We start from the raw sequence: 215,842 nt of genomic DNA on the forward strand, positions 1-215,842 counted from the left end.
ACTATTTATTAGAAGGTCTTCCATCTCTGGATGGGTTCGGCTAGTTACTGCTAGACGGTGCTAGGTTAAGAAATGATCTAGGAGGCGTCTTCAAAATCAATATTTACATAGGTAATACAGACGACTCCTCCCACTCTTTGTTTCTCTACGTGTTTTTACCATTCTTAATCCGTACGTTTTTCTCGTACCCGAGACGATTGATCGTGAAGGTACGTTAGAGACGAGAACAGTGAAAGCAGCTGAGAGCCGCATGAGACATATCAAGACATCGTTGGTACAACGTGCGTAGGACGCCAGGGACTGGGTACAAATCATGTGCAACGCTGGGGGACATCGGATAAAGCCGGCAAGAGGAAGATGGTACAGGACAACATCAGTAAAATGGAGAAGGAAATCAGGAAGGCCAAAGTGATGGAGATGGGATGGGAGACGAGGCAGGGGAGGGAAGACACAATCTACAGTTGTTCACCAGGGTGGGGGGATCCTTGACGGCACACAGAACTGGGAGATCTAGACAGGAGACTGGTATTCCCTGACATCATCCAGACCAATCTGCGTCCAGATATCCTCATATGGTCAACGCATGGAAAGAAGCTGGTCATGGTGGAATTGACAGTTCCATGGGAAGAAAGATGTGAGTGGGCATTTGAGCGAAAGAAGGGGAAGTATGAAGAATTAGCATGAGACCTCTGGGCCCTAGGGTGGAGTGTTTGGCAGTGGAGATTGGATGCATGGGATTTCCTGCACATTCAACATGGAGAATGTTTGCAGCACTTGGTGTAAAGGACAGAAACAGGAGAGCAGCAGTGGACCGACTGTCAAGAACAGCAGAGAAGTCATCCAGCTGGCTGTGGTGGAGACGACATGACATGAGCTGGAAGCTATCCACAGACGGGCAGTGATTTGGCCAATCACTGTCGACTCGCCATCTTGAGAACGTCCAAGTTTAGGAGTCGAAACGTTCAGGGAGAGGTGGACCTGGCTGATGACGTCTGTGGAGCTGCAATCCAGGGACTGTATTTAGGTAATATCGATATTTCTAGTGCACTGTAGTAGGCCTACCTCAATACGACACCAGATTGACTGTATATTGAGAGCATCACAAACAAAAGAGACACAAACATCCATCCAACATTTAAAGCGCAATCCCCTTTAATCATCATCTCTGCATTCTCACCAGATGGATAGATGGGCCTAATATAATGAGTTGACCAAATGAGCTGTTCTTTGGCAGAAATACGTAGAAAAGTAATTTCCTGATATGATGGTGAAGCCTGATATGTAATAAGCATCAAAAAGCCGAAAATTATTTACATTTAGTGTTGCGCTTCGAACTAACGCCAACTTCAAAGCAGTGGTGATGATAATTAAACGCAATCTGGCTATAGTAAGGAAAAACTGCTACAGTATACGTGTATGTACCTAAAAGAATACATGTAAGTCAAGGATATATCTTGATGTAAGTACATGCATGTATATATTATGCCAAAAGACGAAAGCTTAAATAAGGCAGACACATATATAACTGAAAAATTCGTAAGTGTGATACTATTAGACTGATGGTACATATCACACCTGTCTTTGAATAAAATCCGCGGATTGTAATTCAAACCTTGCAAATTAATGACGTACAAATGTATTCAATGATCTTTATAAAAGTATTCATGTTATACCTTTGAGCATTTACTATTAAGATATTATAAGTATACAATACATTTTATTTGCATTTTTAAATCCACATAAAGATAACGTTACAAGTATCAACTAATAATAAAACATAAACAGCTAATGCATTCACCAAGCCCGCTTTCCTCAGTTCAATGTGTCATATTAAAAATACTGCTGTGTTCAATCGGTGATATAAATAAACTGTACATAGTATGTACATCTAATCTCTGATACAATATGGGTGTTCAAGTTGGAGGACTCGGTTCATGTCTTTGTCAGAATAAAAAATAAACGCTCGTCAGTACAGATACTTTTTAAAACATGCGCCCTCCACTACTTTTGGACGCGTAACTTATTGATTTTTGTTTTGTTTTTCAAAGCCTAATGCATTCAAAATAGTTATTTTCGGTATAGCAAAAGACACAAAAATTACACCTACCTAATACAAGTGGCAAAAATAATTAAATGACACGTTAGCCAATATATGTTTTCGTATTGGGGACTATTTTTCTACAAAATAATTCACAGATATTAATTCTTTATAAATCATAAGTTTTTTTTATTATTTTAAATAAATTATATTCAGTAACAGAAATATATATAATATGTATATATGTTTCTGTCAGTAATAATTAATGAATAAAAGGTAGCAGGAATCCCCTTAGCTAAAAATAGTCGTAAGCGCATTTCTATAAATAGATTTGCTTATTAAGCGTTTCCGTGATCACGAGGCGGGGAATCCCTCGACACCGTCGCCATTTTTGTTCGATTGGAAACCACATAGCATGGTGTGTTTTCGAAGGAATATTAACTTCTAGATCAGTCGTTCATCATGAGTTCAGGTTTGTCATGGAAAACTGGACGAGACGGTCGCAGAAACTTTGGAGGTATGCTAGATACAATTTGTTTGACGATAATCATTAGTTTTAAGTGTGACATATTGTTATGCGAGTGACCAGTCATGATCAACTGGCCGATGTCAGTCGGCAGATGTGTTGGCGTTGTGCTCATTTATTAAGCAATAGAAATTTGGACACAGTGTGCTGTGAAATCACATAATACGATGTCCACTTTTTAATACAGCAGGAAGTTATGGCCGTGCGACTAATACTATGTGCTTATAGCCATTTGGCAATAATTGGGAAGTGGGGACATAAGAACATAACATAACAGACTGTTTGGCAACATTACAAATTATAACATAGATCTATGGCATTTTATCCACTGAATACTGGTACAATCTAAAAGCATGGTAATACAGTTAAAATAAAAAAAATTCTGGGCCTTACGACTAAGATAGATTTTCTTTTGAAATAAAAATTAAATGAATCAGTTACAAAAGTTTGCTTACATTTTTCAATTTACTGAACATCCTTACATTAAATGTTTCAGATCATGATGACAGGTGGGTAGACAAAGACAACAACAATGATAATGGTGGTGGAAGAGGAAGGGGAGGAGGCAAATTCAGTAGTAACAGAGGCAGGAGTCGAAGTCGGGGATTTGGAGGTTTTTACACACGAGGCAGTCGTGGTGGTAGCAGCTATAACAAGTACAGCTCAAACAACCGGTCCTACAACAACAGAGGCAACAGTAAGTGGAGTATAGCAGCTTTACACAACACATATTCAGCGACTATCTATGTCTAAAATTCCATTCAAAATATAATATGTGATACCATCATCAATTTTGGAGACACATATGGATTTTTTCTTGTTTTGATGGAAAGAAAATTTACAAATATTACTTTAAAGTTGAATGGTCTATAACGTTTGCTCTTTATGTCATAGTGAAAACTGTTTAAGTGTTATACATATTTTTCTCCGTCTGTCTGAGTTTTAAACTTTCTAATTTTACCACTTTTTATAAAGTTGCAGCACTGGAACTATTTTTAATTATAAAAGTGAAAAATCTTTTTAACGTATACACATGAAAAATAGGCTTGAAAGATGCCGAATCATTCTGAACTCTTCCATACATCGTCGCGACAGTCACGAAGTAAAACAAGAGTTGTGAAACCAAGAGAAAATGTCAACAATTTTTTATAAACAAAACAGGTGGTCGACCTCAGCAGACTGGATATACAAATGAAATAATACTCACACATTACAATATTTTACGGCAATGTGTAAATTGGATGTTGCAAATAAATACTCAATCTGTGGACACATACCAGCATGATTTGGTGATATTAGCCAGAAGGGAAACCTAAACAAACACATGTGCGCTTACGCTAGTTATAATTACCTGGCTCACCATGTGCCTGTCGTGTTGAACGTCAGTCACGTGATACGATTCGGAATCCGACAAAACCTGAAGTCACTGAATATGGCGGTGATTGAAGGCGCTTCATTCAAAACCAGGAATATATGATCCCTAGATTTCGGCTCTCTTATAGGCCGACATATGCTTTTAGGGAGCTAAATCATCAAGTTACATGTCAAAATTTAAATATCAAATGTTTTAAGTTACGTATCGTTACAGTAAAATTAGCAGCAATGTAACTTTAATAAATTAAGAAACATAAGATGTTAGAGCTTTTGTAACTTTTGTAATAACTTTTCTCCTGCATTTTATGCTTGATTAGTTAAATAGCTTATAGTTTATTTATATATTATCTGAAACCAGAAATATTGAACAATTTTAATTTTCAGATCGTGGAGGTTCAAGGGGGAACTACCGAGGGGGAGGTGGAAGTGGGGCAGGCCCCCGAGACCGTCTAGACAGTGAAGGAGACTGTGATATGGACAACGATGGAACAGGATCTTCAACTAGATAGTAAGTATCTACACCTATATATATATATATATATATATACATATATATATATATATATATATATATAGCTAGTTCCCCTCCAGGTTGTAAGAAACCCTGCTGGGATGGCTAAAATCTGAAGTTTGACAGCCCCATACTAAAATCTGGGGGACAGTCCCTGACACATGTAAACATCTATCATTATCAACATATATATTGATATATATTGTTTCTTGGGCTCATATAATTTCTTAAGTAGTCATCAGTAATTGTTTTGTATCAGGTACACAGTTGCCCAAGCGTAAATTGAAGTGTAGAAATCTTTAGTAAAATTTGCATTTTTTCCCAGCTCTCCATATGGTCGACCTGACCGACGTGGCTCCAGAAATTCTAGGGGAGATTATTCCATTAAAGGTAATTAAACCAGGATTTTTTCAGCTATGTGTTGTAGAAAGAGAGTCAGTATATAATTAAAGGTGATAAAAACAGATTTTATAATGCTATTTTTATTTTGATATTTGTTTATTGTGGTGCACTTTATGATTTCCAACAAAAAATACAAGTTGTATTTGACGTAATTTCAATAAAATGTGCTTGAAACAAAGTCCACAACGACCCTTGTTGAGAACGATTGCATCGCTTATCGCCTTTGATATCACCAGGTGGCGGTAGATTTGTGACAGTCATCTGAGACAAACAGCTGTAACAAGAGCCGGGAAATTCAATGGGGCAGTGTTGCGGTATTGCCGATTATAGATATATAAAACAGTCGCACTACGTGTAATTGCTATATTGATAAGTGGAAATGTATCCGTACATATACAATCTATCACATATCCCGATATAATAAAAACAATCGTTTACTCATTCTAATCGTTATATTCTGGACTATAAAATTGTTATGTTCTTTAGGTCAAAAGTCATTTGACATTGTTTACGTGTGTATCAACTCAGGTTCGAGGAGGTTTCGGTTGACTTTTGTCTGTAAATTAAAACTCTATACACTTTAAAGTTCATATCAACAAGAAGAAATATAAGTTTACAAGAAAATGGACCAAAACAGTAATGACTCTACATATGCTATATGTAATAGACCCCGCCATCCTTCATACCTTTTCTAAAACCCTATCATACTGCGACAAACGTGCCACTATCTCGCCTTAGGTATGTACTACGCACCTCTATTTCCTATTTGGAACTTAATCCTTCAGAAACGGCACAGAAAGGATTAGGCTTATTTATTTTTCACAGTCTCCTACAACACGCACCTCGCACAACATACACGCAACACATCACATGCATGGGAGGCCGTCCTTACATGACCATAGCTGTTAATAGGACGTTAATTAATCAAACAAACAAACAAACAAACAAAAAGAAATTTTTCAAAGTTCTGTAATGAGTTTTACAAATTTATTCGACAAAATTTCGGGGCTTTCCCTGTACGAAAATAGAATGATATGTACAGTAGTAATAATGCACGCATGACCGATAAAAAAGAAGGGACAAAACACAGATACTAAATACAATGACCAAATATGTATGACATGTACTCATGAACAAGATACGCATGTAATAGTTCAACTAACACAGGGCCATGAAAAAACATATATTTCTTATAAAACGCAAATCATTTACAAGACCGCTTCATTATATTATCTAACCGTGAGCAGTTTTGGAAATAACAAACCTGTCCACATTAAGTAAATTTTAAAGTATACGAATAGTCCACAGGGCTTTGAGAATTAGTTAGTTTATATCAATATGGACACACTAGATAGCCTATTGAACATTATGAGAAGATTTAGGGGTCTAGATAACAAAAATCGGTCAAATTCGTATTCTTCATATACGCAAGTGTACTATGTAGAATATAACAGGAAATTAATGAGTACGCAAATTGGCGAGCATTGTGGTGTTTTGGGGGTTCAGAAGACCCGCGGGAAAAACATTACATTTTAGAATAGCTGAGATATGAGTTTCATGATGTATTTTGATGATTTTGTGAACGCTGAAGGCACAGTATTTTGGTTTTTGGGGGTCTGAAGGTCTAGCCAGAGAAAGAAAAAATATTACTACCGGTACTTACAATTGCTGTGATGAGTTTTACGATGTATTTTGATGATTAACATGGTTATTATTTGATTTTAAATTACCTGCATTTAAATAATGATAATTGTGAATGTCGTCATATCATTATGCAACCCTGCTCGATCTGAACATACTTGTCTTGCTAAGACATATCCAAATTTTTTGAAATACTTGTAGTAGAATCCCTAAAAGGAAGTATAAAAACTGTGCAGGAGGACCCTTTTTTCTTTTAAATGCGCATTTTTAGAACATTTCAGTCGACGAAAATGAGTGGTAAAAAGACACAATAGATAAATTATTGTTTTTTCTTTAAATCTGTGTGTATATTTCATGTCTCCTTATGTTTGTAACGGATGATTTCTTTCATCAAAACATAGGTCTAAAGAGGTGGGCTGCAATAATTGTCCTTATTCACTACGATCTTATTTTGCGCATAAAATTACCAGTATGTACAGTCAAACCTGCCTATGTGTCACCCTGTATATTAAGTCACCCTGTCTAATGTGTCACATCCAAAGTCCACCCGCAAGATTTCCTATATATTTCACCTTTTTAATGCGTCAACCTGTCTAACGTGTCTGCGTCAGCCATTTTTTGCACATATTTCGTACTGTATACTGTGTCACTAAATTGCTGATCCTAGTCTTGCCTACATACCAGGCAGTGGGGCACTGGCTTGATTATTAAACAAACAAAAGGGGTGTGAACACTCCTTGATCGGCACCCCACTGATCCTAATTAAGTAGCAGCCCAGAGCTGTATTTTCTAATTTGGCTTGGCAGTGTCAATTTCACGTGCGTAGACCTATAAATATGTGTATTACAGCCGATTAGGAAACAATATTCTGACCTTTAAATAAATTTTGTAATAACAGCTAGTGAACATACATCAAAGACAAATTCTGCTTATAACTGTAAATGATTTACTCACGTTTTTAATGTTTAATAGGCCTAACACACAGCTGTAAGTCACAAGCTTTGCAATCGTAATGGCCGACATTTTGGGTAATTGTAATACTAGATCTGGAATGGTTTAGAATTTCCGGATCTCATTAATAATCATGTTGAAAATAATGGAAGGGAATTAATTTTCCAAAATTTTGGTGTAAATTTAAAATGAAAAATCTAAATGAAAAATACTAGTTATAAATAATAAAATTTTAAGATTTTTAATAGTAATTTATAATAATTTATAATTATTTCAAAATTTACTTTTGTTTTCTCTCTCTCTAAAATACATTTTGACTACTACTGTAACAGGTTAAGAATATTTTAGTAATTAGTAAGTGCTTCTGTTGAGATGAAAATTAAGTACATTCATAATTGTGAAATTTAAAACCAATTGAATTAAGCCCTAATCAATGCAGTATTTTTAGCCCACCATCATCAGATGGTGGGCTATTCAAATCGCCTTTCGTCCGTCGTCCTTCCGTCCTTCCGTCTCCGTCCGTCCTTCCGTCCGTCCATCCGTTAACAATTCTTGTTACCGCTATTTCTCAGAAAGTACTGAAGGGATCTTTCTCAAATTTCATATGTAGGTTCCCCTAGGACCCTAGTTGTGCATATTGCATTTTGCGACCGATCGGTCAACAAGATGGCCGACAGGCGGCCATCTTGGATTTTGATATTTAAAGGTTGTTACCGCTATTTCTTAAAAAGTGCTGAAGGGATCTTTCTCAAATTTCATATATAGGTTCCCCTAGGACCCTAGTTGTGCATATTGCATTTTGGGACCAATCGGTCAACAAGATGGCCGACAGGCGGCCATCTTGGATTTTGATAGTTAAAGTTTGTTACCGCTATTTCTCAAAAAGTGCTGAAGGGATCTTTCTCAAATTTCATATACAGGTTCCCCTAGGACCCTAGTTGTGCATATTGCATTTTGGGACCGATCAGTCAACAAGATGGCCGACAGGCGGCCATCTTGGATTTTGATAGTTAAAGTTTGTTACCGCTATTTCTCAAAAAGAACTGAAGGGATCTTTCTCAAATTTCATATGTAGGTTCCCCTAGGACCCTAGTTGTGCATATTGCATTTTGGGACCGATCAGTCAACAAGATGGCCGACAGGCGGCCATCTTGGATTTTGATAGTTTAAGTTTGTTACCGCTATTTCTCAAAAAGTACTGAAGAGATCTTTCTCAAATTTCATATATAGGTTCCCTAGGGCCCTAGTTGTGTATGTTGCATTTTGGGACCGATCGGTGAACAAAATGGCCGACAGGCGGCCATCTTGGATTTTGATAGTTTAAGTTTGTTACCGCTATTTCTCAAAAAGTACTGAAGGGATCTTTCTCAAATTTCATATGTAGGTTCCCCTAGAACCCTAGTTGTGCATATTGCATTTTGGGACCGATCGGTGAACAAGATGACCGACCGACGGCCATCTTGGATTTTGATAGTTAAAGTTTGTTATCGCTATTTCTCAGAAAGTACTGAAGGGATCTTTCTCAAATTCCAAGCATAGTTTCCCCTTGTACCCTAGTTGTGCATAGTACCTTTAAGGACTGCTCCATAATGCTTTTTGGGACTGATCGGTAAAAAAGATGGCCAACCGGCCGCCATCTTAGATTTCATTGTTGAAGTTTGTTACCACTTTTTCTTAGAAAGTACTTTAGAGATCTGTCTCAAATTTTATATGTAGTGTGTTTGAAAAAGTTTGAAAAGCAGGGAAAAGATCCTCTTTCCATTGTCAGACATAAATCATTCTTTGGTGGGCGCCAAGATCCCTCAATGCAGTATTTTTTTAATATTTCATAGTATATGTATACATAATATGGTGTCGCGATCCTTTCAGTAACCTGTATATTAAGACAGCTGTCTAATAAGACACATTTTTGTCTATCCCTTAGGGTGTCTCATTACACAGGTTTGACTGTATATCAAAACTCCTCAGTTAATTTTATGTGTAAACTATAAATTACATACATGCACAGTCGTATTACTCCAGGGTGGACTGAATAGGAAAGTACTACTTATTCATTCGTGAAAAATGAGGTTATTTTTAACCCCTCACATGATACTGCACATGATATATGTACTCGACATTAATGATATCATCATTTGCATGCAGTGACGTCATTTTATAGGTTATGACGTCAATAATGTGTCATTATGTAGGGGATAAGTCACGCTATCCAATAAGTCTAAATATGACATATTTTTCTCCATGTGTAATTCCATAAGTACTAAGACTGTTGGCTTAAAACCCACATGCGTGTTGACAGTTCCACAATTGGCACACCGGCTTCCGGTAGTTGATTGTCTCAGATGACGTCACAACTCATCGGAACACAAAGGAGATAAGTCATAGAAAAAAATTTGTCGTCAAAAAGATATGAAGATTGATTTCATTAATTTTACTATTTAGAGTAAAAATATAAGCAAACTGATATATGTTTTAATAGGACATGCAAATGTTTTTAGCGTATTATCTCATTTTCCATGTCCCGACTGTTTTTATCACCTTTTAGCATGTAAGGTTAAGGTATTCTGTTATTGAATTAGATTTTCTGGAAATCTTAATAAAATATCCAATTTATGTTATTATTTACTGACCAGTATGTTTTCTTATATCAAATTGTTATTTCATTAGTAAACGCTGTCTTATTTTTAAGCAGACTCGAGACGAGGAGGCGGTAGTGGATATTCAAATAGTGGGGGAAGATATTATAACGATGGGCCTCAGTGGTACAAAGTTACGGTATGTAATAGTTTCAAATAATGAACACAAACATGGGTGCATATATTCAAACAGTGAGCCTCAGTTGTACAAAAATGGTGTTTAGCAACTTTTTGTCTAAAAATTGATTAGTTGATATTTAGCAATGTTATTCAACTAGTTGATATATTTGATAATGGTAATGTACCAGATGTTTAACAGAAAGAAAAAAAAACAGGAAATTTTAAGTTTTACATTTAAAACATTTTGAATGTCTCGTGTGACTAGGCCATGCATGTTCTTAAAATAGAAATGCTGAATTTTATGCTTGCAAGAATCTGAAATTGTCTAATGAATTATTTTTTTTTCTCTCACAGATACCAAAAGGAAAGAAATCGGACAAAGCTGTGCTTCTTCGGTTGATAAATGAAAATATACCAACACCATTTATACCACAATATGTAAGTGTTAAAGCAAATATTTCTTTCATTTGTGATGAACTTCAAAAAATTTGAAAGTGTAGCATTTCATTATTAGAATGAACTTGATGAAGTTATGATGATGGTTAAGAATGAACTTGATGAAGTTATGATGATGTGTTAAGAATGAACTTGATGAAATTATGATGATGTACTAATGGACATGTTGTGTGATTTCCAGTTCCACTTTGAACAAGACAGTGCTGTGTTTCACATACAAGATAAAGAAGCAGCGGATGCTATCCGCTCCCAGAGTCAGAGACATACACTGCCCAATGGATTCAAGGTATTCAATCAGATTCAGTTGTAACCAATCCATGTACAGTACAATGCTAATGCAGATCTATTACTCTTTAAGTATGATTCCTTTGGTATTTCATATGCTTAAATTTTAATTTGTTGTAGTATATTGACAAAACATGCAGTATATTGCATCAATAAAAAACTTAATTACTACAGTCAAACATTAAATCAACACAATTAGTACAAAATTTACGACAGTTCTTTGCCCAAGCAATAATTAAATAAACATAAGATTAGAATAGAATTGATATACCTGAACCATCCCAGGGTTTTTGCCAGGCCTCCATAGGGTCCGATAAACGGACCCATTCCCAATTGAAAGATAGCACTGTATTTTCCCAAATCAGTCACTATTTTCCCAATCATGGCATTAAGTTAAAACCGCAAATGATGTCTCAATATACCTCCGGTATCGGCTATTTATATATAATGTCCTGTACGAGTCCATTCCACACGAGAAACATCAGTTTTTAATAGTTTACGTTCAGGGAAGCGTCCCGATTTCAGTGGCGAAGTTCCACAATTTTGTGGACTTTGCAATCAAATGCACCCGAAAAATGGCAGCCATGACAGGTGAGTCGGCTGGCCGAGAGCACAGGAAAACTAATTTGTGTTTAATTGTGTATGTATATGTCTCATTATCACAAAAAATAATATAAAAAAATTTAGTTTGCTTTTGGTGCATGCACAATCAGTATGACTTAGTGCCACAGATATTTTTTGGGATGCATTTAATTATTTTCATATTTTTATCTTGAAGTAAAAGTATAAGCTCAAACTTTTTAATGGTGGTAAAGGTGTACAGAAAGCAACTTTTGTAACTGAACAAAAAATACTAATTCGTCAGATCTTTTCTTTTTGATAGAGAAAAAATACTGTTTGTCAGCGGTGGAGTATCTTTAACATGCAATATAAATTACATACAGCATCAAAAATAATTAAAATGATAAATTTATCTTTTTTTTTTTTTTTTTTTATTACTGAACGACTCAATAGTTAATGAATATTTTGAGTCAGACTTAAATTAAAATCATGATGATAATTTCCCAATTTTTCAAATACAACGATAATATTTTCCCAATTTTTGCTCAGGGTCCTTTTCCCAAAATACAGGCCTCAAAGTAGCACTTAGGAATGACTGGCCAAGTGGCGAGTGACCTCTAAATTTTACTCGCCAAATGTTGTCAAGAGAAATTTATAAGTTTCACATATTGATTTGATGTGTTAAGAGCTTTATTGAGACACCTTACACTATTGAGCAAGCAGATACACATGTACAAGTATTAAAAACATGAAAAACATAATTTTGTGTTGGTTTAAACTCTTTTTATTCAACAACTGCAATGTCCCACTAAACAGCCTTTGTACTTCAGATTCCTTTTTGTTTTAAACCATTTTTCAATCTGTTTACATTTCTATATACGGTAATATAAGTAATTTATATATAAATGTATAGTAGTTATCAATATATCTCGAATTTATTCAGTTACTAACTCATATCGCACCGATTAGGGTTTCTTATATTTGATTTTAAATTGAATAAATTGGGCCTAATACCTCAGGCAGTCATGTAAACGCTTCCAATAGTCCGTTTTTCGTTGCATATGTCTACCAGCGGCTTGGAATTTAGTTCTGGCTTGGCGATTCTATACATGTATGCATTGACGAACTTTATGTGCATATCTTGCAATGTTTTTGCATCACAATGTTTGCGTTGTTTGAAAGTTGTGTCCGACTGTACTTTCGTTTGAACTTGAAGCGATAACATTTTCATGAATGTCTTAATGTCTGTCTGTGTCGCACAAGGGTCTGTCTCTTTCGTAACAATCAGTAGTTTGACTCAAAGTCTGTTTTGCCGGCCATTGATCAATTAATAATCTGTTCACACATCTTTCAAAACATCGTACCTTTGTCATGTCTTAATCACAACATTTGTTCAGCCATGTCAAAGCGTTTGCTTCCTGTCGATGTATTGGCTTCAGTCCCTTTTTTTCACATGAATCCCGAGTCAAATCTTCCATTTTTCTCTGTTTATTTTGACTTTTTAAAGCCAAAACAAGTCGGGGGATTTGCCCCGGCCTATTTGCCGCCATATTGCTACTGATACACGAGGTAGGGTCATCAAGACGTTTTACAACAGGCAGTGATTATGCTTTTAAGCGCTTTTCTGACACAGATTAGATATGTGTTACTACTAAAAGAACGGAACACAAAATAAATCCGGAAATATTAAGGAATTTTTTACTCGCCGTTTGGCGATATATCGTTAATTTTAACTCGCCTTTGGCAAAATTTACTCGCATATGCGAGTAAATTTCTCTCAACTTTGAGGCCTGAAATAGCTGGCAAAAACCCTGCATCCTGTGATGACTTTTAGCTCATTGTAATGAAGTTATTTTGGTCTTACTGTAGGTTTAGGCCAGAGATCAAATGTCCATTTGACGATCCTGACCGATCTGTTTTTGTTTACAGATGATTATCCTTGTAAAACCTTCCTCGCCGCCAGCTAATTACATGGACAAAGAGACAGTAGAAAAACTAAAGGTAAAACATTACAAAAAATGTATATGTATTTCACAGAGAAAAGTTCAACAAGAAAAAGTTAACGCTATTAAATGTTGAAAACATTCGAAAGGACCTACTGTAATACTTGAAAAAATATTGTGGCAGTCCATTTAAATTTCGACTTTCATATAGAAAATATCTGTATAAATTAAAATTATTACTTGATTTAAAGGTGCTGTAAGTCAGAACTCAAATGTATTATTAGATATATGTATGTTTTAACATTTTTGTCACTACCAGGCGGCCATGAGTAGAAGATATGACTCCAGTGCCAAGATGTTAGATCTCAGTAACCTATATCAGGACTCAGGTAATGTATCATACATGTCACATTTGAATTGATTTTCACATCTCTAGTTGAATTTGTTCAGGTTTCCCAGAAAATGTTATGATCAGCTATTTTCCTATGTCAATCATTGCTACTTTCTGTGGAATGATATAGATGGATATTAAGGCCTGGTAGGGCTGGTGTGATATCAGTATGGTGTGGTATATTCACTAGTTCAGTGTTCTATAGCAAATAAAGCCATTATTATCACACAATGTCTTCATGCTATGGTTTACTATGTTTTTTATTTCATGAGTCAAAAGCTGCAGAAGATTGATTAATACAGAAGGATCATTCTGAAACCAATGCAACTTTTGTTGGAGTGGGGGGAGCGGTGGTATTCAATTACTTTTGTTGGAGTGGGGGGAGCGGTGGTATTCAATTACTTTCTGAAAAAAATACTGGTATTTGCATTGAAATTCAATATTAATAAGGCTGCCAATACAGCATTTTGTAAATTGTCATTATAATTGTAGTTTCACTTCTTTTACAGAAATGTCCCAAGAAAATTTACGCTTACCACTCGGCCGACCAAACGTCATGACACAAGTTGTCACGATAATCGAAGAAAATATCCCTGAGGTAAGACTTGTGTCATTGAAATTACACCATATGTAACCAGTATACATTACATTATATAACATGTGTACTGCTGTAAAACTTGTATTCAAATAGGTCAGGTCTGTTGTGTACAACTTATGAAAATATAAATTTATGTACAGAGGATTCCGCTTATTTGAATAAGTCACTTTCCAGAAGAAAATATGCAAATAACCGGAGTATTCGAATAGGCGGAGATGGCATTTTGCACCTCCGATTGACCCCACACATATGTACATTATATGTGAACAGGCAAATAGATATCGTTTCGTTTACTTGATAAATACGTAAATCATTTACTCTTAAAACGAACAACAAATAATTATTTTTGAATTTGTAAATTGATTTTAATTGTTTAATAACAGAAAATATTCCAATATTAGATTCTTGTTTACGTTAGATCGACATGTGAATCTTTGAGAAACAGCTAAACTATCGATATCGAATGCAATAACTAAACAGGATTGAATTTGTGTCTGCAATTCGAACCTAAATAATAAACAAGTTTACGTACATTTGCCTGGCAAAATGAACTTACGATCGTGATTAAACTTCAAAGTGCCGATCAACTAGGCCTAGCAGTGTTGTTTTGACACATGTGTATGATTTCGAAAATGGCGGCAGGTGATGAAGCCATGCGTTCACTGTGTTTTGAGAATTCTTCCTGTATTGTTGATCGATACGGCGAATAGCTTGATAACATGTCAGAAATTAATTCATATTCAAGTAGCAATGAAACAACGTAGCAGGTATCTTTTGTATCCAACATATGAAACTTTCGGTAGTCAATAAGACTCTGGTTGAGCGAGACTACTCATGAATGGCGATTTTTGTAAGGAAGCATGGTATCTCCAACCGATCGCAAACTAAGGTACGTTATGTTAATAAATAAACATATTTGAAAGTACAAATGCTTTAATTAGATGTTTGAGTAAGTGATTATACTAAAGTAATGATCTACCGCTGCTGATGTAAATCGTAACAGCATCAAATACCTTTGCAGATTCATGCATAAAATAACAAGCCATACGAAAACGTAATCTGTCACCATGATGATTTCTAGGCTAAAATCGAAGTATATTGAAACATATATCGACGAATTTCGCTAAAAATATATTTCAAAATTGAAAAATATTTGATTTATTTTTAGAATTTCACAAATATTTTATTCAAATAACCGGAGGTCACGTAAAAGTCTATTCAAATACACGGAGTTGAAAAACAAAGAAAAAGAAGGAAAAAATCGGGACCGCAGAATTTTATGCAAATAACCGAAATATTCAAATAACCGTTATTCGATGATGTGGAGTCCTCTGTATATGCTTCATAATCCATGTGTGTGGTAGCACTTTGATTTGTGGATACATCAGTTACAAAAAGCTTAAATGTAAATACTACTCATCAGTACTACAATGATTCATATATCGGGCTATCTATTCTAATTCTGAGGATAGTTCTTATATTACAGGGTTTGTGCTAGGTGTTCCAGAAGTGGGGTTAACTTTAGATGAAATATAATTTAAAATTGGAAAGAACTTTCAGAAAATAAGGTGGGGATCCTTTTCATGTTCTAAGCTTAAAAAGGATACAGGGACAGCATAAAAGCAAACCCTGTATGTTTGTTGACTATCACACAAGAAAAGTCTAAATTAACCAATGTCATTACTAACATACTAACAACCTGGACGTGTTTGTTGTTCACAGTTGGAGGGACTTGATATCAGCAATAACAGATTGATCTCATTGGAGCACCTATCTAAGTTGACAAAGATATGTCCAAATATTGTCCGTATCAACCTTGGCAAGAATAGTGTAAGTAAATTTTGCTTATTTCCCTATTTAGTCATAATAATTATAGTTTTGCTATGAGGGAAATTGTTGAAGCCATATTTTCCTGTTCAGTCTTAAATATGTAGATTGCACAGTCCAATCTTCTCCTCATGCTTCGGACTTTAGCAAATTATGCAACTGAAATAAAGACAAATAGTTAAAGAGAGGAAACCTAAAGAGAGAATTGTGGTCTCTGTGACTCATTTTACATTTACAATCTTTAAAGCTGACAATGCAAGTTAAAAAGTATACATTTGAGATTAAAAAATAAATAATCAAGTTTTTTAATATTTTTTTCCAATTCGTTTCTGAGACAACCCCTTGCGTTTCTAAGGACAGGCAGTCGCCATTTTGTTTTAACTCTGCTTGGATACACCACTGGGTACCAACCCCTATATAAAGCGCGTGAACTACACACGCGTGCAACCAGTCAAACGCTCGCTGTTCAGGGTGTAAAAACTAACACCTGACCGGCTCTAGATCTACTTTACTATATACCCAAGACGTATTTACGTGTAACTTGAGACCGTGCCATGAGAATAAAATGGTTAGTACGTTCAATGTTTTCTCAAAAAAAGTTTCTAAGAACTATATAATATCTCTACAGTAGAATAAAAAAGAATTGAATGAATCCATACATTCTTTCCACGTGCGAGATCCATTTTGATTATAATGTAAACAAACTCGGAAATTCTAAGCAGATAATATTGTCAAGCTAAAACTAAACACTGCACTCACCTGACAAGGTTTCATTGAAGTAATATTGTCGGCTAGATCCCAAAATATGTCAAATACGACCTAAAAACACTTCAATAAACATTAGATACACGCACATGCACACGTGTGTACCTTCGGTAGTTTATTTATGGAGCGTTACTTGTTCGGGACAAGTGGCTACGTGCACATGGCCAGTCGAGTACATCGGGTACAATAGTATACGTGGAGATATGTGGACGGATCATTATTGGGATTTCTATTCATTTGTGTGGAAAGTTCAATTTGTGAAACATCTAAATGACAGCTTAGAGGAGTTGACATGTTTGCTTTCTAAAACAAGCTCTGCATATATTACAGGTAAGGGGATTGTTTATGTATTAATAGGTGATACACTGTGGACAAGTGCTATGTGTGTCGAGTCACGCGCTTTATATAGGGGTCGGTAGGAGTGTTGTATCAAAGCAGAGTACAAAACAAAATGGTGTCTGTCCGTCCTTAGAAATGCAAGGGAATGTCTCAGAAACGAATTTTGAAAAAAAATATCATTATTTTTCTTTTTAATCTCAAATGTATATTTTTTAACTTGCATTGTCAGCTTTAATAAAGGATAACCAACTATTATCTTAGATGTTTATGTAAATAAATACAGAGTTACCTCCCTTTGAATTTACAGGTGCGACATCTGGATGAACTTGACAAAGTGAAGGACTGGAAACTGATGGAGCTGATGTTGGACGGAAATGAACTTTGTGATAAGTTTGAAGACCAAGCCGCCTACATTAGGTAATAGCTGACCCAGATGCTCTTGACCGGGGCCAGTGTGACCTTGGCTTGACCTCTGGACAATGTTGGTAAGGTAGAGAGGTCAGAAATGTCTGTCCTGGATAGCCACAGGCGGTCATCTAGAAATGACCTCTACTGTAATGGTGGATGTAAATGGAATTTTTATGGTCGAATATGGGGAACTTCTGTTTGTTTTTAAATGAATTTATCACAATTTCATAGGTACAGTAAATCTTGAACAGGAAGATGTCCTTCATTAGGTGGTAGGGATATGTTTAGTTGATATTAAGATAATAGAATATCTGTCTGTTTATATGTATAAAAAATTTAACAATCTTTATTTTGCATGTCCATTGTTTGCCATTAGAATGAATTAATAGATAGTCATGTCTTGTAGGGGAAAATAAAATTTCTTCTTATCAATAAAAATGAAAGTAAGATATTCACATCTCAAGAGTGTTTCTCAAAGTGTCCGCAAAAACATATGAAGACTTTATGGAATTAAATGTCTGTACATGGCTTCAGTAGGAAATTATACTTTATGGGTCATTGAAAATTTATCTACAAATTCTGTTTAAAAGCTTTATAGTAACATGATTTCTATTAGGCAATATGAACTTAATTAAAATATTACAAGCTAATAATTTATCAAATATGGCTTTGATAAATTGTGTGCATAAACATGTTTGAAATAAAATTAAGTATTAGTTACCTTGGTAACTTATAATACAAAAACCTATTTATTAAAATAGTTTACTTCAAATTATAAATTCCATATACAAATTTATTTTAATTTAATGATGATAGTAATTGTTACTTTCACAATTTTCAAAATGTTTAAAATAATAATGCTAATAGTTTCTTCAAACCAAACTGATGGATCCCACGTTAAATGATACTTTTTTGTCAAATATGAACTCTAAAACAGCATCTAGTGATAACAGATAACATATTCTTGCAAGAACATAAAAAGTTATGATTTTGGTAATAGTACCAGTAATTGACATTACACTATTGTGCAGATGTTACAGTCAGAAGTAAGATGAATGCTGAAAAGCAAAATGTTAGATACATACTTGAAAAATTACAGTGAATAATTTCCAGATATTTATTCTAAAATTATATACATGGTATTCACATCTGTTATATACAGATGATGACCTTTATTTTCCATTGTGTAAATCATCAAAACAAAGGAAAGCATACAATGAGATTTTAGCATCACTTTTGCTGAATTGTACATCTTTACATTGAAAAATTCCTTTTATTTATGATATGTTAAGTTATATTGAACATTATATCGATAATTTCATACGACATAGGTAGATCTAAACACATTTTTTTCACTATGAGTTTCAGATACCTTATCATTTTGTTTCAAAAATATCAGTCATTCCTTTGTATTCCTATTGTTTCCCTAGCCTTTGTTGTTGACTGTCTTTCTTGAAATGTTTTCTTTCTATTTCTGATATGAAACAGAATCAGGATGTTAATCTTTGCATACATATTCATGATGTTGGGCTATTAAAATTGCCTTTCGTCTTTGGTCGTTGTCCATCTGTTAAATATACTTGTTTTAACTATATCTCAGAAAGTACTGAAGGGATCTGTCTCCAATTCCATTTACAGGTTCCCCTAAAGCCTTAGTTGTGCATATTGCATTATTGGACTGATTGGTGAACACGATGGCCGACAGGCCGCCATCTTGGATTTTGATTCTTGGAAGTTTTTTACAGCTATTTCCCATAAAATGCTTAAAGGATCTGTCTCAAATTTCATATGTAGATTACCCAAGGACCTTAGTTGTGCTTATTGCATTTTGAGACCAATCACAGGCTGCCATCTTAGATTTTGATAATTGAAGTTTGTTATTGCTATATCTCAGAAAGTACTGAAGGAATCTTTTTCAAATTTCATTTGTAGTTGTAGGAAGTCAAAGTTTGAAATGCAGAGAAAAAAATCCCTCTTTCTATTGTTAGATGTAGATCATTCTTTGGTGGGCGCCAAAATCCCTCTGGGATCCTTTGTCTTTAAAAGAGTTTGTTATTCAATCTCACTGAATCATCTTAATTTTGAAATTACCATCAGTTTTGTTAAATCAAGAGGAAATGTTTTCATGCAAAATGTATTTATGCATATTTTGACGAATATTTAATTAAATATTAATTCAGAAGAAGAATATTCTCAATATTCTAATAAATTTCAAAATGTCTTTTGAGAAAAAAATAAGTGTAAGAATTTGTTGAAATGTTTTGTGAAAAAATGCTGTAACACTGGTGTTTTGAGTGATTGATAAGCTGGAGAATAGTGAAAAATATTTACACAAAAAAATCCTATCAAATTATCAAAAGAAAATGTGAAGTTAATCAATCCAGTTATTTTAAACAACACAAAATTCACATAACTAAAAACTTTATTGGAAGATTTGTGGTATCTATGAACTTCTAAAAAGGGGGGGGGGCACCAAACAAACAAGCAAGCAAACCAAAAAAAAATGATAATGATAAAAAGCACAAAAAGTTGCCACATTACCAGTATATCAAAATTCTCCAGCTTTGAGATACTCAATAAGGAATTGTTTTCCTTTGATGAGAAGCTCTCGTGTGAATGGAGGTGCTCTGTGACACAGGTCTGTCACCGATGACGGGTAAGATCTCCCCAAGGGAGGCAACCTAGGACAGGGACAGCTGGCACAAGGGCTCAACAGCAGTAGTCATGGCCATATGTATTGATTTATACCCAACATCAACTTTATTGGGAGTTCTAACCTGGAACATTCCTTATCAACATTGATCTAAACAACAACGCTCCCTTGGATCTTGTATCATATTCTTTGTCTTAGGTTGTCATGGAGACAGTTTATTATCGACCATAGATAGTTACGATAGTTACCCAGGATTCTCAGACTTATACTCAAGGTAGATAGTTAGTAGGATGATAGGGACCACAGTATGTACCAAAGAATTTTCAGTTTAGATACAGTATATACCGTAGTTACGTTATTCGTTAATAGTTAGGATTATGTAAGGATATTTAAAATCTATTACATCTAGAATGTCAATGGAAACTGCCTGAACATACTGCTGTTGATATTTAAACCTCCAGAGAGTACACTGCTCCAAAACAGTGATGAACACCACAAACTAAATTGTATTGATACACAGTGTACCTTTTATCAGCAAAAATAAAAAAGAGAAATATGATTCCACTTATAAATATAAACATTTCCTCTTGGTTTATCAAATTAATTGCAATCTATTTTCCGTATAAAAAATACATATCTTTCTCTTGTTGGTCCAAGTTTGAAGTTAAGATTTTTGCACAATTTTGTTTATGTGCCATAAAGTGTCCAGGTCATCTAAGGGTTGGGGAAGCTAGAGTTCCTAAAGAAAAACCACTGACCTACCTATGGTTGGTGCCTCTCTACTGCCAAGCAGAGGTAGAAAGTTAGTGGTAGGATAATGAGACACCTTAACCACTAGGCCACCAACACACCCAATAATTGTATGGCTGTAGTGACTGCTATCCTATATTTGTTGAGTAGAATGCTATAGATCTATTTTTATATAAACTTTAGTTTTCTGGCTTCCATTTTCTTGTTTTAACATTCGTTATTATGATAACCTTGTAAGGGAACTGATCTTGATTATAATTGTTTTGTGCAAAATTTTTTTTCATTAAATTATCTTTTAATTATAATTAGTTCTGTAAGAGAACTGAAATTAATGCTTAAAGTTAGCTTTATAATTAATTAAACAGATAAAGTTTATCTCTATTCCTGTTTCTGTAAGCTATAAATAGAAACAGGAATGTAGATAAAGGTGCTATTGTAATAAAATTACTTGTAATGCAAATCATACTAGTAAAGAAAAATGCATATTCATGACATAACGATAAAGTAGGTATCAGTACAGAATTGTTTTATGCAAATCCATAGCAATGAGAACTGTTGCTATTATTTCATTACAATAGAATGTAATTCCTTTGTTTTATGATACCACAAAACAGTACTAAACTACATGTATAAAAAACTGATTTTACCTTTGAAAGTGTCACTTTTGAATTATGCCTGATTGTAAATTGTACCATGCATGTCAATGTTGTGATAATGTAAAATTAACCCTTTCAAAGTATGACAGCCATTTTCAGCATTCAATATTTCCTCCACTGTGAACATTAAAATAGTATCCCTAATAAACATATGTAATTGATTGTGGAAATTTTGAGTTTTAATATGGAACTTAGTTTTCCTGATAATTTACAAAAACAAACAACTGATAAAGCTATACAAAGAAAAGAAAGATCTTCAATAAGTTCTGATAAAAAGTTCATATTTATCAAAGAGCACAGCTCAAGCGAAAAAGCATTATTACAATAATTAGAAACATGAATAACAACAATTGAAATGTGAATAGTGAAAGTTAGTACCTGGTGGATGACTATTGAAGTTTAATTTGTAATGGCCTATTGGCTTATCTTGACTGTTGCATTGTACAGACATGAATTCTATGGAAGGTTTCTCATGTACAAGTGTTCATTGCATTGGTTAAAAAGATATAGTAAGATTACATATATAATTACTCCTTCTAGAAAAAATAGAATTATAAAATGTAACATGGGGTTTACACTAGGCATCAACTACTATGGTATTGATAATCATGACAATTTTACTCCTAACAAAAATTTATTATGTCAAGTTAAAAGAACTCAATAAATCTTTAACAGATCACTTTTATTATGTTTTTGGGCATAAAGAATTATCATATTAAAAGATTGGTATTCTATTACACAATAGAAGTATTATCATATTAAAAGATTGGTATACTGTTACGTTTGAATTTACATTGGTACTGCAATTTTGTACCATAATTTCTCTATAAACTTTTCAATATACATGTAGAAACAATATAAATTAAAACAGAAGTAAAAAAAAAAATGCAAATTGAACTTTATTCTTAATTGATTTTGAAAATCTGAAATATAAACATGAGACAACTGTAACTAAACAATAGAACAAAAAAATTTTTTTCATTACACTGTTAGTCTTTATGTTGTAGCGCTGTACGGAAGAAATTCCCCAAGGTTATGAAGTTGGTAAGATTTCTAACAAGTAGTATGTCAAAAATGCTACCTTTAGTAAATTTCTTTTACTTAGTCTGGGATCAGAATCTTTCTTTTTTAAATTCAAATACTGTAATGCTAGACTCAACTTCAATTACATATTCTAAAGATAGGAACTTTTATGTAGCGGTTGAAATAAACTGTTAATAAGCTGCATGTTATTACATAATATGGAAAATTAAAAATCAAAAAGTAGTTAATGTGATATTACTTCTAACTAAGAGTAATATATCTTTCTCCAAAGGCATATCTTTTAGTATTTCATAGGTGATTAACATATAAAAGTCATAATAATATAGATTAAATGTAGATAGTCAGTCTTTTCTAGAAAGTATTGATAATTTTGTCATTTTAAAAGGATGGACATGACCTGCCACCCCCAATAACCTTTGACCTTGAGACAAATACAGAATTACCAGAAACCAAAGTAAGTGTGATGTTTAATCAGATGTTGTATACATATACTTCCAGGCTGAAGTTATTTATAGCTTTTAGATTTCTATTTTGACTGAACCTTGGTCAAAATGTTGAATTACTATTTTATCCATTCACAAACCCATGAACAAATTAAGAACATGTATAGAGATGATGAAAAACATAGAATATATTGGTCTCCATATAATAAGTATAGTTACACCTGCCTTATCAACCACCTCTGTATAAAGACGACCTGCCTAATGAGACCACTTTCTCAGGATCCCAATTGGTATATTTCAATACAACGACCTGTGTATGGTTGGTCTTTATAGACAAGTTTGTATATTGACATAAATTTCACATTTTTATGTAAGTTTTAAAAGCCATAATTTGACACCATGTGAAGGTGACAGACTTTGTTGCCGTATCTTATACAGCTATGACTATATCATTGTCTCATGATGTTCAATCTTCATTATCCAGGGTAGCTTTTTCTTCAATCCTGAAATCCAGGAAGTTTTGGTAAAGTTCCTGAAAGAGTTTTTCACCATATATGACTCTGACAATCGCCAGCCACTAACAGCAGCTTACCAGGAGGATGTAAGTCTTGAAGAGCTGTGATGTTTGATCCCCTGGCTCAGAAATAACCCTTTAGATGAGTTAGTGTAAGCAAGTAAAGATAACTGCATTACCCTATCTAGTCCAGGAGAGATTTGCTACAGACTTGGAATCCAATACCTTAGAGAGACATCATCTAGAGTATTTGTATCATTATTATTGAAGCTTTACTGAAAGGGTAAAAAAATCCATGGCTAAGTATTTAAAAAATGGTTAATGTACCCTATCTTTTCAAGAATCTTGTATATAACTGTGATTTTTTTTTCAGGCAATCTTTTCTTTGTCAGCTTCCAAGAACAATTCTTCAGACCACTGGTAAGTGAAATAGGGTTACGTCAAAATCATTGTAAGATGCACCGAGATTATCAATACCTGATATTAAGAAGTTTATTTTGCAGCTTAGTTTTGCCATTCATACCCAAATTTTCACAAAGATCTCTTTCATAAATCAAGGAAAATATTTTAAGATCACTTTTCAAAACACCTTTCATTTTCAGTTTATTAATTGTTCAAATGACTCTGTTGATGGTCAGAATGTCATAATGATTTTCTCTTACCATGTACTATAAATAAATATACATTATGTGCTATATTGCTTGATTCAGACAGCTTCATTGACTTGTACAATATTGATCTTTGATATACATTTTTTAGCTCTCTTGATTTATCTGTATGTTATATTACAGGCAGCCAGAACTCCAGATATACATTCCTGAGAGTAGGAATTTGATGCGGAAATCACGAGATCCAAGTAAGAACATGGTTATTTCTAAAAACAATGAGAAAAGTATGCTTACCTCTGCTGTCAGCGAACGTTGCTCTGTTTTATCAGATCGAGCATTCAAGATGGCCACTATAGCCTCTGATTGAAAGGAATATAGGATGGAGTATGGTCCATTTATGTCTTACAACATTAGATGCTACACATTGACAACAAAATATACAATTTATTTCCGGGATTTACAGACTTGTATCATCTCCTTTATACTTATACATGTACTTTTCTTCAGGTCAGAAGCAACGAGTCTTGATGCGAGGCAAACTGAACGTTGTGTCAAAACTCTGTCTGCTACCGAAAACTACACATGACTACAACTCTTTTGTAGTGGACGTCGACCATGTTTCTGTAAGTTTTTTATATAATATACAAAAAAAAAAATGGTATTTAAACCTCTTGGTTTTACCAAAATTTATTATTTTGTTGACATATGATTTTAAGGTTAGGAATGTTTTGTATTAAATTTAGCTTGAACAGTTGCGTTTCACCTATGATAAAAAAATGTTTTATAGTGTATTAACAATGCATTTGATTTTTTTTCAGTCAACTCTCCTCAGTTTCACAGTAAATGGTGTGTTTAAAGAAGGTAAGCTGATAAAGTCTGTGTTAATTTTGTTTACATAATATCTAATGTAGACCCTTGACTTATTCAAACGTTATAAAATCAAAGGCGTGCATATCCAGATCACTTTATACAGGAAACTTGTTCATTTGCCACAAACATTTGTAAAACCTTAGCTAGATGGACAATTAATTTCTTAACAGTAAAAATAGAGAAAACTATATTCTTGGGCATTGCTTAACAATGTTCTATACATTTTATGTAAATTTCCTTTACTTTATATAGCTGATGAACGTTCAGACCGACAACCTGTGAGGGCCTTCAGTCGACGATTCATAGCCCTCCCCAGGGGCCAGGGGTAAGTGTGATATTATCAATAACCAACAGTTCATTCAAAGTAGGACCTTGAGCAAGATCACATAGGTTAAATGTGCAGAAAAAATGTTATGAATATATTTTAAATGAATTAACCAGGAAAATTCTGTCCATCACATATCAATAATGTAATCAGCTCTCTAATTTCATTGGAAGTAAGTGAATGATGCATATCTATAGGGTTATTTGTATTATCAATCTTCTCTGTTCTCAGAAATATCTGGGAATATAGGAAATGTTGTTCTAATGTAACCTTGTTTTTGTTTGACAGTATGGTGATCGCCAACGATATGCTGACAGTTACAAATGCTTCGCCCAGTCAAGCACAGGTAAGTGATGAAAAATGCCTTCCTGTTAAGTACTTTACAATATTTCTACATAGTAATCACTCTCATTACATTGCGTTTTCTATTACTATTCCCACATTATAAAGAAGATATTCTACTAGGATTTTGATTTATGTTAGGCTTTATGGATAGGAAAAGTTAGCATGTGCATGTTTTTGCTCATTTAGCTAGAAACGTAACTTTTTGTTCTAAATGGTTCTCATGATTGTTAGTTGGTGAGATAGTTACCAGCTACTTGAAGAAGACATGACCTTAACCCTTCTAATTGCTGAGTACTAAACAAACAGAATAAAAGAAGCTGACAGACTAAATAGACACCATTTGGTATGTCCATGCAAAGCATCATCTTAGCTAACACTATATCAATGTCTTTATGCTGACCTCAAATCCTCCAATTATTCAAAGCATGGTCACACTGATTTTAAATGATCAAAGTTTTGATATGTTGTTAATCTTCTTCACTTATTTCATTATCAGAATGTATACCAGTTAGAATAATATAAGATATTGAATTTTTCAGGCTGCCTTTAAGAACCCTGCGCCAACCCCCTCGTCGAGTCCAGTACCTGATACCACCCCTGTGGCTCCATTCCACCAGGCAGCGGGGCCCAGTCTCACCCCAGAACAACAACAGATGGTCCAGAGCTTCTCTGCTCAGTCACAGATGAATTTGGAGTTTTCAGCCAAGTAAGTTGAACAATTATTGACTGTCATGATTCTGGCTGCATCAATGCTTCTGTTTATTATAAAAAAATGTTTTTCATCCTTAACTACGTCGATACTTTCCTATTGGAAAATTTAACTAAAGGGTTTTTGTTGGTTTAAAACAGATGAAACTTTGTGTGAAATCTGTATTTGTAAACATTTTCCAATATATAAATCTTAAATCTCAGCTCAACACAACTTTATTAAAATCACTTAATATAAATCAGAAACTTATATAATAAAATGATGATATACAAAGTGTAAAATTATTAAATACTCTTATATAATGAATGATGAACAGTAAAACATGTTTATAACAAACAACACTTACAACTGATTCATGGTTATAAGGTAGTCATTTTCATTCCCTGTCAAGGTTTCTATAAGATGTCTGTATAACGAACTATGCTTATAACAAAATTATTTTGTTGGTCCCCAGCGGTTCGTAATAAACCATGTTTTACTGTATTCAACATTTTGAATCATTTTTTGTGTAGAAAGTAAAGACATTTTGGCTTCAAGAAACAAAACTCTGTCAGTTTTTGATATTATTTGTATTGTTTTCATTTGGTATGTTTTGTAATAGAGTCTCCGAAAAGTAAGGTGGTCAATGTTTCCACCTGTCAACCGTTTTCAGGTATATATAATGGGTTTCTATATTTTAGGTGCCTAGAGGAGCATCAGTGGAATTATGATGTAGCAGGTCAAGCTTTCCTCACACTACAGGTATGTTATCTACGTATATTAATGTGGATTCTTCAAAGCAAATTGACTCAATCACCCCAGAAATTTCATAATTGACTGACTTAACTTGTCTTCAGTTTAGACTTAGCCAATAATTAATGACTTAACTTTTTGTAACGTCATCTTTGATTGTCTATGTCTATACTTAAGACAGCTTTGGACTTAAGATTGTTTCGTGATCCTTAGACCTAGTCTAATTTTTGATCTAGAAGAGTCTAAATGTGTCTTCTGGGGTGAATGAGATGATGACAAAACTAGTGGTTGATATAAAAAAAATCCACTACCTGCTTGTATCAAGATAAAGAGAAATTGGCAAACACGGTCAACCTCTGTATTATCAATAACAAATTTTATAGATTCATACATTGCAGTTTCTGTTAGACCTGGATGTAATTGAGTATTTAATATAGATACCCTGGATTTTATGGTGGGATTTTTTCGGACTGGGGGAGGGTTGTGTGAATCTTAAAATACTTATGTGATTTTATTTTTTTTAATTTAGATTTCTCATTGTAATCTGATTTTCTATTCATTTATCAGAAAGAAAACAAGATCCCCCCTGCGGCATTTGTGAAATGAACCAGGATGCAAGAGATAGACTGTGATAGACACCAGGCTCGGTGTGAAAGAAACAAACATAACAGAAAGTATAATGACTCAGTTTACTGATAGATAACAACTTTCTAGTGTTTCTCTGCAAGTGGAGTCACAGACTGTCAAAGTTTACCGATAGAAAATTGACATTCTACAGAGTTTCTCTAAAAGTGGAGTCACATTCTGTCATTATTTACTGATGGATAAACAACTTTCTACAGATCTAGAGTTTCTCTGAAAGTGGAATCACCGACTGTCGATTCAGCTCCCAGGACAAATAATAAGGTTGGTTCAGATGCAATTATAACTTGATTGGGATTCTTGTTTAAGCGAGAAAAAGGAGTGCATAACAGACCAGGCCAGTTAGCTTCACCTCAGGAAGTCCATTCGCTACAAAGAACATGGGTAATGACCGCAGGGAATCCCCAACAGAAATATTGTGATCTGGGCCTTACAGGAACCTGTTACAAAATTCTGATTCAAGCAAGACACACGTACTTCTGACACACTTGTGACTGATATTAATGTATGTTAACATCCAGTTTCTGATATGCAACAGATATGCATTAAAAGTGAAAGCATGTTGAACATGATCAAAATTCTTAAGGACAAGTCTTCGTGTTGATCAGTTAAGTAATGTTTTCACAAGTCTGATAATCTGACTAGGCTTTTAACCTCTGTGTATATTTTTTCATACAAAAAGTTTTTATATAGTGTGAATAGGGTTTATATTTGTATACAAATTTTTTAAACGTGTGAATGGTTTTAGGCAAGATTGAAAGTTTCTCCAACATTATGCCAAAATAAGACAACTATCTGCAGATTGAGCCTTCTTCGTCAATTTATAGTCTTGATATTCACATTGAGAAGCAACCAGCTTTCCATCCTCTATAGAACTGCAAATGTGTATTGGGTATAATCTGATGGTTGAGGTTTAAAATGACAGTTAGCTCGAAATTTAGAAAATAGATTTGTTCAAGATAATGATTTTAAATTCATGTTTTTATACATCTTATAAAATTGATATTTTTGAATTGTATATAAATAACATTGTATATACTTCATTACATGTCTATGGCAAATCACCATTTTAATCATGATATTCAAATAGTGCTTTATTGGACCAGGAAGGTATTCAGAAGAAATGTTGGGCATTGATGAAATAATGTTATGTCCGGAAACCACTATTTATTTTGCTGTACATGTATATATGTTTAGTAGATTTTGCAATGAGGAAACAATTTTGTATGGTTTGAAATTTTGAGTTTAAATTCTTTTTATGATCTTTATCACTTGAAAATACAAAAAGAAGAAAAACTTCCATAAAGTGCTAGTCATTGACATGATAGTGTTTGTATCTATTTTACATAATTTTAGAATGCTTAAGAAAGGTAAAATTTCAGACATTTCATGAACATGAAACAAACTTAATAAAAGATAATGAAATAGATATGTATACATATTATGTATTGTGGATTCTGGCACACAAGTATGATAGAATGTGTGGTCTTTTTTAATTGAAACATGTTGGGTTGATGACTACAAGTATGGATGAATGTATATATATGATATAGAATGATTGTTGGTGGAGTGTGTGGGCTGGAAGTGTAAGTGTTGTATGAAGAGGAGAATTCAACATTTTAAGATTCCAGATGTGTCTTAATTGTGTTAATGTTTATTGATTGGTGGATTCTATAAGTCATATCATTAGGCAAAATGTCTAGTCTTAGTGTTTTGTAATAAATGATTTCACAGAAAAATCAATTTATTTTCAACTTCTTACTACTCACGAGGCCTCGGATCATGAGGTATTTGAACAGCAGAGCATGCTGGGACACTAAGTTGATCAAGTAGATGGATGGCAAACATCTTCCAAAACGAGTGTACACTTTTTTGAAAGTTTGTTATTACAGATTGCTGAATACTTCACAGTTCACCTCCTTTGGTCATATTTAGCTGTAATAATAATTTTTTATAGACCAAGAATCATTTTCTGACATTTAGTGCCTCAAAGATAGAATTCAGTCAAGACAGTGTACGATTATTATTCTATCAGTGAAACCAAAAAGGACTAAGTGTTTGTTTCGTCTGTCTGTCAACTTGACTCTTAGTTTTCAGACATCAATTTGAGAGTAGATTGATGGATTTTGTTAAAACTTCATATATTGGTAGCTTAAAAGATCAACTACAAATGTCACTTAAGACATTGGGCTAAGTCACTGGTTGCTCTCCCAACAATGGTGTAGATAGGCAAGAAATTACAGCAATTAAAAAAAGCAAAACAAAAACAAAAAACCAGTCAGATTGTACATTCAAATAGAATACAGGTTTATTATGTAAAACAACTCTGAACTACAGCACATATCACTGTTACACAATATACATGTATCAATGTAACAAGATCCTCAAGATTGTAGAATCAGATATCATATATCCTGCTACAAGTACACAGGACCATCAAAATTTAACAAAGAATTTATTTAATGTGACTGCATAAATCAGCATTCCTGTACAAATTGTCTTGATGTTTACTAGTAACGGAGATTTCTAATAAGTTTTATAAGCATTTTACAGCAACGTTTAGATCTCATTCTTACAAATAGATCAAGGAGGAAAAAAACAAAAAGGAGGAACATCCACAATAGAATTATATACCCACTGAACACATACATACCAATTCTGAATGTAGACTAGCTTCAATGGAAGTGGTCCTTTATTATGCACTTATCAATATACATTTAATGTATAGTTATGCATGTATGTATATATATAGTATATGTACAATTAATGCCATGTATATGACATGAGTAACAAGAACAAAACGTAAACAATAACAATTTTACATTCATGGGTCACTAACACTATTAGGAGAGGGGAGAATGCCAGACCTGAACTCTTTTTTTTCTTTCTTGACCAAGCTTCAACAACCTGATCAATTTGCCTCCCAGAGTGTTCAGTCAAATCCAAGACTGAATTCCTCCCATAAGATCCATGTCTAATGTGGCCGGAGGAAAAAACAGAATCAACTTGACTGGGATTTGAGAGCAGTAAACACAACATCTGAGTTACACAGTCACTGACATTCAGTCCTGTCCATATCTACTACAACATTATAGTTGCTAATTATGATAGTCAGCATTTCTCATATGAGAGCCAACAGATGAAGACCTTTTCAAGGTGGGATCCAGAATCACAAGGTAGGGAAGTATTCAAGTAATATAAGTCTCACATCAGACATGTATGGACTTCGATGAGGTTACAATTTCCCAATCACCAAGTGTCACAACTTTGATATCAAAATATTCATCTTGGATGTACTTCCTTTAATTCTTTATAGACTTTTAGCATCATCACTATTATTGCACCACAACAGACCAACTAACCATTAAATGTTAGCATAATGTATAATGTTCATCAATATATTCATTCAATTGTATCCTATAATGATTATCTGACCCTATCCACAAAAACACTGTCTACTAATTATTGGCCACAATTTCCAGTAATGAGACCCTGTCATGCACTATACAAATAGGAATTTAACGATAGAAATACAAAAGAGATGAAACAAATGCCTGTAATTACATGTGAGCTGAACCATAATTTCATTGTATGTGAAAAGTATCCTCTATTATATACCACACTTTCAGACGTTTGTTGACTCCTGTGTTACACAAGATTTGTAGGTAGACTGAGCAGCAGAAATCTAATGACAAAATGAGTTTTCTTTAAGACACCTCCGAAGTTATAATGAGCAGCAGTATAACATGTTGTGATAACAACATCATTGTGGCATTTTGGAAACTACAGCAAATCTGAAAATAATGTGCATTACAACTAAATTCTGTCAACTTAAGCATATTATGAAGGACACAATTATTTCCAACTGCTTTTTCTGTTCTGGCCAATTTCATATTTGAATTCATTAATATAACTTGAATATTCCTCTAGTTCAACATTTTACCACAGTCTTGCTCAATATCTCCATTTGAAAATATTTTACATTTCTGTAGAATTTTCCATCTTCATAGAATTTCATTCCAGAATAAAAAACATATAAATACAGCAACAATTCCTAGTATCACAATATTCTACTTTAAATAACAAACAAAATGGTCATAAATGTGAATCAGTTCAAATACTTATTTCACATTTTACAATTTTTTTAATGTAAATTTGCATGTATATTAACGGTTATGCAACCAAATATATGTACCATGTAGTTTCAAAAAACATACCAGTATATCCATGCATATAAACATTATTATGTTGAGATAAGTTACTACAGTATTAAAGCTGGGCAATTTTTATTTTAACATAAAAATTTGATAGAATGCCACAAATACAAAAATGTTACAGTATTCAACCCAATAGGCACCTGGGGAGCTTAAATAATTAAAAAAAATAAAGGGGGCACTTGATAGCACCAAATGTGGATTACCCTTTCATAAAATCAGTGCACAAACGAAGCCATAACAGAAACTATTGGTTGTCATATTTTCAGCATGCGTTTACTCTGAGGTAAGTCAAATTGAGGCTTCATAAATGGATGGGGGCACATATAGGGGCAGGGGTGCTTACAGGGTCGAATATGGTAGATATTCAAAGTAACGATAATTTCAAGAAATATCAAAAGTTCTAGGATTTGTTTTAGTAATTTTGCCACAGCTCCAAAAATACAAGTGTTTAAAGTATGACTGCAGTACATTGAATATCCCAAATAAAATATCTTTGGAAATAATTTCACCAGTAGCTGGCTACTGGTATGTTTGTAAATTTCTTGCTACTGTTATATACACTTGGTTTATTTTTCTTAGACATTAGCACTAGCCTTTATAAAACAAAACTTGTTTCACTAGTTCACCAAACAAGGAAATATTAGTATTATTATATATTATATAAAAATGTATTGCATTTCTAAGTTTTTTCTAAATAAACTTTTAATATTACAACGTGAAAATAATTACATTGTACTTGGTTATCTATTATCTGTAGAACAATTATGAAATGAGTCTACCGTATTCACTTAAATTAAGTTTTTCTGTCTTCAGACAAATTTTGAAATAAGATTTTGAAAAAATTGACAAATACACATTTCTTCAAAAAGAAATAAAATTTACTTAAATAATGCAAAATTTTACTTTGGATGAAATAATCATGACCGGCCAAACCCTTACCTTTTTTAATTATTACGCAGAACTTTAAGTCACATTGTGTTTATAATGACATGACAACATTCATTTTAAGCAGTTTCAAACTCCTCCTATAAATAGTTAGTATAATGAGCTTAAGACATGTATGGCAATATCATCAACAACCACTGAAGATATTATCTCAACAAGGGAAAAGAGATTTAAAGCTTTTCTAATTTTGAGACAATTGCCAGGAATCCCCCTCATGTATAACATAACAAAATATTGACCCATTTTTTTTCTAATTTTGCGTAGTTTGAATTTTCTCTTTGTAAACAAAATATATTTGCATTGCCATGAGATGATCTATAGGCGTCGATTATGTATATGGTCTGATTGGTCCGAGTAATCGGGCTGCGTTTCTCTGTCTGGCCTTGGGGACATGGGCTCCTGAATCACTGCCTGTAATGCTACAGGTGTAAGCCACTCTTTTGGTAAGGCCCGCTCCAAGAACGGTATACAGGTACTGATGTATGCAAGTCTGTTCACCCAACTTGGCAGTTCTTTCCCGCACAGAATCTATAAAGAATTAATAAAAATAAAGAGTTTTACAAAACTGTATTAAAGTAATTTACTTAAGTCCGCAAATTATCACTATGGTTTAACTCATTCACCAGGTTTGATAATTAAGCTGTGAAAAGCATTCAAATGAACCTGTATATATCATGATGCCTTATAAACATTACTTACAACACAGAATATATGCACTGTAAAATTCTTGTTTGTTATGCCTTATGTATGTTTAAATGGAAACATACCGGTACCTGCATAAATCAATTAACAGTTACTAATCACACCGTAAAAACGTAAAATGAATTTGTTTATCACATGTTGGCTTTATGGTCTGATGAAAAATCTGCCAAAAATCATTTTCAGCTCTTATTTGTACTTGTAAAATAAAAACTTAAGCATTTCAAGTATTGTAAGTCTCAAAATGTTGGTAATTATTGATGATGAATTAAATATTTCAAAAGCTCTTCTTGGTCCGCTGTCTTTCTTATAAAGAAAGACAGAAATTTTATTTTAAGAGAAATAGTCATTGTTAATCATAGACATTTACCTGGGTCAATGATGATGAAAAATGATTACAATTATTATTCAGTAGGTGGTAGCGGTCGCCACGGAATCCCTTGCCAAGTTGTTCAACGATTCTCTTCACATCCTCTGGCATAAAATCAGTTGTACCAATGTGGATAGATTCTCTGGAAATATCAGTACATTTGAAATACACTAGAATTCATTTATATAACAGGGATAAAGTGTGTCTTGCCAACAGCAATACAAGAACAATCTATGGCCCTGAAAAGTTGCATGTCATCTAATAATTTAGTTTTAGATTCAATCCTGTGCAAGGCATACATATTGAATTTATAGATGGACTTACTTGAATTTGAACTGTTCGCCTAAGTCCTCTGCATCCCGAGGCGCAATCTCAAAAATACCAGACATTGGCAGTGGATGACCTCCATATCCATATTCTGTGATAAAAAAGATATATCACAATCTTGGAAGATAATGGACCAAATACAATATCCAACATAACTTGTTCATGTGGTATGTATTTCTTTGTGCTCTTTAACATCAAATAATATTGCTAGAAGAATCACACTGTTATGGTTGTTTGCAATAAGCTTACAGATAAACAGCAATATAACATATCTTTTTTATTATATTTGATTGATAAGATGTAATACTCCTTGTGACAAGTTTACTTGTCTTACCAATTCCAAAGACTTCTACTCCAGCATGGAACACTCCTATTCCAAGGTTGGTGGTGTACTCATTAATCCAGTACTGCAACAGATCAATCAAGCTGCATTTAAACCTTTATAATGTTGTTCATAGCAAAACAAATAAAACAATTGTATCAGATCTTGTGAATACAGTAATAATTTCTTACAATTAATGTTCAGTGTGAAAGTCTTTTGACAAAGAAATAAAGACTACCGTTCAATCCTTCATTTGATATAGTTGTAGAAGGAACAGGGAAAATACACATTCCTGTCGAGAGCCCCGACCAGGAATCGAACCGGGTAACACCTCCGGCGTGGAAATACACAAATCTACGGCTCTACCGACTGAGCCAAAGAAGCATGCTCCGTCAGCTGAGTGACAGAGACCGTATTTAACACTATGTACAAGTCACACTGACCCGCTCCTTTTACATAGTATTACACCTTTTTATATGTTAAATAAAATGAACAGCTCATTCATATTATGTAACTGAAAATAAAAAATATACCAGCTCATTATATTGTTTTATTAGTAAAATATAACAATAACTTTCATTTGATTAAAAAAACCTTTATATTTGGACATATCAATTATTTCTAACTATATTAGTCAATCTTTAGTAAAATTGATATTTGTAGATTCTATTTAAAATAAAAACAGGAAATCAAACTTATCATGAATTGTTTAATATGTGAAAACAAAGCTACTAAAACAGAGTTCATTTTAACAATAAACATGTATGAAGGTGTGTAACACCGTAAACTTACCATGTCATAGACATTAACAATGATTGGTTCTCTTGCCATTTTCTCCTTTAACGAAATAGATCCTGAGATTACCAGCTGATTACTATAAATTAAAATATGAGACTCAATCTGTGTATCAGCAGTTCGCCTGTTTAACAGAAATCTAGCAAGTTCCAATACATGGAATCAAACGAGATAATCTCGCACACTCGACATGATTGATCATGGATGTAACAACATCGTATTATAATCAAGGAAATTGACAGCTCGATGAGTCATTCACTTATCTATTTGTCCTCATGCATGTGTTGTCTAACCACAATACAACTGATCAATTCACCTGTTTATGACCAGACAAACTATCTCCATTACAAGTATAAAGTTTTAAAGCGCACTAACGTCACCGGAATTCTATAACCACTTAATCCCCATGAAAACAGAGCAATTTTATCCGGCAACAACAACCTGCGGCTCCATGTTGAAGCGGAAGCTGAGGATTGATGCTCCTGTGTACTACGTCACTTGCAGCAAAAATCAATGACGTATATTACATTTGTGATAATAGGGGAACCTTGTACGCCTACTTCCAACCCGGCGTCCACGGAACGTGAAATATTGCAAGAGTTACAGTAAAAAAAAAAAAAAAAAAAAAAAACACACACAATGATCCAATAAACTAAAAACTTGAATATAAATAAAAAAACATTTATGATGGGAAGTGTTGTTGCTTTTTTTTATTTTGACCGCTCTTCCTAAGAACAGAGAGAGATACTATCTAAATCTGATTTAAAGGCTCACTACCTTTCCGGAGCAAAACATAAAGGTTTCTTTAAAACATTAATAACATCGGAAAATATATACTGTGGCCTAAGATGAGGTTACAAACCAAATAATTATATGCAAAATTTCCTGCGTAATATATGATAACAGTGGAGATGATTTCGCTGTTTTGCCTTCTGGTTCAGTGAACTGATAGTCACAACTTAACTACCGCGCGGTTTCAAGAACGACGGCGGGAAACATAAGACGACCCGCGTTATGAAAATTAACATTTTATTTATTTTAATCAAATTGTTCAGAAGGTGATGATACATGTAGTATTAACAGTAAGTTGATAACTTTTGCGACTCTACAAATTTTTCGATCTCGTTTTACATTCCCATCTAAAAAAAAATAAAAGCCGTTTCGGAAAGGTAGTTGGCCTTTATGAGCATATTTAAAAAAAAATGAAATAGCGTAGTGAAAAATTGTAGCAAATTACTGTATAGTAATTAATGTTTAAACTTATTTTATAATGTAAAAATAATGTCAATTGTTAACTAAAATACTTAAAAGTAGTCGGAAAAGGAGCATGCCCGTAAATGCAACGATGTTTTCGTTATTATATAATGACATCATGAACTGAAAAGTCCTGTAACTTTCCCCTGTTTAAAATTATATGTGCTGTAAACGGGAAAAAATCTAATATGTTTATTTTTCCTCAGTAAACTATTGAAAACCATAAGGTTTCATGAATATTAAAAGCTATGAAAAGTATTCATAGGCACAGACCAAACTGTATGATGCAGTTAAAGTTCTTATTTTCATGCTTTATATATGTTTAGATGAAAACATACCTGCAGAAATTACTTTATAATTACTAATAACACTGTGCAAATGTGAAATTAAATTGTAGACCAGAACTACTGATTTCACTGCAATGTATGCGTAAATATAATATTTGTTGGCAATACTGCCAATATCCATTTTGAGCTCTTATTTGACTTTGTAAAATTAAAATCTATGCATTGTAAGTATTGTAATTATCAAACTGTTGGTTGCATTTAATGGTGAATAACATATCTAAAGCTTTTCTTGATTTGAAAGTATGAAAAATACGGAACATATACATTTTGTACGTCTTATAAATCACTTCTTTAATGCAGTTGAACAGAAACAATTTAATCAAAAATATGTAAGCATGCATCATGGTTTGCATTATTTATTATATCTTTGTTGACTTGTAACATTGTTTTGTTGTTTGTATTTTAGCGAAATATGTATGTGAACATAGAACACTTCAGGTAAAAAGTCTACATGGTTCGTAACATATTCGTGTCACCACTCACCAAATAACCATGCCATCAGCGTTTGTTTGACCGGATTTTATTTTACAAAATAATACACTAGCACATTAAGTCACTTTTTATCTTGTCATGCATAATGAATGTATGAGGCTTAACGAGATCGGGATTGGATCAAAACACATTCGAGATGGACTCCGCATGTAACAGTAATCATGATGTTTAAAGGTTTATGGAAGATTTGAAATAAAAAATCAGAAGATGGGCCTCAATTAGTCCGCTAAACCTGCCTAAATTATTAGGCTTTTTTAATTGCCTATATATTTATGTTTTATGCAAAAAAAGAAAAAAAAACCCTAATAATATAGGCAGGTTTAGCGGACTAGGCGTCAATAAGCTTAAGTTAGCCAGATATTTAGATAATACATGTACATGTTTGTATTGTAAATAAATCTCCGAGTAAACTTGAAGAGGTAGGCTCGAACTGGTACTCGCGAAAAATACTTGATCTGCAGTAACTTCAAAATGGCTGCATTATGTAAAATTTACGCTCACGTCATTCATTGATGTGGAGGTAAGTCTGCAGTGGAAATCAAATTTAATGTCTACAAAATACTATCAAAATGATAATGCAGCTTATGATTGACAGGTACGGTACGTTTCGTATATTATAAGTAGGCCTATACGATGTACGTTCTTGATCTGCGGTCACCCTTAATAGCGACAACAAACGACAACAGACGACAACACGTTAAATACGCAGAAAAGTTAGTGACAACACAAGATATGTTATTCAATACATTAAAATGAATATTTCTACCAAGTTTTATGAAGATTGGTGCAAAAATTAAGTAATTAGATTTCTAGAGCAATTTGAATATTCTGAAATCGGCCGCTCAACGATAGATCAAGTGACAGAAGTGTGTCGTGACGGTTATACCGACAACACATCGTAACATCGAAAATATTTTATTAACCTAACGACAATATAGGATATTTTAGGCCTACAGTATATGTACTGAGTAAAAAAAAATATTCTGACTCTGGGTTGGATACAGTGTACAAGTTTCTACTTACCTGAAATTCAGTCGCAATCATCTAAAACGCTTGTGTCAACGGGTGTTTATCATAGACGTTTTATTAAGCGTAAACATTATACAACCAAAGCACATGGAGAAGAACGTGTCTTGAGGAAACAGTTAGGTAAATCACACTCAGTAAGTAATTATATAACGGAAAAGACGATTGAAGGGTGCATACTTAATTGTTGTCTTTTTACGTTTAAAAATCCTGTGTCAGTGCAGCTTTAGGTGCGAACATCAGCTTATGCAATAAGATCACCTTCATAATCATACAACCGGCTGGGATACAACTGTCATTTGCAAGCCGAAACGTCCATATAACTAGTTACAAGTAAGTAGGTATTGCACATCTAACATCAGAAGCTTTTATTAATGGCCATGATTACTCTCGTTATTCTGGTTTTACTAGATATATTCAATCTCCATTTTTTATGCCATTGACTTGTAGAGGGCGTTTGCTGCAATGCATCTTTTAGTTTTACTTTGCAGAAACATACATAAGGCCAAGATATGTTGATAGACCTAGTTTACTTGCAGTTGGTGGCTGTGCTGCTGTGACCAGAAACATCTACATATAGTTTCTTATACAGTTAATTTCTACTGAAATTAAGCAGAATATGGATCATTTGTAATAATGGAGGATAAAATGGGACTAAAGAGCATGTGGTGTTGATGTCTGTTCAATCATTTAGCAGTTTTTGCCCCACCATCATCAGATGGAGGGCTATTTAAATTGCTTTTCGTCCGTGGTCTGTCCTTCCGTCTGTTAATATTTCTTTTTATCGCTATTTCTCTGAAAGTACTGAAGGGACCATTCTCAAATTTCACATGTAGGTTCCCCTAGGCTAGTGCATATTGAATTTTGTAACTGATCGGTCAACAAGATGGGCACCAAGCAGCCATCTTGGATTTTGAAAGTTAAAAAAAAAGTTTGTTTATACCGAAAAAATAAAATTTTGTTACCGCTATTTCTCAGAAAGTACTGAAGGGATCTTTCTTAAATTTCATATCTAGTATCCTCTAGGACCCTAGTTGCGCATATTGTGACTAATCAGTTAACAAGATGACCGACCGACCGCCATCTTAGATGTTGGTAGTTGATATTTGTTACCTCTATTTCTCAGAAATTACTTAAGTGATCTTTATCAAATTCCATACCTAGGTTCCCCTTGGGCCCTTATTGTGCATAATGCATTTTGGAACTGATTAGTCAACAAGATGGCTGACAGGCCGCTATATTGGATTTTGATAGTTCAAGTACATTATTACCACTATTTCTCAGAAAGTGCTGAAGGGATATTTCTCAAATTTTACATGTTGGTTCCCCTAGGGCTCTATAACCTAGTTGGGTAAATTACATTTTGAGACGAATCGTTCAAAAAGATGGCTGTCAGGCAGCCATCTTGGATTTTGATAGTTGAAGTTTGTTACCGCTATTTCTCAGAAAGTACTCAAGGGATCTCTCTCAAATTTCATTCGTAAGCTTCCCTTGGGCCTTAATTGTGCATATAGCAATATTGGACTGATTTTCAACAAGATGGCCGATAGGCCACCATCTTTGATTTGGAATGATAAGTTTGAAAAGCAGAGAAAAGAAGAGATCCCTCTTTAAATTGTCAGACGTAGATTTATTTTTGGTGGGCCCCAAAGGGATCTCCTAAGCTTTTTACTTGATATTTTTTCAATGAACATATACATGTAAGAGATATAATTTAATGTCATCGTCTTTTTGCTCTGCCACCAATTGTAACGTCACAACCATTCTTTCTGTACCAATGGGGACGACGAGACGTGTATGAGTTCTTTTTTGGGATGAAATGCGATGAATGACTTGACAAAAAAGATACAGTTCTGAAATTAATTAACCCACAGTGAATCCAATAACAGCACAGTATAAATCCACATCTTTCATCACACTAATCCTGGTCAGGCTCTTTCACACACAATGTTCACACAAGTCTATTTACAAGAACATCCTCACAAAGTAATGGCACTTCCACCAACATCTAAAACTACAGGGAAAACTGTCTCGTATATAAAGCGTGCACCTTTATTTATATGGCTTCAATAAGAATCAATATTCAGTTAATTAACACCCAAATTATTCTATTGACCAATCCTAAACTTTTACCTTATGCACATGCTCAACCTCATATGGACCAAGGCCATGTCCGCAATGCAACAGTAACCAAAATCGTGTACTGGGTATACATCTCTACCTAGATGACCACTACTTTGTACACAACTGAATTTCAGTGTCTCCATAAACTAAAACGTTTGAATGGCAAGGTGCTATCTACGAACCAAAGCAAGATGCGTAAACCTATACCAGATTACTATTACAGCCTTTACCGTACTCAAAGGCCTCCGTACTTGAGTAGAACAGATTGACTTTGACTACAACTATGTTCCCTATATACACTAAATAAAAATTTTGTCTTTCCTATAAACATATCAACATTTTGATAAAATGATCTATATTCTCAAAATTACTACATTTATTATAGTGTAATACGAGACCTGCTTTGTTAAATAATCTACAGCTGCTGATTCAATATGTATCTGCAGTGCCGCAATTAATCTTCATTTATTTTATTTATTTTTATTTATATTTGCAGTGTATTCGCAGTGTCTTTGCTGATTCATGCATAAAATAACAAGTCATACAATTAGGTTGATGTGTCACCATGCTGATTTCTAGTGAAATCAAAGTACATTTAAATGTATTTTTGCAAATACATAAATGTACAATGTAAAATTGAAAAATACTCAATTTAATACTAAATTAATGCAAAAATCAAATGGTCTATGTAATCTATGTAAGAATGAAGAAGAAACACAATATCACCTCTTTAGCAATTGTTTTTTCAATGAACCAATTTGGAACAAAATGGAAAAATTAATTAACGATTCCATTGCAACAAGCAATTCAATATTAATGAACAAAACTATATCAATCTATACGAAAAAGAAAGAATTTTCGGAATCTCTAATTATGCGGATCATATAAATAAATGGTGTAATTTTGTAATATTCAACAGTAAATGGCAAATTTGGAAACCAAGGAATCTAAAGAAATTTGAAAATGAGGAACAAAACGCAGATTCTGTAGTGAACGAGATAAAAAATCAACTGAAACTTAAAGCAGATAATTTACTAACATGTACAAATATTATTAAAAATCCTGTAATAATTGTTTTAATAAAGGCCTTAAAATTACATCTAAATAGCTAGTTAAATATGGTCAATTATTTTATTTTACTTTTTTTTTCTGTTAAATTTAAGAAGATTGTATGTAAAATAATGAAGTGTGTGGTGAAATTGACAGAAAAAAATCTAGGGAATGAAAGAATAATGGACTGTTGAATGACAGAACTCACTGCTAATAAGGAGTGAAAGGAGAGATTCTAAAATGTGTGATTTTCTGTGAAATTTAAGAAGGCTGTATGTAAAATATTGAAGTGTGTGGTGAAATTGACAAAAACAATCTATGGAATGAAAGAATAATGGATTGTTGAATGTCAGAATACAGTACTACTATATGAGGGAAAGAGTGGGATTCCAAAATGTAATATTTAAATACAAATATTAATTAATATTGATACAAAATAGTAATTCATAAATTATGAGAGAATGAAATAAGAATGTTGCATATATGTATCTGTATTTGCTGTATATGAGAATAGCTGGCCATTCTTTGTATATAGTGACAGTCTCTGTCACTCAGCTGACAGAACATGCTTCTAAGGCTCAATCTGCACGGCAGAGCCATTGGTTTATCATGTTGCAGACTCATGATTCAATTCCTGATCAGGCACTTGACAGGAATATGTATTGTACACATGTACTCCTAAAAATTTTCCCTGTTCTTCTACACATGTATGCAAACAGAAACATAGTACTGATGCAAACAGAAACATAGTACTGATGCAAACAGAAACATAGTACTGATGCAAACAGAAACATAGTACTGATGTAAACAGAAACATAGTACTGATGTAAACAGAAACATAGTACTGATGTAAACAGAAACATAGTACTGATGTAAACAGAAACATAGTACTGATGTAAACAGAAACATAGTACTGATGCAAACAGAAACATAGTACTGATGCAAACAGAAACATAGTACTGATGTAAACAGAAACATAGTACTGATGCAAACAGAAACATAGTACTGATGCAAACAGAAACATAGTACTGATGTAAACAGAAACATAGTACTGATGTAAACAGAAACATAGTACTGATGTAAACAGAAACATAGTACTGATGTAAACAGAAACATAGTACTGATGTAAACAGAAACATAGTACTGATGTAAACAGAAACATAGTACTGATGTAAACAGAAACATAGTACTGATGTAAACAGAAACATAGTACTGATGTAAACAGAAACATAGTACTGATGTAAACAGAAACATAGTACTGATGTAAACAGAAACATAGTACTGATGTAAACAGAAACATAGTACTGATGAAACAGAAACATAGTACTGATGTAAACAGAAACATAGTACTGATGTAAACAGAAACATAGTACTGATGTAAACAGAAACATAGTACTGATGTAAACAGAAACATAGTACTGATGTAAACAGAAACATAGTACTGATGTAAACAGAAACATAGTACTGACTGTATGTAAACAGAAACATAGTACTGATGAAACAGAAACATAGTACTGATGTAAACAGAAACATAGTACTGATGTAAACAGAAACATAGTACTGATGTAAACAGAAACATAGTACTGATGTAAACAGAAACATAGTACTGATGCAAACAGAAACATAGTACTGATGCAAACAGAAACATAGTACTGATGCAAACAGAAACATAGTACTGATGCAAACAGAAACATAGTACTGATGTAAACAGAAACATAGTACTGATGCAAACAGAAACATAGTACTGATGCAAACAGAAACATAGTACTGATGCAAACAGAAACATAGTACTGATGCAAACAGAAACATAGTACTGATGCAAACAGAAACATAGTACTGATGCAAACAGAAACATAGTACTGATGTAAACAGAAACATAGTACTGATGTAAACAGAAACATAGTACTGATGTAAACAGAAACATAGTACTGATGCAAACAGAAACATAGTACTGATGTAAACAGAAACATAGTACTGATGTAAACAGAAACATAGTACTGATGTAAACAGAAACATAGTACTGATGTAAACAGAAACATAGTACTGATGCAAACAGAAACATAGTACTGATGTAAACAGAAACATAGTACTGATGCAAACAGAAACATAGTAAAACAGAAACATAGTACTGATGCAAACAGAAACATAGTAAAACAGAAACATAGTACTGATGTAAACAGAAACATAGTACTGATGTGTAAACAGAAACATAGTACTGATGTGTAAACAGAAACATAGTACTGATGTGTAAACAGAAACATAGTACTGATGTGTAAACAGAAACATAGTACTGATGTGTAAACAGAAACATAGTACTGATGTGTAAACAGAAACATAGTACTGATGCAAACAGAAACATAGTACTGATGCAAATCATGATTTTTTAATTATTGTTTTAACAAAATGTTGCCTTGAACACCAGCTGTCCTTACTGTGAATGCAGTATTCTAAAATAATTATCCACAGGTGACAACCAGCCAAGATGTCGCGAGACTTAGTCGGGTTTCTGCGAGGGGTGGAAAAGATAGGTCATGCAGTGACTGCTACTCAGAGATCCAAATGGCAGCATGCATGGCGTCAGTCCTCTCTCAAATCTGCTGCTGGTCAAATGGTCAACAAGATGGAGGACCAAGTTAGTGAGGCCATCACAAGGCCAGATGAGTTCCAGGTGAGTGATGATGTTCTATCCTTGGATCCATCAATCTAAGTGAGTTATTACTGTATGTCCTTGTCCATTGATGTTTGTGGGACTAGCTTAAAGGTGACAACATGTCTAGTTATTTAATGGCTAGGTAAGTAATATAATAAAATTGGTACATAAAAAACATGGATCAGGTAAGTAATATAATAAAATTGGTACATAAAAAACATGGATCAGGTAAGTAATATAATAAAATTGGTACATAAAAAACATGGATCAGGTAAGTAATATAATAAAATTGGTACATAAAAAACATGGATCAGGTAAGTAATATAATAAAATTGGTACATAAAAAACATGGATCAGGTAAGTAATATAATAAAATTGGTACATAAAAAACATGGATCAGTTAAGTAATATAATAAAATTGGTACATAAAAAACATGGATCAGTTAAGTAATATAATAAAATTGGTACATAAAAAACATGGATCAGGTAAGTAATATAATAAAATTGGTACATAAAAACATGGATCAGTTAAGTAATATAATAAAATTGGTACATAAAAAACATGGATCAGGTAAGTAATATAATAAAATTGGTACATAAAAAACATGGATCAGTTAAGTAATATAATAAAATTGGTACATAAAAAACATGGATCAGGTAAGTAATATAATAAAATTGGTACATAAAAAACATGGATCAGTTAAGTAATATAATAAAATTGGTACATAAAAAACATGGATCAGGTAAGTAATATAATAAAATTGGTACATAAAAAACATGGATCAGGTAAGTAATATAATAAAATTGGTACATAAAAAACATGGATCAGGTAAGTAATATAATAAAATTGGTACATAAAAAACATGGATCAGGTAAGTAATATAATAAAATTGGTACATAAAAAACATGGATCAGGTAAGTAATATAATAAAATTGGTACTTAAAAAACATGGATCAGGTAAGTAATATAATAAAATTGGTACATAAAAAACATGGATCAGTTAAGTAATTTAATAAAAATTGGTACATAAAAAACATGGATCAGTTAAGTAATATAATAAAATTGGTACATAAAAACATGGATCAGGTAAATAATATAATAAAATTGGTACATAAAAAACATGGATCAGGTAAGTAATATAATAAAATTGGTACATAAAAAACATGGATCAGGTAAGTAATATAATAAAATTGGTTCATAAAAAACATGGATCAGTTAAGTAATATAATAAAATTGGTACATAAAAAACATGGATCAGTTAAGTAATATAATAAAATTGGTACATAAAAAACATGGATCAGGTAAGTAATATAATAAAATTGGTACATAAAAAACATGGATCAGGTAAGTAATATAATAAAATTGGTACATTAAAAACATGGATCAGGTAATTAATATAATAAAATTGGTACATAAAAAACATGGATCAGGTAAGTAATATAATAAAATTGGTACATAAAAAACATGGATCAGGTAAGTAATATAATAAAATTGGTACATAAAAAACATGGATCAGGTAAGTAATATAATAAAATTGGTACATTAAAAACATGGATCAGTTGATTTTGTATTTGAAGTTCAATGATAAAACAATCAAACTACAGTATAGTATTATCTGTGAAAAATATAGTCTTCAAATTATATTTGTAATTACAAAAATGTAAACATTCATGTTGTAATTATATGTTATAAATGTTTTTTGACATTTAAAATGTTCAGTGACTTATTATTTCACTGAAGATTCTAATGCAGCAATGCATGCAAACTTAAAGGTTTTGTATATCATACTAAAATCATTGTGGTCATAGGTTATTCCAAGGGAGACAATGTTTGCTTAAAGTGAAATGTTGTTTCAGAATTCAGTGCAGAATAAGGTTGGAATGATGGCAAGTCAGATATCAATTCTGATTGATACGGTCCGAAGCCAGAGCCAGATCCCTCAGTCAGAAAAACCCTATCCATTCGAAATAGATCCAGAAGTTCTTAATGAAAATGAGACGTTTGGATTTGACGAGAGTGCTACATCACAGCTGGAAGAGGAGATGGCAAGTCAGGGCTTAAAGCTCGGAGACACTACTGTAAAAGTGCAATCTGCTTTCAAGGAAACTGACATGAAATCGTCTGTTCATGATAGCGTTGACTCTACGTCACAACCGCTTAAAAAAATTATTGAAGACATTCATGCTACTGCTGACAGACCATCTCAATCTGTTCAGAAAACTGTTGAAGAAATCATTCATTCATCAGAAGGCAGTAAAAGTTCCACCATAGATGCGACTCATCATATGACAGGTAGCAGTAGTACTGCTGAACATATTGTATCTCCGCCACTGTCTCCACCAACACCAGAGCCTCAGGTTACCACGACGACACAGAAAACATCCACGAGGAAACCCCTGGCAAAAGCACCAGAACAAAAGGTACATCTGTTTTTGAAGGAAGAACTTTGATATTGTTTATACTTTGTCTTTGCAGTATTTTACTATTGCTTTGTAAATAACAGAGTCTGAATGCATGATGTAAAACCATGTAACACATTGATACTTTAGCCTGCAGTATACGATTACAGGTTTTTATGTTGTTTTAAGTGCAAGATTCCCTTGATGAAAATTATTTGTCACTGAATTTCAATCAAATTTTGTTAAGAATAATACTGAAATATGTACCTGATGTCTTGTTATTTGTGTTGTAGCTGCGATCATCCGCCAGAGAAAGAAAAGTTCCCGCTAACATGGTCAGCAGATTGTCCAGCTATGGAGGTCAGTGAATTAAACTTCATACACATTCACTTATGATAGGAAAAGTTTGAGAATGATGACATTTCTTATCATTGTGTAAATTCACTTTTCATAGTTATCTAGTACAGTGTAACTTAAAGTCTTAATTGGATATCACCTGGCCTCAAGATCACGAAACAGACTTAAGTCCAAAATTGTCTTGATTTTAAACTTAGCCAATCAAAAATGATGTTACAAAAACTTACGTCATTTATGATTGGCTAAGTCAAAACTGAAGTCTAAGATTTTTAGGTCACCTGAGACGAAGTCTCAAGTGACCTATTCTAATCGCCTTTTGTCCGTCGTCGTGCGTCGTCCGTCGTGCGTCGTCCGTCGTATGGCGATAAACAATTTACTTTTTCGACTTCTTCTCCAAAACTCCTGAACCAAATTTGTTGAAATTTTGCAGAAACCTTTCATAGCCAAAGGTCAACCAAAATTGTGAATTATATGGTCCCAGCCCCCCAGGGGCCTGAGGGGTGGGGCCAAAAGGGGTCAAATAGGCTAAAACTTCAAAAATCTTCTTCTGAAATTCCAGAAATGGTAGAATCAAATACTCTTCATAGATTGAAAGGTCTTGAGGTCCTTCACAAAAATTGTGAATTATATGACCCTGGGGTCTCACGTTCCCCCCCAGGGAGGGGGTCAAGTTTGCTATAGTTTATATAGGGAAAAGACATTTTTGAGCATTATTTGGTCATTTGTAATAGGAAATAAGTCAAATGTTGTCAGAATTATCAGTATGAGATGGCCATTAAATCCTAATAACAATTTTTCCACGACTGACCCCCAGGGGCCTGAGGGGTGGGGCCAAAAGGGGTCAAATAGGCTAAAACTTCAAAAATCTTCTTCTGAAATTGCAGAAATGGTAGAATCAAATACTCTTCATAGATTGAAAGGTCTTGAGGTCCTTTACAAAAATTGTGAATTATATGACCCTGGGGTCTCACGTTCCCCCCCCCCCCCCAGGGAGGGGGTCAAGTTTACTATAGTTTATATAAGGAAAAGACATTTTTGAGCATTATTTGGTCATTTGTAATAGGAAATAAGTCTAATGTTGTCAGAATTATCAGTATGAGAAGGCCATTGAATCCTATCAACAATTTTTCCACGACTGACCCCCAAGGAGCCTGAGGGGTGGGGCCAAAAGGGGCCAAATAGGCTAAAACTTCAAAAATTTTCTTCTGAAATTGCAGAAATGGTAGAATCAAATACTCTTCATAGATTGAAAGGTCTTGAGGTCCTTTACAAAAATTGTGAATTATATGACCCTGGGGTCTCACGTTCCCCCCCCCCCCCCCCCCCCAGGGAGGGGGTCAAGTTTACTATAGTTTATATAGGGAAAAGACATTTTTGAGCATTATTTGGTCATTTGTAATAGGAAATAAGTCTAATGTTGTCAGAATTATCAGTATGAGAAGGCCATTGAATCCTATCAACAATTTTTCCACGACTGACCCCCAAGGAGCCTGAGGGGTGGGGCCAAAAGGGGCCAAATAGGCTAAAACTTCAAAAATTTTCTTCTGAAATTCCAGAAATGGCAGAATCAAATACTCTTCATAGGTTGAAAGGTCTTGAGGTCCTTTACAAAAATTGTGAATTATATGACCCTGGGGTCTCGCGTTCCCCCCCCCCCCCTGGGGAGGGGGGTCAATTTTACTATATATAGTTTATATAGGGAAAACACATTTTTGAGCATTATTTGGTCATTTGTAATAGGAAATGAGTCAAACTTTGTAAGAATTATTAGCCTGAGATAGCATTTTAACATAATATCCATATTGGTCCTGGCCGACCCCCAGGGGCCAGAGGGTGGGCCAAAATTGGTCAAAATGGCTAAAATTTCAAAAGTCTCCTTCTGAATTTACAAATTTGTTGGAACTAAATACTCTTCATAGATTGGAAGGGCTTTTCAAGGCCCTTTACAAAAATTGTGAATTTCATGGCCCTGGCATCTCAGACTTTCCCCTGATTAGGGATCAAATCTATTTTAATTGATATTGGAAAAACACATTTATGAGCATTATTTGCTTAATTTTCAATAGGTCAAACTTGGTTATAATTATTACCCTGTGATAGCATTTTAGCATCATATCCATATTGGTCCTGGCCAACCTCCAGGGGTAGATGGGCAGGGCCAAAAGGGGTCAAAATGACTAAAATAAGAAAAAGGAAATCTTCTGAATTCACAGATTTGATGGAACCAGATACTCTTCATAGATTGAAAAGTCAGTTATAAAATCACTCACTGGTTTCAAGGGCCTGATGAGCCAATATATAGTTTTTTTGTGTCTTTGTTTCATTCTGTATCTGAACTCAGGTGACCGCTAAGGCCCATGGGCCTCTTGTTTCATGATCCTTGAGCCAGGATCAGCATATCTGGTCAGTATAGCCAGGTTTCTGGACTAAACAAGTTTTAAATACAATAAATTAAGAAGGACAATGCCAAATGCCGTAATACACAGGAATCCTGATTAGACAGGGGCCGATTTTGACATTTTAAATAATACCTGGTATTCTTTTCAATATCAACTTGTGTCAGGACTACGAAATAGGAGTTCTTTAATGGGTTTATTTCTTACTTAACTCATTCACCCCTGACATTTCATAATGGACTGGTCTAGTCTGGCCTAAATGTGTCTTCAGGGGTGGAAGGGTTAAAGAGGCAAAAATATAGATTTATAACATCAACTCATTCACCCCTGACATTTCATAATGGACTGGTCTAGTCTGGCCTAAATGTGTCTTCAGGGCTGAAAGGGTTAAAGAGGCAAAAATATAGATTTATAACATCATATGTGGTGAAGATTTGTTATCCATCATTTGACAGGACTTGCTGTTGGACTCCTAGCTGGGACTATAGGAGAAGTGAGCAAGAGGAAACTGGGCCTGTCTAAACCGGAAGGTCAGTACATCAAACATTATACTGTCAATTATAATCAAATTAAAACCATGAAACAGTATTAAAACTTATGCAATTTGATTTTAATTGACTTATCTTTTGACAATTTCAGAATCTTCCAGTACTGCTAGTTTATTCATCAACGAAGCTAATGCTGAGAGGGTTGTAAACACTTTGTGTAGGGCAAGAGGGGCCGCCCTCAAACTGGGACAGATGATCAGTGTACAAGGTAGGTCTGATAATACATATTGTAGGGGGAGAGGGGCCGCCCTCAAACTGGGACAGATGATTAGTGTACAAGGTAGGTCTGATAATACATATTGTAGGGGGAGAGGGGCCGCCCTCAAACTGGGACAGATGATTAGTGTACAAGGTAGGTCTGATTGTACATATTGTAGGGGGAGAGGGGCCGCCCTCAAACTGGAACAGATGATCAGTGTACAAGGTAGGTCTGATTATACATATTGTAGGGGGAGAGGGGCCGCCCTCAAACTGGGACAGATGATTAGTGTACAAGGTAGGTCTGATTATACATATTGTAGGGGGAGAGGGGCCGCCCTCAAACTGGAACAGATGATTAGTGTACAAGGTAGGTCTGATAATACATATTGTAGGGGGAGAGGGGCCGCCCTCAAACTGGGACAGATGATTAGTGTACAAGGTAGGTCTGATTATACATATTGTAGGGGGAGAGGGGCCGCCCTCAAACTGGAACAGATGATTAGTGTACAAGGTAGGTCTGATAATACATATTGTAGGGGAGAGGGGCTGCCCTCAAACTGGGACAGATGATTAGTGTACAAGGTAGGTCTGATTATACATATTGTAGGGGGAGAGGGGCCGCCCTCAAACTGGAACAGATGATTAGTGTACAAGGTAGGTCTGATTATACATATTGTAGGGGGAGAGGGGCCGCCCTCAAACTGGGACAGATGATTAGTGTACAAGGTAGGTCTGATTATACATATTGTAGAGGGAGAGGGGCCGCCCTCAAACTGGAACAGATGATTAGTGTACAAGGTAGGTCTGATTATACATATTGTAGGGGGAGAGGGGCCGCCCTCAAACTGGAACAGATGATTAGTGTACAAGGTAGGTCTGATTATACATATTGTAGGGGGAGAGGGGCCGCCCTCAAACTGGAACAGATGATTAGTGTACAAGGTAGGTCTGATTATACATATTGTAGGGGGAGAGGGGCCGCCCTCAAACTGGGACAGATGATTAGTGTACAAGGTAGGTCTGATTATACATATTGTAGGGGGAGAGGGGCCGCCCTCAAACTGGAACAGATGATTAGTGTACAAGGTAGGTCTGATTATACATATTGTAGAGGGAGAGGGGCCGCCCTCAAACTGGAACAGATGATTAGTGTACAAGGTAGGTCTGATAATACATATTGTAGGGGGAGAGGGGCCGCCCTCAAACTGGAACAGATGATTAGTGTACAAGGTAGGTCTGATAATACATATTGTAGGGGGAGAGGGGCTGCCCTCAAACTGGGACAGATGATTAGTGTACAAGGTAGGTCTGATTATACATATTGTAGGGGGAGAGGGGCCGCCCTCAAACTGGAACAGATGATTAGTGTACAAGGTAGGTCTGATTATACATATTGTAGGGGGAGAGGGGCCGCCCTCAAACTGGGACAGATGATTAGTGTACAAGGTAGGTCTGATATACATATTGTAGGGGGAGAGGGGCCGCCCTCAAACTGGGACAGATGATTAGTGTACAAGGTAGGTCTGATTATACATATTGTAGGGGGAGAGGGGCCGCCCTCAAACTGGGACAGATGATTAGTGTACAAGGTAGGTCTGATTATACATATTGTAGGGGGAGAGGGGCCGCCCTCAAACTGGGACAGATGATTAGTGTACAAGGTAGGTCTGATTATACATATTGTAGGGGGAGAGGGGCCGCCCTCAAACTGGGACAGATGATTAGTGTACAAGGTAGGTCTGATAATACATATTGTAGGGGGAGAGGGGCCGCCCTCAAACTGGGACAGATGATTAGTGTACAAGGTAGGTCTGATTATACATATTGTAGGGGGAGAGGGGCCGCCCTCAAACTGGAACAGATGATTAGTGTACAAGGTAGGTCTGATTATACATATTGTAGGGGGAGAGGGGCCGCCCTCAAACTGGGACAGATGATTAGTGTACAAGGTAGGTCTGATTATACATATTGTAGGGGGAGAGGGGCCGCCCTCAAACTGGAACAGATGATTAGTGTACAAGGTAGGTCTGATAATACATATTGTAGGGGGAGAGGGGCCGCCCTCAAACTGGAACAGATGATTAGTGTACAAGGTAGGTCTGATTATACATATTGTAGGGGGAGAGGGGCCGCCCTCAAACTGGGACAGATGATCAGTGTACAAGGTAGGTCTGATTATACATATTGTAGGGGGAGAGGGGCCGCCCTCAAACTGGAACAGATGATTAGTGTACAAGGTAGGTCTGATAATACATATTGTAGGGGGAGAGGGGCCGCCCTCAAACTGGAACAGATGATCAGTGTACAAGGTAGGTCTGATTATACATATTGTAGGGGGAGAGGGGCCGCCCTCAAACTGGAACAGATGATTAGTGTACAAGGTAGGTCTGATTATACATATTGTAGGGGGAGAGGGGCCGCCCTCAAACTGGGACAGATGATTAGTGTACAAGGTAGGTCTGATTATACATATTGTAGGGGGAGAGGGGCCGCCCTCAAACTGGACAGATGATTAGTGTACAAGGTAGGTCTGATTAATACATATTGTAGGGGGAGAGGGGCCGCCCTCAAACTGGGACAGATGATTAGTGTACAAGGTAGGTCTGATTATACATATTGTAGGGGAGAGGGGCTGCCCTCAAACTGGAACAGATGATTAGTGTACAAGGTAGGTCTGATTATACATATTGTAGGGGGAGAGGGGCCGCCCTCAAACTGGAACAGATGATTAGTGTACAAGGTAGGTCTGATTATACATATTGTAGGGGGAGAGGGGCCGCCCTCAAACTGGGACAGATGATTAGTGTACAAGGTAGGTCTGATTATACATATTGTAGGGGGAGAGGGGCCGCCCTCAAACTGGAACAGATGATTAGTGTACAAGGTAGGTCTGATTATACATATTGTAGGGGGAGAGGGGCTGCCCTCAAACTGGAACAGATGATTAGTGTACAAGGTAGGTCTGATTATACATATTGTAGGGGGAGAGGGGCTGCCCTCAAACTGGGACAGATGATTAGTGTACAAGGTAGGTCTGATTATACATATTGTAGGGGGAGAGGGGCCGCCCTCAAACTGGAACAGATGATTAGTGTACAAGGTAGGTCTGATTATACATATTGTAGGGGGAGAGGGGCTGCCCTCAAACTGGAACAGATGATTAGTGTACAAGGTAGGTCTGATAATACATATTGTAGGGGAGAGGGGCTGCCCTCAAACTGGGACAGATGATTAGTGTACAAGGTAGGTCTGATTATACATATTGTAGGGGAGAGGGGCTGCCCTCAAACTGGAACAGATGATTAGTGTACAAGGTAGGTCTGATTATACATATTGTAGGGGGAGAGGGGCTGCCCTCAAACTGGAACAGATGATTAGTGTACAAGGTAGGTCTGATTATACATATTGTAGGGGGAGAGGGGCCGCCCTCAAACTGGAACAGATGATTAGTGTACAAGGTAGGTCTGATTATACATATTGTAGGGGGAGAGGGGCTGCCCTCAAACTGGGACAGATGATTAGTGTACAAGGTAGGTCTGATTATACATATTGTAGGGGAGAGGGGCCGCCCTCAAACTGGAACAGATGATTAGTGTACAAGGTAGGTCTGATAATACATATTGTAGGGGGAGAGGGGCTGCCCTCAAACTGGGACAGATGATTAGTGTACAAGGTAGGTCTGATTATACATATTGTAGGGGGAGAGGGGCGCCCTCAAACTGGGACAGATGATTAGTGTACAAGGTAGGTCTGATAATACATATTGTAGGGGGAGAGGGGCCGCCCTCAAACTGGGACAGATGATTAGTGTACAAGGTAGGTCTGATTATACATATTGTAGGGGGAGAGGGGCTGCCCTCAAACTGGAACAGATGATTAGTGTACAAGGTAGGTCTGATTATACATATTGTAGGGGGAGAGGGGCCGCCCTCAAACTGGAACAGATGATTAGTGTACAAGGTAGGTCTGATTATACATATTGTAGGGGGAGAGGGGCCGCCCTCAAACTGGACAGATGATTAGTGTACAAGGTAGGTCTGATTATACATATTGTAGGGGGAGAGGGGCCGCCCTCAAACTGGAACAGATGATTAGTGTACAAGGTAGGTCTGATTATACATATTGTAGGGGAGAGGGGCCGCCCTCAAACTGGAACAGATGATTAGTGTACAAGGTAGGTCTGATTATACATATTGTAGGGGGAGAGGGGCCGCCCTCAAACTGGGACAGATGATTAGTGTACAAGGTAGGTCTGATTATACATATTGTAGGGGGAGAGGGGCCGCCCTCAAACTGGAACAGATGATTAGTGTACAAGGTAGGTCTGATTATACATATTGTAGGGGGAGAGGGGCCGCCCTCAAACTGGGACAGATGATTAGTGTACAAGGTAGGTCTGATTATACATATTGTAGGGGGAGAGGGGCCGCCCTCAAACTGGGACAGATGATTAGTGTACAAGGTAGGTCTGATTATACATATTGTAGGGGGAGAGGGGCCGCCCTCAAACTGGGACAGATGATTAGTGTACAAGGTAGGTCTGATTATACATATTGTAGGGGGAGAGGGGCCGCCCTCAAACTGGAACAGATGATTAGTGTACAAGGTAGGTCTGATTATACATATTGTAGGGGGAGAGGGGCCGCCCTCAAACTGGGACAGATGATTAGTGTACAAGGTAGGTCTGATTATACATATTGTAGGGGGAGAGGGGCCGCCCTCAAACTGGGACAGATGATTAGTGTACAAGGTAGGTCTGATTATACATATTGTAGGGGGAGAGGGGCTGCCCTCAAACTGGGACAGATGATTAGTGTACAAGGTAGGTCTGATAATACATATTGTAGGGGGAGAGGGGCTGCCCTCAAACTGGAACAGATGATTAGTGTACAAGGTAGGTCTGATAATACATATTGTAGGGGGAGAGGGGCCGCCCTCAAACTGGAACAGATGATTAGTGTACAAGGTAGGTCTGATAATACATATTGTAGGGGGAGAGGGGCCGCCCTCAAACTGGAACAGATGATTAGTGTACAAGGTAGGTCTGATTATACATATTGTAGGGGGAGAGGGGCCGCCCTCAAACTGGGACAGATGATTAGTGTACAAGGTAGGTCTGATTATACATATTGTAGGGGGAGAGGGGCCGCCCTCAAACTGGAACAGATGATTAGTGTACAAGGTAGGTCTGATAATACATATTGTAGGGGGAGAGGGGCCGCCCTCAAACTGGAACAGATGATTAGTGTACAAGGTAGGTCTGATTATACATATTGTAGGGGAGAGGGGCCGCCCTCAAACTGGGACAGATGATTAGTGTACAAGGTAGGTCTGATTATACATATTGTAGGGGGAGAGGGGCCGCCCTCAAACTGGGACAGATGATTAGTGTACAAGGTAGGTCTGATTATACATATTGTAGGGGAGAGGGGCTGCCCTCAAACTGGAACAGATGATTAGTGTACAAGGTAGGTCTGATAATACATATTGTAGGGGGAGAGGGGCTGCCCTCAAACTGGGACAGATGATTAGTGTACAAGGTAGGTCTGATTATACATATTGTAGGGGGAGAGGGGCCGCCCTCAAACTGGGACAGATGATTAGTGTACAAGGTAGGTCTGATTATACATATTGTAGGGGGAGAGGGGCCGCCCTCAAACTGGGACAGATGATTAGTGTACAAGGTAGGTCTGATTATACATATTGTAGGGGGAGAGGGGCCGCCCTCAAACTGGGAACAGATGATTAGTGTACAAGGTAGGTCTGATTATACATATTGTAGGGGGAGAGGGGCCGCCCTCAAACTGGAACAGATGATTAGTGTACAAGGTAGGTCTGATTATACATATTGTAGGGGGAGAGGGGCCGCCCTCAAACTGGAACAGATGATTAGTGTACAAGGTAGGTCTGATTATACATATTGTAGGGGGAGAGGGGCCGCCCTCAAACTGGGACAGATGATTAGTGTACAAGGTAGGTCTGATTATACATATTGTAGGGGGAGAGGGGCCGCCCTCAAACTGGGACAGATGATTAGTGTACAAGGTAGGTCTGATTATACATATTGTAGGGGGAGAGGGGCCGCCCTCAAACTGGAACAGATGATTAGTGTACAAGGTAGGTCTGATAATACATATTGTAGGGGGAGAGGGGCCGCCCTCAAACTGGGACAGATGATTAGTGTACAAGGTAGGTCTGATAATACATATTGTAGGGGGAGAGGGGCTGCCCTCAAACTGGGACAGATGATTAGTGTACAAGGTAGGTCTGATTATACATATTGTAGGGGGAGAGGGGCTGCCCTCAAACTGGAACAGATGATTAGTGTACAAGGTAGGTCTGATTATACATATTGTAGGGGGAGAGGGGCCGCCCTCAAACTGGGACAGATGATTAGTGTACAAGGTAGGTCTGATTATACATATTGTAGGGGGAGAGGGGCCGCCCTCAAACTGGAACAGATGATTAGTGTACAAGGTAGGTCTGATAATACATATTGTAGGGGAGAGGGGCCGCCCTCAAACTGGAACAGATGATTAGTGTACAAGGTAGGTCTGATATACATATTGTAGGGGAGAGGGGCGCCCTCAAACTGGACAGATGATTAGTGTACAAGGTAGGTCTGATTATACATATTGTAGGGGGAGAGGGGCCGCCCTCAAACTGGGACAGATGATTAGTGTACAAGGTAGGTCTGATTATACATATTGTAGGGGGAGAGGGGCCGCCCTCAAACTGGACAGATGATTAGTGTACAAGGTAGGTCTGATTATACATATTGTAGGGGGAGAGGGGCCGCCCTCAAACTGGGACAGATGATTAGTGTACAAGGTAGGTCTGATTATACATATTGTAGGGGAGAGGGGCCGCCCTCAAACTGGAACAGATGATTAGTGTACAAGGTAGGTCTGATTATACATATTGTAGGGGAGAGGGGCCGCCCTCAAACTGGAACAGATGATTAGTGTACAAGGTAGGTCTGATTATACATATTGTAGGGGGAGAGGGGCCGCCCTCAAACTGGAACAGATGATTAGTGTACAAGGTAGGTCTGATAATACATATTGTAGGGGGAGAGGGGCTGCCCTCAAACTGGGACAGATGATCAGTGTACAAGGTAGGTCTGATTATACATATTGTAGGGGGAGAGGGGCTGCCCTCAAACTGGGACAGATGATTAGTGTACAAGGTAGGTCTGATTATACATATTGTAGGGGGAGAGGGGCCGCCCTCAAACTGGGACAGATGATTAGTGTACAAGGTAGGTCTGATTATACATATTGTAGGGAGAGAGGGCCGCCCTCAAACTGGAACAGATGATTAGTGTACAAGGTAGGTCTGATAATACATATTGTAGGGGGAGAGGGGCCGCCCTCAAACTGGAACAGATGATTAGTGTACAAGGTAGGTCTGATTATACATATTGTAGGGGGAGAGGGGCCGCCCTCAAACTGGAACAGATGATTAGTGTACAAGGTAGGTCTGATTATACATATTGTAGGGGGAGAGGGGCCGCCCTCAAACTGGAACAGATGATTAGTGTACAAGGTAGGTCTGATTATACATATTGTAGGGGAGAGGGGCTGCCCTCAAACTGGAACAGATGATTAGTGTACAAGGTAGGTCTGATTATACATATTGTAGGGGAGAGGGGCCGCCCTCAAACTGGAACAGATGATTAGTGTACAAGGTAGGTCTGATTATACATATTGTAGGGGGAGAGGGGGCCGCCCTCAAACTGGGACAGATGATTAGTGTACAAGGTAGGTCTGATTATACATATTGTAGGGGGAGAGGGGCCGCCCTCAAACTGGAACAGATGATTAGTGTACAAGGTAGGTCTGATTATACATATTGTAGGGGGAGAGGGGCCGCCCTCAAACTGGAACAGATGATTAGTGTACAAGGTAGGTCTGATTATACATATTGTAGAGGGAGAGGGGCCGCCCTCAAACTGGGACAGATGATTAGTGTACAAGGTAGGTCTGATTATACATATTGTAGGGGGAGAGGGGCCGCCCTCAAACTGGACAGATGATTAGTGTACAAGGTAGGTCTGATTATACATATTGTAGGGGGAGAGGGGCCGCCCTCAAACTGGGACAGATGATTAGTGTACAAGGTAGGTCTGATTATACATATTGTAGGGGGAGAGGGGCCGCCCTCAAACTGGAACAGATGATTAGTGTACAAGGTAGGTCTGATTATACATATTGTAGGGGGAGAGGGGCCGCCCTCAAACTGGAACAGATGATTAGTGTACAAGGTAGGTCTGATTATACATATTGTAGGGGGAGAGGGGCTGCCCTCAAACTGGGACAGATGATCAGTGTACAAGGTAGGTCTGATTATACATATTGTAGGGGGAGAGGGGCCGCCCTCAAACTGGAACAGATGATTAGTGTACAAGGTAGGTCTGATTATACATATTGTAGGGGGAGAGGGGCTGCCCTCAAACTGGGACAGATGATTAGTGTACAAGGTAGGTCTGATTATACATATTGTAGGGGGAGAGGGGCTGCCCTCAAACTGGGACAGATGATTAGTGTACAAGGTAGGTCTGATTATACATATTGTAGGGGGAGAGGGGCCGCCCTCAAACTGGGACAGATGATTAGTGTACAAGGTAGGTCTGATTATACATATTGTAGGGGAGAGGGGCCGCCCTCAAACTGGAACAGATGATTAGTGTACAAGGTAGGTCTGATTATACATATTGTAGGGGGAGAGGGGCCGCCCTCAAACTGGAACAGATGATTAGTGTACAAGGTAGGTCTGATAATACATATTGTAGGGGGAGAGGGGCCGCCCTCAAACTGGAACAGATGATTAGTGTACAAGGTAGGTCTGATTATACATATTGTAGGGGAGAGGGGCCGCCCTCAAACTGGGACAGATGATTAGTGTACAAGGTAGGTCTGATTATACATATTGTAGGGGGAGAGGGGCTGCCCTCAAACTGGAACAGATGATTAGTGTACAAGGTAGGTCTGATTATACATATTGTAGGGGGAGAGGGGCCGCCCTCAAACTGGGACAGATGATTAGTGTACAAGGTAGGTCTGATTATACATATTGTAGGGGGAGAGGGGCCGCCCTCAAACTGGAACAGATGATTAGTGTACAAGGTAGGTCTGATTATACATATTGTAGGGGAGAGGGGCCGCCCTCAAACTGGGACAGATGATTAGTGTACAAGGTAGGTCTGATTATACATATTGTAGGGGGAGAGGGGCCGCCCTCAAACTGGACAGATGATTAGTGTACAAGGTAGGTCTGATTATACATATTGTAGGGGGAGAGGGGCCGCCCTCAAACTGGAACAGATGATTAGTGTACAAGGTAGGTCTGATAATACATATTGTAGGGGGAGAGGGGCTGCCCTCAAACTGGGACAGATGATTAGTGTACAAGGTAGGTCTGATTATACATATTGTAGGGGGAGAGGGGCTGCCCTCAAACTGGGACAGATGATTAGTGTACAAGGTAGGTCTGATTATACATATTGTAGGGGGAGAGGGGCTGCCCTCAAACTGGAACAGATGATTAGTGTACAAGGTAGGTCTGATAATACATATTGTAGGGGGAGAGGGGCTGCCCTCAAACTGGAACAGATGATTAGTGTACAAGGTAGGTCTGATTATACATATTGTAGGGGGAGAGGGGCCGCCCTCAAACTGGGACAGATGATTAGTGTACAAGGTAGGTCTGATAATACATATTGTAGGGGGAGAGGGGCTGCCCTCAAACTGGAACAGATGATTAGTGTACAAGGTAGGTCTGATAATACATATTGTAGGGGGAGAGGGGCTGCCCTCAAACTGGGACAGATGATTAGTGTACAAGGTAGGTCTGATAATACATATTGTAGGGGGAGAGGGGCCGCCCTCAAACTGGAACAGATGATTAGTGTACAAGGTAGGTCTGATTATACATATTGTAGGGGGAGAGGGGCCGCCCTCAAACTGGAACAGATGATTAGTGTACAAGGTAGGTCTGATTATACATATTGTAGGGGGAGAGGGGCCGCCCTCAAACTGGGACAGATGATTAGTGTACAAGGTAGGTCTGATAATACATATTGTAGGGGGAGAGGGGCCGCCCTCAAACTGGACAGATGATTAGTGTACAAGGTAGGTCTGATTATACATATTGTAGGGGGAGAGGGGCCGCCCTCAAACTGGGACAGATGATTAGTGTACAAGGTAGGTCTGATTATACATATTGTAGGGGAGAGGGGCGCCCTCAAACTGGGAACAGATGATTAGTGTACAAGGTAGGTCTGATATACATATTGTAGGGGAGAGGGGCCGCCCTCAAACTGGGACAGATGATTAGTGTACAAGGTAGGTCTGATTATACATATTGTAGGGGGAGAGGGGCCGCCCTCAAACTGGGACAGATGATTAGTGTACAAGGTAGGTCTGATTATACATATTGTAGGGGGAGAGGGGCCGCCCTCAAACTGGGACAGATGATTAGTGTACAAGGTAGGTCTGATAATACATATTGTAGGGGGAGAGGGGCCGCCCTCAAACTGGAACAGATGATTAGTGTACAAGGTAGGTCTGATTATACATATTGTAGGGGGAGAGGGGCCGCCCTCAAACTGGGACAGATGATTAGTGTACAAGGTAGGTCTGATTATACATATTGTAGGGGGAGAGGGGCCGCCCTCAAACTGGGACAGATGATTAGTGTACAAGGTAGGTCTGATTATACATATTGTAGGGGGAGAGGGGCCGCCCTCAAACTGGAACAGATGATTAGTGTACAAGGTAGGTCTGATTATACATATTGTAGGGGGAGAGGGGCTGCCCTCAAACTGGGACAGATGATTAGTGTACAAGGTAGGTCTGATAATACATATTGTAGGGGAGAGGGGCCGCCCTCAAACTGGAACAGATGATTAGTGTACAAGGTAGGTCTGATAATACATATTGTAGGGGAGAGGGGCCGCCCTCAAACTGGAACAGATGATTAGTGTACAAGGTAGGTCTGATTATACATATTGTAGGGGGAGAGGGGCCGCCCTCAAACTGGAACAGATGATTAGTGTACAAGGTAGGTCTGATAATACATATTGTAGGGGGAGAGGGGCCGCCCTCAAACTGGAACAGATGATTAGTGTACAAGGTAGGTCTGATTATACATATTGTAGGGGGAGAGGGGCCGCCCTCAAACTGGGACAGATGATTAGTGTACAAGGTAGGTCTGATTATACATATTGTAGGGGGAGAGGGGCCGCCCTCAAACTGGGACAGATGATTAGTGTACAAGGTAGGTCTGATTATACATATTGTAGGGGAGAGGGGCCGCCCTCAAACTGGGACAGATGATTAGTGTACAAGGTAGGTCTGATTATACATATTGTAGGGGGAGAGGGGCCGCCCTCAAACTGGAACAGATGATTAGTGTACAAGGTAGGTCTGATTATACATATTGTAGGGGAGAGGGGCTGCCCTCAAACTGGACAGATGATTAGTGTACAAGGTAGGTCTGATTATACATATTGTAGGGGAGAGGGGCCGCCCTCAAACTGGGACAGATGATTAGTGTACAAGGTAGGTCTGATTATACATATTGTAGGGGGAGAGGGGCCGCCCTCAAACTGGGACAGATGATTAGTGTACAAGGTAGGTCTGATTATACATATTGTAGGGGGAGAGGGGCTGCCCTCAAACTGGAACAGATGATTAGTGTACAAGGTAGGTCTGATAATACATATTGTAGGGGGAGAGGGGCCGCCCTCAAACTGGAACAGATGATTAGTGTACAAGGTAGGTCTGATAATACATATTGTAGGGGGAGAGGGGCCGCCCTCAAACTGGGACAGATGATTAGTGTACAAGGTAGGTCTGATTATACATATTGTAGGGGGAGAGGGGCCGCCCTCAAACTGGAACAGATGATTAGTGTACAAGGTAGGTCTGATTATACATATTGTAGGGGGAGAGGGGCCGCCCTCAAACTGGAACAGATGATTAGTGTACAAGGTAGGTCTGATAATACATATTGTAGGGGGAGAGGGGCCGCCCTCAAACTGGGACAGATGATCAGTGTACAAGGTAGGTCTGATAATACATATTGTAGGGGAGAGGGGCTGCCCTCAAACTGGGACAGATGATTAGTGTACAAGGTAGGTCTGATTATACATATTGTAGGGGGAGAGGGGCCGCCCTCAAACTGGAACAGATGATTAGTGTACAAGGTAGGTCTGATTATACATATTGTAGGGGGAGAGGGGCTGCCCTCAAACTGGAACAGATGATTAGTGTACAAGGTAGGTCTGATTATACATATTGTAGGGGGAGAGGGGCCGCCCTCAAACTGGAACAGATGATTAGTGTACAAGGTAGGTCTGATTATACATATTGTAGGGGAGAGGGGCTGCCCTCAAACTGGGAACAGATGATTAGTGTACAAGGTAGGTCTGATTAATACATATTGTAGGGGGAGAGGGGCGCCCTCAAACTGGAACAGATGATTAGTGTACAAGGTAGGTCTGATTATACATATTGTAGGGGGAGAGGGGCTGCCCTCAAACTGGGACAGATGATTAGTGTACAAGGTAGGTCTGATAATACATATTGTAGGGGGAGAGGGGCTGCCCTCAAACTGGGAACAGATGATTAGTGTACAAGGTAGGTCTGATAATACATATTGTAGGGGGAGAGGGGCTGCCCTCAAACTGGGACAGATGATCAGTGTACAAGGTAGGTCTGATAATACATATTGTAGGGGGAGAGGGGCTGCCCTCAAACTGGAACAGATGATTAGTGTACAAGGTAGGTCTGATTATACATATTGTAGGGGGAGAGGGGCCGCCCTCAAACTGGGACAGATGATTAGTGTACAAGGTAGGTCTGATTATACATATTGTAGGGGAGAGGGGCCGCCCTCAAACTGGGACAGATGATTAGTGTACAAGGTAGGTCTGATTATACATATTGTAGGGGAGAGGGGCCGCCCTCAAACTGGAACAGATGATTAGTGTACAAGGTAGGTCTGATTATACATATTGTAGGGGAGAGGGGCCGCCCTCAAACTGGAACAGATGATTAGTGTACAAGGTAGGTCTGATTATACATATTGTAGGGGGAGAGGGGCCGCCCTCAAACTGGAACAGATGATTAGTGTACAAGGTAGGTCTGATTAATACATATTGTAGGGGGAGAGGGGCTGCCCTCAAACTGGAACAGATGATTAGTGTACAAGGTAGGTCTGATTATACATATTGTAGGGGGAGAGGGGCCCGCCCTCAAACTGGAACAGATGATTAGTGTACAAGGTAGGTCTGATAATACATATTGTAGGGGAGAGGGGCCGCCCTCAAACTGGAACAGATGATTAGTGTACAAGGTAGGTCTGATTATACATATTGTAGGGGGAGAGGGGCCGCCCTCAAACTGGAACAGATGATTAGTGTACAAGGTAGGTCTGATAATACATATTGTAGGGGAGAGGGGCCGCCCTCAAACTGGAACAGATGATTAGTGTACAAGGTAGGTCTGATTATACATATTGTAGGGGAGAGGGGCCGCCCTCAAACTGGAACAGATGATTCAGTGTACAAGGTAGGTCTGATAATACATATTGTAGGGGGAGAGGGGCCGCCCTCAAACTGGAACAGATGATTAGTGTACAAGGTAGGTCTGATAATACATATTGTAGGGGAGAGGGGCTGCCCTCAAACTGGGACAGATGATTAGTGTACAAGGTAGGTCTGATAATACATATTGTAGGGGAGGGAGAGGGGCCGCCCTCAAACTGGAACAGATGATCAGTGTACAAGGTAGGTCTGATAAATACATATTGTAGGGGGAGAGGGGCCGCCCTCAAACTGGGACAGATGATTAGTGTACAAGGTAGGTCTGATTAATACATATTGTAGGGGGAGAGGGGCCGCCCTCAAACTGGAACAGATGATTAGTGTACAAGGTAGGTCTGATTATACATATTGTAGGGGGAGAGGGGCCGCCCTCAAACTGGAACAGATGATTAGTGTACAAGGTAGGTCTGATTATACATATTGTAGGGGAGAGGGGCCGCCCTCAAACTGGAACAGATGATCAGTGTACAAGGTAGGTCTGATTATACATATTGTAGGGGAGAGGGGCCGCCCCTCAAACTGGAACAGATGATTAGTGTACAAGGTAGGTCTGATAATACATATTGTAGGGGGGAGAGGGGCCCGCCCTCAAACTGGAACAGATGATTAGTGTACAAGGTAGGTCTGATAATACATATTGTAGGGGGAGAGGGGCTGCCCTCAAACTGGAACAGATGATTAGTGTACAAGGTAGGTCTGATTATACATATTGTAGGGGGAGAGGGGCCGCCCTCAAACTGGAACAGATGATCAGTGTACAAGGTAGGTCTGATTATACATATTGTAGGGGGAGAGGGGGGCCGCCCTCAAACTGGAACAGATGATTATGTACAAGGTAGTCTGTACATTGTAGGGGTAGCCCTCAAACTGGACAGATGATTAGTGTACAAGGTAGGTCTGATTATACATATTGTAGGGGGAGGGGGGGATGATTAGTGACAAGGTAGTCTGAATACAATTGAGGGAGAGGGGCCGCCCTCAAACTGGAACAGATGATTAGTGTACAAGGTAGGTCTGATAATACATATTGTAGGGGGAGAGGGGCTGCCCTCAAACTGGAACAGATGATTAGTGTACAAGGTAGGTCTGATTGTAGGGGGAGAGGGGCCGCCCTCAAACTGTGAACAGATGATTAGTGTACAAGGTACATAGGGGGAGAGGGGCTTGCCTCAACAGGAAACAGATGATTAGTGTACAAGGTAGGTCTGATAATAATATATTGTAGGGGGAGAGGGGCTGCCCTCAAACTGGAGAACAAGGGACTGATAATACAGTATTGTAGGGGGAGAGGGGCCGCCCTCAAAACTGGAACAGATGATTAGTGTACAAGGTAGGTCTGATTAATACATATTGTAGGGGGAGAGTGGGCTGCCCTCAAACTGGAACAGATGATTAGTGTACAAGGTAGTCTGATTATACATATTGTAGAGGGGAGAGGGGCCGCCCTCCCAACACTGGAACAGATGATTAGTGTACAAGGTAGGTCAAGGTAGACCCGCCTCAAACTGGGGACTGATTAAGGTACTGATAAAGAGGGGCCGCCTCCAACTGGAAAGAGGAGGGGTACAGGGGGAGAGGGGCCGCCTCTCTGGGACAGAACTGGAACAGCCCTCAAAATGAACATGGTATGATTAGTGTACAAGGTAGGTATGATTATACCATATTTAGGGGTAGGGGCGCGCCTCACTATTTTCCTTCAGAGGGCCGCCCTCAAATGGGACAGATGATTGAGTGTACAAGGTAGGTCTGATAAAAGAATACATCACGTTGATTTTCCTAGGGGAGAGGGGCAGCCCTCAAACTGGGAACAGATGATTAGTGTACAAGGTAGGTCTGATTATACATATTGTAGCGAGGGAGACAAAAACCGCCCTCAAACTGGTTGAGATGTATTGCAATAAAAGCAGCACAAGGTAAACAAGACATCATCAACTTATCCATGATTATACATATGCATGGACATGTAGGCTAAGCTCTTAGTACAAATGTAGCTAGTGACAGGGGACAGGGGTTTAGTAACTCTCATATTGAATTAAGGCATCGTAAACTCTGGCAATTTTAATCTCTTTTAGAGTACCTTATGATATCTCAATAACATATATAACAATGTTTTATGTATGATAGATGAGAGATCTTAATCAGACTTACATTTTTTTATTGATAGGGGGACAATTGAGGGCTGCCTCTCAAACTGGGAACAATATGATGATAAAATAGTGTATATCAAGGTATGATCCTACAATATAGACTATGATTTTAAAACAAATATTTTTCCAGTGTTTATCTAACATTAGGGTTGTATATATATCAGTATCTGCCCTATAATATGTTGCGGCAAATTATTCCATATGTCTACTATTCTGTTACTGAAGAAATTCTTTCTTAATTCTAAATTGCAACGTTTCTTAAAAATTTTCTCAGAGTGACCTCTCTTGCTGTATGTCCATTTGGAAAAAGTTCTCAGTGACTCTATGACATATATGTTTTTAAACTATTTTAAAAACAGTTATAAATGTCCCCTCTAGTTCTCCGATGTTGTAAAGGGGATTTAGTCTTTTAAGCGTTCCTCTGTATGTTAGGTTTTTGAGGTCGCATACGTTTTGTTGCCTTCTCTGGACATGATTGAGTGTCTCTGACGGAGTGTGGAAAAGTGGCATATCTAAAGCGTATAAGGAGATTAATTAAATTTAATATTCTCACGCCATGAGAGTAAGATTCTATTCACTTCTATATCTGACTAGTACCATTGTGTTATGGCACACTTAGCTTGAATCTTATCCACTTATCATTTACGAGTGGTGGATCAAGCTGGGAGTTGCACATATGTGTAAGCAGAGGTCATTTGTTGTGAATCATATTGATGAATCAGGACGTCTCTTTATTGTAACTATGAATGTCTCTATATTATTTTTTACTTTACCGGGGTGTTGTGATGTTAATGGGCATTGCTAAACGGGCAAGTTGATTAGTTCTATGTGATAAATATACATTTGTGCTCGATTATTCTAACATGTCGAAACTACTGTATATATATTTTACAGCATAATGAGTAAAACGGTATAAAAGCTAGTTTATGATAATCCAAGAAAATAAGGTCAAATTAATATCAAAATTCAAATGTAATAATCAAAAATCATTTCTATGGAATATATATTCAGACACTTAAAGGGCCTTCTTCAGTCGAAAATTCTTTTGAAGAATCAAGCAACAATGCCAAGTACTCATCCTTATCCTTCTGTGGTTCTAGCTAGTGGTTGTCCTTTAAATAGTTACCATTTACAATTTATATGACTAAATCACTTTCTAGTGCTACTTGATATTAGAATGATAGACATGAGAAATTGTCCAAACTAGAATCCAGTACTGGATGATAGTATAATGTGACTTTTCCTATTTCACATTTTGAACGCGATGTACCTTTCTAAGTACAGCCAGTTTTGGACAAGATAAATGACTTTGCGGTGCAATACGTCATTGTGGAAACTGACGAAGGCATACAAGCGACCCAATCACACACCTAATCTAATGTCATAATAATTTGTATATTTCATTCCACATATTTAGTATAAAAAAGTTTGTGTCTTCTCATTGCTTATTTGTCAACAGCATACACTAAATGTTTAAATAAATGCTATGGAAAAAAAGCGTACTGATCTATTCCTATCAAGGAGTATCTCCTTGATTGGGTGACTTATAAATATCATGGTCATATGACGGTAATATTCAAGTTATTTATCATGATACCTCGCTTATTTATTGTTACTTTTATAATGCAATTCTTATGCACTGAAAAACTCTATTGATTGAATGTGTTTTCAATGCGTATGGAGATTTTTCTCTCAATTCACTTTCTTTTTGTGTCATTTAATGAGGAAATCATATACACTGTAACACAATCTATATGGAAGTTCACATCAGATCTAGCCTTCTTAGCTCTATAAGACACTATTTTTGATAGACCTAAATGATTTGATATCCGGTCTGAAGAACTAGGTAATTTATTCCTTATTTTCATTTGAAATGCGCGGGGACACCTGGTTCATACTTTGCTAAGATAGATTCAGCAATGCTTGTGTGACACAGTGATTGAAATCTATTGTGTCACAAATCTTGTGGAAGTTTAAAAGAAGACAGTCGGCCATATTGCTTATCTTTCTGACTACATTCCTGACTTCCCAAAGGGGGTGTTCTCTATTTCCACAACAAATTTTCTGCGGATGCATAACTTCCAAGATTCGCTATCAATTGTTCTACGGTTGAAGTTAAAATTACCATGTTTCTTAATCTGGCTTGTCAATAGAATAGCGCGCTAGAATCTGACGTGGTCTAATTCATCTGTGACTGTTCAAATGATCACTCCATATCTCATCATTACACTTTATCCATATTATGAGTGTCTGGATGCAGTTGTAATATGCAATATATAACCTTGATTTTCGGCTGTCCTTCTAGATCTGTACATACACTTACGTAGCACTTTTCAATCACACACATTTTTTGTAGGAGCCCAACACTTCCTGCATAGCCGTATGGCCTATGTTAGTTTTACATTACATCTATCAAATTATCTCTATAGAGCAACTTTAATTTCCATGAAACAACAGGTTCGTGAGATTTATAGATTAGCTCAATGTTATTTCCTTCTACAGTAGGGGCTTGTTATTAAGTTTGACACCATATTAATACCAATGGTCATGTAAGACATGTCAGGTTTTTTTGTTGAGGAAAGCTCCACTGGATAAGTTGGTCCAGTTCCTACCAATTGCTCCACATGGGATTCTAGCTTGCAAACCAGAGGTAGAGGGCTTGTAGTAGTATGTCGAGACATAAACCACTCGACCACTGCACCCAACCCCCCTCCTCCCCATTGATAATGAAAAGATTTCATATAAGGTTACCAAATCTTTTGGTTTGATTGATTAATCCAAACCTTAGTAAAACAAATATTGAAAAATTAGCAACTTGTTTCTTAGCATTTATTAGCATAAAAAAAATCCTGCATATACCGCCGTTGTACCTGTTTCAGTTTCGCAGTGAAGTTTTTATGTCCAAAGTTTTCTCTGTCACAGGCAAGACATGGATCGTAATGTGTTAGTAGTATTCTTTCTCACCCCATGATGATCAGATCATTCAATACAGCTTAGAGAATACCTGTAAAGTATGATAAAATATATAAGTTCAGCACATACCTTATGCATACATTTTTCTACAGGTTTATGGGTTTTTTTTCAGTTCCAAATGCATCTGTAATGCATTTTCTTATATTTGAAAAAAACCCAAGAAAAATACAGATATATTTATAGTACTAGTTAGTACAGTAGTGTAGTAATGTAATTTAAATCCATTTCAGCTATATTACTTGTTGTAAATTTGTATGTGTACTTTCAACCAATGACCTATATAAAAAAATCTAGTGAAAATGAAGTTTGATTACTAAAGATGCTTTATCGCCGACAGAGCCTTAATTATTATCATTTGGACAAAAAATTAAGATTAAATGTGTATTTATATTACATGGGGGAACTAACACAAAAATGGATATACAATTATTTATTTTGCTATTGTTGTCTGCACAATCAATACCTAATTCCATATGACTTTACCACCACACCTCCCAACTGGGAAAAGTTATACAACAAAAGGGGCTGCAATAGAGGCTCCAGCCTGGTTTCAAAAGTCATCCTGAGGAAATTATTGTTTGAGGAGCTTTTTTCCAAGCTGATAATTTAATAAACATATATTTTGACTTTGCAAATGATTTCTTAAACATATACTTTATTACTGTATAAAACGACATGATTGTTTTTATCAGATAATCGAAATATTTTTTTTATTTTGGTCTACATATTTTACTAACCTGTCAATAAAAATGCAGTTGGCTGACATGACCTCTCCCGTGGATTTCTTTTATGGAAAACCATAAATGGCATACTTCCAGTTCATCAGTTCATGAAGATCTGATATCGCCTTAGCCAGGAACATTATACAAATGTTGCCAGTATATGTTGAAGATCAAACTTTTAGCATGCCGGCTGTCAAAAATAATCGGCAGACCTCACAACTCCTATATGCTCCGAGTCTCATTTCAGTAAAGTAATCAGACGATTGTGTATAAAACGGTAGTCAAAAATATCATACAAGATAAATGTTGGTGATCGAGATGTAAAATCTAGATCTAATGTTATAATAGATGTGATTCACTGCCTCACACAGTTCAATAAGCTCAACTTTTTAAAAATTGTACCTACATACAATTATGTACGACCGATCGCTTCCGGTTATGTCAAGAATCAAATTAAATATGGTATAATTATATGATGATCAGTTGATGCCGATCATTATATGACATAGTCATTTTCTAAAACATTACATGGCTTCGGCTTCTTCATACAGATAATTTGCATTATCCGACAACTACATTTGTAAATAGATAACCTGTGTGAAACTATCAAAATTGAATACAAAACTTTCTCTTTATTACTAACTCTGCTTGTTTTCCTACAATAAACAAATTGGGTGCACGTGGTAGACCTTCGTTAAATATCTAAACAATAGACATGATTAAATAATTGCACCTACATCTCTGCTGTAATTACCGTGTACATATACCTATAGCCTTCACACCTTTATACATGCCCCGTACATGGCATGCGACAACTTTGGATTCAGGTACGTGTGTATTTCACGGTCAGTTGATCAGACCTCAATGCAATCTATCGTTGTCACTCAGGTAAGGCCGGTTTTTAGAAGTGTATTTTAGTTACATTTGACTATTCTGATCTCAAAATCGGTCCGGTATTCGGAATTGGGAGGGATCGGTTTTGGGAAGTTTTATTTACTATAATAAAGAGGAATCCATTCCGTACATGACATCCATGTTCGGTTTCTAGAGGTGATCGGTTTTGAGAAGGTTCGGTTTCGGGAAGTTACACTGTAAATGTCTTTTTAACTAGAAATTTCTTGCAACAATAACACATTTACAGTCAAGGCAGATTTCTCAGTAATTGTTTACATTTTACCATAGATTCTGCCGTTGTTCCTCCTGAAATACAGAAGATATTTGACCGTGTGAGACAAGGGGCAGATATTATGCCTACTGTACAAATGAAGGTGAGCGTGTTATATCATTCTATTAAAATGAACAGAGGGGGTTAAAATGAGGTTATTGGTTGTTATTGAACAGTTTATCATAAACTGACAGTCTTAATGGATACCTTCTTTGAAGAAAAAAGGTTCAATAATATATTTTTAAGGTGCATATTAAAGATACCATTTATTAATTATAGTGTCAGACCATATGCACATTTGTTTCTGTGGGTTATCTCATATAATTTTTTGTGGGTCAATTTAGTCAAAATATGAATTGAAATTTGAAAAATTGAAATAATATTGCAAATAAACAATCAGTTATAATGAAAATTAGAATACCAGAAGTGGCACCTGCAGTCATTTTGTTCAATACTAAAAATAGCTTGATTTCTGGTACATAGTATATACATTGGTTATAGCTTTTTCTTGCAGCCTGAAACGTTTATGTATTTATGAGAATCTGGTTCAGGTATGGGTAAAGCATACACAGTTACCTGCTTAATTGTATGATTGATGAATTACCCCTTTAACAGAAAGCAGTCACTAAGAACTTGGGACAGGACTGGCAGGATCTAGTTGATTTGGAGGAGAAGCCATTTGCATCTGCTTCCATTGGCCAAGTCCACCGTGGGCTGATGAAGGATGGCAGGAAGGTGGCCATGAAAGTTCAGGTAAATGTCTAAGGTTCAGATAGTATTTGTGCTGCAGAACTGTAGAACTGTCAAAGGTTCAGATAGTATTTGTACTGCAGAACTGTAGAACTGTCAAAGGTTCTGATAGTACTGCGGAAGGTGGCCATGAAAGTTCATGTAATTGTCTAAGGTTCAGATAATATTTGTGCTGCAGAACTGTCAAAGGTTCAGATAGTACTAGGGTAGGTGGCCATGAAGGTCATGGTTCAGATATACTGTATATAACATGTGCTGCAAAACTGTAGAACTATCAAAGGTTTAGATAGTATGTATGCTGCAGACGATTTTTGTGTACAGAATTATGGTCGAAGTTTATTTACAGATAAAAATTATATTAGCATGTAAATGGATAAATTCTGTAATCAAATTGAGCTTGATCGAAAATTCAAATATTTCATGAAATATAGTATACAACATATATATGAAAGCATGATTGTCAATGAGAGCCCTTTGATCGTGAATTTTTATATTTATGTTGAAAATAACAAAGACACAAAATATTGTACATACAGTCAAACCTCGATGTATCAAAGTTCAAGGGAGCGTCAGAAAAACTTCGAAACATCGAGACTTCGAATTATTCGTGGTTGAAATTAGACCGATGTTTTTTTTACCATGACCAACTGTGGTAGTTGTGTACAGGTCGTCTCCGTTCCGTAAACTTTATAATCATTGTATTTACCACAAGCAAAACAAAATAAAAACGAAGTATGCAATTAATCACATGTATTGCTATCATTAATGCACAGTATTGCTATTATTAGCAATACATATGTATATTATAAACACTTGCGTGTACAAGGCCTAACCCATGTGCATGTGTCCGTTTGGTGTCTATTTAAGCGATGGTTAATATTGCGGAATGAATATAAAAACGAAAACACGTTGTAAAAACGAAACTAAAAAATAGGAAGCGAAAGCGCTACAACACCTACAAAATACTTCGATTTAGAATGATCTATTTGCTCCAGTATTTGTGCCAAAGTTTTGCAATGTAACAGTGTTTAGTATGAGTTACTAATAATGTGGCTCGCTATTTATTTAACGTTCTGTAAATTCTACAAAACACTACCAACGGCGGCGGCGAACATCAAAAACGACCAACTGTATCTTTGCCGTACAAATGATTTAATAACGCAGTTTGTAAAAACAAAGCACCGGGTATCGGCCTGATCAGTGATATTAATTATCTTGATGATATTAAGCTAGCAACACAAGCTGTCATAATCCCTATCGTCCGACGAAGGGCTGTCGCGAGACAGCTAGGTGTGACAGCATGCCGCGGGGTATCGGCGAACACCTGATCTGTACAGGTAAATTTTTATTCGAATCATCGAGTGCCAGTTACCTATGATTCTATAACAAATGGTCCATGAAAAAAGTTTGATACATCGAGAACTTCGATTCATAAAACTTCAAGTCATACATGGGTTAGTTAGTAATGTTATATAGTGAAGAAATTCGGGACCAGACAAAAAGTTAAATACAGCGAGACATTCGAATCATTGAGGTTTGGCTGTACTTATGCAGAAAATATAGTGGTTTACAGAATTTTACATGTTAACTTGTATCTAGTTAAAGTTTTAGATATAATACAGCCTTCTGTGTCTTGACTATTTGGCAATGCTTCATTCTTTTTGGACAGTTCCCAGGAGTTGCCCAGTGCATAGACAGCGACATCCGATCCCTGATGGGTGTCCTCAACATGTTTAACATCATACCCAAAGGTAAGGGAGTAGGACTAGTTATAGGAAGGAAGTGGGTAAGGGCTCCAGAATGGGAAGGGCAAAGGTAAGGGGCTATAACTAATTACAGGATTGGGGGAGGGGGGGGGGGTAATGGCTTTAGGATTGGGAGTGGGTAAGGGTTCCAGAATGGGAAGGCAAAAGTAAGGGGCTATGACTAATTACAGGATTGGGGGAGGGGGGGGGTAATGGCTTCAGGATTGGGAATGGGTAAGGGTTCCAGAATGGGAAGGCAAAAGTAAGGGGCTATGACCAGTTACAGGATTGGAGGGGGGGGAGGGTAATGGCTCCAGGATTGGGAGTGGGTAAGGGCTCCAGAATGGGAAGGGCAAAAGTAAGGGGCTATGACTAGTTACAGGATTGGAGGGGAGAGAGTAATGGCTCCAGGATTGGGAGTGGGTAAGGGCTCCAGAATGGGAAGGGCAAAGGTAAGGGGCTATGACTAGTCACAGTATTTGTGGGGGGGGGGGGAGGAGAGGTAAGGCTAGGTGGGGGTAGGGTCAGATGGAAGGGAAAGGGGGGGGGCTATGGTACAGGGGGGGAGGGTAATGGCTCCAGGATGGGGAGCGGGTAAGGGTTCCAGAATGGGAAGGGCAAAGGTAAGGGGCTATGACTAGTAACAGGTATTTTGGGGGGGGGGGGGGGGGAGGAGGAGGGTAATGGCTCCAGGATGGGGAGGGTAGGGTTCCAGAATGGGAAGGGCAAAGTAAGGGGCTATGACCAGGATTGGGGGGGGGGGGGGGGAGGGTAATGGCTCCAGGATTGGGAGTGGGTAATTATATGGGTTCCAGAATGGGAAGGGCAAGGTAAGGAGCTATGACTAGTTACAGGATTGGAGGGGGGAGGGTAATGGCTCCAGGATTGGGAGTGGGTAAGGGTTCCAGAATGGGAAGGGCAAAGGTAAGGAGCTATGACTAGTTACAGGATTGGAGGGGGGAGGGTAATGGCTCCAGGATGGGGAGCAGGTAAGGGTTCCAGAATGGGAAGGGTGACAAAAATAAATGTAAGTGCAGGCTGTATAAAGAAGTTAAAGGATATGACCATAATTGTAGAAAAGTAGAAAATGAGATGGGGGAGGGACAATAAGTTAATGGATATGATGATGCTATGCTTCGATGGATATAAAATCTTTGTTGAATTTCTGTTGGTTTTGTTGACAGGTGTATATATAGACAGTGTGATTGCTGTGGCAAGGACAGAGTTGAAATGGGAGGTGGATTATTTGAGAGAGGCCAGGTGTGCTCGAAGATTCAGGTACGTTAATTTTCTCAAATAGTTCTGACCAATTCAAGTGTTTTTACATTTCAGATCAGTTTGAAATCTGTTGAAATTTTTATTTTAACTGTAAGTAGATAAGCACATATCTATTATTATTATAGACTTTCACATGACCAATCAATAGGATTCAGCTGAAGTGAACCTTATATTGTTTATCCCAAGTGTAGTTAATCTATGGATGCCATATGGAAAAAGCTTAACCTTTTTTTGCTACATCTAAAATGCTTTGAAATGTGTGGATAAAACTTAAGTTCAAAAGTTTTTTGTCGTGCAGAGTGTGATATTTGTCTTTGATTGAAAACAGAATCATTGCACAAACAGATTATGTATCATAAATAACCAATAAGGGGAGACAACTCTGCTTACATCAGGATGAACAAGGTATGATCTGTGTTTTACAGAGAACTAGTGAAGAACGAGCCCCAGTTCCTTGTCCCAGAAGTTATAGACAAGTTAAGTACAGGAGAAGTGATAACGTCAGAGTACATGGAAGGGATCCCACTGGACCAAGGAGAGGACCTCCCACAGGAAGTCAGAGACAAAGTAAGGCACCTTCTAGTTTATCTCTTCCTACAAGGAATGGAAACATTCTGTACCAATCATATGGTTTTATTTCAGAATATTGTATGGAGCCAATCTTGGTGGCAATAGGATTTAAGCAACTTGTGAAATTTTATAAATAAGGACTTTCTCAATTTTGGCCTTCTGATTGATGCTCTTCTATGATACTTCTACTTTTATTAAAGACTGAAACATTTAACAGTAACAGGGAAGTGATAACCTTCTCCATAAAACAGATTTTATATTCATATTGTGTACCTTCTCCACAAAACAGATTTTATATTCATATTGTGTACTATTGTACATAAAGGGTATCCTGCGCTGTGATTTCATTAGTATACTTCATTAAAATATTCTGTAGCATTCTTCCATCTTTGTGTATTACAGAGTTACCTCCCTTGCAGATAGGCATCCATTGTAACATCATTGTTTTGTGTGCGAAACTCACATCAATTTCTCTGAAAAGAATGACATTACGCTTGTAAACACATACCGTAACAATCAATACTAACCAACAAGCGCAGATAACTCTGTAATATGCAAATATAGAATAGATTCAAGTTGGTTTTAGTTTCATAAACATCACAGGGAGACAAACATATGAAACATCAAAGGGAGACAAACAAATGAAACATCACAGGGAGACAAACATATGAAATGTTCCAGAAAACTTACTGCATGCCTGGATCTGTCATACAGGGGAAACCATCCTTAAATGACTATTACTGTGGACACATAAACTAAACTTTTAGCAGAGTTTGTTTACTATCCGAACGGGAAGCAGCTATACATTGTATTTGTCTCTGTCCAACTACTCAGTGTATCATCACTACATTATTGGGTATATTGAGACTCATAAATGCTTTGTATAATTGGTAGCTGGTCTATTACGTAACATACTGATGTTTGAAAATATGTTTTGCTGATATTTTTTGCTGATAAATATTTTCATTAATCTGTAATTCAAACTGTTCCTAACTCCAAAAAGTAAATAAAGAAAACATGAAATGTTTTTAGGTAAAGTTTTAAAAGAATGTAAAAGATGTACCAACATGTGTATTGTACACTTCAGACTACTGGTTTTATGGCAGTTATTTCCCTTCTGTCTGTGTCAAATATAATCAGAATTCTGCTCATTTTATCAAAAGTTCTCAGAGAACACAGATAGGAGAGCATTGATATTAAAGTAAACATAAATATTTAAAGTGGACACAAATTTTCTATATTCACAAAATATATGAAAAAGATTTTAGATGCTATTTATTGGCAGTTACAGAAACTGGTGTTAAACTGACTTTGTCACTTGTTTTAAGCCTATGGGGGCAGTCATGTAGATTTAAACGAGCTGTAGGTTAGTGGTTTTCTGGGGGAACTATTTACTTTTTTCAGATTTAACACTCTGTAATGTAAGTTGTAAAATCAATGTAATGCATGTACAGACTGGAAGTTACTGATATCTGGGCCCAGTTTCATGAACATTCCTTAACATTAAGTAATTCATTGACTTAAAATTCTCCATAGGAAAGTATTACAGAAGTTAAGGGAAAATCTTAAGTTAAGGAGCACTTCCTTAAAATCTGTAATGTTTTCCTATGGAGAAGTTAAGGGATTCCTTAGATTTAAGGAATATTCATGAAACAGGGCCCTCACACACATGATATGACTTGCACTTTTTAAGTAAGCGGCTGCAGTGGCCAAGTGGTTAAGATGCGACATATAACCATAAGCCATCCACCTCAGGGTCGCAAGTTTGAATCACATGTGGGGCAGTTGCTAGGTACTGACTGCTGGTCGGTGATTTTTCTTTGGGTATTCCGGCTTTCCTCCATCAACAAACCTAGTGCGTCCTTACATGACCCTTGCTATTGATAGGACATTAAATAGATAAAACCAAAACCCCCACTTTGTAAGTAAAGTTGTGTTGTATACTTTTAGTTTCATTCTTCCTTTACAACATATATTGATACTTGTTGATTGTTGTGTTCTGTTTGTTAATGCATTGTATCTGTCTTTTGTTTTGTATAACTTAAAGTTGTGCTGAGTATGGAAATTTGTTTAATTATGCACCTGTTCCTTTTCATAGTAAGTGATTAAACCTATCTTAATACCTTACCAAGAAATGGATATGTGCGGGGGAGGGTGTATTGATATAGTGATGTGAGGTACCTTGTATCTATAACACCTTACCAAGAAATGGATATGTGCGGGGGAGGGTGAATTGATAGTGTTGTGAGTTATCTAGTATCTATAACACCTTACCAAGAAATGGATATGTGCGGGGGAGGGTGTATTGATATAGTGATGTGAGGTACCTTGTATCTATAACACCTTACCAAGAAATGGATATGTGCGGGGGAGGGTGTATTGATATTGTGTTGTGAGTTATCTAGTATCTATAACACCTTACCAAGAAATGGATATGTGCGGGGGAGGGTGTATTGATATAGTGTTGTGAGGTACCTAGTATCTATAACACCTTACCAAGAAATGGATATGTGCGGGGGAGGGTGTATTGATATAGTGATGTGAGGTACCTTGTATCTATAACACCTTACCAAGAAATGGATATGTGCGGGGGAGGGTGTATTGATATAGTGATGTGAGGTACCTTGTATCTATAACACCTTACCAAGAAATGGATATGTGCGGGGGAGGGTGTATTGATATTGTGTTGTGAGTTATTAGTATTATAACACTTACAAGAAATGATATGTGGGGGGAGGGTGTATTGATATAGTGTTGTGAGGTACTAGTATCTATAACACCTTACCAAGAAATGGATATGTGCGGGGGAGGGTGTATTGATATAGTGATGTGAGGTACCTTGTATCTATAACACCTTACCAAGAAATGGATATGTGCGGGGAGAGGGTGTATTGATATAGTGATGTGAGGTACCTTGTATCTATAACACCTTACCAAGAAATGGATATGTGCGGGGGAGGGTGTATTGATATAGTGATGTGAGGTACCTTGTATCTATAACACCTTACCAAGAAATGGATATGTGCGGGGGAGGGTGTATTGATATAGTGATGTGAGGTACCTAGTATCTATAACACCTTACCAAGAAATGGATATGTGTGGGGGAGGGTGTATTGATATAGTGTTGTGAGTTATCTAGTATCTATAACACCTTACCAAGAAATGGATATGTGTGGGGGAGGGTGTATTGATATAGTGTTGTGAGGTACCTAGTATCTATAACACCTTACCAAGAAATGGATATGTGTGGGGGAGGGTGTATTGATATAGTGTTGTGAGTTATCTAGTATCTATAACACCTTACCAAGAAATGGATATGTGGGGGGAGTGTGTATTGATATAGTGATGTGATGTATGAGTGATACCTTGTATCTATAACACCTTACCAAGAAATGGATATGTGCGGGGGGGGGTGTGATTGATATAGTGATGTGAGGTACCTTGTATCTATAACACCTTACCAAGAAATGGATATGTGTGGGGGAGGGTGTATTGATATAGTGATGTGAGGTACCTTGTATCTATAACACCTTACCAAGAAATGGATATGTGTGGGGGAGGGTGTATTGATATAGTGTTGTGAGGTACCTAGTATCTATAACACCTTACCAAGAAATGGATATGTGTGGGGGAGGGTGAATTGATAGTGTTGTGAGTTATCTAGTATCTATAACATCCTGTTTCATTGTATTTCTTCAAGATTTCACATGGAAGCCAAGGATTTAAAGATTTAAATCTTTCATACGTTTCTAGATATTTACTTATATTCACAAATTTCTATAGAATAAAATGAAGACCATGCTTCTGAGCTATCTCATTTATACCAGGAAGGATTTTTCATTTAATGTATCAATTGGAGTTAACAGATTTCAAATAAATATGTGATCAATTAAATGACAAAAACACATTAATTATGATGTGGAATTTCAGATAAATGTTTGGTCAATAATATAATGAAAAACATTTAAATAGTCAGATGGAATATGTGACCATTATTGAAAATTACATTCAGTATAACTCGTCGCCCTTCTCTAATGCAGAATCCTGTGTATTCCAACATAATTGTATGGCGTTTTCCTTTTTAATTAATGGAACTTAAAGCTTATCTGATCTAGAAACCTAGCTATACTGTATATTGGTTCCAGTGACATTCGATTTATACAAGTTGCACTGTAAATTCAATCTTTTTTTTACATAAATGTCTTCATATATTTTCATCAAAGCGATGTTTTGATCAGAGAAATATGATTTAAACATGAAACAACTAATGTGTATATGATAGAGGTGTACTGAGAGATGATCGGTTTGTCTTCCTGTTTCCCGATATCACAGGAAGAAACAGAGTCATTAACGGACGGGAAACTATGCCCTAATTTATGTTAATGATAAACCACATGATTTATTCATGTATTACTACATGTTACATGGCACAGGCACCTCATCTAAAATATATCTATACAGCACCATTAGGGATTCAGTATTGATAAAATCTTGTAACAACTAATTTGCATAACGATACTCCAGCGAGTACAGGCATTGATTTTTTTCCGAACTTAAGTGTCAATGGAAGATGTTTGCGTTATGTTATCGGTTTGATCTTGTGGTTCGTGGCATTATAGAGAAAATTGGATGTTTGTTAAGTGATCAAGTGTGTTGAATTTCTAATTAAAATAGCACATCAGGTGTAAAGTTCTCACTCACAATTGCTGGTAATGGGTTAATCTTCATGATGGCAGGATTAATCTATTACAAACAGTAATAGCTCGCCTTTTACTTCCTTTAGTAGTAGGGATCAGAGGTTCAAGTACAATGTTGGTCAGGTGATGTAGAGTTTCCTTGCTCTAGAATATATATATCATCATTTCTTAGTATTAGGTTTGTTTAATGTTAGCTTAAACAATTGGCTTCCCTTTTATAACATATTGATTTTCTATTTTAGGAGTCAGAATTATATGTTAATGTCACACTGCCCTAAATATATCGCCTAGTTAATCTGGAACCAGGAAATGATTAATGCTATTCATTTAGTCATATGGTATCACTGTATTACTAACCTCAAAGCCTGTAAAACATAGACAATCAACACTCTTGTTAAGCATCCGATTATACCACATGGTAAGTATAACACCATAATGAACCAGCCAAAGGTATAAAAAAGATGTTTCAGTTCAAATATACTCTAAACCAACTTAATTCCTTGTGCAATTAAATTTCATGTATATCGCAGACAATGATCATGAGATATCACCACGACAATGGTTCAAACACCGAGACAGCAGAACTACATGTATATCACCATAAACCTTGAAATCCCTTGTAAAAGATGTTGGATATGAAAATGTAAAATCAATTTTCACAATGAAATTAAGTTGGTTTACAGTTCTGACTATAGGTGGGGGTTTTTTCCTCTAGAACTCCAGCTTCAATCGTTCATCCCCCGAACCTGACATGTTCTAAAAGACAATAACTGTAATTAGGATGTAGGAAATGTTCTACGTTCATGGTCCATGAAAATAAGTTAAGCCTTAAACATGGAACATCAAACAGAATCATATAGCAAGGCCATGTTACAGGCACCTTTTGCAAAGGAATACTTGTTCTTTAAATGAACTGCACACTCTGAACATACTGTCTGCATGATCAGGAAATGCTTGGTTTGGTTATGAATCATTTGTTATGTCCATTGAAGGATGTGCCAGGTTAAGTGGTATAAAACAGGAGAAACTGGTGACCTTGGGAATGATCTGACCTTGGGAATTATATAACAACTGTCCCACAAGGGCCTGGCACACACAATGTAGAGGGCTGAGGTGGACTATCTACAGATCACTACATCCCATTCTGCTTGTAAATCCTGTTATAATAATGTTGATAGCACTCTAGCATAGACTTAGCTCTATCCAAATTTATTTCATGTAACATTTTATACTTCATTTTTACAACTTTATTTCATTGAAGCACATAACACAAATTATACATTACAGGAATGATCATGCCATGTTAGGCTTCAAGACCGCTTTTGGGATCATCTGTTTAAAAGAGAGACATTTTGGAATATGAAAAAAAATCAGCAGAAATGTCTAATAAAACTTGAGTTTGAAAGTTAATCGTTAAAACTACAGCCATTTGTTTATTCTCACTTGAGTGTCTGGAGCCTGTCATAATGCCACTGGGGGCTTTACATCATCTCTATGCTGCTCTGTACTTATACTGTTAAACAGTAAGGAATTTCCAAAACTTTCCTTCACGTTTTTGTCAGAATTAAAGCAGCATGAGTCCATACAAATTGAGCGGAAGGCTTCCCGGAACTCCCTCCGGAGCCAGCAGTAGATGATTGGATTGATCATGGAGTTGGTCATGGCTAGGAATAGTGTAATGTTCTTTAGTGTCTCGGCCAAGTCATTGTCTATGTTTACACTGTATTTTATTGGGCCCGTTATGGTAAACGGGACCCAGAATACATAAAACAGGAACAAAACAAGGGCCATAACTTTAGCCGACTTTGTGTCCTTTTCCATCTGTGGGTCTAAGGAATGGTGTCCACGTAAACTGTCCTTTCGTACTTGCTTTTGTTGTTGCCTGGCAACTAGGTATATCCTTATATACAGGTATAGAGATAGAACTAAGCTGATTGCTATGGAGATGAAAGCAGCATATATTGTGTATCCTAGCGGCAGAATTTTGAAATAATCACATATCTGAATTTCATCGTAAGTATTCCAAACTAGAGGCAGAACACACACTGGTATAATGTAGATCCACATACATGCGATAAAAATACGGACTCTCTTGTGAGTCATAATTGCCTTGTATTTGAGCGGGTGTAATATTGCCACATACCTGTCAAAGCCAATCGCCACAAGGTTTATCATAGAGGCTGTCATTGAAGCACAGACGGATGAAAACTTGAATAGGCATAAATATTTCACTGATTGCGTAAATGTTAATTTGAAATAAAACATGGAATAAATCGGAAGTGTAAGTACAGCCAGTAAGGAATCGGCAACAGACAGACTTCCTACTAGGGTGTATGTAATGGTACGTAATCGTCGGAACTTTACCAAGGAGATTATCACAAGGAAGTTTCCGAAACATATACAAGGAATGAGCAACACACATAAAATTCCAAGGACAAACTCTGCAATGTCCCGGAAATCCTTGAACTTTCCAGCAGTACTCTGAGACACTGTACTATTGTCTAAGACAGACATATTGTTCATATAGATCATACTGTCTTAAAAAGTGAAAAGAGGAGAACGGAAACTGTCTCTGTCGTTAGTCTAATGCTTCCTAAGACTTTCAGATTAAATTTTGAATAATTTCATAATGCAAATGCTCTTCTGTCAAATTCTTTGCACTGTTTCACTCCTTCAGTTTAGTTTTGTAGTTTTTGTAATTTCATGATGCGAATGGTTCAATGTTGTGGGTTTTTAATTGATTTTCCATCGCTGTCGCAGAGTTGGTTATGACAGCCAATGAATGAATGCCTGAATCCTTCCACGCAAGCAGTTGGCTCTGAAACGAGATTGATTTTCAATGTGAATAGAATAAATATGAGCACAAATTTTTAGAATTCTTAAGTAGAAATAAAAACTTTAAAAATACTAATACAGTACATATTAATTGAAATGAAAGATAATATGATGAACCTACCTTCACAAATCACTGGTTTTAATGAAATGAAAAAAACATAAACTGCTGAAACAGTTAAATTTTATACACCCAAGGAAGTGGATTCTCAACTAACAGCTCTTTGTTCATTTTGTAATTATCTATATACCATTCACATGGGAGGAGGTTTTTGTGTGTTTGTCTGAGCATTAAATACAAACTGATATGTTACATGTTGGGAATTCCTCACCATAGGGTACGTACCAGGTAGTATAGATTTACACTCTCACCAATGTCAGTTCTTGCACAACAATTGAATTAAAAAAATTGTATCAAGGGCTATTGTAACAAAAGTAATGTAAAAGTAAAAAAGTTTTTATATAATTGTCAAATATTCAATATTTTCACACACGAAAAAATATCAAACAAGTGAAATACTTAAATTACTGCCAGTTATTGGCGGGACAAAATTCTTGCGATTGTCATGAAAAACGAAAGAACTATATTTTCAGGAATCAAATATTTATAATCTCACAATGTCAGGAGATTTAAAGTTGTATTTCTTGTAATTTTCACCATCACAAACTGTCTAAAAACATACAATGTTTGAATATGGATGGTTAAATATGATGGTTCAGATCCATAAAGCACCAATATACTATTGACATAGTGGTAAATGTCGCATGAAATATTACACGTTTTGAAAGAACCGCCACATTCAACACCATGTTTCAAACTTTCGGGTAATATCGGAAAACCGAGTTGCATCACATGACCAACTTCGGCGATACCCGTATAGATTGGAACCTCCCGAGCCGTGTCACATGGTCAATATCGGCAATACCCGTACAGATCAGAATAGATCGGACCAGTTCGGATACTTCCGAGCTATTTTAAACGTGTACACGTTAATAATCAATATTTTGATTTAATTGTTTAATAACTTTGCAAATACCAACTTTACAAAAGTCAGTAAATATCGAAAGTTTAAAACTTATTGAGGCGGAGAAAAATATATGTAGAACACTTTAAAAACTGTTTCTATGCCAAAAATACAACAAGTCACAGATCATACAACTTACTTCAGTAATATATTAAAATTCATATTTTTATTGATTCCAATTTTAGAGCGTAACTTGTTTTAATGCATGCTGATAAAGTGTATACACACTCCATGCTCTTTTTTAAAGATGCTCTACTGCTGACCAATGGTACTTTTTTTTATCAAAAACAGGAGCAGATGATTTAGTATTTTTCTTTAGTTACAAAATTTACTGACTTTACACCATTACCACCATTGAAAAGTTTGAGCTTCTAATATACTTCAAGATAAAAATATAAAAAAAAAAAAAATTAATTGTGTCCTGAAAAAATTCTGTGGTATATTATTTTTTGTTAAATTAGACACATGTTAAAACACGATTAAACACCAATTTTTGTTCATCAAATGATGAGTATCGTTTATGCTCTGTGGGCGGTGGAGCATCTTTGACAAATTTTAAGATAATAATCATAATTTGAAACAGAGATTAGCACAAGGTTGTCGGCAGCTTAACCACTAAACATGTATCTTCCTTTACTCAGTAACCCTGGGATTATACTGCACTGTATCAACTTCCATGTTTCAACCTGAAGTTTATGTTAAGTGATATGTATGTCTACAGCTTGTTTATAACTATAGCACTGTGCACATGTAAGTTGAAATATCACTGCCACTTTAGATGTCCATCAGTTTGTCGACAGCTTGCAAAGTTTTTTGGCCAAATAGCTAGATACCGTAGTTAAACTGAAAATTTCTCATAAATCATTCTGTAAAGAAATAATTTTAAAGATTAAAACATGAAACAGGTATTAACTTGTTTTCAGGTGAATGCAAGGATTTATCAACCTTTAACTTGAAAAACATATATTTTCTGTTAGACCAGATTGAGATATTGATAAGTAGTTTTGACGTTCTATATCATTAGCCTGCCACCTAATTTGGCACTGTTTTTGAGGTCTACAGTGTAGAGGGCTGCCAGGTTTTGACAATATATCAAGTGGGGTTTTTTTTCTGGAAAGCCTGAAACACCATTTAATACTGAGAGCTTTTAAAAGGGTTTAAAACAGTAAAAAAATAGAGTGTAAAGCTATTAAAAAAAACATTCTATTGTGATTTTACCAAAGTCAGTATTTTTAAATGAAATGAAAATGAGATCCAAAAGTATTTTCGATAAACCATTGATAGATCCCTGTATTCAGTGACATTATAATTTATAAATATATGTGAAACTTACTTTTTATGGTAGATACAGATACTTTTCCAGGTTTAGCTATGCGATCTAATTTCTCCACAAACTTTTATCTAGTAGTATAAAGCTCCAACATCTCTTCCTAAGCTTTACATATCTGTATCACTAAATCCTGGTATCTATTGAGATCCTTTTCGAGCTGATGACGTACGTGATCAGTAATTATCCCTGTATTAACACCTTCCTGGTCGTCAGGGATAAGGCTCCTCCACCAGGTGACACCACAGTCCTAATCCTATTGTCTAATTATTACATATAGAGAACTTCCCGCCTTCAAAGTTTTACATGTACATATCTATTGTTTAATGTAAACGCGGGGAAGATTCACACAAATCCACAATAGAATCTTGTTAAAAATTCAAATGTACTTTCACTGGTCATCAATGGTGCATCGGTCTGTGAATGACAAATGATGAACGTGATTACTGGGAACAGTGACATTATATTACTTAAGTACTCCTTGTCAGTCGGACTATCATGTCCCTATAGCCTACTACATAAGGCTGAAAATGTGGTGTACACATATACACCCCTCATCAATAAGCGTCAGCTAAGATCACATTTCCTTAATTTACATCCCTGTTCACTTCACTGATTAAAGTGGTGTTTTTTACCACATTTAAGGAGCTGTGTCCTATCACCATCTTCAGAGTTTAACCTTTTATTTCTCATCAGTGGCACGCTCACGAAATTCTCTGTTTGTAATCCACTTGTCTCATATATTCATCCCCAGTGCATAAATATATAGTTATATTGATTCTTTACTGCTTCATCTAAAACCTTACAAAAATGTTCTTTTAAGATATGTTCACTGCCATTCCTGGGGATTCTAATCCTGTTTGCTTGTTTTTGATGTAAATCTGTACAATTATGATCTCTGAGTCTGTGAACGCCATCAAAATAACTTTAAAATCCCAAACTACATGATGTGTGTTTAAGGTAGATGCCTCTTTCAATGTAGCTGAAAAACACAAAGAAAACTTCATATGATTCACGTGCACGCCTGCAACCTTGTCTTAGAGCATTATATTCACAGTTCGTTTATTCAGTTTATCAAGTTGCTTGCCTCTGTCTTGTAAAGCTTTAAAATGCAACTCCATGTCATTTTCTGTTTCGTAAGTCTACGTCAGGGTTCTCAGCTTGGAGTAAAGTTTATGGGAATATTCATTTTAGTTGAGCTATACTTCCGTCTGTGAAAGAAATTAAAATTCCTGGTCCTGTTTGCGTACACTTCCAGAGAATGAATGTCAAACCAAAAAGTCTTTATCCATTGCAAACCCCAGTTCCTAAAGACCAGGATAAATAAAAAATCTTGCCTGGTTAAAAATGTTCATATGGTGATAAGCATCTTTGATAACTGCAACCAATTATTTGTGTGTTTTATGAGTGCAGTGCACCGTCCGCTTCGGGTATTAGAGGGTCTTATGTTACAACTGCATTTAAAAAACCTTGTAAATTCCCACTGTGCGATTCTCGGGATTTAATGGATGTAGATTTTCAATTAGATTTGTCCTGGAGAAATATCTGCGTTGTTGTTTACCCAAGAGTGAAGGGTTGTTCTTTTAAAGGCATTTTGTGTTTTAGCTTGTGTAAACACCCGGGTTTGACTAATTGATCAATGAGAATCACAGAGATCTAGATTACCTTGTTTATAAATCCGATTGAGAGGTGTAACTTGATCCTGTACTGTATGGAAATTAATTTTCTCTGAGAATGAACGAGGATTTGTATAGATTTGGGTAAATACTACTGTTTGTGGGTGTGTGCTCACACCATGGGACTGTGTATGGTGTACAAGTGTTTAGAAGAGTAAACTCAATACACATGACATTGTATAAATCAGGTTAACTTGCACCATTTGACACAATGCAGTGTACTAACATTTGTAGGAGTAAACTCGCAATACATCACCGGTGTCAACAGAAACTATATGGCCATAACAAGTATTGTGTCTGTCCCAACATTATACCACAAACCCTCCATGTTTTAGTCTCGAGTTCAAATCCCACATGGTGCAGTTGCCAGGTCAACAGTTTTTTTCGGGGTACTCTGGTTTTCCTCCACCTCCTAAAGTTGGCACATCCTTAAATGTCCCTGGCTGTTAATAGGACTTTAAACACACCAAACACTTATCATTCTATAAACCATTGTCTCCCTTGTTGGCATTGTTTTGTTGAGTGTTCACCCCTATGATAACAGGTCGTGGTTCTGATCCAGACCAAGCATTCCAAAGTCTATAACAGTTGAAGTTTACACTACTGCATCAGCCATATATTGCTCTCCCAGAGTCAGTATAATGTGACTAATGAATGTGTCATACACTACTGGATGTCTTATGTACCAATCATAATAAGTCTTTGTTGGTTCAGGAACTGGAAATCGTGGGTCAGAAAGGTCAATATCCGTGTATATGCCAATATCCGTGTACATGAATTACAAATAATTGTTAAGTGGGTCACTGAGTTTTAAGTTTCACATCTTCATATTAATTATATACCAACAGGCTACAGCCAGTATTGGTTTACACTCTGGTGTGACTTTAACTGAAAAATGAAGAAAAAACTTTTTGGTTTATTGTCTGGTGTGACTTTTACTCAGGAAATACAGTGGTATACTTCAGTATAACAGAACTGTAATATATCACAAATACATACCACAGCCTCCGAAATAGTGACAGATTTCTATACCACAGCCTCCCAAATAGTGACAAATTTCTATACCACAGCCTCCCAAATAGTGACAGATTTCTATACCACAGCCTCCCAAATAGTGACAGATTTCTATACCACAGCCTCCCAAATAGTGACAGATTTCTATACCACAGCCTCCCAAATAGTGACAGATTTCTATACCACAGCCTCCCAAATAGTGACAGATTTCTATACCACAGCCTCCCAAATAGTGACAGATTTCTATACACAGCCTCCCAAATAGTGACAGATTTCTATACCACAGCCTCCCAAATAGTGACAGATTTCTATACCACAGCCTCCCAAATAGTGACAGATTTCTATACCACAGCCCGCCCCAAATAGTGACAGATTTCTATACCACAGCCTCCCAAATAGTGACAGATTTCTTATACCACAGCCTCCCAAATAGTGACAGATTTCTATACCACAGCCTCCCAAATAGTGACAGATTTCTATACCACAGCCTCCCAAATAGTGACAGATTTCTATACCACAGCCTCCCAAATAGCAGACAGATTTCTATACCACAGCCTCCCAAAATAGTGACAGATTTCTATCTCCCAAATAGTGACAGATTTCCACAGCCTCCCAAATAGTGACAGATTTCTATAACCACAGCCTCCAGAGATCAATCTAGCTCTGATTTATTACTGTTTTTATGGGTAAATTTCCCCTCAAGGAATTAATTCCCCTCAGGCCTAAAATTCCACTGAAGATTTAAAAATTCACCATTTGAAGCTAAAAAAATGACCAATTTTGTAACACAATTTCCCCTGTGACTTATTTTTCATTAATTTTAATTTTGGGGCGCGGCATCCGTCGTCCGTCCCGTCCGTCATAATCCAAAAATAATGTCCGTCCCCGTCCGTCCGTTACCGTCCGTTCCCGTCGTCCCGATCTGTCCCGTACAACATTTCCTTTAAATCGCTTACTGAGAGTCCATCAGAGTTCTGCATGGATAATATTTTAACCAACATTTGGCCAGCAAACAATCGCCCTGCAAGGCGGCGGGAATAACCCACGAACATGTTAATAAAAGTTTTTGCTACAAGACCCTCCAGCAGCGCAGGAGGGCCGGGAAGCCCCAACTACGGGTGGAAAGAGGGGGGGAAGGGGGAGAGGTATAATCCTAGAAATTCTGCCTACTGTTGGTCCCTAGAGTTTCTGCATCGATTGAAAACGAATTGGCCAGAAACATCCTTGCAGGGGGAAGGGGAATAGAACTTTATACAATATTGAGCTCTCACCCACCCGTAGGCAGGAGAGGGCGGGGCCAAATAGGTGACATTTCGCGAAATATCCTAGGTAAAAACTCCTAACTACATCCCGCATACCTGCTCGCTAGTGTTCTGTGCATGGAATCTCAGTCAACCAAATTTGGCCAGAAACATTCCTTTGGGGGAAGGGAACAGAACTATGTATAAATTTTGGCATCTGACCCACCCCGGGGGACAGAGAGGGGCGGGGTTCCCAATATACTAAGGGAACATTTAGGTAACTAATCCTATAACATTGCCTACTTGTCCTAAGAAGTTCTGCATAGGATTTAACCAAATTTTTGGCCACAAATCATCCTTGAGGGGCAACAGGGGAATAAAACTATAGTATTCAAATTTTTGCCTCTGCACCCCCCAGGGACCAGGAGGGGCGGGAGCCCAAATAGGGGAAATAGAGAGTAAATCCCTATAAAGTCGCTACTTGTCCTAGAGTTCTGCAGGATTGAAAACAAATTATAGAGGCCTATATACCACCGCTGGAAAGGAAGGGGCGAATTAGAAACTTTATAAATATTGCTCTGACCCCCCGGAGGCGGATGGGTGCGAGGCCCAAATAGTTGAAATATTGAGGTTAAATTACCTATAAATCGCTACCTGTCCTAGTGTTCTGCATGAGAGGATTCGTGTAAACCAACATTTGGCCCATTAAACATCCTTGTGGTAAGGGAGAACAGAACTTGTATAAACATTTCGTGGCTCATGACCCCACGACCCGGGGACAGGCAGTGGGCGCGCCCAATAAGGCAAATTTTAAGTAAATCCTATCAAATCGCTACTTTGTCCCTAGATTTCTGCATGGATATGTAACAAATTTGGCCAAAACATCCGGGGGGGAAGGCGGGAATAGAACGTAGTATAAACAATTTTTTTTGGCCTCTGACCTCCCCTGTCGGACAGGAAGGGGCGGGGCCCAAATCAGGGAAATTCAGGTAAATCCAATAAAGCTCAAGCTACGTTCGTCCCTAGAGTTCTCTGCTAATGATTGTAACCAAATCTTGGCCAGAAACACCTTGGGGAAGAGAAGCAAACTTGTATAAATTTTGTGGCTCTGACCTCCCGGGGACATGGATGGGCGAGGCCCAATAAGGGGATAATTTAGGTAAAACTCTCAATAAATTTCAGCTACTTGTTCTAGAGAGTTCTGCATGGATTGTAACCATAAAATTTGCGCCAGTAACATCCTAAGGGAGTGAAGGGGAAAGCAGAACTTGTATAAATTTTTGGTCAATGACCCCTGGGGACAGGAGGGTCGGGCCCAATAGGGAAATAGAGGTAAATCCATAAATCGCTACTTGTCCTAGAGTTCTGACATGATTGTAACACATTTGCCAGTAAACCAGTCCTAGGGGGAAGGGAATAGAACTTGTAGTATTATTTGCTCTTGACCCCCCCCCCCCCCCCCCGGGGGGACAGGAGTGGGGCCGGCCCACATAGGGACAATTAATGATAATCCTATAAATCTGCGCTCACATTGTCTCTATTAGTTCCTGCATGGATGTAACCAAACTTTGAGACCAGAAACAAATACCAATGAGGGGAAGGAAACAAACTTATGTAAAACAATTTGGCTCTGCGACCCCCCCAGGGACTCAGGAGGGAGCAGGGGGCTCAATTAGGGAGAATTTAGGTTAGAATTCCTATACATTGCTACGTGTTCTAAACAGTCTGCATGGAATACTCAAACCAAATTTGAGCCAAGAAACATTACCCATAGGGTGTAGAAAGGGAACAGAAATTGTATAAAGTGTATTTGCTCTTGACACCCTCGGGACAAGGAAGAGGCTGGGAGCCCAAAATAGGGGAAATATACTGTAATCCCTATACAAATCGCTACTTGTCCTATAGAGTCATAGCATGTGATTTTACACCAATTCTCTTGGACCTTGAAGACATTCTGAGAAATAGGAGAAAGAACTTATATAACAATTTTGAGCTCTTAACCCCCGGGGCGAGAGGGGCGGCGGCCCAAAGTGAATCTTCAGAAAATATGATGGAGAATAGAGAGTAAAATCCTCTAAATCACAAGCTACATTTGTCCTCATGAGTTCTCCATGGATAAGCCAAATTTGGACCAGAAACATCCGGGGTGGGGGGGGGGTGGTGGGGGGGGGGGGGGGGGGGGTGGGGGGGGGGGGGTTGGGGGGGAAGTAGATTATATCTTGTATACAAATTTTGGCATCTGACCCCTTGGGCAGGAGGGCGGGGGGCCATAGGGAAATTTAGGTAAAAACCTATAAATACGCTACTAGTCTGTAAAAGTTCTGCTTTTGAGTTTAACCAAATCTTGAGCCTCAGAAACATCCTTGGGGTTAACAGAATTCATAATGAATTTGCTCTGAACCGCCTTGAGCAGAAAGTAGTGGGGCCAATTGGGGAAATTAGAGGCTAAATATTTCACAATTCCTATCAGAAAAGCATAACAATGAACCTCTAACTAGTTCATTACAAACCACTTTGAGCGATACAGGCCCTCTGGGCCTCTTGTTTATCTTTTGTTATGCACATTCTCGACAATTTATCCTATAGCTACTGCATATTTTATATAAACTCAAATTTTCTACCATTATTTCGTTTACCGGTGAGCTATTTATAAAATTTTGCTTTACTAAATACAAATAAAAATAAAAAAAAGTGTTTACCATGGTACATTTTCGTCAAAATGAATTTAATTTTTGACCATAAAAATACAGAGATCGAAATTCCCTTATATTTTTGCCAAACTTTTTTCCCCTATTTTTCAAGCAAAAAATGAGGGTAGTTTCTTCATACCAAAACTCGGTAGATTGAATCCTGGTCTCCCAAAATAGTGACAGATTTCTATACACCACATCCACACCTCTCCAAATAATGTGCAAATCACCATCAACAAATTCATGCCATGATACAGAAAAGGCTTAATCAAAATGACCTTCCATGCTGTGGAGTCGCAAACATATCAATAACTACATAGACTATACTACATGACTTTATGTGTTGGGGGGTTGAATTCACACCATGGGACAACCGACTACACAGGCAATACTACGAATCGTTGAGTGAAAGCACCTGTAACCGTCTTCAGTTTATTAAAAAAAAAATTCTTGGGTGAAATTCATTTAAGGAAAACACTCTATATGAAATCCTGTTTCAATTTTGAATCACGTGGAAGATTACACAATAGTATAACATCATATATAGGTATGTACGGTCAAATTAGTGGAGGATTAGTAACAATTAGAAGTTAACCATGTTGTGACACACTCTCCAATCAATTATTACACAACTCTGTACATTGCCCCAGACAAGTGTTGGGCAATAGCAATGTTCCACAGATGGAGCAGTTGAGAAATCTTGGTAGAACTTAGGACATCAATTATTACCGCTTCATCAAGGAATCTGTCATCCCTAACATGGACAAGGAGAGCTTTGTTCGGCATATCACAACACCCCAGAACATCGCTTTAAATGGTTATACGCTATAGCATTTTCAAGTATTAACCTTTATTAGCCAGAATTTATTTCATAGAGTAGTGAAAGTAGTTATCAATGAGGAGCATTAATAGTCTCTAAAAACTATTACTGTAGAAACACAAATCTCAGATTCAACAATCATTTACTATTATTTCACTTCCTCACACAATAATTGGATGTTTGGCGATATCCATTGAAGTGACCATAAGTCGACCTGACCGCTATTCAATTGCGAGCTATTCCTACGCCCACGCCGTTATATTCCCGAGCCTCTGTTTATGTATTACTGAAAATCGTCCTTAGGTAATAAATACAATAGTAGGGTTTTCCCACATTGATGAACAAACTGTTACAGCAGAGTGACCCTATAGGTTAAAATAATATTCGGCATCCTAAGTCATCCACATTCATTATGCGTACATTAGCAATACAAAAGATGTTGGCTGAACCATCCTTTTAATGGGCACAGAATTGATATTTGGAATTAATAACATTGGGTTTGTCTTCTCTCCCCTTAGGGTATAGGAGGAGCTGAGTGTCCTGATTGCCAATGTACAAGATAGGCAAAATATTTCTTCTATTCTCTTCTATTGGAATGTAGCACTTGTTTTATTTTATTCAATGACTTCTTTAGATCTAAAGTTTCCATGATATAGAGAAATCAATTAACCTTTTTGAATATCTGCGCTGCCTCTTTTGTTAGATTGACTATGGCCATAAGAAAATGTTTGGAAACTGTTAAAGGATTTTTTCTGCTTTAGTTATGGTTTAATTTAACTTTCTAATCAAACATTCTTGGAATTCCTCTAAAGACCTGGTAGTCACCAGAGACCTATTAGATATATGGGACCATTATGTTCATTATTAATAAGGAATGAGGAATTTTAATTTTATTTTTCAGAATTAACATTTTTCAGAGGCAAAACAGTTATTGAATTTAATTTAAAACAACTAAAGATTGACTTTATTTTGACTGCAGATCAAACCTTACATTTATATTCCTGTTTTGGTTTTAGGCAGATTATATTTACTGAAGCTGGTAACTTGCGGTCGCTCGCTGTGGTTGCTAGGCTAAATAAAATGCATATTCACTAATCAGACTTTGCAGCTAATCAGATTTTGCAGAAGCGAAGATGAAAAATATTTAAATATGATTTTTCTTATTCATCAAATTAGAGTAATTTGCAATAATCTAGGTATAAATTTAGATTTAAATAATACTGTAAGCTCATATTAGGCCTTTTGTTTATCTGTGCACTTTTCTTTACCTCCCTATCATAGTATTCTGTAGGGTCTCAACACATTACAGAAATTATTGATAGTTAATGTATTTTAGTTTTTGTTCTGTAAACAATCCAGATTAACACTTAACGATATATATCTGGATTATATACTTACTGTTATGTCATAATAGCATAGTTGTTCCGGATTCTCTCGTTTTCAGGGTGTGTCCGCAGCTTTTGTTTTTAATTTCTACTTCCTTCTTGTTGTGTTTGTGTTCTTTGTTTAACTTAAACAAGTTCATTAGTACCATAATTATCCTCAAAGTAATTGAGATTCTGCTCGGCAGTATCAAGTTTGCTCTGCCGGTGGGTTATCAATTTGAGAACAACATGGAAGAAATACTAGATTTGTAACTCTCAGGAGATCCACAATTAAAGAAACCACAAATAAGCCTATATTGCATGTAAATAAGCATATTAAAAGTATTGATTTATCAACATATATAAATAGCGAGTGTTTGTGTAGTAAGTCAATGACCAATTGTAGTCTGTATGTTGAGCTTAGTCTATTGTGAAATTGCCTCACTGATCTCCGACTTGCTCTCCAAATTTTGGTCATAAGTTCAAGAACCATTATTGGGTGATAATGTTGTACTTCTGTCTTAGGGAATCTAGCTTTCTAATTATACAACAAAAAATTATCATACTTCAAATAAAATGTCTTTAAAATCCACAATTTAAGTAAGTATAGCCAATATGGTTTTGTTATACTTAAAACTGTACAAAAATATTGAAGAATGAAAAAAGCACTTCGGCAAAAAAAAATAAATGTGTTTTTAGGGTTACCCGACCGACTCTGATTTTTTACCTCTTACCCTAATTTTTTTCCACTTTTCTACAAAAAAACAAGTAAAAGTCAGGATTTCGATCTAAGACTCCGGTTCCGGCCATTACTTTAGAGTGAAGGACACCTAAAAAAAAAAATAATAATAATTAATCCTACCGACTCTATTTTTTTTTTTGCCAATGTTACCCTAAACAGACATACTTTTTGTTTGGCCTTATAAACATCATATCAGATAGAAATTTTTATATGCACACTCACAGTTTGATATGAACCTGCATATGCTTACATATCTGATTTTGTTTTATGTGCTAGGCTAGGTCATTTATATTTAGATACTTGAGATAAGACATAAAAATGTATATCATATGTTATCGAATTGGTTTCTAGAAGGTGGGTTTTAATGAGATAATAATACTATTAAATATTTACACACCATTTTGGCAAGAATTTGTATTAAATCCAATGGGCATGTTTCCAAAGCTGTGTATTAGATAATGATTGGTGCTCCTAGAATATTAGATATGGAGAAGGTAGTTTTTAACATTAGTAAATGTACTCCTAAATTTGGATATAGAGGAAGGTATTCTCTTATAACATTAGTAAATGTGCTCCAAATCTGTTAAAAACAGTAATTATATGTGTAATAGTCTATATATTTTAATAAATACATGTACCGGTATCTGATAAAATATTTTCAAACCTAATTTTGCTGACAGTTATTTTGTAGACAATCAGATATATGACATTTTGTCTGTTGGTTTGTTTGGTTTAATGCCCTATTAACAGCCAGGGTCATTTGGTCATTTAAGGTCATACCAAGTTTATTGAGGGTCTGAAAGCGGGGAAACCACTGAGTAGCGGTCAGTAACTGGGGACTGTCCTATTCAAACTTGTGACCCAGAAGTCACTATAGTAAGTGGTCAATAATGTAAGAGTTGTGGTCAATAAAATAAAAATGGATGAAGACTATGATTGGTTAATTTAAAATTTAATAAAATGAATAATTCAGTCATCATTAAAGTCATTTAAGTCAGCATTCGATTTAGTCAGTAGTAAAAAAGTCAGTGGCTAGTAAAGTCAGTGGTCAGTAAAATAAGTGGTCAGTAAAGTCAGTGGTCAGTAAAGTCAGTGGTCAGCAAAGTCAGTGGTTAGTAAAGTCAATGGTCAGTGAAGTCAGTGACTAGTAAAGTTAGCAGTCAGTAAAGTTAGTGGTCAGCAAAGTCAGTGGTCAGCAAAGTCAGTGCATATTCAGCTCAGTCAGTGGTCAGCAAAGTCAGTGGTTAGTAAAGTCAATGGTCATTGAAGTCAGTGGCTAGTAAAGTTAGCAGTTAGTCAGTAGTCAGTAAAGTCAGTAGTCAGTGGTCAGTAAAGTCAATGGTCAGTAAAGTAAGTGGTCAGTAAAAACAGTGGTTAGTAAAGTAAGTGATCTGTAAAGTCAATGGTCAGTAAAGTAATTGGTCAGTAAAGTCAGTGGTCAGTAAAGTCAGTGGTCAGTAAATTCAGTGATCAGTTATGTCAGTGGTCAGCAAAGTCAATGGTTAGTAAAGTTAATGGTCAGTAAAGTCAGTGGTCAGTAAAGTCAATGGTCAGTAAAGCCAATGGTCAGTAAAGTTAGTGGTCAGTAAAGTCAGTGGTTAGTAAAGTCAATGGTCAGTAAAGTCAGTGGTTAGTAAAGTCAGTGGTCAATAAAGTCAGTGGTCAGTGAAGTCACTGGTCAGTAAAGTCAGTGGTCAGTAAAGTCAGTGGTTAGTAAAGTCAGTGGTCAGTAAATTCAGTGGTCAGTAAAGTCAGTAGTCAGTGGTCAGTAAAGTCAATGGTCAGTAAAGTAAGTGGTCAGTAAAAACAGTGGTTAGTAAAGTAAGTGATCTGTAAAGTCAGTGGTCAGTAAAGTAATTGGTCAGTAAAGTCAGTGGTTAGTAAAATCAATGGTCAGTAAAGTCAGTGGTCATTAAAGTTGTGGTCAGTTAAGTCAGTGATCAGTTAAGTCAGTGGTCAGCAAAGTCAGTGGTCAGTAAATTCAGTGGTCAGTGAAGTCAATGGTCAGTAAAGTCAGTAAAGTCAATGGTCAGTAAAGTCAGTGGTTAGTAAGTCAGCAGTTAGTAAAGTCAGTGGTCAGTTAAGTCAGTGGTCTGTAAAGTCAGTGGTCAGTAAAGTCAGTGGTCAGTAAAGTCAATGGTCAGTAAAGTCAGTGGTCAGTAAAGTCAGTGGTCAGTAAAGTCAGTGGTCAGTAAAGTCAGTGGTCAGTAAAGTCAGTGGTCAGTAAAGTCAATGGTCAGTAAAGTCAGTGGTCAGTAAAGTCAGTGGTCAGTAAAGTCAGTGGTCAGTAAAGTCAGTGGTCAGTAAAGTCAGTGGTCAGTAAAGTCAGTGGTCAGTAAAGTCAGTGGTCAGTAAAGTCAGTGGTCAGTAAAGTCAGTGGTCAGTAAAGTCAGTGGTCAGTAAAGTCAGTGGTCAGTAAAGTCAGTGGTCAGTAAAGTCAGTGGTCAGTAAAGTCAATGGTCAGTAAAGTCAGTGGTCAGTAAAGTCAATGGTTAGTAAAGTCAGTGGTCAGTAAAGTCAGTGGTTAGTAAAGTCAGTGACTGGTTATTGTACTAAAGGCAGAGGCTAGTAGAGTAAGTGTTTCACTGTATTGTTATAAAGCGTGTCTGGCGTAGAAAACAATTCGGTAGAATATATTTGTTGTATTTGACACGTGGCTAACATTTGTCAGTACACCATGGTGCCTGATCTGGTCCGTAATATTGCACTGTTGAAGGCGTAATCTAGTTATTTTACCACTAAACCACAAAATGTCTGACAAATCATATACAAATGTTATTGCTACAACTCTGGAATCAATAGTTTGGAGATGAAATCGCAATGAAAAGTTGAGTTATGATGTCAGTTCCACATTAATTCATTTCTCTTTTGGCAGATCATTCCTTCCTATCTATTACAAGTGGTTCTCCTCAGCAACATTTTAACTATGAATGGTGTGAAATACAGAAGAAACACAGGGACATTTGGATAATTCAGTTCACATAGGAAGTTTAAATTCTGTTCTCAACACATACTTCAGTTTGTAGTCTCCTTCCTTTTACTGGTGACGTCTGTGGACATAAAAAAGGGATTGATGACGTATGTTGTAGTGAACTTACAATTGTCTGCATTCCTTTGTGATTCTTGTGTTGCAATTTGGGCATGAAAGTACGGATATACATTTCTTGGTTAGTCATGAAAAAAAAAAAAAAGCTTTTTTTTTTAGCCCACCATCATCAGATGGTGGGCTATTCAAATCGCCTTTCGTCCGTGGTCCGTGGTCCGTCCGTCCGTCCGTCCTTCCGTCCGTCCGTCCGTCCGTCCTTCCGTCCGTCCGTCCGTCCGTTAACAATTCTTGTTACCGCTATTTCTCAGAAAGTACAGAAGGGATCTTTCTCAAATTTCACATGTAGGTTCCCCTAGGGCCCTAGTTGTGCATATTGCATTTTGGGACCAATCGGTCAACAAGATGGCCGACTGGTGGCCATCTTGGATTTTGATAGTTAAAGTTTGTTACTACCGCTATTTCTCAGAAAGTTATGAAGGGATCTTTCTCAAATTTCACATGTAGGTTCCCCTAGGGCCCTAGTTGTGCATATTGCATTTTGGGACCAATCGGTCAACAAGATGGCCGACTGGCGGCCATCTTGGATTTTGATAGTTAAAGTTTGTTACCGCTATTTCTCAGAAAGTTATGAAGGGATCTTTCTCAAATTTCACATGTAGGTTCCCCTAGGGCCCTTGTTGTGCATATTGCATTTTGGGACCAATCGGTCAACAAGATGGCCGACTGGCGGCCATCTTGGATTTTGATAGTTAAAGTTTGTTACCGCTATTTCTCAGAAAGTACTTAAGGGATCTTTCTCAAATTTCACATGTAGGTTCCCCTAGGGCCCTAGTTGTGCATATTGCATTTTGGGACCAATCGGTCAACAAGATGGCCGACTGGCGGCCATCTTGGATTTTGATAGTTAAAGTTTGTTACCGCTATTTCTCAGAAAGTTATGAAGGGATCTTTCTCAAATTTCATATGTTGGTTCTCCTAGGGCCCTAGTTGTGCATATTGCATTTTGGGACCAATCGGTCAACAAGATGGCCGACTGGCGGCCATCTTGGATTTTGATAGTTAAAGTTTGTTACCGCTATTTCTCAGAAAGTTTTGAAGGGATCTTTCTCAAATTTCATATGTTGGTTCTCCTAGGCCCTAGTTGTGCATATTGCATTTTGGGACAGATCGGTCAGCAAGATGATCGACAGGTAGCTATCTTGAATTTTGATAGTTAAAGTTTGTTAACACCATTTCCCAGAAAGTACTGAAGGAATCTTTCTCAAATTTCATATGTAGGTTCCCCTACGACCCTAGTTGTGCATATTGCATTTTGGGACAGATCGGTCAGCAAGATGATCGACAGGTAGCCATCTTGAATTTTGATAATTGAAGTTTGTTACTGCTACATATCTCAGAAAGTACTGAAAGGATCTTTCTCAAGGTTCATATATAGTATGTAGTAAAAGTTTGAAAAGCAGGGAAAAGATCCCTCTTTCTGTTGTCAGACATAGATCATTCTTTGGTGGGCGCCAAGATCCCTCTGGGATCTCTTGTTTTTAAATGGTCTTTGTGCTTGTCCTTGACAAAAACTTTAGGTATAAAAAATTTCCAGTACCGATAGATAGACATTTTTGAGTATCAGTTTAAGAATACAATGAACATGAGAGTTTCTATGAGGGGGAAATTTACGATTATTACATAGCAGCCTTTTTACTTCTCCCCTATGCATAAAATTGTGTGTATATTTAAAACAAATTCTACAACCTCAAAGGCATATTTATGGCAAAGTAATTAAATATGCAAATATAAAGATTGAGTACTTTTGAAAATAATCTGGCAAGGCATCAAATGTATGAGACCCAATTTCTTGGGGTCCCAAACGGCCTGTTAAACACAATTTTACCAGTGTGTGTAGACCACTTAACTCTGACAATCATTGTATTTTTGTTCCTTTTGTGATGGGCAGTTTTTGGTGTTTTTCAAACATACGATACGGATTTGTAAATTATGCCAGTAAGTAATGAGAAATGTTAAAATGGAGGGAAATAAGAGAAAGTGTTGCGTCTGATTTAGAAAATCTGTTGTAGATAATTTAGACTGTAATGATCACTGGCTCTCTGCTGTTTATAGTAAGTAAATACAGATGCTAGGCGTATAAAAATTAAAGAGGAAAATTGAAATATGCTAGCTGTTATTATTTTTGCGAAAATAAATTTGGTGGGTGGTACATTGTACCATAAAATTCAGGGTGGAAAGCAAAATGATCATAACAAAGAAGTGTGAAATTCCAAATAAATATGTCTGAAACTTCCTCCTGTTTAAAGTTTCTCATGAGAATGTGGAGGGGATGATATTTAGATGCATGATGAGTAAAACCCATATACATTTGATCTTACAATCCAAAATCATACACATGAATTATTTTCGTTTTCTTGAGTTCAGTGAAAGATAGTTATCATTTCTGTGTCAGGAAATGCTGTGAGGGCTCATGAGGGTATTGTCCTTGGTAACTTTTCCTTAGTAAATACCTGAAAGCATGTTAGATTGATGAGAACCACCAGTTGAACTACAGATTGATGTAGATACACTAGTACACTAGACCTTGTTACATACAGTATCTGATTCATTCATACTGAAGTTCTTTGGCTAACAGTAGCAGTACATGGACCATATTTCTTTAACATCCGCTCTCTTTCAATCTTCTCTGGTCTTGTTAACATTCCAAATGTGTAAGTTTGGTTTCTCCCCAAGGAAAACTTCCATATTACTATATTGGGTTAATATGAAGATTTACTACAAACAAAAGGTTCTCAGGACTTCTGTAGGATCCAGCTTCTCTATAGCATAATTAATAAAATGGGAAAATCTTGGTAAACTGATCAAAGTTTCATATAACTGTAATGCAGCCTTTGGTTTCTTTCTGGAATATCTTAGACTGGCCACCATACCCTGAGATTTTCTCAGTTTTATAATACTATAATACTAGATTATCTCCCCCTAGTTTGAAACTAGAATCAGAAATGCCATAGTGATCAAAATTAAGCTAAATTTTAGGAATGATTTTAATGTGCTAGAGAATGGTGGCAATTAGAAATAAGTACCGGGGTACATGATTGTTTTAGAAAAAGATAAAGGGAAAATGATGGAGTTAATCAGCTTTTGAACTACATGGTCCAGTAATTAGAAAGGATCATGCTGATATGCTAGATCATTATTTCTATCGGTGATGGAATGACGATAATATAAGACTCTTTCATATGTGGATATAACGGATAGGGATATTCTACCCGAGGGTCACAAAATGTAGTAAAACCCGAGGCTTGTCGAGGGTTTTGCAACATTTTGTGATCCCAAGGGTAGAATATCCCTATCCTTCATATTCACTTATGAAAGAGTATTTTTCTTTCATACCTTGACGTTTTATTGCAATTTTACAACTATAATATCCCGACATTTTGAAATAAATTCAAAGAAATCCAAGACTGGAAGTCTGTTTTCCATACATGAAAAATTACATGATATTTACAACACAAATTCCGTTGTAAGCACCTTTTAAATCCAGTCATATTTTTTGAAAAAAATGTTAAAATTTTACCGAGGAAATAGAGATTTTGTTTTGTCACGAGGCTTTATTGCATGGGTAGCTATGCAATACAGCTTCAGGCGACATGAGTGTATTGCCCTAGACTAGCCAGTATTACACCCGTAGGTATGAAAGAAAACATGATATTCCATGCAGGAAAATTACACAGAGTGACGTTCCATCACCACTGGAGATACTAGTCCCGCACAAACATTATAGGGTATCACATGGTATACTATAAGTAGGCCATTCCTGAAATGCTGTATCCAGGATTGAACACTGTTAAAAGAACATTTCCCTGAATAATAAGATGTTACTGATAACCAAGTCTACAGCACCTGTTAATATTGCTGTAGGGGGTAACTCAGGTGGCCAAGAAACAGATATGATATGGAACTGTGTTCAAGGCCTGCAGGAGAAGACAAGAAAACAACATCCTGTTTAACCTCGCCATTTATCTGTCTTTTTGTAATATCAATTTACCAAAAGACAAAGGATTACCTGGAAACAAAATATAACAATAATTCTGCTATTGACAACTTTATTATTATTAGGCGCTTGTACTTTTAATGTACTATTTAAGTGTACAGCTAACAAATCACATAAATACATTTTACAAATACCGTAGTAGATTTAAAGTTGATTCAGTAAATTGATGTTGACAAATATATATATATACAAATTGTATTTGACATATGTCACTACCACAGATCATATTTATATATAGTACATAACTGTTGATGAGTTCAACTTAATAGATCTGTACAATCAAAGGACTGAAGCTGTACAATATCAATCATTGATAAACCTGTAGCCAGTCCTATAGACAGTCAGTTATCATCGCCAATCAGAATGATTGATATATTATTGAAATGTTTTGTTGATTCTGTCTGATATCGTTTGTAGTGTTGTCTGTCAGCCGCCCCCACACATGCAACAGAAATTATTACACATTGTTTGTACACACTTTGAGGTAGGCTCTGACGCATTATCACTCTCCAAGGCAATAATAATCATATATCAGTACATGTAATTAGAAAGTAAGCTTATTAACTTGGTGGGCAGATAATACTTATACACTGTACATCCCTATAATGATCGACAGCTGTAAACTAAGCTTATTATTGCAGTTTCTTGCCATCTGTCCATAGAAAAAAGTATTTTGGAAAAAAAAAATATCAGAACTTAGACGGTACATTTTACCTTTGAAATCTTAGATGATTAATTAGGTATATTAAATTTAACATTTTCAAATCTGGTCAAGAAATCTTATCCCTCACTAACAAGAGTGGACAAAATATCATATTCAACAACCACTTAATTACAATATTCGCTATAATTAGTGCCACTTCCCCTATAAGTGCCCCTCCCCTTTTCTGAAGAAGAGTTGAAGTATATAAATGCCCCCATCTCATGGATTTAACAATGTTTTACAACATGTGATGTCTCTAACATCAGCATTGTATCCCTTATTACATTAACTTGCAAGTATTTTACATGTGAATCTCGACATGATAATGCGTCTCAAAGGATAATAGACATATACATGTTTATTGTAACAGATTAATGTACCATTAGTACAGAAAGACTTAAAAATGGCTAACTTTTTTTTGTCCACAACTTACATTTTGGTTCATTAAGAAGTGCCCCCCTTTGTTACAATTATTCAAGTGCCCTGGGCACTAATCACGGCGAATACGGTATTACTATGTACATTTATACATATTTTGGTTTGTAGAATAAAACCTTCGCATTTCTTTGTATATTTTGATCATGTTCGTAATGTGTAAGTAGACAGTATCAAGAATATCTTATAATATAATGTAATTGACAGAATGATATTAGGATTGTCTACTATTGTCTACCATTATAAAATTTCCAATTTCCACAAGTTTCACATTTTCCAACGAAACTAATCAAGCCTCCTATGAGCGATTATTTCTATACCCTGTTGTGCTGGCGTAGTGACATTTACCTTTTTAGGAACACATTTCTGTCGGCGTTGAGACCCATTATTGTTGGAGCCATTTGACTTTGAGCTGCGATCACTACTCTGTAGGTTGTACTGCGTGACAAAGTTCCTGGGGTGTATGGTGTCACATGAACAGCACAGTCTTTTGAATGCCAAAGAGAACTCCTTACGAAGCCAGCAGTATACAATCGGGTTCACCATTGAGTTGCTCATGGCTATCAACAATGTAATGTTCTTAATAATCACCATAAAGTTTTCAGCAACACCCAAATACCTCAAAGGTCCTACCATAAGAAATGGGAGCCAGAAAACGAAGAACAGAAATAGAATGAAGGCCATCATCTTAGCCGACTTCGCATCCTTTCTTATCTGTTTATTGTTACAGTCTGTGAACTGTGGCATATTTAAGCATTGGCGATGCCGCCTAGCAACCTTAAAGATCTTGATATACAGGAACATTGACACAAGTAAGCAAATCGCAATTGAAACAAACACGATAAACACAGAGTAAACTCGTGGGAAAATTTTATAGAAATTACAAGTCTGATATTGGTCATAGTTGTTCCAGTAATATGGAATGGTAAAGGTCAAAATGTCATATGTCCACTGACAAATCAGAAAGTGTTTGATTCGTTTATGAGTCACAATCACATGATATTTCAGCGGATGAAGGACAGCCACGTACCTGTCTACAGCGATGGCCACAAGGCTTAGCAACGAAGCACTTGATGAGAACACCACAATCGAGTACTTAGTGATGCAAATGTATTTGTATTTTTCCAACTTTTCATGGTTGAAAAAGAATGCTGTGTACATAGGAAGTGACACAGCTCCCATTATAGAATCAGCAATGCTCAGATTGGCCACAAAAATGTTTGTCTTTGTACGGAGCTTCCGGAACTTCCAGAGTGAAATAAGTACCAGAAAATTACCACAGCAGATACAAGGAATGAGGATAGCGGAGATAATTCCATAGACGATATCAGACATCTCACGCCAAGATTGGTAAAACTGGGTACTGCTGCTGTTACTGGAATCCATGGAAACCTCACTGAATCCTAGATGGCTGTCGTTGTCCATTCTTAATGTTAAAGAAGTCTCATTCATTTGTCTTTCGAGAACATCGAGCTGATCAGAGAGATGTCGTCTGTCTGTTATTTTTTTAATTCAAAATTGTTGCTTTTAATTTCTTTAAATCGGTCAACCTCTTAACTGCAATATACTGTATGTATAAATGCCGAGGTTTTTTTTATTGCGATTCTCCAGGCATGTGAAGAAGTTTTTAATTGTAACGTGTTTGGCTTGTGTTCAGGTTATAAAATGTATTGATTATTTGTACAAATACTTGTCATACATACATCAATGATTTGTTTAATTGATATGTTATATCTGAATGATGACAGACTTGGATAACCAACTCAATTCCGCGTCCGTTAGCCATTCCATTAAACACAGCTCTCAATAATATGATCTGATACACCGGTTTCCCAGCATCCAAATCAGTCCCAATTGACTACGGTGTCTGAGTCTAATCCTCCGAGGAAATGGCAGTGACGTTGTTATCAGGACAAACTTTAATGTGAATAATTCCTGGACAAATCAGGCAAGATTTTTCGATCGTGGTCTGGAATAGAAAATAGGGAAACACTATATAAATCAAAGTATAAAAAAGAATAAGAAATTTCCAACTGTTTCTGCCTTTACCGACTTCTTTATGTATGTATGTAAATGAAGGTTGATAGGATGTATAAAACAGAGAGAGATAACTACGCTTGGTCTTATGGCTTATTTGTTCATGGTAATATGTGTAAAAACCATTCAAAATAAATACCACACTACCATAATGATTATTCTATGGTGAAGGGGGTTATGTAATTTTAGAAAAGATTTCTACCATACATTTGTGACTAAAAAACTGTTCACTCTGAAGCTTCCACAAAGTTTAAGAACTGTTCACTCTGAAGCTTCCACAAAGATTTCTTTCAAGCCATCAGGGTTTTTTCACTGTTAAGATATTTTATATCTTGAAATTTTACTTTGAATAAAAAGTTATTTGATGGCAAACTTTAAAAAAAAAAAAACAATTTAAAGTCAGGTATGATGAAATAAGCCATTTTCCAGGTGAACATATCGTTGTTTCATTCAGATCATATCTATACAAAATCAAGAAGTCTTCTGTAAATGTGGAGATATTTAATTCAACGATAAGGATGATACTAATCTTATCAGTAAATAGATCAGGTGAGCACACCAGTAGAATACTGGAAAACATGTTATATATGTTTCATGGTGTATAACGTCTTGTTATATCATATACTCATTGAGTAACAGACAAAAATCATAAAAAAGAAAGGGATAAAAAGCTATGTGCATAGTGAAATATGCTGAGTGGTTCCCACATTAGAAAACATCAGTTGGAGCATATCAAACGAAAAGGAGTAGATATGATAGGACCAGTATTTGGCCTTAATTTTTCAGGCCGAAAAAAATTAACTCTGATCCCCATCAATTTCATATTAATAAATACTCTCATACTTGCCATTCATCAAAACACAATTTTTTATAACCATGTTTACGATGTGTCCCACCTATGACGTCATCAAATTGATGATTTTCCTCTTCTTGCCAAATTTTGCTAGAAATTCATCATCTTTAGGTTAGAAAAGGCTTGAAATGGATTTGGCCGCCACCTTGGAGCAACTTTACATTTTGCATGGATATGCATAAATACACGATACACAACGTGTGAAAATCTCTTTCTGCTCCACGAAGGCGGCCACATTCATTTATAGAGAAAACCACTCAAAAAGAATGATTTTTCAAGGATTTTTGTGAAAAATGGCTGGAAACTGCATGTTGATGACGTCATAGTGAACATAATTGGCATATGCGGGATATTTTTGAGATGTAATGTGTTAGCAAATGTATTCAGCTGTTATATGGCAAAATATGTTGTTCTTTACTGGAGAATTAATTTTGAGGCCATATTCGAGTCTTAACGTACCTTCTCCTTTGTGTTTTGGTACCTTATTCGACCTAATAAGTACCCACCCAAATTATCTCTGTTTCATTTTGAACTCAAATTTCCTGACTCAAAATTCTTTTAGGAAAGCATTAACGAAAAATTTCTTAAAAGTTTTACAAGATTTTTTAAGTTCTTTAATGCTTTCCTATGGGAAATTATAAGTTCAGGTATTTTCATAAGTTAAGAATGATTGAGAAACTGGGCCCTGGCTGTTTCTATATCTTTCAAGAACACTTTCTTATGACGATTGAAATAATTGCTTGTATTTTTATGCTGTTGAGAAGTATAATAATAGGAAATATGTATAAATATGATAAATAAAGACCACAGTGTAATTAACGACCAAGGGCACCTTCCCTAGGTCTACTACACTGAAAGCAAGACTGTTCAGATATAGAACCAACAAGTGGCAAGCATACAGCGTTCAAAGGAACAAAAAGAATGATTCCTATAAATTCATTTCTAGAAAATTGTGAGCTTATGAATAACAACAGTAATACACAGACATAAAGGCCATGTGGAGACCAATACATTGTCAAAATCACTGTTTTAAACATATATTGTAAATATCTTATAGCAACATTGATGAGGATGGAAAAATCTACTACGTTTTAATCATGAATTTGTTATAAGCATGTACATTATAAACAGCTTTTACTGTAGTAATAGGCCTGTCTTACCTGGTATGGGATCCTGAGTTCCTGAACATGTAATCGTATGTAGACTATTTTATCTTGACTTAATTCCTTGGTATTAGAAATCTACTGAGTACTGGGAGATTTCTTCATCTCATCTTTATATATATCAGCTAGACAACAAAATCATACTTGACACTAAAATATTAGTTGACTTATTACCTAATTGTTTCCACTTGATAATGCCTTTGACATCTCCTGATAATTGCAGATGTTCCAATCTTGTGTTAAATGTGCCTAAGGTGCTAATCCTTGTATTTAGCCATTTACTTTTCTGTGGAAGTATCCTTTTGCACCTTACTGATGTAATGACATGGATTAGAATACACTTAGATGCTGCCCCGATTTCAATTAAACCAGTGATTTAATAGAATGTTGTAATGTGAGGTTATATTCATAATTACACTGACAGCTAAATCTACACACCAGTGTAAAGAAGGAGGCAAAATGGAATTTATAAGTACATTCAACCTTAGCTTTATTAACTGTTACATAAGGTTTTAAGCTGTCAGAGAAATAACTCTTGAAGATTCTGCTATATAGACTTACATTGAAGTAATTTCCTATAAATGATAACTTTACCAACTAGAAATTGAAGTTGTCACCTTCCAACTTTAAAACTGATTTCACTTTGATTATTTATTGGTAACATATTCTAATTTAAGTATCAGCCAGTAAAAGGAAAATTTATGACATAATGTATTAAGAATGATTTATCAAGGCAAGCTGCATCACTTCAAACAATGACCTTTCATACAATACTGTTACAGATCCTTGTCAAGTAAACACAGTATAGATCCCTGGTTACCAACCTGTGTCAAGTGATGAAACACAGTATAGATCCCTAGGTACTCACCTGTCCATTGATGACACACAGAATAGATCCCTAGGTACTCACCTGTCCCGTGATGACACACAGTATAGATCCCTGGTTACCAACCTGTGTCAAGTGATGAAACACAGTATAGATCCCTAGGTACTCACCTGTCCAGTGATGACACACAGTATAGATCCCTAGGTACCCACCTGTCCAGTGATGACACACAGTATAGATCCCTAGGTACTCACCTAGGGATGTAATGTATTAAGAATGATTTATCAAGGCAAGCTGCATCACTTCAAACAATGACCTTTCATACAATACTGTTACAGATCCTTGTCCAGTAAACACAGCATAGATCCCTGGTTACCCACCTGTGTCCAGTGTTGAAACACAGTATAGATCCCTAGGTACTCACCTGTCCATTGATGACACACAGAATAGATCCCTAGGTACTCACCTGTCCCGTGATGACACACAGTATAGATCCCTAGGTACTCACCTAGGGATGTAATGTATTAAGAATGATTTATCAAGGCAAGCTGCATCACTTCAAACAATGACCTTTCATACAATACTGTTACAGATCCTTGTCAAGTAAACACAGTATAGATCCCTGGTTACCCACCTGTGTCCAGTGATGAAACACAGTATAGATCCCTAGGTACTCACCTGTCCATTGATGACACACAGTATAGATCCTTGGGTACTCACCTGTCCAGTGATGACACACAGAATAGATCCCTAGGTACTCACCTGTCCCGTGATGACACACAGTATAGATCCCTGGTTACCCACCTGTCCAGTGATGACACACAGTATAGATCCCTAAGTACCTACCTGTCCAGTGATGAAACACAGTATAGATCCCTGGTTACCCACCTGTGTCCAGTGATGATGACACACAGTATAGATCCCTGGTTACCCACCTGTGTCCAGTGATGAAACACAGTATAGATCCCTAGGTACTCACCTGTCCAGTGATGACACACAGAATAGATCCCCAGGTACCCACCTGTCCAGTGATGAAACACAGTATAGATCCCTGGTTACCCACCTGTGTCCAGTGATGACACACAGTATAGATCCCTGGTTACCCACCTGTCCAGTGATGACACACAGTATAGATCCCTAAGTACCTACCTGTCCAGTGATGAAACACAGTATAGATCCCTGGTTACCCACCTGTGTCCAGTGATGACACACAGTATAGATCCCTGGTTACCCACCTGTGTCCAGTGATGAAACACAGTATAGATCCCTAGGTACTCACCTGTCCCGTGATGACACACAGTATAGATCCCTAGGTACCCACATTTTCAGTGATGACATACAGTATAGATCCCCAGGTACTCACCTGTCCAGTGACCACAGTATAGATCCTAGTATCACTGTCCAGTGATGACACACAGTATAGATCCCTAGGTACTCACCTGTCCATTGATGACACACAGAATAGATCCCCAGGTACCCACCTGTCCAGTGATGACACACAGTATAGATCCCCAGGTACTCACCTGTCCAGTGATGACACACAGTATAGATCCCTAGGTACTCACCTGTCCATTGATGACACACAGTATAGATCCCCATGTAACTCACCTGTCCAGTGATGAAACACAGAATAGATCCCCAGGTACCCACCTGTCCAGTGATGACACACAGTATAGATCCCCAGGTACTCACCTGTCCAGTGATGACACACAGTATAGATCCCTAGGTACTCACCTGTCCATTGATGACACACAGAACAGATCCCCATGTACCCACCTGTCCAGTGATGACACACAGTATAGATCCCTAGGTACTCACCTGTCCAGTGATGACGCACAGAATAGATCCCTAGGTACCTACCTGTCCATTGATGACACACAGAATAGATCCCTAGGTATCACCTGTCCAGTGATGACATACAGTATAGATCCCTAGGTACTCACCTGTCCAGTGATGACACACAGTATAGATCCCTAGGTACCTACCTGTCCATTGATGACACACAGAACAGATCCCCATGTACCCACCTGTCCAGTGATGACACACAGTATAGATCCTTGGGTACCCACCTGTCCCATGATGACACACAGAATAGATCCCTAGGTATCACCTGTCCAGTGATGACACACAGTATAGATCCCTAAGTACTCACCTGTCCAGTGATGACACACAGTATAGATCCCTAAGTACCTACCTGTCCAGTGATGACACACAGTATAGATCCCTAGGTACCAACCTGTCCCGTGATGACACACAGAATAGATCCCTAGGTATCACCTGTCCAGTGATGACACACAGTATAGATCCCTAAGTACTCACCTGTCCAGTGATGACACACAGTATAGATCCCTAAGTACCTACCTGTCCAGTGATGACACACAGTATAGATCCCTAGGTACCTGTCCGTGATGACACCTGTCCACTGTCAGTGATGACACACAGTATAGATCCCTAGGTACTCACCTGTCCAGTGATGACTCGCAGTATAGATCCCTAAGTACTCACCTGTCCAGTGATGAAACACAGTATAGATCCCTGGTTACCCACCTGTGTCCAGTGATGACACACAGTATAGATCCCTGGTTACCCACCTGTGTCCAGTGATGACACACAGTATAGATCCCTAGGTACTCACCTGTCCAGTGATGACACACAGTATAGATCCCTAGGTACTCACCTGTCCAGTGATGAAACACAGTATAGATCCCTGGTTACCCACCTGTGTCCAGTGATGACACACAGTATAGATCCCTGGTTACCCACCTGTCCAGTGATGACACACAGTATAGATCCCTAAGTACCTACCTGTCCAGTGATGAAACACAGTATAGATCCCTGGTTACCCACCTGTGTCCAGTGATGACACACAGTATAGATCCCTGGTTACCCACCTGTGTCCAGTGATGACACACAGTATAGATCCCTAGGTACTCACCTGTCCAGTGATGACACACAGTATAGATCCCTAGGTACTCACCTGTCCAGTGATGACACACAGTATAGATCCCCAGGTACCCACCTGTCCAGTGATGACACACAGTATAGATCCCTAGGTACTCACCTGTCCATGATGACACACAGATAGGGTACCACCTGTCCAGTGATGACACACAGTATAGATCCCTCCCTGTCCAGTGATGACCACAGATAGATCCCTAGTCACCTGTCCAGTGATGACACACAGTATAGATCCCTAGGTACTCACCTGTCCAGTGATGAAACACAGTATAGATCCCCAGGTACCCACCTGTCCAGTGATGACACACAGTATAGATCCCCAGGTACTCACCTGTCCAGTGATGACACACAGTATAGATCCCTAGGTACTCACCTGTCCAGTGATGACACACAGATAGATCCAGATCCCCATGTACCCACCTGTCCAGTGATGACACACAGTATAGATCCCTAGGTACTCACCTGTCCAGTGATGACGCACAGAATAGATCCCTAGGTACCTACCTGTCCATTGATGACACACAGAATAGATCCCTGGGTATCACCTGTCCAGTGATGACACACAGTATAGATCCCTAGGTACTCACCTGTCCAGTGATGACACACAGTATAGATCCCTAGGTACTCACCTGTCCAGTGATGACACACAGAATAGATCCCCATGTACCCACCTGTCCAGTGATGACACACAGTATAGATCCCTAGGTACTCACCTGTCCCATGATGACACACAGAATAGATCCCTAGGTATCACCTGTCCAGTGATGACACACAGTATAGATCCCTAAGTACTCACCTGTCCAGTGATGACACACAGTATAGATCCCTAAGTACCTACCTGTCCAGTGATGACACACAGTATAGATCCCTAGGTACTCACCTGTCCAGTGATGACACACAGTATAGATCCCTAGGTACTCACCTGTCCAGTGATGACACACAGTATAGATCCCTAGGTACTCACCTGTCCAGTGATGACACACAGTATAGATCCCTAGGTACCCACCTGTCCAGTGATGACACACAGTATAGATCCCTAGGTATCACCTGTCCAGTGATGACACACAGTATAGATCCCTAGGTACTCACCTGTCCAGTGATGACACACAGTATAGATCCCTAGGTACTCACCTGTCCAGTGATGACACACAGTATAGATCCCTAGGTACTCACCTGTCCAGTGATGACACACAGTAAAGATCCCTAGGTACCCACCTGTCCAGTGATGACACACAGTATAGATCCCTAGGTACTCACCTGTCCAGTGATGACACACAGTATAGATCCCTAGGTACCCACCTGTCCAGTGATGACACACAGTATAGATCCCTAGGTACTCACCTGTCCAGTGATGACACACAGTATAGATCCCTGGGTACTCACCTGTCCAGTGATGACACACAGTATAGATCCCTAGGTACTCACCTGTCCAGTGATGACACACAGTATAGATCCCTGGGTACTCACCTGTCCAGTGATGACACACAGTATAGATCCCTAGGTACCCACCTGTCCAGTGATGACACACAGTATAGATCCCTAGGTACTCACCTGTCCAGTGATGACACACAGTATAGATCCCTAGGTACCCACCTGTCCAGTGATGACACACAGTATAGATCCCTAGGTACTCACCTGTCCAGTGATGACACACAGTATAGATCCCTAGGTACCAACCTGTCCCGTGATGACACACAGAATAGATCCCTAGGTATCACCTGTCCAGTGATGACACACAGTATAGATCCCTAGGTACTCACCAGTCCAGTGATGACACACAGTATAGATCCCTAGGTACCTACCTGTCCAATGATGACACACAGTATAGATCCCTGGGGTACCCACATTTTCAGTGATGACATACAGTATAGATCCCTAGGTACCCACCTGTCCAGTGATGACACACAGTATAGATCCCTAGGTACCTACCTGTCCAGTGATGACACACAGTATAGATCCCTGGGTACCCACATTTTCAGTGATGACATACAGTTTAGATCCCTAGGTACCCACCTGTCCAGTGATGACACACAGTATAGATCCTTGGGTACTCACCTGTCCAGTGATGACATACAGTATAGATCCCTAGGTATACCACCTGTCCAGTGATGACATACAGTATAGATCCTTAGGTACCCACCTGTCCAGTGATGACACACAGTATAGATCCTTGGGTACTCACCTGTCCAGTGATGACATACAGTATAGATCCCTAGGTACTCACCTGTCCAGTGATGACATACAGTATAGATCCTTGGGTACTCACCTGTCCAGTGATGACATACAGTATAGATCCCTAGGTACCCACCTGTCCAGTGATGACACACAGTATAGATCCTTGGGTACTCACCTGTCCAGTGATGACATACAGTATAGATCCTTGGGTACTCACCTGTCCAGTGATGACATACAGTATAGATCCTTGGGTACTCACCTGTCCAGTGATGACATACAGTATAGATCCTTGGGTACTCACCTGTCCAGTGATGACACACAGTATAGATCCTTGGGTACTCACCTGTCCAGTGATGACATACAGTATAGATCCCTAGGTACCCACCTGTCCAGTGATGACATACAGTATAGATCCTTGGGTACTCACCTGTCCAGTGATGACATACAGTATAGATCCTTGGGTACTCACCTGTCCAGTGATGACATACAGTATAGATCCCTGGGTACCCACCTGTCCAGTGATGACATACAGTATAGATCCTTGGGTACTCACCTGTCCAGTGATGACATACAGTATAGATCCTTGGGTACTCACCTGTCCAGTGATGACATACAGTATAGATCCTTGGGTACTCACCTGTCCAGTGATGACATACAGTATAGATCCTTGGGTACTCACCTGTCTAGTGATGACATACAGTATAGATCCTTGGGTACTCACCTGTCCAGTGATGACATACAGTATAGATCCTTGGGTACTCACCTGTCCAGTGGTGACATACAGTATAGATCCCTAGGTACCTACCTGTCCAGTGATGACATACAGTATAGATCCTTGGGTACTCACCTGTCCAGTGATGACATACAGTATAGTTCCCTGGGTACCCACATTTTCAGTGATGACACACAATATAGATCCCTGTAAATGATTTTCCTTCTCTTTTACTACATGTTTTCAAAGTTTTCCTCCTATTATTAATAATGCAGTTCTATTTGAAAGATCCAGCTTTTGGTCATGTTCATTAGACATCATATTAAATTGATGGTGGAAATAAAAAGTCTGGCATAGGTTGGAATTCACATCTTCCATATTCACATGCTATGATATATCCATCATTTGTAACATTTTAAAAGTATCATTAATCAATATCCCTTTTAAGAAAAGTTTATGCTTTTAATTGTTAGTTACAAAAGGTTCTGGTCAATTCTAGCTGTGTCTCGCTCATTGATTAAGGTATGGATTCAAATTCAGTCCCTCAGAATATCCATTTTAAAGTCATAAAATTTGTGATAGAATTTACTGGGTGGCTATAAACTTGTTACTTTACAGAACTTTGAAATGGGTTACAGGTGTCAGGTGTATGGTTACGGAATCAAGAACGTCAGAGTTACAGCTCTAGCATTTGTTGAAATTGACTTTCTTCTTTGTCTAGAAATCATTTGCATCACCGTTAGCCAAGAAGAACTTTATGGAAAATATTGTTGGTTTTAAGATCTTTCACACAGAATTCATTACAATATCTTTATACACGAATTGCACATGCAGCATACAAATAAACTGGTATTAACCTTATATGCTGCAATTTCAAATCCTGAGTTGATGTTATTTTGGCAATAATTGAATTTAGAAAATCCACCATCAAAGATTGTGTATAAATCACCATTGTCATTTTCCAACGACGGTAATATAAAGTCAAAAAGATATAAAAGTTAAAACAGCACTGAAAATGTTTAAAAGCAGACATATTCTTACAGATGATAAAATCAAAGTCTTAAACACTGAAATGATTGAGAAGCAGACAAATTCTTACAGTTCCTATGCTCTCTGTCTTCTTTCTAGCTACCGTAGAAAAACGATGAGAAATATGGTCGTAGAAAAACGATGAAAAATATGGTCGTTACATCTTAAGAATCAGATCCGTGTCTTTTGTTTTGTTATTGTGACCTTGAGCACGTTTCACACTTCTTCAACACTTAATATAAACACATTGATTAGTTCTTTTAAGTCCCTGTTGAAGTCCATTGATCTCTGATAACTGTAACTTAGAAAAGGTTAAGAACCATGGTCGTAGTTTCATCAGATGTTGTCAGACGTTGTCAGATTGTTCTACTTTTGAATGGCCTTCAACATGCTCCCTACCTCTTCAACACTTGAATCATGTTGGACTGTCGACTGAAGATTAATGGAGAACGTGACTAAGGAGAACTTTAGGGGGAAGAATTTTAATTGTTACATAATAGGGCGTTTAGGATTCAGGGGGTATGGATTTATACCCAAAACACCAGGTAGATTGATGTGGCTGCATATCACAATGATTAACCTTTCATACCGATTTGAATTCATCATCTTCATATCGTCCAATCAACACTCTAGTAATAAATTGGTGAGGTCACAGCACGGCATTGCATGAACCAACCTCTGTCGGGACTTAGATCTGTGGGATTGATTATATATGGTGGACCTGGCTGTTTGAACTACTACTTAATTCCACCTGATAAACACCCAGGGAAGTTACAAGATTCTATTTATCGCAAAAATGATATTTATGAGATCAGAAGCAAATACTTTTTTGTTTCATCCTTAAACAGGTGAAATCCAGCTCAGATATCCATCTACAGACAATTATTGAACTGATTGATAATCATAGAGCTGGGTACTCTTTAAGATGTGCCTTTAAATTCTAGAGGGTCTTGGGTTCAAACCTCTTTCTGTTCCATACATTTTCTCTACATTTTCTTCTAATATAGAAGTTGCAAGCTTGCGTTCCCATGTTTCCAGGATATGGTACTTTTTGCCGAGATATATCCAAACTATGGTTATAAATAGTTGTGTATCTTGGAGGGCCAATACTTGTAAAGGGATAAAAGCAAATATGTGGTTGTTTGAGTTATGAAGTAGGTTGATTGACAGTGACTGTGCAGGTCGTTTGCTGAATAGATTATTCAAAATATTAAAATGGAAAAACATGGGTGGTTATTAGTTCATATAAGGTAAATTGCACCTATAAATTTTGGGTATCTGTATGATGCAATATGCTAATAAGGTGTAGTTGATTTGCTATGAATATTTATAGGAATGGATCAAAACAATAGACCTCCTGTTGATAAATACCATGGTATTGTCAACATGTTATCATGTCAACTGCTGTGGAAAAATCTCATTGGCTGTTACGGTATTGAGTCACGTTTTCTTATTTAAATGTACTTTTAACATTTATAAATAGTAACAGTCTGAGGTGTGCTTTAACTCCAAACTTTATGACCCCATCCTGTTAGCTGATGACAAATGTACAGCCTAATGCACAGTTTGGAGGGAAAGTACATTTTATTTTTGGGGTTTATGCCTGCATTTATATCATAACGGTTACACAATTTTCAGATACACATATAGAGCTGTCCCTATTGGTCAATCCTCCAAAGGTTAAGGACAGTCCCTATTGGTCAATCCTCCAAAGGTTAAGGACATTCTATTTTTTTTTAAAGCTGAATACTTCAGCATGAGTGATGTACTTTTGAGTCGAGGTGATGGTGCCAGTAGGAAACATCCCTGTAAGTACGTACCTTGCCATGTTGAGATTGGACGTTATATACAGGAGACAGAACTTGAATAGCATTCACTGTAAGTTGAATGTTAAAAGTCTGAATCCGACAAATTTCACAGAAACACTGACGGACAGAAACGCTATCTGAATGGGCAGTAATGGTGCCGGCGCGTTTGGCACAGGAGACCCTTATAAGGGATACAGTGTTAGGACAGATTGCATGTCATGTCAGTTTATATCCAATTCCTGAATAAATCTCCATCATTTGGAAAAACAAATTTGCATTTCAGATATGATTAAAAATCTATAACGTCTGCTCCAATAGATAAGGCCTGTTGATCATATCTGAGAGATTTCCTGTAAACCACAAGTGATTTATACGTAACATCCAATTGAAATGGTGAAATATGAAGGAATTTACATGTTTTTATTTGGTTTCATCAATTGCTTCAAAATTCAGTCAGTAATCTAGAGGATATTTTAAGCTGAAGTACATGTATAGTGTTCTAGCTTCACATAGCTACCTTTACATTTATGGTGTTATTATCCCCCGCCCAACGAAGTTGGCAGGGGATATACAAATGGGTTCCGTCTGCCGTCTGTCCTTCCGTCCTTCCATCCGTCTGTCCGTCCGTACCAATGGTTTCCGGAACATAACTCTAAAACCAGTAGAGATATTTCCACGAAACTTCATAGACACATTGGTCTTATGGTCTAGTAGTGCCTTTTGCTATTTTAAGGTTTTCACTTTTTGTACTTTTTTCTGTAATCATTGAAACGTCGCTGAAAATGGCAGATTTTTGTGTAAGAATCGTTTCCGGAGCACAACTCTAAAACCAGCAGAGATATTTCCATGAAACTTCATAGACACATTGTTCTTATGGTCTTTTGCTATATTAAGGTTTTCTCTTTTTGTGCTTTTTTCTGTAACCATAGAAACATTGCTGAAAATATCATATTTTTGGAGCAGGTTCATTTCCATAGCATAACTCTAAAACCAGCAGAGATATTTCCACGAAACTTCATAGACACATTCTTTTTAGGCCCTTCATGACACTGTCATTGTACTAGTTATAAACAGGTTAATAGTTTTTCACCTATATGCTTCACATTCATAAAACTATTCACCTTGCTGTATCTGCCCTTACCAGAAAAGAAAGAAAAACATTTGGATTATATTCGTGGCAGTGTTATTTGGTGGATGAAAGAAAATACAAATTTAAAACTGCAGTCAAATTTGAATTATATATGTATCTTAAGACATTAGACAACACAGACCTTGAATTTAATACTGCGTAGAGTAAAATATTTTTTAAAAAACGGGAAAATTATCGCCAACAAATATCAAGGCTGTATACCTGATTCAAAAATTGCAGCCCCGCTCTACTTGAATTATACTCCATCTTTCTTTAGCTCAACTTCCTTTTTCCTGTTTTTTTCATACAAATAAGTCTCCACAATCAAACTTACTTCAGCTTTGATATCTCCATTGGCGGGGGATCTGAATGACTATGTCCTTGTATAATAAAAATTCTGTGTATCATAAGTTGATAATAATAATATACTGTAGGCAAACCAATGAGATACTGACAGTAACTTATCACAACATGCAGGATAATTAATGCTGTATAATCTGATACCAAAAGTAAGAAAAAAAAGAATTAAAAGGATTTTGTTGGAATTGTTTTGCTCTTGGAATAGGTTTAATTGAAACACTTTAGCGACAATGAGGTCTCTAAACAAAATTAGGTTGTTGTGTCCGTGTTGTGTATTCTGTCAATGTCAATGGTTTAGTCAATGTACTTTCTATTTCCTATGATGATCACATTTAAGGATGTTGTGTTGCTGATCAAGAGTGTATCTGTTTTCTCAGTACACATCCCTTTGATGTAGCCTCTTTGTTTTAGACCTGTTATCAGTAATGGCAATGATGATTCATACAGTACTTGTCAGTTTTGATGATGATTGATTTTCACAAGTTAAATGGACACTTTATCCACAGGCTTATGATTCTAAGTTATACTGAGACACCTCTATATGTATATTACCGTATATATGTCTGTATAACGATCAAATCAAACTCCTATGCTGTATCCAAAGGTTGTTTGATTACGGTCACATGTTACACTGTGATAATACATTTTTTACACCTTAGCTATAGTAATATATAGATGATAAAAACCTGTAAGGTGATAAGTGCCCATCTCCCATAATTGACCGATCTCCAGGCAGTAGGTAGCCACACCTCGTGCCCTCACATTCAATATCATAGCAAATGTTGTAGCATACACAATACAAAATGCAAAGTCACATGTGGTACCCATACGGTTTGATTGACAGCTGGCAAACCCTCAATTCTGACAAAAGTGGGACTGAACAGGTCAGTCATATATGACAGCATAGCTCAACCAACTAGTGTTTGAAGGTCTTTGGTTCGAAATCTAGTCTTGCACACAAAGTTTTCCACATTTGAACTAAAATTTGATTGCACTAAAATAAGTACATTTACAGTTTACATAACACACAAATGTTTTATGTTCTCTTGTTGACCATCTTATGTTTTGCCTGAATCAAGGGGTTGTTGTAAGAAAACAAAATCCTGTTACACATGTAATTGCATGAATAATGAGAGATTATACAGACTATAAGATACTGCATTCATGTACTATTATAACCTTCATAACATCTGAGTACAACTGTACACAGTCACTGTCACACAACACTTAAAGGTCAAAGTTCTCTTACGACTCTTTTTGAAATAAAAAAGTGTTGTGTACAAGATATCGTGTCAATATACTCTTAGAAACACTTTGTTCCTGTAAGTTACAGCTCTTTCCATCAGGAGTAGCATGTGTATGTCTTGTTGATAAAAGTCATCAATAACACATGCACAACCTTTTGCTGAATTCAACAGTTATTGTTTTGTTCATTTTTTTTTACAATGTAGGTATGTTTGTTTTACAGATTGGGTCAGATATCTTAAAGCTATGCCTAAAGGAACTGTATGTCTACCGGTTCATGCAGACAGATCCCAACTGGTCCAACTTTATGTACCAACCAGATACAGGCAAGGTAAGGCTAATTATCTCCCCTAGTAAATGGTCAAATTTTGATTAATGAATTCTTCATTTAAGAATATGAGAGAAAAAATTCAAATCAAAAGATGATGTTCCAAGCTGTAGAGAGGGTACAAAAAGGAGCATGCAATACATGCATTGTATGAAATATTGTTTCTGTTAGCTGATATTGGTTCTGATAGTCAATGTTGACTTATTTATTATGCCATGCTTTACTGTGTGCTCAAGTTTGAAGCCCAGTTGGGCAGTTGCTAGATGGATTTTCTTTGGAAACTCAGGCTTTCCTCCACAATCAAACTCAGAGATGTAGTTGTTGTAGCTGTTAGTGTAAACAGTAAACAAATATTTTGTACAGTCAGCAATTCTAAGAAGGGTTGTCATGGCACAGGAGTGGAAACACAATCACTATCAGTAATCTACACATGTTTTGTTTGAATAAATCATAAAATATGAAGCCTGACATTCTGATTGAATGATGTTGTTTTGTAATATTTTTGTACTGATGTGTATTAGAGTTTCGATTTTATAATTGAATAATGTTGTTTTGACCAGATTGTACTGCTGGACTTCGGAGCAAGTCGTGAGTTTGATAAGAAATTTGTGGATGGTTACATCAAGATAATCCGTGCTGCCGCTGATCAGGATCTGGAGGGTATTCTCAAACACTCTGTGGAAGTGGGCTTCCTGACGGGCCATGAGAGCAAGGTAACAACATAATCTTCATTGGCTTAGTTAATTAACAGGGTCACCTCTGTATGTAAACATGTAGATGGTCAGCATTAACATTGTAAGGGGAGCAACGCATTGGGGCCCGGAGGATTAGCTATCTCCATCCTATGTATGTGGATTAGCTATCTCCATCCTATGTATGTGGATTAGCTATCTTCATCCTATGTATGTGGATTAGCTATCTACATCCTATGTACCATGTATGTGGATTACCTATCTACATCCTATGTATGTGGATTAGCTATCTCCATCCTATGTATGTGGATTAGCTATCTCCATCCTATGTATGTGGATTAGCTATCTCCATCCTATGTATGTGGATTAGCTATCTCCATCCTATGTATGTGGATTAGCTATCTCCATCCTATGTACCATGTATGTGGATTAGCTATCTACATCCTATGTACCATGTATGTGGATTAGCTATCTACATCCTATGTACCATGTATGTGGATTAGCTATCTACATCCTATGTATGTGGATTAGCTATCTCCATCCTATGTATGTGGATTAGCTATCTACATCCTATGTATGTGGATTAGCTATCTACATCCTATGTACCATGTATGTAGATTAGCTATCTACATCCTATGTATGTGGATTAGCTATCTCCATCCTATGTATGTGGATTAGCTATCTACATCCTATGTATCATGTATGTGGATTAGCTATCTACATCCTATGTACCATGTATGTGGATTAGCTATCTCCATCCTATGTATGTGGATTAGCTATCTACATCCTATGTAATGTAGATTAGCTATCTCCATCCTATGTATGTGGATTAGCTATCTACATCCATGTATGTGGATTAGCTATCTACATCCTATGTATGTGGATTAGCTATCTACATCCTATGTATGTGGATTAGCTATCCATCCTATGTATGTGGATTAGCTATCTACATCCTATGTATGTGGATTAGCTATCTCCATCCTATGTATGTGGATTAGCTATCTCCATCCTATGTATGTGGATTAGCTATTGCCATCCTAAGTATGTGGATTAGCTATCTACATCCTATGTATGTGGATTAACTATTCCATCCTATGTATGTGGATTAGCTATTGCCATCCTAAGTATGTGGATTAGCTATCTACATCCTATGTATGTGGATTAGCTATTGCCATCCTAAGTATGTGGATTAGCTATCTCCATCCTATGTATGTGGATTAGCTATCTCCATCCTATGTATGTGGATTAGCTATTGCCATCCTAAGTATGTGGATTAGCTATCTCCATCCTATGTATGTGGATTAGCTATCTACATCCTATGTATCATGTATGTGGATTAGCTATCTCCATCCTATGTATGTGGATTAGCTATCTCCATCCTATGTATGTGGATTAGCTATCTACATCTATGTATGTGGATTAGCTATCCATCCTATGTATGTGGATTAGCTATCTACATCCTATGTACCATGTATGTGGATTAGCTATCTCCATCCTATGTATGTGGATTAGCTATCTCCATCCTATGTATGTGGATTAGCTATCTCCATCCTATGTATGTGGATTAGCTATCTACATCCTATGTACCATGTATGTGGATTAGCTATCTACATCCTATGTATGTGGATTAGCTATCTACATCCATCCTATGTATGTATGTGGATTAGCTATCTACATCCTATGTATGTGGATGTGTATGTGATTAGCTATCTACATCCTATGTACATGTATGTGGATTAGCTATCTCCATCCTATGTATGTGGATTAGCTATCTACATCCTATGTACATGTATGTGGATTAGCTATCTCCATCCTATGTATGTGTGGATTAGCTATCTACATCCTATGTATGTGGATTAGCTATCTCCATCCTATGTATGTGGATTAGCTATCTACCATCTATGTATGTGGATTAGCTATCTCCATCCTATGTATGTGGATTAGCTATCTCCATCCTATGTATGTGGATTAGCTATCTCCATCCTATGTATGTGGATTAGCTATCTCCATCCTATGTATGTGATTAGCTATCTCCATCCTATGTATGTGGATTTCTATTCATCCTATGTATGTGGATTAGCTATCTCCATCCTATGTATGTGGATTAGCTATCTCCATCCTATGTATGTGATTAGCTATCTCCATCCTATGTATGTGGATTAGCTATCTCCATCCTATGTATGTGGATTAGCTATCTCCATCCTATGTATGTGGATTAGCTATCTCCATCCTATGTATGTGGATTAGCTATCTCCATCTATGTATGGATTAGCTATCTCCATCTATGTATGTGGATTAGCTATCTCCATCCTATGTATATGATTAGTTATCTCCATCCTATGTATGTGGATTAGCTATCTCCATCCTATGTATGTGGATTAGCTATCTCCATCCTATGTATGTGGATTAGCTATCTCCATCCTATGTATGTGGATTGTTTAATTTACATGTATGTGGATTAGCTATTGCCATCCTAAGTATGTGGGAGTAGGTATCACCATCATATGTATATGATTGGTTATCTACATCCTATGTATGTGGATTAGTGATTTCCATCCATGTAATGATATATATGGATAAGTGATTTCCATACTATGTAAGTGGATTAGCTATCTCCATTCTATGTAAGTGATAGTTGCTGACTTCCATCCTATGTATGTGGATTAGCTATCTCCATCCTATGTATATGATTAGTTATCTCCATCCTATGTATGTGGATTAGCTATCTCCATCCCATGTATTTGAATTTGTGACTTCCATCCTATGTAAGTGGATTAGCGATTTCCATCCTATGTAAGTGGATTAGCTATCTCTATCCCATGTATGTGGATTAGCTATCTCTATCCCATGTATGTGGATTAGCTATTTTCCATCCTATTTATGAGAAAAATATGTTATAAATCTCCTTCTTTCTTTCATTAAGTCTTCTTTCTGTTTCTGTTTTCAGAGCATGGAAGAGGCCCATGTCAGTGCTGTTCAGATTCTCGGAGAAGCGTTGGCATCCTATGAACCGTTTGACTTTGGTGCCCAGGATATGACAAAGAGAATCACAGAGATTATACCTGTGATGGCTGATCAGAGACTTTGTCCCCCTCCTGTAGAAACCTATTCCTTACATCGCAAAATGTCCGGAGCATTCCTCTTATGTGTGAAACTCCGCAGCAGAGTGCAGTGTAAAGAACTATTCGAACAAATTTGGAAAGATTATCAGTTTGGCGATTTGGAAACAGAAGTGTGATATATTGTACAAGTTTAGCTCTATAGATGTTATAATGAATGCAATGTATGTTGGTATGATCTGTGTGTTGTATAAATGTTAATTCTAGTCTGGGAATGAAGTGTGTGTCTGATCTACTTGTTGATAGATTTGTCTTCCAGGATAGTTTGTTTCCTCTTTCTCATTTTAGTTAGTCATTAATCAAGCGCTTCATTCCCATTTCAAAGTACATTGTGGTTTTTTTCCTCAAATAGAGGTAGAAATTGCCAATCCATGGCCCCATTTTCTCAAAACATGTTAAAATTAAAAGTATATAAAAAAAATCTATAGATACATAATGATATGACCAAGTTTTGACTAACAGTTAAAATTGCTTTATCAGACTCTGGAATAAGAAAGTGCTAAATGACAAATACAAACACTTTCAAAGATTTTGATTATAGTCTTATTACTGTTTCCATTCTGCCATATGCAGATGTCATGTAGAGAATAACCTAGTCTAATCGAGCATCATGAAATGAGTTTGGTTTGATATAAGGGAGATAACTCTTGCAAAATTGATGGAAACCTTTTTTTGTAAATCTCATGAATTATAAGTTATCTTTCAATTGTTGGATTCTATATAGTGGTTATGTAGCTACAGCTGTGATGATCAAGGTAATTATTTCAATTTATTGCATAGTCTAGAGCATGTTATTATATACATTAGGAATTGGGCCATGTTGCAATCTATAGATATGTAATGAAATTTGATAGTGCTTAGCTGTAAATTAGGCCTGCAACAAATATTGGAATGTACAAATTACAATCAAATTTTGAAATACATGTACATGTTTATATCATTAAAAGTTGTCAATACAATAACACAGTTTTTGTGAATTTCTTTCCAGATAAAATATAATTGCTCATATTTTTGTTACTAATTAATAATCAAGAAAGTCTAACATATTCAATGAATACAGGGACGTAATATGGGTTAAATTAGGAATAATAATCCTCCTTTGGATGTGAAATTTAATTGCCAGTATTTAGTGGTTTTTAACATCATATAAACAGCTAGGATCATTTAAGGATTCATGTGTCTCCAGGCTTTGCTGATGTAGGAAAGCTGGAGTCCCCAGAGAAAAAAACATCAACATATCTTTAAAGCAATTATTCGATTGAAGTACCATGTAACCATCTGCTGTTTGTATGCAAATGTGAAAAATAACATGGAAATATACCAGCATGATTACTAATTAATAATATCAACTCAAAAAATAATCTCAATGTTTTCATACTACAATGTATATCCGACTTTCTGATTGGCAGATCATTTTTCTTCATAAACTATGGGGGGGAAAATCTGAGAATGGCGCGAAAACCGACGTTATCTTGACGTCACAATAGAGATGTCAACGTTGCGTATTGATTCATTAAAAATAATCCATTGGAAAATCAATACTTTTAAACGTATTTTATATTATCAAGAAGTCTGAAAAATTAATTATAAGCATTGATGTAACTATTTTTTAACTTCATCGGGTTATGAAAGAAACTTTGTTTGCAAACTTTTGTGAGAATCCGCTACAAGGGTTCACACAGTTTGCAAACAAAATTTCTTTCATAACCGGATGCATCCTCAATACTCCAGGGGTTCCGATCACTTATGATCTCTACACCCCTGGACTATCTCATAGTAAAATTGAAGGCAGTTCAGCGAAAAACATTTGACCAATCACAGGCTAGCAAAGATTTCCTTTGAAAACTACACAGAGAGAGACGCCTAACATCAAAGCCACACAGTCAACCACAGTCCACCGTTATACAGCTCTTTTGATGAACATCAAAGAACTAAATTACCTGCTCTGTTGCCCTCAGTTTTACTATGAGATAGTCCAGGGGTGTAGAGATCGTAGTTGATCGGAACCCCTGGAGTATCGAGGATGAACCGGATGAAGTTAAAAAATAGTTACATCAATGCTTAAATAATAGAGATGTTGCAATGCTCATGAAAAGCGATACCAAAGGATACAGGAAAAGTTGATACACATAATAGCACACACTACACTCGTTAACAGCCAGAGTCATTTAAGGACGTGCCAAGTTTATGGGTGGAAGAAGGCCAGAGTACCCTGAAAAAACACATCAACCAGCAATCAGTACCTGGCAACTGCCCCACTGATATTTAAACTTGACCCAGAGGTGGAGGGCTTCTGGTTAAATGTCATGACATCTTTACCACTAGCCCACCACTGCCCTACACATACTATACACAGGGACCTGGAAACTGGATACAGTTAATTAATTGACTTTACAATCCTAATGTCATTTTGTCTCATAGAGCCATAACATTAACAATGGATACCCAGGCTGAAAAAGTTCTATAGACACTTGGATATCACCAAATATGTGTGGACTATAACCCATTCCCAGGATACAGCAATGTCTACTTGGAGGAACACTGGAAAGATACTGAAATTAAGATGAAGAAATTAACCTGATCTGAAAGAGTCCCAGATCAAATCAACTGTTACAGATATGTGCCACAGAAGAACCATGATTAGACAGGGACAGCAATCTCTTTAATGGACACATAGAAATAGAGATATTAGATTTCATCTAAGTAACCACAAAATTCAGATTCCAAATTTAGTCCCATTTTGCAATCATTTGGTTTATATTTACTCAAGTTATCGCGTTCACAAGGTCCAAGAATAGTTATTAGTACAAAGGGCAATAACTCCATAAATTATTGTCGAATCAAGCTGATTTTCGAACTCGTCCGAGCTATTCTAATTTAGTCTACTTACAAAGTTTCATTAAGCTCTGTTTATATTTACCCAAGTTATCGCGTTCACAAGGTCTACTAATAATTATTAGTGCAAAGGGCAATAACTCCGTAAATTATTGTCCAATCAAGCTGATTTTTTTTAACTTGTCCGAGATCTTTCCAATGTTAGTCTACAACCAAAGGTTCTTTAAACTCGGTTCATATTTTTTCAAGTTATCATGTTTACAAGGTCCAATAATAATTATTAATGCAAAGGGCAATTACTCCTTAAATTACTGTCGATTGTCCAAGATATTTCCAATGTTAGTCTACATACAAAATTTTATTAAGCTCAGTTTATGTTTATATTTACCCAAGTAATCGCTTTCACAAGGTCCAATAATAATTATTAGTGCAAAGGGCAATAACTCTGTTAATTACTGCCGAATCAAGCTGCTTTTCAAACTCGTTCGAGATCTTTCCAATGTTAGTCTACAAACAAAGACTCATTAAACTCAGTTTATATTTACTCAAGTTATCGCGATCACAAGGAAATGTTAATTCACGACTCACACTGCACAACGCATGAAGGACGACGAACAAAAGACTATCGCAAAATGTCATCATGACCTATGGTCAGGTGACCTATGACCCTACTTTAAACATGGGAAAACAGAGGATGCTTAGTGGACTGATGATACTTACTATTAATTGAATATGATTACATCCTAGGGTCACATGCATAAATTAGGTCATCTTAAGCTAAAGCAGGTTTTGTCAAGATCCACATTCAATACTAAACATCAATCTTGATATATCAAATCGCTGAAAAATCTTAGTTTTAAGCAAAAATATTAATGTTTTTAAGGCTAAAATGGAACAAATGCTTAACTAGGTCACTGTGACCTACTTTTTCAATTTTTCTGTTAATTCGTCTTTACAAACCCATGACCAAGATCTACATGCAATTTTTTTTGTATCTCTATTCTTATATGTAATTAATTAGGACTTAAACAATGAAAATGTGAATTTATCATCCTTTGACCTTTGACCCCTGAAATTACCATGAGCCCAGAAAAAATCGGATATTCTGATTAGGATATAATATGCAGCGGACCCTAAGGTATCTTCATTGAAAATATTTTGCTTATCACTGATGAGTTGCCCTAAAACAGCCGAAAGTGATACCCCTCCTTTGTATTTAAATTAAAGGACTATCATATGTTTATTTATTTTTCTACAACGAAGTGTTAAGTATTTGATTAAGCTGTTGTATTTGAAAAAAAAATGCAAATTCTGTTGAAAATATTGATATAATTTTCTGTTGCTTATTTCCAGAGATATTTTTTTTTTTATATATAATTTTTCCATATGAATTATGATGTAAAAACAAAGAATAAAATGATGTAAAAGTTTTGTTTCACTGCATGTAATCATCTAATTTACAAAATCCAATTAAACCTTTAATATTTCATAGATATCTGAAGAAAGAGCAAATGTTCAGTAGTTTTCTGCAAACTTCTGCAATATTAATATTAAGTTAAGTTAAGTTAGGTTTATTTTCCAGTACAGGATTGAGGTCCTCTACACTGAAATATATAGTAAAAATATTATGTATTTAAGTACTTTTGTCCGTTGTCTGTAGGTTTTTTAAAAAAACTAATAAATCTCAATAAATATGCGAATTCCGGATATTATGGCTGTCCGTTTTCTATTTTATCTCCGCGCTATCGTGTGAGCCATTCGTTCAGCCTTGAAAATAATACGTGAGGACTTCGCAATTTTTGTATTATGACTTAGCTTGTGTGGTTCCCAGGCTCATTACCTCATAATTTACATTTGAAGGTAAGTATAAAACAGCGCAATGTAACGCACATGTTCTTCATAATCATATAAGGCAGCTTTGTCTGTTGTCAACATCAGTTTTTGGTGTGAAAATCAAAAGTTTTGATGCTCAGCATCATTTCTATCATATTTGTCGATCGCTGCAACTAACTAACATTGCATGTAATAAAATCCCGTGCACATTTGTTATAAACCTTGACAACAACGTTGAAAAGCTTTTGAAAATAAAAATCTGCATTTTCTGGGTTGTTTACTTCGAGGAATATATCGATTGCCCAACTTCCTGTGCTGGCGCATTTATAAATTTCTGCAAGAATTGCATACGTTTACGTTGTAACGGACAAGACTGCAGTGTTGATATAACTGTTAATTGAAAACATAAATGCTATGAGCTTTAACGAAGCTACAAGGTTATAATTTACACACTGACACTTATTTTTATTGTTGTATTACTATATGGGGTTTGATAATCAAGAGAAATTTTGATCTCCCTGGTTTGGAGGAAAACAAAATGGCAGACATGTATTATTGAGGTCACCACTAGGCGGCGCTTTAAAGGGAACTTGCAGTGCAATTTTATCAATATCTGCAAAAACAATCCTCTGCTGCAATTTTTGAGTTAAAGATGCTGTCGTTTAATTTTCGCTGATGTTTATATATATTTCGGTTTGTAATTTCGCACCGCCGCAAATTCTGGTTTACGAATTTTAACGATAGTTTGATACGTTTACATAAATAACGTCGTTTACCATAAGGACGTAACGTTAGTTTAGTTATTTTATTTTAAATGGGTATCACATCAAATAATTGCAATTGATTAATTGAAATTAATATATTTGGTTCATCATCTGACTTAAAAGGTCATGATGACTAGGCTATTGGCCATCGTGATCAAATAATTAAAAACATTTCTTTAATTTTCTGTCATCTCGTTACAGATTTCTACAATTTTTTTTTCGTGAACCATATGCATCCTTGTCGCACGACAATCATATTTCAGTTCAATGAAGCTGATCAGCGTTCTCCGCCTGGGACTAGAGGGGTTGGGCTCTAAAAGGGGAAATTTACTTACTTTAATTTCAAAATTTTACAATTCTTAAGTAAGTAGGGATAACAATTAAATTAAGGATAAAAAGTCATTTTCAGGTCAAATCGCATTATAATCGATATAATGGGGCTCCTAATATAAAGGGATTTGATGAAATTTTCTTTAGTTTTCTATCTCTTTAATGCTTGAGTGATTATGAATAACACCCAGAATACAGAATATTCATTTAAGCATGGCCTTCGGCGGTAAAAAGTGTGATATCTAAATTGTCATTTAATAACCTCTAATAACCTACCCGCATGAACAGATCAATCTATAATGCTAATTATTTAGAACGGAATAAAAAGAACATTTTTACTTTAGGTTACCAGTAATACCTAGGAGAAAATCTCAAGTAACCTAGTTTTATCCTCTTTTGTTCATCATTGTGTGTCATACACATCTGCATTGCACATGTCATATTTCAACTGCTGACATTTTCTACCATTTCCGAAACTTTTTAAGCTAATTAAAAAATTAAATTTTCCAGACAACTTTTTAAAGTTAAATTTATAGCCATGGATACAGATGACTGCTTCTGTGAGCAGGATATGCATTTCTCCCAGAAAGCCAATGCAACATGTGACTCCTAAGGAGTCATCATCAAACATTTTAAAATTGTCTGATTTCAGTAAAAAGTGGTACAATATATTCTGTATTTGTATAATACAGATTTATCTGCCCCTACAGGTAGGTATTGCTTGTGTTGTCTCATGTCAGCAAGCATAATATTATAATTTTCAGAGAAAACAATGTGAATTTCACTCATAAAAACCAACTATGTCATGTAGGTGACATGAAAAACTAAAGGGGGGAAAACAGAATTAAAACTGAGGAGGGAAAAAACAGAATTTTAAAGCAATTCGACAGAATGACAATATTTAATTCAATATGTTGTTATTTATAACTTTTTATTTCATTGTCTTAACATTTTAATGTGATTGCTTTTGTATATCAAATTATTTTTCTTTTCCTAGGTAGTATCACCATGTAAGGAATCAAAAAGAAATAACATGTCCCACGCTACAATGGATCTTTTTGATAACGACACTCTTTACAACAAAGAAGGCAATACAACCAGTGTTGAATTGTTCCAGGGTGATAGCGAAAATGGAAATGCAGAATGTCAGACGTCTGTATCAAAACCAGAAAATAATGATGATGATGAACAAAATGAAATTGTTAAACAGCAGGAAAGTGTATCAAAACCAGAAGATACTGATCATCATGATGATGAACAAAATGAAATTGTTAAACAGCAGAAAAGTGTATCAAAACCAGAAGATACTGATCATCATGATGATGAACAAAATGAAATTATTGAACATGAACAAACTGTATCAAAACCATCAAATATTGATGTTGAACAAAATTTAAAACAAACAAATATTGATGATGAACAAAATTTGAATGCTGATGAAAATAAAGTACAGGATGATATGGTGTTAGAATCAGAAAATATCCATGACGACCAAAATACAGACACAGAGAATGACCAGACCATGGAAATTGAAAATGCAAACGACTCCGGTACTGAAGACAACACCGAAATATCAGGAACTGAGCCTGATCACGGAAAATCGTCAGCTGAAATCGGTATCAACACAGGTAGTGTGACAGACAGTGCGTCAGAAGATGGAAATATGGACTATGATGAAAATTTAAACAATGATTCTGTCACTGACGAATTAACAGAGAACGGTGAAGAAAATGGAATAGTTATCAATGAAAAAGACATAGTGACAGCTGCAGATATGTATGGGAGAGGAAAACGCTCGCAGCGTTCTATTTCTAATGAAAATATGTCGGAAAACGAGGATGAGGAGGAAGATGGATTATCTCTTCGATGTCGAAGCTCGCGGAATGATGATAGCCCAAATAAAAGAAAGTATTCAAGCCCAGGTATAAAGACAGTTTTGATTCCTTGATGTCTTATATATGATATATATACTCATCATATTGGTTGAACCAGATTCCAGTATATCTATATTTTTAGCTCACCTGGCCTGTCAACATTTCCTTTAAATCGCTACTAGTCATAGAGTTCTGCATGGATTTTAACCAAATTTGGCCAGAAACATCCTTGGGGGGAGGGGAACAGAACTTGTATAAATTTTGGCTCTGACCCCCCGGGGACAAGAGGGGCAGGGCCCAATAGGGGAAATTGAGGTAAATCCTATAAATCGCTACTTGTCCTAGAGTTCTGCATGGATTGAAACCAAATTTGGCCAGAAACATCCTTGGGGGAAGGGGAATAGAACTTGTATAAATTTTGGCTCTGACCCCCCAGGGACAGGAGGGGCGGGGCCCAATAGGGGAAATTGAGGTAAATCCTATAAATCTCTACTTGTCCTCATAGTGTTCTGCATGGATTGTAACCAAATTTGGCCACAAACATCCTTGGGGGAAGGGGAACAGAACTTGTATAAATTTTGGCTCTGACCCCCCGGGGACAGGAGGGGCGGGGCCCAATAGGGGAAATTAAGGTAAATCCTATAAATCGCTACTTGTCCTAGTGTTCTGCATGGATTGTAACCAAATTTGGCCAGAAACATCCTTGGGGGAAGGGGAACAGAACTTGTATAAATTTTGGCTCTGACCCCCCGGGGACAGGAGGGGTGGGGCCCAATAGGGAAATTTAGGTAAATCCTATAAATCGCTACTTGTTCTAGAGTTCTGCATGGATTGTAACCAAATTTGGCCACAAACATCCTTGGGGGAAGGGGAACAGAACTTGTATAAATTTTGGCTCTGACCCCCTGGGGACAGGAGGGGTGGGGCCCAATAGGGGAAATAGAGGTAAATCCTATAAATCGCTACTTGTCCTAGAATTCTGCATGGATTGTAACCAAATTTAGCCAGAAACATTCTTAGGGGAATAGGAACAGAACTTATATAAATTTTGGCTCTGACCCCCCGGGGGCAGGAGGGGGGGGCCCAATAGGGGAAATAGAGGTAAATCCTATAAATCGCTACTTGTCCTAGAGTTCTGCATGGATTGAAACCAAATTTGGCCAGAAACATCCTTGGGGGAAGGGGAATAGAACTTGTATAAATTTTGGATCTGACCCCCTGGGGGCAGGAGGGGCGGGGCCCAATAGGGAAATTTAGGTAAATCCTATAAATCGCTACTAGTCTTAGAGTTCTGCTTGGATTTTAACCAAATTTGGCCCAGAAACATCCTTGGGGTTAACAGAATTCCTATAATTTTTGGCTTTCACCCCCTTGAGCAGAAAGAGTGGGGCCCAATAGGGGAATAAGAGGTAAATATTCAAATTCCTTCAGAAAAGAAACAATGAACCTTACTAGGCATTACAAACCAGGTGAGCGATACAGGCCCTCTGGGCCTCTTGTATTACTGTAAACTTATTTTAGCTGCGTTATATGGTTCTATTGGTTATATGGTTCTATTGCAAAAGATAAATTTTCTATGTTTCTAAGAAGTTATCCCTACAGTATGGACATTGTCATATTTGGATATTGATTCCCTGGCCTAAATAGATTAACATTATACTGTTATTGATAGATTTGATTTGATTGTAGAGATGATATCACATGAAATAAAATGTCAAGTACATTTGAATGTGAATTTACACCTAGTTACATAAGCTTTGGCTTATAGGACAAATATCTAATCCTTGAATCAAGGATTTTTAGCTCACCTGGCCCGAAGGGCCGGTGAGCTTATGTCATGGCGCGGCGTCCGTCGTTGTCCGTCAACATTTCCTTTAAATCGCTGCTTGTCATAGAGTTCTGCATGGATTGTAACCAAATTTGGCCACAAACATCCTTTGGGGAGGGGGAACAGAACTTGTATAAATTTTGGCTCTGACTCCCCAGGGGCAGGAGGGGCGGGGCCCAATAGTGGAAATAGAGGTAAATTCTTTAAATTGCTACTTGTCATAGAGTTCTTCATGGATTGTAACCAAATTTGGCCACAAACATCCTTGGGGGAAGGGGAACAGAACCTGTATAACTTTTGGCTCTGGCCCCTGGGGGGCAGGAGGGGCAGGGCCCAATAGGGGAAATAGAGTTAAATCCTTTAAATCGCTACTAGTCATAGAGTTCTGAATGGAATGTAACCAAATTTGGCCACAAACATCCTTGGGGGAAGGGGAACAGAACTTGTATAAATTTTGGCTCTGGCCCCCCGGGGGCAGGAGGGGTGGGGCCCAATAGGGGAAATAGTGTTAAATCCTTTAAATCGCTTCTAGTCATAGAGTTCTGAATGGAATGTAACCAAATTTGGCCACAAACATCCTTGGGGGAAGGGGAACAGAACTTGTATAAATTTTGGCTCTGATCCCCCAGGGGCAGGAGGGGTGGGGCCCAATAGGGGAAATAGTGTTAAATCCTTTAAATCGCTTCTAGTCATAGAGTTCTGAATGGAATGTAACCAAATTTGGCCACAAACATCCTTGGGGGAAGGGGAACAGAACTTGTATAAATTTTGGCTCTGGTCCCCCGGGGGCAGGAGGGGCGGGGCCCAATAGGGGAAATAGAGGTAAATCCTTTAAATCGCTACTTGTCATAGAGTTCTACATGGATTGTAACCAAATTTGGCCACAAACATCCTTGGGGGAAGGGGAACAGAACTTGTATAAATTTTGGCTCTGGCCCCCCGGGGGCAGGAGGGGTGGGGCCCAATAGGGGAAATAGTGTTAAATCCTTTAAATCGCTACTAGTCATAGAGTTCTGAATGGAATGTAACCAAATTTGGCCACAAACATCCTTGGGGGAAGGGGAACAGAACTTGTATAAATTTTGGCTCTGGTCCCCCGGGGGCAGGAGGGGCGGGGCCCAATAGGGGAAATAGAGGTAAATCCTTTAAATCGCTACTAGTCATAGATTTCTGCATGGATTGTAACCAAATTTGGCCACAAATATCCTTGGGGGAAGGGGAACAGAGCTTGTATAAATTTTGGCTCTGATCCCCCAGGGGCAGGAGAGGTGGGGCCCAATAGTGGAAATAGAGGTAAATTCTTTAAATCGCTACTAGCTATATATAGTCATAGAGTTCTGCATGGAATGTAACCAAATTTGGCCACAAACATCCTTTGTGAAAGGGGAACAGAACTTGTATAAATTTTGGCTCTGGCCCCCCGGGGGGCAGGACAGGTGGGGTCCAATAGGGGATTTAGAGGTTAATATTAAAATTCCTTCAGAAAAGAAACAATGAACCTGTATTCAGAACATTACTTGGCATTATAAACCAGGTGAGCGATACAGGCCCTCTGGGCTTCTTGTTTTTTTTTTTTTTTTTTTTTTTTGCATCAAGTTAATACAGTGATTGTATTCCTACTTAGACTACTGCTTTAACTGTAACAATACTTTATTTTTGACTGTAGGCAGAAGAAAAAGAAAATATTTAAACCGTGCCAGCTATGATCCAGAACTAATACTTCAACCATTAAAAGCAGGTATGGTATATTTAACATGTTACAACTTATGAAATGTCATCCCTGTGTCCTGATAGGTATATATAGACCGATGTCTGCAGATTGTGAAAGGGGCCAAGTGGTTAAGATATCCTGACATATTACAGTATTACCACATGCCCTCCACCTCTGGGATGCAGGTTCGAATCCCATGTGGGGCAGTTGCTAGATACTGACTACTGACTGGTGGTTTTCAAGGTACTCCGGCTTTCCTCCACCAACAAACCTAGCACGTCCTTACATGACCCTGGCTGTTAATAGGACGTTAAACTAATAAAACCAACTGCAGATTGTGCACATATATATGCTAAAAGAAATTAATGAATTTTCACGTTTAATTACTAGTGTTGATATATTCAAATAATTGCTGATCATTCATGATTAATATTTAAGACTTTTTCATACCTCTGTCTCATATGATATCACAATCACTGGACGGCAAACACTTCCACTATTGCAAAACTCTCATATTGTACTACATATGTATTGAATGACTTTCAAAGAAGAATTGCATTCCCTGTACCAATCAGGGTTTGAACCGGTGAGGTATTTCAGAAATTGGGTCATTTATAGATAAAATGAGGTCTCTCTATAAATGGAATGGACTTGCAGGAAAAAAGGGCCTCCTTTTCATTTTCTGTGCTTAAAAATGATATGGGGATGGCATGATCGATTTTCCAAATGTACATGTAATATGAATTTGATATATCACTTTTATCTAGGATGGAGAAGAGAGTTGGTGATCCGAAATATCTTTGACAAGTTTACTTCTGCTGGAGGAATTAAACAGACTCCAATGGATGTGTATTACCATCCACCTAAAGGAAGAAAGCTTGTAAGTAACCCAGTTACAACGCAACAACAACTGTACAGGATAAATGTATTCAGTCTTTTCAAGATGTGAAAATATTGATTCATTAAAAAAAGAGTACAAATATAAAGCCAATACACTTTAAAAATGGCCATCTCTATTAATTTCTTTTATATTGATGGTTTTAATAATAGCACCATCTTTGACTGGTTCCATTGTATATGTATTTGAAAGACCTCATTAACCCCATGTACGTTAGCTGTTACTATTATTGTGGTGATTTAAAGAATTTGATGATTAGTTTTGTGATGAAACTTCATGTTTGAAATATGATTCACATTTCAGAGGTCCATGAAGGAAATAGCAGATCACTGTAAGTATGCTTGTATATATTTTGTACCAGATGGTTTCATTCGTTAGAATTCTGATTAGCTTTGCTCATTTTTCTCAATTTTAGGCCTATATTTGAGTAGAATTTGTATATAATACTGTAAAATTTTTAGTAATATGTCCATTTGAAATAAGAAAATTATTAAATATTTTATTATTATGTTTCCAAAAATAGTGGTAAAATGATGGAAGGGGTAATCCCCAATATCAAAGCTTTAGAATGCATTTCAATGATTATGTATTTCCATGATTTATTGCAGTAAAAGTAACCAAGTCTCCATTCACGGTAGACAACTTTTCACTTCTACGGCGTCCAATAGCTGAACCTCCATATGAGGTAGTACGGAATGCTGGGAAATCAAAGGGAAGATCACATGTAAAAGGGGAAGATGACTCATTTGATACGTCCCTAGACCAGCCAGAGGTTGTGATAGAAAGAGCAGATGAGGATGAGGAAAATGTAGAAAACAATGTGACAGTGAAAGAAGAAAATCTGATAACTGCCATACCTGTGTCTAGTATTTCAAAACGTGCTAAAATTAAAATGACTCCGGTGAGATCTGCTTTTAAGCACCGTGGAAGAGGTAGACCTCCGAAAAATAAAATGTTGCCTCATCTTACTAAAACAAAAAATTTGTTGTATCGATATTCATCAGGCAAGTCATCTGGACGTGGAGTAACAGAGACACTGATTAAAGAAGTTACAGTGACAATGCCAGATTTCTCTCAACAAGATGATGAGGCCTCTAGTACAATTGAACCACCCCCAGCCAAGAAATTCAAAGCTACTGCACGCAAGAGTACCACTCCAAAGCATTTCAAAGCTCAGAAATCTAGGTAAATTAATGCAGTTAAATTCATTCATCAAAGTTCTATTATTGTAATTGAAATCAAGTATGTTGTTGAATTCATTATTGAAGATATGAATACAGAATTTAATTAACAAGAAACCATTGAAAGTTTGTTTCCGAGAAAAAACATCAGACTCTTTGTTTATATTCTTACAAATAACATGCCATTAAATAAACACTGCATGATGTGGCTAGAAGTTTTTCTGATCCTGTTTTTGTTTGTGATTTCAGTGAGCAGACAGGACCAGAAGCCCTTTGTACTTTGTCCTGTCCTGGTCAGGAGAATATTCCCCCAAGCCTACAGTGTATTGTCTGTCTTTGTCTGTTTCATCCACATTGTGTCGCCTTTACGCCCACAGAAAACCGTGAATTCACATGTCTGGTAATTATCATGTTTTACTGTATAGAAGTGTGATACAGTCAACATTGGGGCAGCGGTGGCCTCGACATATTACCACAACCCCTCCACCTCTGGGTCGCGAGTTCAAATCCCATGTGGGGCAGTTGCCAGGTACTGACTGCTGGTTGGTGGTTTTTCTCCTGGTACTCCGGCTGTCCTCCACCAACAAACCTGGCACGTCATTACCATATGGCACTTAAGTCCCTTGTTTTTTACAGGATTTGTAACATTGTAACCTAGAGAAAACTCATATCATCTTCAGTATTAAGGGAGTGGGTACACCGCCAATAAGATGATGGGCTTTTTGACAGTCAAAAGACAATGGAAATTATTCAGGGTAAAGAAGTTGAACCTTAATATTTTGAATTTATATGACTCCAAGGTCCTATTGAGTTGGAAGTGTTTCTTTTGAGATAGTTATACTCGTTCCATACATTCAAACCAATTTAATTTGTATTCATAGATACTGATTAGTGTATCAGGACAATTTGACATAGACTATTATTATTTTCTGTTTCAGAGATGTTTTGATCCAGCCCAACTTCAGCCACGAACTAAAACCCTAACTGTGATGAGGGTAGAACCATCTGCGTTTGTTTCTCCCTGTACTTCAGCTCCAGTGATTAAACAGGAACCGGTGGATCCTGATCAGTCCACCTCTACATCCAAGGAGGTCAACCCCACACTACTCCAACATCTACGCTCCAGTATACTAGATCGGCAGGTGGTTACTACCATAGCTGGTCCAGGTGTGCCAATTTTGTCTCCCATCCAGTCATCACAGACTTCTGTCATTAGAAACAGTGTGCCCTCCACGATAGCGAATCCATCCCCTCAAAACCTTCCAACATTGTCAATGCTGGCCAACTCAGGGCGGCGTGCTGCTGTATTGAGCACTGTACAAATGTCTCCGTCAGGTGCAAATACCTTGATAATGCCAGTACCAGGATCTAGTCTCTTGGCCAATGCCCATGCAGTAGGATCAACGATACATATGCCCCGCCTCGTGGCGCCACCTACCCATGTTCAGTATGTGTCCCAAACCCCTACTACGCCTAGTTTAAGGACACCAGTTTTATCCATGATGCCCCCAAGGCTTACGGCTGCCCCCAAAACACCACCAGTTGTGTTGGTTGACGCTAACAAAACTTCACCAATAGCAACAAGGTTGACCAACGGAACTACATCACAAGACATAAATGGAAAAACAGGTCAGATACTTACACTTCCCGGTGCTGTGACAAAACGATTAAATCTGCAGCAGCCCTTAGCACTCAAAATTAACAATGTTCAGATTACTGTGCCTCCCTCGTCTCTCCTATTGACATCAGATGGTCTCAAGTTATTCTTGCCCCCAAAAACATTTCCTCTTCAAATGGGAGAGACGGCCAAGTTGAGTGTGACAGTGACTAACGATAAATCCAATAGTTCCCAGCCAGAGGTGAGTGTGAACATTAATACCGACTCACCAGACAGCTCTGGGGTAGGAAATCTGAAACCTCTGTCTGGTGATACTGTCAGTTCTACAGGCCAATCTAAGGTCAACACCAGTACTCATCGCTCCACTCGATGGAGGGCTGGCATCAACCCTGGCATGTGTTATGTCAAAAAACTGTACGGTGGCTTCGACTGCATGTTCTGTATCTTCCAATATCTCAATATGAAAGACCTGCTCAGGTAATTATCTTTTTTTTAGTGAGATTACATGGGATTCAATATAAAGTTTGTGTTAAAAAAATTAATCTTACTTCATGGAAATATTTATATTTGTTACTTGTTCCATTAGCTATTCTACTTTTAGAATTTAAAAAAAAATGTTGGTCTTTATGTTTATTAATATCTCTGTTATATAATTTTCTCTTTAAAGAAAACTACTTTCAATCTATTTTCACTTTGATTTGTTAATGTGATAACAAGTCTATCTTATATAGGGTTGCAATGGTGTGTAGGACATGGAGACAGCTCGCTATGCACCCCAGCCATGTACGTATCAAATCTTTCTTTGTTAATGATTTCTCAATCAGATGATATATTTGGAAGGTAATTTATGTTGTATATGAATCAATGAATTTAATGTATCTCCTTCGAATCATACTTACATGCTAGGTGATTATTACAGAAGACTTTTTCTTATCACTTTAATAATTTAATGTTTTTGTTGATTTAAATTTCTATAAAACACTAGTATCAATATATTTGCCTCTTTCTGTATGATTTCCACATCATTATATGTGTACACAAATTCATTATTACTTTTTTATGGAGGTGTGTATACACCTTCCATTATAAAATCACTCAGGTTTCTCAATATAACCGGAACACTATACCTTGGTAATCCTATCGGCAATCTCCGTAACTACGGGAGATAACTTTTACACTGTGTATTGTAACGTTGTGTATTGCACAGAGGTCAAGAACTGTCAGGGATTTCCTGTTCTCGCATGCTTCACATTTGCTACACATATTTTTTTTATTTGGTTTATCTAGTTTTATGTATCAACAGGATCATCAATTTATTTTCCCCCAATATTCATGTTACCCACGTTTGAGTACATACATTTGTATGATCGATCTCTGACGGATCTCTGATGAAGTACGTATACGGTAATGATTATCGATTGATTAGACTAACTAAAACTGTCTGTAAACTTAATAGAAATAAATAACAAATAACACTCACAATGATGTGAATATCTTGAGTAAAAATGGATTTGGTCATGTTGCTGTTTGTTGTTTACTCTGCCATTACGTAAGCCTACTTGTGTGTAAACAAACATGGCGGCCGTACGAATCCACGCTTACTCTCGTTCGTATGTCAGTAAGCCGGTTAAAATACAGTCTTCATAATGAATAGGATTGTATTGTATCACTATTTTGATATAGTTTGTGTATCAAACATATGGTTGTGTAATAGTTTAATGTATTATCAAGATTAGCATCGTAACCTAAATTTGACTTCGTTTAGAGTGAAGGCGTAGGCCTATCGCATTATGCATTACCGTAGCCTTATTTTTGCAAACTTCGGGATATGACCTCGTGGTGTTTGTCACTGCAGAGATCGATTAAATGATGTTTTATACGACTGTGTGATGTCTATATTGTCGATATTATATTTAATATTACACGTTATTTCCGTTTATAAAGTTGATTGGAGTATTTCATTAAAATCACGGGGACAGGATTCCGGGAAAGACACATGTGTAATACATTTGCAAGTTCGAATTCATGCTTACTCTCGCTAACATTTAAATACGCCGGTTAAGATACTGTCTTCATTTCGCATAGAAGTGTATTATATCTTTATTTTGATATATCATGTGTATAAAATATGTCTTTGTGTAAAGAGTTACTGTATTATCGACTTTGTTTAGAGTGTAGGCTGATCCATAATGCAATACCCAAGCTTTTATTTTTGTAAACTTCCGGATATGACCTCGTGGGGTTTGACGCTGCAGAGATCGATTAAAAGATGTTTTTTTACGACAGTGGGATGCTTATAAAATTGATATTATGTTCTATATTACATGTTATTTACGTGTATAACTTGATAGCTGATTATTTCATTGAAATCACGACGACAGGATTCCGGGAAATACACCTGTTGACAGATAACTGTGTAACACGTGTGCAAGTTAGCAGTCATTCAGAAGACCATTTTCTTGGTGTCTGCGAACATTTCTTGTCCAAACATAATATTTAGATAATATATTAAACTTTTAATTTGATATTTGATCATTTTTGACGTTTAAATATTATTATCTCGATAACAAACCCGCAGAAAATCGATAGCGAGTTCAGTCCGCCATTGTGTTGTGATAGTAAACAACCACGCTTCAGTTGGCCGATTTTCTGTGAATTAAACAATTGTACGATTGAACATGCATCTGGTACGTAATTATTGTCATCTTTATTATATTTTCATTACATATTATATCTTTTAAACACTTTTACGGCGATTTTTTATGATGTATAACTTTACTAAAGCGGCGAGTAAAACTTTTTTCACGTGTGGATCATGACGTAGTAATAATTCAAAAATATCGTCAGATTTTGGTTTTCGTCCACAGATAAGTCTCACTGGTGTATAGGTAGCGATCCCGAATTTAAGAGGGGAAAGTCGCAACTTATTCTCTGGGAAATACGGTATTATATAAATATTTGACTTCTGACTTATAACAGTGAACCGGCCAGTGTCTAGTACAAGCGTAGTGCTAGATCTAGTATTGTAGTCTATTTGCTTATAAAATTTGAATCTGATTGTAAATAATAAACTTGATTATTAGCAAAAGCAATCCGATTCACTTCATCAGTACCCTAAATGTGTTTTTATATCGCCGGTATTCATTCTACTTGACGCATGCGCGGCGACAGTTTCTGCAACCATGACTGAGGAAAAACTGCAATATTTTTTCCAAAATTAAATATCTACAGTTATGTTGTAACAGTTATAGTCAACGTTTACATCACGGTAGCTTACATTACGGTAACTGTTCTATCAGGTTGTTTATATTTCTTCAGCTGAAGTGCGAGATGAAGTAAACACAATCCTATCTTCCGCAGTATGTATCCTAAGTGCGATTACAAAACCAAATCATTTATATGATTTAATGTGATACACTATAGTCACCTAGCTTATTGTAAATAGATATCATAGCTTCCATAGGCCTTCTAGAACGAATTTCGAGAGGAAATGGTCACGATCTTTTGACAGTGTACCGAGTCAAGCCAAGGATTTGTAACTACGTTCTTGGTCAAGCAGATACATGTTTTATTGATAAAAATTTTCATTACAATGAATGATAATAATACAGAAATGGTCAACTTACGCTTAATCAGTGATTTATATTTCTTATCAAGAAAAATCGAGCGCTCTGCAAGAAAGCAAGAAAAACATCACCGTGAAACGCATGCAGTATTGTAAGGGAGGTAACTTTAAAATACAAATGGCCAATAAAAAAGTTAAATACAGTACAATAAATCAATGTAAAACAGAAAAGATACGAGCGTATATGTATTTATCTCTTGGACATAAAAAATAGAAGAAAATATGGAATAAAATGAAATATAAAACACAATGTTGGCTTACATGAAATAATATTATTTTTTCCATCAATTCAACTAGATGAAAGATATTTATGATTTGTATTTTAACGATAGTCAGTAAAATGTAAATAATAGTTTCTTAAAATGAAATGAAAAAAGGTAGTTTATTTTATTAATTTATTCCGTTTACATCTGAGGAATCATGATTCAATATTAAGATTGATATATTAAGTCATTGTTTAATATTTTTCAAAATATTACTGGAGAAGTGCAACTATTTAACAGCCATTTAAAAAAATCATGAAGAGAAAGATATACCTTGCATGTGGATACTAATACAGTGATTATTATTATCATTATTACATATATATTTACCAATTATATGACTTTGTGTTGATTTTGATATTTAACAATAATGAATAAACTTTACCTAAAGATCACATGAATCAAATAGCCAAATACTTTGAACTGACTTCTTGTCATTAGTGCAGATGATCTTATACATTATTAGAACTGTAAAATTTAATACAAAAAATGGGGCTTTAAAGTATGTCCAAAAATTGAAACAAATGCATTGACCTTTATTCAAGGTCACGGGGTCAAAGTCACGGGGTTCAAATAAGCTATTTGTAACAACTTCCTGTCAATATTATAGCTAAGAGGACTGGTATTAAAGGGACATGAACCTAAAATAAGTTGTTCTGTATGCTCAGATATGGTTTTCAGATGTTTCTTGAATATTTTATTACAATGATTGGTTATCTAAAACGACAGGAAAATGTGGGGAATACCTACCCCAAAAATTATAAAAATAGACCGTCATATTCTATTTTGGGAACACAAAAACGAAAGCTGGTCGAAAGCGAGATTATAATGAACAACAAACTTGCTGACACGACAAGGAATATTAGTTTTCCACATTTTAAGATGATTTTCTAATTTACGATCGTTGACATATGAAGTAGAAGCCATATTTGTTAATATTAGTAATAAAACAATTTGTATTTAGCGTACTTCAATGATAAGTCAGAATTCAAACGAGACTTTTCATATGACGGGGAGGTTCTTGACTTAATTGCACATATATGTACATCACGAAAGTATTAAGTGGAAAGTTGCTTCTGTCTCTTGCATTACAGCGATCCATTTATATTTACCTACTTTCCCAATCGCGCACGTTACTGACTCTTGATATACTCTGTTTTTCTATCGAAATTCGTTTGCGTTAGCTTCACCCACGTTTTCGACCCACCATTTTGTTTAAGTTCATTTAGTTTATGCAGTGCATTTGGGAGGTCACTAAAGTTCAACACTACTTTTTTATCACACTGCAGTCTGCAAAATTCGACCGGGCCGGTTCAAAATACAGAAAGATGGAATTTCCATTATAATTATTTTATTATAATTGACACATTTGCACAATAGCTGATATATTTTACTTAGTAAGGTATCTGACGCGTCTTAAATATATATTTTACTCAGTTTTACAATTTATTTAGGTTCATGTCTCTTTAAGTGAATCCAAATTTGTCCTTATATGTGACCTTGTATGAATTTAAAAAAAAAACAACTAGTACATGTATTTTTATATTGATGACTTTTTATACAGTATATTGACCATTGTCCTTTGGATCTTATACTTAGATGATAGCATTAATAGATCGAAAATACCAGGTAGCAAGTGACCAATGCGTTCTGTTGAACCATTGTATTTTCTTTCAATCACAATGAATCTTTGTAATGTATACATAAAAATAACAAAGGTATAGAAACATCCAAGGATTTTAACGAAAGACTTAAAAGGGCATGGTTATGAAAACAGATGGTAGAAAAGGTCGGTCTATATGACTGGTGAAATATTTCAAGTATAAAACAACCGACGGGAAAGCCTAGTTCAGTATTAGTAAAAGGCCAACTGTTGTCATGGAATTTATTTCAAAGATTACGTCTAGAAAATATAAAGCATGACAGTTAACTTAAGAAACCTGATGCAATGTTTGCCATAATTTGCAGCATTGAACACTTCCTTTGGGATAAGATCATTGGAGAATACCGGTATGTGCATGGACTTTGAGGAAGCTGTTCTATGCTTTATCTTAATTAACAAAATACCATATAGTTTTGAAATTGTGAAAATTACATGTCTTTTTCATGATTTTGAATAACACCTCCTTCAGTACTTACAGTACTTTGATTCTATCATAGTTAACACACCTGCAAATATGAATGCATCAGAATATATTTGTTTAGAAAAATTACTTTCCATCTCTTTACAGTGGAGAAATTTAAGACTTCAGAATTTGAAGATCCTGAACTGGGAGAAAGCCATAGACTTCATGTTACTAAGAGCTGTACAGTTGCTGGTAAGTTAATCACAGATATCCAAACTCAATTTGAAATTTGCAGATTCAATGCGAGTTTGCTTTAAACAAGTTAAGATATCTTATATTCAAGCGAATCCAGCGAATCCAATATTTCTTATATTCAAGCGAATCCAATATTTCTTATTTAAGAGAAGCTATTCATTTTCTCAATATCATTTTAAAATCCTAATTTCCTATCCACAGAACCTACGAGGGTTAGTTCATAGTGGAGATATGAACCGCACGTGGCACCAACTGATACCACATATCCATAAGTTGTCGTGTCTGAGGAAGATCATCTTTGGCCTTGTTCCCGCGTCCGTACTACATATGGTCAGTGAGAAGATGCCGTACCTGGAGGTGTTCAATGCCGAGACAATCACTGACGTGACCAACGAACAAATGTGGTAAGATCGATGGAAATATTCTGTCTAGTATAAGTTGCTGTAAACCTTAATCATTATAGGGGTTTCAGGATACCAAAATGCTGTTTGTAAAGTATGATTTACCATTGATTAGGCCCACATTCTGGATATTGTGATGTCGCAGAAAACATGTCAAAATATTAAGTCACAAGGTTGGAAGGTAGGACTAGTAATTGATAGTAAATTCTACCTGGCTCATGTCATTTTGATCTCTCAAAACGAGTGTAAATGTACAGTATTGAATAACTCCATTAATGTATCATCCATTGCAGGTCCGTACCTACCAAACTTGACATTGGCAAGTTCTCCCAGCTGACCAAACTACAGGAGTTAAGACTACGTGGTGTAGCTAGTCTGCTGCTTCCTTCCTTTTCCTTTAGTGGTGGAATAGACCAGCTCGGTTGCCTCAAGAATCTCACAACACTGGTAGGTACAAACCCGTCTGGTGCTTGATGTTAATTTATCTGTAGAATCTTTTTTCTGGTGCTTGATGTTAATTTATCTGTAGAATCTTTTTTCTGGTGCTTGATGTTAATTTATCTGTAGAATCTTTTTTCTGGTGCTTGATGTTAATTTATCTGTAGAATCTTTTTTTCTGGTGCTTGATGTTTATTTATCTGTAGAATCTCTTTATAGAATTAATCTATAGAATCCCTTAATATAAGTGTCTGAAAGGATTAGATTCTTCAGTTGTCAAGCACTCACTGTTAATGATATTCTTCATTGTTTAACAATCCAAATACATATATTTCAGTTAGGGCTGTTCCAGCAAAACATATATGGTACCCAGGGAAGGCACTTTAAAAAATAGTATGTGCCATGGTGGGTTAAAAATAAAATCACTTCTGTGCCAGGGTGGTGTTTCAATAATATCACTTCAGTGGGTGGGTCTATCTGAGAGAATTTGTAACCTTTTGAAATAAAATGCAAAATTTGTGGTTTATAATGTTGTTGTCAGTCATCCTGACTATAAAAATAACTGTTGAGAAAACAATAAAAATGTGTTGTTCATCTTCAATAAAAAAGTTTTATTTTCTGGGTGTTTTAATATAATAATGACAGAATATTTATTTAAAACATATTATATTCAATCCAACTTGGCAATGGTACAGAGAAACAATGGATTAGTATTGGCAAAATACTGTAGTCATCAATAGATCTTCATTTAAATTCACTGGTATTAAGTTGAGGAAAGAGTGGAAGTTCACAAGCTTTTAAGTGTCAATGTCAAGATGTCTACTCTTGCAGTACCCTTGTGCAACACTTCAGTATCTTTAGTAGATTTTCCGCTGGTTCTAGGAAGATTGTACCTTTATACAAATCTAGTAATTGATGCAGCACATCAAACAATAGTTCACTGCACCATATATGGCACAATTTTGTCCTAGGACTCTTCGGTGATGCTAGAAATCAAAATATGTAAATCCAAAAAGATGTTGGAGCAACGAAAAAAAAAAAAAAAAAATCGCTTCTATCCCATAGTATCATTCACAAAAAAATAGATATGTGGAAGGGTCAACAAAATTGAAAATCACTTCTATCGGTGGGTCTCCCTATTTCAAAGTGCCTTCCCCCCCTACCATGTATGTTTTTCTAGAACAGCCCTTAGAAACATTACATTATCAGTATCTTGAAACCACACAAAATCAATGTTATTTTGTATCGTACATAAATGAAATCTTTGAACTTTACCATATTGAATAGGGAATTAAAATTCAAAGATTATTTGGGTTTTGGGTTTATGTTGCAGTCACTGACATCTTTGAAGGATATCGGTGATCAGGAGTTTGGATTCTTGGCTAATCTGACAAAGCTGGAGGTTCTAGAGCTTGGTCACTGTTCCACTTGGTCATCAGAGGTTTGTTACATTCCTTAGATGTTCTTTATATGTATAGAATAGAAAATACTGATGAATGTACCTGTACCCTAATAGTTATATGAGGACGGATTGATATGTTGTCAGCTTTTGTCTCAGAATGAACTAGAAAGTGGTAATGAGGCCCTTAAACATCACTGACAAATGTATAGATACTGTAGGTGGTTATGTTGAGATATAAGGCATTATTACAATATATCCTTCAAAATTCAAACCATTACATTTTAGGTTTACAACATCTTAATCATGCAGCGCTCTTAATTCCAATTGGAAATGAAGTCCTTTATCTGATTTGATCCGGATCAGAATAGTCACTTCACATATCCTGTGTATTAATTCTAACTGACTAATATGTATTGCAGACATACTTCCACCTTGGACAACTGAAAAATCTCAAGCATCTGCGTTTGGAAAGTGGCGGAGAGATACCAGACATTGGCTTCGGTGATGCCCTACAGAATATGAAAGAGTAAGGTTTTCGTAACCCATCCATTGTGATACCTATTACGACAATATTACAGATAAACTTGCCTAGTGGTCATTATACAGGGGTCAAATTGTGTTGAAGTGGTCAATTTGTTGTATCAGGAAGGTAGTTTGTTAAAGCAAGTGATACTATAGATATGGCTAGCTGCTAAACCATATTACACTGCTTATGATGTTTTAACTGATGACTATTAACAATACTTCTAAAAAGAGATATTTTAACATTGGCTTATTGTAATACCAGTTTGAATCCATGTACAAGACAAGTCACCAGAATTTTGTATTAAAAAATTCAGTGTGATGTTCTCAGTAGCCACAATCCCATGGGTGATGTTCTCATTAGCCACAATCCTATGTGCATGGTTGAACAACAGGCACTACCTGTGATATTTTTTGTCTTTGGAAGTTGTTTGTTAACTAATACAGTGTATTCTATATTTCAACATGTCTTTTGATTCTTTATTTTATTTTTGATAACAACAGACTAGAACAACTGGAGCTGATGATGTTTGTGATTGCTGAGTCTGTACATAATGCTCTTGGGCAGCTACCTAAACTTAGCCATTTTGCCATATGGCCTAACACAAGTAGTCAGGTAAGATTATACCACCTCAATATCATATACCAGGTAACACAATGTATACTATGGATTTGTACTACAGATGACAGTCCATGAACCTATCTTAGTGTTGCACAGTATAGTGCACCACTATTGGTTTACCTGACATAAATGTGTCGCCTGCAACACAAGGGCGACACTTAGGTATCACTATGTCATACTATGGATTTGTACTATAGATGACAGTCCATGAACCTATCTTAGTGTTGCACAGTATAGTGCACCACTATTGGTTTACCTGACATAAATGTGTCGCCTGCAACACAAGGGCGACACTTAGGTATCACTATGTCAGCGTCAGTGTCATCGGCGTCGTTGGTGTGAGCATTGGCGTCCGGGAAATAGTTTCCATGCCATAACTTATCAACCAATTTTGGTATATTGCTTTATATTGATGTGATCTTGGATGAGTTCGATAATGGTCAAAATCCGACAATATTTGCAAGAGTTACAGGACTTTAAAATCGTCAAAACAGATAAATCTATGGTTTCTGCTCAATAACTTTAGTATTTATTGTCAACTTTCAACCAAATTTGGTTATTTGTTTATATTAAAAAGATCATAATATTTTCAACTGTAAAAAAAACCATTATTTTTCCGATGCTGTGCAGGCGACACATCTACTTCTGTGGCAACCTGTCCAATGCAAATGCAATGTTTTGGATCAAATCAATACAGTTGACCTGTAAATTATGTCATTTTGAAAACAGTGGTGAACCGGAAGTACTTAAACAAATCTTGTACTAACAAATGAGGTGCCAATCTGGTATAAATCTAATAAAAAAAGAATCTGCTGTGGAATATCAAATCCCAAAAGGGCAGAGACATGGCAAACCCAACAATTCTACAGTTCTGTATATGGATGTTCATTAGTGGACATCATTTTGCCAATTCCGTATTGCTGTAACAATGTCATTGCCTTCAACTTTTAAGCAATATTGAATCTTAAATGCTGAATATATTTTTTTGTAGCCTGCAGCATTAGTGAATTCCCATGTTCTAGCAGTTGTGTCAAGACTTGCCAAACTGAAAAAACTCGAGTGGGGCATTGTGAAAGACAAGGACAAGTCAGACAGTGTCTGTGATCCGGCAGAACTTCAGAAAAAGGCACAAGAGGAATGGATTCCATTCTTGTCGGCAGGCTTACCGCCCGAGGGAGAAGAAACCTGGGACAATTCCTCAATTCAGTTAATGAGTGTTCATCAGTTTACTGAAAAACTTTCCATTATCCACCCAACCACACATATTAAAGTATTCAGTACAGATCTGATGCATCCCAACCACTTACAATCCAGTGAAGTTAGCTAGCATTGATTGTATGCAGGAGAGGACTGGAGATCTCAATATACTGCAGGCCTTGGACACCTGGCCACTAGTTTGTATGAAGATATCATTCTACTGACTAGTGATAAGGTGACGAGAATCTATCTTAAAAGACCAAGACATGTATCATGATTCATTCTTGTGCACTATGATGACACCTGTGCTCAAACCATTCTTATATACCCTGGATCTGTTTATAAATCATAAGGAATGGCAAATAAAAAAGCCACAACTTCAGAAATATAGTTTGTGAGATTCATTGTCTGACACTTTGATATGCAGCTGTACAAAATAAGTACTTGAGTAACGGTTTCACGAACACAAAGCAATTGTTTGTTACAATAGTATTATTGAACAAGATTTTTACTTTTATAGAAACTAAATTATTCCATCAGTAGAAAGCATGTCACTCCAGAGATTTTGAAGCTTTTAAATGTGAGATAAGTTATGACACAAAACTGACAATATCATGTAGTAAACCATTATTTCTAATTTCAGTTCTTTGTGATATTTTAGTATTGTTAAGAAATACTTCTATAGAGCATGGGCACATTGGTCTGATATTTCAATAAGTATGAAACTAGAATTATTAAACTGGATCAATTTATTGGGGTACCAACTTAGGTAATTGTTCCCACATTGCTGATTATTTTTGATGCAAAACAATTTTAATCCTTCATATAAAGTAGAGTAGAACAGATTCCATATGAGTTTATAATTTTATTGAAGACATTTATATCCATAGAACAAAGAGGAGATATTTTCAAAATGAAGTTTTGGTATGTGTAAGTACGAGCACACATCCGTCCAGTCTTGATTCTTTCTGAATTTTTAAAACCTTTCAAAGTATAGATAATGTTTTTGTTATATTCAAAGCTAACTGTGAAAGAAGGTTGATAATACATGTTACAACTTCTGTTTAAAATGTGATCTTGTGATAAATGAGTAAATATTTTGATATTTAACTTGTGTAGTTTGTTTGGAATCTCTTCCTTTTGGTTTTTTTTTCTGGTATTTTTTTTTTCAGTAATTCTAATGCAGTATAGACCTATGAAAATTTAAACGTTATTCCTGACGAATGAGTTTGTATGGAGAAGTTGGTTTCGTCATAGTACTGTTCTCTGTGCTTGTCAGTCATTTTGTACAGACAGAAGAAGTTCATTAATGATACATCTGCATCAACATTTGTAAGTTAACTTTTGACAAAGTTAATCACATCCGATTGATCTGAAACTTAATCAAGTGACTCTATGTATCAGTCACAACAAAGAATGATGAAATTGTTATGCCCGGTTTGAGTACTTCTGGAGGATTTTGAGAATTTGTGTTAAAGTGTAGTTTTTGACAAGTTTGTCTGAATCTTGTCTTACTGAGACCTCATACATGAGTTAGTCTTATGGGAAAATATTAACACAATTTTGTGTTTTGTCAAATAGACGTAAATGTTATATGCAAAGTTGGATCAGAGTCGAGACAAATAATTACACTCAATGCCTGTCTTGATTTAATAGCAATATGGTTTGACAAACAATCAATAAACCTGAGCTTTGCAAATAAATTCTATACAGCAATACATATTACAGAATTATCTCCCTTGTGAGTAGGTATTGATTGTGACGTCATTATTTTTTGACCTGAGTCACTTGCTCAGAAAAATGGATGACATTACCTTAGCAAACATATGTTACAATCAACACCTTCTCACAAAGGAGTTAACTTTGCAAATACATATGAATTCAGGTAAAAACTTAAAACTGCATTACAGAAAATGTGACGTGCATGACTTTTAGCGTCTGCTTATTACAGCGCTCTGAATTTAGAGATTACAGCAATCTTGGATTGTATGGTTTATATTTTGGAACACATTTGGGCTGATTTTTGTATGAGTAGGGAAGGCAATTAACAAGGGCGTTTTACTTTAAATCCCAGATTTTAACAGCCAAAAACACCGTACAGTTGGAAAAGCCAGTGGAGAAAGATCTCCCAAATTGGAATTCTGATAGGTTGGCAAATCCTGCCATGAAGAGTGCAAAGATCCCTTCTCTTTTATTTTTTGTTCATGTTTTTATTAATTCTAGTGCTTACGTTAATGTGCTCAATTTATCCAAGGGGAGGCTTGCTTTGCACACAAAGTTAACTTATATCACTTGTTCTTGTGCAAATCTCGTCTGATTAAGTAAGCAGTCTGTCAAGGATAGTTTGGGTAGCATTGATTTGTATTTATGGGCTTGTTTAGTGCTACATTAATCATGCATTTAATCAATTGGGAATGGTTTATAGGAAAAGATAAATTCATCTGTTGTAAAAGGAAGACCTATTGAATTTAGTGAATTTATTTTACTGTGTATTTTATAAATGCACTGTACCGTTGAGCAGATATTGGCCGCTGGTTTGTAAGGGAGGCATTGGATGTCTTCATTATTTCCATGAAATAGCATTATGATATGGTTCAGAATACTCACATGCTTAAAATGATGGAAAAGATATTATTGAATTAATGGAATTTTCGAAATTCATGAAGCATGGATCTTTGGCTTCTTCCAATACATCAGTTTATGGAGTCATAAGCTTTCCAATATCAAATCAGGCCTGCGTGCGTAATGTCACACTTTTTCTTGAAATCAGTTTTATTACCTTTTATGTTGCACTTTCCTTCAATTCATATTTGATTTCAGTTAAATTTTGGTTAAGTCATTCGATGATGTTCTTTCTCTTTAGGCCCTGAATGTCACTGACTAATCCAAGATGGGGGAAACAGCTACATGATGCTGTCAATTTTATAATATGGTGCTTAGAACTTTGTGTGTCATTTGTAGAATCCTTTCTAGCTAAGAGATCCAGGATTATTACATTGTATTGTAAAATGATGTGTCAACTTCTTTTCTACTACATATTCACTGTTCTATGTTTTTGAGCATGTTATACCTTTGTTTAAGCATTGATATTTTAGTTAAATACATGTATGTGGTTTTGTTTTCATGTCTTTATTCACTCTCCAGTTCAATGGGTCAAAATAATTTAAAAACCAAAGACTAACCATATTTGGCCAGTAACAAACTTGGGTAAAGGTAGCACTGTAATGTTATTTACAATAAGTGATCATGATGTATTTTGAGAACTTTTTTTAGAGATCAACAAATCCTGCAAATATTCCATTAATTTTCTGTATTAAGTCTTCCAATATTTTTCCTTTTAAGAACAAATGAGTGATACAGTCCTATTGGGCTTCTTTGTTTTTACACCTTGAAGCACAGCCATAAAACCTAGATAAGTATCAAATATCCAATAATTGACCAATATGCATATTATTTCCATGTGTTGCCATTGGTAATGTTCGAATATCAGTGGATTGATGAAACTTAGGTAAACAGCCATATTGAATTGTAATGCAAGAGTCCATTGTGACTAAATTCCTTTGTGCTTGTCTGTTGAATGTTTCTGTTGTAAATAATTCTCTACAGAGGAATTTGGTGTTTTCATCACATTCTCTTTTTAACTGAACCAATCATGACTATTATAATAAATTGTGCAACTCTTTAATCCATTTTATTTTTTTTTTTGTCAAGATCAGACAAGTTTGTGATACACAAAGATGAAATGAGAACAACAGTGATACATTCTTGGATAACCTTAAGTTTACTGGTGGTAGTTTGTCTTTCTCAGAAAGTTAAGAAATGAACCGGTCTGTCCTGACTAGCTGCAATATTGTAGCTCAAAAGACTTCTATAAATATAATGGTGTCGTCTTTAGAGCTACAATTGGTGCTTATAAAAGACTTCTATAAATATAATGGTGTCGTCTTTAGAGCTACAATTGGTGCTTATTACTGCTAATGGAGCAAAGCAGTTATTATGAAAATCATCATTACAGGTGTGTATGCATTTTATTGTACTTGTTAGTTTACCTGGTCCGAAGCGTCCATCGTTCGTCAATAATCGACTTCTGACAAAATTTGACTGGTAGGATCCTTAACAGCTACTGACTAAAAAATTTACAAATGTCCTCTTGGGGCCTGAGGGCGGGGCCAAAAGTGGTCAAATTTGCTATTTTCATATGAATGACTTCTCAGAAACAAAGCATGGGATAGCACTCATAATTCAATAGTAGTATCCTTATAGGGTGGGTATTTAAAATTGTACAAATGAAGGGGCTGACTCTCCGGGGCCTTAGGGCCAAGAGTATCAATTTGTCTATTTTCATATAAACAATAAACAACTTCTAGATCAGTCTTGTAGATAAGAATAGTAGTTTGTTTTGGACAAAAATGATATATAATTGCATATATATGCATAAAATGATTGGAAAACTACAGAAAATGCAGAAAATTGTGCCCAAGTGATTTTCTAATGCACTGCTCCACTAGGACACATAGGCACCATTTCGTACCCAGCCGAAAGTTAAAGTAGGCTGGGTACGTATATCCGTTCTATGTCCTGACATGTTTGTGTTCTCCAGCAAGAATTTTTACCTGATTTGCTCAGGTAGGCATGTCGAGGCTTCCTTAATTTGTTCAGAGAGGACACCTCTAACTCCTTAAATGATTCCCTGGCTGTCTGAAAGCGACTAGCCTATCGCAGTGCAATAAACCAAACACAAAAGAAAAGAAAGACAAAATTAGGATTGATGTTATATAAAGACGATTTATTTCATGTTTTCACTGAAATCCTCGTCTGGATTAAGACCGTGATGTAGGACATTGTCTTTGATCCAAGCCCAGGCCATCCTTTCAGTTGTAAAATGTTTTCCTACATTCCCACACTCACCAAGGACAATGGCACCTCCTGAACCCTGAACTCTCTGGGCCATAAAAGTCAAGGCCGTCTCGGAGGCGGTCTGTGGATCCATTCCTGGTGTTAATTAGTTTAAGATGGATGCTTATTAGGTCAAATACATAGCAAATTCTACTTTCATTTCTAAATATAGAGCAGAATTGCCTTCCATCAGATTTTTCTAATCTGTTTGTTTTTACAACTCATCAGATACATCTTGTCATATAGCCAATTATTTTAGTGAGGCCAAAGTCTCATGCTTGTTATTTTAAACAACGCTCATTTTAAGATAGAAGTTCACAATAGCTATCAAAACTTTTGTAATTTACTCATTTCTTATTATTCCACCCATCCAATTTTTTCCGTCATGTCGTATGTCCTGCAGAATCTTGAAAATGATTCTAATGATGAAACACCTAACTTGTTGACAACAAACAATAGCATTAGGAATTGAATGTGTAATCTGATTCCTACATGGTTGTATTCTTCCTCCTACAGACTCACCTCCATCCATGAGATGAGAAATGTGTTTAGCCAGACAAACTTTGGCTATAGACTCCCCGTGGCCTGTAGTTGATACTCCTCCTATACTGTTATCAGCATACCCACCGGCCCCTGTAAGGCAATAAGAGGGAACCAGAACATGGCAGAATCATTGAAATATTCTATAATGTTTGGTACACTCAGTATTTTGTGTTTTGTGAACTAATAATAGAGTTATTTAATGCAATGCCAGGGTTTGGAGATGAAGGATTATTTGGAGATAAACCATCTACCTATAAACGATACCTAGCAACTGTTCAAAGTGAGTTTCAAACTGGGACACAGAGGTGGAAATCTAGTGGTTATGTGTTGGAATGCTTTTACCACTTGGCAACTACAGCCACTATTCTTAACACAAAGAGATAGACAATAACTCCCTTATACTCATAACCTGATTTCTTCAGGGAAAAAACCAGAACTTGTTTATTTCAATTCCCAGATAAAAACACCCAACATGAAACTACATAGAAACGCCTACATGAGGTCAAGGCAAACATTGGATCTGCATTGTTCATTGACCAATGAACTCTGATTTGGAGGAAAACAGAATGCAATGGCACCATTCTTGAAAATCTGCATTCACTGCTGCCTAACTAAAGGGTCAATTTTGTGGGAGTTGGGCCTCTTTGGGAGATGTCAGTTTTCTAGTATTTGTTGAAAAGGATTTAAAACCAAACCCACCAATAATGGGACTGTCCCCGATCCTGCCAGGCCGTTTGGCTGTGATGCCACCCGTCGACGTTCCAAAGGCGATGTTTCCTTGTGTGTCTAATGCAACTGCTCCCACTGTGTCGTGTCCCTGAGCGTCTGAGGCAATGTCATTCAGAACACTTCCTCTGTAAGTAGCATATCAACTAAGTATATGTCCATTTGATATACAGTCAAACCTGTCTATAAAGGCCAACAAAGGGACAAGGAAAAAGTGGTCTCTATAGTGGTCTTTATACAGAGGTGGTCCCTAAGACAGGTTTCACTGTTACTCAAATTATTTAATTTTGTCGGTTTACACTTGAAAACTTTAATAATCTAAGGCGTAACCGGGTCCCACACACAAGGTTTGACCGTGGTCCCACACACAAGGTTTGACTATATTTCAGTTTGATGTGGTCCCACACACAAGGTTTGACTATATTTCAGTTTGGTATGTTAATAGTGTTAATATTTCTTCACTCTCTTAAATAATTGTTGTCTGACCAGCTATTACTTAACCAATGAAGTGAAGAAATTATGATGTCAGTTATGTTAATGTAAATACCTTGCACTAAAGAGTGTCGTGACAGTAGTACGGAACTTCATCAATTCTTCCCATTCTCTCCTTGCTGATTCTGTCACTAGTTGATTCGTTGGTAAGGTTTCAATGCCAACTTCCTCTGCAAATTTATTGGCCCCTTTTCCCACAATCAGTGTATGGTCAGTCTATAGGAATAATATATGTGAGGCTGACAACAAAAGCGATAGATTTCAATAAAAGTACAACCAAGTCTTATGTAGTATATGTGTTCTCACTTTTTTCATGACTACCCTTGATATGTTATAATAAACATGTATTCTTACTTTTTCCATGACTGCCCTGGCCAGAGATATAGGGTTCTTGATGTTCTGGACACATCCGACAGCTCCAGACTTCAAGTCCTTCCCGTCCATAATAACAGCATCCATTTCTACCTCACCATCAGCATTCAGTACGGATCCAACGCCTAGCGATAATCAATGGTTACATAAACAAGGAGCTGCAAAGTCGCGTTATCCCCGCGCTCTGCAGTTGGTTAAAAAACCCAAATACATCAAGGTCTAAGTAACAATTATTAAAGTATAACTTTAAATGTATGCATGTATTGTAAAACTGAAAAAAAACAGCAGGTAACAAAAAGAACCTGTAATTTGGTATTTATGATTGAGTTTCCATGTTTACAGAAAAAACACCAAACATGGAAGGTCCGTAATAGCAAAAGGCACAACTAGGGCACTTGTCTGATGTATACAGAAAGGTTCAAGGAGCTGCGTTGAACGGTATTTGAGTTTAGCCCGTAAAAGTATCTGGGACGGACAGACAGACAGACGGATGGAGCCCAAATCAATATCCCCCTCAAACGCTTTTCGCGGGGGATAGAAACTAAGCTCAGATTTGTCTCATGTGGTATTTTTGGAAATATAAATACAAATACTGTAATTATTGATGGTGCACATTGATGTAAAAGGATGCAACAATCAAGGGGGTGAGGGAGATGAAAACAAACGAAAAGGATTTTAAGTGGTCAGTTGGTGATCCACTCAAGCTTTTTCTGGGTTTTCAGGTTTAATACTGACAACATAAAGCGGTCTTAATTTGTGTCCAAATGCAAGGTAACAAGCATGAATTAACTTGTTTGTTTCACATTGTTTACAAACTTTATATATTTATTATAAATATTAGGGGTTGAGGACAAATGACATTGAAAATTCTGGAAATAGATATTACCTAGCTTTGGAGTGAAGGCCAATCAGAGCCACTGTGAAAACAAATCATATGCTCCTTCATTTTGCGAGAAAACAAAAATAAACCTGATAATGAAATCATTGTTACCAGCATCAAAGACTGGGTCATCCTCCATGCTCCTGATGGCTGCCTCTACAGCCTCCACTGCTGATCCCCCGCCCCTGAGGACCAGGTACCCTGCTGTGGCTGCCTGTCTGACCCCCAGGACACTCCCCGCCGCCAGAGAGTCTGGGATGGCCCACGCCCCACCATGTACAATAATAACTGGCGCTTTAGACATAGTGATGTTCACTTGGGAAGAAATCAATCTGTAATTAGAAGGTCTATATCTTTGATAAACATGTTTACAGCATGGTTATAATGTAGTATTTTCATTCCTCAACAAGGTTCATATAATAATTCGTGTACAATATGTATAATGAAAAAAACAAATGTTTGTTTATAATGAAATAGTTCCAAGAAGTTCAACATAGCTATGTTTTACTGTATGTGTACAACAGGCTTATGAAGGGAGAATTGGACACATTTAGATCAAGTGATTCAGGGCATAAATATTATTTGTTTAACTGTTCAGTGATACCAAATTATATTCACTGCCAAACCTGTTTTGTAATCGTAGATATGGCAAAGCATGAAGAGCTACTATATTTCTAAAAGATGAATGACCTTGACCTTCAGTAAGAGTAAGAGGAGTGTTTATATTTGTGCAGAGACTTTCGCACTGCAACTTAATGTTGTACATTTTTAATAGGCTACTTATTTAAACCTTGACCTTTATAAAATGTCAAATCTGCTATTATAGGCATAAAGCTTTTTGACATCAAAGACTTCTAGAGTTTGTTCAAATGAATGACCTTAGCGTGCTTTCAATGTGCATTTTAATGACCTTGACCTACATTCAATATCAATGGTCAAATATATTAAAATCTTCAGACAACTTCTCAATACATGTTTAACCAAAAGGCTAAAACCAACAAAAATCCTTTAATTATTGGTAATGGTATAATGCCTGAAATATACTGGGATGAAGGAATTAGTACCCAACTTGACTTCATGTTCAAGATGTTATTTAAACTTTTTTGATAACAATGAACTACATCATTTTTAACATGTTATTCTTTTCATCTTTATAAATCAGCCCTAAGAATAGCTTAGCAATGCAAGCAATTGAAAACAATTATCATTCAGGATTAATATTACCTTTCCATTTAGTTTTTGAGTGAGGGAAAGCATAAACATCAAACAATTTTACAGTGATCAATCAGTATATATATAGTTATAATAAACAGATATATTATCTATGAAGTAGGAAACAATGATAACAAACTGTAAATGAATAGATATTTGTTTATATACTTACCGTAGAACACGTGAGGAGATACCAGTTACTGTAGAGCATTGTACTACTGCCTGTCAGCTGTAATATCTGTCAATCCCTACAAACTGGGTCAGTCCATGTCTGCCCTATCAGGGCCAGCTGGCTATTGTTGTTGGTATGGAGAAAGGATATGAATGTCATAGGATAGAGTAGGTCAGTTTGTCTGCCATATCAGGACCTAATGCAGAATGGAATGTAAAGTGCCATCATGTTTGGCATCAGTGAGTTTTATGAAACTTCAAGTTGGTGAATTATGAAGGTGAATAAGGTGGAATATTTGGAGTTAAATAAATTTTTCACATTTCAAACTTTTCAAGTTCCACCAGTAAAGCTGTACTTTTAAAAAAGATTCTGAGATGGTCCTGATGAAGTGTTGTTATTTTTCAGGTCAATCTGAAATCCAAGATGGCCACCACAACCCCCATCTTGAAAAATTTTGGTACTAACCATAGCAGTCTAAATCGCATCTTTTCAGTGCAATAACTATTTCAAACCTTGTCATATGGTCAATCATTGGGTTTCCAGTGAAAAACTTTCAAAGAATTATAATGATTTTTCGGGTCAATCTGAAATCCAAGATGGCCATCGTGGCCCCATCTTGAAAAACTTTGGTTCAAACGATGACAGTCTAAATCACATCTTTTCAGTGCAATAACTATTTTAAACCCTGTCATATGGTCAACCATTGGGCTTCAGGTGAAAACTTTCAAAGAATGATATTGATTTTTTTTGGTCAGTCCCAAATCCAAGATGGACACCATCTCAGAAAATATATTTTGGAAAGAGATTTCAGCTGAAATTGCTTCACTTAAACTAATAAACCATTTTCAGAAATCATTCTTCATATTTTTCTATAGATTGTCTATGAAATTAATTTCATTTCATTTTACCACTCACCTCATATGAATGACTATGTGCTGCATTTAGTGAGATGACCATCAATTAAGGCCCTTGGGCCCCTTGTTTATGTTATCTTACTTAACATGATGGGGGAGTGAAGGAGTAATTTTTACATTGTGTGGTATAGTTGCTGCATAAAAAAATATCAAAGATATGGTTTCTTATAATATAAGAAGTCCATGACGTGCTGTTCCAAATCTTGATTTCAAATTGCTTAATTAGCTCAATAAACTAATCTGGAAAACATGGCTGCAGTTGCTGAGTGGTTAAGGGATCCCTCCACCTCTGTGACTATACTAGGGCCAGTTGGCAGGTACTGACCTACTGACCCATGTACTGACCATGGGTCAACAGGTTTTTTTTCTCCAGACACTCAACTTTTACCTTCATCTCTCAAACCATGCCGATCTCAAATAATCCTGGCTTGAACCAAAGTAAACTGGATTAAAGATGGATGGGGTTTATATTTGGTTTGGGACTTCTTTAATTAGTGTGAAATATTGAAGTTTCTTCTTCAGTACTATGATGTCAAAGTTAATGTGACAATACATGGATATGGGATATCAGTCACATAGTCCATCAGCTAACTTTTGTGGCTGTGTGGATGAGTTTCAGTACTGTGTATTGTTTAAAGCACGCGGTCCGCTCTTGGATGGATGACCGCCCCATTGGTTCGGGCCCCAGCCTCAGCACATTACATTATGATATATTAATTGAAGCTGCATTGTTTTATTGACCATGCTGGTGTTTTGTTTAAAATTTATTGGACTTGAGACAACTAGACACCTAGACACTAGGTACCTACCCATTATCAAAATGACACCATATCTTGAATTGTTTTGCACCTTGACATGTGCAATTTTTGCATATAATATTGAACTGGTTATCTTTTATGAATCAAAATCATGTGATGGAAAGGATGTTCATTGCATTACCTTAATCATATGACCAACACAATATTGTTTTACTTAGTGATAGGTTTTCAATATAACAATCGTCCTAGGTCAAATCATGTGATGGAAGGGATGTTCATCACATTACCTTAATCACATGCCAGAGTTTTTTTTGTGGTTTTGACCGAAATTATTGTCTTTGACCGAAATAAGTGTAAAGAGAGTTAAAAAATAATGGGAAGAGAAAAAACTCTTTTCAGGACAAAATTAGCAGAATTTCATTCCAATGCTTGGTTTTAAGATACCAAAAAGATGTGGATCAGGTACACTCAGTACCATGCACCTTCATGTGAAAATATCACATCAAAATCTGACATCACAATCACCAGAAGATCATATACTTTAACAATGTGGTTTTGGAATCATGAAACTGACATATTAGAAATAAAATAGTGTATGTAATTATAAAATAAAATTATTAACATGTACGTATTGATATACAAAGTCATTTTAGGTTACATGAATCAGTCATTTTAGGTCACATGACCATAGGTCATAGTGACCTATTTCGACAGTCTTTAATCAATCGTCATCTGTCGTCCGCCATGCGTTAACAAAGTCATTTCCTTGTGAACACGATAACTTGAGTAAATATGACCAAGCTTAATGAAACTTTGTAAGTAGACTAACATTGGAAAGATCTCGGACAAGTTTGATTAGACTGTAACTTACCGAGTTATTGCCCTTTGCACTAATAGTTATTATTGGACCATGTGAACATGATAACTTGAGTAGATAAATATCCACTCAGCTTAGAAAACTTTGCATGTAGACTAACATCAGAAATATCTAAAACAAGTTAAAAAATCAGCTTTATTCAATTGTAATTCACAGAGGTATTGCCCTTTGCACCTATAATTACTATTTTACCTTGTGATCACAATAACTTGAGTAAATATGAAGAGAGTCTAATGAAAACTGTGTATTTAGATTACTATTGGATAGATCTCGAACAAATTTGAAAAACGGTTTGATTCGACTGTATCTTACGGAGTTATTGCCCTTTGCAAAAATAATTATTGAACTTTGTGAACACAATAACATAATATATGCACCAAGCTTTATGAAACTTTGTATGGAGACCTATTAGATCTATGTTCCTTTTTCGTGAACAAAAGACAAGAGTTGGCTAGAAGTTAAAAAAAAAGTAAATGACAACTAATTTGTATCAAATATCAGGTGACTAGCTGTTAATGCCCATGGGCCTCTTGTTTACATTATTAGCATGGCATATCTAATGTTACAAATTTGAGCATTTAAAATGGAGAGATCGTGAGAGATGGATGCTAATTGAATATGATACAGGTTATTGTATCAGATACTAGTATCACAAGGTCAAAAACCAGAGACAATCTCATCACATTGTCTGTTGTGAAATCACTCGATGAAAAGCTGATCATACATATGATAATCTATTGACCTGCAGTTTTCTGTAATATAAACAACAACAGGAGATGTTTCCATAAGTTGTTCATGTGGCGGGAGAGGTCACATGTACAGGTAGATCCGGATACTTCAGCCATGATTCACTCAGTTGGTCTTGTTCTCGCTTTGACACTTACTATAGCAGGTAAGTAAACGAACAAATCTGTGTCAAATGAGGATGATAACACAACATAGCAAGCTTCAAAATTTGCTGATGTTAATTAAGATTAATTATTATTTCTTTCATTTTGATTTGGAAAAATATTCTTAATAATGCTGACTTGTAAGAAACATCATGAGCAGAACAATAGGCCCAGAGGGCCTGTATCGCTCAAGAATTTACCTCTATTTCCCTATTGGGCTCCACCCCTCCTGCCCCAAAGGGGTCAGAGTCTAAATTTATACAATCTCTGTTCCTCTTCCCCAACGGATGTTTCTGGCCAAACTTGGTTACATTCCATACATAACTCTAAGAATAGTAGCAATTTAAAGGATTTACCTGTACATATTTCCCCTATGAGGCCCTGCCCCTCCTGCCCCTGAGTGTCAGAGCCAATTTTTTTACAAACTCTGTTTCCCTTCCCCAACGAATGTTTCTGGCCAAACTTTGTTTCATTCCATACATAACTCTATGATTAGTAATGATTTAAAGGATTTACCTGTATATATTTCCCCTATTAGGCCCTGCCCCGCCTACCCCGGGGGTCAGAGCCAAAATTCGTACAAACTCTTCCCCAAGGATGTTTCTGGCAAAATTTGGTTACAATCCATGTAGAGCTCTATGACAATTTAAGGGAAATGTTGACGGACAGACGGACACTGCACCATAACATAAGCTCACCGGCCCTTTGGGCCGGTTAAGCTTAAAATGGAAGGCCAGATTAGCTTTTTCCACAGGACCTCCAAACACTAGTTGGATAATTACGGTATAGCAAGTTGCTCAACATATTCCCTGTCAAACAACCTGATCCAGAACCATTACATAATGGTTTATTTAATATAATGGTAAATATTGTGGTAACAAATTTAAATTCGTTGCTAAAAATTTCATTTGATGTGATGTACACATGCCTGTATATATTTTTCACATGTTTTGTTACCATAACAAGATTTATTTGTGCAATAAAAAAAACATCAGATCAGCTACCAGACCCTATATCTTTTTTATAGGAATTTCTCGCTGAATTCTTATGCTAGATTATCTCCCCCTAGTTGGGGTAAGACTGACCACAAGACCCTATGTTTTTATAGGAAATATCTTGCTGAATTATAATGCTAGATTATCTCCCCCTACTTGGGGTCAGGCTGACCACCAGACCATATTTTTTTTAAAGGAATTTCTTGCTGAATTTTAAAGCTAGATTATCTCCTCCTAGTTGGATTTAGAGTGGCCACTATACACTAAATTTATATTAATTTCTCTGTTGAATTCCGATGCTAGATTATCTCCTCCTACCTGAAGTCAAACTGGCCACCAGACCCCAAATGTTTTGTAGGTATTCCTCGACTGAATTCTAAGCTACATGATCTCCCTACAGCTGAAGCCACACTGGCAACCAGACCTTATTTTTTTCAAGAATTTCTCATCTGTATTCTAAGGCTAGATTATCTCCCTCTTGTAACGTTGGAGTCAAGACTGGCCACCTGACCAAAAAGTTTTAGAAGAATTGCTCAGCTGAATTCTGCTGCTACAGTGTCTCCTCCTAGATAGAGTTAAGCTAGCCACCAAAATAATTATTTTTCAACTGATTTCTAAGGCTGGATTATCTGCCACTAGTTGGGGATAGACTGGCCACCAGACGCTACATTTTTAATACTATTTTTTTCTATATTTCAGGTGCTTGGCCTGACTGGCCCGAAGAGTCGCATTATTCAGGGGTATCGTACGGACCAACACCCTTCTGGTGCAAACCCTATGGTCTAGATTGTCTGAAAGGTCGTTCATACGCTGATAATTCCCGGGGCCAAAACATCACAGCTGATCTAAGCACTGTTAAGTCAGTACAGAGAATTAACCATGACTATTGTAACCTGACTAACTTTGGGGGACCTGGATCACAAGTTCCCTGTGTAGAGTACTGGCAGGCCGACGGAAAAGTCTTCATCGCTGCTGACAACTTTTGTTGCCAAAGTTATGGTTCACCAGGTATATTTCCATTGAAAGTACCTCAAACAAACTGGATGACACAACAGATGAAGCTCGAACCACAACTTGGCTACTACAAGGGGGAATTCTATGTTGGAAAAGTCTACAATTACACAATGTCCTTGACCCCCGGACCTCCACCAGAGTTCAAGGGCAAACAGCCACCCCCATCCAAAGTGGGAAAAATCCATTTTTGGTATTATGCATCATACCCTGATAAGAAGCCTGTGGCCCAAGGTGAAGGTTGTGTTATTGATGTGTCACAATCCTCGCAATGTACGTACGATGCTGCAGTCTACCTGTTCACAGAATACAGAATGTTTTCAGCAGTATCCTTCAATAACTACACAGAGTTTGAACTGCCACCTCAATGTTCTAGGGAAAGGAAAACTGACTGTTATAACAGAGGAGGGGGACCACCTCCAATGTTTTAAATCACTGACCGTGACAACATATCTCCATATATTCTCATCCTAAAACAATCACTGGTCTAAATTACAGTGGAACAGTATTTGATCAGAACTATGACACTAGAACACAGTAAAGATTCTCAAATATGTCAATACCATTTCTTTGTAAAGTTCATTAAAAAAACTAGTGTCAATTATTTTTATAGACAGTTTTTCCAAAGGGTAGTTTTATCCTCTGAAGGATCTCTGAAATTTCCAGGTTCACAATACTGATATCAAATTTGATAACTGCTTCCCATCCTCATTAATCCCAATTGGAACATAGCTTTGAGTTAAGAATGTATACAAAGAAGAGATTCCCGTAATGAACCTTCACCGAACAGCAACTTCAGTATGTTGGACCCCTTCGCCACCCTGTATTGTTACAATACCAATAAAACCAATAAATATAAATGAGGACTTCTTTTATTTTGTTTCCCATGTATACATTCATATAACATTTACATTAAAAAAGAAATGAGATAATTAAGGATAAAATGTAAGAAAAAACATATATAGCATGGTAAGCATTATATTCCAGACTTGGCATACTATTTGATTCCAATTAAAGAGTTAATTGAGAAACTTTCTGTAAACTGAATCCAATAAGTACTAATTGTAATGAATGACCATTACAGAAGTTCCCCAAACACCCCAACAGTCGTATTATTGTATTTAATATACCACCACTAAACTCCCTATAAATTATGTATACTCATTTAAGCGGTTTTCTCAGAATCAGACTACTGTCCGGTGATAGCTTTTTAAATACCACATAGGTATTATACGGACAAAATTCACGGCAGAAGAGTGACTAAAGAGGAAGAATAATAACTAAAATTGTCATAGTGAGAAACATCAGAAGTCATCATAAGCTAAGCTTCCTCTCACATTCTGTTAGGGCTAAACAGAACATGAATTTGAGCATGATCAGTCATTTACTATAATAGTAATAGGGGAAATGGTTTTGACCAATTAAAGGAGATGACGGCCATCTTGGATGGTGCATCAACATGAAATGTTCATTGTTCATCAACAGATTCAACACCATGTGCTCATCATTGTAGTAAAGTTTTGTGATGATTCCCCAAATACTTTGTCCAAAAACCTGCCTAATAATAAAATCAATAATGAAACAGAAAAATAACAGTAAGTCTCCCTGACTAAATTAGGGACTTAATATCTGACACCAAGATCTATTACTGCATCGAGTCACAATCATATTTATACCAAAGTAATGATATAGAAATTAAGAAATCTTAAAACAAGCAAATGAAAATAAAGTTTGAAAGCAAAAACAAATCGATGCTATGTCAGCAGTCAGTTAGACTAAATATAGCAATAGGGCATGTAGTTCATGTAGGCACTATTAGCAGTAATTAACTCTGTATCTCCTACAGAGTTATCCTCCATATAATAAATAAACATGTTAGAGTTTAAACAATATGAAACCTACATTGTAGGTTGGTGATCAGGTATAAAGAAGAATAGCTACTTTTGAAAAGTCAGTCAGAAGGTGATATCTATTCCGCTACAACAGTATTTAAGACGACAGACCTGGCCTACTTCTTATTTGATATTTTTCATCATGATACTATGATATAAATGTATATCTATTTCAAATGATCTATGACAGTTATGGGTTGTTTTCCAAATATTACACTGGAATACAAAGTCACATAAAAGTCCTTTTAGGTGTGAGTATTCAATGTGTACTGACCACTCCATCAGATTTTCACTGCACTTAATTTTGTGATAGTTCCAAAAAAGCATTCTCTGATCCACCAGAAATTCACAATAACTAATGAAAGTATTGGCACAGTATGCCTCTATAGTCATGTTTGGGAAGATGAATTTCATTGCAATGCAGTGGTCACTTCAATTCACAAGACACTTATGATTAAGTTCTTGATAATAATATGTACATTGCATGTACCATCAATTGAGAAAAATGTCAATTTGTCCAGTTTCATATTTTCTGTTTCTTTTCTGCAGGTCCATTTAATGAAGTATCACCACTCCCATCTTCATCTTCTTCATCATCCTCATCATCTTCGTCTTCACCGTCTTCTTCAGCTGATAATTAAAGCATAAAATATGTACTTAATAAATATGTAAAATTGGTAAAAATGATATCTCAATTTATTTAAAACCACCAGGTTTGATGAATTAATGTGAAAATCATTCAAATGGACAGAGTCAGACATTCTTGTTTTATGCCTTAAGTATGTTCAGATGGAAACATGCAAACAGAAATCACTTTACAATTACTATAACAATGTAAAATGTGTAAAGAGATTGTAGACTACAACCTGGCTTCATAATATGACGGTATGTACACTTGTTTCATTGCGCTGTAGATATAATGATTTTTGGCAGTACTGCCAAAAAGGTATTTTCAGCACTTGTTTGTACTTGTAAAATTAAAACCTATGCATTGTAAGTTTTTGTAATACAAAATATTGTTAATTTTTTTATGGTGAATAAAATATCAAGTTCTTCTTGATTCAAAATTACAGCACATACAGTCTTATAGCTTTAAGGATTTCGGTATTTCATATTTCATTCTCATCTATTTCATCCTTCCAAGATAGTCTACAGAACATTATTTCAGTGATGTATTAGCTACAGGGAAGCATTGGTTTCTTCTGTGACATATCACAAAATCCATGTTTATAATTATAATTAGGGACTATATACAATAAAGAATGTTATATTCTCTGACAGTATGGAACTTGGAATTATTGAGGTATGCAATGGCTAATTGAAATCTTATTGATCGACCAGATGCTGACGAAACGTTGCTTAATTACAAGCATATAATAAGGAGCTACTCATCCGGCAGATAAATGCTTGAATTTTGTACTTTCATTTTAGTTATGATTTTTTTTTTTTTAAATGTATATGTACATTATAAGCATAAAATACGATTGGGTAAATTCTAAACATTCTTTACGTAGATTTATGGGGAAATGAATGTTTTATCTAAATAACGGTTAGAAAGATGTTTGGATACAGCCAGGTGTTTACCTTCTGTAGCTGTTATAGAATTTGCACCAGATGCCTTTTCTTCTTCAACGATGGTAGTTAAAAAGTCATTCGATTCTTGTTGAACAGAACAAAGGGCTTTGTTTAGTGTGCCAAAATCAACTTCGCCATCTGAAACACCACATTGTTTAGCAAATTCAACTTGCTGCCCATTTCTTAGGCGCAAAGTGAGCTTCACTTCGTTGGATGTTGACATTGCTATCACTACACGTGTCTACAACAGGAAGTTAATTACTTTCACTGCACATGCGTATGGATGGTAACAACCCCGAAACTGTTTTGTTACGTATTATTTGATTGGACGATGCTCAATTAACTATATTTGGATGTAAACATTAGAGACAACCATGCAGACAATCATGTAAATGCACTTCCAAACGTAAGTTAACATTAGTTGATACCGCAGTATATGAATATTTGTTGTCGTGAAGGATTAGCTTCCCAACACTGTCCTGATTTCACAATTCATTAATTCTATTTGAAATTATTTGATCCCAGAAAATATGCAGACTACACACTACATACATTTTCTGTAGTACACCACAGGGCCATGTATAGTTTCTATATGAAAAATTAACCAGAAATACATATAAAATAACATTTTATATGTATTTCTGGCTAATTTTTCATATTGAAACTATATATACATGGCCCTGTGAGTACACTGAACATAACATTTTTTGTATATGTTTATACACTATATTCCATGGTGATTAACATGTTTTATTAACTATCGTTACATCTGAATTGTTGACACTGAAAGAACATAAAATTACACATGTGATTCAACTCTTGTAATTTTTAGGTTGGAAAATAGTGAAAATACACACCCAAACAGGGGTTTTAAACTTGGGACATATACATTTGTAGGCTCTACATAAAACTGAGCTTAATTGCACCATGTATATATGCATAAAGCACCAGCAACCGTATGTACGTCAGTCCCTATAGTTACACATGTACATTTTTATATAATCATTGCCCGCAAATCATTGCCCGCAACGATAGTTCGCGAAGGCGATTCTATGGTGTTACATTTCTGGCAGCAGCGGCGGCCGCATTGTCGTCAACATTTAACCTTAAAGTTTTACTTTTGCTCTGTTTCTCAAAAATTTAAATCCAATCCTAACTAAACTTTAAACTTAGCTGATAGACATCATTATCACCTCAACACACCTAATTATTGCAGGATTCATTTCAGGCCGTGGGAATCAGAGGCTATGAAACTTAGTGATGCTAAACTATACATTGTACTTAGCTTTTTTTCTCAAAAAAGTATAAGTCTAATCCTTAACAATCTTGGAATAAAGCTAAAGGCCATCATTATCACATCAACCTAATTGCTGCAGGATTCATTTCAGCCTGTGGGATTCAGATGCTGTAGGTCATAATTATGCTACATTTCACTTTTCCCTTATTTGTTATCCCCCTCGAAACAAGTCTGTCCGCCCAAGATTCTTTTCCAGGCTATAACTCAAAAACTGTTCAACACAGCTCCTTGAAACTTTCTGTATACATTAGACAAATGCTCTAGTTGTGCTTTTGCTATTACAGACCTTCCATTTTGTGAACTTTTCCTTTACCATGTAAACTTAGTCAAAAATAGCAATTTACTGTTTCCTTTTGTTACCTGCTGTTATTTTTTTTCGGTTTTACGATACTTTCTTACATTTAAAGTTATACTTGAATAATTGTTACTTTGACTTTGAATTTGGATTTTTATACCAACTGCAGGGTGCAGGGGATAATGCCACTCTTTGTGGCTCCTTGTTTTACAATAACAAAACAACATGTCTAAACATAACTTAGATGACAGAATCATTAACGATGCATAACTCTATCATAACTCACATCCACAAGATATGTATAGCCAGTATTTTTTTGAGAGGCAGCAGCATTCACTCGATAATCGAGGCTTTCTGATCCACTGGTATGGTGATTTTTTGGAGCTTTACTAGCTACTATGTTATTGAAGTTTTCATTACTCTGAGTTGATGAGGCAAATGCCAGTTTGTCAGCTTGTTTTTTGTATTTTTCAAAAATGTTCTGGAGGCTATTTTGAAACTTCTTGTCAGTCAGTGGTTTCCCATATGGTAGAGAATTATATTTTATAGATGGGGTTTTCACATGTTTACACCATGCCTCGTCACATTTTGAGTGATCATTAAATGGTTGCATGGAAAGAGCATCTAATCCTTGTTGTATACCTTCTGGATTTTGTTTGTTCTGCTGACACATATAGTTGAAATTTTTCTGGAGGTACTTTATGGTTTTTGCCGAAATTTGGTTTGTTTGTTTAATTGTGTACAGTTCGTTTCCCAAAATTTTCCTTAAATGATTGCTATCTGATCTTTTTTCTATGTCGGGGCTAATCTCTTTATGAAGTTTGGAAATGGTTGTTGCATCTTCGTTACCTACGACTGTCCTAATGCATGCTTTTTGTGACTCAATATCTTTTGTGATCTGCACTATCATATCACCCTCCATAGCCTTAGATGACCCACTCCAGTTTTTCCTGCAAGAATGTACCCTTGCAGGAATGCACCTTTCTTTAGCCTTGCTACAAATTCTACAATTTTTTGATCTTATTTGCAAACCAATTATTTTTCCAGTCTTTGCTCCGATCATGCTTGCGTGTCCTTTTTGAAATAAAGGATAATGAAGAAACACTTAACAACAGTAGAAGATTAATAATAGAAAATAGTTTTAATAACAATATAGGACGCAACAGGGCTTGTTCAAGCTATTTTAAGGGAGAAAATGAATCATAAAAAAATCATATCTTGGTCTCAATGCAAATGCATTTTTCTCAAATATGAAAGAGCTAGATGTTGATAGAACATCAAGCAAAAGTTAATACAATTAAGCTTTTCTTTTGAGGTGGCTGAATGGTTCAGGTGTCCAAGCATTCTACTGCTAGCAATATGAGTATTTCATGATAAAATATGGTAATACATGAATATAATACAACAATTAAATATCAGTATCTGTATCTGACGCACTCATTTTCTATTTCAATATTAAAATATTACATTAAACATTAAATGAAGGTAAGCATGGCACCATATAGGGATTGGATTGCGCTTTTATGTTAACCATGCTTGTATGGAGCAATTCCTCTAAGAATATATTCTATGGGGCGCGTTAGTTATGGTAAACAAAATCGGCTAGTACTTGCGTATAGTGAACATGCCAAGCAAGTGTAAATATAGTCCTTTTGTGGTGTATTCAGTATATGTGTGTTATGTAAAATCTACCCACAATAATTGACCAAACATACAGCTTTAAAAGTGTTTTTGCTTCCATTTGAGGATCTCATTACAAATCATTTTCTCAATGTAACCTATAGATTATGAATTCTTCCAATATACAGTACATATCATATGTGATTTTATGTACCCACCAGATAAACTATTATAAGACCGGCCACTTCCTCTGCTCTGCCATGCCGCATCGACACTGCCCGTCAAATGGACTGGGCCATCTGTCTCTGTATTTGTGCTGAAGTAGTAAACACAAACTTGCATTAGTTATACATAATATAATATATACATAATTATGTACTATTTAATCACATTCAAGGTTTTTGTGAATCATGCTTCAAATTTTAAAGGAAGAAAAGCCTTTTAATAGTATGTGTTGATTAAAATGTATATACTGTGTTCGCTGTAATTACTGCTACCATTAAATTTGATCGGATGGAGGCATTTAAACAACCTCAATTCCTTTTCTAGACAAGAGGCCCATGGGCCTTAACGGTCACCTGAGTACAGATATAGAATGAAACAAAGACATATAAACACTATATAATGGCCCTTGATGTCGGTCAGTGATTTTACAAATTTGACTTTTTAATCTATGAAGAGTATTTGCTTTCATCAAACCTGTGAACTCAGAAATATTTTGAAATTTTAGTCATTTTGACCCTGTTTTGTCCCACCCCTCTGGTCCACCAGGGGGTCAGCGAGGACTGATATGGATATTAAACTTCTATATCTCAGGCTAATAATTAACTCTAATCAAGTTTAACTCATTTCCTATGAAAATTGAGCAACAAATGTTCATAAATGTGTTCTTCCTACATAAACTTAAGAAAACTTGACCCCTCCCCAGGGGGTAACATGAGACCCAGGGTGATATGATTTACAATTTTATAAAACACCTGAAGACCTTTCCGTCTACAAAGAGTATTTGATCCTGCCATTTCCAGAATTTCAGAAGATTTTGGAAGTTTTAGTCTATTTGACCCCTTTTGACCCCGCCCCTAAGGCCCCTGGGGGTCAGTCATGGAAAATTTGTTAATAAGATTTAATGGCCACCTTATACTGATCCTTCTGACAACATTTGAATTATTTCCTATAACAAATTTTCCCTATATAAACTATAGTAAACTTAACCCCCTGCCCAGGGGGAAACATGTGACCCAAGGGTCATATAATTCACAATTTTTTGTAAAGGACGTTACGACCTTTAGCTTTCTATCTATGAACAGTATTGGATTCTAATCTACCATTTCCAGAATTTCATATCAAGATTTTTTGAAATTTTAGCCTACCCCTTTTGACCCCACCACTAAGGCCCCTGGTGGTCAGTCATGGAAAATTTGTTAATAGGATTCAATGGCCATCGCATGCTGAAATTTCCTATTACAAATGACCGAATAATGCTCAAAAATGTGTTTTCCCTATATAACTATGGTAAACTTCACCCCAGGGGGAAACGAAAGACCTCAGGGTCATATAATTCACAATTTTTGTAAAGGACCTTAAGACCTAGTATTTGATTCTACCACATCTGTGAGTAGAGATTTTTGAAATTTTAGTCAATTTTACCTCTTTTGGCCCCTCCCCACAGCCCCCTGGGGGGTGGGGACCATATAATTCACAATTTTGATTGGTCTTATGAAAATGTAAAAAGTTTATCATCGCACGACGGACGACGACAGACAAAAGGCGATTAGAATAGGTCACCATGAGACTTCGTCTCAGGTGACCTAAAAAGAGGAGGGGCACTAATTACGGCAAATACGGTAACCTTAAACAATCAAATAAGCATATTAGTTTAATCAAACCAAGCGGTTTATGCTTATATATGCAATTATAGAAGTTTTCCACTTTTCTACTTTTTCATGAAATTATCAGTTATAAACTTACTCATTTTTTGTCATTTCAATCTCTCTTTCTAATGCTGTTCTTATAGATGATTTAGCCACTTGCTCTATCGATTTCCCAACTTCCCTCTCTCTCTTTTTTAAAGAATTCCTGTTTATAGATGGTAGGTTGAGGACCGATAACAAGTTATTCAGTTGGGTTTCCCCAATACCTATATGAAGCATTCCTGAAATGTCAAAATGAATGTCAAACATTTTTAATATTATTATTGTAGCAATTTAACAAAATAACTGCTTTTTATCAAAAGTAACATTTCAATATAACAAAAATGCATCTCATTTATTAATTGATGTCACTATTTTTTTTTTTTTATTTCATTAGGGTTTGAAAAAAAATATTTGTAAACTGTGTGAATCCACATAGTTATTCAAATACCGCACCTTCCTCTACAGATTGAACCCTGATCAATTTCTGATTTACTATATACAGTGTATAGTCTTCAGCTCAATTGATCAAGCTGAGAATTCTTTAGGCGATAGGTATATATTGTGGTTATATAGTTACATTTCAAATTACATAGTAAACATATAATTCTATGTGAATATGAAAAATTGATTTTATATTCAGTACATTAATGAGTCCAGGAAAAATAAAATATAAAGTAATTAATTCCCTAGCTTCCAAACTTAGTATACCTGCAGGTATACAATGTTATTAAACCGAAGACATATATGAACTAAATTTTTGCATTAGTTTACTAGAATATTAAATTTAAATTGAAATTACCAATGGCAACTTTGCTGTTAACATCCCAGACTGTTTGTTTCTTGTTCACATCATTATGTTTTTTTTCCAAGTTTATGGAACTTTGTTTATACAGGTGCATGTTGTGCACATAATGTGGAGAGAACTTCCCAACCCAAACCGTGTCTCCCTGGTGGTGTTTTTCAGGGCCAAAGGAGTTCCTATAAGAAGAAGAAAAAATATGTATCAAAAAAAAATTATAATATACATTTACCAAAACTGATATCTCATTGGTAAAATTTATATTTCTGTATATATATTACATTTATTGCATTCTTAATAACAAATTACTTATTTTACTTCTGTATATATACTAGTTTCCAATTTCCCATTTACACCAAATTTTCCATATTTTTTTCCAGAACTTGACAACTTCTCATGCCATTTAATCAGAAAATTAGATATATAGTACATGTCAAATAATATTACTATCTAAATCTCTGAAATCAATATTAATTAATTTTCATTGCTATACAATGTAAACTGGCGATAGAGTTACTTTAACAAGTATAGGAAACAAGTCAAACAAATAATTATTTTTAAATAATTAGTTGATTCTTGCTAACGCATTTGTTTCTATTTTTTACTGCACATATGCACAAGTACAGTAGTCAGTACACGTTGGGGCGAAACGTCGCAGTATGAACTGGACGTGTGATCACATAATCAATACAAGCTCGACTCATGAATAAGCTTATATAATAATTTAACTTACCGCACTGACTACAACCCTCAAGACCTTTGGCGAGCACGTCCAGCTCGACTATCCGTCTTCCTACTCGCCAGCTAGAGTCTTGATCTGACGAGACAGGTCCAGGATCACCAGGCTCACCAGGTTCGTCGGACACATTTCTAGCGTAACTATGTTCAGCTACAAGCAAAGGCTGGGTGTCGCTTCGACGAACATTTGCCAGTCTTACACTCGCACGCCTATCCTTCTCTTTACTGCTCAAAAAGGGTGCCATCACACATTTTACGTCGAATATAGGAAACAACTCGGAGTAAAACAGCTGATCGTTTGACCTATTTCGTCCGGTGCGACAACGTCACTCGGTGTAAACATTTCAAATCCTAGACTGGTTCCCTTCCCTTAGTTCTCTACTCTCCGCAGGCTGCGCTCCGCTCACTAGGACCGTAGCGGGTAACCATGATGATTTTTTTGATTGGTCAATCTACATATCCGGTTCGCTGGCATCACTTTTTTTAGGCGTGGAAACCCCTTTACGCACGAAGCGACGGATCTACACGTAAAGAATAAATAATTTATTTGAAAGATATATAAACAAAAGTAAATAAGATCTTAAGTTTTGAAATCATTTCGTGCTAACAGAGTTTAGAGTGTTCATAGGAACGACGTTAATGACGTTATTTTCTCTTAACGGAAGTAGCCGTCTCCATGATGACATATCATGCGCGGAAATGATGCGCACTACTCTGGAGTTGGAATTCCCACTCAAGATGGCTACTCGCTACCGGTCCTCAGGTAGCAGTGTACAGTAAGACCGAATGGCCATGGGTGAGATTTTTATTAAGCAGAAAGCCCCTGTTTTATTATATGCATAAAAAATTAAAAAATGTATATGTCCTAAATTGGTGAATTCAATCTAGAGAATTATATGCAGGCTTCACATTTGCATAAAGAAATTCCCCAAAATGGGTTCGAGATTAATGGTTTAGAGGGTATCCGAATGTGCGTCTAAGATGAAAAAACTCGATACTGTAGCAGCAGAAATTGATAGCTGGGGTACGAGGTAAGATTGCTCAAAAGTTTTAATGATATACCTATGTCGAAATAGGCTCAGTTCCGCTATCACGGCAGTGATGCTTGGTTTTAAACTGTGTTCAAGAAAAAAAATTCTCCTAGTGAGGGGGTGTAATTTTGGGTTGAAAATCCCAATTTTTTGCATTTTTTCAAAAAAACAAATTTGGTTACCATGGTTTTTACAGGCTCACAAAACCACAAAAAGCAGACCTGTCCAAAATTGAACTCTGCATAACTATTGCAAATGTACTGTGTAGATTAAAAATATATATACTTTTATATAGATGTTATTTAAGGTTAAAAAGCTGTGTGTACATAATTAAAGCCTGCACTTCATTTTGCTGAATTTTTCAAATCTACTGTACACTGTCACTTCGGTGTAAACTATTTCAAATCCAATCCCATTTACGACAGAAAAGCAAAAAACCTTAGGCGATATCTAATTTTAAAATGATTCTTTTAATTTAAATGAGTGAATTATTTACTTCATTTATTATTGTATTTTGGTAATTTTCACTAGTTGAAAAAATATTCAAATAGAATGTCGTAGTATATCGGAAATTGTTCTGGATAAAAAAAAAACAATCTTCGAAGCTTCCGGTATAGCGTCATACGAATTGGCGCGGTTTTCAAAAGTATGGACCTACCTTAAGGCAAATAACTTATGTTTTATATCATATTAATTTAGATATTGCTTTAGATCTTGCATGGGTACCATTGTTTTAAATGGTATGCTTATAAATATTTGATTGGTTTGGTTTAATTATTTTATCGTCCAATTAACAGCCATGGAGTTGTTTAAAAACGTGCCAGGTTTATGTGATGGAGGAAAGCTGGAGTACCTGAAGAAAAAACATTGACCAGGTACCTGACAACTGCCCCATATGGTGGAAGTAATATAATATTTAACTTGTTGTATTGTATTTACATGTATCCCTGTGTATAAAATAAAACAACATTTAATTTTTACAGGTGCAGTTTTCACCTTTTCCAGTTTTCATTGGAGGGATAATGTGAAATGCTGAAGTTGCAAGATTGCTTTACAGTCTTTTGTCAATCTATGATGAGATGTTACCTATTCATGATACTAGTATTGATGCTCAATCATGGTGTATACACTTCCTGTGTCCATGATGATGTTCAAACTGCAGATCCAGTAAAATTCCAGGTCAATTATGATGGAGTAAAATCAGCAGAGATATTTAAAAGGTCAACAAGTTCTAATTCCATACACAAGCCAATCAGGCTGAAGTTTTTCAAACTTGATTTTGACTTTGAACTATCAGAACAAGAAAGAGACAGAATACAAACAGCTCTTACTGACGCTGTCAACTTCATACAAAAAACTTTTTCAGGTAAGTTGATGAAATAACAAAGTACACCATGTTTATAACAAACAGGAATATTACATCAAACATGTTGGTATATTCTAGCAATTGAATTCTCGAACAAATGCCTTGTCACATGTCATTATAAATATGTGTCTGCTTATAACAGACTAATTTGCTTGTCCCCATATAACTGTATTTTACTGTATATCTTATTCCCATTAAAGTAATTACAGCTTATAATTCTGATAAGTAAGAATAAATAGAGATACCCCCATGTTATATATAATGTTATGCAAAATTTGTACTATTACATGGTGAAAAACTCAACAAATTAACACAATTTGCAACTGTTTACAATTATTATATTTAGTCTAACACTTATTTAACTTTTTCTAAATATTAATTGTACTTTTGCTTTGAAGTGATACCAGTTAGTGGTAGTTTACTGCTAAAGAGAACGGGGTGTCAGAAGACATGGCATAAAGAACCACACACTGGAAAGTAGGTGTAAACATAATTACCTCCCCTTGAGAAATTCATTTCTCATTGACAAGTGTTAGCTCCATATGCATTTCAAGTAATTATTCCTTGACAACTATTTTCCCTTGAATCCTCAGTTCTCTTTTCCAAATATGTCCCCTTAACATGTTACTTATGTTTTCTTAAGAAAATCCTTTTCGTGATATCTTGTTTCCCTTTCAAAACTTACTTTGTCATAATTACTTACCAAGTACTTTCCATTTACAAATTACAAATGTACATTAAGTCCCTTGGTATGAAATGTAATTTCACCATGACCATTATATTACCTTTCTGAAACGGCTTTTGATTTTTCAATTGTGAATGTAAAACAAAATCAATAATTTTAAAGAGTCGCAAAAGTTATTAACTTACCGCGGGTCGTCTTATGTTTTCCGTCGCAGTCCTAAATACCGCCCGGTATGTTTGGTGTTGAAACCTCATCTTAGGCCATCACTATATATTTTCTGATGTTATTAATGTTTTTTAAAGAAACTTTTATGTTTTGCTTCAGAAAGATAGTGGGCCTTTAAAAGTACCCTGGTAGTTTTAAACAAGAGATCCCAGAGGGATCTGGACTCCCACCAGAGAATAATATATGTATGACAATTGAAAGAGGTATCTTTTCTCTGCTTTTCAAACTTCAACTATCAAATCCAAGATAGCAGTCTGTCTGCCATCTTGTTGACCAATCCCTCCAAAAATGTGTTATGCAAACCTAGGGCCTATGTGGACCCTAAACATGAAATTTGAGAATGAGACCGTCAGTACTTTCTGAGAAATAGCAGTAACAACCTTCAACTATCAAAATCCAAGATGGTGGCTGATTGGCCATATTGTTGATCGATCAGTCCGAAAATGCAATATGCACAACAATGGCCCCAGAGGAGCCTACATATGAAATATATGAGACGGATACTTTCAGTACTTTCTGAGAAATAGTGGTAACACACTTTAACTATCAAAATTCAAGATGTCAGCCTGTCGGCCATCTTGTTGACCTATCATTCCCAAAATGCAATGAAGAACCTACATATGACATTTTAGACAGATCCCTTGAGAACTTTTTGAGAAATAGCGTTAACAAACTTACACTATTAACTAATCCTTAACTTTAACTATCAAAATCCAAGATTGCGGACGGTCAGCCTTCTTGTTGACTGATCGATCCCAAAATGAAATATGCACACTTAAGGCTCTAGTGTAACCTACATATGAAATTTGAGATAGAACCCTTGAGTACTTTCTGAGAAATAGCAGTAATAACCTTCAACCACCAAAATCCAAGATAGCGGTTGGTCGGCCATATTGTTGCCCCATTGGTCTTAAATGTAATATGCACAACTAGGTCTCTATAGGAATCTACATAATATGAAATTTGAGAAAGATCCCTGTAGTACTATCTGAGAAATAGTGGTTACAAACTCTATCAAAATCCAAGATGGCGGCCTGTCGGCCATCTTGTTGACCGATTGGTCCCAAAATGCAATATGCACAACTGGAACCTGCACATGTAATTTGAGAAAGATCTCTTTATTACTTTCTTAGAAATAGCAGTAACAAACTTTAATTATCAAAATCCAGGATGGCTCCCCAGCAGGCATCTTGTTGACTGTTCGGTCCCAAAATGCAATATGCACAACTAGGGCTCTAGGAAAATCTACATTTGAAATTTAAGAAAGATCCCTTCAGTACTTTCTGAGAAATAGCGGTAACAAACTTTAACGGTCATCTTGTTGACCGATTGGTCCCAAAATGCAATATGCACAACTGCAACCTGCATATGTAATTTGAGAAAGATCCCTTTATTACTTTCTGGGAAATAGCGGTAACAAACTTTAACTTCCAAAACCCAGGATAGGGGCCTGTCGGCCATCTTGTTGACGATCGGTCCCAAAATGCAAAATGCACGACTAGGGTCCTAGGGAAACCTAAATATCAAATTTGAAAAAGATCCCTTTAGTACTTTCTGAGAAATAGCAGTAACAATAATTGTTAACGGACAGACAGACCCAGACGAAAGGCGATTTGAATAGTCCTCTATCTGATGATGGTGGGCTAAAAATACAGGAATATATTTTACTCCATTTTAATTTACAGATGTGCTTCTTTAAACAAGGCCTACAGATATGAATATTGTCAAGATGGAGTGAAGGTAACAGACATCATAATTCTATATTGCTTTCTGGGTACTTTTAGGGTTGATGTATATTAGTACTTAATGCATCTTGTTTTATGAAGCTTTTCTTTTCATTTACCTAGTCTGTATGTTTCTAGGTTTTGTTTTCTCAATTATAATGTTTCTTTCAAGATTCCAGAGACTCACCTTGGCTCGCTGAAGGTATGGAGAATTAACAAGGAGGGTGTGGAGGGGGAGGAGGTGTTCCCCGCTGGTGAGGGTATCGAAGAGGCTGACACAGTCCTCTATATCACAGCCAAAACTACTAGGACATGCTACCTACAGCAGGTAAGTTTTATTCAATTTAGAAAGCTGTCATATTTTGAATGAAAATAGAAAAAAGTTGTTAGAAAACTATTAAATAGATATCTAAAAATATATCTTTATTTGAAAACTTTTTTTGTAATGTTTTCATTTTAGAAATATTGATTAAAAATTGTCTTTTGATAAGGAGAGGTTTTATTGGATTTTATTCAGGGATTTTCATTATTATACCATATCAACCTGTATAAAAAAAAAGATTGAAAAAAGGATAAAAATATCTATCTGTTGTTTGTCACTGTCCTCTGTCCATTTCCATGTGATCACCCTCAGTCAGTTGTCTGTTTCCATGTGATCACCCTCAGTCAGTTGTCTGTTTCCATGTGATCACCCTCAGTCAGTTGTCTGTTTCCATGTGATCACCCTCAGTCAGTTGTCTGTTTCCATGTGATCACCCTCAGTCAGTTGTCTGTTTCCATGTGATCACCCTCAGTCAGTTGTCTGTTTCCATGTGATCACCCTCAGTCAGTTGTCTGTTTCCATGTGATCACCTTCAGTCAGTTGTCTGTTTCCATGTGATCACCCTCAGTCAGTTGTCTGTTTCCATGTGATCACCCTCAGTCAGTTGTCTGTTTCTATGTGATCACCCTCTGTCAGTTGTCTGTTTCCATGTGATCACCCTCAGTCAGTTGTCTGTTTCCATGTGATCACCCTCAGTCAGTTGTCTGTTTCCATGTGATCACCCTCAGTCAGTTGTCTGTTTCCATGTGATCACCCTCAGTCAGTTGTCTGTTTCCATGTGATCACCCTCAGTCAGTTGTCTGTTTTCATGTGATCACCCTCAGTCAGTTGTCTCCATGTTTTCTGTTTTTGTTTCAGAATGACATTATGTTAGCCTACTCTGGGTATTGCCAACTAGACCAGTATGATCGCCCCATAGCAGGTTACATTAACTTCTGTCCCTACCTCATCAGAGCAACCAACATGACAAAGCAACAAGTGTATATGGTATTGTATAGCTTTGTCTCAATAACTTGATTGTCTATAAACCATCAGGGCTGCAACAGGATTCAGCAGCAAGTGTAGATAGTACTGGGATTCTGTCACCTTAGAGCTATAGGTGTTCATATCAACTAATTCACTAAAAAGTTGGTGCTGCCAATATGATTCAGCAGCAAGTGTTAAAATTTAACCATTTACTAAATCCTGTAAATAATACTATTTCTTTCAAACTGTCCCATACTAAAATATGTATAACTATAGGAGTAGAAGTCTTGTAAGTTTTAGAGAATCTCAGTACACCAGTACAGTCCAATACAGGTGTAGGTTATAGAGCCTTCCTCATCTTAGTTTAAAGCATAAACCATGCGCTGCCTACTCAGGGCTGACAGCTAACACTAACCCATTTACAGAATCAATTAGAACGAATGAGATGAAGAATCATATTCAGAGATACAGCACTAGGAAGTACATGTTTGTATATGTGGCAGGATTATCAATCTTTAGATGTCTAGCCTTCCATAACTAGACCACCATTGACTGATTGTTAGTGCAATAGTTGTCTTGATTTAGATTTTCATGGTCATTCCACATCATCAGTCTTACCAATGTATACATAACTCATGGAAAGTTATTAAACATTATTATCTGAATTTGTTATATAAAATCTTTATACAGTATTATTTTGAGATTTTGTAATTAGTATGCACCCTTGTGATGGTAGACCTTGTAACTTGTTGGGTTTTCAGATTGTAGTCCATGAGTTCTTCCATGCCCTAGGGTTTTCCAAAGGATTGTTTGACAAGTTTAGAGACTGTACTCGCTCAGGTAATTTCACTTAAATTTATCCATTAAATGTATCATTAAATCATTATCCCAATAGATGATTATTTACTACTTAGCTACAAAAATGTGTTTCAGGCAGTTGATCTCTTTTCTTTTATTACAAGTAATTATTACTTTATGTACATTTTCATTAGAGCATAGGTTATATTGTGTTAACGATGTTGAATGTACATGTAACTACGTACAGTAAAACTCATATGTGTCAAACACGGTTGAATCGAATACATCGGATAAGTCGAATGTTTCAGTAGGTCCTGATTTCCCCCCTTCTTTATATTAGGAAATAAAGCAATGATGAATTGAACACAGCTGAATTGAATACTGCAGTTGAATCAAATTAGTTTTGCGGTGTCTTTCTTCTAAAATATACCAAAATTTTCTTTTTTGTATGGAACATTCCGGCGTCACGTTGTCTCAGGTAAAAGTCAGTACAATTAAGATGTCATTGTCTTCGTGAACTATAACACACGGATGAGTCGAACCATCTGATAAGACGAATATTTTGCTTGGTCCCGCTGACTTCAACTTATCCATGTTTTACTGTTGTTATTATTCAAACCAAAAATTATATAAAACTGCTCAACTACCTTACTGCAATCAAACCAACACACTAATTGTTATACTGACAGAAGATACAATCCATTGTTACAGTCGGTGGGGAATGTCCACGCCGTACATCTCGTGTTGTTCGACAGATATATGGCGTGGCACGTCTCGTCACATCAGCTGTCATTACACAGGCTCAGGAACACTTTGGCTGTCTGACTGAGGAGAGGTTTGGGGCACCACTACAGGTCAAGGTAATCTATTTATAACATAGGCATATCAGTTATTGTGTCTCCTGCAACGCAAGGGTGACACTTAGGTATCACTATGTCCAGGATAAGGTTTCTGTGCGATAACTTTAGTATCTATTGTCCGATTTCAATCAAATTCGGTGTATTCCTTTATATCAAGGTGATTATGGATGAGTTCTGTCAATATTTTCAAGAGTTACGGGACTTTAAAATTGTCAAAAGATAAATCCATGGTTTCCGCTGGATAATTAGTAAGTATTTATCGTCCGATTTCAACCATATTTGGTATATTGGTTTATATTAACAAGATCTCAGAGTGGTTTGATACTGGTTAAAATCCATAAATATTTGCAAGAGTTACGGGACTTGATAACTTTACCTAATCATTAACAATATTTTCAACTGTGTATAACTTTTTTTCTGATGCTGTGTAGGTGACATATCCACTTCAGTGGAATTCTTGTTATATATTGTAATTGACCAGCAAAAAAATTACAGTATAGTAGTGGACCAGAAAAATCAACTTAACCGGTAATTTATTTGATGAACTAAAATACACCAATACAGTAGCATATATGACCTTCAAAATGCCGTACTTGATTTGACCAGCAAAATACTCTGATATAGTACTGCATGTACAGTTGACAATTTGACCAGTTATTTAGTTGGCAATAGCAACCCCAATACTCTATTTGACACACAATGTAAAATGCAGTTTTATGGTCTTCTGTAGAGGAGGACTCTTGTTTTTTGATATAATCAGGGTAGTAATAATAGATAGAGTATGGTGAATACGGTCTCAATGTTGGTACTATCTGACTATTGTATTGTATTGTTGTTACAGAATCAGGGTAGTAACTATAGATAGAGTATGGTGACTACTGTCTCAATGTTGGTACTATCTGACTATTGTATTGTATTGTTGTTACAGAATCAGGGTAGTAACTATAGATAGAGTATGGTGACTACTGTCTCAATGTTGGTACTATCTGACTATTGTATTGTATTGTTGTTACAGAATCAGGGTAGTAACTATAGATAGAGTATGGTGACTACTGTCTCAATGTTGGTACTATCTGACTATTGTATTGTATTGTTGTTACAGAATCAGGGTAGTAACTATAGATAGAGTATGGTGACTACTGTCTCAATGTTGGTACTATCTGACTATTGTATTGTATTGTTGTTACAGAATCAGGGTAGTAACTATAGATAGAGTATGGTGACTACTGTCTCAATGTTGGTACTACCTGACTATTGTATTGTATTGTTGTTACAGAATCAGGGTAGTAACTATAGATAGAGTATGGTGACTACTGTCTCAATGTTGGTACTACCTGACTATTGTATTGTATTGTTGTTACAGAATCAGGGTAGTAACTATAGATAGAGTATGGTGACTACTGTCTCAATGTTGGTACTACCTGACTATTGTATTGTATTGTTGTTACAGAATCAGGGTAGTAACTATAGATAGAGTATGGTATGGTGACTACTGTCTCAATGTTGGTACTACCTGACTATTGTATTGTATTGTTGTTACAGAATCAGGGTAGTAACTATAGATAGAGTATGGTGACTACTGTCTCAATGTTGGTACTATCTGACTATTGTATTGTTGTTACAGAATCAGGGTAGTAACTATAGATAGAGTATGGTGACTACTGTCTCAATGTTGGTACTATCTGACTATTGTATTGTATTGTTGTTACAGAATCAGGGTAGTAATAATAGATAGAGTATGGTGACTACTGTCTCAATGTTGGTTACTACCTGACTATTGTATTGTTGTTACAGAATCAGGGTAGTAACTATAGATAGAGTATGGTGACTACTGTCTTAATGTTGGTACTACCTGACTATTGTATTGTATTGTTGTTACAGAATCAGGGTAGTAACTATAGATAGAGTATGGTGACTACTGTCTCAATGTTGGTACTATCTGACTATTGTATTGTATTGTTGTTACAGAATCAGGGTAGTAACTATAGATAGAGTATGATGACTACTGTCTCAATGTTGGTACTATCTGACTATTGTATTGTTTTTACAGAATCAGGGTAGTATCTATAGATAGAGTATGGTGACTACTGTCTCAATGTTGGTACTATCTGACTATTGTATTGTATTGTTGTTACAGAATCAGGGTAGTAACTATAGATAGAGTATGGTGACTACTGTCTCAATGTTGGTACTACCTGACTATTGTATTGTATTGTTTTTACAGAATCAGGGTAGTAACTATAGATAGAGTATGGTGACTACTGTCTCAATGTTGGTACTACCTGACTATTGTATTGTATTGTTGTTACAGAATCAGGGTAGTAATAATAGATAGAGTATGGTGACTACTGTCTCAATGTTGGTACTATCTGACTATTGTATTGTATTGTTGTTACAGAATCAGGGTAGTAACTATAGATAGAGTATGGTGAATACTGTCTCACTGTTGGTACTACCTGACTATTGTATTGTATTGTTGTTACAGAATCAGGGTAGTAACTATAGATAGAGTATGGTGACTACTGTCTCAATGTTGGTACTATCTGACTATTGTATTGTATTGTTGTTACAGAATCAGGGTAGTAACTATAGATAGAGTATGGTGATTACTGTCTCAATGTTGGTACTACCTGACTATTATATTGTATTGTTGTTACAGAATCAGGGTAGTAACTATAGATAGAGTATGGTGACTACTGTCTCAATGTTGGTACTACCTGACTATTGTATTGTATTGTTGTTACAGAATCAGGGTAGTAACTATAGATAGAGTATGGTGACTACTGTCTCAATGTTGGTACTACCTGACTATTGTATTGTATTGTTGTTACAGAATCAGGGTAGTAACTATAGATAGAGTATGGTGAATACTATCTCAATGTTGGTACTATCTGACTATTGTATTGTATTGTTGTTACAGAATCAGGGTAGTAATAATAGATAGAGTATGGTGACTACTGTCTCAATGTTGGTACTATCTGACTATTGTATTGTTGTTACAGAATCAGGGTAGTAACTATAGATAGAGTATGGTGACTACTGTCTCAATGTTGGTACTACCTGACTATTGTATTGTATTGTTGTTACAGAATCAGGGTAGTAACTATAGATAGAGTATGGTGACTACTGTCTCAATGTTGGTACTATCTGACCATTGTATTGTTGTTACAGAATCAGGGTAGTAATAATAGATAGAGTATGGTGAATACTGTCTCAATGTTGGTACTATCTGACTATTGTATTGTATTGTTGTTACAGAATCAGGGTAGTAATAATAGATAGAGTATGGTGACTACTGTCTCAATGTTGGTACTATCTGACTATTGTATTGTATTGTTGTTACAGAATCAGGGTAGTAACTATAGATAGAGTATGGTGACTACTGTCTCAATGTTGGTACTACCTGACTATTGTATTGTATTGTTGTTACAGAATCAGGGTAGTAACTATAGATAGAGTATGGTGACTACTGTCTCAATGTTGGTACTATCTGACTATTGTATTGTTGTTACAGAATCAGGGTAGTAACTATAGATAGAGTATGGTGACTACTGTCTCAATGTTGGTACTATCTGACTATTGTATTGTATTGTTGTTACAGAATCAGGGTAGTAACTATAGATAGAGTATGGTGACTACTGTCTCAATGTTGGTACTACCTGACTATTGTATTGTATTGTTGTTACAGAATCAGGGTAGTAACTATAGATAGAGTATGGTGACTACTGTCTCAATGTTGGTACTACCTGACTATTGTATTGTATTGTTGTTACAGAATCAGGGTAGTAACTATAGATAGAGTATGGTGACTACTGTCTCAATGTTGGTACTATCTGACTATTGTATTGTTGTTACAGAATCAGGGTAGTAACTATAGATAGAGTATGGTGACTACTGTCTCAATGTTGGTACTATCTGACTATTGTATTGTATTGTTGTTACAGAATCAGGGTAGTAACTATAGATAGAGTATGGTGAATACTGTCTCAATGTTGGTACTACCTGACTATTGTATTGTATTGTTGTTACAGAATCAGGGTAGTAACTATAGATAGAGTATGGTGACTACTGTCTCAATGTTGGTACTATCTGACTATTGTATTGTATTGTTGTTACAGAATCAGGGTAGTAACTATAGATAGAGTATGGTGACTACTGTCTCAATGTTGGTACACTACCTGACTATTGTATTGTATTGTTGTTACAGAATCAGGGTAGTAACTATAGATAGAGTATGGTGACTACTGTCTCAATGTTGGTACTACCTGACTATTGTATTGTATTGTTGTTACAGAATCAGGGTAGTAACTATAGATAGAGTATGGTGACTACTGTCTCAATGTTGGTACTACCTGACTATTGTATTGTATTGTTGTTACAGAATCAGGGTAGTAACTATAGATAGAGTATGGTGACTACTGTCTCAATGTTGGTACTACTGACTATTGTATTGTATTGTTGTTACAGAATCAGGGTAGTAACTATAGATAGAGTATGGTGACTACTGTCTCAATGTTGGTACTACCTGACTATTGTATTGTATTGTTGTTACAGAATCAGGGTAGTAACTATAGATAGAGTATGGTGACTACTGTCTCAATGTTGGTACTACCTGACTATTGTATTGTATTGTTGTTACAGAATCAGGGTAGTAACTATAGATAGAGTATGGTGACTACTGTCTCAATGTTGGTACTATCTGACTATTGTATTGTATTGTTGTTACAGAATCAGGGTAGTGAATATTAATAGGATAGAGTATGGTGACTACTGTCTCAATGTTGGTACTACTAACTGACTATTGTATTGTATTGTTGTTACAGAATCAGGGTAGTAACTATAGATAGAGTATGGTGACTACTGTCTCAATGTTGGTACTACCTGACTATTGTATTGTATTGTTGTTACAGAATCAGGGTAGTAACTATAGATAGAGTATGGTGACTACTGTCTCAATGTTGGTACTACCTGACTATTGTATTGTATTGTTGTTACAGAATCAGGGTAGTAACTATAGATAGAGTATGGTGAATACTGTCTCAATGTTGGTACTATCTGACTATTGTATTGTATTGTTGTTACAGAATCAGGGTAGTAATAATAGATAGAGTATGGTGACTACTGTCTCAATGTTGGTACTATCTGACTATTGTATTGTATTGTTGTTACAGAATCAGGGTAGTAACTATAGATAGAGTATGGTGACTACTGTCTCAATGTTGGTACTACCTGACTATTGTATTGTATTGTTGTTACAGAATCAGGGTAGTAACTATAGATAGAGTATGGTGACTACTGTCTCAATGTTGGTACTACCTGACTATTGTATTGTATTGTTGTTACAGAATCAGGGTAGTAATAATAGATAGAGTATGGTGACTACTGTCTCAATGTTGGTACTACCTGACTATTGTATTGTATTGTTGTTACAGAATCAGGGTAGTAACTAATAGATAGAGTATGGTGACTACTGTCTCAATGTTGGTACTATATGACTATTGTATTGTATTGTTGTTACAGAATCAGGGTAGTAACTATAGATAGAGTATGGTGACTACTGTCTCAATGTTGGTACTACCTGACTATTGTATTGTATTGTTGTTACAGAATCAGGGTAGTAACTATAGATAGAGTATGGTGACTACTGTCTCAATGTTGGTACTATCTGACTATTGTATTGTTGTTACAGAATCAGGGTAGTAACTATAGATAGAGTATGGTGACTACTGTCTCAATGTTGGTACTACCTGACTATTGTATTGTATTGTTGTTACAGAATCAGGGTAGTAACTATAGATAGAGTATGGTGACTACTGTCTCAATGTTGGTACTATCTGACTATTGTATTGTTGTTACAGAATCAGGGTAGTAACTATAGATAGAGTATGGTGACTACTGTCTCAATGTTGGTACTATCTGACTATTGTATTGTATTGTTGTTACAGAATCAGGGTAGTAACTATAGATAGAGTATGGTGACTACTGTCTCAATGTTGGTACTACCTGACTATTGTATTGTTGTTACAGAATCAGGGTAGTAACTATAGATAGAGTATGGTGACTACTGTCTCAATGTTGGTACTATCTGACTATTGTATTGTATTGTTGTTACAGAATCAGGGTAGTAACTATAGATAGAGTATGGTGACTACTGTCTCAATGTTGGTACTACCTGACTATTGTATTGTATTGTTGTTACAGAATCAGGGTAGTAACTATAGATAGAGTATGGTGACTACTGTCTCAATGTTGGTACTATCTGACTATTGTATTGTATGTTGTTACAGAATCAGGGTAGTAACTATAGATAGAGTATGGTGACTACTGTCTCAATGTTGGTACTATCTGACTATTGTATTGTTGTTACAGAATCAGGGTAGTAACTATAGATAGAGTATGGTGACTACTGTCTCAATGTTGGTACTATCTGACTATTGTATTGTATTGTTGTTACAGAATCAGGGTAGTAACTATAGATAGAGTATGGTGACTACTGTCTCAATGTTGGTACTACCTGACTATTGTATTGTATTGTTGTTACAGAATCAGGGTAGTAACTATAGATAGAGTATGGTGACTACTGTCTCAATGTTGGTACTATCTGACTATTGTATTGTTGTTACAGAATCAGGGTAGTAACTATAGATAGAGTATGGTGACTACTGTCTCAATGTTGGTACTATCTGACTATTGTATTGTATTGTTGTTACAGAATCAGGGTAGTAACTATAGATAGAGTATGGTGACTACTGTCTCAATGTTGGTACTACCTGACTATTGTATTGTATTGTTGTTACAGAATCAGGGTAGAACTATAGATAGAGTATGGTGACTACTGTCTCAATGTTGGTACTACCTGACTATTGTATTGTATTGTTGTTACAGAATCAGGGTAGTAACTATAGATAGAGTATGTGACTACTGTCTCAATGTTGGTACTATCTGACTATTGTATTGTATTGTTGTTACAGAATCAGGGTAGTAACTATAGATAGAGTATGGTGACTACTGTCTCAATGTTGGTACTATCTGACTATTGTATTGTATTGTTGTTACAGAATCAGGGTAGTAACTATAGATAGAGTATGGTGACTACTGTCTCAATGTTGGTACTATCTGACTATTGTATTGTATTGTTGTTACAGAATCAGGGTAGTAACTATAGATAGAGTATGGTGACTACTGTCTCAATGTTGGTACTATCTGACTATTGTATTGTATTGTTGTTACAGAATCAGGGTAGTAACTATAGATAGAGTATGGTGACTACTGTCTCAATGTTGGTACTATCTGACTATTGTATTGTTGTTACAGAATCAGGGTAGTAACTATAGATAGAGTATGGTGACTACTGTCTCAATGTTGGTACTATCTGACTATTGTATTGTTGTTACAGAATCAGGGTAGTAACTATAGATAGAGTATGGTGACTACTGTCTCAATGTTGGTACTATCTGACTATTGTATTGTATTGTTGTTACAGAATCAGGGTAGTAACTATAGATAGAGTATGGTGACTACTGTCTCAATGTTGGTACTATCTGACTATTGTATTGTATTGTTGTTACAGAATCAGGGTAGTAACTATAGATAGAGTATGGTGACTACTGTCTCAATGTTGGTACTATCTGACTATTGTATTGTATTGTTGTTACAGAATCAGGGTAGTAACTATAGATAGAGTATGGTGACTACTGTCTCAATGTTGGTACTACCTGACTATTGTATTGTATTGTTGTTACAGAATCAGGGTAGTAACTATAGATAGAGTATGGTGACTACTGTCTCAATGTTGGTACTATCTGACTATTGTATTGTATTGTTGTTACAGAATCAGGGTAGTAACTATAGATAGAGTATGGTGACTACTGTCTCAATGTTGGTACTATCTGACTATTGTATTGTATTGTTGTTACAGGATTAGGGTAGTAACTATAGATAGAGTATGGTGACTACTGTCTTAATGTTGGTACTACCTGACTATTGTATTGTATTGTTGTTACAGAATCAGGGTAGTAACTATAGATAGAGTATGGTGACTACTGTCTCAATGTTGGTACTATCTGACTATTGTATTGTATTGTTGTTACAGAATCAGGGTAGTAACTATAGATAGAGTATGGTGACTACTGTCTCAATGTTGGTACTACCTGACTATTGTATTGTATTGTTGTTACAGAATCAGGGTAGTAACTATAGATAGAGTATGGTGATTACTGTCTCAATGTTGGTACTATCTGACTATTGTATTGTATTGTTGTTACAGAATCAGGGTAGTAACTATAGATAGAGTATGGTGATTACTGTCTCAATGTTGGTACTACCTGACTATTGTATTGTATTGTTGTTACAGAATCAGGGTAGTAACTATAGATAGAGTATGGTGACTACTGTCTCAATGTTGGTACTACCTGACTATTGTATTGTATTGTTGTTACAGAATCAGGGTAGTAACTATAGATAGAGTATGATGACTACTGTCTCAATGTTGCTACTATCTGACTATTGTATTGTATTATTGTTACAGAATCAGGGTAGTAACTATAGATAGAGTATGGTGACTACTGTCTCAATGTTGGTACTATCTGACTATTGTATTGTATTGTTGTTACAGAATCAGGGTAGTAACTATAGATAGAGTATGGTGACTACTGTCTCAATGTTGGTACTATCTGACTATTGTATTGTATTGTTGTTACAGAATCAGGGTAGTAACTATAGATAGAGTATGGTGACTACTGTCTCAATGTTGGTACTATCTGACTATTGTATTGTTGTTACAGAATCAGGGTAGTAACTATAGATAGAGTATGGTGACTACTGTCTCAATGTTGGTACTATCTGACTATTGTATTGTATTGTTGTTACAGAATCAGGGTAGTAACTATAGATAGAGTATGGTGACTACTGTCTCAATGTTGGTACTATCTGACTATTGTATTGTATTGTTGTTACAGAATCAGGGTAGTAACTATAGATAGAGTATGGTGACTACTGTCTCAATGTTGGTACTATCTGACTATTGTATTGTATTGTTGTTACAGAATCAGGGTAGTAACTATAGATAGAGTATGGTGACTACTGTCTCAATGTTGGTACTATCTGACTATTGTATTGTTGTTACAGAATCAGGGTAGTAACTATAGATAGAGTATGGTGACTACTGTCTCAATGTTGGTACTATCTGACTATTGTATTGTATTGTTGTTACAGAATGGTAAGTTCCTGTGGTACTATCTGACTATTGTATTGTTGTTACAGAATGGTAAGGTCCTGTCACATTGTATTGTTGTTACAGAATTGTAAATTCCTGTGGTACTATCTGACTATTGTATTGTATTGTTGTTACAGAATGGTAAGTTCCTGTGGTACTATCTGACTATTGTATTGTTGTTACAGAATGGTAAATTCCTGTGGTACTATCTGACTATTGTATTGTATTGTTGTTACAGAATGGTAAATTCCTGTGGTACTATCTGACTATTGTATTGTTGTTACAGAATGGTAAATTCCTGTGGTACTATCTGACTATTGTATTGTATTGTTGTTACAGAATGGTAAATTCCTGTGGTACTATCTGACTATTGTATAGTATTGTTGTTACAGAATGGTAAATTCCTGTGGTACTATCTGACTATTGTATTGTATTGTTGTTACAGAATGGTAAATTCCTGTGGTACTATCTGACTATTGTATTGTATTGTTGTTACAGAATGGTAAGTTCCTGTGGTACTATCTGACTATTGTATTGTATTGTTGTTACAGAATGGTAAATTCCTGTGGTACTATCTGACTATTGTATTGTTGTTACAGAATGGTAAGGTCCTGTCACATTGGAGTCCCAAGTTGATGTTTGGTTCTATAATGGCCCCCAAATTAGGAATGGTGAGTTTGTTAATTTGTTACCAAAATCCCTTTATTTCTCAAAAAGAATATTTAAATTTCAGTTTAGTTAGAAAAAAATACAGTTTGTTTCTGAATAAATCATCATACACTATTTCACTGATTTTCTATCGAAGATGAGGTGAAAAAGATATTTAAATTTAGAAAACCTGTGCATAATTTTTCAGTCACACATTTAAAATACCGTTGTGCAAGATATTCTTTACTGACTTGAAAATGAGTTTTATTTCCTAAAATTAAAAAACACTACTGCTGAATTGACCAAACAGATATTGGTTTATTAGGCTCACCAAACAGTGATTGACCCTTTGACCTTGGCATTTTTTGAGGACACTGGATGGTATAAAGTGGACTACAGTCAAGCTGGACACTACCTATGGGGCAAAGGTAAGAATATCTTTCTAGAAATAATAATAAGATGGTGGGCAAAGGTCAAAATACCTTAGCAGCACAAATGTCTTTCTATGTTGGGTACAGTTCTTTGGGGCAAATAGTTTACATGATATACCATCAACTGGGTATAGATCAGACTATGAGCAAAGGTCAAATCATTTTTAGGAACAAAGGTATGATTATCTGTTAAAATGTCAAATTAATGTAACCACATGAACATGACTTTTTACTTGTGTACTTGTTCTGACTGTCCATTCAGCAGTATGTAGAAGTTGTTTTGTTATGCTTAAATATTGTAAGTAACCCTGACAAAAACCAAGAAAAGAACTTGTGGGGATATTTTTTAGTTCTGACATGTCTCTTAAAGAATTTCTTCATTAAATTTTCCTTTCCTTTTAAAAGAAGGTTTTAATTTTCATGTTACATTTAAAGTCTTTCTAAATTAATTTCATTTTTGAAAAAACAAAGTATCTGTTGATAGCATCATATTTTTCATTTGCCATAGGAATGTATAACCTTACTAATTATCAGCCAAACCTCGTACTTCTCCTAGAAGGAACCCATTCCTTTTCTTGGGAGGCAAATATGATGTGATGATATAAACACATTTCCATGTAGTACTGTGAAATCATTCTTCACTTTTAACAGATGGTGGATGTCAATTTGGTTCACCTGAGAGCTGTCAGAAAGACTCTCAATTCTTCTGTCAATCTGGAAGGTGAGTTGTTATCCCTAGAGAATTGTCTCTCTGTCACACTTGTGTCAAACTGGTGAGTTGGTATTCCTAGAGAATTGTCTGTCCGTCACACTTGTGTCAAACTGGAAGATGAGTTGGTATTCCTTGAAAATTGTCTCTCTGTCACACTTGTGTCAAACTGGAAGGTGAGTTGGTATTCCTAGAGAATTGTCTGTCCGTCACACTTGTGTCAAACTGGAAGATGAGTTTGTATTCCTAGAGAATTGTCTCTCCGTCACATTTGTGTCAAACTAGAAGGTGAGTTGTTATCCCTAGAGAATTGTCTCTCTGTCACACTTGTGTCAAACTGGAAGGTAAGTTGGTATTCCTAGAGAATTGTCTCCCCGTCACATTTGTGTCAAACTAGAAGGTGAGTTGGTGTTCCTAGAGAATTGTTTCTCCGTCACACTTGTGTCAAACTGGAAGGTGAGTTGTTATCCCTAGAGAATTGTCTCTCTGTCTCACTTGTGTCAAACTGGAAAGTGAGTTGGTATTCCTAGAGAATTGTCTGTCCGTCACACTTGTGTCAAACTGAAAGATGAGTTGGTATTCCTTGAAAATTGTCTCTCTGTCACACTTGTGTCAAACTGGATGGTGAGTTGGTATTCCTAGAGAATTGTCTGTCCGTCACATTTGTGTCAAACTGGAAGATGAGTTTGTATTCCCAGAGATATGTCTCCCCGTCACATTTGTGTCAAACTAGAAGGTGAGTTGTTATCCCTAGAGAATTGTCTCTCCGTCACACTTGTGTCAAACTGGAAGGTAAGTTGGTATTCCTAGAGAATTGTCTCCCCGTCACATTTGTGTCAAACTAGAAGGTGAGTTGGTATTCCTAGAGAATTGTCTCTCCGTCACACTTGTGTCAAACTGGAAGGTGAGTTGGTATTCCTAGAGAATTGTTTCTCCGTCACACTTGTGTTAAACTGGAAGGTGAGTTGGTAATCCTAGAGAATTGTCTCTCCGTCACACTTGTGTCAAACTGGAAGGTGAGTTGGTATTCCTAGAGAATTGTCTCTCCGTCACACTTGTGTCAAACTGGAAGGTGAGTTGGTATTCCTAGAGAATTGTCTCTCCGTCACACTTGTGTTAAACGAGAAGGTGAGTTGGTATTCCTAGAGAATTGTCTCTCCGTCACATTTGTGTTAAACGAGAAGGTGAGTTGGTATTCCTAGAGAATTGTCTCTCCGTCACACTTGTGTCAAACTGGAAAGTGAGTTGGTATTCCTAGAGAATTGTCTCTCCGTCACACTTGTGTTAAACGAGAAGGTGAGTTGGTATTCCTAGAGAATTGTCTCTCTGTCACACTTGTGTTAAACTGGAAGGTGAGTTGGTATTCCTAGAGAATTGTCTGCTATATGCTGTTATAAGTCAAAACACTATGGCAATGAAAATATAAAGGTACAGTTATTGCATGCTTGATTTTTAGCTCACCTGGCCCGAAGGGCCTGTGAGCTTATGTCATGGCGCGGCGTAAGTCGTCTGTCGTCCGTCCGTCAACATTTCCTTTAAATCCCTACTAGTCATATAGTTCTGCATGGATTGTAACCAAATTTGGCCACAAACATGCTTGGGGGAAGGGGAACAGAACTTGTATAAATTTTGGCTCTGACCCCCCCCAGGGGCAGGTGGGGCGGGGCCCAAGAGGGGACTTTGAGGTAATTCCTATAAATCGCTACTTGTCCTAGAGTTCTGCTTAGATTGTAACCAAATTTGGCCACAAACATCCTTGGGTGAAGGGGAACAGAACTTGTATAAATTTTTGCTCTGACCCCCCGGAAGCTGGAGGAGCGGGGCCCAATAGGGGAATGAGAGGTAAATCCTATAAATCGCTACTTGTCCTAGAGTTCTGCATGGATTGTAACCAAATTTGGCCACAAACATCCTTTGAAGGAGGGGAACAGAACTTGTATAAATTTTGGCTCTGACCCCCCGGGGGCAAGAGAGGCAGAGCCCAATAGGGGAATTAGAGGTAAATCCTATAAATCGCTACTTGTCTCAGAGTTCTGCATGGATTGTGACCAAATTTGGCCACAAACATCCTTGGGGAAAGGAGAACAGAACTTGTATATTTTTGACCCCATGGGGATAGGAGGGGTTGGGCCCAATAGGGGAATTAGAGGTAAATATTCAAATTCCTTCAGAAAAGAAACAATGAACCTGTATGCAGAACATTACTTGGCGTTACAAACCAGATGAGTGATACAGGCCCTTTGGGCCTCTTGTATTTATTATATTATATGTCTGCATTAACAAACTTAAGGAATGCAAAACTGTGTGTGACCATTTACAATGTGATTATACAATAAAGAAAATCTTCCTTACCAGGCAAGTTCATGTTTCCAATGAAAACCAGAAGTTAAAAAAATACACAAACAAGAAAAGCTATGATGTGAAGTAAAGTTTTATCATTTACTGTAATTGAATTTCAATATATTACCATAATCATTGTGTATGTATAATAATTAGCTTAGGAACCAATAGAAAGAATGTGCAATTTTGGAATTAGACATAAAATGTCAATTGTGGAAATAGAGATAAACTGTGCAATTTTGGAAATAGATATAAAATGTCAATTGTGGAAATAGAGATAAAATCTGCAATTTTGGAATTACATTGTATTAAACATAAAATGTCAATTGCGGAAATACAGAAAAAATGTGAAATTTTGGGAAATAGAAATGTAAAAGACTGCCAACATTTATAAAAACTCTAAAATGAGATCAGAACAAAAGTGATTGTATTAACTGTGGAATGATCTAAATTGTAGTGACCCACTGACCAATGGTTATATACAAGCTGACTGAAAGCTTAACTGAGATAACAGTTCTACACTTACTAACAATGCATGGCCTTGTGAATCCTGCATGACGATCACACACAGGTAAGATATTGAGTTATAGTTGAGAAACAACTAGTCTGTGCTGTTGTGACTGTGTAGCAGTAACAGTGATTCGTTCAGTGAAACAGCCACCAGCTACTACATCCTCTAAATGAGTCTGACTGCTTACATAGCAATATAACAAAATGATACTGCTGAAGCTGTAATTGTCAAAGTTGAGTTGTCTGGGGTGTCAATTATTGCAAACCTAATGTAGGTAATATGTGCTGTATATTCCTACCCCTGAATGCTCACAGGAAACTCTTTTCAGTTCTAAATTAATTACCATATTGTCTATTGACTGTAAAACTGCTATGTTAACCTTATCAGCAAACACTAGAAAAAGCATTGACCATATGGTGTTTTTGTGCCATTAGACACCCCTATTATATATCATATACCAAACTTAAATGTTATTTTCTTATGTTTCTTACATGTACTGTAAAGTACAGTTAAAACCAACTAATGGAGACCAATAATACATTTATAAGCTCATTATACACAGATTACAAATATCTTGTAGGAACCGTGTAGGGGAATTACTAGGCTATTATCAACAATAAGTTGTAAGGGTGTTCAATATAAACAAATTTTACTGTACTTCATGGATTCTAATCCTCAAACTATAATTATTCCTTCTCTTATCTTTTAAGCAAGTTCTATTATGATGTAGACTTTAAATTTTGTATTTTTTTTCTTATAAATACAAATTCTGTTTTAAGAATGCTCCAAAATATAATTTTAAAAATACCTTCATTATATATTTCATAGGAGGTATATATCATGCATGCTAGTTTGCTATAAAGATGAGTTTCCAAGAAGATTTGTTTAACTTTTCTCTGTTATTAGCATAAATATACTTATTGAATTAGCATGTGGTAGTTATATGATGCAAACAAACATTTCTAATTTCACAGATATAAATCCTGTCACTATCTCCAAAAGGACAAGGGTCATTGTAGGATGGTGGACAGATACTGTGGTATGGTGGAATCTGATCAAGGGGTAAGTCAGGGGTCAAGGTCACTCAGGGTCAGTTGGGGTCAGTGAAGGTTAGTGGACAGATACTATGGTATGGTGGAATCTGATCAAGGGGTAAGTCAGGGGTCAAGGTCACTCAGGGTCAGTTGGGGTCAGTGAGGGTTAGTGGACAGATACTATGGTATGGTGGAATCTGATCAAGGGGTAAGTCAGGGGTCAAGGTTACTCAGGGTCAGTGTAGGTTGGGAACAGATACTGTGGTATGGTGGAATCTGATTAAGGAGTAAGTCAGGGGTAAAGGTCACTCAAGGTCACTCAAGGTTAATCAGGGTCAGAGTAGATTGGGGGACAGATACTGTGGTATGGTGGAATCTGATCAAGGGATAAGTCAAGGGTCAAGGTTACTCAGGGTCTCTCAAGGTCATTGTAGGATGGTGGACAGATACTGTGGTATGGTGCAATCTGATGAAGGGGTAAGTCAGCGGTCAAGGTTACTCAGGGTCAGTGTAGGATGGTGAACAGATACTGTGTTATGGTGGAATCTGAACAAGGGATAAATCAAGGGTCAATGTTACTCAGGGTCACTCAGGGTCAGCATAAGTTGGGGACAGATACGGTGGTATGGTGGAATGTGATCAATGAGTAAGTCAGGGGTCAAGGTCGTTCTGGGTCACTCAAGGTCAGTGTAGGTTGGGGACAGATACTGTGGTATGGTGGAATGTGATCAAGGTGTAAGTTAGGGGTCAAGATTACTCATGGTCACTCAAGGTCAGCGTAAGTTGGGGACAGATACTGTGGTATGGTGGAATGTGATCAAGGGGTAAGTCAGGGGTCGCTAGGGGTAAATCAGAAGTAAGGAGACAGTGGAATGGTTAGCCATGTTTTTGTTACCATATTGATAACTTCCTGATGTGTTATGATTTAATGCCCTGTATCTATACCTTATCTTAGGACCAGTGCTTCCAGACATATGACCACACACCCAAACTGGAAATGTACAGTGAGTCCAGTCTCTGCTTCATGGCAAATCTAACAACAATGGTAAGTTATTGGACTGTGCTATTCAGAAACAAAGTCCAAATCAAAGAATGCCTCTAAACTAAAAATAGACTACAATTTATGTATAACTATATGCAATATTTTTTGTCTTCAATATTTTTAACATACATGTATTACTGAATAAATTATACATGACCAAGGGTTCTTACTGACAATAGTACATTTACTATTACTGACAATGGTACATTTACTCTTACTGACAATGGTACATTACTGACAATGGTACATTACTGACAATGGAACATTTACTCATACTGACAATGGTACATTTACTCTTACTGACAATGGTACATTTACTCTTACTGACAATGGTACATTACTGACAATGGTACATTTACTCTTACTGACAATGGTACATTTACTCTTACTAACAATGGTACATTACTGACAATGGAACATGTACTCATACTGACAATAGACCATTTACTCTTACTGACAATGGTACATTTACTCTTACTGACAATGGTACATTACTGACAATGGTTCATTACTAACAATGGTACATTACTGACAATGAAACATGTACTCATACTGACAATAGACCATTACTGACAATGGTACATTACTGACAATGGTACATTTACTCTTACTGACAATGGTACATTTACTCTTACTGACAATGGTACATTACTGACAATGGAACATTTACTCTTACTGACAATGGTACATTTACTCTTACTGACAATGGTACATTACTGACAATGGAACATTTACTCTTACTGACAATGGTACATTTACTCTTACTGACAATGGAACATTTACATTACAGTGACAATGGTACATTTACTGACAATGGTACATTACTGACAATGGTACATTTACTCTTACTGACAATGGTACATTTACTCTTACTGACAATGGTACATTTACTCTTACTGACAATGGTACATTTACTGACAATGGACATTTACTCTTACTGACAATGGTACATTTACTCTTACTGACAATGGTACATTTACTCTTACTGACAATGGAACATTTACTCTTACTGACAATGGTACATTTACTCTTACTGACAATGGTACATTTACTCTTACTGACAATGGTACATTTACTCTTACTGACAATGGTACATTTACTCTTACTGACAATGGTACATACTCTTACTGACAATGGTACATTTACTCTTACTGACAATGGTACATTTACTCTTACTGACAATGGACCATTTACTCTAAATGACAATGGAACATTTACTGACAATGGTACGTTACTGACAATGGTACATTTACTCTTACTGACAATGGTACATTACTGACAATGGTACATTACTGACAATGGTACATTTACTCTTACTGACAATGGTACATTACTGACAATGGTACATTACTGACAATGGTACATTTACTCTTACTGACAATGGTACATTACTGACAATGGTACATTTACTCTTACTGACAATGGTACATTTACTCTTACTGACAATGGTACATTTACTCTTACTGACAATGGTACATTACTGACAATGGTACATTGACAATGGTACATTACTGACAATGGTACATTTACTCTTACTGACAATGGTACATTTACTCTTACTGACAATGGTACATTTACTCTTACTGACAATGGTACATTTACTCTTACTGACAATGGAACATTTACTCTTACTGACAATGGTACATTACTGACAATGGTACATTTACTCTTACTGACATTTACTACATACTTACAATGGACATTATCTTACTGACAATGGTACATTTACTCTTACTGACAATGGAACATTTACTCTTACTGACAATGGTACATTACTCTTACTGACAATGGTACATTACTGACAATGGTACATTTACTCTTACTGACAATGGTACATTTACTCTTACTGACAATGGTACATTTACTCTTACTGACAATGGTACATTTACTCTTACTGACACATTTACTCTTACTGACAATGGTACATTACTCTTACTGACAATGGTACATTTACTCTTACTGACAATGGTACATTTACTCTTACTGACAATGGTACATTTACTCTTACTGACAATGGTACATTTACTCTTACTGACAATGGTACATTTACTCTTACTGACAATGGTACATTTACTCTTACTGACAATGGTCCATTTACTCTTACTGACAATGGAACATTTACTCTTACTGACAATGGTACATTACTGACAATGGAACATTTACTCTTACTGACAATGGTACATTTACTCTTACTGACAATGGTACATTTACTCTTACTGACAATGGTACATTTACTCTTACTGACAATGGTACATTTACTCTTACTGACAATGGTACATTTACTCTTACTGACAATGGTACATTTACTCTTACTGACAATGGTACATTACTGACAATGGTACATTTACTCTTACTGACAATGGTACATTTACTCTTACTGACAATGGTACATTTACTCTTACTGACAATGGTACATTTACTACATTACTGACAATGGTACATTTACTCTTACTGACAATGGTACATTTACTCTTACTGACAATGGTACATTTACTCTTACTGACAATGGTACATTTACTCTTACTGACAATGGTACATTTACTCTTACTGACAATGGTACATTTACTCTTACTGACAATGGTACATTTACTCTTACTGACAATGGTACATTACTGACAATGGTACATTTACTCTTACTGACAATGGTACATTTACTCTTACTGACAATGGTACATTACTGACAATGGTACATTTACTCTTACTGACAATGGTACATTTACTCTTACTGACAATGGACATTACTCTTACTGACAATGGTACATTTACTCTTACTGACAATGGTACATTTACTCTTACTGACAATGGTACATTTTACTGACAATGGTACATTTACTTACTGACAATGGTACATTTACTCTTACTGACAATGGTACATTTACTCTTACTGACAATGGTACATTTACTCTTACTGACAATGGTACATTTGACTACTTACTGACAATGGTACATTTACTCTTACTGACAATGGTACATTTACTCTTACTGACAATGGTACATTTACTCTTACTGACAATGGTACATTACTCTTACTGACAATGGTACATTTACTCTTACTGACAATGGTACATTTACTCTTACTGACAATGGTACATTTACTCTTACTGACAATGGTACATTACTGACAATGGTACATTTACTCTTACTGACAATGGTACATTTACTCTTACTGACAATGGTACATTTACTCTTACTGACAATGGTAACTACTGACAATGGTACATTTACTCTTACTGACAATGGTACATTTTCTTACTGACAATGGTACTTACTGACAATGGTACATTTACTCTTACTGACAATGGTACATTTACTCTTACTGACAATGGTACATTTACTACGTACTTACTGACAATGGTACATTTACTCTTACTGACAATGGTACATTTACTCTTACTGACAATGGTACATTTACTCTTACTGACAATGGTACATTTACTCTTACTGACAATGGTACATTTACTCTTACTGACAATGGTACATTTACTCTTACTGACAATGGTACATTTACTCTTACTGACAATGGTACATTACTGACAATGGTACATTTACTCTTACTGACAATGGTACATTTACTCTTACTGACAATGGTACATTTACTCTTACTGACAATGGTACATTACTGACAATGGTACATTTACTCTTACTGACAATGGTACATTTACTCTTACTGACAATGGTACATTTACTCTTACTGACAATGGTACATTTACTCTTACTGACAATGGTACATTTACTCTTACTGACAATGGTACATTTACTCTTACTGACAATGGTACATTACTGACAATGGTACATTTACTCTTACTGACAATGGTACATTTACTCTTACTGACAATGGTACATTACTGACAATGGTACATTTACTCTTACTGACAATGGTACATTTACTCTTACTGACAATGGTACATTACTGACAATGGTACATTTACTCTTACTGACAATGGTACATTTACTCTTACTGACAATGGTACATTACTGACAATGGTACATTTACTCTTACTGACAATGGTACATTTACTCTTACTGACAATGGTACATTTACTCTTACTGACAATGGTACATTTACTCTTACTGACAATGGTACATTTACTCTTACTGACAATGGTACATTTACTCTTACTGACAATGGTACATTTACTCTTACTGACAATGGTACATTTACTCTTACTGACAATGGTACATTTACTCTTACTGACAATGGTACATTTACTATACTGACAATGGTACATTTACTCTTACTGACAATGGTACATTACTGACAATGGTACATTACTCTTACTGACAATGGTACATTTACTCTTACTGACAATGGTACATTTTACTCTTACTGACAATGGTACATTTACTCTTACTGACAATGGTACATTTACTCTTACTGACAATGGTACATTTACTCTTACTGACAATGGTACATTACTGACAATGGACCATTTACTATTACTGACAATGGTACATTTACTCTTACTGACAATGGTACATTTACTCTTACTGACAATGGTACATTTACTCTTACTGACAATGGTACATTATTTACTCTTACTGACAATGGTACATTTACTCTTACTGACAATGGTACATTTACTCTTACTGACAATGGTACACATTACTACATGTACTTACTGACAATGGTACATTTACTCTTACTGACAATGGTACATTTACTCTTACTGACAATGGTACATTTACTCTTACTGACAATGTACATTACTAGACAATGGTACATTACTTACTGACAATGGTACATTTACTCTTATGACAATGGTACATTTACTCTTACTGACAATGGTACATTTACTCTTACTGACAATGGTACATTTACTCTTACTGACAATGGTACATTTACTCTTACTGACAATGGTACATTACTGACAATGGTACATTTACTCTTACTGACAATGGTACATTTACTCTTACTGACAATGGTACATTTACTCTTACTGACAATGGTACATTTACTCTTACTGACAATGGTACATTTACTCTTACTGACAATGGTACATTTACTCTTACATTTACTCTTACTGACAATGGTACATTTACTCTTACTGACAATGGAACATTTACTCTTACTGACAATGGTACATTTACTCTTACTGACAATGGTACATTTACTCTTACTGACAATGGTACATTTACTCTTACTGACAATGGACCATTTACTCTTACTGACAATGGAACATTTACTCTTACTGACAATGGACCATTTACTCTTACTGACAATGGTACATTTACTCTTACTGACAATGGTACATTTACTCTTACTGACAATGGTACATTTACTCTTACTGACAATGGTACATTTACTCTTACTGACAATGGTACATTTACTCTTACTGACAATGGTACATTACAATACAATGGTACATTTACTTACTGACAATGGTACATTTACTCTTACTGACAATGGTACATTTACTCTTACTGACAATGGTACATTTACTCTTACTGACAATGGTACATTTACTCTTACTGACAATGGTACATTTACTCTTACTGACAATGGTACATTTACTCTTACTGACAATGGTACATTTACTCTTACTGACAATGGTACATTTACTCTTACTGACAATGGTACATTTACTCTTACTGACAATGGTACATTTACTCTTACTGACAATGGTACATTTACTCTTACTGACAATGGTACATTTACTCTTACTGACAATGGTACATTTACTCTTACTGACAATGGTACATTTACTCTTACTGACAATGGTACATTACTGACAATGGTACATTTACTCTTACTGACAATGGTACATTACTGACAATGGTACATTTACTCTTACTGACAATGGTACATTTACTCTTACTGACAATGGTACATTTACTCTTACTGACAATGGTACATTACTGACAATGGTACATTTACTCTTACTGACAATGGTACATTTACTCTTACTGACAATGGTACATTTACTCTTACTGACAATGGTACATTTACTCTTACTGACAATGGTACATTTACTCTTACTGACAATGGTACATTTACTCTTACTGACAATGGTACATTTACTCTTACTGACAATGGTACATTTACTCTTACTGACAATGGTACATTACTGACAATGGTACATTTACTCTTACTGACAATGGTACATTTACTCTTACTGACAATGGTACATTTACTCTTACTGACAATGGTACATTTACTCTTACTGACAATGGTACATTTACTCTTACTGACAATGGTACATTACTGACAATGGTACATTACTGACAATGGTACATTTACTCTTACTGACAATGGTACATTACTGACAATGGTACATTTACTCTTACTGACAATGGTACATTATTTACAATGGTACTTACTGACAATGGTACATTTACTCTTACTGACAATGGTACATTTTACTCATTACTGACAATGGTACCATTTACTCTTACTGACAATGGTACATTTACTCTTACTGACAATGGTACATTACTGACAATGGTACATTTACTCTTACTGACAATGGTACATTTACTCTTACTGACAATGGTACATTACAATGGTACATTACTCTTACTGACAATGGTTACATTTACTCTTACTGACAATGGAACATTTACTCTTACTGACAATGGTACATTTACTCTTACTGACAATGTACACTCTTACTGACAATGGTACAATTACTCTGACAATGGTTACATTTTTTACTGACAATGGTACATTTACTCTTACTGACAATGGTACATTTACTCTTACTGACAATGGTACATTTACTCATAATGACAATGGTACATTTACTCTTACTGACAATTGTACATTACTGACAATGGACATTTACTCTTACTGACAATGGTACATTTACTTTACTAACAATGGTACATTACTGACAATGGTACATTTACTCTTACTGACAATGGTACATTTACTCATTACTGACAATGGAACATTTACTCTTACTGACAATGGTACATTACAATGGTTACTGACAATGGTACATTTACTCTTACTGACAATGGTACATTTTACTGACAATGGTACATTACTGACAATTGACATTTACTATTACTGACAATGGTACCATTTACTCTTAATTGACAATGGTACATTTTACTCTTACTGACAATGGTACATTTACTCATGGTGACAATGGTACATTACTGACAATGGACCATTTACTCTTACTGACAATGGAACATTTACTCTTACTGACAATGGTACATTTACTCTTACTGACAATGGTACATTTACTCTTACTGACAATGGTACATTTACTCTTACTGACAATGGTACATTTACTCTTACTGACAATGGTACATTTACTCTTACTGACATTTACTCTTACTGACAATGGTACATTTACTCTTACTGACAATGGTACATTTACTCTTACTGACAATGGTACATTACTGACAATGGTACATTTACTCTTACTGACAATGGTACATTTACTCTTACTGACAATGGTACATTTACTCTTACTGACAATGGTACATTTACTCTTACTGACAATGGTACATTACTGACAATGGTACATTTACTCTTACTGACAATGGTACATTTACTCTTACTGACAATGGTACATTTACTCTTACTGACAATGGTACATTACTGACAATGGTACATTTACTCTTACTGACAATGGTACATTACTGACAATGGTACATTTACTCTTACTGACAATGGACCATTTACTCTTACTGACAATGGAACATTTACTCTTACTGACAATGGTACATTACTGACAATGGTACATTTACTCTTACTGACAATGGTACATTTACTCTTACTGACAATGGTACATTTACTCTTACTGACAATGGTACATTTACTCTTACTGACAATGGTACATTTACTCTTACTAAAACAATGGTACAATTACTGACAATGGTACATTTACTCTTACTGACAATGGTACATTTACTCTTACTGACAATGGTACATTTACTCTTACTGACAATGGTACATTTACTCTTACTGACAATGGTACATTTACTCTTACTGACAATGGTACATTACTGACAATGGTACATTTACTCTTACTGACAATGGTACATTTACTCTTACTGACAATGGTACATTTACTCTTACTGACAATGGTACATTTACTCTTACTGACAATGGTACATTTACTCTTACTGACAATGGTACATTTACTCATACTGACAATGGACCATTTACTCTTACTGACAATGGTATATTTACTCTTACTGACAATGGTACATTACTGACAATGGTACATTTACTCTTACTGACAATGGTACATTTACTCTTACTGACAATGGTACATTACTGACAATGGTACATTTACTATTACTGACAATGGTACAATTTACTCTTACTGACAATGGTACATTTACTCTTACTGACAATGGTACATTTACTCTTACTGACAATGGTACATTACTGACAATGATCACATTACTGACAATGAACATTTACTCTTACTGACAATGGTACATTTACTCTTACTGGGACAATGGTACATTACTAACAATGTACACTTACTGACAATGGTACATTTACTCTTAATGACAATGGTACAATGGTACAGTACTCTTACTGACAATGGTACATTTACTTCTTACTGACAATGGACTACATTTACTGACAATGGTACATTTGACAATGGTACATTTACTCTTACTGACAATGGTACATTTACTCTTACTGACAATGGTACATTTACTCTTACTGACAATGGTACATTTACTCTTACTGACAATGGTACATTTACTCTTACTGACAATGGAACATTTACTCTTACTGACAATGGTACATTTACTCTTACTGACAATGGACAATGGTACATTTACTCTTACTGACAATGGTACATTTACTCTTACTGACAATGAAATGGTACATTTACTACTCTTACTGACAATGGTACATATACTACTGGTACTTTACTCTACTGAACAATGGACCATTTACTCTTACTGACAATGGAACATTTACACTGACTCTTACTGACAATGGACCATTTACTCATACTGACAATGGTAACCATTACTGACAATGGAACATTACTGACAATGGTACATTTACTCTTACTGACAATGGTACATTTACTCTTACTGACAATGGTACATTACTGACAATGGTACATTCACTCTTACTGACAATGGTACATTTACTCTACTGAAAATGGAACATTTACTCTTACTGAACAATGGTACAATACTGACAATGGTACATTTACTCATACTGACAATGGTACATTTACTCATTTACTGACAATGGTACAATACTGACCATTTACTCTTACTGACAATGGTACAATTGACAATGGTACATTACTGACAATGGAACATTTACTCATTACTGACAATGGTACATTTACTCTTACCTGACAATGAACCATTTACTCTTACTGACAATGGTACTCTTACTGACAATGGTACATTACTATTACTGACAATGGTACATTTACTCTTACTGACAATGGTACATTACTCTTTCTGACTCTTACTGACAATGGTACATTTACTTACTGACAATGGTACATTTACTCTTACTGACAATGGTACATTTACTCTTACTGACAATGGTTACATTTACTCTTACTGACAATGGTACATTTACTCTTACTGGACAATGGTACATTTACTCTTACTGACAATGGACATAATGGTAACATTTACTCTTACTGACAATGGTAATGACTTACATTTACTTACTGACAATACATTTACTCTTACTGACAATGGTACATTTACTCTTACTGACAATGGTACATTTACTACTTACTGACAATGGTACATTACTGACAATGTACATTTACTCTTACTAACAATGGAACATTTACTCATACTGACAATGGACCATTTACTCTTACTGACAATGGAAAATTTACTCTTACTGACAATGGTACATTTACTCTTACTGACAAGTGGAACATTTACTCTTACTGACAATGGTACAATACTCTTACTGACAATGGTACATTTACTCTTACTGACAATGGTACATTTACTCTTACTGACAATGGTACAATTTCCTCATTACTGACAATGGTACATTTACTCTTACTGACAATGGTACATTTACATCTCTTACTGACAATGGTACATTTACTCTTACTGACAATGGTACATTTTCTCTCTTACTGAACAATGGTACATTACTCTTACTGACAATGGTACATTTACTCGTTACTGACAATGGTACATTTACTCTTACTGACACTGACACATGGTACTTTTACTGACAATGGTCCATTTACTCTTACATGACAATGGTACATTACTGACAATTGATGTACATTCACTCTTACTGACAATGGTACTTTAACTCTTACTGACAATGGTACACTTTACTCTCAAAAAACGTATTGATCAATGGTTCTCATTTTGTAGGCAATACAACATTACTGACAATGGTACATTTGTACTCTACATGGGTCCTTGTAGTGGACAATGGAACATTTACTGATATTGGACATTTTGACGTACTGTTACTGGACAATACTGTACATGACATTTACTTTTACTGACAATGGTACAATACATGACATTAACTCTTACTGACAAATGGTACAATTTTACTTCATACTGACAATGGTACTCATACTGACAATGGTACATTCTACTCTTACTGACAATGGTACACTTTACTGACCGAATGGTTAACATTTACTCTTACTGACAATGGTACATTTACCATCTTTGGATATTGTATAGTTTTAAAGATTTGTTACCGTATTTCTCAGAAAATACTGACGGGATCTCTCTCAAATTTTCACACGTAGGTTATCCCTAGGGCCCAAGTTGTGCATAATTGACATTTTAGGACCGATCGGTCAACAAGATGGCCGCCAGGCCGCCATCTTGGATTTTGATAGTTAAAGTTTGTTACCGCTATTTCTCAGAAAGTACTGAAGGGATCTCTCTCAAATTTCACATGTAGGTTCCCCTAGGGCCCTAGTTGTGCATATTGCATTTTAGGACCGATCGGTTAACAAAATGGCCGCCAGGCCGCCATCTTGGATTTTGATTGTTATAGTTTGTTACCGCTATTTCTCAGAAAGTACTGAAGGGATCTCTCTCAAATTTCACATGTAGGTTCCCCTAGGGCCCTAGTTGTGCATATTGCATTTTAGGACCGATCGGTTAACAAGATGGCCGCCAGGCCGCCATCTTGGATTTTGATAGTTAAAGTTTATTACCGCTATTTCTCAGAAAGTACTGAAGGGATCTCTCTCAAATTTACATGTAGGTTCCCCTAGGGCCCTAGTTGTGCATATTGCATTTTAGGACCGATCGTTTAACAAAATGGCCACCAGGCCGCCATCTTGGATTTTGATAGTTGAAGTTTGTTACAGCTATTTCTCAGAAAGTACTGAAGGGATCTCTCCCAAATTTCACATGTAGGTTCCCCTAGGGCCCTTGTTGTGCATATTTCATTTTGGGACCGATCGGTCAACAAGATGGCCGCCATCTTGGATTTTGATAGTTGAAGTTTGTTACCGCTATTTCTCAGAAAGTACTGAAGGGATATGTCTCAAATTTCATGTGCAGGTTCCCTTAGGTCCCTAATTACATTTTGGGTCCGAACGGTTAACAAGATGGCCGACAGGCCACCATTTTGAATTTTGATAAACAAATAGTAAAAAGTTGGAAAAGCAGAGGTCTTTCTATTGTCAGACTTTAGATCATTCTTTGGTAGGGGCGCCAAGATCCCTCTGTGATCTCTTGTTAGAACAAATGGTCATTTTTTTTTTAAATTAAAACTACATAATGTATTTGAAATTCTATAGCCTTATCAGAGTGTTATATATATTACCTTACTTACTTTCTGACAGGTACCAGGTTACTATGGTTATGTAAAGTGCCCTGAAGTGAGAGAAATAGTATGTCCATTGGTGGAAGAAACTGTAGTTATAACAACAGCTGAAGGTATCTTGGATTAATTTTCATTTCTTGTTCATAATTTTGTTTTCAAATTATGGTATTTGAAGGCTCATCAGAAAAAGAATTTTGCTTGGAACCTCAGATAATAAGTAGGGGATTTCCTATCTGAACTATTTCATACTGTATGTGTAAAAACCAAATAAACACGAATACAAACCTGAATTATCAAAGTGCCATATAGCAGGTATGCTGTTCATCTTGGCACAGTTACTGTACTACAAATAACGTCTGCCTTAGTTTACTGTCCATTGGATGATAAATGATAACATGAGATGCAACCTCTTCTTTCAGATACCACCACTTTGTTACCTGTAACCACTAGCCATTACAACACTACATTAGATGTTACATTGCTAAGGATGTCATCAGACATTTCATCGACCTCATCAGACAGCACACAGTATGTACCTGGAATCTCTTTAAAATCTATATAGAATTAACAAATTAAAGGGACAATTCACTCAGGCTAATTCTTTTACATAACCAAGAAGCAAAAATTGGCATAAATGTATTGTTCTATATTTCTTATGAAACATTTAACACAATATATTGACAAATTCCATGTCATTGTTAAGTATTTTAATTGATACCAATGTAATTACAAATCATTGATCAATACGATTAAGCAGATATAGTATGTACTCTGTACCCATACCCGAGCCAAAGTCAAGCATGTTAAACAAATGAACTACATAACCACTGAGGAGGTGATAAATGATTTTTTAGGCAAGACAATTCATCTAATAAGGTAAACCACTGCGGTCAGAGCGATTTGAGCAGTTCTAGACAAAAGTTGCATTACTCTACGAGCAAGGGACAGGGTTCGGCATACAAGATGTTCGACCACAATGTGTAATGGCGGACAGCGAGAACGTTTGAAAGTTTCACACGCATTTCACCTTCATGGGCTTTTCTAGCATATCACAGTAAAACCGACTGATCTAATTTCCATTAGAACTGGTTTTTACCCGATATATGTACAAATTTTAATGTTCTCTTAGATTGAATTGTCCCTTTAAAACCAGTCAGAAAATTATTAGCTGCCATTATATAATGTAATAAATCAACAATTTAGTTTTACACATTTAATAATGATAATTTATCAACCACTATACATTTGAACTTTGCTGCCTGAATAGTTAATTATGAAATTTCGGGGTTGCTGAAGGAAAATGGCATATTTCAAATCTAACTTATATATAAAATATGTTTACGATGTGATGTTAAATAATTAAAATAAAATATCTGTTTTATTGCCAGGGAGATGGAGAGCCATGGACCAGTATCATCAGGGTCTACTAGGAAGTTTCATCGACAGACATCTCTTTTTTCATTGTTCTTTATTATGCTTTTTATTTGTGCTACAGAGGGCCATATTTTTTGCTATGACCTTCATTAAAATAATAAAACAAAAAAGGAATTTATTTTGCATTGTTTTATATACTTTCTCCTTCGGCTAAGACCAATAGAAAATTTCCTGTGTCGGATGAGAAGGGGGACAATGTGAAGACAGAATCACCACCCTAACAGTAATTTATAACAAGAGATCCCAGTGAGATCTTGGCGCCTAACAAAGAATGATCTATGTCTGATAAAGGAAAGAGGGATCTTTTCTCTGCTTTTCAAACTTTTAGTACATATTATTACTTATGAAATTTGAGAAAGATCACTTCAGTACTTTCTAAGAAAAAGTGGTAACAAGTTTCAACTATCAAAATCTAAGATGGCGGCCTGTCGGCCATCTTGTTCATTGATTGGTCCCATGCAATATACACAACTAGACCACTAGGGGAACATGCACATGCAATTTGAGACGGATCCCTTCATTACTTTCTGAGAAATAGCGGTAACAAACAATTGTCAAAATCCAAGATGACGTCCTGTTGGCCATCTTGTTGATCGATCGGTCCAAAAATACAATATGCACAACTAGGGCCCCAGGGGAATCTACATGTGAAATTTGAGATAGATCCCTACAGTACTTTCTGAGAAATAGCGGTAACAAACTTCAATTGTCAAATTCCAAGATGGCGGCCTGTCGGCCATCTTGTTGATCGATCGGTCCCAAAATACAATATGCACACTTAGGGCCCTAGGGGAACCTACATGTGAAATTTGAGAAGAATCACTTCAGCACTTTCTGAGAAATAGCGGTAACAAACTTTAACGATCAAAATTCAAGATGGCTGCCTGTCGACCATCTGGTTGACCGATTGGTCCCAAAATGCAATATGCACAACTAGATTCCAAGGGGAACCTACATGGGAAATTCGAGAGAGATCCCTTCGATACTTTCTGAGAAATAGCAGTAACAAACATAAACTATCAAAATCCAAGATGGCTGCCTGGCGGCCATTTTGTCTACCGATTGGTCCCAAAATGCAATATGCACATCTAGGGCCCTAAGGGAACCTACATGTGGAATTAGAGAAAGATCCTGTCAGTACTTTCTGGGACGTAGCAATAACTAAAATTGTTAACGGACGGAAGGACGGACCGCGGACGAAAAGCGATTTGAATAGCCCACCATCTGATGATATTGGGCTAAAATTCCAATCTGACGCTTGATATCGAAGTTTGGACATAGACGAGAAATTATTAGAAGAACTACATGTAGTGCTTACCTAGTAAAACATGGCTTCCATCTTTGAACATGTTATTATTATGCCCCTGAACTAAAGTATCCCCGAACTAAACTAGGGAGTGGGGTATACTGGATTCAGGTTGTCTTAGCCCGAGCTACTCTGGCCCTGACACCAGATTTAGACAGTATGACAGATAGATGTCTGGTTTAGGGCCAGAGCGCACTGCTATATCAAAACGTGGAATAAACCGACACTGTTTGGTATCGGGCCAGGTCATCTCCGAATCAAACTACTTACAAAATATTATCAAAGAGAATCGCCACTTTCCTTGGTCTTTTCAACAAATGAATCATTTATCTACTCATAGTCACCCATTTCATCACGCATGCAGGTTCTATTGTGTCAACACAGTAGTTTCTTTTCCGCAACTTTAAATTTCCCTCGTCGTCGTCGTCGCCATTTTCTCGTAGTATGCAAATATTTGGGTAGATATAATATTCATTTGTTGAATAGACTACGGTTAGTGTTGCTTCTCGGTGGTCAGTCTGAATCGGAGATGATTACAGGCACCTGATGCAGAAAGACTGGCAATTTCAGAGTTGAGGAGTGAAGGATTTGGGGGAGAGCAGATAAAAATAAAAAGCAGACAACAGAGATATCAGACACGAGCACGAATTACTGCCAACCCTTTCCATCCCGAAAAAAATATTCCAATTCAGTTCACATCTTTTAGAGTGTAAGTGATGAGGGGCATTGAATGTCAAAATTGAAGAGACAGAAGAGTGTAAGTGATGAGGGGCATTGAATGTCAAAATTGAAGAGACAGAAAAGACAATTACCAAAATGAGTTGGACTCAAGAAATCAAGAGTACCATCAACTGTACATGTGTTCACTAATGAAGTCTGGGAGCCTGGTACTAATGACAGAGCGGATTGAAAACCAGACATTTGAGATTTGATAATCCATTTATGAGGTATCTGCTCACTAACCGTTCCATTGCATTGACTGTCGTTATTGGCACGTCATTCACGAACAGAGGCCAAATAAATCGAGGTGGCACTTTATCATATGTTGAGAAATCCAGACAAACCACTTATGTCTATACGCTGTATAAGCATCCGATTTCCCAGCTTTTGGTGTGTATCACTCGTATGTTTGGTGTAGCTCAATGAGTTGTCAAATATTTGCCATGGTATTTAACCAGCTTCGTGAAAACTGTTGGAAGTGCATCGTGGCTAAGTTGTATAGATCGGGAACAAATGTTCAACTTCTTGTGACACTACCGACAAAGAATACAACATCATCAAAGTCAGACAGATACTGGTAGTTAGGGACAGTAGTGATCCTAAGGTGAGAGGTGCAAAAGGACATCAGATTTGGGCATATATGGTGTGTAAAGAGAGGGAAATGTGCAGGATCATGCTCGCAACATGTGATAGTGCATAGCTGGCAATGAATAAGTTTTAACAAACTGGAGCAAGATTGGAACAGCTGCAGATAAGAAGAAGAGAAGAAGAACATCAATACTTTGGGCAACCGGAAAAAATAGAACAGTGCAAATGGCTAAGCTGGGAAAGCATGCGGACGCAGAATCTGAAGCAAACAGCACAACTATATGTAGAGCACATTCTGTCTCCATGAGTATGGGTGATATACATATTGCCACAACAAATATATATGTTCTTGCAGATATATTAGGAAAGTACAGATCAGCGGGCCCTGAAGAGTAGAAGGGGATGGAGTCCTGGCTACGACTGGGGATTGGATGTTGCAAGCAGATATTAAAGGTCGTATGCAATTCCTACTAGAGATACCAATGACAAATTAAAGACCAGGTATTATTGTATTGTCTTTGTCTGCCTTGAACATGCTATATTTTTGTGAATTTGACAAGCATATTACCGGCAGGGATGAAGAAAGGTTTGGTGTCTTCTGGTGGAGGTGAGATACTGCGGAAAGGTAGGGCAGTCGATGTGGGGCACCCTATGCAAACGGACTTTATCATTGAATCAGAGTGATTTAGATCAATGGCAGGTAGCTGAGTGGTCCGGACTGGGACTTGACCTTCCCAGTCGGCGTACTTCTGGTGCTAGTGGACAGCGCCGAAGCAATCTAAAAGACATGATCATGTCGTATCAATATATCAAGATATATTTAGGTAATTATTTTTCTTTAGCTTCTCTAAAGCATTCCTATGATGATTTGTAAGGCAAGGAAAGTTAAAAACTTTGATAAAACTATTGGGGGTGCAAAGTATCATTGATATATGTACATTATTGTCATTTTCCCCCGCTGTTTTAGATCAAAATAGAAATTTGTTTGCTAGAATGTTGTGTTCCTGAAAAATATACCAGTCAGTAAGAATGATAATTTTTTTTTTTGAAAAACGTCGATGTGATATCCGACTTTCCCAGAATTTTTGCTCATGCAACAAACAGTCTTGTATGTGTATACTACAAAATGACTATAATTTTAACATCCGCGGCAAGTACATCACTGAAGAACTTACACGAAATAAACTATATAGCAATTTGTTTCTTTTTTTCTATTAAAAAAAACACTGGTAAAATACGGTCTTAATTAAGAGATAATTCCACCTGACGATGCTGTCAACATTCCGCCAAAGTGATGATGGCTTATTAAACGTCCCATCAAACGGATATAAGATAAAATATTAAACAATAAAAATACTAAACAGTGGGGGAAAGTACTTTATTATGCTATAGTAACGTTTGCGTAAACTCGGTCTAAATGTTATGGTAATGGATTAAAAATTACAACATATATGTTTTGATTGTGTGCATAATGCATTGGAACGGAAGTTAGATATTTTCGGTGCAGATGCAACATCTGTCAAACATACAAATTCTAAGATATTGTTAATGTATCTACACAATACATGTATATCACACCGTAAAAAAAAAAAACAACCCACGTACTTAAGCATGCCCTACTGGATTTTTTTATCGGCTGTGAAGTAATAAATAAAATACCGGTGGTCGTGAAGAACAGTAGGACTTCGTGATTTGGGAAAATTTAAGCATTTCATCAAGGATTTATAAGTGAGAAGGATTCGTGTCTGTCTCTTTACACTACTAAACACCACGCGAGACGCTTATGAACCGGGAATAAAAACCGTTTTTCTCAACAAATACTTGTCTCATCGAGTCAAACGAAACACCAATGTAAAGTAAATTAAATTTCACAACGTTTATAACTTGCTTTAAAGATGGAAGATTTAGAAGAAATGTCTTAAACTATCGTTAAAAAATACGACCGCTCATGAAATGGAAGCACGCTTCAGAAAGTAAGACGGTAACCC

At 36.5% G+C, this 215,842-nt stretch overlaps 11 protein-coding genes across 20 annotated transcripts; 5 read left to right on the forward strand and 6 right to left on the reverse strand.

Moving 5' to 3' along the window:
* Window positions 1-2,407: 2,407 nt before the first annotated feature.
* Window positions 2,408-29,806, forward strand: LOC138318468 (nuclear RNA export factor 1-like). Of its 2 annotated transcripts, none has more exons than XM_069260837.1 (24): window positions 2,408-2,555; window positions 3,061-3,261; window positions 4,323-4,446; window positions 4,775-4,839; window positions 10,133-10,218; window positions 10,554-10,637; window positions 10,837-10,941; window positions 13,431-13,502; window positions 13,764-13,833; window positions 14,345-14,433; window positions 16,156-16,263; window positions 17,672-17,781; window positions 22,839-22,875; window positions 23,261-23,329; window positions 23,803-23,919; window positions 24,206-24,252; window positions 24,624-24,688; window positions 24,948-25,063; window positions 25,259-25,301; window positions 25,563-25,635; window positions 25,924-25,981; window positions 26,520-26,686; window positions 27,370-27,430; window positions 27,989-29,806. In XM_069260837.1, exons 1-24 carry the CDS (start codon window positions 2,501-2,503, stop codon window positions 28,025-28,027), a joined length of 2,061 nt encoding a protein of 686 aa, XP_069116938.1. In that variant the 5' UTR covers window positions 2,408-2,500; the 3' UTR covers window positions 28,028-29,806. The 2 variants fall into 2 exon arrangements, with proteins under 2 accessions (XP_069116938.1, XP_069116939.1); XM_069260838.1 differs by having other exon boundaries at window positions 10,136-10,218.
* Window positions 29,807-30,336: 530 nt separating this feature from the next.
* On the reverse strand, window positions 30,337-36,317 carry LOC138318469 (deubiquitinase DESI2-like). The gene is made up of 6 exons (XM_069260839.1): window positions 36,055-36,317; window positions 35,736-35,817; window positions 34,956-35,028; window positions 34,619-34,712; window positions 34,295-34,436; window positions 30,337-33,753 (listed from the first exon to the last, which is right to left on the reverse strand). Exons 1-6 carry the CDS (start codon window positions 36,081-36,083, stop codon window positions 33,541-33,543), a joined length of 633 nt encoding a protein of 210 aa, XP_069116940.1. The 5' UTR covers window positions 36,084-36,317; the 3' UTR covers window positions 30,337-33,540.
* Window positions 36,318-38,870: 2,553 nt separating this feature from the next.
* Window positions 38,871-124,607, forward strand: LOC138318471 (atypical kinase COQ8B, mitochondrial-like). 3 transcript variants are annotated; one of them, XM_069260841.1, is made up of 14 exons: window positions 38,871-38,994; window positions 44,498-44,699; window positions 46,539-47,102; window positions 47,375-47,441; window positions 50,290-50,364; window positions 50,474-50,590; window positions 71,220-71,305; window positions 71,818-71,955; window positions 73,622-73,703; window positions 74,882-74,975; window positions 75,401-75,542; window positions 119,730-119,837; window positions 120,395-120,547; window positions 123,474-124,607. In XM_069260841.1, exons 2-14 carry the CDS (start codon window positions 44,514-44,516, stop codon window positions 123,762-123,764), a joined length of 2,103 nt encoding a protein of 700 aa, XP_069116942.1. In that variant the 5' UTR covers window positions 38,871-38,994; window positions 44,498-44,513; the 3' UTR covers window positions 123,765-124,607. The 3 variants fall into 3 exon arrangements, with proteins under 3 accessions (XP_069116942.1, XP_069116944.1, XP_069116943.1); XM_069260843.1 differs by having other exon boundaries at window positions 38,950-38,980; XM_069260842.1 differs by lacking the exon at window positions 38,871-38,994 and adding an exon at window positions 39,030-39,190.
* LOC138318470 (beta-2 adrenergic receptor-like) lies at window positions 81,433-87,301 on the reverse strand. Its single transcript, XM_069260840.1, has 2 exons — window positions 85,433-87,301; window positions 81,433-83,060 (listed from the first exon to the last, which is right to left on the reverse strand). The coding sequence occupies exon 2, from the start codon at window positions 82,772-82,774 to the stop codon at window positions 81,704-81,706; it is 1,071 nt and encodes a 356-aa protein (XP_069116941.1). The 5' UTR covers window positions 82,775-83,060; window positions 85,433-87,301; the 3' UTR covers window positions 81,433-81,703.
* LOC138318472 (adenosine receptor A3-like) lies at window positions 102,491-115,543 on the reverse strand. 6 transcript variants are annotated; one of them, XM_069260845.1, is made up of 4 exons: window positions 115,035-115,543; window positions 114,071-114,142; window positions 107,262-107,576; window positions 102,491-105,180 (listed from the first exon to the last, which is right to left on the reverse strand). In XM_069260845.1, the coding sequence occupies exon 4, from the start codon at window positions 104,661-104,663 to the stop codon at window positions 103,497-103,499; it is 1,167 nt and encodes a 388-aa protein (XP_069116946.1). In that variant the 5' UTR covers window positions 104,664-105,180; window positions 107,262-107,576; window positions 114,071-114,142; window positions 115,035-115,543; the 3' UTR covers window positions 102,491-103,496. The 6 variants fall into 6 exon arrangements, with proteins under 6 accessions (XP_069116946.1, XP_069116947.1, XP_069116948.1 ...); XM_069260846.1 differs by lacking the exon at window positions 107,262-107,576; XM_069260847.1 differs by lacking the exons at window positions 107,262-107,576; window positions 114,071-114,142.
* A 3,596-nt stretch (window positions 124,608-128,203) lies between the features above and the next one.
* On the forward strand, window positions 128,204-152,993 carry LOC138318474 (uncharacterized). The gene is made up of 16 exons (XM_069260851.1): window positions 128,204-128,340; window positions 130,405-131,329; window positions 134,776-134,847; window positions 135,588-135,700; window positions 136,022-136,049; window positions 136,327-136,903; window positions 137,149-137,299; window positions 137,838-138,994; window positions 139,249-139,300; window positions 144,637-144,723; window positions 144,928-145,130; window positions 145,421-145,574; window positions 146,899-147,006; window positions 147,387-147,493; window positions 147,994-148,105; window positions 149,103-152,993. The coding sequence occupies exons 2-16, from the start codon at window positions 130,441-130,443 to the stop codon at window positions 149,436-149,438; spliced, it is 4,146 nt and encodes a 1,381-aa protein (XP_069116952.1). The 5' UTR covers window positions 128,204-128,340; window positions 130,405-130,440; the 3' UTR covers window positions 149,439-152,993.
* Window positions 152,994-154,073: 1,080 nt separating this feature from the next.
* On the reverse strand, window positions 154,074-174,498 carry LOC138318475 (isoaspartyl peptidase/L-asparaginase-like). Of its 2 annotated transcripts, XM_069260852.1 has the most exons (9): window positions 174,171-174,498; window positions 173,438-173,616; window positions 172,694-172,877; window positions 170,944-171,041; window positions 156,320-156,462; window positions 156,021-156,181; window positions 155,447-155,601; window positions 154,727-154,837; window positions 154,074-154,300 (listed from the first exon to the last, which is right to left on the reverse strand). In XM_069260852.1, exons 2-9 carry the CDS (start codon window positions 173,535-173,537, stop codon window positions 154,095-154,097), a joined length of 1,158 nt encoding a protein of 385 aa, XP_069116953.1. In that variant the 5' UTR covers window positions 173,538-173,616; window positions 174,171-174,498; the 3' UTR covers window positions 154,074-154,094. The 2 variants fall into 2 exon arrangements, with proteins under 2 accessions (XP_069116953.1, XP_069116954.1); XM_069260853.1 differs by lacking the exons at window positions 170,944-171,041; window positions 172,694-172,877; window positions 173,438-173,616; window positions 174,171-174,498 and adding exons at window positions 157,329-157,549; window positions 158,602-159,461.
* Window positions 161,917-164,906, forward strand: LOC138318476 (uncharacterized). Its single transcript, XM_069260854.1, has 2 exons — window positions 161,917-162,042; window positions 163,735-164,906. Exons 1-2 carry the CDS (start codon window positions 161,946-161,948, stop codon window positions 164,475-164,477), a joined length of 840 nt encoding a protein of 279 aa, XP_069116955.1. The 5' UTR covers window positions 161,917-161,945; the 3' UTR covers window positions 164,478-164,906.
* Window positions 164,901-167,761, reverse strand: LOC138318478 (uncharacterized). Its single transcript, XM_069260856.1, has 2 exons — window positions 167,523-167,761; window positions 164,901-166,568 (listed from the first exon to the last, which is right to left on the reverse strand). The coding sequence occupies exons 1-2, from the start codon at window positions 167,734-167,736 to the stop codon at window positions 166,462-166,464; spliced, it is 321 nt and encodes a 106-aa protein (XP_069116957.1). The 5' UTR covers window positions 167,737-167,761; the 3' UTR covers window positions 164,901-166,461.
* Window positions 167,861-211,354, forward strand: LOC138319663 (ciliated left-right organizer metallopeptidase-like). Its single transcript, XM_069262810.1, has 16 exons — window positions 167,861-167,919; window positions 176,190-176,572; window positions 176,971-177,049; window positions 179,168-179,222; window positions 179,379-179,534; window positions 180,387-180,515; window positions 181,256-181,334; window positions 182,004-182,152; window positions 191,966-192,037; window positions 192,340-192,442; window positions 193,097-193,166; window positions 196,980-197,067; window positions 197,995-198,084; window positions 209,826-209,919; window positions 210,226-210,334; window positions 211,195-211,354. Exons 2-16 carry the CDS (start codon window positions 176,236-176,238, stop codon window positions 211,331-211,333), a joined length of 1,749 nt encoding a protein of 582 aa, XP_069118911.1. The 5' UTR covers window positions 167,861-167,919; window positions 176,190-176,235; the 3' UTR covers window positions 211,334-211,354.
* Window positions 167,996-170,926, reverse strand: LOC138318477 (uncharacterized). Its single transcript, XM_069260855.1, has one exon. The coding sequence runs from the start codon at window positions 170,166-170,168 to the stop codon at window positions 169,362-169,364; it is 807 nt and encodes a 268-aa protein (XP_069116956.1). The 5' UTR covers window positions 170,169-170,926; the 3' UTR covers window positions 167,996-169,361.
* Window positions 211,355-215,842: the final 4,488 nt, after the last annotated feature.

The sequence above is a fragment of the Argopecten irradians genome, chromosome 3 (assembly GCF_041381155.1).
Source record: "Argopecten irradians isolate NY chromosome 3, Ai_NY, whole genome shotgun sequence".
Lineage (NCBI taxonomy): Eukaryota > Metazoa > Mollusca > Bivalvia > Pectinida > Pectinidae > Argopecten > Argopecten irradians.

Excerpts from the sequence above, each read along its gene's own strand:
- LOC138318475 (XM_069260852.1), bottom strand. The coding sequence starts at position 173,537 with ATGCACCTGTATAAACAAAGTTCCATAAACTTGGAAAAAAAACATAAT. Across the intron at positions 171,042-172,693 it reads ATTGAAATGACAAAAAATGA|CACAAATACAGAGACAGATG; the intron begins GTAAGTTTATAA and ends TTACTACTTCAG. Across the intron at positions 154,838-155,446 it reads CGGGGACAGTCCCATTATTG|GGGCCGGTGGGTATGCTGAT; the intron begins GTGGGTTTGGTT and ends ATTGCCTTACAG.
- LOC138318477 (XM_069260855.1), bottom strand. The coding sequence starts at position 170,168 with ATGATCGGAGCAAAGACTGGAAAAATAATTGGTTTGCAAATAAGATCA.
- LOC138318472 (XM_069260847.1), bottom strand. The coding sequence starts at position 104,663 with ATGAATGAGACTTCTTTAACATTAAGAATGGACAACGACAGCCATCTA.
- LOC138318470 (XM_069260840.1), bottom strand. The coding sequence starts at position 82,774 with ATGATCTATATGAACAATATGTCTGTCTTAGACAATAGTACAGTGTCT.
- LOC138318468 (XM_069260837.1), top strand. The coding sequence starts at position 2,501 with ATGAGTTCAGGTTTGTCATGGAAAACTGGACGAGACGGTCGCAGAAAC. Across the intron at positions 4,840-10,132 it reads GGGAGATTATTCCATTAAAG|CAGACTCGAGACGAGGAGGC; the intron begins GTAATTAAACCA and ends CTTATTTTTAAG. Across the intron at positions 23,330-23,802 it reads CAGAATTACCAGAAACCAAA|GGTAGCTTTTTCTTCAATCC; the intron begins GTAAGTGTGATG and ends TTCATTATCCAG.
- LOC138318474 (XM_069260851.1), top strand. The coding sequence starts at position 130,441 with ATGTCCCACGCTACAATGGATCTTTTTGATAACGACACTCTTTACAAC. Across the intron at positions 134,848-135,587 it reads ACTTCAACCATTAAAAGCAG|GATGGAGAAGAGAGTTGGTG; the intron begins GTATGGTATATT and ends ACTTTTATCTAG. Across the intron at positions 148,106-149,102 it reads GGCCTAACACAAGTAGTCAG|CCTGCAGCATTAGTGAATTC; the intron begins GTAAGATTATAC and ends ATTTTTTTGTAG.
- LOC138318476 (XM_069260854.1), top strand. The coding sequence starts at position 161,946 with ATGTGGCGGGAGAGGTCACATGTACAGGTAGATCCGGATACTTCAGCC. Across the intron at positions 162,043-163,734 it reads TTTGACACTTACTATAGCAG|GTGCTTGGCCTGACTGGCCC; the intron begins GTAAGTAAACGA and ends TCTATATTTCAG.
- LOC138318471 (XM_069260841.1), top strand. The coding sequence starts at position 44,514 with ATGTCGCGAGACTTAGTCGGGTTTCTGCGAGGGGTGGAAAAGATAGGT. Across the intron at positions 50,365-50,473 it reads GGGCCTGTCTAAACCGGAAG|AATCTTCCAGTACTGCTAGT; the intron begins GTCAGTACATCA and ends TGACAATTTCAG. Across the intron at positions 73,704-74,881 it reads GTTTAACATCATACCCAAAG|GTGTATATATAGACAGTGTG; the intron begins GTAAGGGAGTAG and ends TTTTGTTGACAG.
- LOC138319663 (XM_069262810.1), top strand. The coding sequence starts at position 176,236 with ATGCTGAAGTTGCAAGATTGCTTTACAGTCTTTTGTCAATCTATGATG. Across the intron at positions 179,223-179,378 it reads ATTGTCAAGATGGAGTGAAG|ATTCCAGAGACTCACCTTGG; the intron begins GTAACAGACATC and ends GTTTCTTTCAAG. Across the intron at positions 192,038-192,339 it reads TGGCCCCCAAATTAGGAATG|GCTCACCAAACAGTGATTGA; the intron begins GTGAGTTTGTTA and ends TTGGTTTATTAG.
- LOC138318478 (XM_069260856.1), bottom strand. The coding sequence starts at position 167,736 with ATGTCAACATCCAACGAAGTGAAGCTCACTTTGCGCCTAAGAAATGGG. Across the intron at positions 166,569-167,522 it reads TTCTATAACAGCTACAGAAG|CTGAAGAAGACGGTGAAGAC; the intron begins GTAAACACCTGG and ends TTTAATTATCAG.
- LOC138318469 (XM_069260839.1), bottom strand. The coding sequence starts at position 36,083 with ATGGAGATAGTTTGTCTGGTCATAAACAG. Across the intron at positions 35,818-36,054 it reads GTTTGTCTGGTCATAAACAG|TAATCAGCTGGTAATCTCAG; the intron begins GTGAATTGATCA and ends TTTAATTTATAG. Across the intron at positions 34,713-34,955 it reads AGTAGAAGTCTTTGGAATTG|AATATGGATATGGAGGTCAT; the intron begins GTAAGACAAGTA and ends TTTTTATCACAG.